The sequence below is a fragment of the Scomber scombrus genome, chromosome 9 (assembly GCF_963691925.1).
Source record: "Scomber scombrus chromosome 9, fScoSco1.1, whole genome shotgun sequence".
Lineage (NCBI taxonomy): Eukaryota > Metazoa > Chordata > Actinopteri > Scombriformes > Scombridae > Scomber > Scomber scombrus.
In genome coordinates, this window is record NC_084978.1 from 19,979,617 (window position 1) to 20,239,662 (window position 260,046).

A 260,046-nucleotide genomic window follows, 5' to 3' on the forward strand; every position below is an offset into this window, starting at 1 on the left:
TCAGCCTCTTTTCCCTACCACACCATGCAACATATTTAACACAATTACTGCTTTCCTCTCCCATCATTTTGCCTCTAAGCAGATGAATAAATGTCATGCATGATGAGACAAAGTCTTTCAGAGGTTGAAGAGGACAGTGACATTGTGGCCAAAAGCTAAATGGAGAACAATTGGCTTTAGGAGTTAATCGGCATTGAAACAAATTCTAAAAACAAAACTTCTTTCCATTCATAAAATCATTTTTAATTACACTAGCCAGTCATGCCCTGTTCTTTCAGTGCTCTATTCTGACCTTTAAAAGTCTCTTGGTTTGAGTTGTCTGTGAATGAGATGAAAGAAGAGTTCCGGGAACATCCATGTAGATTGGATTACACCAGTAAAGACACAAATCTATAGTTTGATAAAAGAGTGACACATTGTTTATATTCCTTTTCTTGCTTTCATCTATGATTGTGAAGTTAACTGTCCTTGGAGCTCATCGCTCAAAGAATCCAAGTGGTTATGCACAAGGTTGCTCTTAGCACACACTCCATCAAATACTATCAATCACAGTCCTCACACATTCTGAGCAGGCAGGGAGGATGGAGTTTCAAAATGATGGGGCTGTGGCTAACACACAATAGATAAGACATCCAATTGACTGTGATTTTAGGATTTCAGTGGCTCTCTGTCCAGGCTTGTGTCATAGATTTTTTATTAGGCTGGTGGCCATTGTTACGTTAGTATATGGCTTTGGAGCATCATGCTGAAATGTCAGCCATACAGTGCAGCTCCCGGACTTGTAATTTTCAAGCTTCTGTGGCAGTTATGCATACCATTGCCACAGTGTTGCTACAGATGCAATACCACAGTAATGGTATGTGGCCCTTATGTCAGAATTTTTTTATAATTAGGGTATCCAGACAAAAATGTGGATTCCGTAGCAACTGACATATGTCTGGCAGTGTTGCCTGTTAGAGCTCTGCAGAAGCTCTATAATGGAGTCCTTTCACTCCTGAAGCTGCCCTTCAGGCTGCCTCCTTATTAGCCTTTTTCCCAACTAGTTTTACTCATGTTAAACCTTAAAATAGCAGGTATTATTGGATAAAATGCACATGGAACACATCATTGCGGCTTCTTGCACATCTGTAATCAATAGCTAGAATTATTTTGTTAATATATAATAGTGCTGTGAGTTTAGTCATTTAGAGTAAGACTAAAGTTATAGACTAAATTAAAAACATATGGTCATGGAGTGAATACACAATGTGTATGGTGATGCCCTGTCAACTTGAGATGATCATTATCCTGCATTGTTGGATTGGTCTCCTAAAAATGTTATGTGAAAGAAAAAAAATATGGTTACTGTCCAGTTGTAGAAGCACTGTAATAATCTGGTCTATGAGGCCCCAAAGATAACCCTTCTTCCTTAATGGTGTTGTTAGCAGTCTGTTGAAATCCTTGGCCAATACTCAAGGTTACAAAGGTTAAGGTATGTGTAATTTAATGTCATACATTTCTGTTCTAATACGGGTGCAGTGCCTTTGGTTACACAAGGTCTCTGAACATCTAGATTGGCAGTCACAGCCTGCAGCATCGCTCAGGGGAATCATTGATTCCTTAAACCAACCCAAAGATAACTGAAAATTAACATATCTAGTTAATTACCTTTATCAGTCAGCTCTCATTTATCAACCTAATGTCTAAATTACTTTTTGTCAAGGTAAATTAATTTTAATTGCACTTTGACCTTTAATGCTGCACAGCCTCCCCCCCAAGTACTTATTGCTTCTCATGAACTTAGCACAACATGTCAGTTTGTTGCAGTATCAATGGGCTGATTTTAGCATAAAATCTTATATTTAACATGTGTTTCCGGTATAATACACCCCCTGTGATTTGGGATCTCCTAATGCTTCCATACCTTAGGTTTATATGAGAAGATAATTACTTTTTAACAACATGCTTTCAGTGTGTGGCTCCCCTTATGCCCAGCGGCAGTCTTGCCCGGCTGTTCCTGGCTACTACTCCTCAGAGCTCTCATGCGCCAAACCCTGAAGATGGTCTGGAAGAAGACTAATTAGTCCATGAGTGGCACTGGTGGTCCAAGAGGATTTTGGTGTTTAGGAGAAATGTTTACCCAATTTTAGATTCATTTAGCTGAGTATTTTCAATATTTGTATTAAAAAGCCATAAGAAGTGTAACAGAATGAAATTATGTTCTCTAACGTTTAATTACCAGATAAACTGATTATATTTTTTGAATCTATTGGATGATATGAATTTTTCAACAAATGAAATGTGTGAAGATCAATTTAACATCAAATACAGGGAGCAGACAGTTAATTAGATGGACGTTTTATGAACAGATAAATGTCCCTTAACCATGATGGCTCACAGCTATGAAATGCATATTGTGCGACCCACAGTACATCTAATCACAAAGCCATTCCAAGCAGGCATAAAATAAAGCTGTTATCTGACAATGAGAGCTACTTTTCACAGGCATTAACACTTGCATGACACTTTTTCTCTTTCAGATTCAAGGAACAAGAAAGTTACTTTCACTTTTAATACGAGGACATAGTGCATGTGGAATGGAATCGTCTGATGAATAAATGTGTCCTTTTGAGCTGATAGCCACTATTTAATATCTTACTCACCCACTCGAATTGTTTAAAAAAAAAAGAAGAAGAAAAAATCAACTCAAGCTTTCTTTTTGCGCAAAACCAAAACTCTGAGATAATCCAACAATGAAAACTGTCTTATCGGCATTTGTTATTCTCCCAAAATCTTAATGGATTGTGTGCAGTGTTATCACCAAGCTTCCATGGGATCTATGGAGCTCAATAGAATGAAAGAATTTGATTGCTGCTAAATTCGAGAGAATATTTCTATAGATAAGATGAGATGAACTGTGAAATAGTTTGATTTCAATAGTATAAGCGTACTATTAATTATTTAATATACTATATGTGTAATTTCTGTATCATTCAACATCAAGAAATAATTAACAGAACCATTTTTAACAGACATATGTAGACTTTTAAAAAAAAACATAGCTCACTTGATGGAAAAAAAATCACCTTATCTTCACTAATTTAGATTGGAAATTGAATTTAAAAGGCTTGTCATGTCTTAACAATATACTGCCCATGCCTGGTCTGAATAATGAATGGGTTGTTGTCTTGATGATGACAGCCTCATCATGTAATGAAACAATACAGCATCATTTTTTTTTTTGACTTTAAGAAGCGCGAACCAAACTGTCACAATCTGGTGCCTACTTTCTGGTCACAGAGATGAGAGTCTAGTGCTGCTGTGTTGGCAGCTCTACATTCAAAGAGGGGCAGCATCTTCCCATTGACAAGGATTATTTCTGTCAGGAGCAGCACTCATGGGCCTATCTAAAAGCCATGCTAATAAATGTCCGTCACTGTGGCTATCATCACCACTACCCAGTAAACAAAGTGCTTACTGCACCATTGTTGAATAAAGTAAACAAGCTCGTCTGGCTTGGAGACGCATGAAAATAAGAGGCAAATAGACAGTCTGTGCATAAGAGGGGATTTATTAGAAAAAAAGTGTGTGGTACTAGTGCCCCTCCTCTCTCTCTCTCTCTCTCTCCTTCTCCTCTCTCTCTCTCTCCTCTCTCTCTCTCCTCTCATCCGACGCTCTCCTCCGTCTCTCTCTCTCTCTCTCATCTCTCTTCTCTCTTCTCCTCTCTCTCATCCTCCCTCTCTCTCTCTCTCTTCGCTCTCTCTCTCTCTCTCTTTTCTCTCTCCGCTCCTCTCTCTCTCTCTCTCTATCTCCCCCCCCCCCCCCCCCCCCCACCCCCCCCCACACCACACACACACACACACACACACACACACAAACACACACACACACACACACACACACACACACACACAGTTTTTGTGTATGTTCACATGTGCACAATCATAGACTTTCATGTTAATTTGCAGGACTCACCTCGTTTATCATTATAGCTATTTTCTGTGAGCGCTTGATTGCGTTAATTATAGTTAATTGGCTGCCTCACTCAGTCGATCCGTCATTACCGGTTATTTGTTTGTAACCAGATTCAAGAGCTTTCTGAAGTTACATGTGGCTTGCTGGGGATTGTGCTCTCTCAGCAGGTTATCTGAAAAGGCTTTGGAAAGTTTCAGCATTGTTCAGGGCAGCAGAGTGGCTCCATGTAATCACAAATGGCTAGGTTATTGTTTTACTGACAGAAACGCTCAGATTTCGAGATTTGTGCATTAAACATGCAGCCTAATAAAATATTAAGGCGCACTGCAGATGGCATACCGTCTGAACCTAAAAAATAGATTTTTTTTGTACCTCAGCACTGGCATGAGCTATGGAAGTAACTTGTTTCTTTTTCATTTGCTTGTGTGTTTGACAAACTTTACAGTGAGCTGAAAAAGATTATTTGTTAATATTTTGTGAAAATGTAGCAAGGGTCAGCTGTGGCATATCTGATTGATGATAGGTTGTGCAATTCTTCTAACCGAGTACCATTCCTCCTTGGAGATATGTTAAGAGATAGACAGCTGGATACATTAGCAGAAAGTACCCTCTAGTGACATCCGAGACAGAGTACCTTGCCCTATTTCACTCAATCAGTCAGCTAACACATCCCTTTGGCATATCGGTGTACCTAACTATAAATCCACGCTCTAGCTCACGGATTCGCACACAATTTGAACAGCACACAAGCATTTATTAAAAAATCAACAGTTTGTTATAGCAGCATTGGGTTGTCAATTCTGAGGAGGTGTGACATTTTGCTACACTGGCAGGCACTTTCTTTGACAGCACAACAGCAATTTACAGTACATATGCAGCTCAATACTGGTAATTGAAAAAAGCTACCTTCACTGGAAAGAATCTGCCTTATGTTTGTCCACAGTACGTTTTGCATGAGTGTAGTTTCCATCCAGTCTGCCTAGATGAACGTGTGCATGCTACTGGGGTTCAAACTGGGCTTGCAGAAGCTCTTCCGCTGTTGGCTAAAGAACAGATCTCCACCCAGAACAGCCCCTCATTCTGGATGAATGATCTACGCGCCAACTGCCTGGCTCCCTCCATCAAACCTGGCCAACACTCATAATAAATGATAGTGGGGGACAATGCCCTATTTTCACAGCAGAGTCATCCGTCATGCCAGGCCAGACAAAGCCCCAGAGTTTCATCATTTTCAACTATTGCTCACACCAAAGTAAAAGAAAAGAAAACTTCGTCTGTGCAGTAATGACTACGGGATGGCTTGAAATCTGCTTGAATGTATTTGCTAAATTGAACACATTGTCTTTTGGGCTCTACCCAGAGTAAGATGTATGATCTTTGATTATCAATCTCACGTAATGATTCTGATGCAACCACCAGTGTCTCTGTTTTTTCTCTTTTTAAGGAACTATTTGCCTCTGTTCTCGGTCAACATGCTATTTCATGGGTTCTACATTCAGTTTCACATGTTAAGTGCTTAATTAACCCCCAGATTATATTAGGTGACATGCCAAGGCAGAGTCCTGATGCTTAATGTCAATTGCAGGTTAATCAGGTCACCCTCTATCATCTGCCAAAGAAGCAGAGGCCCTGTGGTCTTGTCGTAATTGTACACCAGAGAACGCCACGACAGATTGATGCTTAAGACCCATATCATTTCACATTCTGGCTATTACTGTAGTGTACTTATAATGTAAATTTCTTTTTTGGCATCTTAACATAGCATAGTACCAAGAAAAAGAACCGAATGATCAACTTCCCTCATCCCTTCAAAATTACATCACTTGAGAATTGCCTGTAGATTTTAACAACTGTGAATTATGTTTATTTATAATGTGTCTATGCTATGGTGGTTATCTGTGTAGAATACGTTTAGACACTTATATGACAAAATCTTTACTATGGTTAAATTCCAGGGAATGAGATTCCATGGAATACTTTTAGATAGAGTCAAAGTATAAATTGCATCTTATTACAGTAATATAATATCATTTCAATATGGAAAAAGAAATTTACAGTTTAGCTGGGTGGCAAAATATGTTAATATGCTAACCCTAACCCTGGCTCAATCAGTCATGCAGACCTCTATCCCAAATCAGAACAACAGATGGAGCGTGGAGAACAAAAAAGATCACAGTGACGTTACAACTGTATTATGTGTCCATTAATAACACTTTTGCTCCTGAAACGTGAGGCATAGATGGATTTTTCTTCTCTGCCCCTCCATGCAGTAAAAACCTCAGGTCAGCACTGTTGCCATTCATTTATGGCAAAAAATATCAAGCATTCTGGGAAATGAATCACATAGTATGGTCCCAGAAAAGTAACCATTTTTAATTCACGGAAATATGCTCACCCCTAGTGTTTCTTCTCATTATTTATCTCATTTTTGGGTTATGATTACACAAAATGACTGAACAGGCTTTTGGCATCAGACATTGCATGTATCTTCTAAGCTGTTTTTCTTGTTAAAAATATTCAATGGCTGACCAGCGTGGAGAGTGATGGAAGCCTAATGCATTTCACAGACCATTTCACCTGCATGAGCACATCCATTGACAAAACCAAACAATTGTTTATCAGTAGGCCTATGATATTTTAGGCCTGTGAAATTTGATCTCAGACAAAGCCACCCACACTTACAGAGAGGTAAACACCTGCATGGTCAGACACACATACTGTAAACACACTCTAAAATTATCTTCACGCTGCATAATGTGAAACATAAATAATCACACCAGCTAAAATTGGACAAAATACGTAAGTGCAATTTTTATGTGTAATCTGACAAAAGTCTGGCTCTCTCTCCCCTTTCAGCCGATTCCCCTACCTTATGCTTCAACCTGTTCTCCAGGTGATAGATACTATTTACATGGCAGAGGAAGCGCTGTGAATGCTATGAGTAAGGCACCTGGGTGCTGGCAGGCAAAGACAGAGTGCCTTGAGATAGAAATGTAACAGCACTATCTATCTGGGTTATTAGAGTCGCCCCTCAGGATCCTTTTCAACAGAACACTGGCCATTATGTAGGCCACAGAGAAACAATGCAAGAAAAAAGTCTGGCTGGGGCAACACAGCAGAGGAATTAACTCTGGAGCCCCGAACCCTCTGCATCCCTCCATGCACCCCCACCTTCACCAGATAGGATAATGAGCGAATGTGCAAAGAGTCTAAGTGTTTTTTAAGGGGAAATCCACAAAGTGACAAATAAATAATGTATATCCGCAGCTTTGATACAGGTACACCATCATGAAAAACACAGTGCAAGTCATTATTACTCTGTGATTGCTGCAGATGAAGCATGTAGAAATGATTGAACTTTGTACAACATAGTAAACTTTAGCTCTGTAGACCAGAGTAAACTTTGAATCTTTGGAGTTGTTTTTCCCTTGACAAAGTATGCCACTGGCAAGAAAAGCAAGTGAAAGTTTTTTTTTTTTTAAAGTATTCAAAGTGGTGCAAAATTATAACGTGCTGTTAACATCAAGAAAGAGGTTGGCATGAATTGAAAAGAGACAGCAGGGAAAAATGAGCAAAGGAGCATCAAGAAAATGAATGTGTGTTTGTACCGATGTTTGCATGACGTAGTGGACTGAGACAGCAGCTGAAAGTCTGTAATTGATCATGTTGCTGCCTCCCTGGCCCTTGCTTTGAATGTTCAAAAGGATTAGTCTTTGGGTTGATGGATTAAAGCAAGGTGGGAGGGAAAGGAGGGGTCTGTGAGGAACAGAAAGAAATGAAACATATGCGCTAATCCTCAATTGGTTTGGTGGTGCAGAATAATGGCACATAGCTAATGTAAGAATGATTGTGTGTATGTTCCCATGCTGGCCAGCTTTCCCCCCAGCATTTTTCTCTCTCCCAAGCTCCTTACTGTTTACTTTTGACTATTAAATTAGTGGGTTAAAAATCTCATTAGGTAGCCTCCTTCTACCCTGCACTCCCAGGTTTGCACACCTCCTTTTAATCAGATGGTTTTGGTGGTTCATATAAAGACTCTCCACAGTGACTTCAGCAGCCTTAACTCATGCACAATGCAATTATAGACATGCAGGTTAATGAAAAAAGGGTGTACAACAAGCTAGTGTGTGTGGCTGAAACACTCTTACACACATATAGGTAAAGAAATAACCACGAGCCAAACTATCATCATGCTGTTAATACACATAATGCATTACATTCAATAACCTCCCACATGCACACATATGCACTCACCTGTATAGTATGGACACTCCAAAATTTGTGCAGGGGCACAGATGTACTCCCATGTATGCACACACATGTGCATGCGCCAACAAGTCAGTAAAGCTATGCTTAGACAAGGAAGTCATTACGGGAGTATTTAATTAAGGCCGGGAATAAGGTCAGTGTTGGAAGGACAAACATATTCTAATAAAGTGTGGGTGTGTGTTGCATGAGGATCCCACAGCACTCCCATACATCAGGCCGGGTCGTGAGGACCACAGCTCAATTTCGTAACCCAGCTATTTCTATGCAGATTAAAAGCTCATTCATCAATTCCCCTGCACTCTCCTCTTGATTATGTGTGGTTCTCTTCTCTTCTCTTCTCTTCTCTTCTCTTCTCTTCTCTTCTCTTCTCTTCTCTTCTCTTCTCTTCTCTTCTCTTCTCTTCTCTTCTCTTCTCTTCTCTTCTCTTCTCTTCTCTTCTCTTCTATCTCTATTCTCTTCTCTTTTCTCTCTCTCTCTTCTCTTCTCTTCTCTTCTCTTCTCTTCTTTTCTCTTCTCTTCTCTTCTCTTCTCTTCTCTTCTCTTCTCTTCTCTTCTCTTCTCTTCTCTTCTCTTCTCTTCTCTTCTCCTATTCCCTCTCATGATATTGTACCCTTTGGGGGAACAAACGGGCACCCATACCCTTAATTAAATCAATCTGCAGGGGGCCAGCAGGTGCATCCACTCTTTTGCTGTGACTCACTCAGGCCAACGCACCCAGACTGACCTTGATCATGCTAATCTGTCGCACCGTACCTGCTGGGCCGACAGACAGACACGGACCAACTGGAGTCTGGTGTCAAGTGATGAGGGTCACAGAGGACCCTACTGCCATGGGAGTGTGTAAGAAGAGCTGACATAGAGACAAACTCCTGAAATATACTCACCTCTGGGACCAGCATGTACATCACAGCCATGACATTACAGTTAGACTAGCTTTGTTAATTAGGTTAACACTAAAATGTTCCTTTTACTATGACTATGAGGCATCATTTAAATCTGCATTAAAATTCTTCAAAATAATACCATACCATCAGTTTCTTCTTTATGTTTTAGGCAAGATGCTACATATGCTGTAGGACACCTAACAGATCAGATCACACCATTAAAAGAATTATGTTAAAGTGGACATAATATGTTTTTCGTGATTTTCTGTGATTTACATGTCAGATATCTATGTTAAACATGTTCAAAGTTCAAAGTATGTATCCTTCATTCCAGGGTTGGACTCAGTGACTTGGGGTCCCTATAATAAATAGCTGGAAAGATACAGTCAAAATCTAACAGTAAAGTATAGTTATTTCGAACTACATTAAAATACTGTAAATTGTAATGCTTCTTGGAGCCAATACCAAGAACCGACATTAACAGTAGGCTACAGTATTTTTTCATTTTTGGCACCACTGTAATGGAGGAACAGAAGCCACATGTAACCATCAACATCATATAATCAATGTTTATCCCAGTGGCTCAAGCACCCCTAAATTTGATCTCAATACCCCTAAAAATAAGGAAATAATGATTGTATTTTTTTTCCTAAAAAATATTTTATTCAGCTTTAATTATTTTGTGAGCCTGTCTGTTAGAGATAGGACAAACGATTATGCTACAGGTTCAAATGGTTTTATTTTAACAGGTTTAATGTACTTTGGATAGTTCTGTCATTAATATATCATCTTTCTCTCAGGGTTCATTAACTATCTAGGGTCCTCCCTGTAGAAATCTGTGATTGTTTATTCTGAACCATTTTTATTATATATTATAGTAGACCACTCAGCTATGTATTAATCTTGTTGCAATTTACGTTATCCAGTTAAATAAGTAGTTTAGCAGGAGGTTTGGACACTTGCAGGGCATTGTATGTCAAATTTTCATTATGAGCCGAGCCCCCCTAAAGGTCTGATCCTAGAATTGCCCCTGGTTCATCCTCATTCATGGAATCAAACCAAAAGGTCTGTAACATCTTACGCAGAAAATATAATACCAGAACATTTGTTCATCTAGTTATCCAATCAGCGACAATATTTAAGTTTTGCTAACATTAAATTTGTAATCCTAACAAGCAGCTGAGGCACAAAAGCTAATTTTAGGCTAACTAAGGTAGTTTATCTTCAGCAGTGGACATTTTGAATTACCAGCATTTAAACATTATTTTCGCTGCTGTTTGTTAGTCTAGTTTAAAACATATATTTGGTCTTGAACTACATATCAGTGAACGCTGTTGTTTGACCGTCTACACCTACACTTTGTTTATACCACTTAATTAATCACAGTTTCCTATCTAAAGCACATAACAATTGGTTACCTTTGCTCAACACAAGTGTTCATAAGCTGCTGCTATTAGTTGCTGCAAAGTTGTTTAGTTTGTTGTCAAGCTGTACTAAAACCTGGGACATAATAAGTGATTTCCAGGCATACTGTTTACTCATACAAGTGTTACATGTTGTTTTCAGGTATTTAATTGTGATTAAGCCTGAGAGGGGAACATAGGCCAGCCAGGGAAAGTAACACCTAAGGTATTCTTGTGTAAAATGTTTCTATCCTGCAATCTGTTTATTTGTGCTTTCATATGTCTTAACAGTAGACTGCAAAGCAGTTACTGTTTTGCTGGCAGCTGAGGATATTATAATTAATAGGTGTACATTGACTCCCTGAAAGGGCATGAACCTTGGCATATTTTGTGTTTGGCATATTTTAAAGCCTTTGAATAAATGTTCAGTTCTGTAAAGCTGTCACTGGTCTCAACCTCTTTTGTTTTTGATGTCAAGGGTTATGCATTTTTTAAATTTAAAACTGAGCTGATCTCATTACTGGACCATTAGGATTGAACACACATTGTTATTTACAGTATGTCGCAAATCTATAGTTGTTTTGATTAATATGAATAAAAAAGAAAACTTCTCAGTTGTTCACTGTAGCATTTACAGCAATAACCAGTAATGTTAATCAAGATTACAAAAGCAGCACGGTAAAGATGCAGTATTACACTGCAGGCCTAGATACAGTATCAAACAGTAAACCTCACATTCTACCAAAGAATACTGTAATATTTTTTCACAATAATTAATTGTTAAACTAAATTATGGTAGTGACACTGTAAAAAAACAACAACAATGCAGCTGCCAGTAGATTACTGGAATCTTACAGGGAAATTTGCTACAGTGATAGACAAACTCAGTCATGGGGCCTCCTTCAGGCCTGATTTTGACCAGGCGGGGAGTTCCGGTCCTCTGAAATGATGCCAACGCGGAAGTAACTTAAAACTGCATTCTATCAAAAGGCCACCAGGGGATGACCGTTTTGGTGTCAAAAGGACTCTATACAAGTCAATGGAGAATTCACCAACTTTACTTGATTTCTAACCTCAGTAAACGTTTTCAAAATGTGTTTATGGTCTCAATCGCTAGTTTAAAGCCTTCTTCAAAGCAGTATGATGTTCATTTGTGAAATGTTGGCATCCCTGATTTTATATTTGACGATAAAGCGGGGTATGCATTAGGGCGTGTCTACGTCGTGATTGACAGGTTGATTGGTTCACAGGTTCAGGAGGGCGCCTCATGCTCCTCCTGATGCCCATATAAGTAGAATCCGTGGGTTTTTTTTACCCAGCATGCACCGGAAATTTTCAAGATGGCGCTGCTCAGATCCGATACTATTGGCTTCCGAGCAGCAGTCCACAAACCAATGGGTGACGTCACGGATGTTACGTCCATTTTATATACAGTCTATGATTTTGACCCTTAGTCTAATTGAAAATGTTGTAATTGTGGCTGGTAGAAGAAGTCTACTCAAAACTTTAAATTATTAATGCTTCTCTAAACATAAACCGTTAAATGTAAAATATACTTGGGTATAAATTCAAATTATTAATTTTCGGGCATCTGGTATAAATATTTTCACATAAATAGGTACATAGATGTTCTGGGTCGAGGTTGATCTATATTAATTCAAAGGGATTTTAAGTCACCAGAGTGGGTCAGATCAAGGTAAAGACTGGTTATATGTAATCTTGAAACAGTGAAACTATAAACTTGCATGTCAGAGCTGAAGGCGGACCTTGACACTGTTACAGGAACTGCCTTTCTAACATATTGCCACCTGCAAAAAAGCCTATACAAAGTAACAGTCAAACCTGAATCCTGAATTACCAGGATACCAACATAGTGGTAGAGTCCTAATTGTAGTGGAGGGCAGCTTTCATAGGACTATAAAAAACACCTGAGAGCCTATTTCATTGATTTGGTGGAGTGGAAGGAGTGAATCCTAGATGAAAAAGGAAACAGTTAATGTAAGAGAAAGTATTAGAAGAGGAGAGCAACATAGACAAAATGGAGGATTGTGACTTCTTGCCTTGATCAGTCTGCAGTCAGTTTCCACAAGGGGACAAATGAAAGGTGGATGTAACTTCTGCAATGAAAATTTCCAAACCAGCTTGTAGTTTTGTTTTTTGACTAATACATTAAAATTGACTTTTGGTTTGCAAGCAATGTTGATTGATAGCTTTAATGGTTATGGTTTAATGAAACTACCATTCAGAAATGTTGTTGCATCCTTCACAAATTAATCTGTGCTATCACATAATTAAGTAAGCATATAGTCTTTTAGTTTTTTCCCCCTAGTATTATTGTCATTCTCTTGTCATCATGAGGGGTTGGGAGGGAAGAAGATTGGTGCTCCCATCATCTAACAAGTGAGTTGATTAGACAGGAATACTAGTTAGTAACTGTGGTCCTGTCGCCCCGTTAGTTGTTTCAGGTGAAGCAACAGCAAAGCAGATCACTCTGGGGAGTTTTACAGTGATTGCTTTACTTTTCCTCTTTGTGTTTTCCTTTAAAATGCACACAGCGATAACACTGTTTCACTGTTTTACCACGAGGAGTGTTGCCCAGCTTTGTAGTGGCTTGTCCAGTGATGGAATAGGGGGTTGCTTTTTAAAAAATGTGCTTTGGGTGCATTTGCAAATTATTTTCAGGGTATAATGAGTTAGAATAGTAACATAATTTATATATGACTTACCGTCATACTTAATCTATAGCTGGTCAGGGCCTTGGCAGGCAGTGGCCCCCCTTCCCTAATGGTAAAGTCCTCCCATGGTTCAGCCTGCTCTGAATGTTCTGTTTGCATAGTTACTTCCACTTCCTCCTCATTATGATGTCAGATCGTTCACTCATCCCCAAAAATGTCCGTTTATCCCATAGCCTTTTTTTTTTTTTTTTTTTTAAGGTTTTAGCAAATGGTGTTCCATGGGTTGTGTGAGTTGTCTGCTTACATTTTTTGGATTGGATTTCAGCTCCAACATGGATGTATTTGAGAAGTTTCCAGTTTGAGTAAAGAACAACCTAATGTAGTCTGCAGAAGCCTGCTGATGGACAGCTTCCAGTTGCTAGACAATCAGAATATACTGGCCTCATCAAAAAGGGTTAAAATGGCCTGTTTCTGTTTCCTGAATTATTTGAGCTGTATATCATGAGAGTATATAATAAAAAATACAGTAGACCCAAGATAAAAATATAAACTTATATGTCCCCTTTAATGTCTTGGAACAAGACCATGCATGAAACTAGATATTTAGTGAGGACAGCCTTCCACTGAGGGACCCTGTTTATCGTCACCTGTGGAAAATAGGCTTATACAAGATAAGATATGATGTACTGTACAGTTTATTGCCTTGTGGATAACTTGAAAAGACAGATCTAATTCTAGGATTTCTGTGTGTAGTCTCAGTGCAATGTGTTCACAGGGAATCTCAAAGTAGGAAAAATCTATCTTCGGGTCAACACCTAGACTCACCATAAATTAAACATGTCTTTGCAGACATATACAGCTACTGTAAGAAACATTATGAATCTGCACTTTTTTCAGTTATACACACTGACTCAGACAGAAATGGTTGTAATACTATTATATATAATTAAAAATGACTCATTGTAATATGAAAGGCTCTTAAGTACTGCCTATGACTGACCTTAAGGCTGATTAGGATGTTCTAGTTTCTCTCTATGATACACGTATACAGACACACCTGTTAATCACCCAAAACATGCTCCTCTTTAAGCCTTAATATTGCAGTAATAGAGCAATTGTTCTTAAAATTGCTACTGAAATACACCTGCTATGATCCTAAGTTCTTGGAAAAAATATACTGACTTTATATGTCTGTCAGACAGACAGACGATTGCAGCACATCTCAGTTGTCTGTCTCTGGAGAGCAAATCTACAGAAATCTGGGAATAATAATGGACAGTCATTTAAATTTAAAAAAACTCATATCAACAACATTACAACAACAGCATTCTATCATCTCAAAAATATTTCCAAATTAAAAAAGTTTCCTGTCAAAATCCATTCTGAACAAATAATCCATGCATTCATAACAAGCAGATTAGATTACTGTAATGGCCTTTTCACCGGCCCTCCAAAATCCACTATTAACAGGTTACAACTAATTCAAAATGCAGCCGCACGTATTCTCACTGGAACAAAAAAATATCAACACATCACTCCCGTTCTTAAATCTATGCACTGGTTGCCCATCAGGGCGAGAATTGATTTCAAAGTCCTCCTCCTGGTTTACAAAGCTTTAAATGGCCTCGCACCTCAGTACATAACAGACATGCTCATCAGCAAGAACCCTCAGATCCACAGGCAGCAGAAATTTAGTTATTCCTCGCACAAAAACTAAGGAAGGGGAGGCAGCTTTTTGTGTTTATACCCCACGCAGGTGGAATACCCTGCCTGAAACAGTCAGAGGCGCCACATCAGTGGCCATTTTTAAAAGCAGGTTAAACACTTTTCTTTTTATGACAGTGTTTGGTTAGGTGTGTGTGTGTGTGTGTGTGTGTGTGTGCGTGTGCGTGTGTGTGTGTGTGTGTGTGTGTGTGTGTGTGTGTGTGTATAGGTGTGTGCACATGTGTGTTTGATTGGACTTGTTTATCTTGTATTACACTTGCACTGTGTTGTTAGTTATTTTATTATGATTATTTGTTGTGAAGCACATTGAGTTTACCTTGTGTATGAAATGCGCTTCATAAATAAAATTTGATTGATTGATTGATGTCAGCCTAACCCACCAGGACCAGTATAAATTAGATTCATAGGAAGGGGTTATGGACAGGAATTGGACACCACAGGTTTAAAGCAAAATCATTGTATTTAGAATAATTTTACATGTATTGCTGGCATTCAACCTTATTCCCTTTTAAAATGTCTTTTGAACTGGGTGTACCCTAAATAAAATATTTCCCCCTAAAAAAGAATATTCCATTTCAATTGTCTTTTGAGGTCACTGTTAGCAGGGCTACTGAAGAATTGAACATTGGCTCGCCATTCCTCTCATCAGGGAAAGAATGGAATCCAGATCCAGAATCCAATCCAAAAAAACAACAACAACAAAAAACTAAAATGTAAATCAGATGTTCTCAATGTTGCTTCAATGGTTTTACTGAACTTTTAACTGCTGGAATACTTATTCCGTTTTACTGTATTGTACAATATAAAGAAAAGGTAACAAGTAATATCACTTTGAAATGTCAATGTCTCTGCTCTCCTCTAGCTAGTTTTTTTTTTCTTCACACTAGACAGAGTCTCCTTAGCCTGAGTGAAAAAGGTTGGACTGGTCTTACACCTATAACAATCAATTAATCCATTTGAAATCTTATGAGGAAGATGCAACTTGTCAGTGTTCTTCATTCATTCTAAATTTCACTGTTTTGATGTCAGGAATATTATTTATCTTAATGATATTTTAGATTTGTTTCCAGTGAAATATTTAGTTTTTATATTCAAATGTGTATGTGACAAGAAAAAAGCTATTTATAATTTTGACCAGTAAAAAATATGCTTGGCTGGTGGATATATTCATCTACCAGTCCCCTTGGCAAGTAAATCAAAAAGTTAATTTCAGATACTGCTCCTTTCACATCAAATATATCTCTGATTGGATTAATAGGATGCTAAATAGATCTGATAAAAGACTTTGGTACTTTGTTGACCTTTGTCCCTTTGTCAAGCAAAGAAATAGTCTACCCAAACACATTTACATTGCCCATCATACTAAGGCCCTAATTTACTAAGATCCCAAATAAAGGGTACCTAATTGCGTGTGCAGTGCAACAGATAGCAGTTTGGTTAGCGTGTGTTTTGTGGGTGATCTACTAAGAATAACAGACAGCAGTATTTAAATGAGGGTTTTGTGTGTCTTAATGGAGAAAGAAAGCCTGCAAGCGCAAAATGAAATTTGATCACATGGAATTATAAATTTAAGATATAGCAAAACAATATTTGTAACAAAGTCAATGCTGTTAGTAAAACCAAAAATATTCCACTCCAAAAATATTAACACAGGTGGAAAAAGTCCGCTCTCTGCGTACTCTGTCATTGTGCTTCTGTCTCCACAGCGTGTAATATCTTGTACATATGAAAGAGGCAAGCATCAGTGCGCCATGTTAGTGGAGCAGCTTGCATATTTTTTTTGCAGGTGATGTCAAGTTTGCACATGTTTTTACACACGCAAACCTTTAGTACATCAGGCCCTTAGTGCCAACAAGACGCTTTGGCAATTCTCGTTCTGTGTGACTCTGTGGGCGTGAGTCACAGTTTTTTGTTTAACCTGTAGATGTGCCACATAGTGATTTCTTGGATTCTATCTGTCCCTCAGCAGAAGCCTGTTCTAGTTTAAACAAGGAGTGGTGGATGAGCCAAGCATGCTGCCTCTCCATGATCTCTGTTTTCTTGGCTACACAAAGGTGAGATTGGGTACGATGCTGCATATGGATGCAATGTGGCCATCCTCATCACATCTCAAGCAAATACCATGGCTTCGGTCTCACTGTCACAGTAAATTGCTGAAGTAGTTTTTCTGACTGTATATATTTGGTCTAATGTTTCTGTCTTTCTTTTTCACAGGCGTCTCTCTCTGAACTGCACGCACTGAGTTTTGACACCTGAACCTGAAGTTTGGAAATCTACCCTTTTATGTCATTGCTTATAACTAAAAAGCATTCTTGAGTTTTCTTTGGTGTGCCAATATCCTCAGTGCAGGACATGTGTGCAGCTTGAATGTTTGACATAGTCTTTGGCTTTGTAAACCCAAAGTGTTGCTAAATTCTGCTGGCTTTGTTAGCCTGTTTATCTTCTTCAGTTCGCAATAAAAGAAGCTCTGCAGATGGTGGTGGCTCACTTGTGTGCTGTTCAAGCTCAAGACTGGTGATCAGAGTGCTATTCCAGCAACCACAGCAGAGTTGCTTGAGAGGTTGTCTGTCAGAGTCACAGGCAGTAATTCCTCCTATATTGACCATGTTGCTTGTATGTAATTACTGCAGGTAATCAGAGGCTGTCTCTCCAGCATTTTGATTGGTGTTCATGAATCACTGCATTGGATTGCAACTAAATTTGGGAATGTTGTACAAACAGTAACATTGGACAATTGTGTAATATTTCATATCATTCTAACCAGAAGGGGTGCTAAAGTAACATTATAAGATGATATTTCTGCAGTTTTGTTGCCTTTCATAAATTAAATTTCATACAAAAGTTTTCCATGACAATGTGCGTGACATATTGAAGCATCAATATCCCCATCTTGTGGTCATAAGTAAAACACTACCATACTACTTATTAACTGCCCTATCTCTTTTATGTAATATTCCACAGTAGCCAAATTCAGCAGAGTTGTATAAATGGGGTTGCTGAAAAAGTCTACAGCATTTGATACGATTTCACCTGTAGGTGGCGCTGACAGTAGCGGCAGCGGTGGTGTTAGCCAGCAGCAGCCTGTAACAGGTGGCAGCGGTGGCGGTTGGGAGCAACAGCGGCAGCAGCTAAGGGCTTCCAGCTTCCATACGCATTTTTGAATTTTATTTCAGAAAATGAAAAATATTCTACTTCTAAATGTTCTAGTAAAAACTGGTTTTCCAATGAGTTACATCAGCATAGAAGCTGGAGGATTTTTACAGTCAATTCTATACAGTAATTGTTTTCCCACTTCCTGGTGAAATAGGCAGAATTTTCTGTCTGAAGTTAAGTACTGCCTGAGAGGCTCAGTCAGGAAAGTAAAGTCCTGTGTGCTGCGCTAACAGTGATTGTATAGAACTTCTCTTTTTCTGTCTCTCTCTTCAAGCCCCTTCAATGCACAGTGTATTAATATTTTTTATTCTTTCAGGATATAACCAGATCAAACTCAAATATTTTTAAAACCTGTGTCAATTCTCAATTACAACAAGACCTCCAAATTGAAAATATATTTTAGAAGGACACAGTCCTTCAAATTAATAAACCAAATATGTAATTTGCCCTTTTGGTTTTTAGAATGACCCACAGAAGTGTTGTTTGATCTGATGCCTCTATCGGCAGGATGACACTAGTCACTGTTGAAAAATAAATAAGACCTTTTATGACATGACAACACCACATTATAATCAGCTGCAACACTTAGGGTTTGGTTAGGTTTAGGCAAAAATGACTTGATAACCATTAGGAAAGATCATGGTTTGGGTTAAAATTAGGCTACTTTACTTTTTTAAGTTTAGAGGACTTTAGTCGTCATGGTTACAATAGCTTAACGACCATGTGGTTAGGTTCGTGGTTAAAAGAAATCAACATTGACTGTCGGCCAGAAACAGAAAACAAACAGGGCTAGGAGACTGATCATGATGAAATGGAAATCTTCCGCACCACTGTTTCATACATGGTGGATTTGAGATGTGCTACACCTTCTTAAGTTGAAGAAAATAAGACTCTCCAGAGAAGGTCCAGTGCATTTGTCAAGGTTTATGGCTGCTTTCTCAAATAAATCAAGGATACATTTTTTTAGATATTCCAACCTAATAAATTCAGATGTAGCAATGTGGTGTTTTTTTTGTTTTTTTGTTTCAATAAGAAGAGGAAAAAACTTTAATTTGCTATTTAACATCCTCATTATTATATTTAGTTTAGTTTAGTTTATTTAAGAAGGGACACCGCAAATACATGAGTAAGAAAATACCAGAATTAGCCACAAGGCAATTTTTCATCTATTGTCCCCTGGCCAAAGTGTTAAAAAGACTTCCTAAAATACAACAAAGTAGAGAAAATGACACAAGCAGAAAACAATTAGACACGAAAACTGTGTTTTCCACTATTGGTATATGAGTGTTTTGCTGTTCCAGGTCTGGCAGGTTCGGTGCCCACTTCATAAAAGTACATGTCTTTGTTACTTGATAGACTATTATACATATCAGTTGTATTTGTCTCGGGTGTGTTGTCCAACACAATACAATTTTTAAAAAGTGTTAGAAAACAGGAAACAAACAGCAATTTCCAATGATAAAATCTGCCATCCATCCAACTCAACCTTCTCCCTCTCTCTCTTTGTTGCTCTACAATAATATAATAACCTGACCTTCATTTTTCTCCAGGAAGACAAGTCATAATTGCCACGTAAATTAGAGGGTTTTGTGACTTGAGTGTAAACAGGCATGGACAGGCCATCGGGCGTACCGGGCAGTGCCACATTTTTGGGCCGGGGCTGTCATAATTACTTTTTTTTTTTTTTTTAAATTATCAGTCTTTTTGTCTGTCAAACTCTTTCTCTTTAAGGCTGCCCTGTTCCTCAGGGATGTTCCAGGGATGTGCCTTTCATTGGTGTGGACTTCACAGGTATTCTTCACATTTGTAAGTTTACTATACTGTGTATACTGTTGTTATGTTTATCCCCTGATGTGCAGTTCAAATGTGTTCTTTTTCTTTCATTGTGAGTTTACTAAATAGCTCTCATTTTATTTCTAGAAGACACAGTCAGATGAATCTGTATATATATCATTATCTCTCTGTTTTTCATACTTTAGGGTGCCTTTAGGGAGCTCTTTATTTTACATGGATGTATGGTCTTACTGTAGACCTGATTGTCTTATTTGTATTTGTATGATTGTATAAACAGTATATTTCATTAAACACTGAAAATACATCTTTAGCAGTGTTTCTTTGACAACCACTTTCACTTCAAGATGGGAATTGTGGCACTGAAGCCATCTCTCCCAAGATGAAAGTCTCTGTAAGTAGTGAAAGAGCGTATACATTTTTTAACATGTTAAACTCTTAAACACTTCCATGTAGGCTACTGCGCTTTATTTTAATTTTTGAAACAACAGAATGTGCACATATATCCTCTGGTATGTCGTGTGCCTCCACATATCGTATAAATAATCATGGTGGGCCGCCATGGCCATAAATGCCAGGGCCATTTTTGGTCCCAGTCCAGCCCTGAGCGTAAATATAGTTTTGGGGTCTCTACATCAGTCAGGTTTCACATCAGGCAAGTCCATTACATTTCTTAATTGCCTCTTTTTTGTGATTTTGTTGAACCATCCATGAAAGTAAGACTGTTGAATGTTAAAGTTCCAGATTAAAAAGACAAATACAGCCATGTACCTGCTCTGAGTAGTACAGTAACATGCTCAGAAAGACAATTTTAATCAGCTAGGAATTCATTTTTACCTTTTTCACCCTCTTAGTTTAGTTAAAGAACACAAAGGGCATTTGAAGCTCTGGGTTCTGCAGGAATTTGGTCCTAAGTATTGGGCAACAGTGACAGTGGCCTTTTGACCTGACGATGGCAATATTACTACTAATCCTTTAGAAACATGTATATCTTTAATGGGAATCCATCCAATAGTTGTTTAGATATTTCATGCAAAAACACAAAAGTGGAGGAAAAGTTGGGGCATCAACAACATCACTGGGATTCATCCTCCAGGGGCAATCAGTATTGGTACCAATGTTGTGGCAATACACCCAATAGTTATTGTCCACACTGTTGGACTGACCAACCTTGTCATCCCTAGATTCATGTGGTTAAAACTGTATTAGTTGGTACTGTCATATCCATCAAATTTACAAACCATACATTTATCCTGTCTTAGTATGACATGAGGATGGCTGGTGCAGGTGAAGGAACACAACGTGCACAGACACTCTAACAAGGATCTTGGCACTCCCTATTGCAGTCTCAACATTTGATGTTAAATGTTTTCAACTATCAAAAGTGAAAATACAGGACTTTTGTGCTAGAAGTTTCGTTTCCATCTTTCAAACATTGCCCTTTTTTGATTTGAAAAAGACAAATAAGTCAGTCTCTTTTTCATGTTTGTACCCCTTTGAATTTGAGTTAAAGTTTGAAAGTTTTAACATTTTAATAAGCTGATTACATAAGGTTAACGGCATACCCTTGTCATTACAGTAAGAAGTACATGTGCATCCTGTGTGAAGTAAGATATTCAAACACACAGTAGATGTGAATCTCTGCTGTATTTGATTCTGTACTGTAAAAATATTTGAGTTTTTATTGTACAACACAATCTTGCTGCTGACAAGTGACTGCCATTAATTTACTGAAAAGAAACCAACATAAAAGCACAACAACCAGTCTTAGTCTCTTTAAGAAAATTCTCAAAACACTGACAATATGCTGAGTTGGAGAGAGAACTCATAACACATTTATAAAGAAACACAATCCAGACTCTTTGAGAAGCTGATCTTTTCATCTTAGTGACAATGTACTTTTGGTTTTTGCTACTTACTGTATTCTCTCATATCAAACAAACGCATGTAACAGCTGATCAAGAAAGATGACGAAAATGGCCTGTCTGTTCAATATAATCTTACTCATTACATGTTCTGCGCAATATATCAAATTTTACATTTAAGAATATCTTGGACACCAGGGACCACTTAGAGTTGTACATTTTTAATGGTTTCGGAAATGGGTCTATTCTTCCCATAATGTGCGAGTTGCAAATAGCTGTTTGTACTATGAAATTACACGTCTGGCTGTGCATACGCTTTATGTATTATTTGCATTCACTCTTTCTGTCATGTTTGTGTTTGGCACTGTGTCTTGCGTTGCTTGTGATGATGTGATGATTCTCTGATAAATTTCATAGAGTGTCAGTAATAACATTCTTCTTTTACTAATCATATAAATCCTTGAACACACATTAAATGCACTCCCTCGGGCATACATTACAGGAACACTTGTGTGTCAGTGTTTCTCTCTGGCACATAGATTGTAACACATATCTTATGCAGGAATTTCATTAAAATTTCACCTGGGTATGTGGCTCTGCTTATTTATCTGATACCATGTTTTATATGCCTCACATTTCTATGCTATTGCATCTACAGATTGAGCTCTCAGCAAGCTGGATTTCAGGGTTATCATTTCCTAACAGCTTTCAGATGAGCTACTTAATGTAGGCTGGGGACTGTGCATGTAGACAGTTTATTCAATGAAAATACAGGGATCACACATGACACCAGTCAAGAGAGCGTAGCAACCTTTTCTTTTTAATACATTTATAAATCAAACTCCCTGATCTATGTTGCTGCATAACATATTCAACATCCTCTCTCTCTCTCTCTCTCTCTCTCTCTCTCTCTCTCTCTCTCTCTCTCTCTCTCTCTCTCTCTCTCTCTCTCTCTCATCTCTCTCTCTCTCTCTCTCTCTCTTTGCCTTTATTCAATGTCCCTCTCACTTCCTGTTCAAAAAACATGGCAAAATATCCCACAGCAGACCTCCTGGAAAGAATGAAACAGAAATCATTTGGTTCCAAACAAGGAGACATTTACTATTTGTAGTGCTGGTGAGACTTCAGGGCTCAGTTGGATGTGTGGTGGCGTGGTGGAGTTTGCCTGCAGAGAGTGTGCGGGATGTGAATGGCCTAGCGGGTGCCTGGACAAAGACACACCATTATAGTTAATATGCACCCTCTGCTGAGACATTTGGAAAAATACAGACCGCTGTGATAAGGGTGGATATGACAGTTCTTTCTCTCTCTCTTGCCTTCCTCTTCCTCCTTTGCTTCAGTCCCTCCACCTCTCTCACTGTCTGTTACTTCTATCTCTCTGTCTCTTTTAACACCCCCCACCACCCTCTTCTGTCTTTTGCTCCTTCTATCTCTTCTTTACTCCCTCCACCTACTCTGCCTCCTCTCTTGGTGATGGCTGTCCCCGACACCTCTGTTCAGTCAGCCAAATGTCACATAACAGAAACTGAAATATCAACTTGGCAGTCGATATGGCAGAAGAAATGATGGGGGGGGGGGGATACTTCTATCTTGTTGTCCTCAAAGGTGCTGTGATTGTACCATGTATCCGACTCTCCGGCACCCATGTAGCAATAACAGTCTACCAGATATAAGAAAAAGGCATATGAAGCCCTTTTAATTAATTGTTGCTTTTATTGGTGAGGCTATTGCTTTTTTCCCTCAGAGCTATCACATTCATCTATACTAGCTTCTAAATGAAAATAATTTGCTTTTTCTCTTGTTTGAGTATTGGTGGAGAACACTAATCAGCTCCACACTAATAAGGGATTTTCTTTGTGCTGGAAAAAACTGCATTCATACTTCCTATCATTAATATTAAACTGCAAGTGGATCAGATCGTATCTTCTCAGTATGTGCATGTGGTTAATATTAAAAAGTGGAAAATAAAGTATTTACTGTCCACCAGGAATAGAGATTCATCCTACTATACTGTCATTCAAAGTGTAGACACTCTATGCTCTTCTTTTCTCCCTCTCAATCTTTTTTTTCCTTGTTCAAGTTATGTACTGGTTTTAACTGCATAACTATACATATAACTCATCCTGGTTTTCCCATACTTTTTTGAGGGGAAATAATAGCGGCCAGTCCCATATGTGATGGAATTAGAGATTTATGTAAAAACAAAATTGAGAAACATATGTAAAATAGTCTTTTGCTACAGTGCAGCACTTCACATTTATAGTTTGAGTGTGGGAGATCACTCAAGACCTAGACAACAAGACAGGGCCAATCAATACTGAGAAAAATCATTAATAATAATCAGAGCATTTATTGGCATCCTTACGCGAGCTATTAAGAAGTCCTGTTTTTTTTTCAGACTGTCTTCATTTGAAGATCCAATTTGCTCTGACCTTTAATGACACAGCATGTAACTGCTGGCTCTGGAGAGAGACATTAATAGACATGAAAAAAACTATTAGCCTGCTCTACCTAACTGTTAATAGCAGAGAATAGGAAAAACTCCCTGGCAGCATGTCAGACTGCAGCAGCTCCACTCCTTCTGTTACACACTCACTCCTGTGCTTGTTATCTATCTATCTCCTATTATCTACATATTTCAGTTTTTCTTTATCTGAAATGCTTTTACTGTCATTTTATGGAGCTTTATGAAGAGACTGTGGACATCTAAGATCTTTCCATGCAGGAAATTGGAAGCTGTATTCTCATGGTTGTAATTTAGGCTGGGTAATATTACAGGATGAATTATTGCAAGCATACATAGTCCATTAACTAGACATTATGAATATCTCTGTAAATATCAAATGTGCAAGAGAAATGCACGCAGTCCATTTATAGTTGAAGCATGAATCAAACTGAATGTGTTAGCTGATGTGAAGAGGTTTGATTGTAATGCTTTGACTCCACACCGTAGTGAAGGTTTGTTTGTCCTGACCCCTATCAGAGGCTTTGTCCACCGCAAGACCGTCTACATGCTAATTATGGCCAAGTTGTTTGTCGTGGAGCAGCTCTTTCTCTTGTTTACTAATGAACACCATGTGTGTTGCTGCTGTAGCCTTGATTAGAATGGATTAGGTGACCTCTCTTCTCTTCTGCCTGCATCCACGAAGAGAGGCCCAATGCTCATCCATTCTACCTATCAGGCAGTCACACCTTTTGAGTGTATCTCTGCCACATCCAATGGCATTGGGCTGCTTCATTTGGGGTATATGGTGGCTCCTTTTACCTGCTGAGAATCCATCTGGAGCCCGGCAGTCTGATCAGGAAGGTGAAGAATGGCCAAAAAGGATCGAGCCTCTTTAAAGTGCACCTTGATGGGATACCTGAGGGGAGAGTGTGACCTCCAGGGTCCTCCAATCCATGCACTATTGTTTTGTTCTGCTAATTAAGAACCAGTGTTCAGGCTGATTGGGTTCCAGTGTGTAATTACTAAACCGTCTGCTGAGAGTGCTTTCCATCTGAGTGCCAGCCTCTCCCCCTCGACCATGAGGAAACAATGTGAGAGCCTGGCGATGCAGAAAGCCAAGGTCATGAACCTCATTTACCCAAAACAGACCCAAGGATTCTAAACACAGATGAAGGACAAAGAGAGGCAGCGGCTATGCACGGGATGAGACAGTGCACCAAGAGGTGCAATCGCCCATGCACCTCTTGTTGCTGGTTGCTTCAAACAGCCTATTTTTATAAAGGAGAAATATGACAGCCACAGTGCTCCCTCTAAAGGAGGCTTTAAACTACTGTATCCAGCACACCAGAAGGGAGTGAAAAATATGGAATAATGTTTTATCTGGTGCTATTTGGAAGTTGTTCAAAACTCAGGGCAAACTAAGACAGAGCGTTTAGAGGATGCCAGAAAAAACAAGCAGAACAGTAGGCCAGACCCTTATAATAGCAGCACAATTACTGGTAACAGATTAAATAAAGAAGTTCACTTTCACATCAAAATGTAAATGTGAACACAACTATTACAAAATGTCTAACTACAGTAAATAGCTTATGGCAGATTTTCATTTCAATAAACATTTACTCCGGCTATCACCACATAGTAATAATGACACAATTGCAGATGTCAAAGTGTCAACCACACTCCTCTACACTACGCACACTGGAGCACCTAATTCGTTCTGTTTGATCTTTACAATGCCGTTCAGTATTCATGAACCTGCTAAGCGGAGCAGAATATCTTTTCCGAGGATGCTTGCTACGAGCTGCTTCCACAATATCACTGCTTAAAGGGACAAGTCAGCAAAGTCTTCCTTCCAAATGAACAGTGAACAAAAGAATGCTTGATTTACAGCTCCGGGTTTTAAACTCATAGATGAGACAGAAAAGGGAAAAGGAAGGAAATGCACTTATCAGTCTTCCGGAATAATGAACATTATAAATGATAAAACGGCAATGAAGAGCAACCTATAAGAATAACCATTATGTTACAAGGAAAAATGAACAATTCAAGGCAGATGAATTGGTGCTTAATCTTCAGAGGCCTTATGCTTTAATTTACAGTCTCAAAATCATAGAATAGTCAAGTTGGAACAACTCTTAAATTGTTTTCAAAAACAACACAAAAAACTATGTTTGTAAAAAACTGATGTATCTTTTTCCTGAATTCTTAAACAGGTTACAGTAGAGAAATGCCCTTTTCAAAAGGTAGTTAGACCTCGGAGAGAGCTTTGCAATCATAAGAAATACAACTAATTGCAATTGTATTTTTTTATTTTTTTGAGAAAATAACCTTTGGATGAAAACTGTCATTTGACTTAGAATAGACCAACAGAATGAAATGTAAAAACTGAGGTAAGATTACATTGTCTCTCTCACAGCTGGTTGCTCAAATGTGTACACCTCTGAGATTGAAAATGCTGTGTACACTTTCAAATATAAAATGACATGGTCTAGCATAATGGTTATCTTTCAGCACTGTTTTATTATTGCCCCTGGAGGAAAAATGATATAGGTCTGTCCAAAAGAAAAGCACAGAAATCGAGAAAATGATATCTGCAGAATAACATCTTCAAGTCAGAATTGCTGTCAGTAAATGAAAGTCTTCACCAGTTACAGTAAGAGTCAGGACGGAGCGCTTACCAGATGCTTACCTATTCCCTTCAATGCTTGAATGATGATGTCATCACAAGCCATCATCAGCTGTGGTGTGAAAGATCTTGAAAATGAGGTGAAAGTATGGACAACTTGCAGTATGCCGAGATGCATGGATAGGAACTAGCAATGCCAGATGCAAAATGAGTCATCGTGAGGCTGTTAGAGATATCTCCTACACAGCAGTACATCATATGAGTGGGTAATGTGTGTGTGTGTGTGTGTGTGTGTGTGTGTGTGTGTGTGTGTGTGTGTGTGTGTGTGTGTGTGTGTGTGTGTGTGTGTGTGTGTGTGTGTGTGTGTGTGTGTGTGTGTGTGTGTGTGTGTGTGTGTGTGTGTGTGTGTGTGTGTGTGTGAGAGAGACAGTGAGCGAGGGTGAGAAGATGTTAATGTTTTCCAAATCAAATCTCTATCCTCTCTGACAGAAGTGAGCAGAACTGATGGACTGACATGTGACTTCAATTTAACATAAATGTCTCACAAGTGACAGCTTGTGTTGAATGATATTCAAATAGTCCTCGATACATTAGTTAATTTCCCATTTCTGAGTTGAAAACTTCAAAGTTTGTCTCACGCTATGACCAAGTCAACACTTAAACAGGCTTTCTGTACTGTAAGAGCAACCATTTGCCTGACAAGTAATTCCAGCTGTATCGCAGCAGATGGCCACTCTCCATATGTTGTCTCATGCTGGAAATGGATGATGGTGATAATTGACCAAAGCAAGGCGTATATGACAGGTTCATCTAATGATGAATGGGAAAGAAGACTGCAGGTGGACAGCGTAGTTTGATATCTGGTTTCTCCCCTTTTATCACAGCATGAGTCCCCAGCACAGCATCCCTCCAGTGCTCAGGAGAATGGAAAACACAGAAATCTTTCCTGCCCTTCACCACAGACTCTCTCTGTCTTTGTCTCTGTCTTTGTCTCTGTCTTTGTCTCTGTCTTTGTCTCTGTCTTTGTCTCTGTCTCTGTCTTTGTCTCTGTCTTTGTCTCTCTCTCTCTCTCTCTCTCTCTCTCTCTCTCTCTCTCTCTCTCTCTCTCTCTCTCTCTCTCTCTCTATCCTCCCTTTGTGTGCGTGCGAATTCAACACAACTGTTCTATTTCATCAGGTTTTAGTCCCTGTTACCCATTAAATATAAACTCAAAACAGGATTTCAGCTACCATTGTCCAGGAGACACACTGTGTTGACAGCAGACATTTTTCATGCAAGCGGCTCAAAAGCCCAGGATGCAATCTATAGTGCAACAGGAGAAGTAGACAAATCAGTCTGCTATGAAAACAACAAGAGTACAGTAAGAGCATTGAAAAATTGAAGAAGCAGCTCCAATTTTAGGATGTGTTGCAGTACTAATGCATGCCGCATTGTGTGTCATCTACATTTTACCAATTACTCTCACTTCAGTCATGCCACAATGCTCCCAGAGCCATCTGTAATTCAAATGAAACTTTTTCAACAGTTTCACCCTAAACATGAAAATCTCACTATTTATGCTATTAGATTCCCAAGTCAGTATATCATGCCTAATTCAGAACTAACATGCCAAGTGAGATCATTCAGACCTCAGTGCTTAAGGAACTGGCTTATTCTCAAAATTTTAAAGAAGCAGTACAATGCAAATATGAGGAGGGACTTTTATTATATTACTGGGAGAAATTAGTGTTTTTAATGTTCTGTAACTGCCATTCATTGGATGAAAGTAACTGCAGGATAGACATTATGCCAGGCTTTAAACCCCAGTCTCCCTTAGCTGAGATCTATTGAATGGGATCCATATTGGTTTGCATCAACGCAACTAACAGTGACAGCACAGCAATGTAGCTTTGATAACTGAGAGAGGTCAGAGTGAGGGAGTGACAAAAATGAATCTTGTCCAGTGGAAACATTGTTTTCAGTCAAACATAATTAATTTATTGTTAATATTTTTCATTATTTGGTGAAAGAAAAATACATCAGAAAGGCTCCTTGGTGTGTCCCTGCAAGTGTTTGACAGCTGAGTTGGCAGGGATACTAAGTTATAATGTAAACAAAGCATAAAATACAACCATGACATTATTCAAATGATAGTCAAAGAAGTTTACTATCTATGTCGACAGAGAAACAACAGCATCTGGTTAATGCAAAGATGGGGAGTGCCAGCTTAAAACCCAAATATAGATATAAATGTATAAATTATGAATTTCTCTCTTAACTGATATTTTTTCTCAAGAGAGCACGAGAAATTTAGTTCACATACTCTGCAGCTAATTAATTTTAGCTTAACTTCAAATAATTTCCAACTAAATAAATAGAATATATACAGGCATATTTAAGAAAGCGATATAGAAATAGATATAGAAAAAATAGTAAGACGGAGAGAAGGCAAGGGAGAAATACAGACTGAAAGAAAAGGACAGAGATAGAAGCTGTTTGCTCCCTGACTTTTTTGGACGTTGCAGCTGCGGTAGCTGTCATTTTTCCATCAGGAGGGAACAAAGTCACCTTGGCCTGTGTGAGGACAGTGACAGGAGGAGTGGGAGGCTGCGGCGCTGGCGCCGGCCCCTGCTGACGAGGGCCAGTGTTAGTAGAGGTGACAGGAGCAAGGAGCTGCTCACCGGGGGCCCCTGACACCATGCAGCACCTGCCCCGGGAGATGCAGCGTCAGCACATCTTTCTACAGGAAGTTGGAATGGAAAACATGGAGGGTAAGAAGTTATCTGCTTCCTTCCTCTCCCACTGTTCTGTTACTTTATTTTGTTTTTCCATTAACCCCCATGTGAAAGACAGACAATGCATAAAATATTGATACAACCTGGTGTGTCTCATATTGCATTTTGCTCTAAGGGTGTAAGTGCCAGGGAGCTTTCGTCGATAGCCTTTAGAGATAGAACACTGATAAAACTTCTGGACTTATAGAGGAGTGCTTTTGATCTCTTGTAGAAAGTGAAAATCCTCTTATTGCATTACTCGCTGTCTTATTCTAGTGTGTGCTCAGTATTATTCAAATACTACACCCAGAAATCAGATGTCTGCCTTTCCTCTTTGCTCATTTCCTGAATCCTCTCCTCCTCTTTTTTTCTATCTCTCTTCTTCCTCCCAGGTCGGCATCCATCACCATGCGGGAGGCCACCTCTCCTCTGACAGCTTTGTCAATGTAAATTACTGCAGTCTGTCTGGAGTGCTCTCAGCCCAGGGAGAGCAGTACCTGCAGGGTTGCCCATTGCCTGCTCAGAGGAACCCAGAATAACCGACCTATAGGTGCTCTGTTTGGACTCTCCCATCTCTCCTCATCATCTTGTTCTCTCTGGCTCTTTCTGCGTCTCTCTCACCCTCACCCTTGATGTACTGGATTTCTCTCTGCTTCTTCATCTCTACTAAACATGCAAGCTTAACTCCTCGCTCATACAACGTGTTATTTTATTGATCTTAATCTCCCCTTTTAAGTTTGCAAACAACTAGTGCTTCACATGTTTTGCAGACAAGTGGGAGAGTTGTTGCCTGGTTATCTCTCTGTCTGACCAAAAATGGCACGATACCATCCTCCGAGTAAACAAGGTTGGGTGGTGCTTTGATTTTCTCCATTACATGACTGATTTGGTTACATATTTCCCCTATGGAACCTTCTTCACATGGTGGTTTCTCCACTTAAAAATATGGCCTATTTCCTTCTTCAAATGAGCTCCCTTGGGATTTATTTACTAAATTGCAAAGGACGAAAGATAATTCATATCTCAGTAATTAGGCATGCAAGAAATACATCACAGAACCCAATACGCCTTCTTATTAAAAAAGGAAAAGCTACGGTTTGATATTATGTAGATTTAAAAGCCCTCCCTGAGGGTTTTTATTCATTAATTATTTCCGTGTGTTTTTTTTCTTTATTTTGTCTGTGAATAGAACACCAGTGTGAGATGGTTTACACCCACAATGCTGAGCAAATTAAGAACAAAGATGACAGAGGAAAGAGGTGAATCCATTGTTCATCTCACCCATGTTCGTTTGAAGAAATACAATGCTCAAGGACTCATTTGTACTATATTAGCACACCACAGAAGAAGAATGGTTATGTGCATGTTAACAGCCTCAGTTGACCTTGTAGGGAAGATGATGGTGATGAAATGTTTCTCATGCAGTGTGTTTTATCCTCCGAGGTGGCTGAATCTCCCTGAGGTCTGGAGAAGCCACAGCAACCGGGATGCAGAGTCAGGCTCCTGCTCTGTCTGGCCGGGAATAAAAAGGAGAGTAAGGAGCTGTGTCACTTCAGGAGTCACAACACAAAAGCTATGTGTGGTTGTGCAGTGGTTTCTGTTTGTGCATTTACCTTAATAAACTTGCCTGTGTGTATGTTTCAGTGAGATGCAGCTGCAGGGAGATGAATTTGAAATGATGGAAAATGTGTCTGCAACAGTTTTCTGAATTATTTTCATGGAGACGGGGCACATTTTTTGCTTTAGCACTATCAATATAACACTCACTTGGATGTGAAACTTCAGGCAAACATTGTATGAGTACACAAAGTCAGTCTCCCATTCATGGTCAATGAAGCAGCTCCAAGCTGTATATCAGCATGTCATCACAGATTAGAGTCTCAGTTGGTTTTCTGGCTTTTGGAGGAGCATTGCTCATGACTGCACAGTGAAAGAATATGCACATTATAACCTGTATGTGCTCTCTAAAAAAGGAACTTTAAGCTCAAACATGAACAAGTAAAACTGCTCGAAATTCAGAAGCTGCAAAGGAACAAGCATGTCATGTGATTACCAAAAAGAAATAAACACCTAAATAAACATAATGCCCGGAAGTGCAGCATCAGTGTCACATAAATCAGAATGAAGAACTGTCTTGAGTTCACATATGATTGCATTTTTATTAAATCATGTTTGCAAATTAGAGGAGTCACATGCATATATTGAAGCTTCTCAAATGTCCAGTGAGATTGAAATATTTCTCTTCATATCTGGCCATAAATAAGTGATGATGTTGTGAGATGTTTCATGATCGCAGTGGAGGAAGCTGCCACATGAGTCGAAGGCAGCAGTCAGGGACTGGATTGAGTAGACTGGCTCTCCTTCAGGCTTGGTAGCACAGCCACCTGTCACTCCTCTTCAGCCCCAGCAAGAAATCATCCAATTTAATCTGCACGCTAGTAGAAGGTCATCGGGATGGTGGTCCATACTTTGAGAGAGCAGAGAGAATCGCTCTTACTTAGAGCTCCGTCTCCCGGGACCCTTGTTCCTCTCAATCACTTCCCAGACTCTGGACAAGCTGAGCCACTTGGCTGAGACTCTGGCCATTACAAGTCTTTGCCGCATCAATAGTGCAGAAGAATCAAGTCTGAACTCTGATCTGATATTCCATTAATTTCTCCCTCAAGTTGCATTGAAATTAAAGAAAACATATTAAGTGTTGATTTGGCTGAAATGTTATTTCCATTTAATTTAAATATTGTAAGTTTTTCTAACCCTTTTTTTCCCTCTTCATATTATGCGTCTTCTCTGTTTTTTTTATTATATGTAGGCTTACTGTTCTGTTAGTCTGCATATGTCTTCATTGTAACCAAGGTACTGCAGAAAATGTGATTTGACTGTGATGAAAATGTGCTGTAAGCTAACTCTGGTACAGCAAAAGGTAACATTTATGTTTAACAATGTACATGTTCCCTCACAAATAAATGAAATAAAAGATGTTTAAAAAAACAACACGAATAATGATTAAAATAATTGCTCATTTTAGGAGGCTAATTCAATTCAATTTAATTTCTTGCCAAGACTTGGAAAAAATGAATTCTTATGTCCTGGGATCACATACTGTATGGAGCTAAAGCTAGGGCTGAGCTAAGCTTAACATAAAGGCAGGAAGCAGGGGCAAACAGTTTGCTTGACTCTGGCCAAAGTTCAAAATACATCTACCAGCACCTCTAAAGCTCACTAACACATTCTTCTTGTTGCTGGCAACCTCACAGTGGTGAGAAAACTCCTAGAATTGCTCCTAGTCAAAAACATATATCCCCTAGTAAAACCACAACTCTTCTTGTGTTTATGTATGGCTTAAACGAGATACAATATGTTAATTAGTGGGCTTTTGAGGTGCTGGTAGGCAGATTTTTTAAACTTTGATCAGAGCCAGGCTAGCTGTATCCCCCTGATCCAACTCTGTATGCTAAGTTAACCGAATAGCCTTCTGGCTCTCCCTCCATTTAGCGTAGATAACAAAGTGGTATTGATCGTCTCATCTAACTCTCAGAAAGCTATTTCCCAAAATGTCAAACCATCCCTTTAACCCAAAAGCAGGTTCCTAGAGATGAAAATGTTCTTATTAAGATTCACAGTATTTATTTTACTTATTTTCATAGTTTAATTTGGATGTATTATTTCTATATCAAGGTTGTGATATTGCAGGTGTTGGATTTGCATAATGCACTGACAATGCATTACAAAATACTGCAAAAGGAAGAACCGTCTTGTCTTTCTGCCCTGGTGTCAATTGTGTCGGATTCTCTCTGATTCAGACGTTCAGCATTTTGTTCCGTGCATCTGTCACAGCTGCTTTGTCTGGCAAGTGAAACAGCAAGTGATAAATAAAACACTGAGGTGGAGTGTTCACCCTGCTATAAGGTACTGATCATGGAGTTCTTTGCATCACTTTGGAGTGAGCGCAAACATGATTTCTCATCATCCTCCCTTCAGTTTTTCTCTGTGACGAGCACTGAGTTAAAAAAAAAATATTTTGTATAGATTTCAAAGACTCAAAAGCACATAACAGCTTTAGATGAAACCTATTCAACAAATATCAATCAAAAAAAGTCAGATATTTTATGATGACATGTTTTAGTAATCCAGTGCTGCTCTATGAAATATTGAAAGCAGAGGTATGTTGGTGTTGACTTTGATCACTGTTGGCCTTGCCTGTCTTCTGTAGCTCTCCTCCCTTGTCAGACTAGATCAAAGCACACAGCAACATGTGTTTCAGGCCAGAGTTTCCCCCCAGAACTCAGATTTGCCTTGTTCTGCTTATCTCCAACAATGATGACTCCTTAAAATTCAGCATACTGCCTGGACTTCATTAATTTATTTATTACCCTGCCTCATGCTGTGTGTCACTCCTGAAGAGGAACCGCTGGTGCATTCATGTTGACACTGGGACACAAGCTCTGAGTTGTGACACCAGTCAATGGACCAATAGGTTTCCACGTAGGAAAATGAAGCCATGCATTGTAAGGCAAGCTGTTCTGACAGAGCTGTTTTGTCAGAGTGAGAGTCAGACAGGAGCAGAAATAAGTCCTTGAACATAAAATCACTTGCAGGTTTTATTTGTGGGAGGAAATACTTTAATATAGGTTTCAGACCTGACAAATAACTAAAAGTGTCCTGTTCAAAAGACAATTTGGAAAATGTACAGTCAAAATAGAGAAGTGTGTATAATATGAATTATATATCCAGCAGAGCCATTGTTGTGCATAAATGTATTTATTAAAACAGTGTTCATGTTTACACAAACCTCTTATTTCGGAATGTACCAAAGTTGCCTGTGTGAGAGTAAAACTAACAATTGTATACAGGGCTGAAAGAAAATGGTAGAAATATGGAGGTTAAGACATTTTTGATGAGCCACCAACCAAATGTTGTCAAATCTTCAGTCCTACTTAATTCTAATATTGTTTAATTTTTACAGAATTTATTTAGCATTTAGTCAGTCAAGCAACTCTTAAGATGACTTTTGGTATGAATACATTAACTATTGGATGGATTGAACAGACATTGACGGTGCCCAGAGAATGAAGTCATTGATGATCCCCTGGCACCTCTCTAGCACCACCAGCATTGCACTTATTCAATGAAATTGAATTTCATCATCTACTAGATGGGTTGCCACAAAATTTAATTCACAGTTCCCAGGAGTGGTATACCTTGGTGGTCTCCTGGCTTTATCTCTAGTCAACATTTGTGGGGGGTTTTGTGGGAAATGTCTTAACAACTGTGGGAGTGATTGCTGTGAAATTGGATGAATTGTAAAAACTCTGATGATCCTTTAACTTTAGGTCTATGTCCAAAACTATATCCCATTATTCTTTGTGTGATGCTAATTTGCTCATCTTAGTTAAACTGAAATGGTAAGCACAGTAAACATTATACCTGCCTAACATCAGCATTATTATAAGCATTTTAGCATGTACAACCTCACAGAGCAGCTAGCATGGCAGTGTTTCTTGTTAAAAATAAGCCAATTTTAGTGTAATAATATCAGAGTTACATTGTGAACATGGCCCCAGTGTCCTTGATCATAGATGTACCTATGATCCAGGTTGTGAGCTTCAAGTCAACACAAGCTACCACGTTCTTTTCCTATCACGTTTGACTGAAACAGTATGCCAGTGTATACAGCTGTTTTTCACTGCCACACATTCATGATGTTACTTAGGCAAACATTCCTGGCTATTACCATACTGTTATTTTTATTTTTTTAAACCATTTGTGTAGCCTACTACAACTCCAAGATGATTTATTGGCACGTTGAACCATTGCACATCTCTTTCATATATCAAATACAAAATAAAACACTGGCTGCAAAGCATTTTTTTCTCTCCTCTGTCTCTCTGTTCAACTCCTCTGTCTCTCTGTGTTCTGTGTCCACAAGCTGTATTGCATTTAATGAATTATATGTGCAATGTTCAGATTTCACCTGACAGCCCTTCCTGTCTTCATCTATATCTCCCCTCCATGACCGAGGCTGGTCTAATAGGTACAACCAATATAGACCTTCACTTTTCACAGGATCGAATCTGTTTATTTCACAGACACAGTGAGTAATACTGATATTTTCTGTGTTCTGTGTCAATTCATCCCCAAAGGAAATGTATGTATCAGTTTTTGTTGCTTTTTACTGCAGTTTATTGTAATTCAAACCAAATATAGTATTGGATTTTGACTTCTGAAGGTGTTAGTAAACACACTATATGTCTGAGATGGGGCCTGCACTGGTTTCCTCTGATTGCACCTGTGTATAGATTTGTGCTGAACAGGAGAAGATGATTAAAAGGCAAGTCAAAGTCTGGACTGAGGACAGTTCTCTTGCCCTCCAGGGGTGTCACAATTGAACCGACTGGTCAGTGTTTCAGGGGGATTCCTCTGATATTGATGAACATAAAAATGTTGTGTCAGGCTTGGTGATTCTTACCAAAGAAGATTTTTCTTAATAACAAACAATGAATTTCCAAAGACATTAAGGATCTGATATGTAAAAGTAAAAAAAGCTTTTAGTGAAGGTGATGTTAATGCAGAGATGGAATCAAAGTAGGAGGTGAGGGCTGAAATAAAAAAAGCTAAACCGAGGTAGAGCTCAGCAGTAACAACTTAAAGAGAATAACATTATGATTAGATAATCATGATTTCATTGCACAGATGTTAGAGATGAGAGAAAAGACCACAGCTTCTCCAGCATTTGATAGTAATGTGAAAAGAGCAACAAATGTATTCGGGCATGCTAAGACTATGCGCTCAGGACCTTACAACATCTGTGGCCAGGTGAAAACTAATGCAGACCAGCTCTGTATTCTGCTCTTTCAGAATACTTTTCTTAAGCTGCCGAAGGTCCCGAAGTTTTGGAAACACTCCTTTAATGTTCCTGTAGCCACAAGTAAAACGCCTTAAGTGTTAAATGATTTTCAGGGCAGTAGCTATGACTTCTTTAGTTGTGAAATATTTTGAGGAGCTTATGAAGAATGAGGTTTTAATGTAGGTTAAGGACTGACTGATCCATTACAATTTGTGAAACTGTTAAACTGTTAAACCTTCTCTACCAGCAATTGGAGGTCTTAAGTCTCATGCCAGACTCTTAGTTATTGATTTCTCTTGAGCGTTCAATACCATCTAGCCAATTCTGCTTGCAGAGAGAGTCCTCTGTCTTTTTAAACTCCATCCTGGAGTGCCTTGGTAGCCGAGAGTGACCTATGCTGCAAGTCATCCCCTTCTCTCTCTTCCTATTTCCTGTCGGCCTCCCTGCCACCTACAAACACAATAAAGGAAAAAAAAGCCACAAAAAACAAACTCCATCCTAAACTGATTGGTCAGAATGGGTTGAATTTTTAACCAATAGGTTACAGTGTGTGTTAACAGTGCTCTCCCCAACCAGCTCACCTCATCCACTAGTTCCTCTCAAAGTTACTGTCTCAATTGCAGCAACTGTACAAATAGACACATCTTATAGTTTGCTGATGACTCTGTTATTGTTGAAGGTGAGGAACAAGGCCATGGGCCAGAGGTGGATGACTTTGTGACTCGGTGTGAGGAGTCTTCCCTCCATCTAAATATGTCACAAATGAAAGACATGATCACTGATTTCAAAAACCTAGCCCACAGCTATCTGTCATACAGTAAAAGGTGCTGACATTGACATATATATACTTGAGTATTGTTCTTGATAACAAACTGTTATTTCAAACCCCATTTTGATGCTTCTTCTAAAAGATCCACCGAAGACCTTTTTACTGAGAAAACTCTTTTGAGGTTTCTTCTGAGATGATTTTCACAGAAGTTTAATTGAATCTGTTTTAATCTTTTGGATTAGCCTACTGTTTGGTTTAGAAACCAAAATCTGTCCATTAAGAATAGACTTGGAAGTCATGTCAGTAAGATTTCTGTTAAGAGTCAGCCCCAAGACCATCCACTCCATAGGGAGTTAAAGCTATTGCCCTCAGGCCATTGTTTCAGGGTAAACGTTTGCAGGACTGTCTTCTTCATCCCAAGTGCTATACATATGCTTAATGGCGAATAGCACTGGCTGCATTCTTTTCACAACCCTTACACACTACACTCCTGCACATCTGTATGAATTTCCATTTCCTTCCCCTACTTGATTTATTGTGTTGATGTGTCATTGATGTTGTCCTTTTTTCCTAGAAAGACAATAATGATAACCTAACCTAACCAAACCTAACCTAACCTAAACTAACCTAACCTAAACTAACCTAACCTAACCTAACCTAACCTAACCTAACCTAACCTAACCTAACCTAACCTAACCTAACCTAACCTCACCTCACCTAACCTAACCTAACCTAACCTAAGATTGTAAACACCACAACATCTAATTAATTTGAGTTTCTCGGAGTATGAATATAACTTCTCCATAGAATGAGATTAGATTTTTCATGGGAATTAAATGCACTTGGTTGAACTGAGCAAAATGGATAAATAATGATATCCCACTAAATTAGAAGTATTTGCTGAACAAAAAGAAGCAAGCAAAACATTTGTGCAGCCTGTGCAATTTTGCTTGGCATTAGTTGTCAAAAGTTCTTCTAATTAACACCAAAACAAAAGGTCATACTTTCCTTTCAAAGTACATTGTACTCGTTTACAGTTGATTTAAATTCAAATCGCAGTTTCCCTAAATGAACTTCTCTCTCTTTAACCATCTGAGATTTAACATTTCTTTTGTGAAGACAATCAGGAAGGCAGTAAAATATAATTTTATAGCATCTCAACCTGTAATAGATGCAAATGTAATATGCCATTTGAATGTCTGAGATGGTGCCATAAGCACTTTCATAGGTCTTTAATGCCAATCTGATACTTGATTCACAACGTCATTTATTAAACAAAAACACACCCAGCAACATTTTAAGTGGAATCTGGCATCCTAAATTATCCTCTGCATATGTGTAGAGCAGTAATAAGCCAAAAACTACAACAACAAAAAACTGACAACACAATAGTCACAACAAAAGACAATGGTGCACCGTTGTCATAATAACCACTTACAGTGACCCTTCAATTTTTATTTTACCTTCCCTCCCATTTTACAGACTCATGATGATGCTCACCAAAGGTCAACTGAGGAACATGGCAGAGTCCACATCAGCAGTTTGTCACATGTAACCGCTATAATCTGCCCATTGACTTAATGACGCTGTCAGAGGCCCCTAATGACCCTAGCTCAGATGTCGCCTGCTGCACTGTATTAATTTGAGCAGGCCCCACACTGGGAAGGTTATTTTTTATTGTGTCTGTCAGAGTATGATAAACCCTTGCACATCATCTATCGTTCTGAAAGAAAGAGAGGGGGAGGATGGAGAGACAGAAGCATGTTGAATGTTTTCCTTTTCCCACTCTTTTTTCCTCCTTCTGTCTGTCTCTGCACCCTGTATTTATTTTCTTTGTCTTTATTCCTTATTTCTTTCCCTGCCTGCCATCAGCTTAGCTACCTTTCACCCAACTCACACTAACACCCATTGCATTTTCATTTTTTCTGCTCCGCATGGAGGCCCTAATATTTTCCCGAGGGGCGCCCACTTCTCTCAAACGGTGATGAATGGCTCTGGCTCTTGTATCGATTTCCAAACTGAAACAATTTAGGGACAAAACAAGTAGCAGTTTATCATATTGATTTTCTTCTGAATTCAGTTTCTCACTTTAAGGTGACACTGTGCATCTGGATGAATACATGAGTGAAGGCATAGATGAATGCTTACCATTTCCTTGCTGAGTAGTGACTGAGATTTAAGGCTAGTTACACATGCAGTCACATGAAGTGCTTTTTAAGTGAGAAGTCGATGTGGGAATATGTATAAAGACAGGTTGCCAAATCAGGAGCGAAGTGTCCCTTGAAGATATACATATGTTGACTGAAACATTTACATTGTTCAGCACGAAGTGGGGGATGTGCGGTGCTATGACAAATATTTTATTCACATCCAACCAACAGTGGAGATCATGCATCAACAATTCACACAGCATGCTCACTATGCTGCGGTGCAGATCAAAGAATCATATTGACTCCACTCAAAAAAAAGGCTGAATATTTTAGTGTGCAATCCATATTAAGTTTTATAAGGTGACCAAAGGCAGGAAGATCGTCGAGGACTTGTCTACAATCACATTACACACACTAACTTTCCCAGTTTTCTCTTGATAGAGACAGGTGTCAAGATCATCTTTTAATACCAGATTGGATTTGATTACAATCTGCTGACAAAGCAGCCTGTGACACACCTGAAAAAGCATGTAGCTCTGCCCTGAATGCATTAGTGCTGACAGTGGAGTCACAGGCGGGCGGACGTGCCCTTGGCCACTGTGATCTTAGCCTCGACCTGAACAGTGACCGCCGCCGACAGCACCGCAGAGTGCGGATATTGCCTGGGAATGAAAAGGCTCATTAGAAAACTTAAAACAAACAAAAAAACAACAGTGAAATATAAATGGATGACAACTCGGTATTGCGAGCACATTATCTGCTTAACCTTGTGTCCTTTCCTCACGCTGTCTTTCTCTCCAGCTGTTCATATTAGCTTGACTCCTAGGATGCCTGAAATAGAAATTGCTTTTATGTGAAACATCCTCAGGATTGTGACAACAGCAGGGAGCATATGCACTCAGATGGACACGTTGTTTAGGAAAATCAATTTTTTTCAAGAAATAATGCTAATGGAAAAACACATTTTCATCCTTATGGTGGAAATCAATGTGAAATCAATATCAAGTAAACGTTAAGAGGTTGTTGCTAAAATAGGAACAACAGGATCTTCTGTATAATTTCAAACTGAATATCTCCAATCTGCATTTTACCTGCAATGATGAATATACTATACACTGGGGTAAATTAAAAATGCACCCCCATTCATCATATTTTAAGTATATAATGTGATATATAAATGCTTGAATTGATAAGACCTAAAGAGCTTCCAGGGTTTTAAGTAATTTCCTTTTTCTCCCTCATACATACAACAAATGAAAAATTGAATTTTTGTGCCAAAAGGATGTTTCTGTGACCTTTAGCACGCAAATTAATCTCATGCAGGTGTAATGGCAGCAATAAACCTTTTCCAGAAGGCAGCTTTCTTAATGATTAAAAATAATACATCCACTGCTGTAATGTAAGAGTAGTAGAATGATTTTGTCAGTGTCAAAGTGAAGCAGTGATAAAAAGTGATACAACAAAAATAGAGGTTTGGTTCTATATTATAACACACTATCACACATTACTATCTAAAGTATATGAGTGCAGGAGTATATTATCTCTGCCCTGGACTAACTAATATGTTCCTATGACAACGGGCACCAATACTTATGCAGCAGGGCCGAATGGAGATGATATCGGTCTGTCTGTTCAACCATCATTTTGGCCCAGAGCAGACGCTTCGACACAAACTGACCAGATGATCATAATATAGATATTCATGGTCCAAGAGTTGTTGGTAACGAAGGTTGTGGTTACCTTAGATAAAAAAACAACAACATTTTGCCACCATCGAAACACAATTTCCACTTTTTGAAGGGGCAAATAGCCCTGATGGATTTACTGAACACCAGAGGATAAACCCTTTCCATTTTGGACACTAGCTTTTAAGGCTCTGGTTATATTGTCAGTTCTCAAGATAGGCTGGATGGTTTGCCATTACATTTATTATGAATAGTCATTGTCCCCTGAAAATTATCTATTTTTCATGACCTGTTCCAGTGTCACCCTAAATGTCAAAATGTACATTTTTTTTACGTTACTAGTGTGCCACTGCACATAAGTCAATATGCCTTCTTCTTCTTCTTAGTTTTTAACATCAAACACATTCATATTGTCATATTTAAGGGACATTGCAGCCTCTGGGGGTAATTAGAAGGGTTTTGTAGTCTTGTTTTTACAAATCATTTATACAGAAGAATATAAATTCTTGTTTGTCTTAGTGTTTCAGATACATTTATTCACAAACTGTCATGTGCTTTGCTGCCCATTGACTGTCCGGTTGAGTCAGTGATATCAGGCCATGTAACAGCCTGACCTGTCTGTTCTCATTATTTGGTATTTAGTACTTATATTTGGTTTATTGCAGCCTGTGAGCAATAAATCATCCATATCGACACCGAGTGAGGCATCATTTCCCCAGAAGGTCTGCATACCTTGCGGTCCATTGAGAATGTCATGCTGGCGTTACACTATAGTATGTCATAGTCAGAGCTGTGTCTTACAGCTGGCAAGCTAATCTGTAGAGGGTTCCTCTGCTCCTTTTACAGTGTTGGACATTATGAATCTCTAATGTCCGCTCCTCTCCAGTAGATATTTAGTGTTGTAATGTGCTTTTCTGTTGACCTCTGTCCCCTTAACATTCTGTCAGCATCATCTTCGGGTACCTCTACCTCTCTATATTTTCCTCAGTGCTTTCTGACAACCCCCACTGGACAAGACTGTTTTACTGTATACTGAATGCACTGCTGAGAGAGAGAAATAGACATAGAAATAGTATATAACAGTAATCTTTCCACTCCTAACACAAAAAAATGTTTGAAGGGAAAATAAAGCTACAGTGCTGTGCCCTGTTGGGTAAATAACGAAAAGAGCCATGGATGGAAGTGATGGCTGCAGCGTATCCTGACCTGGTGTAGCTGCTGATGGTGGCAAAATTGGTATCTACTGCACTTCTGTTATGGATTTTTCCTGATATGACCGTTGAACACAACTGAAAGATGGTGAATTTGGACAATAGCCTTTACCCAAGAGACTGATGTCCAAACTTCTGTCGATGTGGCAGAGAGCTCAGAAATAAAAAGCAACCTCTGAAAGCCCACTGCAGCTGCACTGAAGATATGCAACACCACTTTTTGTCTAGTTTTGGCTTCTTGTAGTTGGAAGTAACTTAAATACACCAGCACACAATAGTGTTACAAATAGCATTGTTTTCAAGCAGGACGTGGCACAAATGGAGAATTTTTATGTCATGGTTAATTACTATGTAGGTTGGTTTTAAATTTTTTTTAAAAGGGCAACTTCACACGTAATTTTATGGGAACAGTCTTCAGTGATGGAGTTTGATGGGGTGCGTGGTTGGGACAGGGTGACCTTTAGAAGAGAGCCTACAGCTGTGCCCACAGGCTGTTGTCAGGCAACTGTTGGCTCAGTCTGACCTCTCAGCGCTCAGTGGCACCTTCCCACACCAATATCTCCCGGCCGTGACACCTTTGCAAGTTAAAGAGCCAACCAGCCACAGTAACTGTCGTCAAGAGATGGAACTGCACAGCATGAATTAGGCATGTGAGGAAAGTAGAATGGAGCAGCCAGTGCTCTCATAGGCACACTTTGAACAGTGGATGGTGCTTTTCGCACAAGACCTCAATTAAGTGCTCATTTCCAGGTAAAAGGCTCCCATTTTTTCAAAGCTGCTGAATGTCATTAAGGTGGTCTGCCTTCTGTGCCACAGGCTCTACATTTTACATCATTACTTATAAACTGAAGATGAGTGAATGAAAAGATAGATGAGAAGACTACCTGCTTTAACAGACCATTGGAGTGGAAAGCGAAAGCTGCAAAAAATGTTTTTGGGTGTAAAATGACCCTCCAAATTAAATTATGCACTGGTTGATCAAAGAACAGATGAAGAATCAGCATGGAAATATGTCCAGAGAGGCTTTTGACAGCTACCAGTACATCCTTGCTTTGGTTTGGTGAGCTGATATTTGAAGTAGCCCCCCTGCTTGCATAAACAAACCATACTTCATTCAGTGCACATGCACAGTGTGTTACATGTCTGACAGGCAAGTTTTAATCAACCTGTTGTGTTTGAAGTGCTTTATAAATCCATTTTACTCTGCCTAAAAGACCAATGATGATAACAATCAGGGCAGCCATCAGAGAACACCTGTTGTATGTCTCAATGACCATAAAGAAGACAAGTACAGTATGTGGCTGTTGCAGCTGAGTTGTGTTGTATAATGATCTCAGGCTAAGCTCTGGTGTCTAACTAGCTGCTTCACTGGTCTACTTAATGTCAGTCTACTGACCAGTTGGAATCCATCTGGAGTCTGAGTGCAACCTAGCTGTAAGCAATTCTGCTGAGAGAAAAGACTTTTGTTTTTCTTTTGTTGGTTTTACTCCCATGTTCACCTCTCTGGTCACAGTCTGTAACACAGCAACCTTTCTGTGGTTCTAAACAAAAAAAAATCCTCTGATATAACAGTCCTAAACAGGGATTTAATCAAAGTGACAGTGAAGAATATTAATTGGAAATGACTGTATGCAGATAACCTCTCTTGGCTACTTTCAGTGAAACAATTTGGTTTTATAAACATGAGAAAATAATGCATCATATAACATCATATGCATAGCAAAAAATATATCAACACAATTAAAACAACGACAAAATGACTAATTCCCCCAAACTACTTTGGCCAGTTAATGAGTTTTTCCACATTACCTGATATCTGTTATTGAGCAATTTTGTACGTGGTTTGTTCAGTTTTTAAATGAATAAATGTGACATTTGTATTCACAACTATGTGAGTTTAATTTCCAGTCCTGAAGAACCTTTTTAAAAACCAAATAGGAAAAAAATGTAATCCAACCAAACAGATACCTCAGGGGATTCTTAAAGCTACAATCATGAAAAACTAAAAGTGCAGTAGACAGAAAAATGATGCATTTAAGTGTTTCTGTTTTTCAATTTTGATCCACACTCCAACAATGCCAGAAGCACAGAGTAGAGAATCACTTTTAATTTAAGACTTAATACATTTATCTGAGGATTTATTGATTGAATTTCTCCCTCTCACCTGTTCTTTATAATCCATTTAGACAGGTACTGTAAGCAGTTCAAGTTCTGTGGTGTATTCTAAGTTCATGGTACAATATGTATATCCCTCACAAAGACAAAGATGGATTCCCTATTTTGCAGAGCTCAGCCCTTGTGGGTCAGCCACAGCTCACTATCCGCCCGGCACCCTCCAGGCAGCACATACATTCTGCTGGCCTCTGTGGCCATGGGTCTGAGGTGCAGCACTGAGCTTTAAACTGAAACAATAGATTATTGTCACCTCGGCCATGTTAGAGCCAACAGTGAAGAGAGCCCTCTGAAAAGGACAATAGGGTATACATTGATTTATGAGGGTTCAGGGGGCCATAATGTGCAACAAGGAATCAATGGGCTAGAAAAATGCTAACAGCAGCCCTTTATGTCCTAAGCCTTTGTCTCATCCAGAATTTAATTAATTTCACTCCTTTTTGGGAGCGGGTGGAGAGGTGATGGAGAGGTGCGTCAGTCTCCTCTCATGCTGCTGCTTCAGTGCAGTTTATAAACCAGCTCAAGCTGGCTCTCATGAAAGGTGAATATGACAGATGTGATGGCGTTCCTTTGAAAATAGCTCATCCCATAAGGACAGAAAACATTTTTTACAGAGGGGAGAAAGGTGAGAAAGATTGGCTAGTTCTTTTTAAAAAACAAACATCTTAGTTGTTAAAATAAGTTGAGGAAATAAGGAGGAAATTCTTCTTCCAGATACTGCTGGCTGCTAATTTACAGGTTCTCAACCTGAAATGGTGCATCACATCGTCTGAATTATTTAATGTAGGTCACTAATCAATGTGTCAATATAATGAGCCTCATTTAATTTTAAGCAGATACCCCCGCCAAAGTCATTTATATGTGTTTACCTCTGACATAGCACAAATAGCTTATGACAGCTAACATTCAAAGTAATAATATATATGTTATATTTGGATCAGACAGAGAAATTAATTATTTTTGCTGTGGTGGTGACATTATAGAATTAATTTGGCCACCATTTATGAAGTGTTTCCATCATAGTCTCATAGTCTGGTGATCTCTAAATGGTGGTGAACTTCATGTCACTGCCCTAAAATGAAGGGCTGTCCTAAAGACTGGTTCTGCAATGCAGGATTTTTTAAACTCTAATTGTTTCCACCCAGTTTCAACAACAAAACCTAGGAGATTATCCTCAGTCTCTAAGAGCGAAGTGTTTAGGCACAGACCTGCGAGTCTACATCGTCCATAAACTTTGAAAAGAGATCTTTTTTTCTTCTCCTAAAGCCTAGGAAAAGTCATTTAATGATAAAAAAAACTGCATGAATTTCATTTTCAACAACACAAGTAAAGTTACTTTAAAATACAGACTTTTTGGATGACACAGGAGCGCACTAACCTGCCTCAGAATTGCAGATTATAACATTAGCCCACTCATGTAGTATAGGAAAAAACTGAAATTGATGGTACACTTTAATGAAATCAGTCACCTTTAAAATCTGGATTAATATGCCCAGCAGGCTACATGAGAACCACTGTTACATATGGCACAAAACTCTATCCTAGGCTTTACACAATGCTGTGGCTGAAGTATTGGCTTTCCGTCTGGAAGTGTTTGAGTGAGGATGATGTGCTGTACAGTGGATGAGGTCCTGTATATCGAATTAGTCGCCGAGCTGTCTGTGAATATTACATTCAAACACATTATAGTTCAGACTCTGGGAAGGGGTGTGATTTTGAGGACGATGACTGTTTGATCAGAGTTTTGTGAATAGTAAAAGATTCACAGGGTCTGTAGCCAGCTTTGTTAAGTGCTAGTGGATTTACAGTTAATGTTGAACCCACTGTTATGGTGACCTTATAACATGGCCATCTTTCTGCAACAAATCTGATTACTATAATATAAAAATTATTTTGAATAGTTGATCATCTTTAGTATCCAGATTGAAAGCTCTGAGGGTTCTTTTGTTGCTTTTTTAATGCTGTTAAACGAGCTGTGTACAGTATGTGCTGCTATTAAACCTCATTTATCTGGGAAATGACGTCTGACTGACCGGGACAATAAAGTCTGCTCAAATTAAAGACGTCATTTTGCAAGTGATGCGTTTTATGACTGAGACCATCTGAAGAGGTCCAAGGGCTATGTGAGAAAAATAGGTATACTCACAAAAGTTTGTATATCTAAAAAAAAAGCTATACTAAAAAACACCCATCAGCTTACATATTGCCTAATTTCCTGCTGTACAATAAATCAATGCACACAAAAGTACATTAAGTTCCTTCATACTAACTTCAGAAACTGTATACTGTGACAAGTACTACTATAACAGACTGTAAACAATTAATATCAGATAGATAGATAGATAGATAGATAGATAGATAGATAGATAGATAGATAGATAGACAGACAGACAGACAGACAGACAGACAGACAGACAGACAGACAGACAGACAGACAGACAGACAGACAGACAGACAGACAGACAGACAGACAGACAGACATACAGACAGACAGACAGACAGACATTCAACTGCCCTCAACTCATCAGTAACCCCTGAATATCCATTACACCATTAAATGACAGATTGTTGTAGTGTGGTTCCTGCTTGTGAAAGATAGATAGATAACTGTGTAGTCAGTGTGCTTTGGGATGATCACAGCACAGTCCTGTCACAGCACAAGGTTAAAGACATCTGAATTTGTTGAAAACACCCCCGAAACAGTGAAGCCACGAAAATCCTACATCAAATTAATTCTCTAGTGCAACTTTCTTCACAACCCTCACATCTGTATAAAAACTACAGATGCTTTTATTTTCACTACAGTGTTCTGGCTCATCCTTCAGGACATATACACATGGTGAATTATTATCTGCCATGACACATTTAAAGTATAAGATTTTCACATATATAGATATTAAGGTCATCAAAGGCAGACTTCAAAAGCTGCTTCAACATGTTTAAGGAAATGTGTGACATCTTGGCAATGTCTTTGCTTGGCAGCCACAGATTTTGTGAGAATCCAGCGATAGCAGAGTGCACTAGAAAAATCCTTGTTACACTGAATTCATGGTGAATGATTATTTGCAGGCATAAATATTGCAATTTAAAAAAAAAAGGGTACTCAAGATTTATTTCACATATGAACATATCATCAAACTGCGTCGATACTGTCAATGTTCTTTATAAAATCCACCATAGCAAGATCAGTTTCCATGGGAATATTACGTTTATTATGTGTATTCGGGCAATATAAGGAGGCCTACAGACAGCCTAAGAGCAAGCCCTCAATGTATGAGTTCATATTTGGAATATATGCAAATGCATGCAGTGTTGGCACAGGCTTTAAATCAACAAGAAATTGTGAAATTGGGTGCTTGTTCCAGCATTAAAAATTAAAGCAGAGATATATTTTCATGTTCATTTTTTATCTATAAATTACTCATGAAGGCCAGTAAAAACATTAAATTATCAAATGACAGAGCATCATTATGTTGCATTGCATCCCCTTTATTCATCTGTATTTTGGATAAACTCACATCACTAATCTCACCATGTGTTATTTATATGATCAGTGGCTGCCAACACTTTGTCAGCACGCAGCTGAGGTGACTAATGGTGCAACAGCTGTACTTTGAACAGGTAGATGAGCAATAAAAGAAGGATTTTTTTTTGCAAGACAATGTACAGAAAATAAACATATACAATAACAGTACTTTTACCAGCTTCTATTGAGAAGCCATTCAATATGAATCAACCATGATTTGTTTAAAATGATTCTCACAGGAGCACAATAAACCATGATGAAAATCAAAGGAACCATGAAGTATTTGACACTTAACTGAGGCATCTTGATTGGAAATATATTGACTGGCTGATGTCTGATAGCCGGTATGTCAGTGTGTGTATCCAGGTGGTTATATGAACATCGATTGGCTGGCTGTTTGTGTGTACTGATGCGCACCACCTGGCCTCTGTGTTGCCAAGAGCCTGGCCCCCAACATTTTCTAGATATTTGTGGAAGACTATCTGTAGTACTATGAAGCTCCAGTATGATTACTGTATTGGGAGACCATTATTGTACTGGCCAACATAATGATAGCTGCAGTTCAATGAGCCAAATGCTGCAAAGGACCCATAATGCAACAATTGAAGTTACTAATTTAATTAGTTTACTAATTTAAATGAGTTTAAAACTGTTATCTGTCCCAAAAGTGTTGTTTTTATGAGTCAGTTACATTTCGTTTGACAGAAACATTGCTTTAAAAGAAAAATTTGAATTGCATACCTTTTTTTTAGAGATGAAGTAGAGAAATTCCAGCACAAGCTAATAAAATGTCCTGCCTAAGATGCCAAACCAAGAGTGTAAGATGAATTTAACTGAATAAAAACTATGTAGCTACTGTAAACCACAAATGAATAAGTACAGAACTTCTAACCAGCCAGGATTTGTTATACCAAGGAGGTGGAGAGGCAGAACGTGTGCCCTGACTTCCCTTTCAGCTCCCCTGCGGTCACCCTTCCTGGGGGAAATCCCAGTGGGCTGCCTCAAATCAAAACATGTGTAGGTAAACAACACCACCTCGCCTTGTTTTAAGACAAGACTGAGATGAGCCCCAATTCCATACTCGCAAACACACACACATACACACGTATTTGCGCACACACACACACACACACACAGCAACGTAAACCTTGCGCTCTAGGTACGAGATAACCCTGTGCCAGCCAGCCAGCTAAATCAGCCAGGCGTGTGGAGAGGGAAGTGGTGCAGTGAGACTGGAGATATTTCTCCTCTATTTTAGGCAGCTTCCTAACAATCGTCCTCAGACAGTGCTGTAGGGGAGCGGGGTAACTGCTGAGCCTGGCACCACTCAAAGCTCAGAACAGAGCAGCCAGCGGGGCTAACAACCATCAACAGACCAACCAGCTGCTGCTGAGTGCCCCAGTCTAGGCACCAACACCCCTGGGAGGACAGCGATCAATAAAACCCACAGCCCTGGAAGATATGCAGGAAGAAATGTGTTGAGGCAAAACAGTCTCATTTAAAGCTAAACTGTCCTATCAGTGGGGTTGGAGGAGCATGCTGAATATCTCTCTAGAGAGCAGAGAAGGAGGGGATGGTACATTCACTGTAAGAGGCTTTTGGATGGTCTCTGCAATTTGGAAGGTCAGAGTAATTGGCCAAATGAGGGTTCGGGCTAAACCCAGAGTGTGTCTGCATGTGTGCTTGTGTGTGTGTGCACATGTCTGTATCAAGAGAAAGAGGGGAAGAAAAAGGAGCAGAAAAGGAAAGCGATGAAGGATTGAAGAAGGTGCAAACATCTGTTCAGTCACATGGGTAATTTGACAGCAAAAATGATAAGTCTCACTCCCTGATGCCAAAACATGTCGGGGGTTTTAAATGTTTCAACATGAATTGGCCAGTCAGCGAGTAGACTTTAATGCTTCATCCTGAATTTTTTATTTGTCTGCTTTTTATACAAACTATACCTGCTCTTGTAGGCAATACTCTTGTATGCCTTCTTTTTTCGGTATCTGTATATATTTTGTATGTTGTTCATATTTGCTCTCCCCAGGTTTTGAGGTAACTGATACCATATTTATCATTTCTGTCTCCTGAATAAAACAGGCATCAATAGAAATATCATTTTAAAAAACTGCGGTGCTCACAGTATTGAATAAATACTTGTTTTTTTATGATTGACTGAAGTCACAGAGGGTCACAACATACAGAAATAAATATTTCTCATAAAAATTGTTGACAGTTGTTTACCAAGTAGCTTACCATATCGCCACAAATGAACATTTGTGTTGGAAAATTCTGCAAAATCTGCAATAATGTTCAATAACAGCACTGTCTGATACCAATGATTTAAAAATGTTTGCTTTAGTGGACTGAAAGATCATGGTTATGGCAAATGGTTCGGGTCCTTTAGGTGGTTTTAAATTAAAGTTTAAATTCCCTTCAGTTCCATAGTTTTAGGTTGGAAGCAGAATTGTCAGGGACAACCTGGAAAATAAAACCAAAACTTATATGTGTGGCTAGAAACTACTACCTACTACTACTACTACAAGGTAAGTTACTATGAAAGTATTTTTGTTGTTGTTGTTGTTGTTTGTTGATGTTGTTGTTTGTTTTGTTTTTGTTGTTCATTTTGTTTATCATTTCTTTGTTTTTTAAATTAAGGTGAGCCAACCGTTTAATTTAATTGTCTTATCATCATTCATCATATTTCACACATACATACTGTTAAGTGTTTTTGAAAGAAAGTCAAGAAGTCTGCAGGAACAAAACTAAAGGAGTCAGGCATCCAACACATCCAACCACATAGGTAGATTGTACCTGCACTTCATAATGACCCATAGGAGAGTAATATGCGGCTTTCCAAAACCTTTACAAATAACTGTTAAAAAGTAATTATGTTTAATGGTGTGACAATACTATGGTTAAGGTCTGGTTAGATTTAGGCACAAAAACCACTTGGTTAGGATTATGGAAAGATCATGGTTTGGGTTAAAATTCTCCCTTAAATTTATGCAACCTTTGCATCATATCAGCAGTAAACACCATGACAATTGTTACGTTTTTTGTTGTGTTTTTTTTAATATCCCAACTCATGGTTGGAAACGGAAATGAACAGTGGTCTCCTGCAGCTAAGTCCATTTTTCCATCTAACTATCTAGCCACTCAACCCACCTCCTCCAAATAACGCAAATTGTCCCCTTATATTGGCATCATCTGAACTGCATCACTTCCCTGGGTCATAATTATTATGGCAAGATGGCTTGAACTAAACTGTTGGTCATTTTTGCCAGCAGAATTTTAGACATATACTGTTGTATTTCTTGTGATTTCAGGCTGCATCCCATGTGTTGTGACTATGAGACAACACATATGTTTGGTTAAGGCAAATATTTTTTCAAGTGTGTGGAGAGACTGAGTGTGTGTGCGTGCGTGCGAGGAATGGGTGCGAGACGTGGTGCACTCATGGCACGTCTGGCAAACCACAGACCTTGTGCTGTCATCCTCTGTTGAGGAGGCATGACTGAGGTGGCATTCACGTCCCCGGTAATTATCAGGACTATGATGTGGGAACATTAATGATGTATGAGGGCCCAGTGAGAGGTGAGAGCCACGGCTTCACAGGGCCTCATTACTAGAGATACTACCAGCGAGAGAGAGACTTCACTGCCACGCCCAGCACGGACCCGACTGAGCATTCAGACTCCAACACTTCACTCTTCTGTTTTGCTCTGAATTTTTTTTCAGTTTTGTCAGTGTTGTCACACAATGAATTAGTTTCCAAACAGGAAACTCATCCCACTTCCCCCTCTCAAAGGGTAATCATGTATAATTTGTCGATGCTGACTTACCTACTCTGTACAGGGGAAAAATCTTGGATTAACAACGTTGTCAAATTAAAGAAATTGGAGTCAGAATGCCAAATTGAGAACTTTGATCCTAGCAGACCTCGATTTTGCCCTCTTGTAACTAGAATGGACAAGATGTCTGATTATCTCTAATTAAAAATGATTAAGCACCTACTTGCTGCAGTCAATGACCATTGATTGAGGGGAATGCTGATGTGGTGAGTGTGGCCCTGGTTTGGTCTAATTCCAACAGGCCTTCAAATTTCTCATTTCAAATCCGAGAAGGCGCTCATTGACAAGATTTGAATCATTAAAGCCATCCACTTCTCTCCTGTAAGGGGATTATGGATCTCTGGGTTCCCTGTGCTGTCTGCTTCATGCATGCTGAGCAGGGGGAATAGGGAATGGAGCCAGTGAATGTGAAAAGTGAATAAAGGATTTAAATGGAGAATAAAGATAGAGGGGGGAAGTCGATTACATCTCTAGCTTGTCAAACATTTGATCATGAACCCAAAGTGGAAGATCAACAGGAAAGAAAGAAAGTCAACATCTCTGTGCATCACTGGGTGGTTGAGAGAATTAAACAGGATAAAAGACGATTACACGTTTGCAAGCTAATAAACAGCACAGTTGTGTTGGTTTTCTTCGTGTTGTTTTCTGAGCAGCACAGGATCTTGGAGAGATGTCATCCGGCTCGTCTTGCTGTCACAATCCAGAGGGCACATGCATGACTTCATGTCTAATCAGGTGCAGTATCCATGGAAACTGAGGTAGCGGAATGTCATGTACAGCATCTCGTCTCATAACACTCCTGGCAAGCAGCATGGCTGCAGGGCTCGTGGCCCACATATTGCATGTTAGCTGTGTTGAGAACAACAAGCCTGTCCTCCCAAGAAAAACAGCATAATAGGTCGTAATGTCAGTCACCGAAAATGACCTATAGTTACGTTTGAATGACAGATGCCATCTAGTGGCCATCATTATTATGGAACAGTAAGCCAGTTCCAGCATTTTAAGACTATATGTTTAATTTGGACTACTTATAAGGCCACTAAGGCCAGTAACAAAAAAATAATATTTCAATATTTCTGTACTAGATTTGTATTTCTGGCAGTGCATTTACACCTTAATGTAAGGAATTTAATTTAACAACCATCTTTTTCATGGATTTGTTAGAGGAACTCAGACGTTTGACCTCATTATTTCTATAATCTTGAATATGGCCCTGTTCACAAACCAGTGTAAACAAAGCAGTGAAAACATATAATTATGAAAATGATATGTAGCTAAGTATGAAAATGGTATGTATTGTAGGTAATTCATTATTCTACAAGTTGCGCAAGTGGCAGAAATGGAAAGTTTGGATGGATGGATGGATGGATGGATGGATGGATGGATGGATGTAATGTATTATTACGGCAACTTTTCACTAGTGCTAACCTTTGTTTCAATCTAGAAAATGATAGTTTGTGATATTTGGATTATATTTTGGCTGTTTATTGTAAAAGCCTTTAGGTTCATAATGTCTTTGTGTCCACAGTGTCTACTGTATAATGGCAATCATAAGTACAATGTTATACTAAACTTTAGGTACAGTATATTGGTCAAACCATGACAATAAGGCTGTAAACGGCTGTAAATGTTCTTGCTTTAATCAGAATGGCTTTCTGCATATTCGTGTTTGGGCAACACTTAAAAGGCCTTTGTCCAAAAAACACACATTATTTAAGAGGCACCACATTTAGTGAAATAGGTTGAATGTGAATGTGAACACTGCTGGCCACAACAAATTTACTCCAAGCAAGGTCCAATTGTTTTGCTCCACAGCCGAGTACAATTGCTTTCTGATTGTTCTTATGTGAACAAATTAACCAAACTAAGGTGGACACCACTGCAGGGTTTCTTAAACAAACTAATTCACTCTCAACACAAAAAAACACTCCAGTTCCTTTAAGTTCAGCTAACAGTAAAACTTTACAATACGGTACAGAACATCTTGCACAGGTGTCTTACTGGTGAATGAGTCAGGAACAACTTTACAATTAATGAATACTTAACAAGTATTTCCCTCATAATACCTAATGGAGGATTATGCATTATACCATATAATAATGAGTTACTAGAAAATACAGGGGACAGGGAGATCCTATATTAATGAATCAATAGGCATTAATTAATTTCACCATCTATCTTGAGCATCATCAGAAACTAAATCTACACAAGGTGAACAATTGTATAATTGTAGAGTAGGGCTTTTCAACAGTTATGGAAAACATTCACCTTAAATGGCATCACATCAGTCTCATCACGGTCTCTCAACATTAACAGTCTTCCCTGCAACAAGTTCCACGCTACTTAGTTCTGCTACATATTAATGCAAAGCTCATAAGAAGACACACCAGGAATGTAAAAATAAAATAAATGATTCATCTGATGTCAGTTTGTTCCTGATTTGTTCCTCACTTGTTGCTTTGTAACTATGCATAATTTTGTGTACCATATTACAAACTATCACTTAGTATTGCAGTTTTTGTGTTGCTGAGAAATATGATGGCAGAGACTGACTTTAAAAAAAAAAAGGTTTTACCCATTTTGTCTGTTGACAGATAGGTCCAAAAGTTTCAACATGAACCTTGGTGGAAAAGTGAAAGAAGGTAAAGGTGAAACTATAAAGTTATATTATATAGCTACAGCAAATGAGCAGATCAGGCATTGAAAGAAGACATTACAACCATGTTAAAAAAAAGTCTGCTTCACCTCATTTTAGATGGTTAGCAGATAATCATTTTCATCATAGTAACCATAATTTTCATCAGAAATTCCTTTACAATTTACTCAGCAAACATGCAGAATAAGTCTCCATCCTATGACTTTGGCCAAATGATGAGAGGAAAAAGATTCTGGAGAGTTCATTCAAATGCACTACATGCTGGGAAGTACGCCAGTGAGCATAATTAAGATGTTCTTTAAAACTTACAAGTTAAACTGAGAGGAGTTCTGAAGCTGATAACAAGCAAGGTGAAAGTGACAAAAGCATGAATAAGAATGGAGTCATTGATTAAGGATGAATCATTTTCATTACATTGTCTTCATAGCATATGCTCAATGTTCAGGAAAGTATTACTTAATAACATTAAATATATATATTGTAAATAATGAGGGGTAGTAGGGATTACAATTTGAAATTCAATAATTACATTACAGCTACTAATGCCAGAAGTGGTCAAATACTGACAATTTGGGTAATTTGCTATCTTCCAAGGAGGCTGATAGAGGGTTGAAAACAGTCTTGCCTCTGAGGTCGGGTAAGCTTGGAGAAATGTGCCTGCCAGTAACCTGCCTTTACATGTTGTGTCCTCTAAACTGCTAAATATTCACTTACCTACATTTAGGTTGCAAGCCTATATTCAGGAATCATCAGTTTTGTTCAGTGTTGTTAAAATTGTGACCCAGTGGCTTCCTCTGTATGCTTCAGGCAGTGACCAGGGCTGATATAAGCTAGATGTTGACATAGAGTTAATATCTCCGACCTGTACAAAAACTGTGATGTGTGGGTGCTGTAAGGGACCAAGTTGGTAGGCACAAGGAGTCACAGGTAAAAAGACAAGAAGTGTTTAACAGATATTCTAGTCCCATGAGAGGTCAACTAAACACAACTAAACTCTGGCTATGCTTAACAGCTTAACAAACTGAACAGGCCAACCTGAACTAATAAACTGAACACAAAGAGGAACGTTTATAATGGCTGATTAGACCATTTGGAAACAAAAAGGGTAACACACAAACAACAAAAACCAGGACAATTTCTCAAGAGATCAACTTATTTAAATACCAACCAAAACAAAGGTACGGAAACCTAATACAGTATACAGAAACAAACAGAATATCTGAACTAGGAATTAGCTACTAATAATTAATTATCTACTTTTTCATTACCTCTCAGTGTGGATGTAGCCTGTGCTACAGTGTCCTACTGAAATGTACATAGAGCCTTTACGCTCAGAAATAGACACAGTAATAACCTTGTGTCTTAAGCTGTACAGAATGATTGTACGCATTGAAGTCAGCTTCTGGTACAAAACAGGGAAGAGCTTGTCCTGACTTTCAGCTTAAGATGTCTTGTATTCATGCCTGTCGTAACTATCATAGCTTTACTATTCACACTACTAAGTGGACAGATATCTTTAGATGCAAATCAAACCAGCAATGTGGATTTACACCCTAGTTCTTATGGTTATAAATTGGAATAATGATGCTTATAGTCCTCTTCACCTCACAGGAATCTGTTTTCTCTACTTGTCTCTGCCCTACTGCCTGTAGTTATGCTCCCTCTCCTGCTCAGTTCTTCACTGCTACCAGGCTGACAGCATCATCCACCTCCATCTGCAGATACAGATTGTGTGGTTAAATGTCCTGCACTTGAGCTTCAAGGCCTTTTCACATCTAAAAGTCTGAACCAAGGTTCGTGTTTTCGTTACTTTGTATACATTTGATTCAGTCAGTTTTGACTTCACATTGCAATTATGCAAGAATACTGAAGAACTTTACATGACATACCTTTGTCCTGTCGTCGTCACCTACGTGGGCTGCGTCTCCCTATATTTGACATTGATTGGTTTGTAGACCATTGTGCATCTGATGTAATGTAGGCATATTGCCAATTTGCCTACATTAAGGCAAATTGGCCTTCTATCTATCTTCTATTGGTAGCCTTCTATCGCAATTTGGATTAATGGTGAAAATAAATGAATGGATTCATTTCATTGCAACTATAGTATATCATTATACTATATATACTACCGTTTCATTATTTCCAGGTGGCATTTCTCTCCCATCTTTTCATATCATTTTTCTCTCATTCTCTCAGAAAATACCTAGAAAGTGTCTGCATTTTTATACGTTTCTTCCACTTAAGTTTTTATAACATTGGCAGACCATAGAAACAAACTGAACCATGGTTCAGTTTGTTTCTAGGTTCAGCTGTGGTCAAGTGAAAGTTTCACACCTGTAATTTTGGTTCATATCAAACTGAAAAGTCTGAAAGTCCAGACCAAACAAGGCAGGTGTGAAAGGACCCGTAGGGAATGATCGTAAAACACCAAGACATAACCATGGAAATAAAGGAAGATTGAACTAAATGAGATTTAGCCCACATTTCTCTTAATTGTATCTGTGTGGACAGTATGTAAAGCCTAAGGCTGGTAATGTGCCCAGAGCTAATATCAATTAGCATGCAATATCAATTAGCTACCAATCTCACAGCACATTAGTAGGGATAATGGGTTGACCCGTAGTATGACCCGTCCATTTCACTTCAGTGGATCCTTCTGGAATACTCTCTATAAACACTGCATGCTTAAAAAGCTGACTGTTTGCAAAAACAATGCAGTAAAGAACATTATTTATTTAAATAATCTTGTCCTGAGGTGAGAATTTTGAAATTCAGGTATCACAGAGCAGTGCCACATTGAAGAATATTTATTTTCTTTTTTCCCCCTGCTTACTGAAGAAGTCGGCCTCGGCCTGTATAGCGACTGAAGGGTCTATAAATGTTCTATGCTCTGCGTCCCGTGAGTTACAATACTCAGGGCAGGCAATAACTCACACCATTAAACATAACGAGGGCTTAGACAGGGCTTAGGCATCGGCAACAACGAAAAATAATGTCTAATCCTGCGATGATGTGGTATAATATTTCTTTCCTTAGTGTTGTCAACCAGTGACAAATCCAGGCAAACACAGAAAATGGTTGTGTCATGCGGTGAATGACAGGTACCCTGCAAGAAGGATCCATCGTACAAGGTCAATTAATCTGATTTGTATAGAAAACAAAGACTATTATCTAAAGTGATCTTCATTAGCCTGTCCCTGTATGGCGCCTCATTTATCTAGGAAATTCCTGAAACCAGCTAAAATGAGGAAACAATGAAAATTGCTGTTTAGATTTAAATGATGGACCATTTGGTGGCCTGTTAAATGTGGAAAATGGGCAGTCTTGAACACAATCAATCGTCAGGATGGCCAGAACTACAGTGGGAAATCAGGTTTCAAGTACAAAATAACAGGAACTTTTCTTTAAGCTGTGACAGAAATAATTCATTTTTTAGAAGGAAAAAAATATAAAGTTCAGTGGTATATCTTCAATATTTGTTAGGCCCCAAAGGTCCTAAAGGTCAATTCTTTGATGTATTGTAACATACAGTACGAATGTGTTTTTTACATCTCTGAGTCATATTTTGAGTGGGCGCTTTAAATCTCACTGGCTCAGGGATATGGGAGCTGGATTAAATTTAACATCATGAAATGAGGATGATGCAGTTCATTGACATATACAGTACATGCAGAGTATTTGTTCAGCTAGAAGGAATCCATCTATTATTTTTACTCATCCATGATATGTAGATTTATGTCATTACATACCTCTGTGATTAAAATTTCTCTCTCTACTCTGACAGCATTATGCCACACCAGAGTGTTCCGAGCAATAGATTGCAATCTGTTATCTATCTGTTAACGCCATACTTTCTCCTCCAAGTTCATCTGTTACAGAACGACAATCAAAATTCAGCAATTAACCTGCTCTGTCACCCCACACTGAGAGGGACTGCTGGACTGAAGCTGAACTTCAGAGGTGGCAAATGAATTTAAAAGGGACGAGGGGTTGGCGGGTAAGCTTGCAAATGAAAGCTGACACGCTGTGCTCAACAGAGGCAGTACATATTTTATCAGTAATTAAAATATATTTCTAAGATGCTGTTAGATAAGAAATACCACTTTTATTTCTTATGCAAAGTGCTCACTACATGTGTCAAAATTGAAATTAATTTTCGTAATTATAAGGGTCAAACAAAGCATTTATTGATTACTAAATATTGCATTTAATAGAATCTGTCTATTAATTAATGAGGAAAAGCTGGTGTTGGTATTTTTAGTCATATAAAAAAACCCAATAACAGCAGTAGTGGTTTTACAGTGTTTACTGGCCTGGCAACTCCTGCACTGAACTCCAGCCAAATAGTTTATGTGGTCTAAAGAGCATAGTAACAATTATTATACACACTATGAGAAATTGTAGTTGTAAACAGATTTAAAAATACACACTGATTTTGTTGTTTAAATAATTATTGTCCATCAGCACTTTGGAAAGTAATTCAAGGTTTGAGGAGGTAGACAAATCAGTGAAGCACTTTCTAAAAACAGAAGAATGCAATGGATGGAAACACGTGCTTGACATGCTTGGTTAAGATGGAGTAGGGTTTAAAATTGTAAACAAAATAAACCAAAACCCTAAATTGTTTAATTTGTTTAAAACTACTGTCAATATATGATGACAAATGTGTTATACAGTGTTAAAGCATTAATTAACTGTTAATACACCAGTTATGAATGTTTCATGGCAGGAGTTAAAGCTGTTAACAAAGACATTACACTATAACTACACTATAGTGTATTATAGTGTGTTAAAACCTTTATAAATGTATTTATTGAAAGTATCAGGATGTCCTCTTTGTGTTTTCCTATTATCACTTATTAATAGCACACAAAGCAGATTACTTTTTGACCACTCAACATTGACATATTATCACCATATTAAAGTGTTATGGAGAACGTCTAGTAAACCTTTTTATGCCACCAGCAAACACAGAACATTTAGTCGTGTTTCTGTCCACCTGATGAATGTAAGTCATTTTATGTATTGACTGTCTTTAGCTCTGTTTTGGTTTCCACCAACCCCTTAAGGAAAATATGTAGCTCTTCAGCTCGATAAAGTGCTCCCCTATATTCACAAGCTACCTGCTATGTGTCTATCCATTATGAAATGGATTTATCAGAGCTCTGTTGTTGCTGAAAACAGCTGCATGCAGCAGCTGGAAATTTGGTTTATGAAGGCAAACCATTGAAAAATAAAGGTAAAATGGAATTCTTTGTAGTCTTGAATGTAACTGTAGAGTAACTATTGTCTATGTCTGATGGTAGAACAGCAGTTAAACCTTTGTCTTCATCTGTTCTGAGTGTTAGAAACAGCAGTGCTCATAGCACAAAGCTGTTGTGCTGAAGGAGAATCAGCTTCTGTTTCTTTCAAAGGGTTTGTGACCTCTTCATAACCCTGCCTGGTGGAGAAAAGTCAAGGAGGAACATGAGACTTCAGCTTGTTCTCCAAGCAGTGGTTGAATTACATAATGTGGGTGAAATCCAATTGTCTCCAATCATCTCGGGCTCCCATGTTATCCATCATTTTTATTAGTGCGGCAGTGAGACTTTGTTATGTTTCTCAGGGAATCCATTTTCACATGACAAAGAATGACGATTAAATGTTTTAACTGTGAGGTTACTTGAATCACAAAGCTTTGCCAGACCTCTGTCCAGGCTGCTAATTCAGCAGTGGAAAAACAGATCAAACAGAAAAGATAATGCTGCTTCCGCAAACTTTGTGTTTTCAAGTAACAAATCGCTCTGCAAAAGAGGAATTGCGATGGCATTAAGTGTAGAGCAGGCCTGGCAAAGAGGCTGTTGTACAGCACAGGGATTTATGAAATTGAATTTCAATGGCACATTGAGCAGTTCATTGAGAGCTTGCCAAAAGTGAGAATCCTATGACGGATTGAGACAAATCACTGCCCAAATGAGCTGACAACAAGATGCCTGAGGCATTGCATTACTATTCAATTAGCATTTAAGAGGGCTTTGGGGAGAATTGTTTTGTTCTATTTTGCAGATAAAATATGAGCATCTCCAACAGATTTCTCATTAGGGCCACTTTGAGGGTAACTCTCACCCCATTTGTCTTCTCCATTGTGAACCCCTGGTGAATTCCAAGCTTCAAATCGAAAAGAAAAGAGAGACACTATTGAGTTATGCTCATTGAACTGCAGTGTGATGAGTTGTTAACTACTCTCCCTTCATTTCCTATCAGGATTTGTTGATGCTGAATGCGTGGTGGACGTCCGTAAACATGATTGCAGTGATAACAGCATCCTTCCATATTCAATTCATTCAGGTGTTGATGAGAAATAATCACACTGGTGCCTCATGGCTCAGCTTCCTCTCTGTCTCTCTGTCTTTGACATCCTAAGCAGCACCATACCATCACTTTCAATTTGCAATACTGTCTGTCGTCTGTTATTTAATAACAGTTTTCTCACAATACCATTTGGCCTTGAAAAAAAGAACTCCAAACTGGCAAAAAAAAGACTTTTACATTATAAATCCTGTCTTATCTCAGGCATCAACTCATGGTGCTTTCATTTTGTTTTTCATAAATCCATTACGAAGGCTAATATGCGTGAGAAACTTTTCTTTCTGTCTCATGGTGCATTAATCACTGGCACTCTAATATGCTTTTGTTCTGATTATGCAGTGGTTTGCCCAGAGCTGATGACGTTTGTTTAGTGTCCCTCCTGGGCTTCTGTGTGACCAAGAAGCCAAATAACAAAAGAAAATCAACATGGAAAAGGCCAGTTAAAGCCCACTACAGAAATCAGGCTACAAAGAACAGCTCTATTCAATCTCTACCTGCATGCACCTTTTTTTCCCACAATCAATTAGATTTTCTCTTTTTAATTATGGCAGGATGATGATGTATGCTCCGCTAATAAGACATGAATGGGAAATGAAAGGTCGGTGAGACCTAGATAAATGACTCCCATTATTTCACCGATCGGATAGAAGCCCCTCTATATGTTCTAATTTGAATGATAATAAAATTCTGAATTGCTTTGTCCTAGCAGGCCACTTTCTCCATGATAAGCAGCCTGCCAAGGTAACCTTGTCCTGTAACCCAGACTCCCACTGGCTTCTGAGACCTTTAATTGCTTTAAATTAAGGCACAGAAAATACACACATTTCAAGGCTGCATTCAGCCCAGTGACGATTTGAGCAGAAGCCTTTTAACTTTGCATTTCTGTATCAAACTGTAAAATGAAATTTTTATGTAAAAACATGAATTTTCCCCCAGCAGGAAAAGAGAATAGATCAACAGTTCTCAAACAATGTTAATATTGAAGATTTGGTTTGGTCTATTATTTAATTATACCTATGCACTGTACTTCAAAGCACATCATGTCTAGGATGACAGTGTCAGACTGAATAAAGCACAAAGCATCCATTATCTGTGCTTAGAAGTCCTAAATGAATTGTTTATTTTTAGCCTGCCCATTGGCGGAGAAGGATAAGGTGGCTTTGGGAGTATAAATAATAAATCACATTGTCCTTGTCTTGGAATTGTTGAAAAGCAATGAAATGTGATAAAGTGTCTCATCCGGGTTGTCTGATATTTGTGGCAGTCACTTGTGAGTTGACATGCGGTGCTGTATAGGTTACTGATGGCACAGCAGAGCAAGTCTCAGTGGGTCTATAGCACAGGAAAGGCGGAAGCAAAACAAGTCGATCTTAGTCTGTAACTGTGGAACAGGGCTGCTGATGCTGATGCTGTCTGAATTTAACACATCAGATACAGCACCAAGTACTTAACATACCCCATCAAATAATAATAATAATACCACAACATTAATGTATTTCAAGTGCTGTGATTAACAATATTCTAGGCTATGATAATAACTACTGCAGAAACAGAAAAAAACACAATTAAACCTGATGGATCATAGTTCTTTCCATTGTTGAGACTTAACTAAGCATATAAATATAATTTTGAGATAATTGTGCTTTACCTGAGTATGTGTTTCTATATTATGCTGCCTTATAATTATAATTCTGCATTTCAGAGGTAAATCGTAATTTTTATTCTACTCCATTTAATTGACGGCTGTAGTACACAGTTAGGGACTGTGATAAAATGATTGATGTGTGGAGAGGGGTGAAAGTGAGGGGTTAACCTTATGTTTTGATTTTAAAAAATCTAAGCCTTAATGTTTTATTTTAACTTTCACTTTGACTTAAAAATGCACCTCCGCCGATATCTCAAAGTAATGTAACATAAGGCAAAACTGTGAAGTTTTTTAAATTTTGACTTTAAATAATTCAAATAATTATGAATAACATCATATGATACTGTGAAACAATATGTGTGACATGAGTTCCCTTATGTCATGAGTTCATAGATAGACCTGAAAAGGGGCTGGAGCGCCTGCCGTTTGGCCTCCTAGAGGGAAAGTGCCCTTTTTCGGGCGGCAAGCACTATTTGGACACTGAGCCTTTCTATGGTGAAAAAACACACACATGTAAAGTTGAACACGTATACGTATAGGTACTCGATAGTCAGCATGAGTCAGTCGATGTGATGAGTCACTTTGAGGCAGACATCAGGTATGTGGCCGAGCAAAGTATAAATAAACTGTTCATTTTCAATTCATATTGATATTGATGCACTTTAGGAATTTCTTGACACTATTTGGCGAGTAGGGTGTATGCTTCAACTATTTAGTAGCTCGAAATGTTCCAATTAGCTATCATTAGTGTTGATACCTTTTGTCAGTAATGTGGGAATCAATGGAATATGGTCAAGTTCTTTTGTCCCATCAACTGAAGTTAAAAGAACGGTCCAATCACACCACAGCAGTATTTATGTTGTATTATTTTCTCAATACCTAATAGGTTATATAGTATTCTCTCTCTCTCTCTCTCTCTCTCTCTCTCTCTCTCTCTCTCTCTCTCTCTCTCTCTCTCTCTCTCTCTCTCTCTCTCTCTCTCTCTCTCTCTCTCTCCCTCCCTCCCTCTCAGTACTATTCAAGAAAATAAATGTTCTCTAACATCATAATTAATCATTAGGATCACACATGTTGACTAGGGTATTCTGTTAGGCATACAGGCTAATGGAATTAAACAATAGCTGCCTAATTTTGATTGTAGTTCTCTTAGTCAATAACCCTTCATTTTACTGGATTGTTGCAGGATACGCTCATAGATCTTCATCAATGACAGCCTACAGACAGGCCCCCCTCCCTCTACTGTGGCAGGAAAGCACAGTAGGTATAATATATAGTTCATACACTTCAATTCATGTGTGCTTGTATCTTTAATTAACTGTCATGTAGCAGTGTGTTTGTTTTAAATACATATATTTTAATATCCCTTTAACAATGTCGCTTAAGTAGTTGTTCCAGGCATAGGCTTTATTTATTTAAACATTTGCAAAAATCACCTTTTATGAATTTGGGCCCCTCTTACATCCTGTGGACGTCCTTGAAGGAAGACTAACATCAAGTAAAGTGAAAGAGAAATAAGAGACCACCCTCAGCTCTCCACCAAAATCATCCCTTCAGCAAAAAAAAAAGGAACCACCTTCCCCCTTCCCTACCCTTCCTCCTAATAATGTTTGTAGTTCCTTACTTGCAGATAAAGATTTTACCTACAAACACGATGTTATCCCAATTACCCAACAGTATAATTAAGGGGCACAATCTTAACAAGGTACACGATCAAAATGCTGGTAACACATAAATACATCAGTAATTATAATTCAGTAACACATTATTATAACTATAATAACACAGTGTATTCTGCCTGCATAATGACGTCTCTATTTTTGATACCCTTTTGATATAAATGTTGCTAATTTACTTTCACTGAAGCTGCCTTTTGGATGCAGAATTTTTACGTATGTAATATAATACGTTTTTTGGGTTTTTTTTTGTGGTATTGCAACTAAATGGACCTCACTCACCCACTCTCATTACGGCCTTTTATGGTGTCATGCAGTGTAAATTTGAGTATTTTACTGAAAGTTTGTTTTTGTTCTTGTTTGTCTCTTTGTTCTCTTTGCTATCAACATCATTGAAAATGAGGGTTTGCCCTCAATTATCTTGATTTAAATAAAGGTTAAATAAAAAAATAAAATACACAAGGAATAAACTGTATATTTTCAGTAATATTACCAATTGGAGTATATGCAGCATGTTATCATATTTCCAACATCTTCAGTGAGTGACTCTAATCATAATGTGACATCACTTAATTTACTCATAATGCTGCAAATAACAGCAGCGAACAGCAGTTTGTGTATTACTGATAATTCTGCAGTATTTACAGTAACTATGAAAAAGTGAAAAGTTGGCTTCTTACAGCACTTTTTTTCCCTCCGAGTAAGGTTTTTTCCATAATATCATGAATTTAACCTTCATGATACAATAGACTCACTCCATCCTTCTAACACCATGTTTTTTGTCATTGTTTGTTTTGATTTTATGTTTCTTTCCCTGTTTCCTGGTGATGGTCTGTGTCTATAAAGCCCCTTTGTGACCTGCTCCCAACCAAGGGTGATAAATAAATAAACATAGCTTAGCATGACCTTCTTCTGTGGTATCTGAGGTAAGGCAGAGGTTCAGCCAAATTTGCGTCATGCCTGTTTAACTTACTGTTCGAGACACTGTCACTGTGATATGTCTGAGCCAACTGAAGGGCTAAGTTGAGCATAACTGGATATGTCTTTTAATTAACTGGGAATAAAAGGTCAACCCATGGATATTGGAAAGCATCATACCAAATTGGTGAAATGTGTTTTTGTAATAAATAGCAATGATGTAGTTTTGTGGATTCATTTATTTTGATTAGGCCCAGTATTGTTCCACTTTATGAAATTAATTGAATTCCTCATGCGTTTGAGTAAACGGACAAACGAATTAATCAAGAATTGGCAAATGGGTCTCCACTCAGCTGTGCAAGGAATACTGCCATTTAGTGTGTGTGTGTGTGTGTGTGTGTGTGTGTGTGTGTGTGTGTGTGTGTGTGTGTGTGTGTGTGTGTGTGTGTGTGTGTGTGTGTGTGTGTGTGTGTGTGTTATGTATGGTTGCATAATGATGTACTTGGGTGCACGACCCTGTCTCAAAACTGGGAGAGCTGAAATGAATTTACTGACAGGAGCATCACAAAAATTATCACACAGCAAAATGATGTTTGTTTTACACATGCATTCTGTGCAAAATCTTTATCCCTGCATATTTGCTTTTAACTGATGACAATTAACAGTATTAGACTTTTTTGGGGGGAAATTACTCTTCCTACAACACAGTAATGTTCAGTAATCCTTATCTTCTTTACTTCAATAATATTTACCATATGATTTTTGATTGAAACTTAAGTAAACAAAACACGTGCAAATATGCAAAACACAATAAAATGAAGACAACATCTTCAGTAATTTGACAACACATATGCAGTTTAACAAAAGAAAATATACACCACCAAATACAGAAAACACAACCATACTCAGACACATGGTTGTATTTTCTGTATCTGGTTGTGTTCTCTATGTAGCACATTCGTCACGCTGCACATTTTTGCATTCAATTTTTCATGTGCATTAGCATCCAGTTTTTCTACTGTTTTGTACTGTCTGATTTTTAACTTGTTTTTCTTTTCTTTTTTTTTCTTCAATTGCTTGTGTTTTGTCTTTGCATTCAATGTTGCAGTGTGTTGAGCTTTCAGAGCCACCGTACTGGTGTTTACTTCTGAAACAGCCTGAGTTTCACAGTCACCACAGTTTTAAATGTAGCAAAATTCAAGGGAAATCATGAGCTTATACCACAATGGTTATAAACTAATTAAACTTATCATATTTACTTGCTGGTTAGACCAGTGTATTAATTCAAACAAATTATTTTAAGGACTCCACAAATGCTGAACTTAACCAACCCTGATTTAACATTCGTGGAGCATCACATACTGTCATTACAGGCGAAAGGAAAAAACGGGGAAAAGTGCTGTCAGAGACATCAAGGGATTTTTTTGAACATATCAAAGCACAGTTGCTCTGAGGACATGATAGGGTGGTATACCTGTTTTTATCTCCGAATGCTGCCCTGATGTTTTCTGAAGCCTGCCTACCACTGACACAACCTTCAAACTATTATCTCTCTGCTTCCTTCTTCCTCACCCCCCTCCACCTTCTCCGCTCCCCCCCAAACATAAAAACACTCTCTGCAAGTCCCTGTCTCAGCAGAAAATATTGTGAGATATAATGATGATGCGACACAGCAGAGTGTGGTAAAAAATAAAAAATAAAAAAAATCTCAAAAATACAAACAGACAATATTACCATCTCCGCTGAAGACGAGAAAGTGAAGAGTGAGAGAGGTATGTTTTAATGGAGGAAAATTTAATCCGAGTAAAGTAGCGATTATGTAAATTCCTCCACACAACAATGGGATCATCAATAAGAGCCGGATGTTCATTAGGCTCAGCAGGCCTTAATATATGGATGTTTTGGCTAATACACAGAGCAGATTGGTAAGCAAGCTCACTCATGCATGATTTCTCTGTTAATCGCTTGACTCTGTATTCAAATGTGTCAGCCGCAATGGGATGTTACATCTTATGCTCGTCTTACAAATCATATTAGCAGCCACAGCTTATAGAGCCAGCAAGTGCACACAGCCACGAGCCTCAAAACACATATGGAACTTATTTCCGCCCTTGTAACCCCACAGTTCCAAATGAAAAACTGTCTACCTGTGAAGGAAACAAAGCGCCTGCTAAGCACTGTGAAAATCAAGGAGTAATTGGACTAAAGTAATGTCTCAGTTTGTTGATGAATAAGCAATGAGTCAAAAGTTAAAAGATCAATTTACATTTTAATATCAGATACTTATTTCAACATATGGTTCACATTTTTGCCACAAACTCTCTCTCTCTCTCTCTCTCTCTCTCTCTCTCTCTCTCTCTCTCTCTCTCTCTCTCTCTCTCTCTCTCTCTCTCTCTCTCTCTCTCTCTCTCTCTCACACACACACACACACAAACACACACACACACACACACACACACACACACACATACACACACACATACATTCATATAAATAGATGTAAAGTAGATGTACAATAAATAAGAGTTCAGGTATGGTTTCAGAAATAAGGGGAATACAAGGCCAAATTTGAATTTTCAAATATAGTTGTGGTATTAATATTAAAGGACAAATCAACCCTGAAATACTGCCTTTAACTGAGCTAATGACAATGTGTGTTATATATCTATAAAGTGATATGACGCTGTCTGTCTATCTGTCTCCACCATCATTCTCGTCACCTACTTCACCAGCTTGCAGTTAAAAAATGAAGAAGTTGATGCCATTTCTTTGTGAGAAGCTATTGTAGAAGCAGAAGTGAATGAGGAAACGGGTACACAACAAAAGTCAATTACAAAACTTTGGATATGTAACAGTGAGAATATCTGAGGTGAATTTTTTTTCTAGTGCTTTTAGTCAGAAACCTTTCTGCAATATGAAGCCTGCGCTTATCAACAGTGGATTGGTTTTAGCTTTTGATATTTTCTTTCGCACTAATGTGTCTGTGTTTTATAAAAGAGCTAGACTGTCAGTGTGGCTGAAAACAGCCCAAAACTCCTAGTTTAAAGGGTTCAGCAGTAAACTCTGCCGTCCCACAATGGCCACTGTCAACAACAACTTACCAAAAGTCATCTGTACTTATCCTGTATTTACTCTTCAGCCCAGTCTCACTGACTACTATCTAATGAGACAGCTGACCCTGCTGGCTTGAAGCAGCCCACGCAGCAGTGTACAAACAGTAATTCAGAACTGAGACAGTAATCGGTTAATGGAAAAAAAATCAATGTGGACAATTTAGAAGTATGAAGAAAACATATTTTCCCATCTTGAGTTCCTCTAAGCTTGATTGCAGTCTGCTGTGGGGGATGTTTTTTTAACTTGTGAAATGATTAGCAGTGTCATTGCAAAATTACCCCCTCTACATTGCCTACAGCTTGAAGCGCCTGACCTCTCTTTCTATTTCCGTTGCTTTGCTGACAAAGGCAAGTCATTTATTTACTTACTGTCACAAACTGTAACAGATCCCTCTCCAGCAACATTTTATATGCATCTCTTAAGGAAAAAAGGAATAAAAGAGACAAGTGAATCCAACCAAACGCCTGCAGCACCGTTACTGCTGTCTCACTTCTGACCGGCATCTGATGGCTGTGTGTGCAAATAGGCATAGAGGAAAAAAGAAGAACAGTGAGAGGTTGTGAACTTTCTCTCTCTGTTTTTGAGTGGCAGAATGTTCCCCCTCCCATGAATACCAAGGGCAACCTGCTTCCATTATTCATAACCCAGCTGTTCTAAGGTGCCCATATTTACACTTATATTGCAGAACCAGCAAGTGGCTTTCCCTTTTTAATATTGTGGCTGCCAGCCCTCTCCGACTTCTCCAGCTGAAGGACCAGCCAGAGTTGCTCTGGGGCAGAAAGTGTGCACTGATGGGTGGCAGGCAAGCAAATTTATAAACAAGGCCGGGTAATATCATATTTGCTATTTGAATTATTGAACAGAGTTTTATGATGCATTTTAAACTCCATGAGAGTTTGATTATAATTTGATTATAAGCCAGCTATAGTTCCCGAGGATGTCGACTTGATTATGTTATTCATATGGCTTAAACCGCAGCACTGTGCCTCACTTAGAGATGTCTGAGGAATAATGAACAGCAGAATTTACCAGGGTGAAAATCTCAATCTAGTATACAACTGCAGTGATCAACAGTCATTACATGGCCACCGGCCAGCAGCATAGGCAAATGAATAACACATGAATCCCTGTTGATGAAACATTTGAGAGTAGTTACCATTTCCCAGCTGTCTCATTCAGATAGTATTCATCACCAAGTGGAGCAGATCTGGTCAGAATACAAGCCAAGCAGGTGGTCTGTAAGCCTCATGACACCATTGGGGCACCTGCTAACAGGTTTGAAAATGACCTGGTCCAGCAACCACCGGCAGACTGTTTCAGTGTCACCATTTCCCTAATAATCCCTCACAAGGACAGAGGCAGTTTGCTGGTGTCTCTTACACAGACCAAGCCAGCCGATTGCAGATATGAGTCAAATGTGTTCTCAACAGACGCCTCCAGCAGATACTGTTGCAGAGCTGTCCCTGATGGCTAAAATAATCTATGGCCGGCTATTGCAGTTTGAGCTAGTTTATCCTCTGCACCGGTCGGCCTGCCAGTGACTTGGGTTGTACTCCCAATCCTACTAAACCCCCCTGGGATTCAAGATGAGAACACAGTCGAGAGAAGTGACATGATAGAGTTACTGAACAAGACACATATCTTATTTATTGTATGTGGTCAGGCTGCACGGGAGGTTTGGGCTTAGCTGGAAATTGCCATTTGTTGCTGTTGTTTTTCATCATTTCCCACCAGAGACATCTTCAGCTGACACCATCTGAGACAGTGTAAACACATTTCGATGTGAATTATACACCTATAACAGACATAAGGGTGTCTGAACATCCTGTGCAGCTTGTTACAATATTACATGAGAAAAACGTATTTTTCCAGCCCCAACTGTAATTTGACACAGATGTAGAATACATGCAAAAACACTTTCTAATAAGTAATTATAAAGCATTTATAAGCGGTAGCTTCGAGATTTATTAATAGTGTAAGGTTTAGAAGTGAAGTTAAAAGAACCTAAAAAAAAACTTAATTCATTTATTTTATGAAAACATATTTACTGTCACAAGGATTTGTTGAGTCTGCCTCTTTGGCTTTCTTATACTTACATAGTCTAACTCCTCCTTGATTCTGATTGACTAGTTGAGTCACGTGAGTTTGAAATGGAAAGTTTTGCTGTGAGGTTGATGAAGTGTGTGGAACAGTAAATTGTTATCTGTCTCCATCCTGCTGTTTCTTCTCATAGAGTTATCCAACCACCACATAGCCAACCCACAGTTTACAAGAGTTAATAAATCACTTACTAATGCTTTATGTACCACTCATAACAACAACATTTGGGCTGCGTAAACTTGCTGCAGAAAATCTGGATAAAAATCCATTTATTAGCATATTTTTAACATTTAAAAATGCAGACATGATCATTAAAACCTTTCATTAATGACTTATTAACACACGCGTGGTGAGAATTTATGGATCGATTACTAACATAAACACTTGCCGATGAGTTTTTTCCCAACCAGGCAACCCAAAATTAGTTCTTATTAATGGCATTTAGCTGATCAATAAACCATTAGTAAATATTTTTTTGACTCCATTAGGACCCATAAGTAATTTATGAATGGTTGCATATTAGAAAGTTGCACCAAATATTTTTTTTCTTTTTAAAAAAAAAAAAAATCAATTCTCCTAAATATTATGATGTCAACCATATCTCACTTTTTCAGAGAAGGTACTGCAGTGCTAATAAAGTTCTTATGTGATACTCTGAGGAATAGAAGGCAGTGTATCAACATGTCTGCACAGGTAAAACCAAGAGGCTGATACATCAGAGATAAATGGGTCACAGCTGCCTACAGAGAGACAGAAGCAGACAAAGATGCAGAGGTGGGAAAGAGGAGGGGGCAGAGTTTGAAAAGGTGCAGTGCATCATTTGCATTGCGCCGGCTGAAGTTTTGCTGTTGTAATTGTTGTTGTCAGTGTTGTTGAGTCACAAGAGAGCGGTGGAGGTGATGATGTCATGGAGACTGTCTGGCATGTAGGGCAGCAGCTGCCTCGTATCTGAGCCGTGCCACATTTTTTGCGCATCGTTGTGAAGGAGATGTCATCTGAGCAGAAACCTATTTGACAGCTGAGAGTGAAATGAGGTGAGAAATCAAAGTCACATTCTATTTGGGAACGTCTCTGTGGTTCCTATCTGCAGGCTGAGATCACCAACAGCCCCCCCTGTCTCCTCCACCTTTCCCCCTTCTCCTCCGCCTTGCTCTCTTTCCCTGTGGTTCTGCGCAGTATGGGCCCCAGTCCCTGCTCTCTGAGTTAAGATGTTATTATTGAGTGCGAAGGAACACTTATAAACATCCAACATGCACACATATGTAGGTGCTTACATAAAGATAAAGTATGTTTAGAAATATATACCAATTTTTCCCAATATCTGATTTGTGTGGTTTCTGTGCTAAAAATACATGAAAAGCAATAACATCTGTATTAAATAATGCTGCATGACTCTGCCTGTCAAGGATCATTTCCTACTCCTCAGTCTATTTTCCTACAATAAATGACAGCATAGTGAACCCCATACTTAACCGAGACAGTGGTCTATGTCTATTTTTAGGTGACATTAAAAGTTAAAGAAGCATTGTTTTCAGCTTGTTTACTTTTAACACAACTCTCCCCTACAGAAACTTGCTTGTAAACACTTTAAAGCCACCAACATGAAAGTAACCCGTTACTGGACGGGGAAACTAGCAGGATGGATGGCTCCTTTCACAGTCTGTCTATTAGTTTTCATTAGGCAGCCCAGGGAAACCTGGAGATTTATAGGGCACATTTGCTTTAAATTCAGCCCTGCAGGGTTTCACCTGATTGCTGCATGGGACAGACAATGATCAGCTCCCATCCGTCTCAACACTGCGCTTCCATTTCCATAAATTCTTCCTGTCGGTGGGAGAACAGGAGCCTGTCATAGTCTACAATGTCACAGCCAAGACATCCACCCCAGCTGGACTTCTAGTTGCTCCAATCCCCAGTTCATTCTGCCAGGGCTTAGCGTGGATCACTGCTGACAGATCCACACCTCAAGTTGTTCATGTCTGAAGACATGTCAATCACAACTGTTCATGGACACTTTTTCTTGTGAAACAAAAAATGACTTTTTTCTCTCTCCCCTGTAGCAGAGAGGCACTATCCTTTTTCCTAGTATGAATGTTGCAAGCCATTGATCCACCGGATGACCTAGTAAAGCTGGCAGGTCAATCAAAGATGTTTGCCAGAAAGAACAAAAGGGTCATTTTCTCAGAATGAAAATAATCAAGCCACTCACTGTTTTTGCAGGAGCACATGACACATTATTTTGGCCACCATGGGGACGGATTGCAAATTATTTGCCAGATGAATAGTGAGATGAAATAGAGGAGAAACTTTTGACATCACTAGATTAGATTTCTGTTCTTTGAAGTGACCAGTTAACACATTTTCATTTCTATTTGTTGCACATGTTTTCTGACTTTGAGTAATCATCCCCCTGATCGTTATTCCAAACTCCTCTCAGAGAGGGTGTGATCGCTTCCATTATGCAAAGCAATGTCATACAGCGCCTCCAATGATTAATCTGAACTGGCACGGTGGTATAGGATTTCCTCCTCACAGTGGGATCAATAGATTCTTCCTCAGCTGGGCCAAGTCTGAGATTTCATTAACCCATTTAGAAAGACTTGACCATCTTTTGTGAGTTATTATTAAAGGGTAAGAAGGCCAAATGCATTCTTTAGCCCAGATGTCATCCTCTCAGTTTGGCATATTTTTTCTAAACTGGCTGTAAGCCTACAGAATAGAAATGATGATGATGATGATTTATATGCATTTCAGTCAATGGACGATAAATCCCTGTGTTTAACCAATCAATAAACCTGCAATCCATCAATTGTATTTCACTATTCCTGTCAGAGCCGCTCTCCTCCTTTAAACAATATTTTGTATTCACTGCACTGATCATGAATAAATGTTTTGCTTAGATATTCCAAACCTCCCATTTGGTTGGCAGCCATGTTACTTCAGACCTCCTCCATGTTTTATTCATATTTCTTCCGTCCAGGCGGCCACACTTAAAAGCAGCAGACCTGATGTATTTGATCCCTCTGATGTTTTGATGAGATCACTCACACTCCGAAGCATGTTTTCCACCTCTCTGTCTACTGTTTCATTCAACCCTGATGACTGAGCTCCATCTGTTTCCACAACATTAGGCTACAACACATTAGCATCGAGAAGTCTATCTGTTCTGCCCAGCAGCCTGGTGTGATGGTGAAAGAGGCAGGCTGCAGGCAGCCACCATCGTGTGCGTTTGAATGGTCCTGTCTGTGGTGAGTCATTCCACCCTGTGAGCTGCCTCTCACTGCCCGTTTTTGGGGTAAGCAGCTCTCTTCTTCTCTGTCTGATTGCTGCTGTTGCCAGGTCTGAAGAACAGCCAGACACATTCACCAAAAAAAAAAAAAAAAAAATAGACAGAAAGAGGAGGAGTGAAAATCAATTCCTCATTAAACAAATTTGTAAAGGCTGCATCCAAAGGTGTTCAACATTTGCTTTGGCACAGCTGTCAGTTTGATGTGACCTTGAGAATGCGATGCGTCGTCTGACAAATGGCGTGCATGACTGTTGAGGAAAAAGGTGTTGCTTTTGTCTTACTCTTGATTGATAGTTGGGTCATCGCTCCTTTCAGTCCCTAACATGGAGAAACAATGGCTCAGCAGCACACAAATCAGAAGGCAAATCAATAGGAGAGTGTGTGTCTATAATGTGTGTGCATGTGTCTGGTTGTCTGGCTGTAAAGTCGGAATATTTGTGAGTGTGAATGAAATCCAAAGAGCAAGATAAAAAGGAAGTGAGAGAAAGAAAGGGAGACGGAAGAAGATCAGGAGAAACTCTGAAGTCCCGTCACAGACCAGAGGAGGGAATGTCATCGTCTCCATGTCCTGTTTTGGTAGACGAGTGGAATTACCCATCCTTATGTGCTCATACATCTTTTCTTTTACAGATGACCAGCTTTCCCCTTTGGAATTGACACCCACAATTTATACTCATTTCACTTCTCTCCACAGGCCGCACAAGGGCTCCTTGCTGAGGTGTACCTGCCACGGCTATCAATAGAGTGAGTCGTCATGGGCTAGTTAATGCAGCCCACTCCCACTGAGGTAATCCTTCAGAGGCGTCCTGCGGCCTGAGAGAAATGTCAGAGCGCTGCTGCGAGGATCAGTCTATCCTCACATACAGAGTTGGAGATATATCTTATTTAAGCCTGATTTAATTTGGGCTGCTTGGCACTGGTTAGAGGAAGTGTTGTGTGTAGAACAGAGGGTGGGAGCTGGGGATGCAAAAAGTCTCTCTTTATTTAGAGAAACTGGCTTCGGTACAACACAGGCCAGATGCACTGCAAACTCAACTGACAGATGTATTGGTCACAGATATTTCTCTGCTCAGATTACCACCTGTATGGCCATATGAATATTTGCCGAAGCTTTAACAGGGCTTCCACAATCGACTATATTCAGACAGGGAATGCTGGCCATGTTTGAAAAAAGTAACATTGATAATTCATCACACTCAGTGGGGGACTGGCTTAAAACTTATGAATAAAACTTTGCAAGACATCTAGTTTCACCAGGTTTTCACCATGTGTTTATGGATCCCTACAGCAAAGAGGTTCCAATGGGATCTAAAGTTTGTCCATGTGCTTCAGAGGTTTTTCTTGGTTGCACAGGGTAAGAAACTCCCAGAAAGAAAGAAGATGGTGTTGCACATTTTAAATTATTAATTACAAATTGGATACTTTACATCATTACTAACCGTAATATAAGATATTTGTTGTACTTTAGGCTACCCATTTAGTGTTAATTTATTTTCCTCTTAATATGACCTATAGATACATGAAACTGACTAAGAGTGAGCCATCAGGTACATTTTTGTGCATTCTTGTAAAAGTTATGTCATCTTCATATGGTACTGCAGTTGGGAGCTGTCACCATTTTTGACAACTCTCCTTGGTAAAGCATTCAAGGAAGAATAAGACTCCGTGATCAGCTGCCAGAAACTGCAGAGTTGACAAGCTACTATAGCAAAGCAAACACTTCAAATAGGATCATGTAAATTTGTTACTCCAATTGAAGAGGTTGGTGATTAGCAGCTGGCTCACTAATCTTTCTAATTGTTGCACCCTCAAGCCACAGATAGCGACAGCGGCCGTGTACGCGGACAGCTGCGGACACATACTAGCTCTGTTTATACTACTTTCTGGGACTGTTTGGAGAATGCGTTCCACATAGATCAGTGTCTATAAGAAGACTGTTGTGACAACAAACTGGAGGGAGATCAGCAATTTAAGTCTTTCGTCGGAACTGCGCAATACAGCGATAACAATAACGTCATCATTACATCATTTTTGTAAATGTTTTCTGTTACTTCCATGTACATTTTGCACTGTAGTCATTTTCACCATTTGGCAGACTGAAAAATATTATGTCCTACATTTACTTTATGTGAGTTTTGCAAAGTTTGATGAATTTTCAATCTTGTGAAATGTTTGCTATAGTTTAACTACCCAACAGAAGACCTATTACCAGATAAAATTAAAATACCACTTAACACACCAATATACCTTTGAGTACTTCCCTGCCCTATATATACAAACCCACCTTAAAGGTTGATAAATTGGGTTAAAACATTTGTATTGAACCGACTCTTGCAATTGAGTTCAATGGAGACAAAGAGCTTCTGAATTCACATGTGCACCTTGGCTGTCATTAAATATGTATAACTAATATCGAAAATAACCTCCTATCTGTTGTATGCATGGCTGCAGATATTTTATGAGTCTGGTGTGGCATTGGGGGGTGTTGTTCTGTTTCTGAAGTTTTCCAGCTCACTACTCTCTAATCCAAACTGACAGAGGAAGCTCTACAGGAAGGCAGTACAACAGAGGCTAAGCTTCCACTAGTCTGTACTCTGCTGGGAGAGCAAGGTTCGTTCCTCGTACGTGGGATGTATTCATTATGCCTCAATAAAGAATACAATTATTTCTTTCTGAATGAATAAATCAATAAAATTCTGTTGACAAAGGAAATACTTTCCTCAATGATGTGAAGGTCCTTGTGCCCGATTTGATTATCTCTCTCCAAATTTCTTATTTCTCTATGCCTGGAAAAATGTAGTGTTAATGCTCACAGGCCACTAGCAGCTCGATCTGTCTGTCTGCTGTCCTCTTAATGAAAGTTCCAAGGCATTCACCCTCTATAGTAACCTGTACATCTGGTAGATGTCTCCAATAGCCTAACACAAGTCTGCTTAGAGGAGAGATGATGCCTCTATGGAAACATTGTTCACAATAAACCCATTGATAGCTTCTTCTTTTTTTTTTTAAATCTCCACTGAGTCAGCCATAGTGACAATTCTGTGTAATAACCACTGATACAGTCAGTGAGCTGGAGGAGATGAAGAAATTTTCAGAAAAACACAGAGACCCTGTCAGCTGATGCAGTAATCTACAGAAGCGTGGATGGGTCAATAACAGACGGACAGATGAATTGCTGGCCCTGTTAGCCGTGAGTGGATCTGAGATAGGGATGAGCATTCGCAGCGAGGGTAACATATTGCATTCCATATCTAGCAAAATAGTATTTGTTTCACACAGAGAGTATTGTTTTGGTGATGAAAAGAATCCAGCTGGCATGTTCCTCTTCTTGGAAAGGATCGAAGTTAACAGTTTACGGTGAGCCGAGTCCTGACTAAACAGATAATCCTATTATTCTATTTCATCTCCTTCACTGCATACTGTGAGCATGTGTAATATACGTACAGTGCAGTAAATAAATAGATCAGTCGATACACGGGGGTCGTGGCCACGTTGAAGGACATGAAACAGAAGAGAAATGCCAAAACAACAATCTCTCCATCTTTTTCTCTCACCTCTTTGCTCACATGCACACACTGAGATATTTGCAATACTTTCAGGTCTGTTGTCTGGGAGACCATTCCTTGTTTAGATGTGTTGTCAAGGAAACAAAGATGGAGGGGAAGAAAAAGCTGTTTGCTGAAATTTTTAGAAAGTCCATCTGCTGTGTTGGAACAAGGAAAAAGTAACGCCTGAGCCTGGTTGGATGAGTGCTTCCAATAAAATATATCTTCCAAAGGGAAAGGGGCTTTATTGATTTTGCTACTGTTATTAATATAAAAATGGAGTCTTGGTTGTTGTAAATAAGCCTGGTGAATTCATTTTATTGCCGTCCAGCTGAGCTTTTACCTATTGAGCTAAAAATTGCATGGGACAAACATCCACCATATAAGTCAGGTAACCCTCTGCAGTATAATTACAGCCTAACTGGCCACCCCTCTCTATAATTCTGAATAACAGGATGTCCAAATGCTTATAATCACCTATGATTACTGGTGAAAGGTTAAGCTGACTCAATCCCTCAGTCCAATTTGCTGCAAAATCCCGGAAAATACTACAAAGACTGGGGGATTTGTAAGCCTGCTCGTTAGGGATGCTGAATGATCAGATTGTTGCTTTGGGAAAATAATAGCATGTTCTGCATAAGGAGTCACAGCATAATTCCATTGCAGTTGTGTTACCCAGGAGAACAGCAGCAGCTGGACGTCCGAGGTAGCAGACACGCTGCATATTGTGCCTGTGATTAAAAAAACCCAGTGTGGCCTAAATATCCTCCCACAGCCTGGTTTTCTCCCTTTTCACACATCCCCTGATTCTGTCACATCTCTACTGTTGTACTCTGCTGCTTCCCTTTCCCTTGCTCCATATCTCCCTGTTTCAGATCGTATGTTCAGAAAAAGAATGATGTAGTCATTCAATAATCATATCCTCCTGTTAACTACACGCTTATAAACCTCACAAAAACAATTTCCCATCTTACTCTGACAATCACAAAGTTATTCCAACGGTTGAATAATTTATTCAGCATGAGAATTGCCTCTGAATTGCCCTGGCTGCAAAGTTGCATGGTTGGGATTTGGACTCTGCCGTGTCCCCTGATGTCACCTAGTGCTGCTTTGTGGCAATCAGGACTGACAGCAGCAGTCAGAAGTGGGGCAACCTGCACCCAGAGGACCCTCAGACTTAGCCACAGCGCTGTGGCACAAACACCTCACAACTCATCACCGCTACAGTAATAATTGTTCAGGAATTCATTGAGGAGCCTAACTCTTCTTCTTTTTATTTTCCTTCCATATCACGCACTCCCGCAGATTCTTTTAAGAGCACAGGTTGAGGTGTCATCACATGCCGTGATGCTCCTGCATGGCCTGGGACGCATCAGCTTCCCTCTGGTTACATCTGAGTGAGAAAGCCCTGTCAACACAGGGACAGGGGAGGAGAGGGAAACAAAGGAGAGAGGTGGAGGATGACAGAGGAAGGAGGAGGCAGGAAGCAGGAGAAGTCCAGGTCATTGTGGGATCTGACAGCGGAGGGCAATGCCAAGCCTCATTTAGAATTCATTCCCTGAGAAGCAGCTGTTACATCTTTTATTGGATGAACAAAGGAATGGCGTGCTATTTTCATATGAGAGCAATTTTTTAAGACTAGCATCCAAAGGGACAAGAGAAAACGGCAGTGTGTGTAGGAAATACAAAATACTTCTTTCAGAATTATAAAGAAAGCTGACCTGCAGCTCATTACTCGCTGCTTGCTGCTTGTTGTCTGTACATGTTCTCACCCTGTCATTGTTTGGGTCAAAAGCCACCTCAGATAGATAGCCAGGAAAGTTGTCTCCACCACTGCCAGACAAATCAATACCTAGATCCTATTTTATTTCTGCAGTAACCACTTTTTCCTTGAAAACACATTTTTGGCACACTTGTTCGGTTTGAGTTTCATTTAATGCTCGCTCGAGCATAAAGTCTAATTACTGTAAAACAATATCTTAAATAGACCCCCCCCCCCCAAACAAATAAAACCAAAAAACTAAACAAAACACTGCATAGCAGAGAAGGCATTTTGCTGAGTTTCTGGTAAATGAAAATGGAATTTGCAGTTGCAGCCTCTTTCTTTTGGTCTGTAATTGTGATTCAAAAACTCATTATGATTTCCTTGCTTGGAATTTGAATACACTGTTAGGGCAAATACCAGGATGGTCCCAGTTAGTGGGCAAATTCATTGTTGTTAAAAGTTGGATAGATGCACAGAGAGTATGAGAAAGCAAATGAAAGCACTACTTGCTTCTGTAGTAAGAGTTAGGGTTAACTATGTGGACATCAATAATAACGCTACAGTTAACAATTTAAAACATTTTCTACATTCACACTGAAAACCAAACACTGGCCAGTCTTATGCCCTAGTTTTTTTGTTTGTTTGTCAGGCAGTAACTTGTTTAGATGTTATATTGTTCCTCTGTGAATGAGCCATTTAATAGACATTTTTTAATATTGTTGCTGTGTCTTGGCATGACACTCTCCTTGGCTCTCGTCTGCTAGTTAACAGTGAATGTTTCATCCCTTCACCAAACAGTGCCTGCCACATATGTTTTTATAACTGCATTTCACACCTGTCTCCATCATATTAACCCTAACCCATATTAAGAAAGTTGAAAAGACAGATAAATGTATCAGAATTGGCAGAAAGACTTGGTGGAAGTACTATCAGTATGAGAGTAACCTCAAGGTTACCTGAACTTTTTACCCATACATAGATGGTGGAATTTATAAGGAAGTTTTCCATTCATTTTAAATGTCAAAGTAAATTTTTTGGTCATGTAATGCCGTAAATGATCATATCCAGTCAGCACATACCTCTGTCACAAATACATGGCATTTGCAGTGATTGCTTTAAGACAGCAGCAGTAGGAATTATTTGGTTAGCACCATAACTTAATATCACTTTGACTCAGTTGTGACAGAGTGCAATGAGTGCCTGCTTCGTTTCCTGTGAATCCCACATGCATTGGTAAGTAATTTAAATGCAGGAATGGCAGAGCATATAGAGAGGTAATCACAGAATGTAAATCACAGAATGTAAATACATTGAATGGATATTGCAGAAAAAAGAAATTGTAAATGGGTGAATGTAAGGATGTAAGGATTATAACTTTAAACTTTGATCTTGGGCGAGATGCTGAACCCCAAATTGCAAGTGCGAGTATGGGTGTGGTGAGCATAGAAACACTGTGGGGCACTTTGGATAGAAAGCCTCATATCACTCCTCATGAGCAGGTTGGCACCTTGCATGGCATCCTATGTCATCATAGTATGAATGTGTGTGTAAATGGGTGAATGTTGGCATATAGTATGATATGCTTTGAGTGGTTGACAGTACTAGAAAGGCACTACATAAATGCAGTCCATTTACCATTTCTCATCTGCTGCTCACAGTAGGATAGGCAAGATCAATCAGTAGTGATCTGACAAATGTCAGCCTCCCATTTTGTTTTGCCTCCACAAAAGCTAAGCAGAGGGGAGAGGAGTCAACACCGCTAATTATAAAGCCCTTTATGTTTTGATCTGTGTAAAAGCCCTGTCAATAGAAAAGTGCTATTATCACCCGCCCATAACCTGTTTTCCTGGAATTAATTTCTTTGAATCTGTTGTCAAATATAATATAGTGTGAATAACAACTAGAATGCTCTCTACACTGCAGGGCTGTCACTGCACATATGACAGAAAACAAACAAATATTAAAGGACATTTAGCAGATACTTTGGACTGTTGTCATTGTTTGTGTTATGGCTGATAATAGAATAGAAATAGTTGCTTGTCAGGCTGTGTGATTACAGTGGACTGTTACAAAGAACATTTCTAGAGGGCATATTTCAGACGTGTTTCATGTTTCATGTCAACAGTAAATCATAATTTAGTGGTAAGCAGTATCACTGTTATTATATAGTTTTCCTCAGTCGCACTGAAGGATGAAATATGTACCCAAAAACGGAACAGAAAAGAAATTATTCATGGGAAATGGAAATCAAGTGTTAATGTGATAATATCTCTCTGCCTCTCACAACTAAAAGACATAGTGATACATCATCCTCATCTGCACAGCACCTTGAATCTTCTGCTAGGTCAGAAAAATGGAGAAGAGAGCAATGATTTTCTTTGTTTGTGAGGCCAGTTGGAAGGATTTACATTTGTCACCTAGCGGAATAACAAGATTATGTTTCATGATTAGATTTTTTTCAAGTGGTGTCAACTGCTTCCATGTTCACGATGAGGAATAAGTGGATTTATACGATTGGAAAGGTGGCATGCTGGCCAAGAGGTAAAGAGGCCACCTAATTATCAGTGTTGTCCATTTGATCCCTGCCACTCAGAGCTGGGTGTGCTCCAGCTGCCAGTTTCTGGAGGTTAGCTGGAGTCATATCTGCACTTACACTGAGCGCATCATCATGGCTAAAAGGTCCTTGAGCAAGGCACCAGATTCGGTTCCCTCTGAAGTAGATTCAATGTTGCTTGGTAACTACGAGTGGGTCGGGGAGAGAAACACAAGACTGGTGAAAAATATGTAATAAAGTGGCTAAAATCTTTACCAATATTCCAAGGCAACTGTCTGTGCTGTAACTTAGCAACTAAAATAACGTATTGAACATGATTTGTTACATACATAATTTGTATCTGTGATACAAAGAGACATTTTGTGTTTCATCTTACAACACAATAGTGGAAATACCTGTACCATCCTATTATATTGTTATATAGCAATCATAACTATTATTACTTATTACTATAAGCAGTGCACTGCACTTCAAGCTTTGGGGAGAAAGGTTAGTCTATTGTGCTGGCTCTGTGTTTGTACACTTATCTTGCCTGCTCAATTCAACCAAAACTTGGGAATGACGTGTACTATCTCATATGCACAAATTAACCAAAACATGGGAAGAAATTGTATCTTGTGTGCACACTGCACAAATTAATCAAAACGTTGGAATGAACTGTACCTTGTGCGCATGCAATAGCATTTCAAGTGCTCAATGTAGTAAAATGTGGCCCCAATATATATATATTTTTTTCTTATGTCCCTTTAGAGGTTCCATACAGATCTTCTGTTGCACCTGAAGTGCTTTTTCAAGTTTTTAGCCATGCTAGCAGCATAGCTCCAGGAAAGCAATGTTGGCCAGTTCGTCACGTTGGTCTAGATTGAAATATCGCAACAACTACTGAATGGATTACTATGTGAATTTTCCTTTCAGAAGACACAAAAAATTGTATTCTCAGCTACTAATAGCGATTTTCATGTAACGTTCTGTCCTTTTTTTTCTTGTATGAACTAACTTTTCTGTTTCAAATGGTTTTTGAAACTGTTTTTTAAAACCATCATTCAAAATTACTTTTCTCTCTCTTCAGAATATAACCTAAGTTTCACTTGAGCCTTTTCTAGTCAGGCACCTAGTCAGGCGGTAAAGGAGCAGTGCACTGATTGAATAAAGCCTAGTCACAACTTTGCTGACAATTGTTATCTCTCACTGAAAAGCTGTAAAGTCATACGCATTTAACAACATATGGCAGAGCTTTATTTTCATTCAAATCCTGTTGTTGAGGGTCTCTCTCACACCTGACTGCTCAGTCTCATCCCAAATGAGCAGATGACAACATCTGGAGTCTTACCGAAAGGAAAAGCTCTGAGGACAAATAGGAAGGCAGAACAAACCCTCCTCCACATACATGCAGTCACATGAGTAAAACATGATGGAGGTCATTAAAAAGTGAAATTCTTTCCTTCTAAAATGTTGTACACACCACTGTCTAACAATAATGTTTTCTGCTGCTCTTGTATTAAACTGATTTGTGTTGGGAGCAAAACTGAAATCTTTTGAAAAGAATCACCTTCATACAGACAGAATATTATACTGCATGACTTCTCAGACATTATTATGCAAAGGCACAGTGTTGGAATGACACTCCATTATATTTTCAGTCTGAGCAAACTGTTGAGAAACACAACTGTTGTTTATGGTTCAAAGCACATGCAAATAGAAAGGGAGACAGAGCATTTTGTCTTTTAAGTGCATTACAACTGGAATCCAAAGCTGTTCAGATGAAAGAGTCTTTAAAAGGTTACCTGTTCATTGTTCTGCATACAAAGGCAATGCAGAAAATCTTTATCCCCCCCTCTCTATTTAGGTTGTATGCGTAAAAAGAGTAGTGTATTTAGTCTGATCATAATCATTACTTATTACATCAGCACATACATGCAGGAAAGAAAGAATAGTTTGACACATTTTAGGCTTAACTGCCAACTTAGAAGAGAAGATTAATGTTATACTGTCATGTCTGCAAATTAATGCTGTCTTCATGTCAAAACGTTCAGACCATAATTCAGAGTCTTCCATACAGCAATACAATATATCCTTCTTTGTGAAAAGAAATACTCTGACCGATCACATAATGGCTGCAAAGTTACCATCACTGGCAGTTAAATCAAAATAAGATCTGGCACTAATAAAAATGATTCAGCCTGTTACAGAGGGGCTATAGGCCACACTGTTTGGTCATTTATGGTGATTTTTTCCACAATAAAGACTGGAAGCAGGACGAAGCAGCTAGCATAGCTCAAAATAAATAAATAAAGAATCCAGGTACCACCACCTTATTATATCTCATTTGTCCAATCTGTACACAAACACACATTTTTGGTTTTACAGAGCCCTACAGAAAAAATGTAACATTGTGAATATGATTACCTCTTAAAACTAGGTCACCTATGCAGTAAATTATTTTTGAAATTGGTGCCCTGTGACTAGAAGAAACTGAGAAAAAAGCGGCAGATTCCCCACACTGCTCTTAAGGGGGAGTCCTACAACAACCACAATGCATTGCATGTGTCTCGTCTAATCAGAATGACTGACTACTCACAATGTGCTCACAGCCAGCAGAGTCAAAACTTGTGAACAACATTATATATGTCATTTTCATTTATGAAATGTTTTTCCTCATCAAGTCTGGATATATCATACTGGTTTACAAGGATCTTAAAAACAAACAGTGCACTGGAGTAAGTTATGTTAAACATTGCTTACCAAGAGCTACATAGCTGTACACAGGACAGTCAACGCGAATTTTGTCTGATTTCAAAGCACGATATAAGGCCACATAAGTTGTTATAGTTGCACCGCATCTCTGCTCTAAGATTAGATTGTAAAGCTGGTTGTTTGTGTTAGTGTTAGTGTTAGTGTTAGTGTTAGTGTTAGTGTTAGTGTTAGTGTTAGGATTACAGAGAAACTCAGTTGCTGAAGTCAGGCTGCAGTGAATTGTACATGTTTTTTCTCATTTCAAGTAAAATAAGAGCTGCATTTAAAGATAAAATAAGTTGTATTCTAAAACAAAAGGGATTAATCATATCAAGCTCTTAGACCAGTGGTCTCCAACCCTGCTCCTGGAGAGCTACTGCCCTGCATGTTTTAGGTATCTCCTCACTCTAACACACCTGATTCTAATAATCAACTCGTTATCAAGCCCTTTGACGAGCCTCAGCTGCTTGATAACGAGTTAGAGTGAGGAGATACCTAAAACATGCAGGGCAGTAGCTCTCCAGGAGCAGGGTTGGAGACCACTGTCTTAGACTGTTCCTATTTTCTGTGTCTTCAGTTCAGAGTTGAGTGGGTACATTTGCTTGAGAGATTTGTATTTTGTTTGTAGTGGTTCTTCACAATAGCCACACTCTCTGAGCATAGGAGACAAACTGATTTTGAACTGTTCCATTTTACGCATTTAACCACAGTCATTGTGCAATGGGCTCTAAGCACTTCCAAAACACGGCTGACCTTCACTCAACCGCGTACCTAAACGCTGTGTAGTCGCTTGCTGCTGCTGCTGATTTTCTAAATGTGCTGCTAACGTTCCGCTTTCTGTCTAGACACAGACTCAGAGTGTCCTTTCTTGCTTAAAAGCTCTGTTTTCAGTGTCTACTTTTTATGGCTGCCCTGCCCCTACACAGAGAGGAGAGGCTCACTGATCGCTGGTGTATAGAAAGTTTATTAATGTTAACATATTGCATGTCCAAATTGCAGCAAATTTGACACAGCACTCCCCTTTTTCACCAGCAATGCACCCACCAAGTATGGACTGAATTGGATTAATGGTGAAGAGCTACACGAAGGACATACAGACATACAAACATTCAACAGAGTTAAACATTGTTGATTTGCATATACTAGCCACATTGTAATTATACAATTCTAGTTGAAACTCGTTGAAAATCTTCACAGTATCCCTTTAAGTGCTGAAGTATTTCTTGGTGAATAAAAACCCTCTAAACAACATATGGCCATTGCATCTATTATATGAATTAAACAAATGAAATACAACTTGTTATTTAGTAAGCTTTAGGAGAAATTATTTTAACTTTAGAGAAAGCCAGGCTAGCTATTTTCCCCCTGCATCATGCAAAGCTAAGCTAATTACCTCCCAGCTCTAGCTCTGTAGCCTACTTAATGCACAGATATGAAAGTGGTGTTAATGTTCTCATCAGCAAGAAAGTGAATAAACATAATCCCCAAGATGTCAAACTAATTCCTTTAAACAACGAGGTAAGCTAGCACTTGATCATTGTGATAATGACCATGAGGAAGGTGGTCCATATGTTTGATTTGAATGTTGCACAAAATGTTTATGGTGGCATGTCACTTAAATGCCATGTTTACTCGGTTTATTTATATCTTGATCATTCCACGTATTTGTCTGAGAGTGAGAGCTACCATGATGACAGCCAATTAACTCAGCTCTTGGGGACTCGACGAGGAGAAACAGTGACTCGCGGGCTGCATTAGTCATGCAGTATGGCAGCACTGGCATCAGGGAGCTCTCACACACTTTAAAGGTGACTCCGTGTATGAATCTGTGTGCCCACATTTGTTGTTTGCCTCCTCTGCCATCCTGTCATCCCTCCCTCACCCATGGGGGCACAGCATGAAAGAGCCTCATGACTTAAGGATACCATCGCCAGCATTGAGTGCAGCCTGAGAAGCTGAGTGTCAAACTTCCAACAAAGCATTTAACAAGCACAACAGTGCACCGTGCTAACAGCTCGTTCAAAGACTATCGCAGAGTTTACCCCCTACAAACACACAAACAAACAACTTTATTACAGTCGATGTAATGCTGAGTCCAACGGGATGTGAGGGAAGTTTTTTAAAAAGAGATGCTCTGCAGAAAGCAATGGTGCATTGATATCATGATCACTGTGAAGTGGGTCATTGTGTATCAGTAATTAAAGGCTTAACTGTATGCTTTCTGTTATTGACTCTGACCACAGTTGGACTATTCAGAATAGCAAGGACGTTAAGGAAGAAATTTGTATTGAGACAATAAACTATAAGGTGTAGAAGTGAAGGATACACACACACACACACACACACACACACACACACACACACACACACACACACACACACACACACAGACACACATTACTCTGCTCATTTAATACATTTAATACCCATTATCCATCAGTGCTGACCATGAACAGCCTGTGTAACAGCTTGAATGTTCTATTTTAATGCCACAACCAATCACAGGTTATACATTAGCCATTCAGCTAATTCTGCAAACTTCAGTGTGAGAGTCACCAAACTGTGAAGCGGATTTATCTTCAAAAGTCAAGAGTTAGGGTGAAGATGCTCATCTGAGGTACTTGTAATTCAAATATGAAACACTGCTGTGAATGAACTGTTGCGCAAAATGATAAACACTGAGTCATACATTTTGCTTGTGACAAATGATGATAAATGTCTGTGCACATACACATGCTCTTGTGTGTCAATTAGTGATAATGACATCTTGCATGTTGTCAGGTTAATGCCTAGAGTAATTATATTTAGGTATAATACTATAATATAATATAGTAGCTGCAAATAGCTGCAAAGTTAAAAAATGATAACAACTAAGGCATACTAAATTTTAGTAAATGAATTACTTCATTTCAGTTAGAGATATGCAAGCAAATGGCTAAACAATGAGAGTTGGCAGAAAAGGCTCTGCACTTTGAGGGAGCTCTGCTATTTAAGCAGCAACAAATATTTTGCTGGGAGAACTAATTCTCCTTAATAAACTACATTAACTTTATATTACAATAAATAAAATATATCACAGAAAGAGAAGGTTTGGATGAAGAGAGCTACAGCAAACAGTGTTTGTATAACTAAATCAGCAGAGTAATCATGAGAATTGTCAGGCTATAAAGGTCACACTGAACACCTGCATGATTGGATGTCACTTGTCAGCTGATAGACACACGGCTGGAGAATGACTCCATTATTGTAGAGCATGAATGAAAGCTGATTTCAATCATGCAAGCATGACTTAGTGCTTTCTGAACTAATGCTATACTTCTTAAGCAAATAAGTGAGTAAGTAAGTAAGTAACTAACTAACTAACTAACTAACTATCTAACTAACTAACTAACTAACTAACTAACAAGGAAAGGTCTTGGGTTGTTCTCCTGCATTTTATTAAATACTCTTAAAATCATGAGACTGCTACAGCTAGCAAAAAACCTATAGCAACTTTTAGGTTTTCCTTGTTAGTGTCTTATTATGGATTTACAGTATAAACCTTTATAAATTGATTGTTAACCATTACGAAATTATTTTATGAAACATTTACAATGTATTGTATGTACATTAGAATTTTGGTACAAAGCTTTGGTTCAACATTTTGAGTGTGAAGTAAAGATATGAGGTTTGAGGATAATCAGTTTGGTTGTCTCCATGCCTGCTGTTTGATGATCCTGTACTGTATGTGGAGGCGGGATGTCTCCATGAAAAACACACATATGCTGAGGAGGGTTAGTAGGTGGCTGGTGTGCTGCCTCAGCCAGTGCACTGCTTACAAAGGGCCATCAGCCAAGGTCTGTAGCTGACAGATGAAGGCCCCCTAATGGTGCAGGATCATGCTGTGATTTACAATCTTTATATTTAACCAGAGAGAGATTAATTATCACCAGCAAATTGACAGATCCAAGGAGGTGAGGGAGGTTTCTGACTGCCATTCCTCACTGCGCTTCCTGCCAGAGGGCATTGCACCTGACCTTGGGATGCCAAGCATGTTGGGCACCCCGCCTCCTTTCAGCAACACCTCCCCCATCTTTTTCTTTAATAACCATCCTTTATTCTTTGCAGGATGCCAGTCACCCCGGACAAGCTTAAAGGCCTGACAAACGTTGTCAAAGTAAAGCAGAAAGTTCACTATCAAACATAATTCACTTGATCGTGACCACAATATTGCAGACTTGTGAGCGAGCATGTGTGTGAGAATGAGTGAGAGGGAGTGTGAGAGAAAACAAGCCTTGCCCAAAGCTAAAAAACAAAATAGCCATGCTTCCACTCTGTGTTTCCACCCTCCTGGTTTACTGATGCCCTGCAGATGTCCTCAGCCACTTTCAATATCTAAACTATTGTATCTTGTGTGAGGTTTTTTGTCAGGTTTAGCACTGTGTTCGGGGGGTGTGATCGTTCATGTGGTTGACAGGCTTAGCCCAGTCATTTTTTTTGGTGGAAGATTTTACAGCACATTATTTAAAAGCACAACTTTCCTCTGTGGGGACAATAAAGAGCTATAATGTGTTGTGTTTAGGCTGTAAAATAATAAAAGCAGCCAGCATTTTGGGATCTCGGTCAACCTCAACAACAAACTGAAATTTGAGGGTCTAAAAGTGTTCTTGTTGCCATTAGCACTTCTAGGTAGATGAAAAGACTGATACCACTTTCATGTCTGTGCTTTAAATATGAAGCTACAACCAGCAGCTGGTTGGCAATTAGCATAAAGACTATAAACTCAGAGAAACAGCTAGCAAAGAGGTAACAAAAGCTGCTGACCAGTACCTCTAAAGCTCACTAATTGACGCATTTTATTTAATTTGTTTAAATGTTTAAATAAATGATGTTATGGATTCCTCTTTGGACAACACCAGGCTAGCTGTCACTGCTTCAGTCTTTACGCCAAGCTAAGCTAACCTGCTGCCACCTCCAGCGACATATTTAGCAAACAGACATGAAAGCTGATGAAATCGATCCTCTCATCGAACTCTCAGCAAGAAAGCAAATACTGCATACTACTGCTTTGAAATATTTAAGCTTACTAGTCAGTGTTATGTTTTCTTCAAAAGGACATCAAAGAAGAAGATATCTCAAAGTAATTGAATAAAATATACAGTATGAACCTCCATTTATTTTGCTAAACAACTTGTTTTATTGCATGTCAGACAGCCAAAGATTCAGAAAATTCATTTGGATTTCTGTCAGGAAGTGGTGTCACCTGTTGGCGGTCTGTCAGTTCACCTTCAATCTCGAATTGAATAAATCACATGAACATAATTCGGTTTGGTATCTGAATGCAGCAGGACTCTTACACAGAAATGTCTCTTTGAAGATGAATAAAAGAAATACATTTGTTGTCTTCCTGATAGAGTAAAAGCCCAACACACTGCTCTGGAAAATGATCACAACTGGCATCAGGCTGTGGTTCAAATCATGTAGAAGAGCTGTTGTTTATTGCAAATGATTGAGCTATCACAGGAATAACACATCCTTCACACCTCTCATTCCTACACAACAGCTTCCTCCAGCTCCTACCAGTCTCCCCCGCTTTCTCTCTTTCTCACCTCTCACCTTTGCCTCTATGGTCTCATCCATCTCCGTTCACTGCTTCCCATAGCCAAGAAGCTCACCTATAGCCATCTCCCCTGGCACCATCACTTGCACTTTGCAGACTGAGGATCACAATGAAGGACAAGGTGCTAATGATTTCCATTCAGTTTAGCCCCGGGCTCGGGAATATACGTCCTGGATAAACCTAAGATTTATGACATCAACATTTTATCTTCCTCTAAGTGCGTAACGATGGAGAAGAGGGCAGCGGTGATGGACAGCAAGAGCCATGCAGGAACCATGACTATCTTTACTAATCCTCTGGTACCCCTACCAGTTCACATTACAGATGGAAATCACTGAAGAATTATAACAGCGAGTCAGCTCTGCTCAGTTTAAGACGCTGTTCACCACCAGCAGTCTCACCCCTACCTCCTTTCATTTCTTTCTCCTAACCACACTTACATCACACCCCCCTCCGTCTGAAGTTAGTGCTTCAAAAGCAGAGATCACACCAATCCAATGTGTCAGCATGGGAACAATTAGCAGGCAGGTGCAGAAAATTGCTCTTTTCATAATGAAGGTTATTTATACATGCCCCCTCGTAGAGCTGGACATGCTGTCTCATTGTCATTTATACTCAAGGCTCTTTTCTCTTCCCCTCTCCTGCTTTTTCTCCTTCACGCACATACACAGACACACATATACACACACACACTGCAAATGCTCAATTACTGCACTGACACCCATAGTTCAAACCCACAAAAATAAAAAGACAAAGCCTGTTGCCTCAAAATCTGACATCAGCTCAAGATGTCAGCTCGGACTGAGACATCAGTGATTCTCAATCCAATTACATTAATCGACCATAGAAAATCCATACTGAAGGTTGATGAACAATCTTTACTGCCAAATCATAGGGATCGTGTGATTATAATTGAAGTTGGTTGTGGCTGTCACTATCCGTCTAATGAAATAATCTGGTTGAACTAACCCTCTGACCGTGATCATGACAGACATAATTATCAGTCTGTTTTTTTTTCTTTCTAAATATCATGCTTTCCTCTCCCTCCCTAGTCAGTATGGAGATTGTCAGTTAAATGTGGGAAACACAAACAGTTTCAAAAAACATTTGGGGGTGTTTAATAGAAAAGGGGAGATATCTAGTCAAAGAAGATGACAAGAGGAAGGTGTGAGCTGTCCACCATCATTTCAAAGGCAGTTCACAGACTTCACAGGTATAAAGACAGTGAAGGTCATGTACTTCTTCAAGGATCACTTATTGAAAACAGCATCACATGATTCGGCGAGGTCCACATGACTTACTTTGTGCAGCGTGCTTAATTCAGCCCTGCAAGGTCAAAGAGGTCAATGGACAAAGTGTTGCTCATCTTAACTGACTAACAGCTGCATGCTGCTCTACTCACGACTCTCCTCCGAACACAGAGCGCTACTGCTCTCTACTGACAGATGCACAGCAGTTTCCAGCTGAAACAGTGCCCTGTTATCAAGGTTTGCTTCATCAATGATAATGAAAATGACAGGATATGATGAGACGATGATTCATTCCTGCATTTGAGATGTGTCACACTGGAGGAAGTTTTTTTAGGTTGCTGTGCTGAGGATCACATCTTGTCTTGGCCAGTATCATGTGGGATGTAATCCCCAGTGATCTGAGCAGGGTCTTATTATGATAAGATACACATCTTTATCCTCACAGTAAATAGCTTTCTGATTGTTGACCATCGCTGAAGCCTCCAGAGATATCCCCCTCTCAGACGCTTGTCTATCTCATGTAGGATTTCTATCTGGTAGACAGCTGATAAATAAACCTATCAGCTCTTAAAGGATCATTTAGCTTACAGGAGTATATTATTGTATTTCGGTAATGATAGTGTTTGATTAGCTTCTTTGATTGAAAAATAAAACAGCTAGTAGTGTTTGATTTCAGTGACATGCATGACTGTGTGTGGCAAGTATGTTGTGTTGTCTCCATCTGGTGGTATCTGGTGAAAGTGCAGAAATTCATTTCATTTATTTTGGGCAGATGCACACACATAAACTATTCATCTATTATTATTTCAAACTCTGACTCATTGTCATCTTAACCTTGCTACTTTTAGTTATGTAATTCATCACTACAACCAGAACTCAAGTGAATCAGTTACGAAAAAAACAACAAAAAAACAAGCTCAGGGAGAAATCTGTGATCACTAAGGTTATTCATTTTTAAACTGCAGCATTAAATGAGATATGTTTAAGTATCCTGAGAACTATGATGCAAAATTTAGATTCACGAGTGACCAGAAAACATAAAAAAATCATAAGCATCTCTATGATGTAATATAATGCAAGACAAGAGCCCCATAATAAATAAATAATACCTTACCTGAAAAGTTTTCTGTTGTGCTACTTTAGTTGATTGTGAGTTGACTCAGCAGTATGCTGCCTTTTGAAGCTGTATTTTTTGTGGTGATGTATTGTAAGTGCCTTTCTAATATTTTGTCTACATTATTAATTTTGTTGAGGAGAAGAAATATCACAAACACCTTAAAATATCATCACAGTCAAATACGGCAACATCAAAAAATAAAGCTTAATCACCCTTGTGACACAGTGTGGAAAAAAGTAGTCACTAAAAGTTTAACATGGATAATATTTATTTCAGAGGTGTTGCAGAACTATGTCTTGGAGTTTATGTTTTATGGTCACTTCAGATTGATACATTTATCATGTGAAATCATACAGCAAATTATATTCTTAAAATGCAAACTGTTGGGATTGTAGGTATTTTTAGTTCATTCACACATGCTAGTCTGTGCATGAAGTGATCATGTAAAGATGTTGTTACAAAACATTAACCTGAACATCCATCACACATTCATCCACCGGCGACAGCTCCCAGAGTCCCTGATGCTTAAGTGTCTGGGAGCCTTTCTTCTTCTTTTGATGGACTGGGTCTTTACAGCCTACTCCACGTTTGCCTATCTGCCATATGGTGTGCCGGTGTATGAAAAGAGCTCACTTGAAACTACATTTTTATCCTGTCATACATGAAGCAAAAGCCACGGGTGGCCTATTAAAACAAACCTCTTCTCCTTTCACATTAATTAAGCACTCTGAACGTTTACTACTACCAGTGAGCAGTGAACCATTTTTATCCTGAGGTGACAAAAATAGAAAACCATGTCTCTATCCAGTGCTGAAAGAAGGATTCAGATCCTTTAGTTAAGCAGAAGTATAAATACCACTGTGTAAATTCTCAAAATGAAAGTATTCATTGGTACACTTTTCATTACATAGGAAATAAAAAGGTGCAGCTCTGACATTCTTATAATATCAAAGGGCTCTGGAGTCACATTGCATGATGGTACATAATAAACATTTTAAAAGCAACTTTTTTAAATAGGAGCAGTATTATGAGGGGCACTGCCATTGGCTGGTATAGAATTCATCATCTTGTAATTGAAAGTTGACCATTACCAAGGCTTAACCACCCTGAAACACAGAGCAGAAATGCACATTTTGTTGAGGAAAATCTGATTTTCTTAACACGAAGCTTCTAGCTCAGAGATTTGTACATTATTAGTGACAGGTGGACTTGCTGAGCATGAGGAAATACAATGTGTGCCCAAAGTGCAAAGGAAGAGAGAATCTACACGTTTAAGAAACAGCAGACTGAGGAGACTGAGAGCCTGCTGATTCTATTGCAGTCAATGAGAGCGTGACAGCTATCAATCTATTAGTTCAGGTTTAGATCAAAGAGTATCACTGGTATGGGAAATGTATTTACATTTTGATAGAGAGAAGGCTGGTGGCAACATTTTCAGGTATGATGTGTGCTTGGAAAGTTAAAACCGTGGGGGTGAGATATGTTTAGAATTTTATTCTGTTCTAAAAAATAAAGAAAAGGTTGCTTTAGCCTGCCTGATGGCATCACACACTGACACGATCTGACAACTGCTGTAAAAGCCCTCACTTTGAACTTAAATTGGTCCAAAGGTACACTTGTATCACAACACAAAATACAACTTTGGAAATTCAAAGTTTTGTGATAGGTTTGAAGTTTGAATGAGGTCTGTAAGATTCAGGGATGTCTGAGCAGTTCAATTTCAAAGGTGATTTTTAAAAAATAATGTAAAATCACTGGAATATGCTACAAAACAGAAAAGAAATACAGCACATCTGCTGAATTTGCCACACAGTTTGACATCTGGATTGTTTTTTTTAAAACACAAAGTATGGAGCAGTTGAGAATGTCCAAAAATGTACAAATGTTAAATAAGAAGAAGTTACAAAATTCAAAAATACAAAAAGTGTGCAATCATACATTAACTTGAATGTGCACTTCCTGAAGAAGACGATGTGCTTGCTGCTGCTGCTGCTGGTTGTGCAACAATTCATGTTAATACTGTGACCCCTGTAACTGTTACATGAGTCACAGTATGCAGCAAATACGTAATATGCATATTCGTCTTCATCATGGTTTGAATTGTCTTACTGTTACTGTTGTGTGTGTGTGTGTGTGTGTGTGTGTGTGTGTGTGTGTGTGTGTGTGTGTGTGTGTGTGTGTGTGTGTGTGTGTGTGTGTGTGTGTGTGTGTGTGTGTGTGTGTGTGTGTGTGTGTGTGTGTGTGTGTGTGTGTGTTTAAATATGGGCTATGGGTATTGTCAGAAAGTTGATGAATCTACTTTATGATTATTATTGAAGTCGTAGTGGGTGGTGGTGGTGTACTGGAGGAGGAGTTATGGCAGAGCTGTTGTATTGGATTGCATAGATTGCACAGATGTACCTAATGTAGCTGGTAAGTGTATATTATTATACATACAAATATCTATATTATAGTTGGAGTATTATTAAAGTATAGTACCTATAGTTGAAATAGAACAAAGGATCCTATGAAGACTGAACTCTAAACTAAGAGTTAAATACTAACTGAACTAATGAGGAAATGGGGAACAGGTGAGTAGACACAGCTGAACTGAAGGTTGGGAGTGGTTGCCTGGGAATTAAGACACTGGGAGCAGGGTTAACAAGGAAGATCCAGGGCAGGTGTGAAGGGAAAGTTTGGAGGGAAAAGCAGAACAGAGACAGACACACACAGACAGACTGGAAGACAGACCAACTAACAAAAGGCAACCAAAGTAATAATTCAGTCTGAGGACATCTGGTGGACAATAGCTACTAAGAAAATAAAGGCATGCTCTCAAGAGTCTGTTGGGTCAGTGACAGAACCATAGCTGTACAAAATTAATCAAACATCAAAATTGCACTTAATGGGCTAAATGTAGTTACTTTCAACTAATGCAGAGCGCCTCACAAATAAAACTGTATAGCCTAGGAAAATGAATACAAAAACAAACATTAAAAGGGGACATTTGACACACTTTAGGTCATGAAAAATGTGAAAATTGTTCCACACTTCAATACTATATCAGTAGAACTATATCAAGTGTTTGAATTTTTGAAGTATGTAAATTAGTAGGTCACAAAGCTGTTACTGACCCGAAATCAGAACATGTTTGCACATCATACGCACTACTTGACTTAATTTTTTTTTATTTTTTTTTGCAAGACACGTGTCTGTACTAAAGAGATCTGGTGACACCTGTGATCAGTGGTGCAGGTCTGACTTTAAGACCTGCTTTGTTGTCCCCGTCATGCTAAGTAACCCGCTGACCCTGCGGTCCCCGTCTGTCTCCTGCCCCCTGCAGAGACTTGATCTCAGGCATCGCGACATTTGATTCCACTTTAACAGGGCGCAGAGCTGCTATCCTCGCGATGAACGAGCTGGTCTGTTAACTGTAGGGAAAAAAAGTGTTGGAAATGAACAGGTCTTAAACTGACGTGATTATTTCCAGGTTTGTAAATTTAGCACAATCCGTGCTACTGTGACCATGAAGTCATCTCCTCCTACTACTGTCTCTGGGAGTTCATCAATTAGCTCTCGACCACAGATAACATTGACTTAATGAACCGTTACTGTAACTAGAATATTATTTCCCTTTTCCCAAATTAATGAGGCCACTAATTGTCTTAATTTGAGTCTGAAAGCCTGGCATTAAGATTTCTCTCTGCCCACCAGAACCACCTCCGTAGCTTCGGGTGTGTGTGAGGATAATTACAGACTAGGCTGCCTTCAACATCAAGAGGTTCACTGTTCCTGCTGAACGATTGTATGAAAAAAAATGTAAATGCTCTATTGTTACGAAATTAAGGAGTCTTTAATTAAAACACCAGAGACACACAAGGCAAAGGCTCACTGTAGCCTATAGACCACTCACGCAGGAGATCACACTCACACACACTACATTTATACGTCATGAAAGCAGTCTACGTAGATATTTAGGGAGGGATGCACAGGCTACATAAACCCCTGGTTCAATATTCTAAACTATGATGTACGATATAATTTTATCTATAATATTTAATAATACATTATAATAATAATTCAAGTCATTACGGCTTCAGGTAGTGATGATTTCCATTATCTATTATTGATTCATTGATTGGGTGTTTGGTCTGTAAAATGTCAGAAAATGGGAAAAAAAATCACCATTCACTATTTAACAAAACCATCCCGACCAACAGTCCACAACCCAAATATGTACAGTTTACTAAAGACGAGAGAAACCAGATAATATTCACATTTAGGAAGCTGGAACCAGATCATTTTCACATTGTTTTTCTTAAAAAAGTGATTCATAATGATTAATCGATTATCAAAATAGTTTTCTTTTGACTGACCAATTGATTGACTAATTGTTGCATCTCTAAAAGCCATACTGCCCTCAGCAATCTTACTACCTGTCATTGTAGGTGTTTTTTGTTTGTTTGTTATAAACTGTTTCTGGAGAATGTACAATCACAGCTGCAGGTCAGTCATAAGTTTCCAAATTCAGTCAAGATGTATTGCAACGTATAGGAAAATATAAGACAATGTTTAATTGAAACATTTCCAATTACTTAATCCCATTTTATTTCTAGAATAAACAAAGGAGTCTTTTAGCCAGTGTACAGGTACCTTCAATTCAACACATGAAGATTAAGATGCCAATAGCACATGAATTTTTACTTCAAATGAAGCATCTCTTTTTTCCCTGTATTGTGTACCAAATTATCTTTCAGGGGACCTCTTACAAAATGGTTACAAAAACACTAACCCACAAAACAAGGTAATGTCTAAAGCCATGGATGTGCTGTAGTTCCTATGAGGTGTTGTAATTTCTTGCACAGGTGGACAAAGACACACTCATAAAAAATAGGTTTGAATTAATTATAGATTGCTTGAGGCCATGGTTGTCCAACTGTGGTTCCCCAGGGATGACTGAGGAGGTTTTAAGTCCTCCTCTAATGAAATGAGGACTGGTTTAATTTCACTATTAGGCCTGCTTCATTTAATAGAAATTAGAGCAATGACACAAGGTATTGGAGCCACTCTCTCCATTATCAGCCCACGTGTGATGATAAAAACTGAAACAAATCTTTCCAAAAAACAGGAATTAAAATTGAGAGAGGCATATGAGGTCATCAGTTACAACCACCTACACTGGGAGGCGTAACAACTTGAGATCGTTAGTGTCAGTTCATTTGCAGCCCCACAGCAACCCTGACACAAGTGTGTTTACACAAGTGGGTGCTGCTTTGGTTGGGCGGGTGTACGATTTAAATAGCTGAGGGTCAGAACAAACTGTTGGGCCTGCTGCCAAGCTCCATCACCAACGTCATCTGGCAGCTGCAGTTGTCTATGGTACCCAGGTTGCCAAGTTAGTGACATATTGAAACCATTGGCAATAAAGTGGTTGTTAAGGCATTTAGAACAAGTTTATTGTCTTTTATTATGTTATGACTGCAGTCTCTTCAATCCATCACTGAAACACAAAATACTGCTCTGCACCTAACTTGTACTGTGTTTATATTCTGTTACTTTAAGACGTGTAGTCCAGAAGCCTGTTCATCATCAGGATAAGTTAAACCCAGAAATTTGGATTTATTTGTTTTTATTTAATCTTTATTTAATCAGGCAGTATCATTTAGATTAAGATCTCTTTTCCAGGAGAGACCTGAGAACAAAAAACATTCATAAGACAAGAACTCAATCAGCATCCAGAAACAACACAACACAATAAACAAGGAATTAAGAAACAGTTACAAGAATCATAAAAACATCAGATAATAAAGCTATAATGTCTCTAGATAACTTAGTAAACCAACTGCTTGGAACGTAGCCCAGACAAATACTCTGATGGTTACACAAACATCTGAAGGATGGGAAATCTTTCTTCCTGCATATGCTTGAGCAAGACCTAACGAGGTTATCAGGAAATTAGCTGCAATACTGGAGGTGAGTCAGGATGGAGGTTAAATATGATAAATTGAAATAAATTAAAACAATTGAATTGTATCTATTTTCAAGTGTACTATTGTCTGTTATTGCTCCTCTATAGTTACCTTGCAGATTCATCTTTAAACTTACAAAAATAAATGACACTTTTGCAAAGTGTAATACATTGTTACAGATCAAACTACTAATGTTTATACAGTAACTAAAATTAGCTCTATACCTTCAACACTGCACCATTAAATGCTGCTTACACATGAATACACCAGTATTAGCAATCCAATAATAGAACATATTATAATAAATACGTGTGCACTTTTACTTAAGTCAGATTTTGAATGCAAACTTTTGAAATATTTTCACATTGTGTTATTACTACTTTTATTTAAGTTAAGCATATAAATACTTCTCCCACCACACCAGCAATAATTATAGCAATAGGCCTAAGTTACATTTAAGTCTAACTTGCAGAATGAGGGTTTTCCAGTTTTTGCATATGACCCCTAACCAGGCTTGGACCAGCACTGAAAGTTTCGACATAGCTCGCCAGTTGACAGTCGTGTTGTCCCCCACCCACCCCATCTCTCTGCCTGGTGGGACACATCAGTCTCTCTCTTGCAGGAGGTCACTAGAAGTTGACCTTAGAAATGTTCTTCACACCTCCTCTGCCTGGCCGCCACTCCCCACTCACGCCCCGCACCAGATGGGAAGTGTAGCCGCATTTTTTTAAGTCTGCACGCAGGGTTACAGGCTGTTGCGCTGGCAGTGGGGCTGAAGGAATGAAATATTCATGGAGCCCGAAAAAAATGAATGGACACCCCGGGACGGAGAGCGTGCCGATTTATTCAACTAAGACCAGGCCTCATTAAACTGCTGGCGGCGAGGCAGGTCACGGTGATTTTCTTTACCAGTGCTCGAGCACGACTGTCACACAAACACAGACACACACAGAGAGAGAGGAACTGAATGCTAAATGTGTGCAAGTCACTATCATCACAACATCTCAGATCTCCCAGCAGAAAGGTCTATGGTGCTCAAGTGGTTCCCCTCTCCTGTAATTGATGACCTAATGAGTGATTAGCTCCTGTGTCGGAGCAGTGAGTGAGGGAGTTGTGTGTGCGCAGCATATGGGAGACGTGGGTGACACTGGTCCTGACAGAGGTGCGTGGCGTGCGTGAGGCGCCAAGGGACACCAGCTGATAGGCACAGGGGCCACGTGACTTACCAAAATTTGTAGCCTAATTTATCTTCCTTGATTTGGTCTCACTTAAGAAATAAAATAATAATAGCCCTACTATTAGTAACAATGATAATAATAGAGTGACTGAACATTTTGCATTAGTGCTTATGCATGTTTTTGTTTAATGATTCATAAATTGCCTTCAGACAACGTATCGGTTATCTTGGCTCTGCCCTAGACAGGTGTGTCTCAAGTCTGTCTCCCACCTGTTCGTTTTATTATTCCTCTGCAAATAATCGCAGAAATATTGTTCACCTTTTACTGTTTGTTTGAGAACAAACTTTAACGTTGCCAGACCCAGTTAAGAAGTCAGTTTCTTTTGCTCATGAGAGAGAAATCCATTTTCCACTGGCAGAAGCGGTGGAGATCCGTGAATGGATGACAACATATCTGACAATTTGAACATGTATAACAATATTAATCATTAAAAACTGCTCCAAAAATAATAGATTCTGAATAACAAATAAATACACTTGGGGGAAATTGTCAAAAAATCTCTTTAAATCCAAGCTCAACAGTAGCTTAATCTGCAAATGAACAGTTTTGTCATGCGTAGTTGTTTCTTTATTTTATGGGAAACTTTAACTTACAGAAAAGTCACCCTGCTATTTTTAACAGGTTCATCTCGAAGCTTTTCAAACATACAAGCCACGCTCCTAAATGATTAATACTTTCGACTACCCTCTGTGTGAAGATAATAATAAGGTCGTGATTGAGTTACAATGCACAATGGAAGAAAAAAGTCGAGCTTTGTCTAATTGTTCTTTGACAGGGTCAGAGGGGTTGTGCGATTGGCTGCTGCCTCCTGAGGCTGCGGGGCTGTCAGGGCTGTTGCAGGGTCGGGAGTGACACCAAGGTGACTCAGGGGGGAGGTTGTATAAAATGCTGGCGCGATGCAAACCACTTCAGAGACGAGGGCATCAACCAGAGTCTTCTGCGTGACCTTTCCCTCCTGTGCACTATCCCACAGCCCTCAATGATGACTGCAATAGCAGAGCTCTCAAGCTGGGCAGAGTACCCGGAGGATTTCACACTGCTGCAGCAGCGCAGTCTGGCCCACATCAACTCCAAAAGTTGGATTTCTTCTAATTCGTTCCGTGCGCTCTCTAGGAGGGACGCACTCGGCTCTGCAGACCCGGGCCTCTCACTGGAGCAACTTGTGCCAACGAGTAAACTGCCTGACGCTGCAGACAACACAAAAACAGACTCTAACATGGCAGCAGAGGGGGGCAAGACGGGCCACTTTGGCCCCCAGAAATACAGGCGCGTTGCAGCCAACGCCAGGGAGAGGAGGAGGATGCACGGCCTGAACAAAGCGTTCGACGAGCTGAGAAGCGTCATCCCGTCTCTGGAAAACGAGAAAAAACTGTCTAAATATGACACCCTCCAAATGGCACAGATATACATCACGGAGTTGTCTGAGATCCTGACCGGTGTGGTTCACCCGGAGTGCAGGAGCCCCCGTCCAAGCGAGACTTCCAGGAGGAATCTGATTCACTCCCTGCAGGATCCGAACCCACTAACAGGAGAGCAGCGGGACCCTACCGCCGCTGTCGGTCACCTTATCATACTTGGACATAAATCTGACCTGGGGACAGGAAATAAAACCACAAGCTCTTCTCACAGCAGTGATGGAGAATCTTCTCATCTCAGTGACATGGAGGAAAGTCATAGTGGAAGACAGTAACTGAGAACAAATAGACACAACTAACTGTCAGTTTCTATCAAAGGAAGTACCAGGAGAGCCATATATTACAGCTTGTAGAATTGTTGATCATGAGATAGTCAAATTCTCCTGTCATAGCTGACTGTAGATGTTGCTCTGCCAAATGAAAAAACGTCCAGGGAAAACACAAATACAACCACTAAGATGTTGAATTTATTCTCTCTCAAGGCCAAGTTGAACTCTTACAGCCTGTTTTTGCACTTTATATGAACTGAACCATCACTAACGACATATCCAGGGTCATTAGTGACATTTTCTAAATTAAAAACAATTATTTTGGTATTTATGTATATGGTGTATTTTATGAGGATTTTTGTTTTGCTACAATAAAGATATAATTGAGAAAACTTTGTGTTTTAAATTGTGTGTATTTTGACATTTAAGTCAGCGGTACATTGCAGTTACATTTCAATACTTTGCGTCTTTTATAACACAAAGCCAAAACAATACTTGGTTACTTGGAATTTCAATTGTATAAACTGTTGATTTATATGAGAGAAATGCTCTTTGTGCTAAGACAGTTAAGAGGACATGGAAGGAAAAAACATAAACTAGAGGAGGTGAATCCCAAAGATGTTGTGTAACTCGTTGACTCGTATAAGGAAGCATCTTTTTTATCAAAGCTGTTTCTATGAAATGTCTCCTTTATGAAACAGTCCTTCAATTTATCTGATGTCAACTTCACACGAAAGAGAAGTATCACTCCAAAGTTTTTTTCGTGGAATCCACTTTTTGCAACAGCAATCCACTGAATAAAACTTCCAGGTCCATTTTTCATACAACACAGAACAACACTGTAAGAATGTATAAGAGCCAAAGTTTGATGCCTAAGAGTGTGTTCCCAGTGGAAGGGATTTTTAAAGAAAGTGAAAAAGGAAGAAGAAACGTATGCTAATTATGCTTTATGATCCTCTATCATGTTTAAAATCGCTCCTTCCAGTCTGTTAACTAATAGCCTACAGAGAAAATGGGGGGCTGCCCACTCCAGAGGGGAGAGGTGGCTGGAACTTCGCCAAGTCCTTAGAAATGATTTCTGCCAGCCTGTGTTTAAAACTGCCAGGGGCCTCTGTGGGGTTAGCACATGCAGAGGAGCTGGTGGCCTCCTCCATCTCCTTCATGTCATCCACTGGCTGCGCCTGTGTATTGTTCGCTGACTGGATGTAGTTACTTGCAGGGGGCTGGCGTTGGTACCGTGCCGGCTTGGGTGGAGCGTAGGAAACAGACTGGGGCAGGGGCAGGTTACAGGGAGGAGGCTGCGGCACAGGTGGAGGGAGGGGTGACGAGGAAGGCTGCAGCTGGAGATCTAAGGGAGTCTCAACAAGTTTCAAGTCTGAATAGATGCACTCTGTATTCTGTTTTACAGGAAATAACTGTTTTTTAGGTATAGGTGGTGTGGCTCTCCTCACATTGTAATAAATGCTGTCATCCATGTCATCATCCAGACTTATAGCCTCCAGGGAATGACACCGTTCATCCTCATCCTCACTTTCTTTTCCCACAGATTCCTTGCTGTTAGTGAGACGACAATGAACAAGAGATGGATGCATTACTTTAAATAAAGAGGCTTCATTAATAGTTGAATAGTGGTTGTCACATTCATCCTCTGTATTTGTATCTGCAGGATTGAAATCAGGAGGACCAGCAGCTCGGTTGGTTTTGGGAGAATGGTGGAGAGGAGACTGGTCACATAATGATCTTCTGTGGGCACTGAATGCCTGGACAGAGGACTTCTTCTCTATGGAGCACTGCCTGGATATAGCCTGAAAGATCTGGGGACTGTTCTTGGACAAGAAGATGAACACTCCCTCTCCTGAGTCACAGCGACGGCCTGCTTCGATGCTGAACCCGCCCTGCAATAACATCCATTCATATACATTGTGAAGAAGTAGTTTGACATTTTTGCATTCTCTCTGACTTTGGAGGGATTTTATCATTACTTTACCTCAACTTGTCCAAATTTGCGTAAGAGCCTGTATGGCCAGCTGTAGATGGTTTGACCAGTCTGGATGGCGTGCAGCGACACAGCCTCACTTTCTGGGCTGATCACATAATCCCCGACCAACTTGCACCTCCTTGACGCCTCTGTGCTCTGGACAGTCACTTGGTACTGGTTTGGAGGAAGGGTCAGCTCTAAACATGAGAAGACATAAAAAATATTTACCACTTAAACATCACAGCACACTGAGACCAGTGAGGCATTGGTGCACGTTCATTTTCCAAAGTTTGAGCAGCAATACATCAGCAAAGGAAATAAATGTACACTGAATATTATTCTCATTCAAACGAGGCAGATTTAAAATTGCTTGTGCTCTGCTAATCTCCCCATGTGACTGTGCTGCCTGGAGTTTTAGAGTGAAGTGTAATCCATTAGAAAATAAAAAGAAATACATTTGTATAAGCCAGAGCCTGCTGACGCTTATACATTCTGGCATTCATGTTTGAATAAATTAGTGGCTGTACCCACTGCTAACAAATAACCAGGGTTTCTGCTGATGACATGAATTTACAAAGCAATGACATTTAAACCTAACATTTCTCTTGCCTTTCCCCCCCCATTAATATAACATATTCACCAATTTGCTCTTACTGCCTTATTAAAGGCTTACCTACGTTATTACTGAGATATGGCAATGTTGCTACAATATTGCTTAAGTTTAATTATGTAAACCACTTTTTAGATGTAAAACCAACAGTTATCGCACCTTTAATGTTGGTATTAATCCCTCTTTGCAGGAAACTGTAGCACGCAACTATGTCATGTACAGCAGGGCACAGTTGAAACAGGAAGTCAGTCTGTACAGTGATGAATGTGTACAATAAACAGTTTTGTGATAACTTTACTGGCCAACTTTGAATAGCCTGAAGGTTTCTAGCATCTGTTCATGTTTGTTGCCCTATCTAACTTCTTTTCAGCAAAATGTTACAGTGTCCCATATCTCAACTATCAACTTGGTGAGTATAATGTTATCATTAAGGAAAGTACAGATGTGAAAACTGTGGAAATAAGACCCAAGCTCTAAAAAAGTGGAATAATCCTTTTATTAATCACCTGTTTGTTTATTTTTATAGATATTTTATTGATCCATTGAGGCAATAAGGGAGAGATGATAGTTTATGCTGTGTCCTGATGACAACCACACTACAACAGACACTCAAAAGAAACCCAAATACTGATATTAATGTTATTTTTTGACTGTTTGTTGACTGATCTGCTGTCATCTGCATCTTAACGAGTGTTACCGGTTTTCCAAGATGAGTAAAGATCATTGTCCTCCATGGTCAAGCCATTTCCTCTCTCGAAATCCCCTTTGTCTGACTCTCCAGGATCCTTCTGTAAACACAGTGGCATGGTAAATATTACATGGAGTGTACACTACTCTCTTATCTTAGTTTTATGACTTCAAAGAGGCAAGATGCAAGAAGGAGCATAGCTTGTGCAAGCACAAGAATTAGAGAAGTGGAGTGACAGAAGTTACAGATACTGTATTAACTTCCTCAATGCGCTATCTATCTCTGATTGTGGATACAGCTTATCCCCTACTTTCCCAAATTATCTCACTTCAACTGATATAAAAGGAAAAGAGGAAAGTTGTACTGGTCAGGAGGAGACATGTGTACCTGGAAGGCTAGAAGAGAGAGGGCACTCAGCCAATCCTGGCTTGTCATGGAGGCAAGGGTGTAGGTGCTCTGTGTGGTGTTCAAGTAGAAGGCGGTGCACCTCGAGGGGCAAGACTCCTTAGGAGCAGGGGTGACACTGAGGCAGTCACTTAGCCGCACAACCTTTCTCTCTGGTGTTCTCAGCCGGCTGGCCTTCTTCGGGTCAGTAATAGCATTGCTGTCAATTACAGTATAGAACTCCAGCCGGCCGACTCCTGTAGAACTGGGTTTAAAAAGTACCAACCATATTTTGCGCCATGTTTTCTGTTGTAGATGACAGAGGGGGAAATGGGAAAAGTTAAATTCTCTTAATAAGTGTATTTTTTGGTATAGTTTTGAGTGGTTTAGATCTTACATAAAGCTACTGCTTTAGTTCCCCTAGGGAGTTTTTAATTTTTTTTTTCATTTTATGTTCAGGTATTCTTTTCTGTCTGTTTATGCGGCCATGAGTTAAATCAGCATACATCTGATTCAGTAGTTACACAGATGACAACATGTCTGCTAAACATTATCTGCACCTTGTTTAACAACTTTATTTACTGCAATTCAGAAATCAGTTAAGTTAAATAAGTACACGAGAGAGATTGTGGTTGTAATTGAGAAGGCCAAGAGAGAGGCTAATTTCACCCCTTTAAACACTAAACGTCTGACTAAAAATCTGTGGAAAATGTTAATTTTGAATTTCACATTCACAGCAACACTAGAGTGGCTGCCTACTACTTAAAGAACAGTACCATAAACCATTCTATTTAGTTTTCTTAAATATGTAGTTGCCCACATCATATAGCTACACAGATAAACAATGAAAAAAGACAAATTTTTTAGAGTAAAGAACATTGGAAACTTCCACCATTTCTGATACCTTTGAACATGTTTTTTAGCTTGCAAGAGCCTGATCGGGTATATCCAATGCTGTTGGTCAGGATGTAGACCAGCTGTGGTTGAGACCAATAAAGCAAGGACAGCACACAACATGATGCTACACTTGCTTCATACACCCACAGACTAAGTGACCACAGCTTCCCTGTAGATGTACGGATGTGCACTTGTCTTGCAATAAGTAACACTGTCAAAATCGTTTTTACCTTCTATATGTTTTACTGTATGTTTTCTGATCTACAGTTTTACAGTTTTTGTATTATTTTAATTGTTTTTGTTGTTTCTTTTTTTATTTTACATCTTGAGTCACACTGTATGGGTTAGGGTTAGTATGTATGTTTGTATGAATGCTTTAAAATAATGCTTTTGTATAAAAACATAAAAAGTATTCAAGAAACGACTATCTGTGGTCTTAAAAGGCTGAAAAAAAATTATACAAGCAGCCTGCAACTATTTTTAAAGTTAGTGAAACCACAGGAGGGGTTTTCACAAAATGAATCATACTGAACATCTTTAGCCTTCTGAAAACCAGTAGATCAACATCTTTATGAATCAGAATAGTATCTTGAGCTGGTAATTTTAACACTTTAAGTTTCACATGTCACTCAACTTGGCCAAAGGTAACTTTTATCAAACTGATGTCACGAGTTATGATTGAGAGATACTTAGAAATAAGACTAGTCAAACAAAGAATGTGCTATCTAAATATAAAATAGTACTGACAGAATAAACATGGGTATATATTTAAGACACACTTTTACCACACTTAAAGAAATGATTCAGTTTGAGTGTATGCTAGCAATAACATTAGATTAAGATGATATATGTCTAAATCCAGATTTGATTAAACTTCTGATTTAAATTCGAGTGGAATTAGATTCATTTTCAAGTAGGTCAGTAACCCTACAATAAGTGTCCACCCAGGCAAGTTTAAGGGGAGAGAGGGAAGGGATGATGCTGAAACCACGATGCCATTTTGTGAACATATTTAATATACTGTATGCTACCCTGCAAGGAGGCATTTCCTGTAACATATTTTCAGAAATGCAAACGTTCACAAAATACTAAAACCTTTTTCTGACTTTCAGCATTTAATTAGAAGTAATATTCTTTCAGAAGTCTACCACTGGATGACACATTTGCATTCATTTTAGCAAAAGGTTCATTGAAGGTTTCACTGGTGCACTTTTGAAGCCAACTGTTGTCTCAGATAGTGTAAAAGTGTAAAACTGGATATTCTGAGAGATTTTTCTCTGCATCCAAAGACTTTGGATACACAATACTCTATGTTAAGACTTTGAGTATTTGTACTGCAAACTGAGCATCGGCATATTTCTACTATGCAATGCATGCGAGCAAAACATATTAACCACCAATGTTCTCCACCAACCAGCTGATAAGTTGCCACACAGACAAAAATAAGATGAGCCACAATATGCACTTCTATCAAGTATCATTAATATATCCATTAAACTTACTTTTGCAAACTTGACTCCCTGAAGGTACAACATCCCCTCCTTGTAGATGACATCCATGCTTGTAAGCAATCTCTCTCTAATATAATAGTTGTTGTCGCTTTGTGGTCAAGGTTTAACTAGGAAAGAGGTTCAAATATGGTTTCCTACACCGTGTAAATAATTGTTTCCATTGCGTCATCAGCAAGTTTCATTCTGTTATGTTCTGTTCATCAAACGCGGGCAAAAGTCAAGCTATCTCTGATCTCTGCAACTTCACTGTTGCAAAAGAAAGGACAGAGTTTGTGTCTTGCTTGACTCAAACTTCCCTTTGCATTATTCTAGCAGTTTTAGCAACTTCCTCACCATACAAAAACTGTACCACACCTTTCTCTTTTTCAAAATGAACATAAAAGATGGACAGATATAGCAGTTTTTATTTACAATCAGAGTAAAAAAATATGTTACACACCCTGAACAAGTATGAGAAAAATTAGGATTGGGGGAAAAAAGATGCAAGTAACTGATCATTTCATCTGACGGACCTGCCAACTATGTTAGGTGATGATTATAATACACTTCCTTACTTCAATGACATGACACATAACTGTACAGTTTCGTCAGAAAATGTTTTTCTGTTCTCTCTAGCATTGAATAGTTTTCCATATAATGAGGAACTCTTTAAAAGTCCATTGAGCTATGAGCCAGGTAGTCTTTCCGCCCAATGTTGGTGACCTGCTTGGTCTGCATGGCCTCCAACTTAGGACAGTCTGTAATACGATGACCGAGACCACCGCAAAACGTACAGCCCCTCTCCCCTGTGAAAACACAAGAATAAAGTATGTTAGAAAGAGAAAAATTGAAAGTGAGCTGAGTTGATGAGATTATATGAGAGGAACAATTAAAAGTAACCACAAAGTTATTACACAGCAGACCATATATGAAAAGCATGTAGGCCTAGAAAAAAGATATGAGTTAGATTTACTGTGAAAGACTCACCTCCAATATCCAACATGGTCTCGTCTCCCGTCTGGAGCACCTGGAGGACTGGCGGAACCTTCTGCTTGGCTTCAATAAGCAGGGCTTTCAGATCCATCAATACTGACTCATCTGAGAGAGGAAACGTAAACCCACCGTTACCATAGTGTCATTTAACACTGAATTAGGCTATATAGATCTACTGCAAATAATTCTGAAAATCAATACCCTAACCCTTCATATTTAAGAATTGTATTATTTTCATGTTACAGATATGTATGTATGTATTGTTCCTTACCACAGCCTTTATTGATGAATGTTGTGGCAATACCAGTTTTACCAGATCGTCCAGTTCTTCCAATTCTATGGACTGTAAAAGGACAATTTCAACAAACAAGCTTACACAATCAAAAGGAGAACTGACGCTTACATAATGTGCCAATTCTTAAGAGGCCAGACCATAAACATAATGCTCTCACCATAGTTTTCTATCTCCTCAGGCATGTCATAATTCACTACATGCTGGATTGCTGGGAAATCCAGACCCTTGGAGGCCACGTCTGTGGCAACCAGGACATCTTTCTTTCCTTCTTTGAATGCCTCTATGGCTTTTGTTCTTTCCTCCTGATCTGAAAACAATCAAAAAATATGATACTTTAAATTTGGCAAAACAATGAAAAACACATGATGGAAATTAATCAACCTACAGTACTTTCTTTATACTCCCTATCAGAACTGTGATACAGAAAGGGTGACATCTAGTGGTAATGATGAGCAACTACACAACATTTGTACGGACACAAGTGCTGTGAAATGCACTTGGGTTGGACATTGCTGATGTGCACTGACTTTTAAACATTTTCATGACAAGGACAGAAAGGACTTCATACCCTTTCCTCCATGGATGGCCACTGCCTCCACCCCTTTTAGCAGTAGATACTCATGGATGGCATCTACATCAGCCTTCTTCTCAGCAAATATCAACACCTGTGAAAATGAACATGAAATATTTTACAACTCTTGACATGTTTGATTTATGTATTTTACATATACTTCAACAGGTGGTAGTACTGACAGGAGGTGGTGTTTTCTGGAGACACTCCAGCAGGTACACCATCTTGGCCTCCTCTTTGACGTATTCCACTTCCTGCTCAAACACACAATTGAGTCAAGTTCAGACAATTTTAACCATGCATGTACCCTGATTTAGAAAGCACAAACCTTTTTCAGTGAAGGATAAACATACCTGGATGACATCCAAGCTGGCAGCTCCTGCCCTGCCCACGTTAATCGTGATGGGTTTGACAAGAGCGCTCTTTGCAAAGTTCTGGATCTTCTTTGGCATAGTGGCACTGAAGAGCAGGGTTTGTCTTTGTCCCTAGGACATAGAAATAACACATTATAGCTTTCATCTCCCATTCTCAGGTTTACTGCAAACTTTTAGCAGAAAAAAAAATCCAGTGTTGGAATGGGGAGTATTTAAGGTACCTGTGTATAAGATTTAGGGGGATCTATTAGCAGAAATGGAATATGATATTCATAAGTATGTTTTCGTTAGTGTATTAATCACCTGCAACTAAGAACTGTTATGTTTTCATTACTAAAGAATGAGCCCTGTATATCTACAGAGGAAGTGGGTCCTCTTCCATGGAGCCTGTCATATTGTGCCTCCATGTTTCTACAGTAGCCCAGAACAGGCAAACCAAACATTGGCTCTAGAGAGGGCCGTTACTGATTTTCATAAGTTTAATGGCCAATGTACGTTCTCCTACACGCTTGAAAAGGAGGTGTAAAGGCAAGGGATATTCATTTGTTGATGTGATACCCCTCCTATTACAAAGTACCCTGGACTACTATTAAAGCTCTGTGTAGTAGATATATAATGGCCTCTTTGTACTCAAAAGCTAAGTTTAGTAGATATATTTAGAAAGACTTGAAAGAAATGCAACCATAATTATTCAGTGTGAAAATCAGAAAAAAGACCAACGTAAATGTCCAAGTGCATATGTATAATTTCATGCTTACACAGATAAAATGTCACTGTTCATTGATATGCATTGTCTGCTATAAATGAGTAAATTAAAAAGTAAGGCCTCACCTTGAAATAGGAGAAAATGGTCCTGATGTCCTCCTCAAAGCCCATGTCAATCATCCTATCAGCCTCATCCAGGGCCAAGTAGCGACAGATGTCCAGACTCACCATCTTCTTCTGCAACAAGTCCATCAGACGCCCAGGGGTGGCGACCATCATGTGGACACCACTATAACCAGGAGGAAATGCCGATTCAGATGGAAAATGAACCCAAAACACTGATTAATTTCTTAATTTCTTTAATTCAAGTATTATTAACATCAAACTGTAGTCAAGTGATTTGTTGTTTATTACTGTCCACTAACACAATATGGCACAAAATATGTTTTTAAAATACAGTATTAGTGTGTGAGTCTTGTTGTGAAATACACAGCATTCGCTTACTATGCAAGAGTCATACATCCAGTTCAAATACAAATACTGGATAAAAGACAGGAACTTTTCCACACGAACATTTACTCTTACTTACTGTTTAACTACCTCCATCTGCTCCTTGACAGACATCCCTCCGATGCAGAGGGCAGTGCGCAACTGGGGAGCTCCCTCCTCCTCCAGCAGTTTGCAGTAGTATTCTATGATGCCATGTGTCTGTCTCGCCAACTCACGCTGGGGTGAAAGGAGGGGTAAGAATATCAGATATAGTTCAGGAGTGATGAGTTTAATAAAAGAGATTCTCACAGCTAGAGTCATCATGCCTAAACAGCAAACAAAGAGAAAAATAATTTTTCTGTCTTTAATTGTCCCTCTCAGTTTTATAAGTTTGCATGTGCAAACTTAATTAATGACCTATGATTATGATTAAAAAGGTTAGTCTTACTGAAGGACAGATGATGAGTCCATATGGACCCTCTCTCTTGAAGAAAGGCAGCCTTTTCTCCTGCTCCAGGGAAAACATGATGATGGGCAGAGTGAAGACCAAAGTCTTTCCAGAGCCAGTAAAGGCGATGCCAATCATGTCCCGACCTGACAGACTACAGAAAACAGTGTCAATACATTTGCATGTATTTAACATACAGTACATATTATGTATACTGTTTGTAGAGTATGTTTCCATATACTGTACTTACACTGTAGGGATTCCTTGAATTTGAATTGGTGTTGGGTGTACAATGCCCTTCTTCTTCAGACCTTTCAGAATTGCTGCAAACACATGAACAGACCATTTGTTCATCATTACTCATCACCAAGACCTCACAAAGACAGACAAAGTGTGTTTTTCAGGGGTGGGACGGTTCAAAAAATCCAAGGTTCGGTTCATATCACGGTTTTGGGGTCACAATTTTCAGTTCGGTTTGGTTTATGTTGTTCGCGTCTGTTTTTTTTTTACACTTCATTTCTCATATTTTCAGACTGGATGACTGCATCAAGGCAAGAGTGCAATAAAGATTAATAAAAATTAAAGCCGCAAGCGGCGATGGCGGGCCCTCGCTCACCCATGCCACCGCGGGGCCTGAGGCATGGCGGGGCTGTGGCGTGAAGCAGAAAGTGAGAAAAAACCTGGAAGGAGGCCAAAAATGCAACGTTTCGTTCATCCAGTAGGGGGCAGTCACAGGTAGTTACACATATGGTCTGGTGTGTTCAGGGCGGCCACTCATCAGTCATGTGAAGTTTGGAGTGAATTGGACAAAGCATGAAGGAGTTATGAGAGGTTGATGGTTCATCCACCAGGGGGCAGTAGAGTGTAACAAAACACAAGCGGTTGCGTTCAGGGTGGGACAGTGATTACATATGTGAAGTTTTGTGGAAATCGCACAATGATGATGTAAAATATGGCACTTCCTGTTTCCACTAGGGGGCGACACGAGTGAGATCGCCTATGAGCGAATGGAGACGTTGAGGTCGGCACCCTGGACCTGTGTACCAATTTTCATGATGATACGAGTTCAATAAAGCCATCAAAAAGCCAAACGTATTTTCATGGCGAGGAATTGATGGTCGCCGCGTCACCACACGGACGCCATTACTCGTAGCTTCACAGTCTTCACAATGTAGCTTCACCAACTGGTTCTGAATGAAGTTGATGGGGCAAAGTATGTAATTTTAATGAATCTTAGTTAACTTCCCGTTACCACCGGGGGGCGCTATGAGTTACGTGGGAAGTTAATATATCGGGACGTTCAGGGCGGAGCCATCATCATGTCCAGCAAGTTTGAAGCTGATTGGATGAAGTATGTGGGCGTGAGAGCCACTCGTATGTACATGGCGAGCACGCCAAAGTTAGTTGAGCCCTGGCAGACACGCCCTTTGACCTACGGATGCGCAGAGCACAACTTAAGCTCAGCTAGGTCTGGAGATGTTGCGTACCTAATTTGAACTTGATTGGGCGAACGCTGTGGGAGGAGTTAATTTTAGGCGGGAAAAATCAAAACCAAAATGGCCGACTTCCTGTTGGGTTGAGGTCATGAGGTCAAGAGGCTTTTTTGCATATGTGGGTATAATACATATGTGTACCGAATTTTGTGAGCATAGGACAAAGTTAGCAAAATTCCCTATGGGCATTTTTGGACTTTGTAGGGGGCGCTATTCCGCCATTCTGCGTCGACCATGTGCGACCACCCAAAAATATCGAATTTCGGATGAGGACGGATGTCCGTGCAAAAGTATAAGCATGTTCGCATTTGGGAAAGGGGCGAAATTGGGGCACGAAATGTCGGAAGAATAATAATAATAATAATAATAAACATTACAATTTCAATAGGGCTTTCGCCAGGCGACTTACAGTCGCCGCTCGGGCCCTAATAATAATAATAAACATTACAATTTCAATAGGGCTTTCGCCAGGCGACTTGCAGTCGCCGCTCGGGCCCTAATAAACATTACAATTTCAATAGGGCTTTCGCCAGGCGACTTGCAGTCGCCGCTCGGGCCCTAATAATAAACATTACAATTTCAATATAGCATTTTTCCCCGGGGGTCTTCCATACCACATGATTACTTGATTACTTGATTACTTTGGGGTCACTTGCACTTTGGGGTCACTTGCACTTTGGGGCATGAACGAATTTCAATAGGGCTTTCGCCAGGCGACTTGCAGTCGCCGCTCGGGCCCTAATAATAAACATTACAATTTCAATAGGGCTTTCGCCAGGCGACTTGCAGTCGCCGCTCGGGCCCTAATAAACATTACAATTTCAATAGGGCTTTCGCCAGGCGTCTTGCAGTCGCCACTCTGGCCCTAATAATAATAATAAACAATACAATTTCAATAGGGCTTTCGCCAGGCGACTTGCAGTCGCCGCTCGGGCCCTAATAATAATAATAATAAACATTACAATTTCAATAGGGCTTTCGCCAGGCGACTTGCAGTCGCCGCTCGGGCCCTAAAAATACTTAGTAGTATAACACTAGCCAACAGTCATGTATGAAGGAAACTTTTAAATTAGTGCCTCAGATGAATTAACATTATTTTACACACACTGACTAGGGCGTGAACACAGGCTGGGGTCTGGGATTCCCCCCAGAGAAACACGTCATCAGGAGGGATTCCCACTTGACCGGCCCTAACTGAAGGAGGAAAAGATCATAACAATATAAAGAGCATGAAAACCATTGTGCATGCATGCTCCATAATACATTCATTAGTTTGATGAAGTTACTAGAAATGTCATGTGTTTTCTGCATCAGTTATTTTTTTAATATGCTCATTGATTGTTTGAGTACCCTCCCATTTGTTTGTGTGTAGTTTGGCTGCTTTGCTATAATCAACCTGCATCTGGAGATGGTGAGGCTCTCACAGGTCAGTAGCTGCCGGTGTTCGTACTGTTGGAAAGCTTGGCACGGAGCAAAAGCCTCCATCCTCCATAGGTCCCACGTATAATAATGTAACGCTTCAGCATTGTGCCAAATGAATTAAAAAAAATTTAAAAAAAACTTTACTGGGTTGCTGGCAAAGCTTACGTTGCACCTGTCATGAACCGAACAATACACATGTGCCCTGAACTGTGACAAGCGTACCGAACGGGACAGATTTTTTTAATGAACCGTTCCACCCCTAGTGTTTTTCATGTGTAGTACAGGGAGTGTGGTGTAACCTGGTGGAAGCTTCATCTCCCTGAAGCTTTTGATTGGAGGAGGGATGCCATCTCCATCAACAAGGATGTGAAACTTCTTCCTCACTCGGTCATTTCTAGTGTCGGGCATATTCAGAATGTAGCGTGGCGCCTTCCAGCTAAAAAGAACATTCAGGTTATAGGATAGGCAATCACAATCCACAGGCAATATTACTTCATAATTAAATAGCCTTTCTATCAAATTCACTGATTAGAATCTCACCTAGTTTTGATTGGATCATCATATATGATACCTTTGGCCATTTCCTTCACGGACATCAAAGCTGACAGAGAAAAAACAGAATTCCTCGTAGTTGGTTTTGCAGATAAAATGCATTTTTAAAATCTGAAAAATTATGAATGTAATTCTGATAATAGTCTCAACATTTCTTCACAGGAACCTGACAGCGTTATTATTTTACCTCTGCCCTCTTTAACACTCTCCAGAATCTTCTCTTCCTCTTTCAGCTGCTTCTCCTTGGCTGACTCCTTTCGGGCTGTAGATAAAAAAAAAAAGAAAAAAAAAAGACATAAAATAAGTAAGATATACTCACGTTAAGTAAAGTGACAAGAATAAAACAGCCAGCTATAACATTCCACAGTAGGCGTTCTTTGAACTCGATACCTTCTGCTTTTTCCTTGAGGTGCTGATGCTGGTCAAGGAGACTGACATTGGAGCGTGGACCGAGACCCTCATCCTCGTCCCTCTGCTCCTCCCCACTGTCCTTCTGTTCCTCGTCCACTGCCTTTCCTCGCAGACGCAACATTTTCTGAAGCTATAAACATATTCAAAAATGCATTCAGTTTGTTTATGTGACAGGTGTGCCCAATGAGCAATCATGCAAAGGCCCATATCCAATCACTTACCATTTGGTGTTTCCTTATTTTGACAGGAACGTATGGAACATAGTCATCATCCTCTGATCCCTCAGAGCCAGACCTGTCCTCCTCCCCATTGGATCTCTGTACAAAAATAATACATCCATTAGGGTTAAAGCCTCTGGAGAGAGACATTTTCCTGATACTGTGCAACATGAAGCAGCATGAATGAAACAGATTCTGAGACAGTGGTTTCCTTCAGAAGTCTATGCCCAGATCATGTGTGCAAATCAAAATAGAAATGGCCAGCAGTGGTATTCACTGAATGTGACTGATCTGCTCATACATCCCGACTTGTGCCTCAAGGATTGACAACATAATCATTCAATTATTTGATATGCTTTTCTAAGCAGCATTCAAAACTATGAAAATTATAGTCAGCAGAAGGCACCGCTGATTTGGCATCTTTCTGTAGGCTGTAAGTTTCAGACTTGCTTTTGTTAGAGCTTTGGCAATGTTTACAATACATTCCTCAACTTTTAATTTCCCCTACAGTACTCAAGTCTTAGCTTTGTCCTGTGTTGGTTACAGGGTTAGATAAGTATTTGCAGCAGTAGGTAATGTATTGTGGTAAAAGTAGTGTTTTGGTCCCTCTTACTGATAAGACATCATTAGATTATTAATACTGAAGCATCAGTGTGTAAGCAGAGCTAGTCTGAAGTACTTTATATACAATTAGCTGGTTTCGTCAGGTGGACCTAGGGGTCGGGCCCCTCCAAAGGGTCACCAGATAAATCTGATGGGTTGTGAGATGATTAATGGGAGAGGAAAGAAGAAGAAAAGCAAAATTGTGATACACAAATATGTTTTCAGTTTTGATTTTTGGTGAAATATTGGATCATTTGAACATTTATTGAAATTAAAAAATGTGAGAAGTTTAGAGGGAGAAATCAGTATTTAGTGGAGCTGTTAACAACTTGGACACCTGAAATGTGACCCAAAATACACACTGCTTAAAGCCAAAAGGTTGGAAACCACTGGTATCATCTTTAACAATGCGTTGTGTTTTAAAGGCTTGTTATATTATCCATTGTGTCAAACCTTCATACTAATAAGTATAATGGAATAGAAAGTACAATATTTAAGAGTGTAAGTATACAGTAGCATAAGTAGCTCAAAATTGTGTTTTAGTACAGTACTTCAGTAAATGTACTAACCAAAGGATAATCAAAATATTTTGATGTGATGATTCATGTTAGTCTGTTAAATTCATACAATGGCCTTAAGTGTTGGACCTAATTGACCACACAATTTAAGTCATTTCAGGAAGTGGTAAGTTAGTAAATTATATTTATGCGCTGAAAAATGAAGGCACGCTTGTTGTATTGATATAAATCCAAAACTCTGAGCTGATTTGTAACTTTGTGAACGTCACACTTACGTAATGACCACATATGTTGTTACAGGATAAAAAAAGAGCGTGTAAATTTGTATTAAATCCAGTTAAATATCATGTTGTCCAGGATCTTTAGACTATTAATCGACACACCATAAGGCTTTAAACGCGCAAGGTATTATGTACTATGTAACCCAAGTGAAGCGCACAATAGTGATACTATCGCTAGCTAGCATTAGTTAGCCTGGTGTAGCCTTTTCACAGTGAGAACGACAGAATAAAGTTAAACTTACCTTTTTGGGTCGATTTTCGGTCTCCATCTTATTAACGAATACGGTAACGCCGCCTCTGTGTTTAAGCTATGCAGTTACTGATTAAGTAGTCACGCTATAATTCAATAAATAAATACAATCCGCATGTTTACACACTACAGGAAGCTTTGGTACTATACGGGACGCTGCAAGGGCCAAACTTCATCGACGCGAAGCGGCAGCGTCCAGGTATCCACAGCGCCTGCCCTCTGTTTCAGTGTGCCATTAATAGCATATCATAGAGCAACCAAAAACATCAACATAGAAAGCAAACACCACACTTTATTTTTTGTCAAAACTGTATTGTTTTAATCTTTCTGAACGAAAGATTTTTCACAGTATCAAAAGTGAATTTTTAAAAAAAGAAACAAGCCAACATACACTTGGCATTATTGGTATAGTATAAATCTACATTCGAAACATTAAGATAATCTTCTCTAACTGAATATAACCTGGAGAGCATCAGAGATGTTATATGAAAACAAAATGTCAGCACAGATTCAGGAAATAAATCATCCATTTCAATGAAAGCCATCAGCTAAAACATGGTTATTGGTGTAAATCCCAAGGCCTGTGTCCCAAAGCAATCAACTCTTGAGTGATAGTTCTCATTAAAAGATTATCAAGATGTGGACTTCAGATAGGCTAGCTGAAGTGGAGGGTGCCACCAAAGTCACAGTACATGAAAGGGGAAAAAAGAAGAGTAGTATGGTTTGAAAATATATCTCACACACAACCCCCAGAAACGCATGACAAAGGCTCAAAAGGGCCCAAAATAATCACTCAATATGTACAAGCATTTAAATTAACTCTGTCAAACAATGTGATGGTTCAAACGTTAAAATGAACATTGCACACTGGTGTACCTGTCACTGCTGAGATATAGGGGTTAAAATAACAGTTTAAGAGTAGGGAGACTGTAGTAAAGGACTTTCTTCAACTGGACAACAGATGGCAGAGTGTTGACAAGGCTTTGGATTATAGACCTATATTGGATAACACTATAAAATAGAGAATTGTTCAAGATTAACACCAAGGGATGATTGACACTGAAGCAACAGACACATTAAAGTTTTCCCAATACAGAATTGGAAGGCAGTATTGAGTTTTCAGTTCTATTAGAATGATGTGTTTGTATGGGTACTTCATTGAACTTACATTTGTAGGTGCATATTGTGAGTGTTTTACACAGAAAATTAATATTTGTTGTTGGTGTACATTCATGTATTGGTTTTTTAACATAATTTCACACAAAATATAATGGTGTTGTAAGTAGGTCATCAAGTGTTTGTCATTTCATGTCTAACACTGATTCTCAATTGATTACTGATTATGATTAAATTGAGGAAAGTATACCAATTCAGTTGTTTTTAAAAAAATTAAAAAAATAAAACATTGTTGACAGACTATGGACAGTATATGATGAACAATCTCTAGTGTCTAGTGAGACAGGTGTAGTGGGCAGGAAACTAGCAATGCAGAATATAATGACTGATGAACAGTATCTTTGGAGCACCAAATTTAACTGACTGGAATTCAGAAGTTTAACAACGTTAAAATGTCAGATTTGTGATAAAAACATTTATTTTATTGTTTACATACTACATACATAAGCACATGGATGCCGTGGATTTAACACTTTTTTCCATTTTGCATCTTTCATTTAGTGAACAGCAATAAAAGCAAAGGGTAGAGTCGGCCTTGAGAGTGATCCCTGGCTTGTTAGCCACAAGTTATGTTTCAGTCTTCTGAATGGAGAGTATGATTATGAACCAGGGTCCCTTGGCTTAGTAAGGAAGAGAAGAAAACAGGGAATGAGAGAAGGCCTCAGGCCAAATAGGGCTCTATTGAGAGAGTTTGTGGTGTGAAGTTTTTTTTTTTCTGGCACTCATCCGAGTTATTGAGCTGCATTGGAAGGAACCTTTTTGAGGCTGAAGTTGGACCAATTCACTGCTACCTTCTGGCGAGTCTGTTTTGCAGAATCAAGGCAAAACCTAGAAAAACACAGAAAGACAGACAAGAGGAGTGACATAGTTAATATTAATCAACGTAATGGAGTGAATAGAGTGTTTTGTCACACCGCTGTATTGACCCCACCTTTTGAAGTATTCTACTTCACGATCAATCTCATCCATTTCTGTGGGATCCACATCTTTAGGTAGAAATACATCATCTAAGGAATTAAAAAAAGAGATGAAAAATTAGATGGAAAGATTCAACAATTACAAACATGAACAGTGTTGTAATTATCTGTAGTTTCCCGTACCGATAGCAGTGCTGGATTTCTCGCCTTTGTTCTTGTTCTTCTTATTTTTTCCCTTGGATTGCGGCTGTTGCTGTCCATACGCTGAAATGGTGGGGTGAGCTTTGCTTTCTGAATCCTGCTCGGACCGACCTCCCCGCATGTCTGTGTCACCTTTCCCCCTTTGTGCATTCGAGAGGCCACCATTTGCTCCATTGGCTGCATTTCTGGACGATCTGCCCTCCTCAGCTTTCTTAGGACCATTTCTCTGGTTGTCTGCAGTGTGATGAGGCTGTTTGCTCCCAGCTTTTGAGCCGTTAGAACCTATTTCAGCCGCCTTAGACTCATTGGTTTTCTGTGTTTCATTCCCGGAGGCAGCTTTGGTAGGTTTGTTGGAATTGTGCTCCGACACAGGCTGCTCCTGTCTTTGCTGCTGCTGCTTTTTATTCTTCTTTGACTTTGTACCGCCGTTTCCAAGTACGGTGTTCTTGGGATCAGGGATGTCCTCCTTTGATTTAGATGTTGCTTGGGCTGGCACATGTGACAAACTGTCAGATCCAGTTGAAATGCATCTTTCTGGGGACCGGACTCTTATGAGCTTTGAGAGACTAGGGGTAGTGTGCAATCGCTGGATATCCTTGGCCCCAGCAGTGACTCCTGATGCTGTGGTGGTGGTATTAGGGGATGAGACAGTGGTTGTGTCCTCCCATCCATTAACCAGGTCGAGGTGGCTCTTAAAGGTGTCCAGTGAAAGAGGAGCGAGGTCAAGGTCTATCTGCTGCAGGTCAGAGGAACCATTGAGATGGGACAGTAAATGGTTGCCCTCCAATGTGGCTGCCTTCTTTGGGAAGTCGTTGACATCCAGATTGAGGTCGTACATGCTAAACGAGGCCCGGATCGAGTCTTTGATGGTGTTCTTAATCTCTTCAAGCCGACTGGTGAGAAAACTGTTGACGCGCTCAAGCTCCAGCTGAGGCCAATCCAGCAACCGACTGGCTTCAGAACCGTCAGGGATGGGCTCGTCAACAGGCTCAGATGGATTGGAGTGGGGGTCACTGCCTGCAGCACCCATGTTGCCCTGCTGAGCTTTTTCCTGGAATAGACACAATACAGGCATGGTCACAAAATGTGATAATACATTAATATACTTTTCTTATACTGACTGAAATGTGTCCATGGCACCAAGTTTTGAAAACATCCAATGTTTGGTCAGATTCATCATTTGTTTACTTTTTGCTTACTATCTTACTTAGGCAAAGTTCTGCTTGTGGTTGGACGACATTTAACATTTGGGAACAATGTCTTGTTAAAGAGAAAAGTTAGAGTTATAAAAGAATACATACTGAAATGTCTCAGGGTAAATCGTTTTGGTATCGATACTCAAAACTAGGTTCCAAAAATTATATTCATCCCTATACATCAAACGTTTTTAAAGTTATGTTACCTTCTTCTTTTGTTTGTGTCGTGCTCTTTTGGCAGCCTTGGCACTGTTAACAGGTTTGGGCTCAGAACTGTTTATGAAGTCCAGCAATTCATCTACATCCCGGTTGTCAATGGCACCAGCTACTGTCAGTTCTGAGTCCGGACGCGGAGGCAGCTCCTCTTTACGTCGGGTGAGGCGCGAGCGGAGCTTCTCTCGGATCTCGGCGTAGTTACGACTAGTTGGTGCCGCTGGAGGCTGTGACCAATATTAATAGCAAATATTACAATACTGAAACCTTTTCATAAAACAAGTTTTTATACATGTTTTACAAATAGGGAATATGCAAAGGAAAAACTTAATAACTACTCCAAAAGATGATAGCAACAAAGAAGTTCCAATGTACCGCATTGTGTCCAAAGAACTCGCAGTAGCAGCAGTCGCAGTACTTCCCGTCCTTCTGGTTGGTGGAAGACGAGGCGCAGGAGCTCCTCTCAGAGCTGCTGTCTTCATCTTCCCCCTCCTCCAGTTCAGATGGAGGATGGCACAACGTCCCGTTAGTCATTTTGTGCCCCTTACATGCCTGGTCCCTACAAAAGAAAAAAAGGACTGATATTAGACTCTGAGAGGGCATTTGTATCCTGCATCAACACAGCTACAGAAGCAAGTTGTCAACTCCACACACTCCAAACAAGCATTGTTCAGATATCAAAACTAACCTGCAGGCCCCAGCTGTCATATGGCCTACATTTGAAGTGGCCACTGTTCCACCACTGTGTCCATTACAAGGGTGGTTACAGCCTATGATAGACGTGCCCAGTTTGCTGTGTTGCGTGTTCACGGCAGGAATGTGGGCGTTTTTGCACGGGCTGGGCTTATGAACAGATGTTGGGCTGTCTGGACTGGGAGAGGTGAGTTTCGCTGTTGGGCCGTGGAGGTTTGGTACCAGCGGGGAAAAGGGAGCGTGGGCTGCAACACCAGTGGCAGAGGAAGAGGTTACATGACTGTGCTGCCCAGAGCTAGGCTTTGGGGGCAGGAGGGAGGAATGCTGGGAAGACAGGCCAGTGGGACTATTGGGGGGTACCGACAAGTCTGTATGTTGATGGTGGTCACTGGGGTGGAAGGCTTCACCTGGACAAAGGAAAACATATATAAAAATGTGTTTAGGATCACAAATATTCAGTTCTTTCTATCTAACCATGTTTAGATCTAAGCTTAAATTCAATAAGGGGTCTGAAAGATCGGATTCAGATTGAATAAAAAGGTATTGAACCCTGTGAAGAATCACCTGGTGGTGTTGGTCGACGGCACATGGTCTTGAAGTGCTTGGGAGTGGTCTTACAAAGGTCTGCTGAGGTAGACAGGGGGTTCCCAGCAGAGGACCCACTGGAATTCTGGGATGATGGGTGACTGTAAGGACACACCTTGGTCCCCGACGTTTTAGCAGATTTCCCCGGCGCTTCGTGAAGTCCTCTTTTATCATGACAGGCTGATCCTGCTGTTATACCTGGAGATAAAAAAAATAAAATAGTGTTCACATTTTTACTGCAACCAAACCTTTTGGTTTAGAAAATATACCTATGTAACCACAGTGACCACCATTTCATTTGTTGTGTTGTCTTCAAGATGTCTCATATAAAACATACAAATTTAGTGTGGCAACTGGAATTTTCTGAATTTGGACTGTAGTTTATATAAAATATAATTCCCTGCTCTTTAAGGCATGTTTATATGACCAATGAGGATTATTTCTCACTGCTTTGAGAAAGAAACCTTTTTTCAGTCTTGAGGGACAACTTTTTTGCTCTCTTTTTTATCAGAGGTACCCTTTGAAAATGAAATACTTCACATCAAGCGATTTATCACCTCAGCTTGAATTTCAAATGAATTTAAACTCCCCACTTCTAAACAAAACATCAATGAAACAGTAGTACAGCAATATTTGTATTATTTAACTCACATATTTGCAAACCTGCAAACCAACAGAAGCTGATACAAGTCCCCTGTAAATGTATGCCCACTTAAAATGTTGCTATGATATCTAATTAAGTATATTTAGTAGCTCATCATTGTGCATCAGCTTAATTCACAGTTGAACAACAATTTTAGTCAGCACTGTACACAATTTAAAATGAAATTTCTTGAATGTTGCCCATTGACTCAGTGAAAACACATCAACATTTGACTAAGTGCATTTATCCTAGCTCAAATGCATTTTAACAAGATGACACATTTGAGTATTTGCTGAACTTGAAATGCAACCACAGTTATGCACCATGTCACGTCTATGAAGTAAAGCCAAGGAATTCTGAACAGGTAGACGATTAAAAAAACCCGGCTCATAGCTGTATAACCTTAGTTTATAATTCAAAGTGCTATGATATGATTACAAAACAATTTTTGATGCAACTAAATCCAACTCAGTTTTTGATTTCCACAATTACTCTTACTGTATTAAGAAATCCAAATAGGATCACAATTAAGATCTTTTATAGCAACAGTCAGGACTTTGTTTCCATTTTCATTTGTTAAATTGTAGAGTTCAGGTATTGCTGTCACTGTGACAGTATGTTAGATCTGTAAAACTCAGGAAATCCCCAGTTTTCTAACACTGGACTATTGGTCCAGATCCTTTGTACGTTGAAGCGTTGACACTTGTTACACTGATGTGTAATGTGATTTTGCAGAAATATTTTTATCTTTTCATGACATAACTTGTACACAACTGCTTATTTACCCCATTTCCCCTCAAGACACAGTATCCTGCGAGGCAACTGGATTCGCGAGATCACGACATCTCATGAGAATTCATTGTCAGGCTTCAAGTTATGCACTTGTGTTCACCAGTGGTTCAGACCAATCGGCATCCTATGAGGATTCTTGCGTGATCTTGTGAGTCCAGATACCTCACAAGGTAAGAAGGTTATTGACAGTGATAGACAGATGGATCATCCAATCGTCAACCAAGTACTTTTTGAAAGGGCCTGCTCTTTTCCAAACAGTTTCCATGAACAACCTAGGTGGTTCTGTGTAACAAACTATGTGGTGCGTCAGGTTAGTTTTTTCCATGCATTACTGTAAAATTACACATGGCACATCTGTTATTGTTGTGTATTATTCACATTTCACAGTTGAGTGGGTTTAAAAATTAGAATTTGTTCTTTTACAGTGTAGCTTTTCCTTCTATACTGTATACACTCTGATCATAAAACCTTTAAAAGAGGAACTTTCAAAGACACATCACACTGAGCCATGAGTCCATTCCTTTTCACCGCCCCAATAAAGCTTTTGAGTCTTCATTGTATTAGAGAACTGCATGTTCAGACATGCAAGAAATGAGTAGCTCTGTTGTAAAGGAGTTTTGGGTAGAAATTATATATATTGTAAGGGTCCGTGTAAATGTTTTCAGAAACATTCATAACACTTAAGCACTAAACTGCCTGTTTTGCTGTAACCCCCCCCCCCCCCCCCCCCTAATTCCCTAATTAAATTGTATTTAAAGTCGCTCAAATATGTGAAATATTGAGGTGCCGCCAACTGTACCATCTACCTTGGAGATAAAATATCTCACTTCATTCTTGGCAGATTTTTTATTTTTAAACATATCTCCACAATACAAAGCTCATATTAAAACCTTATCCCATCTTTCTCAATGCTAAGCTCTAAGGACTGTAGAAAGTAGAGCACTTGAAGCTTTTAGAAGATACCTCTTTGTTCTTCTAAGACAAAGCAGACTTAACACCTAAGCAAAGTGACCAAAAATGTATCATACACATATTGTTAAGTAATTACGCTGACAGCCAGCTATGGGACACTGATTCCAACCAAAGTTGTGGCCATTTCACAAAACTGAAACTTACAACTGATAAAAGAGATTTCCACATAAAACTGAAACTCGCAACACAGCCTGAAATTTAGGTTTGTGATGTTTTCAGCGAAATGCTCTGCAGAGCTTTTACCCTGCGATGACAGACCTTGTTGTGAGAGTGAAGAAGTGTTGTGGCTGCAGTGTTCGCCTCCGTTGGTGTGAGGTGAGTTCCAGAGGCCTGACAGTTTGTGGGCTGACAGGAAGGAACTCGGGTCCCAATCCACCGTACTTTGCTCCGGGTAACCGTTCCCACAGCTCTGGGACTTACAGGAGGATGAGTGTGACAATGGTACCTGAACAAAAAGAAAAAAAAACACACACAATCACCCAGGTTAATCATGGGGCTGTTGACTACAGACCAGCTTACATACTGACACTAGCAATGCCGAGTAATTAACAGCATTACCTTGTAATCTTGGTAACACATTAATACAGTGTGACAAGACGAGGGAAAACGTCTTACAAATGTTTTAATCAATCTGATATGAAAAGACAAATAATTTTAAAACACTGCAGGGGACTGTGCAACATCTTTCCCTCGGTTTCTTTTTTTGTTGTTGCTATTTTGAACATTTGACTGAAGCCAAGAATCAACAAAACATCATAAACACAGTGTATGATGGTAAGGTAAGTCTTCAAAATTTGCATTACATGTAAAGTATTTCTGTAAAAACAAATTAGAAAGACAAGGAAAATAACTGCAGTTGCCTTATATATCCCACACAGAAATACAAAGCAAGTTACTCCTGAATAGAAAACACACTACATCTTTAAACTTATTAAATCCAAGGTGACATTTAAAACAGACAGACATTTATTTAGTGAGTAAGCACATGCTAATGCATTGCCCTGCATGCTGAATAAAAATGAGATTGCTTCAGTCGATAGAAATGAACACAATTTAACTAAGAAATAGTAAAAAGAAGTTGTAATAAGGATCTAGACATATGACCCAAATCAGTCCCCTTTTATTTACCGGCGTCGCCTGCTCCTGGGTGCTCCGTCTCTCCTCCTCTTCCACAGTCTTGCAGCAGCTCTGACAGATCCACAGAGGCACCTCACCCAGCAGGGACTGAGACAGCGAGGGCACCGCATCAGCAAGCTTACGCCCTGGCGCCTCCCGCAATAAGGCCTGGGAGAGGGCAGGCACGGCATCAGCCAGCTTGGTCCCATGGCCCCCTGGGAGTCCGTTCATGGAGTTTGCCCCCCAGTCTTTAAATTCACGATGGCACAAGAGGCAGCAGGTGTGCATAGGCTAGGTGGAAAGCGAGAGGATGAAGAGGTCAAGTACTATCATATGATTACCAGCAGAACCGTGAACTGTGATACATCATTGTGTTGGTTATTACTGCAAAGAAAATAGGATCTAGCAAGTCAAATGTGTCGAATAAGGATTTTTAAAATACCTGACAAACCCAACAAATGTCTGATACCACAATTATAATCTAATCTACCATTAATATAATTTGAATTTGTGTGTAAATATACCATCAGTTGTCCTGCAATAAATCATTGCAGAATTCAGAATATGCAGCTATGAAGTTGAAACAACACCTCTATATGACAACTTTAACAAAAACAAATAAAAATCACATTAGATACAGTTTCTTTGTCAACACTATTTAAAACATTTCCACCATTAGTTAAATCAATTTGGTCGCAGCAGGACACTGATTCAGTTTTCAGTGCCACAGCAATACCTCGCTTTATTTGTTTGATTGGATCCCCATTAGTTGCTACCGGGTAGCAACTACTATTTCTGGGGTCCACACAAAAAAACACAACATCAACATACAAAATGCATTAATGCTTAACAATACCCAAAATCCAGCTTCCATCACAACCACCAAGCACCCCCAGATCACCCCTTACTCACACTGAACTCTCTCAACATCAAAAGAAGGTCTGAATGATATGGACAAAATAAAATATCAGGATATTACTATTAATATTGTAGGGATGACTATTGGTGCTTTCACAAAATATTTACAAATTGATTAAATAAACAATCACCTGTAGTAGTAGTAGTAGTAGTAGCAGTAGTAGTAGTAGTAGTAGTAAAAATAAACAATAGAAGGCAAATAATAGAACAACTACGGTAGCCTGGTGAATTCAGAAAATCAGACCAGTCAACTGTAATGCAGCCTTTAAAATCAGGAAAAGAAAGCTTCCATGCCAAATCGCAATATTACAAAATCTAAGATGCTGTCTAGTTTCATATGAATTTAATATCAATATACTGTCCATAAAACAATACATTCAAATGATGCACTGCCAAGCCATATTCAAAAGAAAAAGATACTGACAATAATGATAATGATAATAACTCCTACAATAAAACAAAATGAAAAAAACAGAGTAAGACAAAACTCTGTTTCCACCAGGGATGGCCTCATGTTGCTTCATATAAAAATGATTCCAAAGACTAACAATGTAGTGAAGAATGCAGGTTTTAAATGTCGGAAAACATTATACACATTATATAATATTATACAGAACAACATATACTATGGTAGGATCTCTTATAGGCCTGGTGTATTAGACTGCATCAGTCTTACCTTGGTGAAAAAAAATACACCGACAGAGATAGATCTCCCTGTGTTTTTTTTGATGTAATTGTATATAAACATAGACACATACTGATACATGTTAAATGTGTGATGACCAGGGTATTCAAAAGGACTCATCAGCATTCTCCCAAAAAAGTAAATATTATGACACATGTCAAGGCACGCATCGTACACACGTGGGATCAAGTGTAATTGATCAATGCAAGCAGCAATCAGTTAGGTTGCAAGGCTCAGAGGTCACTCGAAAGGTTGACTTGATTGTCCAGCCTGCTTGCAACATGCCAGCTTCACTTTTTTAAAGGTAAGTGGTGACCCTCAACTTTGTATGACCGATTTAGCATCATTAGCTGATCACTGCATGCATTGAAACTTATGACATTTGCTTCAAGACACCTTTCGATAGCAAGAGTGCAGTGGAGCCAAAACAAATACAATATCCAAAGTGTGATAGGAATCGAATAAATAACAACATGCAAGTGTAGTGTCAGCTACAGTGTTTAATGAAGCCGCTGTCTTTGAGCTAAGTAGCGGATGAGCTAGTAGCTGGTTGGCCCCCGCTGCTGTGAGTGTCGGTAGTAAGCACGTTTGCAGCACGGCTAGCCTCCGAGCTAACATTAGCTGGGCGGATGAAGAGTTGTAAACGCTTGAAATGGGACGACCTGTCCGCGGCACAATGTCACCTGTCCAGGCGGAGGAGATGGGCTGCAATGCTAGCTCACACCGCCTCAAAGCCTCACTGTTGGGGGCGGCTCTTCTAGCTAAGTTCAAACGCATTATTTATTTAATTACATGTCAAACGACGGGAAAGCTCTGCATCCACGACTATTAAGACTAAAATAGCTTTCAACCAGCCATCTGGTGCATGTCTTCTGCAGGCTGCAGTAAATAAATGCAAGCACGATGGAGGGTGTTTGGTTTAGAGGAGAGAGGCTAGGTGGCCAATTTTAAACACAGCGACTGGGTTACTGCTAGCTTACCTGGTTCGCCCTGGTGGTGGCCAGCCTATCCAGCCCAGCATCTCCGCCGCCACCGCCGGCTGCATCGCCGGGAGAGACTGGGCTCTTCGGTACAGTCTGCTGTCCGGGCACCAGCTCCTTCTGGGCGACGCCTTGCTGCTTGCTTTTCTTCCTTGCCATCACGACGGTGTTTGTAAAACGCTTTGGCCAAGTTTGCACCAGTTTCGGTTATTTAAAGAGCACACTTTCGTTTCTTCTCGGACCTCAAAATGTTCTCTATCTCCTCTCCAGTCAAGACAACAGTCAATATGGCGGAGGACTGGCACACTCAGGAGTTCATAGGTTAAAGATACTGCTGGCAAAGAGGCTTCACTTCCATGCGGAGAATACAACTGCAGTCCACTCATACGACGAAGCTAGCGGCGCCATGTTTAGTGAGGGCAAACTTCTCCTCCCACTTTTTAAATTATAAGCAATAAAAGACAATTAAACATGCCCTCCTGTACACTAGCTCTTCACATGACGGTTTCAGCATATATATTTAGCATAACATTTTATCCTAATTAGATCGTATGCACCCCATATATGTGATAGCATACTTTTATACTGAGTCTATAAAGTAAATAAAATAAATAAATAAAAAATAGACAAATATATGGAGCTGAAATTAACATGTTTTTGTCGTATAGTATATTATTATATAAACATATAATAAATACTTGAAAATAGGGCGAAGTGAAAGGGGAGACGAGGAGGCACGACGATGACGTTTTTACGTTGTTTCTCGATGTCTTCAAATGCTGAATGAAATGTTGTAACAATAAGTTATGGATCCATGTTATGGCCTAAATGCACCCTAAAGATACAACATAAAACACGGTCTTTTCCGTCATCTTATGTTTACGTTACTATTTTTAGGTTATATTTTGTAAACAAAAGTAAAAAAAAAATAAATAAATAATAAAAAAGCCTACTGTCTTACATATTATACTCGGGTATTTAGCACAAATAGCCGGCTGTTAAATATGCAATAGTAGGCGTAATTATCACACACACATATATGGGTAAAATGTGCGATCCATACAATTACTCCGTATTACTGAAATAAACCAGCACATTTTGTTATTATTTATGCACAACCAAATACGCGCCGGGACTGTATTTATGTGAGACAATTCAGATGTCCGATTTTCAGCAGAGGCAGTGAAGGCAGCGTGGGGACGTAGCAGCACAGACGGACTGACACAGCTTCATCTCTACTTGGAGCTAACCTTACTGGCGTTTGTACCACAGTAGGCTGTTGCCCGCAGGTTTTTTTTCTATATCAACAAAACATTGAAAATGGAGGGGACTATTTGCAACATCCAAGTGCTTCTTCGGGCTGCTGAGTTTCTGGAAAGAAGAGAGCGAGGTGAGTGTTTTATGACAACTGTCAGTCTACACAAGGGGGAGGAAGTTGGTTATTGCTAAAACAACAAAATGCATAATGAAGCGACTGTAAATATGCATGCAGAATATAGTACAAACACATTATGCAGCGCAATTGGTCGAACAAATCATCGAAATATCTGCTAGGAGGTTGTTTTAAGCGACCTTTCCCATTTGACTCAGTGACCTATATATCGGTCGCATCATTGTACTCAAAGGCGCCAATCTGCTCCAATTTCAAAATGAATCCGAGCGGCACTGAGCGCTCATCAAAGTGAACGAGAGGGACGCAGTAAAAGGGAATACTACAAGTTTTATTTAATGTTAACGCACTGTCGACATCGCATTAGGTGTTTTCTCTTTGTGAGGCTTCAGAGTCTAGTTTTATAACAGTGAATAGGTTGTGTGATGGCGCCAAAACCAAAAACAAAACGTCCAGCTGATGATGCTGATGACAGCACTCCACTGGTTTTGTCCTCGTCGTTGCACATCAACGCTGATGATGTTTACTCATCAGGCAGATGATAAATGTTCATTTGTAGCACAAGGATTCACTAATGCTAATAATAGGGAAGTTTCTTGTTTAACATTGCTGACTTTGGTTTTTGTTGTGATTTAGCCCGTTATTCCCTGTAACATGCTGTGATGTTGCTTTTTTTCTTGCACAGAAGCAGAACACGGCTATGCTTCAGTGCTGCCTCTCAGTCCAGGTTTCTCCGATAAAAGAAGCAAACAGAAGAGCAAAAAGCTATCTCCTGGTGGCAATAGGTGAATACATTGCATAAGACACAACTGACAAAAGGGTGTGGTTTGGAACTTTGACTTTCACTTAGAGCTGCAACAGTTGGCCATTAATTGGTTAGTTGTCAACCAATAAAACTTTAGTGTCAACAATGTTTATAATCAATTAAACATTTTGGATAATTTCTTAAGAAAAACACCCAAAATTCTCAGATTTCCGGCTCTCACAATTGATTTATTTCTGGTGTTTTTAGTCCTCTATGACAGTTAACTGAATATCTTTGGGGTTGTAAACAAGACATTTGAGTACTTTGCCTTGGGCTGTGGGAAACGATGATCAAATTTTTAACCATTTTCTGACATTTTATGGCCCAAACAGCTAATTGATTAATCAAGAGAATGATTGACAGACTAATTGATAGTGAAAATGATCGTTAGTGGCAGTCCTAATTACATTTTTGATAAATCCCCCTTCTAAACCCAAATATGTCACAGTTGTGATTACAGTGCATTAGCCATCATCATGAATATGTATATCAAGCTCACCAAACTCTCTTTTACTCTAATTACAGGTCAGTTCACAACGAGTTGGAAAAAAACAGGTAATTCATGTTTTCTTTAAGTTGTTATCGAATGGAGTTGTGGAATAATAGAGCAGCATTTTTAGTGACATTGAGAACAATTACAGTATATTAAACACTTTGTTTGCACTTGTATGGTTTAACAGCATCAGTTGTTGCTTGTTGTGCTTTGTAGACGAGCTCAGCTGAGGTACTGTCTGGAGCAGCTCAAGAAGCAAGTTCCTCTGTCGTCTGACTCAATGAGAAACACCACCCTCAACCTCCTGAGACGAGCCCAGCTTCACATAAAGGTAGGCACAAGCCACCAGATATAAAGAGTTAGGGGCTTGATAACTGTGCATTTACTCATGTTGCTCACTGATCAGATCCTTATCCTGTCTTTGTTGTGTCTAAGGTTTTGGTTCTCTCTTTCTGCTTTCTCATCTCAGAAGCTGCAGGAGCAGGATGAGCGTGCAGAGCAGCAGAAAGGCCGCCTGCGCTGGGAGCAGAGAGAGCTGCAGGTTCGGCTGGAGCAGCTGCAGAGAGGCACGGAGAGGATGAGGAACGACAGTCAGGGGTCGACCATGTCCTCTGAGAGGTCGGACTCCGACAGAGGTAAGTCAGGCCTCCAGTTGCAGTAATAATAAAATAATAAGTTTGAAGCTATCTTGGTATCAACTACACTTGTTGGTTAATTTTTGTGATTTTGGGGTTTTTCCCGTTTCCTTCTGCTAATGGTTTTAACCTTTTGATCTTTACAGAGGATGTGGAGGTTGATGTGGAAAGCATCGTGTTTGATTGTGTGGACTCTGATGGACTGAGCATTACGCACACTGAGGCAGACCACTGTTACTCAAGTATGGACAAAGCCTGGCTATGACAGCAGTAAACCCCATGGTAACTGGTTTAATATTACTAGGTAAGGAGGAAGAAGAGAAAACATTCCAAAAACAAGCAAACAGAGGACGAAGGAGAATGGAGGAAGATGTTACTGTACAACTGAACACAAGTTTTGACAGAAGGAGTACCTTTTTGACATTCTCTTTTCACAATGTTTGACTACAAGCTAAAGGATAATGTTGGTTATGAATGAGCTGTTTCCACTTTGCACTGAATAGCAGTTAAAATCACTGGGCTGGGATGGATGTATCATTGAGAGTGTATTTTTTTGGCATTAACAATTGATGGAAACATTTTCCAAAGCCATGAGTTGTCTGTAACTTTACGTAATTCAAGCAATTCTATTCATTTGCCTTTTAAGGGCTTTTATCCAAATAAGGGCTTTTTTTAAATAGAAAACTCTTTAACTTATTCTTTACTACAGTATGCCTATATTGAATTTTGCCTTAAATCATATTTGGTCTACTCTATACGGCTTCTCTTTAGGACTAAGTTTATATTCAGTAATGTCATGTGTAGCATGCACTTAAACATTAATCTGCTATGTTTTGTGTAAGTGTCTCATTATGTAAGTTGAGTCGTGAATTTTGTTATTTTTCTTCTGTTGCACAAAACGTCCACTCATTGCACTTGTTTTGTCTCAAAAGGGTTGTGAGTATATCAAGAGGAAAACAGTGAACAAAAATTAACTAGTCATTTTTGCACATTTATATCTGGCAATTACGCAACTGTGCCAAATATTAATTTGGTGTATTTGTACGATTGTTTCAAATTTAGTGCAAGGACTTTAATGCCTGTGATAAAGACGATCAAGTGAGAGCATGAAAGATGTCCTTGCACAGGTCTTATATTTTATTCACTGCTTTGTTAAGAAGTGTTCAGCATTGCAACTGTACACTTCGTTGCTTGTGCATTTGTCAGTGATAATTTTGCATGCAGCTAATTCACCAGTCAGGAAGGTAAATGTCTACTTGTAATTATGCAATTTGAGCTGAATTACAAGTACTGTATGTATCTTATTCATTGCTATATATTTAATAACAAGGCACATTTTGCCCTGACTTTTGTATATGCAAAATGCCTTCATTACCTTTTTTAATAGTATGTCTGCATTCATCTGTCTGTCCGCCCAGTAATATTATGTAGCAATTTTGTACTGGTGTAAGGTTTTTTTTAATGAATAAATATTTTCTATATTAAATAGGGTTTCTGATCATTTTGCATGACCTTAACCTGGAATACATCAGAACTGGTAAACAGTAATGTCACATCATGTTTAAAGATCTCACAGCATGATGGTTACAATGAAAATGTATTTATTGACAAACTGATACAGTAAGCGCACATTGTTGCATGAGTTGTATCAGACCTAAGCTGAAAAACATGGCATCAGTTGTGCCTTCATACACACATTTCAAGTGTAGATGCAAACAGACCCACTGCAACCAGGTAACCATATGGAGAGTGCTAAAAGACAAGTGCCTGTCAGTTTTGACAATTTGGACCCTTCTTCACTCTGAACTTCAACTTGCGAAATGAGATGACCAGACTTTAGGATGATTAAGGTACATTTGGTTGAACTGAACTAACAAAGACAACATGATAGCAGATGACATTACAACAAAGAAAAGACAACTGAAACAAATACATTTGCATTAAAGCTGGGTTAGGCAGTATGCTGGAAATGACAGAAAAACAAAGAAGCCAAAATTTGCAAACCCTCTTGCAGCTCTCCTCCCTCCCCTCTATGTCCTAAGCAACTCCTGCCAGACGAGCACAGGCATATGCACCATCAATGCAGACATACAGGTGCTCCATGCACAGCATGCAACACAACAGTTGAACTGCACTCACAGAACAGAAAGTTTGGAGGCCAGTAAAATAGAGGGATACTGATGTATAGGAAGTGATGACACTGCATGAACTGCATGCACCACTGCGGCTTCAGGTTGGATAATAACCCAGCTCTGTGCCCTGATTCTGCTCATTGCTCTGGGACTTGGTTCGCAGTTGCAGGTCTGGCTCTCTGACAGACTGAGCAGGCTCTGGAGGTGGACAATGAATGATACAGGCAGGTAGGCCATCTAGTCATTTCATGCAGGCTGAATGAAATGACTGAACAGGCTTATTACAGGCTTGCAACAGCCACAGATACCAGATTTTGTTTTTTTGCTAGAGCATTTGATTTGTTGATTACCATCAAGATGTAAAGAAAATTTCAACACATTTGATCAAAAATGCTTCTAAATGTATAAGTTGCCTGCCCTAGCTTTAATCAGATATGTTGTAGTTATACCGATCTCAGCTTCTGTAAAGAGGTAACGATTACACAGTAACTTAAAGAACAGTAAAAGCAAACACTGTTGAAGAGCACAGAGGTTGAGCAAAGGTCTGAAGAGCAGTATCAAGGTTGGCAAAGTGCTATCATTATTTTACAGCACCCAGAGCCATATTCAACCAATCATCTCTGGTAAATACTGAGATGATCTGGTATCAAAGGTACATCATTTTCAGTGTGGTACAGGAATGGGGAGGCTGGAACAGGCTCTCGAACGTAGCTCAAGCCGTGTATGGTCCACCCACCATATTAGCTGGATGCTCCCTCATAGAGGTGTCTACCCATGACCAGGATCAATTTGTCTCACCCCAGTGCATAACTGAGTCATGAGAGGAGTAAAGATAAATATGTCCTAGTATCAGTGGAAAGAGAGCCAGTGGTTTACGCGGCTCATCACACATATTGTTTCTTCTGGGCTTGCGAGGCGAGGTCTTTGGCTTTCTCCTTAGCTGCCAGTGCTGTTTCTCTTGCCCGCTCTGTAGCTGTTTCTGCGAGGGTTCTTGATGGAGTTTCACCTTTAAAAATGAGGAGATCGGGATCTTAATATTAGTTGAAATATTTATTCTCAGTATGAATAATACGTCAAAAACTCAGCGCACCAAGAACATTCTTCTCTGTACATTTACAAAGTTCACAAAAATTGCAATTCCTTCATCATTTTTTAATTGTGTAATGCTTGCATCACATTTGAAATCATCAGTATAATTTTTACTGACTCTCAGCTTGTCTGTTTTCCAGCTAATTTAAATTTGAAAAAATGACAATGACAGGTCTTTTATCAACAACACTTCATCAGATTTGAATATGAAACAGCTGGAGGTAGATACAGATGGACTTGTTAAAACAATACAACAATATACCAATGTTTACAATGCCATTGTATTTGTTTGGCCCTGACTACTAGAAAAGTGAATGAACATTTGCTATAAACGTTCATTATTTATGATTACTAGATTTTACAGAACTGAAAACATATGAACTTATCAGCTAATCAACTTAAGCTTTACTCAAAACGCCAATAAGTTTTCATACATGAAAGGAAAAAGATATACCTGGAGAGCAAGATTGGCCTTCTTTATATTTTAGATTTGACTGACGTGTTTGCTTAAAGAGCATCAGCTGTTTAAAAAAAAATCTTTTCTTCACAGTCAAAAATCTGTCCGTCTTGTAATTTAGATGTCACTCAGCTTTCTGGATAAATCCTGCCAGTAGGCGAATGCACGTTCTTTCTAAATTAACTGGATTCATGAGACTCTTCCACTGCAGACATTTGGACTTGTCATAGCAGGAGAGGCACAGGTGTTACTAATGAGATCAAGCGATGTGTTCATTCTGGCAATTATTGATGTTATTAGTTACACTTGTGTCTGATAAGAGTGTCTACTGTGAAAAAAGGTTCAGTCAAAATTAATTTCACTCTACATTTTTCTCCTGGTCATGTGCAAGTCTCCGCAATGACTGTTAGTTCCACAGTTTGTGATACAACAAACTAAATTCTGTTAAAGTGGGTTTTATGTTGACTTTAACTTGTTACTGTGCAAGAACCTTTTAGTGCACACACTTTGTTGTGGCCATTACACATCTCGTTAAGGAGATTCAAGTTGATTGTTTGTTTTTTATATATTCATATATGTGTTACAATGTCTGTTCACAAATACATGAGATGAATAAAGAAACAATATCCAAAAGAAAATGTACCTTGCATTTTGGCCAACACATATTCAAAGCCTTTCATGGTCTTCGTAACACTAGTCTTGAACCTTGCAAGACCAAATTCCTAGAAAGATAGAGAACAAAGTCAGTTAAGAGTCACATAAATCTCTTACACAGACAAAACCCTGTAAATTACATATAACTTAAACCACTACATACTGTCATTCGACAATAAAGGATGACTCGGATTCCATGTCATATATCATTCAGCAACTCTAGTCCTGGCAGAGAGCTTCAACTGCTCAGCTGTTGCATCTTAACACTGCATATTATATTACCAATTACAGAATGAAGCATATGTAGTTGAGCCCCCCTCCTCAGAAGCCCCACACAACTTTCTATGGTCTGTTACATAGTGTGGCGCTACACTTTGCTCTACTGACCTGAATAGCTCTTGTGAGCCCGTAGACATTGGAAGAGATCCAAGCTTCTCTCTTTATCTCAGTCCAGCTGCCATTCTCAGGGTTGATTTGGTACTCGCACCGCTCTTCCACAGACTGAAGCAAAGAGAGAGAAAAAGCAAAATAAACAACAGCAACATGAGGTGGATCTGCTGCAGTATTGACTTTTTCCTAACAAAACAAATGAGCAAAGCCATTCAAACTGTTGCAGTAACTGCCACAAAAAAAAAAGTAGACCTCAGATGTTATAAAATAATTGGTTCATAAAAAGCGTATTGGCCCGAATATAAAATGATCCTTTTCCAAATGTTTTGGACTTTCTGTCTATAACTTAATTTACATACTCAACACAGTCCTACAAGGCTCTTGGAAGCGGTCAAAATTATTTTCTCCAGCAGTTAGCATTTTTACTGTTTGTCTCTTTGAGCTCCTTGGCTGCTTAACATTATTCTGTTTCTGCAGTAAAGGCGTTGCAAGATGTTTTGGACTAGTTTTCACTTGTCATGAACTTACTTCCTCAGTGGCAGAAAAACATGTTACAAAAGCTTTGAGAAACTCCTGACTACAGGTGCGTTCAGACGAAATCAAGCATTAAGGCGAACCTCCGCAGGTTTTGTGGAGGTGCGCGATGAAGGTGTGGGCATGCTAATTGTAAAATAATGTTTTATTTCTCTCATTCACTGGCTTTCTCGCTACCACTACTGCCACAACTGCTCTCTCTTTTTCTTATCTTATCTTCTATAAGCCAACAACAAAACCTAACTTTACTTATAACGCCATCAAACAAAAAGAGATGTCCTCTCCTTTTCTTAGTAACATCTTTGTCCTGCCTCATGGCAGGTTTGGCACTTCTCATCAGTCTGATTGTCGGCTGTGATTGGCCACAGCAGGGTGACATCAGGTTGTGTTTCCCCACAAGCTGATTCTGGTTTAACTTTCTGGCTGCAAGCGGCTATGTCGCCCCTGTGGATCCCATCCCTGCAGCCTAAACTGCAAATGTCCCCATTGTGGGATTAATGTAGGAATATCTTAAACACACTACCCCCATTGAAGTAAATAGGAGCACTGGCATTTTTGCCACACAAAAACTCTGAGACACTCGCTAGCCTTGCAAGATTAAGGCAAAGAACCCATAATGCAACACTTAGTGTAGGGGTCAGTTTTACAGCAGTACTTTATCTATTAAAAAAAGAAGATGTAATTGTCCTTCCAGGGGGAAAAGAAACAGTAAACTTTTTGAATGCATGTAATCTGTTCTTTATAGCCTCTAGAGTCTAAATGTCTATCTTTATTCCAGTGTTGTAATTAAGAGGCTGGCTTTGCAGCAGGAATACTAGTTGGCATTTGGAAGGCTCGTCATTCAGCACGTCTTTCTTTATCTCAAGCGTAAGAGAATAACTAATGTCCCATCATTTGAGCTGCTAACTCAGTCGTGAAGCAATGATCAGCTTGACTCTGCGGTGGGCGTGATGTGATTGCATTATGGCGGTAATGCAGTTACCACAACAGCTCTAACATGAGGCCATGTGATTACTTTGCGCAATGCTGAGTGTCTATGGAGGCAAAAGTTGGCATGTTACCATGAGACGAGCGTGGCTGATGTTCCATGTTAGTGTGGTCATGGTCCTTTTCTGAGGGTCCACAATGGAGTCCTCAATGACATATGCTGAGCTGGCCATTTGTTTTGGAAGATACCGCTCCATCCAGCGAGGCGCTCGGCTAGTTTTGGTCAACAGACGTCTGGAGATGAGGCAGTTGGCTGGGGTAACCTCACGGAAGATGATGTCCTCAGTCAATACATGGTTACTGGGGAAGAGGGGCAAATGTTATGGAAGGCAATACAAAACCTTTGTGTAGGAATGCAACTTTTATATGTTTCATCATAAATACTTGTTGATTATGTCTTTTCCAGTTAAACAATAACAGTTAAGTGTAAACACTTTCAGAAAATGTGAAGAAATGTCCATTATATGTTGCCAAAGTTTAGGACGTTTAGGACAATGTTTTGGTTTTTCTATTTGGCTTTTTGCTAAACCAACCAATCACAATTAATCAAAGTCAACGTTGACTTATTGCTTTTGTCCGACCAGTGATTCAAATCCCCAAAGTTATTACAATTATTTGCAAATACTTGTTTGTTGACCAATTAATCTACTCATTGTTTGAGCCGTAGTGTCAGCATTATGTTTGCATCACATCTCTGTGTCCACAGTATTACAGAGGTGAAATGTGTAAGCAGAAATCCACTACAATCCCTTACCTGTGAGGGTTGGGATATCGTTGCCAGAAGGCAATACAAACTTGGTCCCAGCTGCTTTTCAGCAAACCTGCACAGCAGAAATACTTCACCATTGTTCCCTCAGTTTACTCTGGCAAGACCCTGTGTGATACAGAACAAACAAAACGTGTTAGCTCGGCAGGTTTATGCAACTATTGGCTGTCAACAACAAAACAGGCTGACCTCGAGAATAATGGTGACAGCAATGACCTGTGGTAAATACACTGAAACAAGCGACAGTAATATGGACGATATGCTGCTCCTCATGCCTTTTAAATTGCCCCTCGGGGACAAATAAAGTTTTGAATTGAATTGAATTGAGCAAGTGATGTTTTTACATTTTTAGGTATTTAAAAGTGAGACAAGTCACAGACGACTTAGATTTGAGGTTTATTCAGTTGTGTTGCAACACTTTCTTGATCCTTCCTGCTAACGCTACATGATAGCTGTCCAGTCAAGAAACAGCACAAAGGTATAATATTACCTAACAAAAGCTATTCTCCTCCTGGTATGAACAGGCTAACATTATAAGGCAACTGCTAAGTATTCTGAACAGTGAGCTAACATGAGGACTGACATTACAGGCACATCTGTCACGTCCGCACTAGTTTTGGCTTCCTTGTTAGCTTCAACTAGCGTAGCATGGAGCAAACCCTAGGAATGAATGACACAGTTTGACAAACTCGCTTCATTAACCTACATTCAATACGTATGAGTTCATGTCAGAAGCTATTGCACTTACCTGTATGGCGACAACATTCAAAAGATAAGTATTAGCATTGTATTCTCCTGTCTGGATGACCATCACCGCTCAGCCACCTACAGACCATGTCCGTGAGTCGGGCTGGAAAGAAAGGTCAAACATCGACGACATATCCGGTAAGGCTTTTTCTTCACTGAGATTCTGACGTCATGACCCGCCCTCCTCTGCCTCTTATTGGCTTACTCTGAATTTCTTACCCAATCTCTAACCAATCAAATTCCTCGTACCTAAATTTAAGCACGGAAGGCAACGAGTACTAGCCAACCAGAGACAGAGTAGGCGAGAACATAGACATAATAAAGATATATATAATAATAATAATAATCTTTATTATGTCTATGGGCGAGAAGGCCAGGTAATGACGTCGCCATCCTAGGGAAAAAAAGGCATCTGGTAGGTGGCGCAGATGCAACGTCCATTTTTACCACTAGAGGGCAGCAGGTGACTGTAAAAAATGTTCACACAGCATTTAAACTTAAATGAAATTCTTTTGATGAGAAGTTTTGAGGTTAATTGTCGTGTAATGCTGTCAAAACAACGGAAAAATAGCACATGTAAGGCTCAATGAAGAGTATGTCGTCCAGGAAACCTACCCTCAGTTCGAGGGTATAAAGTATTTTAATGGCCAATCTGACTGCCTCACTATTTTTGGTGTTTTAGCAAATTACACTGGAGAAAGATCAATAATCTACTCTGCATATCTAAAAGCTCCAATCTGCAGAAATAAATTCAAACACTGCGTCTAATGCCTTCCGGGTCTGCTGTTTGTCTGTTAGCAGTAATAACAGTTTAGGCCTACAGTTTCTATATTAGTCTACAGTGTGGAATATAGGCTAAGCTAAGCCATGAAATCAGTAATGTGGGTGTCAAAAAAGGGGAATACATAACCAATATTTATTTTCTATTTCTCTGCTGTAAAATGAATCACACTGCGTAGGCCACATTTGTCTTCTTGTTCATTGAATACTAGTAGATGTTGACAGGTACCAGGGCACCAGACTATTGTAGACCCAAAAAGTTATGAGTAGAAAAGTTTTCACTCTTTTCAAGTTGTACTAGTAGTCACCCAGCCAGTAACCTCTACATATTTACAATATATCTACTTTACTACAATTATGGAGCTCTCTATATCTTGCATGAAGACACTAGCTGTAATTCCACCTGATGTTCAAATTAACCCTGGGAGTTGTGTGTGCAACGGGAGCTCAATATGTGTACCCACAGACCCTGTGGCTGATTAATGTTTGTGTGTTCATAATTAAAAGACCACCAACACAGGACGTTTTAGCAGCTGAGTATAATAAGAATATATAATTTCACATTCTGATTTCTTCCCAATCATTTTTTTTACATATCCTCAAAGCAGCTGACTCCTGCCCCACATTCTGTGATAAAGATATCAAGAACGTGTTGCGCTCACTTCACACAGTTCAGTGGTTTTAAGTCCCATCCCTTTGGATGCAGAGTCCTGCTGGTCCATCTAATCAGGAACAGCTTGTAGTGAACAAAATTAACATCCTGATTGGACAAAAACACTGCAGTGGCCTTCTCTGCATTCCTTGGACAAGGCTTGACTGTTGACTTTGCCAGGTCATCGTAATGAATCCAAAATGCAGCATTTGGATTAATTATATGAAAATCACCCACATTTTAAAAAGACAAGTGGGAAAACTAAACTTGTTTGTACAGTCACAATAATAACCTCTTCCCTTCAGTAAACACATTACTAGCCTTAAACTGTCAAATGTATGCCATGGAGTGCGTAATTAATTGGACATTATTTACCAGAGCTCTGCATTTACAGGAAACACAATATACATTGTACCAAGTTAATTAACACCCTAGTAAACATCTTAAACACATAACTGAATACAGTTGACAGATATATTTTCACTAGTACCATTCACAAAGGAAAGAAGAGCTTTACATCAAGCGATTTGCATGCAAAGCTTTAAGCCCTCTTCAGTGACATGAAAGATACTCAAGAACAGACCATTCAAGGCAAAAGGCTACTTTTGAACCATAAGCACCAGAAACCAGAAGTGGGTTCAAGGTGTTCAATCATATTCTACAGGCTTTTTTAATTTTAGTTTTTCTCATACAGCAGTCGGAGGGTGTCCACCATTGCGACCATTCAGAGTCTGCCTTCTTATCGAACGTGTCCTAAACGAGCCCTCAGCGTATAAAGAATCTGGCTTATCCTCACAACGGAAGACCATGAGGAAGCCGTTCCTATAGTTTTTATTCATCCACCCATAGAGGAGAGGGTTGGTAAAAGTCGAACACATAGCCACAATATGGAACACTGTATATATCAGTTTGTATTCCTTAAACCTGAGCACCAGGTCCAGATCACTGGCCAGCTGGAACACATGGAAGGGCAGCCAGCAGACAGCAAACACCACCACCACGAGGGCCAACATCTTGGTGGTCTTTTTGCGTCGGTTGATACTGTCACTACGGCTGGATGGGCTCACATGATTCTTCAGCTTAACCCAGATGCAAATGTAAGCATAACTGATGATGGCTAAAGGAATAATGTACTGTAGGAGCAGCATTGAGAGGCTGTATATGACTCCATCTCTGCTGGTCCCGTGGGGCCACTTCTCAGAGCAGACAGCAATGCGGAGGTTGATAGAAGGAATCTCTTCATGGCGGTACTCTCTGAAGATGGCCAGGGGTGCTGCCAGGACAGCAGACATAGTCCAGGTGAATGCCATAATCAGGAAGCTGGAGTGCCATGTGAGGCGCCGACCAAGGTGGAATACAATGCAGCGGTAACGCTCCAGAGCTATCACAGTCAGGGTCAGGATGGATACGTGCACACTCAAGGCTTGGGCGAAGGGCACCATGTGGCACAGCTCAGCCCCAAACTTCCACTCATCTAGCAGTGTGTAGACCAGAGTGAAGGGCAAGCACAGAGTGTCCACCAGGAGGTCTGCCAGGGCCAAGTTAGATATGAAGAAGTTGGTCACTGTTCGCATGTTTCTGTAGCGGATGATCATGTAAATAACAAGTGCATTCCCCAGCAGCCCCAGGAGGATGATTAAGGAATAGGCTGTGATTAGGGTGATCTGGACTCCAAGGTGCTTGGTGATGTCCGTGTGAAAACCAGGTGGATGTAAGCCCAGACTGTCATTAAGCTGAAACCAGACATCAGTTTCAGCAGCTTGCCCTTCTCCTGTGCTGTTGGATGTGTCTGGTGGGCTCATTTTGTCTGAAGATGCCAGATCCAGTCTGTGCCGATACCTGAGGTGAGAAGACCCATAAAATTAAATGATTTTTCTGAGACATGCCAGGCAGACTATTATGTCTGTAACAACTAAGAAAAGTAAAATGACAAAGGTGGCCCTGGTGTTTATTTCTCATCTTTAGTCTCCAATCTCAAATACCCACCCCAGATGTGCATTTGTCACTCCACCCTCACAATGTACACAGTATCAGTTAGCACTAGTCGAGGGTGTAGGAGGCATCCCAAACAACAGCTGGGTGTTTTTAGTGAAGTACTAAGAACATGATCCCTCACTGACTTCCCAACACCAATCACTCCCATTGCTGTTTATAAATCCCTGCTTTAGCCTGAGGTACAGCTGCTGGGAATTGAAACCTGGGTCTCTTTGAGGGTGGGCCAGTCTTTTGACACCTGCTCCACCTGTGCTTTCCTTGTGGAAATTCTTCTTTCATATTCTTCATGCTATACAATGCCTTCTGTCAGCAAAAGATATAAACTAACTGTAGACATTCCTGTCTAAACGTGTTTAGATAGACAAAGTGGAGTTAACAATGGTGTAATTAAAACCATTACATTGTCTTTAACATCTTTTTCTCTCATTATAGTTGAATAAACCCTTTAAACACTCTGAATAAATCCAGATTTTAATGAAATATGACAAAAAAATAATTGATTTAATATTAATTGTTTTCTTCATATCCTATGGAAAGGGTAGTCTGTGTTGTAAATACCATTCTATGGTTAAAGCCATCTAGTATTTAAATTGGGATTAATGGAACAGTGCAATTTAGAAGATACGTCTCTGATGCACAGCATTTATTTAAAAAAATTGCTCAAGATTGTATTGAGAAGTGGATGTATTAAAAGTAAAGCACATTTAAGTAAAATATGATAATCAATAGAAGTCAGCACTCTTTGTATTCACTATTTCCAAGCATTCTCAAATAAAAGATTGCTATCCACCGCTATTTATATAGAAAATTGCTTTGCCCATGACCCAGGTATGGGTGTTTGGATTCAGGGACAGGGACACCTGTGTCATTATAAAATCTAAAGGAAAATCTGGAGGAAGCAATGTGATCAGAAGGAGTCAGCCGTTCAAAGCTACATCATTAAATCCGCAGACTGCTCCCATACACAGTATCCATCTCATAAAGGGAATATTATGGCCCACGATGCACAGGCATATTTCAATGAAAAAATATCCTCTTTCCAGTATACTTTTGTAGTACATTATCATGTTAATTATGTCAATTTATTTGTGAAAGGCTGAAAGCTCCTGCTGGGTACACAACATTTTGTCATGACATGTTAAACACATTATTAATGTTTGACTCTTAAATAACTGCAATGTCACTTGCCTCATTATTAAGCAGATGAATGCTTATTCCATTAACTGATGTTAGACTCAGTAAGAGGCTTTAAACAAATCCAAAAAACCCAATCCACAAATTAGATTTGACATTACATACAGTACATTTTAAGGAGTGTAAGAAACAGGCATGCATCTATGTCTAACATTCAATTCAGTTCAGTTAGTGAGAGGTCATCTTATTGGTGACAGACACTCTTTGGTTGCTCTGGGGATTTTGTACCCTTTTTTTTTTTTTGACAGACCATTGGACAAATATTCAATATCCTTAGTTAACTGACACCATTGTTTCTTTGTTCTTTTATCTAATCACAAGTATTTATTTTATATCAGAAAATATGGAGTTAATTTTGCAGCACTGCTGTGGTGCTTCATTGTCATAGTTGTCTATATGCACTACATGGTACAAGCAACAGTGTGTGTGTGTGTGTGTGTGTGTGTGTTTGTGTGTGTGTGTGTGTGTGTGTGTGTGTGTGTGTGTGTGTGTGTGTATATGTATATTTATATGTATGTGTGTGTGTGTGTGTGTGTGTGTGTGTGTGTGTGTGTGTGTGTGTGTGTGTGTGTGTGTGTGTGTGTGTCTGAGCTGATGTGCAAGAAATTAAAATAACCCATTTAGTCTGGGTTCCTTAACATTAAGTACACACCATAAAATGTTGGGTGTGCGACCTAAATTAGATTATAGGACATAAACAAACACACAGTGAAACGACCTACAGAATAACTCTGAATCTATAGGGACTACTGAAATTGTGGTCATGACACCTACAGCGTTGCATAGCCGATAAACCAAAAAGCATATACCCCCTGCCAGCCTGTACCCCCTGTCACCGGAGCAGACCACACAGGATCACGCAGTAGGCATTTATCCAACAGGGTTTAAGCGACTTGTGCACCTTACAAAGCATCAGTAATTTATCAAAGCGCCCTTTTCTAATCGGCGATGGTAATGCTTGACTTGATGCAAGCTTGTGCCACTGATTAATCTGTTACCATACACCTGGTGGAGCAAAAGGCAAAATTCAGCCGAATCCCGGTGAACTCTGTGCACTTCCAATAAATTAGAATCAGACGCCTCATTCGCAATCAAACAAGCATTGATGCTTCATTCGTGCGTAATTTGTCGCCATTTGTTCAACTTACTGAATAGTGCGCATTCAGATATTTTCACGTGAGCTCTCAAGGCTTATTCAACCGATTAGACAGGTGCAAATCGTCTACCTCCCACACAAATAGTATATTGTGATACATAATTTGGACTCTTGTTCATCAGCTGTCTTTGGGTCCCTCTCGTATCCAAATTACGCACATGTAATAGTTTCAGTAACTACAGGTTACGCTTTCACAAAAGAACAGATTAATTGATATCTTGCGTTTCAGGTATACATTTCTGTCACTAAACTGTCCTCGCAATACTCATTTAAAGTGTAAAAGGACGCTATCCACATATTAGTGCACTCACCTTTTCCCTTATATCTCCTTTTGCTGTCTTCACTCGAGAGTGGTGTGAAACAAGGGGGGAAAAGCCCAAACTCCTCCCAAGCTGTGGCGCCTAGTGCGCATCTTGTGGCTTGACTGTGCGTTCCTGAGGCAGGTCTACAGGACTCAGTGTGAGCGTCCACATCAGTGCCAAGGACTATCACTGGGAGATGTGCGCAGGGTCCGCGCTTATGAGATCACCTTTTTTTTTTTTTTTTTTAAGTTTCGCATCTATGCTTAAGCAAAGAAATTTAAATATATATATATATATATATCACAGAATGTCCTTTAATGTGGCAACGCAGCCTTACGTCACTGAGTTTATTATTCACTTTATTTCCAGTAAAGGTTGAATTACGTTAAGTGTTTTTATTTCTCTTGTGTACAATTTTGAATGAACTTTGGAGCAATGAAGTTGTAAAAGCAAATCCTCATATATTGCTTTCAGGCTCCACATCAGGTGTCACAACACATCACATTTCTGCAATCAAAATAAGCAGTAATAAAACTACCCAGTGACACAATTTCATACTGTTGTGCAATAAACCATTGCTAGTTGACTGCGTTGAAGCGCTGTCAGATTTAGTTGATTAGACAATATAGACACAAATCTAATTTCTGTGAGCTCCCATGACTTCCCAAAATACATTAAAGGTCTTTGCAAATGCATTGTTATTTTTAGTTTAAGCTGTTGATATACACATGAAAGGGCATTTTTGTGATTAAAAAGAAAACACAGCTTCTTCTTTTTTTTTTTTTACAGTAAATTTGGACAGAATTTGGTTGGGAACTTTGCATTCTGAGCATGTCGCTTACTTGAATGATTTCAATTCTTATGGGGTTTGAATGAATGAGGTTATACTGTGGTGTGCCTGGAGCCATTTCCCTCATGTAATAAAGCAATGCGAGGCGAGGTGTGTGAAAAGATAGCTGGACAGACTTCAGGACTTTTCTGAAGGCTCATTTTGATGTTGACAGAGCACAGGACATTTTCAAGGAGAGCATAAAATAAAGTCAAACTCAGAGCATACCCAGCAAACCTTGGAAAATGAAATGAAAAAATTCAACTGTTGGCCAGGACTTGTAGCCCCCATGATTGTGTTTGAAAAGAGTTCATCTTTCCAGACCTGTATAGTGTTGGAGATATGGCACAGAGGTGTGATGGGAGTGTCATTCGAATAATCTAGGGAAACGTGCTGTCATTTGAAATTAGACATGAAAAAGGGAGCTTTAGCCAGATCGAAAAAACATTTTACCCATTAAGGAACTGTTTTGTGAATTTGATAACAGAGCAGGAGCTTATGTCTCACTTGAGCCTTGGTTTTGCCTTTCCCATCCCAGCCCAGGTTTTGTATGAGATCCTTGAGTCCTCCAAGTGGGATTTTGTTTGATGATGGAATAATTGGTGCACTGATTGACTCAGAAACAGGGGTTACCCTTTATTGATTGGGACAGACTGCCTCTCAACCTCAATTTATTCTCACAATTATGAGAGCTGTTCCCCAGCCTCTGTTTGTATTGGGTCACTCTGCAGTCAAGGTTGACAGTTCTGTAAGCCTGACTTGCATTCATTACTGATAAAGAAGAATTTCTGTCCTTGCCACAAACTTGCTTATCTACAGCAGGGCTCTGAAAAGTGGTGAGCAGGTTTTACGGTGTGGCAGACTTGCAGACTTGTTTTATTGACAAAAGTTTAACTTGCACTGGTTTTGCACACACACACACACACACACACACACACACACACACACACACACACACACACACACACACACACACACACACACACACACACACACACACACACACACACACACACACATATATATTGCTGCATCTGTCATTTGCTTGTGTTCATTTCAATTGTGAACCTAATAACTGAGCTCTGTAGGACTCCTCTCCATATAGCAGCGTGGGATCCTATATGGTCCATCTTCTCCATCTGATCACTGTTTCTGTCTTCTGTCCAGCTTCTCTGAGAGCACTGGTGCCACTGATCCGCTGACATGATCAGAGACTGTGGCATCCTCACATCGCACATCCACAAAACTCACAGTGCACACAGCTGGGGTTGTTCTTCCTGTCTCTCTGCCATGTGTAGGCTGTGAGAGTTAATGAACGAGGGAATGAAAGCCAGGCAAATTTAGTAATCCCATTCGTGCCTCCATCTTTTTTTAATTTGCTCTTGGTGTTCCTAGAGTTTAAACTTGACAGGTGTAGCCTGTAGCCATAGCTCAAATGCAGATGACAGCCTTTAATCATTCAATGATTATAATTATTGATTTGAAAGGATGGACAGCCTGTGAAGTCTGCAAATTGGATCCCTGGATGTAAACATTTGTGTGGGATGCTCCGGTTATATCTCTTGGTACTTTCCTTCCATTCTGAGACAGCAGTTTGGTTAATGGATCTATTAATACCGAGGAATAATTACGAATAATTGATCGGAGACTTACAGTACGTGAAAAGTTTTAGGGTATGAAGTGAGGATGCTTTCAAAAATAACACTATAAATTGTTTTTACTGATTATTTAACGTCATACAAAGTACAGTACAAAAGAAAAACCTAAATCATATCAATAAACAATGTACCCACAACTTTCCTTTAAAACAGCGCCAGTTCTTCTCAGTACCCTTGTACACAGTTTTATGCTGTTCCTGCATCTTAGAGAAGTTGCCACTGTTCTTATGTATGGAGTTGCTTCTGTCTCTTCATGTAATCCCAGACTGACTCCATGATGTTAAGATCAGGACTCTGTGGGGGCCAAACCATCTGTTGTTGGACTACCTGTTTATATTGTCAAAAATAATTCTTTATGACTCTTCCTGTATGTTTTGGGTTATTGTAATGCTTGCACAGTTTGACAGCGATCAGACACCCACCTGATGGTACTGCATTATGGATATTTGGCACAGTACTGTATTAAAACTAGCAGTACAATTAAATTCACTGTTGCATGACAGCTTTTGATGCCTTGTAAGCAGGTTTGTAGTGTCCACTGAGCACACTGAGGTCATGTCTTCAGCAATGATTCTGGGAATATAGGGTTTTTAATAACGGGAGCAGTTTGCATCACACATTTAAACACAAATTATAGTCAGTGGATTTTCAAAGCTGTTTGTGTTTATTTTTAGCCATGCTAGCGGCACATCAGTAAGCATGTGGGTCCAGATTGAAAAATCTCAATAGCTTGCCATAAAATTGTGTACAGACTCTCATGGTCCCCAGAATGAAAACTAATGACCTGGTGAACATTATATATTTGTCATTGTGTGCATGTTATCATGTTTAGCATATAGTTCAAAGCAAAAATAAAAATATTCTCATACTGCTTTGAATAATAATGTGCGTCTGATACACTGATACAGTTTTCCCACAAAAAGGTCAACTACCCAATTAGAAATTTAAAAACTGACATCTACTGCTGCTTCATTGAAAAATCCAGAATATGCAAATATTGTTCATTTCAAAAGATTGAACTGCTGGAAAAATATCACTGAAAGTCCATTCTGAGTCAACTCAGTTTCAACATCATACTTTCAACATCCACTTGTAATTTTTATACTGGACCATGATTTGATCTAAATTAGCTGCTCACAAATCATCCTGTATGTCAAATGAGCACAGAGAACCTTTCCCCCTTCAGCAGATGAAAGTGAAAATAGCCTTCTAGTGTCAAACTGTGTACATACTTCATTCTACATATTGAAACATCCTAGTGAAGTAACAATATAAGCAAAACACATTTTTGAATAGAGGAAGGAAGGACTTTCTCTTGTAATTCCACAAACTTTACAGAAGTGTGATACCAAATCCTGGAGTGGCCTTTTCCATTATTTTAATGAGGATTTATTATTTCTTAATAAATAATAACTTATTAGGCCTAAATCTTTGAGAAGTCATGGTGAAGAAGACATTGAAAAACACACAGTTTACAGAGATTATCATTGCACGGACAAATTAATTATAAAAATGGGTAAAAACAATAAAGAGAAAAAAAAGAAACAATCCGAAAATATACTGGACTCAGCATTTCTGCTTGTAAGAGTTGCAAAACATACAGTAATAAAGGAAGTGAAAAAGGATTAATCACATAATGAAGCTCAGACTGGTCAGACATGGAAATGTAGCTTTGATAGCAGTTTATATAAAAGTGTCTTGGCAAACAGAATTAGAGCGAGAAGAAAGACTAGCTGTATGACTTCTGCTTGTTGACATATGGACCAATCAAAAGGTAAGGTGGTATGTTGGCGCATGCGCAGTAAATGGTACGTCGTGTTCCTTGTTTAACAACAGCAGCAGCGACGGATCAGAGGAAAAATGGAGGAACTTTGAAGTGTTTGGCCATACGTTTTCCCTGAACAACAGACAACGTAAGTTCACTAAAGTGACAACAAAAACATGATTGTAGTCAGCATGTTACGGCTTTTTAATTGGTTGTATTCAATGTTGTTTAAACAGGCTGTTTACTAGCTGCCATACGTAGTTCATAAACGCTGATGTTAGCAGGCGGAAAACAAAACAAAACGTTGCTGGCAGAGTACAGAATCATAATCTGGCTTAAAGTGCACCGTGATGTATATATATATATCACCTGATTCCCACTCGTGGTTACACTTTAATTCTTAACACATTATTCCAAAGAACAAGTGCAAGAGTTAATTGCACCGATTTGTTATCGGACCAGAAGAGGGGATGTGCACAACCCACTTTGTTTGATCCAGATTTAGACAATTAATAACTAAACATCATGTGTTGAACAACATGAAGCTGGTGCAGTAGACTGTGAACTTTTTATCTGTCTTTTTAGTTGATTCAGCTGATTGAACAAACACATATGTCAGGATAGGAGTGATTATTCTTCCCTGTCTGTCTCTGTTCCTCCAGGCTTTTGCTTTCACTTCCCCAGTGTGGAGCGGAAAGTACCGATCGCCATGGCTGCTGCTAATACTGCTGCTACTGCACCCACCAAAACCAGCCTCCGAGAGGACCTGACATGTGCCATTTGCTGTGACCTCTTCCAGGAGCCCGTCATGTTGGCCTGTATGCACCACTTTTGCAAACCTTGTATCACCAGATACTGGAGAGGAACACAGGGCCCTGTGACCTGCCCGCAGTGCCGCAAGGAGTTCAGCACCAAGCAGTTTCAAACCAACTACCTTGTGACAGCCATGGTGGAGAAGGTCAGGGCCACCACCTCAGACACATATGTCAAGAACCTAGAGGTGAGTTTCAACTGAACAGCATAGTTATCAATGGTCCTGCTGGCTGTTTTCCATGCCTTTTTATTCTTGGTCTTATGAAAAGTGTTATGAAGTGTTTGGGAACCTTATACAAATAACCTTATGTTCCAAAGTAAACAGATCAATTACAAATGAATGCTCTGTAACCTCGTATAAGTCTAATACAATTGCATCCTACGTATGTTTCAGTCCACATCTGTGTTTATTTCACTGTTGATCCACCCTTCACATGTCTCGCTTGGATTGCTCAGAACAAAGTTCACTCTCCACTCCCTTTTATATTACTTTGTATGACAGGATATATGACTTAACTACAGCAGGAAGATGTCAGAAAAATACAAAACACTTGTGACATTTCAAAGCAATATAAAAGTCTTGTAATAAACATGTCAGTTTGTCACTTTTTCAATTGTTTAATTGGTGTTGATTGAACTTAATGATTGTTTTTTTGAGACTGTAGTGTGTTGTAAAGGTGTTATGACATTTTCGTTCCTCCTCCATATGTCTATACAAGATGGACAAAATATTAGAAACAGCTTTCAGTATGTTGGCGGATTAAAGATAGAGTCAGTCATTCTGGAGAAAGACTGTAGATATTTGAACTAAACACTCAAACAAATACACCCCTGCCTATGTGCTCCTTCAGAAACTCTACTCCCCCCCCAAATTCATGGACGCTCATTGCCAAGGCAACGACCAAAACAGAAATATTGCAGACTCGAGAGTGATGTGTCAGCTGTAATGTCACCACTATTCCTCTCACACTCTGTCACGATAGGGAAAACAATTTTGGTCTCATGTGAGCACAACAGTCTGTCCACACTCTCCGCCTCTCTGCGGCCTCTACATTTCTCACCCAACCTGCATTCAGTGTCTCTATCCACAGAGGCCGGACGATCTGCCTTCACCAGGCTGATTCAGCGTAGAAATTTACTGAACCAAAATAGTTTACATGTCTGCTCCACGGGAAGAAATTGACAGTGTTTGAATTTACTGAAGCATTGATATGGTTGATAAGTTCAAAACCCATATACAGTGGGATATTTGTCTGAATTAAGCAGCTGCCTGCTCATGCTTCAATAAACACAAGAGAAACAAACTCGGAACATTAAAAAACACGGGATGGGGGGGTCCTCCATGAGACTGCTGTTCTGATGACGTACGCCCCCTGGTGATTGGCTGGAATAGTGTTGTGTTGCTTCATCCGAGTCACTTTGTTTGTTTCCCTACTTACAGAGCCAGGGCTGTGTATGAACATCATATTTTTTTCAGTGCACACACAGCTAGCGGACTGTGAGGAGATATTTGCTGAATTTGACAAAAAAGTGTAGTGAGCAACCTTTCTCCACAACCACTGAATCTACCTTTAATCCAACACCACCACAACGTATGTCCTCTGAACTGACCGCAGGAAGGGATTCAACACCCATACAACAAAGTAGCAGTCTCAGCAAAAATAGATTTTCAGGAACTGTTTATTGCATATTCATTGCTCTCTTGATGTGAGGCATGTTCATAGATACTTGTCTCTGATCTTCTTCACAGTATTTCTTTTTGGCTACTGATTTTTGTTTTGCAGAAACAACTGAAACAGGCTTTGGAGAGTCATCGCCTGAGGAGAGAGGACTTCATCAATAACATTCGCAGAGACAAAGACCGGATGGATACCATAAAGGTACAGTCCTCTGGGGCAACTCGAGGGATGGCAGCACTTAAAAGATAAGACCACACACATCTCTCCCTAATGGCTGTTATGTCAATGGCAATATGTCGTTGTGCATATTTAGTGGTGTTTGCAAATGTAGTAAGTGAAAGGTTGTGCTTTGATATGTAAAACACAATGTACTTGCACTTGGGTGAGTACAGTACATGCCTTTCTACCATCAGACTCAGTTGTGTTTCAGCTGCGCATAAGAAACCCCCTAATCCTACACAATCTTACATGACTTTGATTCTGCGTTATTTGCTTAAGCAGGGAGATTGTTGCATCAAATCAGCCTTTCTAATTTGGCCTCCTGGCACACAGACAGTTGAGAAGACTGCTCAGCTACATGACAAACTGTGAACAGGCAGAGGTGATAGAAAATGAAACGCATCTAATGTGTCTTAGACAGCTGGAAGATAAGAGCTCCTGGTTAGTTTTGCATGCTGTGCTAAGATGATGAACAGGAAATCGCTCTTTGCCTAAACAGCCTGTAGTTGTTTGGCACATGGATCTTTGATGCCAAGTGTGGATTCATTACCCCTCAATTGCCTTTCTAGAGAGCTGTAGAGCTTTAATGGAATAAGCCACTTGGCAACAAATCTAACTCTTTATAATTTCCTTAATGGTCAATAAGAAAATGTGGCGATACATAAAAAGATGGATCATATACTCGACCTATGACACCAATGAGTCCTTTCTGCCTCCAGAGGGTCGGAACAGATCTGCAGGCTCATGTGAAAGGGGAATTCCAAGCTCTCCATCAGATCCTGCACGACCAGGAGACCTGTATGCTGGAGCAGCTGAGGAGAGAGCAGGAGGAGGAGCTGGAGAAGGTCCAGCGCCATCTGGAGGCTACTGAGCGGGCCGTAAGGGAGCTGGAGGAAAATATGACAGCGCTTCAGCAGGCTTGCGCTGTCAATGAGAACACGGTGCTGATTGAGGTAAGGTGGAGATGCTACTGATGACAAGCCTCTGCTAGGAGAAAAAGTTCAAATGAAGATGAAAGTTTGTCCAAAAATTGTAATGCCGTCAAGTAGCTGTCAAGCCTTGTTTGAAACAAGTCATTAATGTGATTTTTTTTTGTCATTTTCTTCCCTCTAGCTCCCACAGCTAAGGTATGTGTTCATTTCAGTGCTTTTGACATTTTTTCACCTGTCCCATGATTTCCCACTAGGGCTGAGCAATATAGTTTAAAGGCTGCATTACAGCAAAATGATGCAACTTTCTAAATTTTCCAGACTGTTCTAGCTATTCTATTATTTGTCTTTACTCACTTTGCCATTTTACCCACATTACTGATTGTTTATCAAAAATTTCTCACAGTGTTAATATTTTGTAGATGCATCAATAGTCATCCCTATGATCGTGGTCACAATATATTATTTGATATCGAGGTATTTGGTCAAAAAATAATAATATTTGTAATATTTGAATTTGTCCATATCACCCAGCCCTATTTCCCACCTCCATTTTTATGTCCAAACAGCAGCATTTGTGTTGAGAATAAATGAGTGTGTAACTAACTGGATGTATGTTTACTTTATCTGACAGGACGTGGACGCAGGTGAATATGGCCGTGGAGTTTGATGTAAACGCTTTCAGCAACAAATACATGGCTCCGTTACAGTACATTGCATGGAGAAAGATGTTCAGCTCTTTGAATCCAGGTAATTTTGATCTCAGATGTAAAAACTGTCTGTGCCTCAACAATTTGAGTAGTTATGAAGATCGACATTAATGACACCCTTGTTCCACTGACTGGATGTATTATTTTAATTTTTTTTTTTATTTCATTAATTGTTTCACCCTAAAGGTCCTTCCCCATTAACGTTTGATGTCGACACAGCGCACCCGAGCATTTCAGTCTCCAGAGACAAAACCATGGCGGTTGAATGTGACAGGATGATGTCACGTGAGGACCACAACAAACGCTTCCTCCAGTGTGTCAACATTCTGGCTGCCCAGGGCTTCCAGTCAGGCCGACACTACTGGGAGGTAGAAGTTGGCTCCAAGCCCAAGTGGGACATTGGTGTGGCCGCTGAGTCTGTGGACAGACGTGCTCGCATCAAGCTGAGCCCTGAAAGTGGCTACTGGACACTGCGGCTGCGTAATGGAAACGAGTACTCAGCCGGCACCCAGCCCTGGACAAGACTGCGGCTCAGCTCCTCACCTAAGAAAATTGGGGTTTTCTTAAACTGCGAGGAGAGGAGGGTGTCCTTCTTCAACGCTGATGACATGAGTCTGCTCTTCTCTTTCACCAACGGGCCGAGAAGCAAAGTGTTCCCGTTCTTTAGCCCGTGCATTAGCGACAGCACTCAGGGATCTCATCCTATCCAGCTCCTCCACTACCCGCCTGTTGCTCTGTCTGGCTAACATGGTATTGATGCAATCAATGGAAGCTTTTCAGTATGGAAGCTGTCCATTCACTTAATGACCAAAGACTGTTATCATTCATATATTAAAGATAGTGCTGCCCTTTTTGCATCATGATCCTATATTACAAGAGTTTAAATTCATAGACTGGTCTCAGTAGTAATTTACTCAAATTGCATATTTCAACAATTTGAAGTTGCCAGATGCTTCTTTTCTATCTAAAATTAATCTTTTCAAGCCTTGGAAAGCTTTTAAAGGTGCTATATTCACCATATAAAACTTCCATTGTGCTTTAATCTCTCTGATGAGGCTCATTCAGTTTGCATTTTGGCAAAATGAGATGAAGCAATCAGTAGGAAAAGCATAAAAAAACATCATATTTTTCCATTTTGGAGTGTGTATAGTGAGGTTTAGTTAATTGGTTTCATTTTCAGAAGTACTGGAACACTGCTCAACCTAATATCTTTAATAGCTGTAGATAGCTGACATTTTTAAATGATAATCTGAGTAATTATCTCATCAATTCAGACTGTCCTCAGGCTCACTTGTGAAAGGGTTTTTTTGTTTAATCAGCATGAAGGAGCCGCACACTTCATTGTGAGATTTTATGTTTGATTAAGTGGTGTCTCATGTTTTATAGATTGATCTGAAATGAATCAGTTTTTCCTTTTTGTAATAATTTTAGATAACTAACTTCACAGCACTGTATGCGTTCTAAAGCTGTGCCTTCAGTCTGTGAACATTATATCATCTGATCTGATCACATCTGTTGATTTGTCATCATTTATACATTCATATTGTAAGTGGTTAAATCTGAACAGGATATATGCATGTTGATTATTGAATGAAATACTAAAATTGTAGTTCTGGTAAGGATTCAATTTATGGAGTGTATTCTGCTTTTCTGTTATTGCATGTTGTACCAATTACATGTTAAATCACTTCCTGATTAATAATCCTATTACTGTAAAACATGCTGTTGCAAATAATAAACCAAATCACTTTTCTTTCTTACAAAAACACATTGTCTTTGATTCTTTTCTGCAGCTGTGACACTGCACACTTAACATGACCTCACTTGAAAGGATCAAGGATGTTATTAAGCATCATCAAAGCTTAACGCTCAAGTACGAACGCCGCGGTTGATGAGAATCCAAATCCATTTCGCAAGAGCGATGGTGGGGGTAGAGTGACACTCCTGCACCTGGACTGGAACTTTTGAATACATGAGCCATCTCGGACACTTAAACCACAAGAATAGGCGGGCTCTCGGGTTATCTTTGCAAACACACAAGGGCATCAACGTCCTGTTTCCTCCTGCCAGGTGAAAGGTCAGATAAACAGAATGACAGTGGGGATGACTCTGGGCTGCTGGACGAGCCTCAGGGGGCATGCTGAAGCAGGATGCTGCTGACTGGAAAGTGGCACAATAAACTACACCAGTGTGGGACCCATGCTTTTCCGGCACAGCGGTTGTATAGAGTGGGCACATTTACTTGTCACTCAGTAGTCACTCAGTTTGACTTATAAATTAAACTCAACTCAGTTTGAGTTGAGTGAATTGTAGAGAGCCTGCTGTGTAATGAATCAAACGTAAAGAGAGACTATATTTATGTCCAAATACTGTTGTCATGAGTGAGATGATAAGATTGTTATGTATAGTAAATATGAAGCAACTGCCAGGCACAACCACAGACCTGTATGAGAGTGGTATTGATCTCCTTGTCTGACTCTCGGCAAGAAACAAATAAGCATATTTCCTGAGGAGTGTCATTTGAAAGGTTTTACTGATAGTAACAAACCCACAGAAAAGTAGCACAGAAGTCTGCAGTTCCCCGCAGCTGTGAGGAATGTTACAGCATCTTTCAGGTCATTGTTTTGTCTTACTGCTCACAGCTAAACTGTTCAGGTTTAGTGTTACCGCTCTCATTAGTTTTATTTCCAGCAGTTGTTTTTTGCAAAAAATGTATCTGATAAACCCATTGAACACAACCCACTCAGCACCAAACAGCAGGAGGACTTAGCGACTAGCTGGTGAGAACATTTAAACTCAGCCAGATATCCTTCAGGGGAGCAAAAGGAGTAGAGTAGACAGAAACACAGCTCGAAATGAATGCTATTGTTGGTCCATGTGTGCTGGGTGTGCCATTTAGCTACTGTTTGCTAATGCATTTACTGTATCAACATCATAAGGAGATAGATAACATGTCAGTGTTGTGTTTACAGCTTGTTGCGGTATCCCCAAGTGGTCAAATGACTTACAGTCCATTTAAATAAAGTATGAATCATGAAAAGTTGCAGTGCAATGAAAGGACGCAAACTCAAAGTCAAAAGTACAGTTTGCATTGAGAGGAATTGTGTTTGTTAGCTTTCCACTCCATGCATTAGCTTCACGGCTTATTAGTTGGTAAATGGTTTATATGGATTTATTCTGCAGTACTGCTCCTTCTAGTAAAAAATCTGGCCATAATTTCTGAGTGACCATGAACATGACCTGTGACTGATTAAACATTTTGGCTGCCACAATCAAAACAAAACAAGAATAAACTCTCTTGAACGACAGCTACTTCAAAGTAGCCTGGCAGAGTGCAGGGTGTAGTTGATGGGCCCGTGGGCATGCAGTTCAGTGAGAGAGAGAGCCAGTGTAGATGTGTGCTCTACATCCTTCCTATGATAGTAGTGGTTGATCTGTAATGTGTTTCCTGACCCGAAGATGGGCCGGATATAGTGCTGGCACTTCAAGGACAGGTCCTTGAGTCCTCAGTTGTCCCTCAGGAGCCAGCAGGATTATAAAATCAGACCTTTTCATCTGACACAGCAGGGGCGGTCATGCTATCCTGCATAAGGGCTATTGTTTGTTATCTCTGTTGTCTGAATGCTCATGTGTGCAGTTCATTATTATTTTGGCCACTCAAGTGTTTTCATGCGTTTATGACATTATCTGTTTTATATTTGTGATAAGATTAGGTAACACCCTGGACAAAACTTTGCAAGAATATCAATACAATTTAGTGTGTTTATTTTCCTCTGAAGCCGAAAGCGCTGTGGGGTTGAAACCAGGGGAACATTTTAATTACAACCATTCAATCACAACATTGTGATTTAAGGTCACGGGGTGGATAGCCGCAAGGGATTTTGGGGGGGGGGGGGGAGCATATGCCCACAATAACATGCAATGATCCTTTGATTCCCTGTTATTCCGCGCACTCCTGATGGTAGGTTCTTCATGGCTCTGCTCTGCTCAAAGTCAGACCCTCATAATCACTGAGAATCACAACATAATCATATTGAGAAAAAAATATTATTTCTCATACATTTTATCGACAGCTGTTAGATGGGACAGAGGTGCTTAACAGTTCTCTATAGGCACAGTAAGGAATCAGGGCAGTCTGGAGTCAGGCAACTTTATTATGAGTGTAATAGATCTCCAGGTGGAGATACAGAATTTTATTGATTTTACCGCACACTCATGGTGATGGAAAGCAGTGCTGTTTGGGATTGATTATACTGGCTTGAATGGGCATGCTGGTTCTTCCGTGGCTCATTAAGAGGTTTGAAGCCACCACACTGCTAATAAATGAAACACACACCAGCATCTGAAACTCTATCTATCTATATGTGTGTGCAGTCACTGAACTGGACACCCGTTGGACCTGCTTTAACTTTTTTTTCTTTAAATTTCTGAGTGTACTGTACATGGATTTTCAATTTTCAACCCCCACCCCGCTGTAACATAAAACAGGGCTTATAGGCCCACTACGGGCATGTTGTGCTCTTAGAACATGATTCTCATTCACACTCTGCCAACTCCCCAAGGAGAATGGGTGACTGAGCGGACAGGGTTAACAGGACTTGGACATGGTTGCTCAGTTTAGTTTCAGTGGAGGTATCATTTCATCTGACCTCTTCACAAGAATAATTACACACTCTTAATAAAAAGCTATTCCCTGAGCCCCTCTGCTGGATTTTCGTTTGTTGAATGTCTGGAAGAATTTGTGTTTTCTAAGCCCAAAAGACTTTTCTCCTCAAATTAATGGCAGACATTTGACCTGAGCAGATACAACTGTAGACCTTATTGTCACGAGAGAGGTTTCTTTAAAAAAAATACTGTTATTTTCTGGATTAAAGACAGCTAACCAAGAGAAGAGAAAACTTTTAATATCTTCTCTAATATTCCTCTGGAGAATGTGTGTCCTCATTATGTGTGGTATTGGCTCGCTTCCTACAGTGACACCGCAGTATTGCTGTGGTGGCTTTACAAGGATTTCTGATGGTATTAGGATTACCTGCTGAGCTATTTGAATGTCAGTTTGCATTTAAATCCTTTGAGAAATGAAAATCAATATCAAGCAGTTTTGCACTGAGGCATCACAAATTCTCTCATCACTGAGTTTTTAGTGTTGCATTGTACTTTATGTTACACCTAGCAATCTATAATATACTATAGGTCCTTAAGGCAGAGTATGAAACTAATTTGGAGTTTGCAGGAAGGACATTTTTCACGGATGATAGGGAGTACCCCCCCCTTTAGACCCACCACTACGACACACACACACACACACACACACACACACACATACACACACACACACACACACACACACACACACACACACACACACACACACACACACACACACACGATTCAGCTTGTTTTATGAACTGGATAGGTGGGCGTGCGTGCGCTCCAGTCACGAGCAAAGGAAAGGGAAATCATTGTAAATCCCATTCAGTGCCTTATGCATCCTTTTGACAAACCGGGAAAAAAGACGCCCCCCTCCTCTTGTTTTCCTCAGCATTTCGGCGTTGTCCTCTGTGTGCATAGTCGCTACAGTCAGGCATCGATTGGCCGAGGTTCACCTGAGTTTTTCCCATCCACGGACATTCATTCAAACCAACACTGCACCGTCTCCGTCAACATTTAAAACAACTAACGGGGCTTTAGAAGAAACATATGCCCAACCTGCTGCAATTCTGGGACCGGAGATCTGGAGATGAAGACAGATCTTACGTTTTTCTGTCGGACTTGGATTGGAATTGCATATGCCTCAGGTGAGAAGACAAGTCTGAAAGTTTTTGAGCGCAAAAAACTTTTTTCTTTTTAGAATGAAGGGAAAGGTCGAGCGGACTGTTTACACTGGCTTTCAGTAAATAATTAATCCGATGTTGATTGAACTTTAATTGTAGAACTCCAAAGTTCTATTCATGTTAAACTAAGGCCAGATAGATCATGAATAGACTTTTCTGAAACAACTTAATTATTCTTTAATTAGCTATGTGTCATCAGTGTAATTCGGAACGGGATATTTCTTTAATATTAAGTTACACACATTAAGTAATGCACCAAGTTCGATCAAAAACATATTTTACACCTGAATCCTTTCTATTGAATTTACAGTGCACATGGGTTTCCTCAATATGACCTAACGCAGTTTATCACTCATAAATCATTCAAAGTTTGCATCTCAATGTGGAACTGAATTATTGAGGAATCCGGTGGGAGTCTCAAGTCAACACGCAGATAGGCACTAGGGGGAGGCATGCTGTTGTTGTTTTTGATAAAGATGCAGCTGTTAATTGATGATGCTAAATCTAAAGAGGAGGAAAAAATAATTATTGTGTATATGTGGGTCACATGGAAAGGAGAGCTGAATGATCTAGACTGGACTGATGTGGGGGAGAAGGAGGTGGTGGTGTTTGTGTTGTGTGATGGTGGAGGAGGGAATCTCTGAGAATGGTATTTTCTTGTAACCTTATTTTTGTACAGTAAGTGAAAGGTGAGATAATATCACTTGCATCCAGGACAAACCAGCCTGTTAAAAGAATGTGGTGTTTTCAGTGTGATCTGCCTCTGTATGTCCTTTCTTTAAGCCACTCAATGTCTAGAAAATTCCTGAAACAAGTGAGGTTAAAGCACATTGTTTTCAATGCACTATTTTACATGTCATACTTGAAACAGGCCCGTCTGATGGTTATCTGAGTTGAGGCTGAGGTTGTTTGTGGACTTGCACAGTGACTGAATGTGCATGTTTGAGTGGTGCATCACAGCTTGCAGTTGAACAGTTGTTCATAAAGAACAGAGGATACTTTTGTGAGAGGCAGTCGGGCACCATATGGCTCCCCAAATCATAACTCCAGGGTGGAGGGATGGCTGTCGTCCCTTTCATAAATATCACTGAACTGTGCTGGGTGGGTCACATTTGCCAGGGAGAGACAGGCGCTGTTTTCAGACAGGAATGAGGACCAATGGCATCACAAAATCAATTATTCCTCTTTGGCCTCTTGAAAAGCCATAACAGTAAACATTATTGACTCTCAGTGATGATAGATTTTATAATGTGTGACAAATGGCAGTCTCAAATTCTTTTCACCTGACCACATGTTCTTTTTAGGCTTTATCCAAACTTTTGCAGTATTCAAAACAAAGAGTAGGAGTTTTTCTCATTATTCCAGGATGTGTATCTTGGAAATGTAAAGCTCTGTCTAACATATCTGTAAACGTGACGTGCCTATAGCATGTGTGTGGTGTTATCTGTTAAAACTTATTTGCAGGCCTGTTATTTCAACCATGCAAGGTCCCATCTTTGTTGGATTTAGTCTCAGAACTATCCCGGAGGCAGAAAAAACCATTAGTTTCATATCAAAGACACATTTTTCAGTCACAGCCTCTCAGTATGTACCTGTGACTGAGTGCCACATTAGGGTAGGTATTCTGTAGCTATCACTGATTTAAAAGTTGGTATTTTCACTAAATGTTTTTAATGCCCTTAAATGGGGATTAAACACAGTCTTAACACTAGGAATGTAAGGTTCATGTTTCTATTCTAACATTTATTATCTCATGAATTTGTGGCCCGGCTCTAAAATTGAAATTATGAACATTGAATGTAGCAATTTACTTTTTTGTCTGTGTTTGACTTTACACATTTCCTGTTGATTGACATTTTTTTGAAGATTAAATAGCCTCTTAAATATTCATAGATTTTGCTTGGAGGATGTTCTTAACCATTTTAACAACCAATCTTTTTGACAAAAGATGAAAAGAAATATGTGAAATTAAAAAGATAGCTCTGTGATGATGAGTAGCATGATGACAGTACTGGCTTCTGGCTTCCCATTATGTTATGATTAGAGGAGAAGGTGGAGGAAGAGTGGATTGTAGACCTACCAGCCCAGAAGTGATTGTCATTTTAAAGGGGGGATTATAAATGTATAATTTACACTGCAGCTGCATTCATGGTGCATCAAGATTTCACCCCGAGTCATTTTCTGCCATCTTGCCGTGACACTCTGTCTCTGGTTTGAATTATGGTGGCTCCAAGACATTTATTACATAGCTAGAGAATTTCTGCCCAATTAAACAAGACATCTTGGTAGGTTAAAATGGGATAGGATACGACTGAAATGAGCTGTGAATCACTGGTTGATTCATCTTCTCTCAATTTCTTTTTTTTTTTGCAACATAATTGGTTATTAAAAACCTCTCTGATTAAAGGAGCCACACATGAAAGCTATGAATCTTTTTTTTCTAAAGCTGAGCTCAAGACCAAAATGATCTTTGGCTTACTCTGTGTCTTGGGTGCATAGTGCTGATATTGCTTTTAGCGGAGTGTTTTCTGTACGCATACCTCCGCTTGATCAGATCATCCCAGAAATCTGACTCTCAACTCTGGGTATTATTCTAGTCGTCCACTTATAGAGGTTGAGTTGTTTTAGCCAACAATAGCCCCCTATTCTCAGCGCTGATCTCAGGATTCAACCTCAGTACTCCCAGGAGTGGACCTCAGTGCCTGTCCTTGAATATCTTGTTCTATCAGCTGGAGAGCAGCTCGGACGTGAGAGGAATGCTGCTCCTCCATGTGGGAAGCTCTCTGCAGTAAAGTCCAAATAAATAGGGAGCCCGGTGCCTCACTCATCACTGGCATGGAGTAGCAAGGCCCCTCGGGCATTTTGATGTCTGGTCACTCACTTTCTCATCATGTTAAAGCACCAACTCCCTAATATGACTAGGGCTGAGAGATAAGCTCTTTCAACACCAAGAATCTGTAGCAAAAGCCAAATATGTGTCCAAGTTGGTATTAGATAGTTGATGAAAACCATCTGTGGTATTTATGTTTCTACACTTTTTTTTGACCCCTCCATGTTTTCTGTGCCTAGTTTTTAGCCATGCTAGCAGGACGGCTCTTGGAAATGTTCTGATCTGGCATTCTACCACTTTGATCCAGACCAAAGAGTAGACTGTTGGATGAAGCAGGTTGGATCATGCTGATTTTCGCCCTTCTTTTCCTTTATTGCCACCATTAGGTTGACATTTTAGGCTTTTAGTTAACTTAGCACTGGTAACTTTTGAATGGATTGTTCATTCAAAAGTTAAATAGCAATCTGAAAAACTCAATGTTCCCTCAAGTCCCATCATGAGGTTGAGATTTCTAGCTTTGAGTAAAAAGTCTCACCAAGTATTGAACAGATTGCCATGAAATTTGGTACACACATTAATGTACCCCTCAGATTGAATTGTTATAACTTTGGTAAGTCCTTAAAATTTCACCTAGCACCTAGCACCACATGAGACCAAAGCCAATATGAAAGTATATATCTTAAAGAGCAATGCCACTGGATGCTGGGTCCGAAAAACTCCCTGGCTCCAATTGACTCCCATTCAAAAAGCTTCTCTTTAGAAAAGTCAATCTTTTTTCTCAACAAGTCATTGTGGCACTCTTATAAGTGTGCCGGTGGTCATTTTGAAATGATTACACTGTTGATAAGATTTGAAAACTTATAGTGGCCTTGATGATTTGATGTGGCTTTTGGTAAGATTAATGCTTCTTGATTATGATAGCTGCCCTGTAAGCACAATTTAGCTAAAGTAGCTAACATCAGCCCTAGTGTGCGGTAAGCTAGCATGTGCTTCGGTCCAATGTAGCACGACCTGTTTTCATAGCGCAAAAGGCAACTCCCTGCACTTCTTATTTGGAAGGCTCCGACTCCAAACTAAATAGGTAGAACTGACCATGGGCCAGCTGTGACTCTGGGCTTCAGACTGGCTCCAATACAAACTAATGGGTGATGTCACACCACGTTACGTTCATCTTTATATACAGTCTATGCATTATACCTGCTATACATTAGAATGCTAGCATTGTCAATGTGAGTATGTTAGTAAGCTAACATTTAGCATTTAGCCCAAACCATTGTTAAGTCTGTTTACAGCCTCATAAAGCCTCTAACATGACAGATGATGATAGATTCTTTTAGTCTTGTTATCTAAATGGTCCTCTCATTTCTTGAACCATCATAACAAAGGACAGTTACAAGTTTGAACAGTTATTGCCCTTCTATTATGGCACATAATATCTTCTCTTTCTTGTGTCAGAATCACAAAGAACGAGTTGCACAATGAAAGAGATGAACACTTTTTAAAAGTGTCCATTCAGAGATCCTGTCAGGCGGATTTCCAGTGTCCCTACTGCGAAAATTAAATGTTAGCTGCAGCAGGGCACCCATTTTGGTCTAATGATGTACATTTTTCCCTATAGAAATAGGGTTCTTAAAATATGGAATAATTACCATGCAGTGTATTGATTTTCATTCTATCTCATCTGTTGTTTTCATCATGTTCATAAAGGCCTGAGTTTTATATTGCAGTAAATGAAGCACAAAGAAAGCCAGAAATTAATTTTAGTGATGCTTTTCGCTCACTGAGTACTTGAACTATGACTCTCTGAGTGTATTAACCCACACATGGTGAGTGTGTATAATTATAAGTGCTTTTACCTAGAAGATGAAATAAATTATATGTTTGCTGTCATAAATTTAGACAAAAAACAATCACATGGACTGCTTCATGCTTACTGTGCAGCATCTTCTGAGGAGGATTTCATGTGATGGTTTTATCAATAAAAGAGACAGTCCAGAATAATCATGTTGAAAATTCAGGGTATAATAGTTCTCAAATCCTTACCTTTGTTGTTGACTTCACGTATTTTTGCCATATATTTTCTTGCCATTGCAGGGGTTTCAGCTCCTGTAACAACCAGTGAAAATACATTTATTTTAAGTAGTGCTGTCAGACACTGAAAGAAAATTGATTTGTGGCATCTATTGTCCTTATTGGTTGATTGCTCTCTGCATACGTTCTGAAGGTGGAAACTGGATCCTTGGACACAATGGCTGTTATACGGATATTACAACATTCTAAGGTGCTTGCGTTGCTTAGAAACAAGACTCATGTAAAGCACTTATCAGTTTAACAAGAACGACCATCACTATTATGTTCAAACTGCTGCTCAGTCTCAGGCAGCTGTGTGGTGACTTGGAAGTATGTGCGGTGTTTCATTGGACAATCACACCTCTTGCCTTGTCATTGGAGGTCGCTTGGGGTTCATGGGAAAGGATCCATTGGCAAAGCCTGAGGAAATTGCCAGCTTCCCTCCCTTTAGGCATTCAGCACCAAATAGTTGACCCGACACTCTGCCCTTGTTGTCTGCAGTGACTTAAGCTGCTGCAGTGATTTAGCTCACTGGGACATCTGACACGGCTGCAGAGACTTGTTTATGGCCCGAATCTCCAGGAATTAGGTAACAAGCACAGTAATGGGGCTCCTCAAAGTTTGACCTCTGAGCAGTCGCAGCATGAGTTTTAAGAGTGTGCAAGCCATCACAGCAAGCTGGGATTGTTAATCTTTGGCACTTGCTTGTACTCAAAGAGGTATTTTAGATGTTTCTCAACAGAAATGTTATTGCCCGCAACAGACGATTTAGGAGCCAGGGTGAAGCCTTTACCAGTATATGTTTAGTTCCCTTCTCAGCAAGGGAAACCATTTCTCAATGATAAAAATGATGACATGCAATAAATGGGCCACTGCAGAGGAAGAGCTTGGGTTGTCCGGTGTGCCTGTGAGGCAGGTACAGGAAGATTTAGTCAGGGACATAGATTTTAAACATAGGAAGCTGGCCCAGATGGCTTGTCGCCGCATCCTTAATTTTGCACCCCTCCTCCGGCAGGATGTTGGAAAGGCCGAACTCCCCAAATAGTGGAGAGGACAGGGACGCAGTGGATGTCATCCCTCTCCATAGTAACAATGAAATCAAAGCCGGGCTGCCAGTCAGCCCGTCGCCTGGTGTGGCCCGGCCTTGTGTCCAGATGACAGAGGAAGTGGACTTTATTTCTTTCAGTGGGAGCAAGAGAGAGTATGTTATAGCCTGAGGCCGGCTGACTCCACATCCAGAGAGCAGGTCTGCTCCGTGGCCTGCATGGCCTCCCATCCCCAGCCGGACATACAAGACTATTTCAGAGTAACCCAGCCTTGGCCTTTTGCCAGATACTGTCAAAAAAACTGAAATAAATCATTGAAATAACTGTGTAACTGTACAGCCACCTACTGTACTGCTCTGTAACTTTAAAAGTTTCAAAAAAGATTGAATTTCCAGCTAATGCATTTACAGTCTCATTTAAGTGTGATCAACCCTTGTGTCATGGAAAGAAATCACAGCTGTCTATATTTTTAAAAATAATATCGAGCACTCAATGCATTTCATTCATTCATTTATCCAGTTCAAAACCGCACAGCAATGCAACATATGCTAAATCATGATTAATATGTCTTTGATTTTTTTTTTTAACAACTCCCACATCGTATCCTTTCTGCCAAATTGAAGGTCTGAGAAAAGGTTTATTTGTTTACACAAAGTTCCTCTTTTCCTGTTCCTGTCATGTGACTGATCAGAGACAAAACTACAGGGGAGTGAGGAAACACTAACGGCAACATCTCCTTCACCGTCCATGAAAAAGGGAAATGGGAGAAGCGTGAACATAATAAAGAAAACAGGAAATTTGCTCGAATTGAAAAACACTGTGCTGCTCTTCACACGAGCTTTAATGTGCCCTCCGTCGCACTCACAGAGAGGGATCTCTTGTCTTTGCATGTACCTTGATGCTCTCGACTCCTGCCTGCCCTGTATCTGTCTGCTCGTCAGAGAAGCTTTTCTTTTTTTTTTACTGGCTTAGAGTCAGTTATGAAAGATAGGCTCCTTCCACTATGTGTGTGTGTGTGTGTGTGTGTGTGTGTGTGTGTGTGTGTGTGTGTGTGTGTGTGTGTGTGTATGCTTCTGTGTGTGAACTATGTATTCTTCATGTTGTGGGGATGTAAATCTGTTTACACAGTCATGTTGTGGGGACACGTCTTCTTTATGGGGACAAAAAGCAAGTTCCCTTAAATCATTCATTTTAGGGTGAAGACTTGGTTTAAAGTCAAAATATGTTTAGGGTTATGTTAAGGTAACGGTTAGGTTTAGGCAAGTAGTAATTGTGGTAAGGGTACATCTCCAGGAAATGAATGTCTATGTAAATACCCCCAAAAGTGACTTAAGTAAATCTGTGTGGTTTATCATGAGTCCTCAGGTGTCCCCCATAGGCAGGGGGACATAGGAAATCCAATGTTAATATTCCCTGACTGTGACAAAACCACCATTTTGAGCCATGAAGAGAAATCAGCCAGCGACGAGATGAATGCACATATTGCAAAGGCAATTAAAAGGATAAAGATCTTGTACCAATTTGAACAATCGTACTGTTCAATTTCTCACAACTCCTCACGAAACAAGCATGTAATGCATTTGAATAGAAATCATCAGTTTTTGTCATGATTCAGATTTATTTGTTTGAAGTTTTAATGAAGTTTTTTCTTTAACAGCATTAGAAAGCCACATTTGGGTGGTGTTGTTTAAAAAAAGATTATACACATTTTGTTCATACACAGACACAGGGACAGCAGGAGTCACAACAAGTGATTTGAGATTATTTATTTGAGTTACTGCATTCTAGATAAGAATATGTTGCAGTTTTCTTTATTAGGGCCCGAGCGGCGACTGCAAGTCGCCTGGCGAAAGCCCTATTGAAATTGTAATGTTTATTATTATTATTATTATTCTTCCGACATTTCGTGCCCCAATTTCGCCCCTTTCCCAAATGCGAACATGCTTATACTTTTGCACGGACGTCCGGCCTCATCCGAAATTCGATATTTTTGGGTGGTCGCACATGGTCGACGCAGAATGGTGGAATAGCGCCCCCTACAAAGTCCAAAAATGCCCATAGGGAATTTTGCTAACTTTGTCCTATGCTCACAAAATTCGGTACACATATGTATTATACCCACATATGCAAAAAAGCCTCTTGACCTCATGACCTCAACCCAACAGGAAGTCGGCCATTTTGGTTTTGATTTTTCCCGCCTAAAATTAACTCCTCCCACAGCGTTCGCCCGATCAAGTTCAAATTAGGTACGCAACATCTCCAGACCTAGCTGAGCTTAAGTTGTGCTCTGCGCATCCGTAGGTCAAAGGGCGTGTCTGCCAGGGCTCAACTAACTTTGGCGTGCTCGCCATGTACATACGAGTGGCTCTCACGCCCACATACTTCATCCAATCAGCTTCAATCTTGCTGGACATGATGATGGCTCCGCCCTGAACGTCCCGATATATTAACTTCCCACGTAACTCATAGCGCCCCCCGGTGGTAACAGGAAGTTAACTAAGATTCATTAAAATTACATACTTTGCCCCATCAACTTCATTCAGAACCAGTTGGTGAAGCTACATTATGAAGACTGTGAAGCTACGAGTAATGGCGTCCGTGTGGCGACGCGGCGACCATCAATTCCTCGCCATGAAAATACGTTTGGCTTTTTGATGGCTTTATTGAACTTGTATCATCATGAAAATTGGTACACAGGTCCAGGGTGCCGACCTCAACTTCTCCATTCGCTCATAGGCGATCTCACTCGTGTCGCCCCCTAGTGGAAACAGGAAGTGCCATATTTTACATCATCATTGTGCGATTTCCACAAAACTTCACATGTGTAATCACTGTCCCACCCTGAACGCAACCGCTTGTGTTTTGTTACACTCTACTGCCCCCTGGTGGATGAACCATCAACCTCTCATAACTCCTTCATGCTTTGTCCAATTCACTCCAAACTTCACATGACTGATGAGTGGCTGCCCTGAACACACCAGACCACACCAGACCATATGTGTAACTACCTGTGACTGCCCCCTACTGGATGAACGAAACATTGCATTTTTGGCCTCCTTCCAGGTTTTTTCTCACTTTCTGCTTCACGCCACAGCCCCGCCATGCCTCAGGCCCCGCGGTGGCATGCGTGAGCGAGGGCCCGCCATCGCCGCTTGCGGCTTTAATTAGGGCCCGAGCACTGACAAGTCAGTGAGGGACCTATTGCTTTTGCCGGAATTATTATTATTATTCCTATTATTATTATTTTTCACGTTCTTATGCCGCCACTTTGAGCGCATTTTTGGCGGCTTGAACATGCATGAAAACTCATGAAATTCTGCACACACGTCGCAGCTGGTGAAAATTTATTTAATTTAACGTGATTGGACGCAAGCGTGGTAAGGGGACTCGCTAGCGCCCCCTAACGTCGGGTCATGTGACCACAAATCCTCTCGGATCGGCATGAAATTTAAATATGTTACAGCTCACATCGGATCATTGGGAAATTAATTTTGTGGAATTTTTTTACCAAACAGGAAGTCGTCCACGCGGCGTGGCGTGCACCGATTTTCATTTTTTCGAACACCGCTTTGAGGACTTTATGATGTTCACAGAATCATGAAACCTGCCACGTAGGTTTCAAATCAAGAGCTCTTTCATCTGATACCACATTTGCCCAATATTTTGCCCCAATAGCTCAGTAGCGCCCCCTAATGCCTTTTCCCACTTAGGATGTACTGACAAGCTCTAAAACTCACCAAATTGGACACACTCGTCAAGACTATTATTTTTTGGTATAACCGCAACCTTTTAAGTGCCAAAATGACTCTACAGCGCCCCCTAGAAAATTAAAAGTTGAAGCCCCGCCTTCTACATGCACATACATGAACGAAATTTAGGATTCATATATATCATGACCAGACGCACAAAAAAGCCTCCTGGACCCATACCCTAAGTCCAACAGGAAGTCGGCCATCTTGGATCACAGGTGCATTTTTTCCGCCATTTTCCCCATTTCCAGGTCTCGCACTTTAACGAACTCCTCCTGCAGTTTTGACTCCACAGACTTCAGATTGGAACTGTATCATCCTCAGACCTTGATGATGTAAACTTGACAACAGATTTTACCTACGTTATACCAGGTGGGCGTGGCAGTTGTTTGTTTGTATAAACAAACAACTCCTTATAACTCCTCAATACATTGTCGGATGTTTATACATGCATCACGTGAAATGTCACACTTGGTGACGCCGTTTTAATTTCAACATCATTGGGGGTGGGGGTGGCAAGGGGTCTCCATAGCGCCCCCTAACAGCAGGTCATGTGACCAAAGACTTTGTCTGATCTTAGTGAAATTTACAGGACTCATAGCACTCATGGGTAAACGCCCAAATTATTTTTTTCAAAATTGTCGCTCTAACAGGAAGTGAGTTATTGTGCATTTCCTGCGTCACTTTTCCGTTTTTCCCTCTGCCTTTAGAGGACTTTCCGGTCTTCACAGAATCACCAAATTGTACACATACGTCAACAGTCACACATATTGCCTACTGACAAAGTTTGGGATTTTTAAGTGAGAAAATGACTCCACAGCGCCCCCTGGAAGATTTCAAAGTTTAACCATTATATGAATACCTTATCCCGTTTCATTTCTGCTCTTGGTCTGCCATCTAGTGGAGACATTAACCCCATCACACAATGTTCCATTGGAGCAGCAGGAGCAAAGACCTTTACATGGCTGCTGTCAATGCCCTCCGACTGCGACAAGCACTGACGTTCCTGCGTATGAAGACCTCTACCTGCGCGCCCTCCGACTGTGCCACAGTCCGACGTGCGTGGATGTGCGAGGGCCCTTCGACACTGCTTGCAGTTTTAATTATTATTATTATTATTCTTCCGACATTTCGTGCCCCAATTTCGCCCCTTTCCCAAATGTGAAAATGCTTATACTTTTGCACGGACGTCCGGCCTCATCCGAAATTCGATATTTTTGGGTGGTCGCACATGGTCGACGCAGAATGGCGGAATAGCGCCCCCTACAAAGTCCAAAAATGCCCATAGGGAATTTTGCTAACTTTGTCCTATGCTCACAAAATTCGGTACACATATGTATTATACCCACATATGCAAAAAAGCCTCTTGACCTCATGACCTCAACCCAACAGGAAGTCGGCCATTTTGGTTTTGATTCGCGTTCGCCCGACCAAGTTCAAATTACGTACGCAACATCTCCAGACCTAGCTGAGCTTAAGTTGTGCTCTGCGCATCCGTAGGTCAAAGGGCGTGTCTGCCAGGGCTCAACTAACTTTGGCGTGCTCGCCATGTACATACGAGTGGCTCTCACGCCCACATACTTCATCCAATCAGCTTCAAACTTGCTGGACATGATGATGGCTCCGCCCTGAACGTCCCGATATATTAATTTCCCACGTAACTCATAGCGCCCCCCGGTGGTAACAGGAAGTGAACTTAAATTCATGAAAAATACATAGTTGACCCCATCAACTTCATTCCACTTCTAAAACATGCAGAACCAGTTAGTGAAGCTACATTATGAACACTGTGAAGCTACGAGTAATGGCGTCCCTGTGGGGGCGTGGCTACCATCAATTCCTCGCCATGAAAATACGTTTGGCTTTTTGATGGCTTTATTGAACACGTATCATCATGAAAATTGATACACAGGTCCAGGGTGGAGACCTCTTCCATCTGATAGGGGTGTCGCTCATGTCGCCCCCTAGTGGAAACAGGAAGTGCCATTTTTTGCATCAACATTGTCCGATTTCCACGAAACTTCACATGTGTGATGAGGGACTGACCCTGAACACACCTGCATGCATCCCATTACTGCCCCCTGGTGGATGAACCATTCAACCTCTCATAACTCCTTCATGCTTTGTCCAATTCACTCCAAACTTCACATGACTGATGAGTGGCCGCCCTGAACACACCAGACCACACCAGACCATATGTGTAACTACCTGTGACTGCCCCCTACTGGATGAACGAAACATTGCATTTTTGGCCTCCTCCCAGGTTTTTTCTCACTTTCTGCTTCACGCCACAGCCCCGCCATGCCTCAGGCCCCGCGGTGGCATGGGTGAGCGAGGGCCCGCCATCGCCGCTTGCGGCTTTAATTACTTTTGTTGTTGTTGTATTTACCTGAACAGAGAACCATACAGGAAATTTGAATGCAGAAAAAGAGACAGAAGGCAAAAGATCAAATTCCAACAGGGTACATTTCAGTAACATGGTGTTAACAAGACCACCAGGCTACCATGACTGATTTTGCCACGTTAATGCAGGGAATGAGCCTGATAGGAAACCTCAGTCATGTGTCCATTGGCACTCGTAAATGAGTAAGGTTTACATTTTGCAGCCTTTTCACATTTCACATTTTTATCATATTTTACAGCACTCATTTGTTGTAAAACTCTTGGATGCAGCAGTCCTCTGCACCACATGGCATTCCAACCCTTACTACCTTAATGGAGAGGTACTGTAGATGTTCCTCAGGCATGCTGTTTACACATTTCAGCTGACTAGTAGCTAGTTGCACATCTCTCATCCCTGTCAACCAGGTATGTGAAGCTGACACATCAAAGTGCAGCCTAATGCACATGCTGAGTGAACAGGCATAATTGTCCTTGAAGAATTCTGACTGCTAGCTCACATACACTATATACATCTGGCACTTCCATCATGATAGAGGCATGCTGCATAGAAAAGGCAGAAAGGCCAGCTGTGTGAACCATGCATTGATTGTAGCCATCTCAATGTGATCCTGTGTCATATGGTTGGCATGCTGAGAATGAATGCTTCATCTGTATCTGAATTTCATATGTACCAAAGCACTTACCAAGTTTTTTAGGTTACTCAAACCTTCATGTTTGCATGGCAGAGCCAGCTGGAGTTAGAAGGGTACACACACATTACTCCCACAGCGAGAATGGATTTTCACAACAACAGAGACATCACATTTCTCAAGAGCAATGTCAGGATTTTACAAGGACATGTTCAGCGAGCTGTTTCCCCAGGACAGAATTGTGTTGAATGACTTCCCACAAAGAATTCTTTTGATACAAAAAAAAAAAAAAAAAAGCGTTGTTAATTGTTAAAGTCAGCACAATTAATTATTTTTGACAGTCTGAAGTGATAAGAGTGCCAAATATTGAGAAGGCTATGAGCTGGGTCACAAGCTTTATAATGTCACAGGGGTTATTGTTGATCTAAGTATTTGAAACACAGAAAACTGGCTACAAGATTAATGTTTGACTGACTTTTAATGTGGCGTGAATCAGTTTAAATGTTTTACACATCTAAACTTGTGTGTTTATGCCCTGTGTAATCATCCAATAACAGAAGAAGTTAGTCAGCTCTAGAAATATTCGGTTTTATCATTGTAGGTTAAAATGTGATGTGTGCTTTTTTGATGGTTGGCGCTAATCAGCCAAAGCTGCTGCTTATCTTTGCACCACCAGCTGGAATGCAAGGGAAAAGAGAGGAACCAAGCTGAACTGTTTTTTTGGCTCTCTGCCCCGTGTTCATATTTGTAAAGTGGCTGTCAACAAGCCAGTCACAATCAATTTGAGATTTTAGACCATGCTATCATCCTGAATAAGTAGATCAGGTCCTTTTCAAACGTTATTAGCTACAGAAAGGGATCTTCAAATAGGATTTAATATGCATGTTTTAGCTCATTTACAATAAAACATATATACTTTACATTAGCGTAGTGATAACTGGGATGTACTAATTTGACTCCAAATACTGATGCTGATACCCAAACTCTTCAAGTCTCTTTTTTCCTACTAAAATTCTTCTCCTATGTATACAGGAATGTGAAATCTAATTACACAGTAATTCTTTAGTGTTAAAGATGTTCATACGGCATTCTTTTTGTTTTAATTGTAGCCTGAGGTTTACAATAAAATTTGTAAAAAAGGTTTTAATCTAGTTTGAGAAAAACCCTGCACGATAAATTGTACTTTAGCTCAGGTTAACTAATTGCACATGTCAAAAAGGTATAGTACAGTAAGGCCTATCACTGGTCTCACATTAAAGTGGAAGTAGTGTAGTATTAGAAGTAGCTTTATACATGTTAAGTTGAATGAATGGAGCAGACCAGAAAGATCAGATTGGTGCATCCCTTCTGTTAACCATTTTGCATAACATGTGGTTGTTTGTTAAACTTTTTAATGCATTTGTGGCCCCTTAGAGGATCACAATGGAAAGTATAGTTACTATTTGTGACCTTCCAGGCAGGTATTAGCTTTCATTAATTCATGTTCAATTCGAAAACTGAGTAGCAGACTCTTTGCTTTCTGATGAAGTGTAATTAACATCAACTCTGCATTTATGTTTGTCAAGTGACAACTTGTCATTACAAGTTACACTCATTGCACTTTGCATAGTAACAACTTAGTTGTATTACAATGCAATTAAAACAAATCACTGTAAAAACAATTTTAGAAAAAAATTAATGCAGACGAGATGAAGCCCACAATTTAAGTTCCAAGAGTCTATGGTAATTTCATGCAAAGCAGTGGCTGCTTGGCAGCTCATAAAGTATGTTCAGGTCACTGACACACTGCAGCATTCATTGTAAATTACTCAGCAATAAAGTAGAGTAAACATAATTAGTAATTAAGGATAGAAAATGTAATAACCTAATGGTCTTTTGAAATAAATGAAACGAAATTCAGCTGAAATGTAAACTCAAGAATAAACTGAAGCACGTTTTGTTGATATTGCTGTGGAGAGTTTGTTGAGTAATCCAGTCTTTCTTTTCTTGTTGAAGCTGCAGCGGTGTGCACAGAAGAGTAAAGCTGTAATAGTTAAGCTCTCCTTTAACTAAAGTTCACAGCTGGTGCTCTGCTTACTCACTGTCCACCTACACAACTGTCTTCCAGCTGAAACTTCTGCTCAGAGTCAAAGCTTGTACAATGGACTGTTATCCTTTTTTTTTTTTTTTACACCACTATTTAATCCAAGTTAAGATAAATGAGCTCACTGAGTGATGACAATCATAACAATGCTGACATCTGTCATGAAACACAGCACGAAAGGTCACTGCAGGAAAATGTGTTTATTATCATGACAAGATATGCTATCAGCCATGAATTTATATGTTTGGTTTACTTTGGCATCCACTTCACGTAGCTATACATTGGAGCAATGTGTGCTTCGAATTATATTTGACATAATGCAAACAAATATTAATAGGATTATTTCTCGAAACGTTTGTGTAGCTGACAGGCTGACAGGCCTGTCCCTATCTGGTGTCTCACAGTTTGGAAACATAATGTACATATTAAACGCTACATCCATATGGAAGATGTTGACAACTGGCCATTTTCATCATTACGAAACAAAAGAAATGAGGACTAGCCGCCCCTGGAGCATCACGGGTGAGAGTCACCTACAGTATGCACAGGGTAGAAATGCCTCTCATCAATCTTAGGTGTCCAAGCAGCAGAGAAGTCGGTGGCTGTTTTGGTCTGCAGCGATATGTAACCCAGCACACATTAAGTTACAACTTTGCGCCACCTCCTTCAGCAGTTATGAGAGAGCCACTTAGGATGACAAGTGATTTATTAGAGATCAAAAGCCTTGACAAGTAATGTGGTGCACATTAACTTCCAATTCACACTGGAAATAGACTATGTCAGTGAAACACTAGTGTGTTTGTCATGAAGTGTATCTGCGTAATGTTTTGCGTGACTTCAAAGAGCTTTTAGTGTGGGTGCAATGGCGTCTCTGCCTTCTGGCGTGTGACACCCTTGCTGCACTCTGATAGACATATCAGTCTATCTTACTGAACATTGGAGCATTTCAATTAGTCCAAAGCTGAAGCCTTCCCTTTATAACAAATGCATCTCTTCCAGGTTTTTCTCCCAAATGCATCTCCACACATCTTGATGTCTCGTCTCTCAGGGCTTTCCAGTCAGTCATGACATTTCAAAAAGATTTACAATTTGCATCCTGTCTGTCAGCTTGCGATCTCTCAACAGATTGTGATCTCTCAACAGATTGTGAAGGAAGCATCCATCATGGAAAGTCTGCTTCAGTAGCGCTCAACACTCCATCACTGTGCACATCTCTCAGACATGTCAATACACATCAGCTTGTACATTAGGTTGTGTACATTTTCCATTCTTCAGAGAGATTTACTGTTGAATATATTGTGCAGGAGCCATGTATTTGATTTGTGTTAAATGTAATGCTCCTTCCAAACACTAGGTGCATTATAAAGGTCAGGTTGTGCACAGGTTATTTAAGTCCATGCCAGTAATTACAGGTGTTGCTGATGGAAAGAAGCAAACCGTTTTTGACTCAGCTCATATATATGTTTGGCTGTTTTTGTTTTAACTTTATATTGAAAGCTTAATGAAAATGACAGACAATACAGAAAATGGATATTGGTAAGACAATAAAAGTATATATATGAAGTATATAGTTTCTGACAACACATCTAAACAATCATTAGCAGTCAGTAGTAGCTCAAGTGTCAGACCTAGTCACTACATACTACTACTGTATAAGGACATGTAGGTAGTGCTTTGTCTGCTATGCTTTGCACTGGGAGCCTTGTGCTCGGACTAAATGTTGAAGCCACAATCTGCATAATTTTTATATCATTGTGGTGTCTTCATACACAGGCTTTCCCATATGCTCTCTCTCTATATATGTATGCATCTATAGTCAGAGGGAAACACCCAGGTGTGGCGACCATTTGAAGGTGTGATATTGGCCTGTCACATATATTGGTATAAGTGTATATGTTATCCGATATGCACTGATATACATATAGTTTTAATTTTTTTTAATGATATAGGCACATTTTTTGCTTGTGTTTTTTGTTCATGGTTATTAATAATTATTCAATTCCCAGCGAAGTTTATGGTTTCAGTGCGCTGATATAAATGTATCCAATATAGTTTATTGTTAAACTGTAAAAATATCTCTCTTGTTCGGCTTCCTTAGTGTCTGTGTAGGAAATTCCTAAAATAGTGACTTGTCCTATCAGGAATTTCCTTTGTCACTTTCCCCTTGTCTGTAGCTCTTGGGGGGGGGGGGGGGGGGGCCTTGCATTTATGACACTGTTTTCAGGTGTGAGGAAGAGTGGACAAAGCTGGGCTGTGTGACGGAGGGGTGGTGATGGGACTGAAGTCAGTGGCAGGTTCACATCTGAGCTGAGACAATATGTTGTGGAAACTTTGCTTCTCCTCTGGGGCAGAGTTAAAGATCTCTGAGAGAGCAGGCAGGAATACCCTGCTGGGGGCCGAGCTGGAAATGATTCATGGACTGGCACCACTTCCCACGTCAACCCCTTTACTGCCTCTTCAGCCAGGTTTTACATTAACAATGATTTATAGACATTATTTACTTTTTTAAAAGTTGTATTATTTTATTGTATTCATGTTTGTTTTGTATTTTACATATATTTTATCTAGTTTTTTAATCTAGTTTTCACTCAATTTTATTATTACTATTATTATGTCTTTTAAATCAAATACATTTATTACATTTTCATCGTTTTTTTATTTTTCAATACACTATTCTGTTTTTTGGTGTTGTTTTTATCAGCTTATCAATCATCTGTGAAGCATTTTGTATTGCACTAGTCTGTATGACAGGTGCTATAGTTGAGTGATTTACATGTTTGTTTCCTGTCAGTATGGTGTTAATATGGTTAGTCATTTAACTGTTGTGGGTTGTATATGGTTTTGAATTAGCTTGATATCAGTTTTAATATCAGAGCAAAGACAGAAGCAGACAATTCTTGATGGCGTTGTTTCAAATGTGATACAAGGTGATGGACATGGATGTTGTCCTACATTTTGGGATGATGGACTCTTCTTAAGAGTTAAAATGAGAATAATAATACCACTCTCATATCTATATGGTGAATATAAAGTTACTGCCAGCAGCTTCTTATTTATCATACAGATATGAGAGTGATATCAATCTTCTTATCTAACTCTTGGCAAGAAAACAAATATGTGTCTTTCCCAAAATGTTGGACTAAATACTGGACCTTTAAAAGACTGGCATTACTGTGTGTTTGTGTGTGTCAAAAGAACTACATACACACAAAACAAGTAGAACTGTAGTTAAATGTCAGTCAATGTTGAAGGTATGCAGAGTATGTGACATTTTGTCTGTTTGTACTATTGCTAGGAACAGTCTCCTTATATTGGGATCAGCCTTCTCTGTAAAAATGATTAACAAAACATTTATATTACACTAACCTTGCGCTATTGTATTCCTTGGGCAGATGGATGTGTTGAAGGAATGAGGTGTGTGTACAAGAATCGCAGCTGTTCAGAGCTCTAGGTTTTGATTGGCAGCAGGTCATGATGGACTGTTGTGAAATCATCTTGTAGAGTGAAGGAGGACGTGTTTGAATATATGTGTGTCAGTAATATAAAAAGTATCTGCTGGTCTGTTTCTTTATGTGGACACTCCATCTGACCCCTGGTACTTTTTTTGTCTGTGGAAAAAGAAAGTGATCAAAGGTATGACACGTTTTGCTTTTATGGCCTTACAGGAGTTTAATGACTTTGGCAAGTTGTAGCATTACAGTTCAGTTTGTCCTTGAGTTTGTCAATGCCAACATGCAGTGCATTTAATACAGCACCCGAATCACAATAATTGTCAAACATGCACCGAGCCAGATGTGAAAAATGTTCATCATTTGCTCTCATGAAGCAAAGACAGACTCTCCACCTCCATACACCCTCTCAGTCTCTGCTATCGCTGTGTGGAGGTTTTCATCTTTAATGATATCCAGGTGGGGCATAAGTCATGGTGACACTTTTACAAATGATAAACATAGGTGTGGAGTCTGCCTAAGCGCTAATAGCACCCTGAGGGGACTATGTGATGGTAATGACATTCTGGACCAGCCATATTATCCAAGCACAAGCCAGACAAGTGAAGGCACTGGTAATGAATCAAGGGCAAATGGTCTTTGTGGCTTTTTTAAAGGAGGAAGCAGGGAGCTCCGAACAGTATCGCCTCATGCGTTGGCCATGATTTCTCTGCCTGGGTGTTATTTTAGTATCAGGGACCAAGTGCTTTACCCGCAGATTGCCTAACAGCTTGTAAATGTAATGAACAGTGTGCTATTTGAGCTGCTGTCGTGTTGTATTTCAGATTCCTGATAGAGATACCTACCAGCAGCTCTGCTAACACCACTATAGGTCTCCCTAAATGACTTGTGTTACATGAATCTAACGTAGTTCACCTTGTTTGTTCCCTCAGGTCTGGTGATTGGCTTTTCTATGACTCCACCCATCCTTGACAGCTCCAGAGACGACCTAGTGATTCCAGTCCACGAAACACTCACTATTACATGCAGGTATGTGTGCGCTGCTGTGGTGTGGGAGTGCGGAGGTGCATATGTGCATAAAATGCTGTTTGTTATTTCAGAAATTTAAAAAATGCAAAAACTGGGAAGCAAAATCAAAATGGGAAAAAGTGGAACAATGATTGTTAGTGTTTGTGTTGTTGTTTTTACAGCAAAGACAACATATTCATTCATTCTTTAACCCTTATCTGAGGTCCCTGGGGACCTTCAGAATAAACTACTGTAAGAAACAACCAACACAACGAAATTGAACATTGAACATTGAACATTTTAATTGTCATAACATTATTTGTTATGTAATTAATGTCAGAAAAAACAAAACGAATTATTCTTATTTTAGGAAAGGTACAGTTAAATCTGTACATTGTGTAAAAATGTGACTAATTAAAACAGAAATTGAAAACAATGGTATGGTATCATTTGGAACAAACTGAAAAACTGAAAAATTGAGATTGTGACAAAAATGATACCTCTGTGCTCTGCAGGTACCCCAGCTGGTAGGATTAGTGTTAAGACAATTCATTACATTCACTGTAACTACTAAATTATTTAAAAACAACAATTGTGTTTTTTAAAATATTTTTTTATCAATAATGCTTCAATTTACTGATGGTAAATCTTAATCTTAGTCTCAATTTTAATACATGTTTTTAACAAACATTTACATAACCACTAATTGAATTAAAATATGAATTTTCTACATATGAAAAAAATACATTAATTAAAGACCTACAGTAAATATTAAAGTATTAAAGGTGTGTACATTTGAAACTCCAGTGCACAAACAGTGAGAATGTATTTTTCTGTGAAGTAGGAAATAACTTGTGTCCAGCAGTTCAACAGTTCAACATTGCAAGTTCATAAATTCTGGATTTTTAAATGAGAGTAAGTTACGTCTCAAACACTTTAATGAGCCAATTATTATTCAAAGTAACTTTACTTTAAATAATCACATATACAAAATATACATATATTAGGCAATATGTTAAAATCCTACTACTGAACCCTTATGATAACATTTTAACGGAAAAAATGGGACACTACATCTTTAAACACACCCACCCAGGACATTTTGTAGACAACACAGATTTTTTTTTGTTTTAAACCATTGCCAACACTGATTTAAACGGAGTCGATGGAAGATATGAATTCATTCATAATAATCCTCCTTTATCCTTATGAAATCTCTGCTGCACTGCCTGCTGCCAAGCTGTCACTCCATTAACCGTTTTGCTTCTGCGTTACAAAAAAAATGCTGTCTTTGGTAAGCCGGTGATACTCTTGGATTTTCCCCCTAACACAGGTCTTAAATAGTTGTTCGCATGTAAACCTCGCATGGCCAGCACTCCTGAGAATCTCCAGGGAGACAACGTCAGTTTCATTTTAGTTAATTTGGTCTCTACAAAGTACAGTTTTCTAGAGTCTAGATAGATAGGGGCTATTCACTAGGGCTGGAAAATAACCCGCAGAATGCTTTATTGCTCACTGTGATTTTTGGAGCTATTTCCAGTCATCACTTTTTGGCACTGTCTGCAAATGTGGACATTTGTAGTTGGCGGAGGCAGGTGGTGAAAGCAAAGCTATCAGTTTTCACACAGCCATTATGATTCAACTCAATGTCACTCATAATGCCTCCGGGTTAACATGTCCACCCGTAACTGAATTTATATGACAAAGCACAAAGAAAACGGGGCTGTATCACGCACGCACACACACACACACACACACACACACACACACACACACACACACACACACACACACACACACACACAAACACACACACACACACACACACTCTCACACACACGTACACACACACACACACACACACACTAACTGGTAAAATGTAATGGATATAGATGCCAAAATTAACATTATATCTGATCTTTCATGTATGATTGTTTTTTACCCTGAAGCCCATCTTAATGTGAGATCTATCCCATGTCTTGTGACCTGATGTCTCCTCAGGGGACAGCGCACTCTGGCTTGGGCCTGGCCTGATCAGACTCTGGTGGGAGAGGAGCTAACCTACCGTCAGGCCCAGCTTCCGACCACCGGGGCCCCCAGGCAGAGGGGCGCCTTGATCAGTGAGTGTCCGGGGCTGCCTGGGAGGCCGTACTGCAAGAAGCTGGTCCTGAACAGGGCACAGGCCAAAGACACTGGATACTATCGCTGCTATTACAAGGATGTCAAGGCCATCATTGACGGCACCACGTCTGTCAGCATTTATGTATTCATCAGGGGTGAGTCACTTCCCCACAAACCCACACACACACGCACACATACAAACTATAGTAACGCAGTTGAAATCGAAAATGTTTAAATGCCTTGTTCACCTTGCTGGATCAGCATAAAATACTCATTATTCAATCTTTCCCTTGTTTCATTTAAAGATAACTGTCAGAGCATAGAGAAAATAAGCTTTGAAAATTGAATTGTCAGTTTAAAAAAAGCAAAAAAACCCATCTTATTTCCAAGTCCTTAGAAAGTTTTAAAAATCCATTTTATGTAGTCGTGAGTCTGAAGTTTGTAGGTCCATTTTGTTCTGTCTGAATTAAAGAGAGCATGTTTCCTCTCCTGCTTGCCTGACCTGGTCAATAACTCTTTGGCTTGGCTATGTGGGGCCCTGTCTTTAGTTTCTCTTTTCCTTGGGAGGTTAACAAGAAAACCATCCTACTGAAACAGATCTTCTGTTTGGATATTACTTCAATATCAAAGCAGTTGCTGCCTTATTAGAGCTGGAAGTTGTTGACTTTGCCTCAGTAACACCCTGGAAGCTGGCAGGATTAATGTTTCAGAAATTAAAGATGCAAAGCCTTTGATGAAGGTAGGAATGAACATGCCTATTCATTTTTCTAATTAGGGAAAGGATAGGCTGTTATTTTATAAATATTGAAATATAACAGTGGCTGTTCACCTTCTTTTCATGTGGTATCACTGTTTTACAAGTGTGTCCAATCTGATAAGAGCTGCACAATGAAATGGGTTTTGCTACAAATCTTTTCTCTCCTGGCTGCACTGTGTCTCACATGATAACAGGATTCAGAGCCATCACTCCTACTGTACCTCCTCAATTTTAGCCCCAACTTTAGGATTCTGAGCTAGACTTCAATTGCTGCTTCTTCACTTTTCCTTGACTTTCCTCGTTCCATGTGTTGTGGGAGAAAAGTAGAAGGAGGAGTGAATGGGGAGGATGAGAGAGACAGCTGATTGATTATGATGATTGTCATGTAGGAGAATCCTGCTGACCAGTCCACTCATGTGAAACGCTTGTTTATCCCCTCTGACAAGGTGCCAAAACAGTTTCCACAGATCTAACCAGGAGGCTGATCAGAAGCAGATGAAATCCCAGCCATAAATTAGACCCAGCATGTGGCGGGATGAGAAAAGACGCATGTGGATTTAGTTAGATAGGCAGATGTAGCTCCTTTACCCTGTCTGTGCTACACACCACCCTCTAAACACAGATACACACACACATGAATGTATAGTATGACCTGAAGGCATGAATGCACTGTATGTGTATAGTATTGCATACGTACACACAGGCAAATGTAAAATATACAAACACTTCCTCTGTCACACACATTTTTAAATACATTCACACACACACACACACACACACACACACACACACACACACACACACACACACACACACACACACACACACACACACACACACACACATACACACACACACACACACAGGCTGATATCCCTGACATGCAAACTCTGCCTTTTCCTGGCAGGACATCTCCTTTTCCAAAACTGATCGCCTGCAGTGATTTATTGTGAAGACTTAGACTGCAACGAGTTGTGTGTTATTTCTGTCACCTGTGTGTATTTAGACCACCATGGGGCAGAGAATATAAGCGTCTTGATAGGACTTATTGTTCAGGCCTTGCAGTAGCTTGAGGTGATAGCTTTGAGTGTTGCAGAAATAAAATAAAAAATGGCAGAAGGCTTATTGTTAAAAAAAAAAAAAAAAAAGGAATAAGAAAAGAAGCAAGCATACAAAATACAAAAGTCACTGGTATTGAATGGCAAGCCTGAGAGATAAGCATTTTTATAATAGTGTGCGCTCATGCTGTGGGAATATGAGGTTTTGCATTGATAACAGCTGCAATGTAAATTGGAGACACAATTGCTGTGATGTCTCCCAAAGCTGTGAGCCACAGACAATAAAAGGAGGACAGAGGAGTGATATTTTTCACCAACAGACAGCTTGGGGTGAACTTGTAATACTATTTAGAGGAGGATTAAAGCCCTCGGCTGTCTGTCTCGTAGCTGACATGTAATAGCAGTCTTAAATGCTATTTACTGTAACATTACATGATAATCATGATGAACTACGTATACAGCGTGTCTTTGGGGGTCTTTATCAGGCTTTGAGATATCTGGCTGTCCGTTCAGGAAGTCACCTCAGCAATAGCTGTCATTATCTAGCTTCTGGTGTCAAGGTTACCCTTTAACAGCTAACTGTTTTTGTTTTATTATCTGCATCCAGACCCCGAGCAGCCCTTCCTCAGGAGAGGTAAAAATGACCTGGTGACCATTTTTATTACACGCTTCTCCACGCACATCATAGTGCCATGTCTGGTTACAGTGCCTGATCTCAACGTCACTCTCCACGCGGTTTGTGCCCACCACAGATTTGTCATACTTTCCTCCTTTAATTGAAGCTGCTTTAATTGATGATCTGAGCTCTGGCAATTGTTTATTAATGTGTCATCTTAGTACCCCACGCCTCTGGAGAAGAACGGGATGACATGGGACAACAAGCGAGGTTGGTCCATTCCAAGACAAATCATAGACAGCGTGCAAATGCTAATCGGACTTTTGTGTGTTGCCACACTGGGAGGCAAAGAGCACCAATCTTCCAACTACCTGATCCACACTACAGGTAAAAAGACATTATACCTTTGTTTGCTCTGAAGGTTTAAAAAGTTCACTCTCCTCTGGTATTTCAGCATGAAGCTTAGCAGAACTGCAGAGAATCACACAAACCTTTTGCCAGCAGTTACAAAAACACAACTGACCCAGTACAAATATTTAAATTAGATTTCAGGCTTTTCTCTCACTGAAAGAGAAATTAGCTGGGAAGTCAAACGTAGTCCTTGACTGACTGAATTGTCTCCATAATTCTGCATGGCAGTTAGTGAGGCAATTAAGCCTTAATGTTGACAATTTGGTCAATTTTATTTAATTATGTGATTTCCTGGACAACTCCCCTTTTTATGCGGGGACGTGTGCAATTATGTGAGTAGAATTAAAAGAAAAGGAAGAGAAGGCATAATTACATTTTGAGGAAACGAATGAGCGAGAATTGATGTCGAGGTTCCCTCTCATTCAGTGTGAACTCTGAGGGACCCGGGGGCTCTTTGCTATGTTGGGTGAGATCATTCACCTCTCACTTCAGAGGATGAAAAGAAACTCATACCCATTGCTGCTGGCCAAAAGTAACAGCCGCATCAGTCAGAGAAACTGAGAGCGAGTCTTCATTCGAAACGTTAATGGAGCGCTTAAACAATCAGGCAATCACAGTCTGCCGCATCACCAATATATGTGTTGTTTTTTTTACACCCCATGTCATTTTCAGTGACCACAGAAAAAGGTTTGAACATCAGAGGTATTGGCCAGTGACCAAAGCTTCTTGCCATTTCTTTTTCATTTCGAATTGAGGCTTCTCTATTCCACTTTAATTTGCTTCACTGGGATATAGCTTGGCACATGAATGGTAATAGTGTCAGTCTATGACAGACAGCTTCTTTATGGTAGGATGGCTCCTCTGGTCCAAAGGAAAGTCATTTCCTCTGGTCCTGCAAGGAAGGAAAAACTGCTGACGATGTCACGGTGGCCTCTCTCACTGTCTCCCTCCCTCTGTCCCCCTGTTTATCCCTTCCCTTTTTCTTTTTCCCGAACAGGAAGTCAGGTTTACGATGTCAAGCTGTATCCTGAGGAGCCAGTAGAACTGATAGTGGGGGAGGTCCTCACCCTGAACTGTACAGCATTGGTGGAGTTCAATGCTGGGGTGGACATAAAGTGGTCTTACCCTGGCAAACATGTACGCAGCATCAACAGTTGGTCACATGTTTTACAGCATCAGTAAATAAAAAAGAAAAAAAGAATTTTATGTTTGATGATACTCAGAGTTTAGTCTGTTTCTTCTCACCAGACGAACAGTTCGGTGGACACTAAGCCCTATCGTGAAGCTCTGTCTCACGCCACAGAGGCAGTTAGCATCCTGACCATCCACAGTGTCACTGTTACAGACACTGGCCCATACAGCTGCAACGTCACCAGCATGGACACAACACAAACCCAAAAAACTCAGGTCATAGTTCATGGTAAGCACTAGAACTGTCCACATTTTCTACTTAGACTTCTTCTTCAATAAAATATCACCATGAGTCTACAGCAACACTAACAGCTCTGTGACACTATTTACACAACAATGCTTTGAGACTAAGTCTAATGTCATCATGCTAACATATTCACAATCATTCATGCATTCAATTTAAAACATTGGAAAACTAATTTAACTCTCAATGGTACAGACATATAATATATGCAGACAACTAAAATCAAAGAGTAATAAAAGAAGGATATATGACTATATTAATTGAAAATAAGGCAAAATGAACAATGCTAGTGTATGAATCAACAATGAGAAAAAAAATCAATAAATACCATTATAAGAACAATTTAAAAATTAAAAGCAATTAAACCTTGGAATTTACTTGAGTCAACTGAAAAGGTTTTTTGAAGCATATTATATGAATATGGGGCACAGTAACAGGAAGCAGATCTCCTTAACTCTGTATCAATCCTTAGTAGTTGCAGGCTGAGAAATGAAGGTGTTGTCAACACAGCCATGACACTGGATGTGACAAATTATTGGTAAATGCTAAAACATAGTGTAACAATAGCACAACATCACAGTCAGTATGTCTCTATTATAGAGCAATATTAACATATCTAACCTTTGCTACCGTAGTTTACATTAGCCACCATAAGCTTCTGGTGATATCAAGACAAAAAAAAGGCTATACAGGAAAAACCTGTATGTGTATTGATTTGAGCAGGAGTGCATTGAATTGAACTTTTCTTTTATGAGAGGAAGAATGAGTATTAAGAAATGATATACTGTTGTTTTAAAGGAATACCAAAAATGCCAAAAATGTATCAAATAATTAGTGCTATAGGCTTGAAAATTAGCTCTGATTCCAACGCCGACCTAGGGTTAAACTTGTCAGACCATTTGTTGTATATTTAGAAATGTATTGTCAAAGAATAAGAAAATACTTGATAGATGGAATGCAGAGGAGAAGTGTTTGTTGACATTTCTGTTGATGTTTTGTCCCTTTTTGACATATTTTCTGGCTTTGACTCTGGGTCGCCTTTTGAATCCATTTGAACTGTTGTGAATGTCTGAGCTGACTTAGAGCTGCCATTCACTACAAATGAACTTTTTTTTAACCTTTTTCTGGTGTACAGTGCCACAGACTAAAAAGCATTCATTTTACATGGAAGAAATGTCCTATTTTGATGGAACCAAGCATCAGGATTTTTCAATTGGATGTTTTTAAAGAAATAATTCTTAAAGGCACTGTACGAAAGGCAATGAAATACAAAATGAAATTCATCCTGGAAAACACCAAGATCTGAGCCCACAGGGCCCTTGGCTTTCTCTGAAAAATTTAATTTCATATACGCATGGTTCTGTATGGTAATCATCTTTGATTTGAATAGAGTTTCTAAGCTTTGGTTTATTACAAATACCCTCCTTCCATCATTCCTTATAGGTTTTTGTTTGGTGGTTTTTGTTTGACTGTATTTATATCACTGCAAGTTATTCCTGAAAATTAAATTTAAATCAGAAAGAGAAAATATTACAGCAACTTCTACTGACCAAGTGTGCTTGATCCCAGTTATCTTGGCAACTGAATAAAGCGGTTCCACAACCTCTCCGTTTCAACTCACTGCTTTACAAGACATGACTCCCATCCCATGCCACCTTCAACAGCTCACTTAGCAGTCCATTTATACACCGTAAAAAAGCACCTCATGGCTCGATTCAGGATGGCATTACACTCAGGGGCATCCTTAAAACCCCACACTCCTGCAGTGTAAAATGAAATTGAACCCACCATTGAATCATTACAGACTATAGTGCTCTTCTTGCTAATTCTGCTAGTACTTTAATTGTCTCTGCAAAGCACATATTTTCATTAAAAACTAAACTGACATATGTATAAGAACTGGTGTACGTTAGAGACATTGTTACACATTTTGATATTACATTTAAATTAGATGCAAAAACTGGGGCTTTGATGGCATTATAAAATTTACCATCATGCCAATACATAATACTGTAATTTATACTCTAAAAGGTCTAGTCTTGCTTCTTGAGTCTCTATGTAATTATTAAGTCTACTATTGACGATGCCTGAGTATAATTTATACATTGTGCTGATCAAGCTAAAACATCTGTAATTTAATATAACTCTAGGGTCAACTTTTGCAAGTGATTGTTTCTTATTCCAGAAAAGCCATTTATCAACCTGGACTACAGAAATGGACCAGTGGTGGAAGTAACTGCTGGGCAGAAGTCGTTCAAATTACATGCAAATGTGTCTGCCTTCCCCACACCTGAAACGCAATGGTAAGATGAGAATCTCTGGTGTAATCATTAAATCTAATAGGCAATTTCGAAAAGTGTACTCTGGCTTCATACAGATGAGATTAATTTAGGGGCAACGCATCCCAGCAGGAGGCTGTTCTGCACTGTATTAGCTGTGCTTTGTGTCTGTGTGTCTAGGTATAAAGATGGAAAGCTGATAAACGAACGCCCAGAGTTCAAGATGAAGAGAATGAAGGTGCACCTCAACCACGCTTTGGAGATTAAGGATGTTTGCCAGGAGGATTCTGGGCTCTACACAGTGATGCTGAAGAACAGTGCTGCCATGCTGGAGAGGAGGCTTAACATCACACTTGTTGTCAATGGTAACTAGTCTGCTAATCTGTGTACCCTTGGGGGAGATCACACCAGATATTTTATGTGTAAATAGTGGAGTTGCAACAGTAGCTTATTGCTTATTGCTACACTGCATAATTACAGAGTGCAAGTACAACAGAAACTCAAAGAAAACTTCCAAACTGTTGTAGCTTTTTCAGCACAATATTCATAAGAACGCGATGTAAAAACATTGTCTTTTGCAGACTTCTTGGTTGTTTGTATCTGTTGAAGAGGAATTTGAGACCGATATTACACAGAATTGTGTTTGTAGCCTAATTTGTTCTCTGAGTGAATTTGGCACAGTTCTCCCCCCATCAGTCTTTCCTCTCTGTTTCTAATGTTCTCGTTGTACTCTTCTCACATTATAGTTTCTTTGCACTATTTAAAATGTAAATCTAATCTAAATGTCTCATAGTTGTGAATAATATTGTGAGGTTGATTTTTCTCTCTATTTGTGTTACCCCTATTGTTAGCCTTGACAGTCTGGCAACTACTCTAGGGTGTTTCTTTGTTCTGCCCAATGAACATATACATAGATATGTCTATGACTGTGAAAAGGTTGCTCCTCCCTATTTTCACTGGGCTATGGTTCCAAACATAGTTAGTGTTTTTGTGTCATGTTACACAGTGGTGTGGTGTGTCAGTGTAATATTTTGTTGAAAGGCTTCAGTCCTGTTGTGATTCTTTTTGAGAGATGATAGTGAGCAGATTGTCTGCTTAACCACTGATAATGATAACCAGTGTACATGGTTAGCTGCACTGAGATGTGAGTGACTAGGTGCTGTCCACTTGAGGTAGGAAAGGTAAAACTGCTCTGTAGTAAATGACGTTCCGTATAATGTGGTGCATTAGTGGCTATGCATGTGACCATAAAAAATAATAATTGTCAACATCTTAAATGTTTTGAAAGTTTTGTTTCAGTCCAGCTCACCCTGAGTAGATGGTATGTTCCTGTTCAGTGTGGCTGAGAGGGTGAAAGGCCAGTCAGTGGTCAACTGAGATTGAGCTAGAGTAGGGAAGAGAGTAGGTGGAAGCTTGCTTTGAGACTGCAGATTTTATTTGTTTATTTTTTGCTTCAGTTTTAGTTATTTTTTGCAGGGCTCATTTTTGCTTCTGTTCCATTATTAGTTTGTTAATAAACATGACCTTTTGCACATACTCCCGTCTGCTGAGCTGCCTCATCAACATATAAAAGTCTCCGGTGCTAAATTACATTGTCTGCCCTTTGTATTGTGTGGCGGTGCTATAGTGACATTAAGTATTATGGCTGGCTGAATGGATAGATTGATTGGCTCTCCTCTTTCCCAGTTCCTCCACAGATTCATGAGAAAGAGGTGGCAGAACCTTCCAGTCCTTACCCGAGTGGCAGCAGCCAGACTCTCACATGCACCGCCTACGGTCTCCCTGCTCCCAACATCAGCTGGCAATGGAGGGCCTGGGGTCCGTGTGTCCTCAACAACACCCGCAGCAGACTGTAAGCAAAAAAACTCCTCTCCCATATACACTCACTTGGGACTGATATTTTTACCAACTCTATATGTGTGGGAGCAGATAAGGTTTGATCGAACGGGACAGAAAAGAGAGGAGTGGGATGCAGTGCATGAAGCGTAAAGTGAGGGCCAAGTAACAAGAATAGGTCAGCATGAAAGTATCCACTGGCTCTGAGTGAGGAAGAGAGGGAGGAGAGGATTTAGAAAGAGGTGGTGAAGAAAAAGAGGTGGAGGTGGATAAAAACAGCAGAGATAAAGATGAGGTGGAGGAGAAGTAAACAGAGGAAAGAGAAGACAGAAGGAAATTGAGTCTGTTTGATGTCTAACATACATCCTCCCCCACACAGCAATATTCTACTGCTATTACTCTGCAGCTGATCCGCCATGGTCCAGCTCTCTCACAGCTGCCTGTCTTTCTCACGTACATAGACAAACATAAAACACACACACTCACACACTCATTCATGCGTCCGAAATGCATACCACTATGGAGGTATGTTTGAGCCCAAAAAGCACTTCAGTGTGCTGTATATCACACCCACACCACACACACACACACACACACACACACACACACACACACACACACACACACACACACACACACACACACACACACACACACACACACACACGCACACTCTCATTGGCAGGCATTGCCCTGGGCTTTCTCTCTCTCCTTCTCCATCTACACCGAGTCCCCTGACATCATGTGATGGATTCTCTGGACAATCATATACAGTAGATTCCAGTCATTTACTATTCCTTTAAGCCCTTGTGTTGTGGCTGCTTCCACTGGATATCCCTTTTTTTATTCACCATCTTCCTTCAAGGCTTAATTTTGGAAGTTATTGCTGTTATTTTGACCTTTCCATGTGGGCATGTCTATAATCTGTCCATATAAGCAGTATAGTACAGGCACAATCACAGTGACAGATTAGGCACAGCTTTAGCTCCAGATGTCCAGTTCTGGTTCTGTCTTGTGTACATCTTATGTGACATTTCATGGGCACTGACTGAGGCGAAGCTGTGTTGACCTCTCCTGGTGAATAAGAATTGAATTTCCTCTTTTAATCTGATGGTCAAACATGTAGTGCAGGACTTTTCTATAAATTTATCATGAGTCACAGCAGCCACCTGAAGTGTGTATTTGCAAAAAAAAATTAATTGAAAATATCAAATATGAGTTTACAATATTTTAAAATGATAAGGCACTCTCAGTCAGTGTATGTAATATTCATGTCGCATGGACAAAAATCACTGGCCATTGTCCAAAGCTTACATGCAGTTTCTTTGTTCAAAAAAAATGTTGAACTGTTCCTTTAGAACATTATAAATACTGAGGTCATGAGCCTATGTAACCCCAGCAGAACCCCACCCACCTAACAAGAAAGGAGAGGAGTCATTAATACATTTATGTTATAATTGTGAATTTTCGTAATGATCGTAAGAATGTAGAAAAACTTTATTGCTAGTGAAACACAAACAATAGTTTTAGAAATAGAAGCCAGAAAAGGCTGGTAAACATGTCATTGGCACAACCGTTTGGAGCCTGATTGTCAATCCTGTATACAGCCTTCTTACCTGTTGCACCACCACCACACAGTTCGTCTGTAACAACATAAAAAGTTGGTAAATGTGTAGATATGTGGAACTGATCAAAAAAACTCTGTGTTGCTCTCTGTCCACAACTTGCCTGTGACACTACTGACCTTTCAGCCTGTGAGTAATACTGACCAGGCTGCTGGTTAACCAGTTGTATCACGACCAAATCTGATGGGGGAAATTAATCAATGTGGAACAATGTGCTACAATGTGGAAAGTCTGATATACTGTATAAGCTATTGTCAAATGGGAACAGGGATATTTTAATATATTGATAATTTTATTACATTAATAATGATGATTAATGGATTACAGCATCTTAGCTATTATTTTTTATAATTAGTATATTAATCGTGTATTATTAGCAATAACACACTTCATTTCGATTTCACCCAATCATTTTTTTTATAACTGGGTTTTAATATACCGAATAAATATATATATATATTTTTTAAATATCTTGGTTGTACTATACTGTTTACTTTAAATAAATGTTACCATTATCATTCATCTTTCATTATCATTTTTAAGACCATGGAACATTTACGATTTGTGCGTATGCAGGATCTAAGGCACTTCCAAGTGTAAGAACAAATTCAGGTGAATCTCAGATTTGTGCTTTAAAACAATCGTCTGCATAGTTTTAGCACAGAATTATGCATGCAGGGTTTGTGAATGAGGCCCAATGTTGTTTACTTTGATTCACAAAATGTCACACTTAATGTATTCATTCAATTGTTAAATGTGATCTACATTATGGTCTAAATGTTGTTTCTTGTGTACATGTATTTCTTGACATTTAATCCTGGTGGAAAAAACGAAATCTTTTTTTACATAAATAAAACAAAGATGAATCTAACAATACTGCTGAGGCACAGCAATGCCTTGAGCAAAATGCTAACATCAGCATGCTTAAAGCTAACGAGGACAATGCTTATTCTGTAGATATCATCTTAGCTTAGTGTGTTAGCATGTTAACACTTGCTAAGTAGCAATAACAAAAAGTACAGCTGAGGCAGTAAAACGTATATGTGCTTTACTCCCAAAATTCCCAGTAATATTACAAAGGACATGACCTTAGCTATGACTCAATGGTTATGTTTAAGGGAATGGTTTAAGTCTTATATTATGCAATGTGGTGTTTAATCTACATGATCCACACAGTTCACTTCTTAACATGTTGATTTATGTAATCTATACGTGTATTAACTTTGATGTATGTAGAAAGTATGTAGGTTAGTGTGTATTGTTTATAAAGTATGACGAAAGTTTAAAAAAACTAAAAACTGACCCTGATTGCCCTCTGCTAATGAAGAACAACTGAGTGGTCCCTTTAGGAGAAAATACCAAACAAAATTCTATTTCATGTTTCATTAGTTCTGCTATGATGTTCACACTATGGATCTTCATAATAGAAATGCATACTGCAGTTTTTCCATTAGTGACCAGGACACTTTGCATAATTGCCTTGGCTTTGGGATGCAATGTTAAGATCTAAAATGCATTCCAGCGTGTGGAAAGAAAATTCTCGTAAAACCTCAGGATGTCTGGTTTGATGTCCTTCTGAATTCTCCCCAACTGCCCGCTCTCTGCTGTGCATATCAATGAGGGGGATATGTCATGAATGTGTCTGTGTTTCTCTCCAGGGTCCGACGAGACAGGAAGGGCCGGAGTGACAGGATCGCGGACTGTCAGAACTGGCAGGATATTAGCTCGGAAAACGCCATGAATGAAATTGAGGCTATTGAAACGTCTGTCGAAGTGGTGGATGGACGACAAAAGGTTCATCAATGCTGTTCATTCATTTTCATTTAATTTTCAATATTATATAATAATGATAATATTGACATTTCTGTTAAAGAATGACTATTATATGAATATTATTAAAACGTAGCCCAGAAAAGAACATTTACGTAAGTGGACTTATCCGTGAACTGTGATGTCTTTATGTAAGTGCCCCAAATTCTGATCTCCATAACAAAATTTGTCAATCAAGAACCATTTCCACAGTAGAAATATTTAGAACAGTCTTCCTCTGCAGACTTCCTGTGAGGACTGGTTATAAACACATTCAGACACAGGGGACAGGGCAACAATCGCACATACACACATCTGCACATTTATAAACCACAGCCGTAAGAGGAAATTATTACATAGATACACGCATGCAAACGTCCCAGTGTTTTTTCAGTCACACCTGAATGAGTTTGCTTCTCGTTGGGCCTGTCAGCGCTAAATCCCTTTGTGTCAGCTCACAGCTCGAGAATTACGTGACAGCATGCTGCACTTCCTTTTCAAATATGTGTGTCTCCTCCGGATGAATTTAAAGTCTCATCCACCTTTTTCTCACCTCCACAGATAGTGAGCAGGCTTCAGGTTCGCAACGCCAGTGTTTCAGTCATGTACAAGTGTTCTGCTGAGAACAAAGTGGGCAAAGATGAACGGCTGATTTACTTCTATGTAACCAGTAAGTACTTCGAGTTGAAATTCACTCTGCCTTTGATGAAGAGCGCAGAATTAAGCTCATCCAAAAATACTGAAAGCTATGAAAATAATTGTGTTTTCTGAGATTTCTGCTTCCACCCCATTACAATGGCGGTGAATACAATTCTGTTTGTGCTCACAGTATTGGAAAATGACATTTAAAAAATGAACACAGCCACATTACTTTCTACTAAAGAACATGGATGGATTATTGAATAGGCCTCCATGGCACAAGCACAGGGGCCCCAAATGGTCATGGGACCCATAAGCAATGTTTAAAGTCACTGTTAATAAAAAAAATGACATGTCCCAAACCTAAATAAAATTTGTTTAGCTATTGAAATATGTTAAACAGCACAATAGCCCCACTGGAGGAAAATTACTTTTTTTGCTGCTGATTTTTTTAAATTCCTTTTTCAAATGCTGTGAATAGCATAAACACTCACATTTTATTAACACATCAAGGAAGTGATCTATCTGCATGGATAGATACTACTTGATTTAAATTAGATTAGATTAGATTAGATTCGATTATTTATTGTCATTATGAGAAAATGCTTTTTTTGTTTTAAAAAACCCCCATAACCCCTTATGGAATAATTTAATTAAAGGATGGGTTCACAGTTTTTCACATCTGTCTTTGAAACAATAATCAGAGGCCCAAATGAATATTGAAACAGTTTTTTCTTTTCTTCCTGTAATCATTCTTCCTGTTCATACTAACCATTAGAAGATCCCTTCATAATGCGTTTTTAATGTAAGTGATAGGTGACAAAATTCACAATCCTTGTTTTGAGAAAAAAAATATTTTAAAGTTTACCTAAAAGATAATATGAAGCTCCAGCAGTCTAAGTCAATCAAATAAAGTGGATACCTTCCACAGTTACAGCCTTTTTAGTAATATATTCCATCTCTGTTTCTTGACAGTGTTTTCCTGTTTGGTTGCAGTGGAAGGATCATAACAAAAACAGGAAATTTAACAATAAAAAGATTAACTTTGAAAGACATTGACTAATATAGACAACTTAATCTTCATATTAGTTTCAATTAAACTTGTTTACACTGAACAAAGTCTGTGGATTTTGATTATGAAGGGATTTTCTAATGACCAGTATGCAAGAAAAATGTGTCAATGTTCATTTGGGCACCTGACTATTTCTTTAGGACAGGCATGTAAAACTGTGAACCTATCCGTTAATGTTACATTACATAGTACAAGCTGTGTCTTGCTAGGTTACCAAACTGCTTCACCTTTGTATACCTTCCCAGCCATCCCTGAGGGTTTCAGCGTGGATGTTCAGCCCTCTGTGAAACCCCTGGAGCAGGAGAAAGTGTCCTTGTGCTGCAGCGCTGACAATTACACCTACGAGCAGCTGCAGTGGTACCGCCTCGACCCACAGGCCCTGCAGGATGAGCAGGGCAAGCGCCAGGACAAGGACTGCAGGAGCGTGCACCTCTACGCGAAAACACTTGACGGCCATCTCTCCTTCCAGGAACCGTCCAACAGCTGGGTCCTGGATTTCACCATCCCTGCCGTACAGCTGCAGGATCAGGGTCATTACGTTTGCGAGGCTCAGAGCAGGCGGAGTCGGGAGAAACAGTGTCTGTTCGAATATATCACTGTCAAAGGTGAGAGATAAAAGAGATGAAATCTCTAGGCACAGAGTCCAACATAGAAAATTGCACACTCCAACCACAGCTAATAAACCCTTTTCACATCAGACATGTTGACCTTTCAAAGCAGGAAAAGCACAAGTGTAAATACTAACTTTAACGATGATAGCATTCCTTTAATTGTGCCAGTAAGTCATGTCATTGTGAGCGAAAATAATACCAGAACCCTGGAACTGGACCAGCTAAATGGAATGCAGCCATCATTAACACCAGTAATTCCACCTGTGCTATTCCTGCTATGACAAGTTAAAATGTCGGCCGTGAAAAGGGGCTGTTATAGAGAAAAGGTCAGCTGTCGGCAGCAGAAACACACGGGTCGCAACGGAGCCGGTGCTAAGATGGCTTAAAAATACACACACTCAAAGCTAAAAGCCCACGCAGCCTCTTACTCGCATCCACACATAACGGACAGAGTACCGGGTGTTTGCATAGTATCAACATGTAGTGACAGAAAACACAGATGAGATGCTGCAGGGCTGAAATATGCAAACAAATTCATGCTTCATTCATGTTGTATACTGTAAGTCAACCTGGTGTATAGATGTACATTTTAATGAGATTTTCTGACTTTTGCCCTTTCTTCAATGCCACAAGACCCCTTGAGTAAATATCATGTACGTTTACAGTCCATCTGCAGGGCTGATATTACATTGTTCACATGAGAGTAAAGAAGTGCTCTCTCTCTCTCTTTCTTTTGTCCCCTCTGTCTCTCTATAGCCCTGGAGGCGCCTCGGTACAAGCGCAGCCTTACCAACCAGACGGTGAATGTGACCGAATCCTTGCGGATGGAGTGTGACGTGGAAGGCAGACCCCTGCCCCACCTCTCCTGGTTCAAAGACAACCAGCCTCTCCACCAAATGTCAGGTGTGTGTCAATACACCTGCACAGGTGATACACATATTTACACAACCATGCTGCCGCCCAAACTCTAACCCAGCAGCCGCACATACATGACATATACACTCATGCACCACCAGTGTCTGAGATATTCTCATAAAGTTTGCCTCGCTGGATCTGAATTTAGCAGAACTCATATCATCCCATGAGGTTATTCTGCTGAGGTGAATTGCAACATTCTGCGTAGACATAACTTACAAGAGCAGATGTTTAAGAAAACGTTTGGCAGATGTTGCTGTCATAATAAAATGCAACTCGAGATATTAAAGGCCAAAATGGGCACGCACACACAGATACCCGACTGCCCACCAGCCCACCCACACACACTCATACACTAGAGCAAATGTGCCAAACAGCAGCAGTGTGAAGAATACATGTACAGATGTGCCCCCCCACACACAAACATACAGACACACACAACCACATACACGCACAAAATCCCGCAGGGTAGATGGACACGGTTCATTAGCTTTCTCAGCGTGCATTTCCTCTTAACATCTGAAGGAGATGAAAGGGCTGAGGAGGGGAAGGGGTGGTCAGTATGGGTTTGAGTGACAGCTGATGTTCTGGGTTCACTCAGAGGGGCCGCAGGGACACATAGCTCAACACCTGGGATGATAATAAAGCAGTTGTATAGCCTGAAGTCCAGAAGTTTGCCAAAAATGTAAGAAATGTGATGATGTGAGAGGTGAGACGTTACAGATGTGTTATGTTTCACAATGAAGTATGGGGTTGTATGTGCGTGTATGTGTGTGTCACTAATCATTACATGCATCCTCACAGGGATCCAGCTGCAGGATGCAAACCGCACATTGAGTATCCAGCGAGTAAGAGAGGAGGATGCCGGTCTTTATACCTGCCTCGCCTGCAACCAACGTGGCTGTGTTCACTCTTCAGCTGCTGTCCGCGTCATTGGTGAGCGTGAGACACACACACACACACACACACACACACACACATATTCATATAACATATCACCTAGACACCCAAATCCACTCACACACTCATCACTGTACTTTTTGAAGAGCACTCAGGCTTGAAATCACAGTTGCCCTCAAGCTCACATCTTCACACAAAATATACTGGTCTGAATTCTCATCATTCACCTCTTTACACTTGTCAGTGTAGCTTGTGTTCTTATGTTGAGCTTTCCACAATAAAATCAAAGTCATTGACTTTTTATCTGGAGAATGAATTATGTAATGGGTTTGCTGGAAGTGGTTTACTGATGAATTGCTGAAATGAGTAAATTGATGCTTAGCTCATCATTGTAACTTAAAGATTTAATGTAAGTAGCTAACGAGAAAGCTGGGAACAATTGTTTGTAATATAGCACCTCCTACAGTCAGTGAGAAGTAATGTCACCAAAGAAAGAAATTCAATTAGAACATCTGTGAGATAATAGATGGATAGTTTTCTGAAATGTTGTCATTTAAAAGTTGCTTTCTTTCTTATTCTTTTTCTCCCCTTTTGTGTCTGTCAAGGATCAAGTGACAAGGCCAACGTGGAGATTGTAATACTCATCGGGACTGGAGTGATCGCTGTTTTCTTTTGGGCCTTGCTCATCCTCATCTTCTGCAATGTGAAAAGGGTCAGAGGTCGCCGTTATCACTGTGTGTGTGTGTGTGTGTGTGTGTGTGTGTGTGTGTGTGTGTGTGTGTGTGTGTGTGTGTGTGTGTGTGTGTGGGTGTGTGTGTGTGTGTGTGTGTGTGTGTTTGTGAGTGAAGCCAGCAGTCTGTGATGGAGACTATTTAACCTTTGACTCAAGGCAGCTCTGTTGGTGTTCAAGCGCTACCCGTTTGATCTCAAAGTGAGTCTGCAATTTACTGCCCCTGAGAGCTCCTAATATGTGCTCTATGCTGCTCTATGTGATAAGTGCCTTGAGATGACCTTTGCTGTGATTTGGCGCTATATAAATAAAATTGAATTGAACCTCACAGAGTTGATCTACAGAAATTCACAGGGGATGATGTCATTAACAAATTGATGGCTTTTCTCTTATCTTCTTTTATCTATATTCTTTTTGTCCAGTAGTGAGAGGGTTACTGTTAACGTGCTTTAGCAAAAGTAGGTAAATCACTACAGTGCTGTGCAAAATGTGGACAGCAAGCCCCCAAACAGCTATTGAAAATAAAGCAAGAAGTAAATATTGGATGAAAACAAAAATCAAGCCGCTCAGAAAATGAAACTGTTTCTAGCCTTGTTTGTAGTGTGACCACAGTTTCACCTAACCCTAATCCTAACTCTTTTTCGGCTCATCCAATAGGGTTAAAGAGGTTGTTGTCCCCAAGTATGGTAAAAAAAAAAAATCCCAAGATAGGAGTGTGCAAGCATATCCAAGCAACAGAGGGCAGGTGCTGCGCTTAAAGTAACAAATAATTACTATTGGTGCAATAAATAATAAGTGGACATTAAAAGCCTGCTGTGTGTGAGCTGTTTATTTGTTTATTTCTACAAAAACACTTCCCACGCCTTTCTTGCAGCAAACATCACTCTTGCCAAAGTTATTGATTTTTTAAAACATGCTACAGGGATGCCTTGCTAGCATAAACCATCAAGAATGCATTTTTTCTTGTAACCTTTCCTTCTTTCTCTCACTGTTTTACTGCCACCTCGTTTATCATTTCCAGCTATTCAGCCCAACTTGATCTTTCACCTCCTCACCTTAAATTAGCTCTCTCTCTCCGTGTGCTTCAGGTTAACCCGGCAGACATAAAGACAGGCTATCTGTCAATCATTATGGACCCAGGGGAGGTGCCTCTAGATGAGCAGTGTGAATACCTGCCCTACGACTCCTCGCAGTGGGAGATCTCCAGAGACAGACTCCGACTGGGTGAGCACCCGGTGGGAGAGAAAGGATGTATGGATGGTAGGGTAAAGAAGTGAATGGGAAGGAAGAATATGCAGGCGCTGATGAAAGTGAAATAGATGGATGAAACTGAATTACTTTTCCATTTCCAGAATCCTTAATGGCATGAGCTTGGATTGCAGCCAGCTAGGCAAAGTGCTGCCAAGTAAAGTGCTAATGTTAAATATGTGCTCATTCCCAGCACAGCTTTTTAAAAACACCCTGAGGAAAAGCATCTGTTCTTCTACTGCAACTTATGGGAACATGTTATTTTCCAAATGCTGCAATTCAAATTCAAATTCCTCCCCTCTATATGGTATGCCACATGTATTTACATTTTGTAACTGCTCCCAACCACAAATGTTTGTGTATTCCATTGAGACTAAAACTACGCCTGCATAGATCAATAAACCTGAATATTTTATTTTTTTCTGTTCTCTCCCCTCACACAGGAAAGGTTTTAGGCCATGGAGCCTTTGGAAAAGTAATTGAGGCATCAATCTACGGCATCAGCAAGAGCACAAGTCTGGACACTGTGGCTGTCAAGATGCTGAAGGGTAAGATACGTCTTAATGTGCATACTGTATGTGACCTGTGAGAATTACTTTTCCAAGCTACTTTCTGTAACTGCCTTCAGTGGCGTTAATCTCTGAGAAGCTGCTGGTGCACAAATTTGAAGTACATCTCAATAAGACAGCTTAACGTCTCTTAATTTACATTTACATACCGTATTATGTAAATGTGGTAAAGTATGTGTAACATATGCCTATATTATATATGCATGCAAAAATACACAGGAAAATGGGTTGAAATCTTCGTTTCTGTGGATGTGTGTGTTTCAGATGGAGCAACAGCCAGCGAGCATAAGGCCTTGATGTCGGAGTTAAAGATCCTGATTCACATTGGTAACCATCTGAATGTAGTGAACCTGTTAGGAGCCTGCACCAAACCAAACGGTGAGTACATGCATTATGTACAGTATCTCATGTTATATGTATTGTATTGTAAAGTGATGCTAGAGGCAATAACATTTCATCAAAACTGAATAGAACCAACACAGTGAAATTCCCTTTTTTATGAGGTGTTTCCATTATTTTGTCTACCCCCTGAAGCTTCTGCACAAGAGAAAATGCACTGAGAATGTCAAACAGCTGTCTTTCTTCTTTGTCCATATATAATTTTGACCTATAGAGTGCTTTTTTGAGGGGTGCACAGCTGAAAGCGTTTACTGTGCTCACCCTAAACAAAAGTCTCGCAGGCAGGAAATACATAAAGAATGCAGACCCACGCTATTATAATATGGTGTGAGGAGAGAGAGCATTTCCTAGACAAAAAGCAGCTGACATGTATATGCATAATAAACTGTATATATAAACTGTGTCAACAGGTCCACTGATGGTGATAGTGGAATACTGCAAGTATGGGAATCTGTCCAATTTCCTGCGAGCCAAGCGAGAGTTCTTCCTCCCATACAGGGTATCAAACACTTCAGAAACTGAAGTATTTTGTACTGTTTTTTGTTGATTTGTATTGATGTGATAAGTTGACTGCATGTAAATCTTCAAGATGAGTTTTCTTTGCTGTAGTTTAGCTGTTATTTGTCTTTGTCTCTTTTACTTAACAACTTCTTAAGAAACCTCAAACAACTGCTCACAAACTTTTTAAATCTATGACACATGGATTGTTACTTTTTTTAACTTTGGAGGTAACACCTTTACCTATTTCGCCACTTAGGATCGCTCTCCGAAAACTCAGAGCCAGGTGAGACGCATGATCGAGGCGGGTCAAATAGACCAAACAGCTCGCCACCCGCCTTCTCCCTCCTCCTCCCCTCTCATCAGTCCTCAGACTCCATCTTCTAACACATCCAGTCAGAAACCTGCTGTAGAGAAAAGTGAGTTTGTTGTGACTCAAGAGTAAATTGTTTAACTTGTTTTTATTACAAAGTTGTGAAGTTTATCTTTTTTCTCTCTCTCTCTCTCTCTCTCTCTCTCTCTCTCTCTCTCTCTCTCTCTCTCTCTCTCTCTCTCTCTCTCTCTCTCTCTCTCTCTCTCTCTCTCTCTCTCTCTCTCTCCAGTGGAGGACTTGTGGAAAACTCCTTTGACAATAGAAGATCTAATTTGCTACAGTTTCCAGGTGGCTCGTGGGATGGAGTTCCTGGCTTCCAGAAAGGTTAATTGTCCGTGCTACAACAGCAGTTAGTGAATGAGTGATGGTGAATTGTCACCAGAGGGTCTTTCAGCTTTTTAGTCCTTTGTGCTTGTTAATTAACAATGTGACTGCATATGATTAGCCGTGTCCCAGTTCTACACTACATACAGAACTAATACTGAGCAGGTTTTGAGTATGTTTTGATTTCACACTTGCATTCTTACTAAATCCTCATGATTTTTGAAATGGGCTGTTGATAGATGCTTTTTTCCTGCAATGCAATGCACAAAAAGACCTACAGTACTCACAGCTGCAAAACATTAAAACAAATAGTGGATGTTTGATGATCTTCTGAAATAGAAAATAACGTCTTTGTGAAGTTTAATTGGCAGTGGCGTACCAAATCACAGCTTCATGTTCTCTTCCACACTAAATGCATTATTTCCTTGTATACTAATAACTACTTATAACTAATATTGCATACAGTTGTCATGTAGTATGAAATTAGGACAGAGCTTGGGACTGATTTGAGCAGTGGTGGCAGAATATTGCAATATACAAATACTGTTTTCAAAATACATTTCAAAATATTTGTGACATCCTCCTGCACTCAAAAATTGTTTTTTTTATTCTTATTCCTTCAGTTGGATGTTAGAAATTCACTGTGCCAAATGATTTTGTTCAGTTTGACACTAGAAGTTCTGTTTTGACATTCATTCACTGAAAGTGGAAAGTTTATCTGTGCCCATTGAAGATTGGATGTTAAGGCGCGAACCCACAAGCACGATTTATGACATCACAACTAGTTTGTAACCAGTCGTGGTCCAACATTCAACTTACAGAAGTGCGATGTGAAAACTTGAAGCCTACAGTGTACAAATGCTGAGAATGGACTCTACAGTGAACCAGGAGACTTCTTACATAGTCAAACTTTTAAAATGAAATGAAATATATTCACAAATTTATAGCTTCGGGTCTCTTTTATCAGGAGGAGGAAGAGATGCCATTTTCAGGATTTTAACAAGATAATTGAACTTCTTGTGGAAAACCATATTAGACAAAAACTATTACTCAAAGTATAGCCATTTATATAAATCTCAAAACATGTCTGGAGGAGATCTGTAAGTGAAATAATAGAAAATTTAAAGTGTATAGAAAATACTCATTATGTAGTACAGCCCCTTTCAAATGTACGGGTATCTTATATATTATTGGAATATCAGTAGAGGCATTCTCACATTGTGGTTCTTGGAAAATACCTGATTGAAACCAATTTGAGGAGTAAAGAGTAAAAAGTAAAATATTTCTATATGAAATGCGGTGTAGAAGTATAAATTAGCAATAAATGGAAAGACTCAAGTAAAGCTTAAATGCTTTGCATAATACTTGTAGTAAATGTAATTAATGACATTCTAACATTCGACAAAAGTAGATTTGGGACTGTAGGATCATTTCATCAGAGACTTGTTTGAACAGAGTCTGTAAATGTCCAGCCTACAATCTATTGTACATATGAAACCATTAGTATGTGTAGAAATTCTGAAATTGAAAAAAGCACCCATAACTGATCTGTCAGCACACTGCCTGGCTTTAAATGACTTCTCTAAACCTGTTGTGACCTTGTAGGCACGTTTATTTAACAGCTTTGTGAGTGATGTTGGATCTCCTGCATGGCTGAGACATAGTCCAGTCCCAGTTACAAACTGACACACACACACACACGCACACATAAAAGACACTCACAGTTTAAACAAAACAAACGATTAAATACAGCCAACCTGTGATTTACTTACTCCAAATGCATATCTGTAATTCACTCATGAGAGAAAACACTGCGGTGACAGTTTACGCAAACACAAACACAAGCATAGACACACACCTGTCCACAGAGTTATGATGTATGTGTGGTCCTGTGTGTATCCGCAGTGTATCCACAGAGATCTGGCGGCCCGGAACATTCTCCTGTCAGAGAACAACATTGTGAAGATCTGTGACTTTGGCCTGGCCAGAGACATATACAAAGACCCTGACTACGTCAGGAAAGGCAATGTACGGCACTTTCATTCTCACTATAGAGTTTACTATTCATCTCTTTTACTTTGTTCTGTGGGGACACATCATAAGTCCTTTTTTCAGAGCCAGCAGCATAATGACTCAGTTTAAAGGCAGCTGCCATTCCTGTTTATGTGACTTTCCTGTAATATTTGTCTGGTGTTTTTAATGTTCTCTCAGGCTCGCCTGCCTTTAAAATGGATGGCTCCGGAGAGTATCTTTGACAAAGTGTACACCAGCCAGAGTGACGTGTGGTCTTTTGGAGTTCTCCTCTGGGAAATATTTTCACTGGGTAAAAAAACAAACATCAAAGTACACTAATTTCATCTTTTCATGAAGACAGAAATCAAAGGAAACAAAATGCATAAGGAGTGTCTGTAAATCTCTGTTGCTGCAAAAAGTAATAGGAACAGCAGTAATAATCTCTATTATCCAAACACACAATAATATGTTTTCTCTTTCTCTGACGTGCTAATTAACGTCTCATCCCCCCTTTGCCAACGTGCAGGTGCGTCTCCGTACCCAGGAGTGCAGATTGATGAAGACTTTTGCAAACGATTGAAGGATGGTGTCAGGATGAGATCACCAGAGACTGCTTCCCCTGAAATGTCAGTGTTGCCTTTCATTAATTCCTTCTCCTTCATATGTAACAAATATGAATCTGCTCATGAATGTCATCATTTTGAGAGGATATAGGATCAAACATGCACTTATATTATTGAGTCTGGGAAGTTGAAGAGATAAGTGTCATCTTTTTTGTGACTATGCTGCCCTCTGCTGGTAGATATGGAATCATGCTGGCCTGCTGGCATGGTGAGCCCAAAGAGAGGCCGACCTTCCCTGCGCTGGTGCAGATCCTGGGAGACCTGCTGCAGGACAATAGCTTACCTGTAAGTTCACTGCTGGAAAGATGTTCATTCTGTGAGTTTTGTTTTATAAAGAGTTTTCAGGTCTTTGAATCTTCAACATATTCCCCTCAGGATTCGAAAGACTACATCCCTCTGAACCACTCACAGAGCTCAGAAGATGATGGTTTCTCGCAGGCCTCATCACGCCCTCCATCTGAAGAGGAACTGAGACTAGCCTGCAACACTCTGCCCACCAGGTACTTATTCATGCCTCCTCTGTCTTCCTTTAATATAGAGCTGGACACCTCAAAAACATGTTTCTTATTCTCAGAAAATTCCAATAAAAGACCAACATCAACAATAAATTGATCTTACTCACAAGTATTTTTTATTTTTTGTGTAGCCAAAGCCTGATCTATCCTTTTCCCCTCTTTTTCCCCTCCACTGCTGAAAAAAGTCCCCACCAAATGCATCATTTAGTTATTTTAGCTAAAAGCTACAGCTGCCAGCTGTTTTGGGAGATTATTGACCTGTTTATAAATTGAAAGTCTTGACTCAGTTTCTCAAGATGTCTGTCTTCAGTGAGAAGAAAAGGGCTTGGGGCTGAGAGCCACAGACAAGCAAGGACAGTTTGAAAGTACTGTATTGACAGACAGATAAATGTGTTTTTGGTTTTGGTCTTTTCATAGGGATTATTTTACATACAAAATATAGAATATTATCAGTCTTATCCTTGAAGGGTGACTTCAACCTGCACATATACAGTACACCTAAAAAGGCATACGTCTATTGAAGAAATCCCACCTGTTTGCACCTTTTATTAAATAAAAACAAGTTTGGAGTTGGAGTTCACACAAGGCCTGAGATTTCAGCCTGTAAAACTTTCCAGTCTATCAATCTATTAATCACATATTGCCGAGAAGAGATGATGTGGTACTGAGACATAAACTTCCCCAAGAAGATGGTTTTTTTTTTACTTGTTCCTTGTTTAAAATTAAATCAATTTACTTTTCTCGAAGAGTGGCCACAAACCCTCAGGGACAGTCAGTCTCATTTTGTGGTTCATGAGATGTTTTATGAGATGGGAAAAAAGTATTGTTACTCCTCAGATGTATCATCCTGTCTGTATTTTCATTTATCACTCTGATTAATCTTATATATAGAATAGTTTCACAGCCTCCAGACAATCACTGATCATGAATGGAATGAGACAACTTGAAAAGGGGAAAAAATGTTGTCAATAAAATGTTGTGTCATCACTTGATCTAATCACTAATCACAGACTTTGGAATAACCTGTAGTCATTTCCATTCATAACAACAACAAAAAAAATAGTTTTTCTCACTGAGCACGACGTACTTTGCACATTTTTCAGTTCAGTTAGGATTGTATCTGATTATCTTTTACATACTTCTTGACCAGATATTATAACTGCGTGCCGTTTGCTGGCTGTGTGTTTGTGGGACCCTCAACAATATGCCAACCCAGAGTGAAGACATTTGAAGAGCTGCCCCTGGAGATGCACCCACACAAGGCTTCTCAAGTGAGCATTTTACCTTTTTTGTCATCATCAACTGGTCAAAATGAACCGGCTGGTGACATTTTTTTAATTTTTTTTAAATGGCATTATCTGGGAAATTTCTCCTCAGATAATTATCAAAAATAGTTTCCAGCCACTGGAGACAGATCACTGTGGGGTCAAGTGAAGTCATTGAATTCACATGATGTCACACTCAACTTTGTTCCCAGGATAACCAGACGGACAGCGGAATGGTTCTGGCCTCGGAAGAATTTGAGCGAATCGAGCACAAGCACAGGGGGGCCATCTCAAAAAGGTTAGTCATACCAAAGCTAAGATACTGTTGGAAACTTTTCAGCCAGTTATGTAGTCAGAATTTTTCAATATGACAACACACAATATCAGTAAATGCTACGTTTGTGGTAATTCAGAGTCAATATGAGATAACAGTCATTGTCTCTGAAATGGAGACACGTACATTACAGTGAGATCACTCACTGACTTATGCGTAGTGAAACTTGACTTTGCAAAGTAAGCCCCAGCAGTTTCCATTTATGCATGGGTAAGCAGGATTAAGCAACAGCCTGAGTCATCAAAACTCCTATTTACCCAAGTTCTGAGAATTACACTTAAAAATGCTTTAAATTTGCTGTAAACAAGAAGTTCCTTTTCAAATGCTAAAAATATAATTTATCCAGAGACTCACTCCTAATTAGAGCAAAATGTAGGAATAACTATGTGGGTAGGAAGAACTTTTACATGTGTGAAATACTTCATATTCGTAATAGAAATGAACAACAAGAAACCACCAATAATATTAACAGGATGTAAGTATAGTAAATAGGGCAAAATGGTAACAAAACCAAATTGAAGCATAAAAATGAGCTACTGATAAGAGTACGTTAAAGATAGAGAGGAAATCTACTGCCACACTGACACACTATACAATGTGACGCATGGAAAGAGAGTGCAAATAAAATTTGTCTTTATGCAAGTCATTAGCAATCCTGTGACATGCAAAAAAAAGTGTTTGGACAGAACAGATTACAATAGAGCAGCATCTGGAACAATTGTACAAATACTTGTCAAAGGTGAAACTTACTCTTGGTTTTGTTTTGTTTTTTGTGGTTGACTTATTCTTTAAGTTTCAAGGCTGATTTATGGTGAATCACTTGACACTTTTGATGAATGTTGGTGAAAGATTTCAGTCTAATTAAACAAGGATGTACACTTTCTTTTTCTGTTCAATATGCCATGTCTGTCGAGTGATCTACTCTAATCTTTTCTGCCTGCTGAGGTAGTCTACTAGTTAAAACCTGTCATATAACTGCAATGAACACAGTTCAAATCCAGCTGCAGACATTTACTGAATGTCATATTTCTCTCTCCCTTCAATTCCTGTCATCTCTCCATTGTCACTGTAATAAAGGCATACAATATTGTGCCTTTATTAATACTAGTTTAATACTTTTAGCGATGTGATGAATATTGAGCTCAAAGATGGACATTTGTTGGTATTTACAATTTTTCACCTGAAGTCCTGATACATTAATGCAATATGTAACTGAAATGTTAATATTTTTGCTCTCTCTAGTCGTGTAGGCAGCAGCAGCAGCACAGAGCCTCTGACAGCCTCTCATGGTTCTCTGGGTCGGAGCAGTGGCGCTGGCAGCTCCAGACACCGTCCCAACTTTTTCAGCCAGCTGTCAGGACAGACCTTCTACAACAATGAGTACGGACACCTGTCCGAGGAGGGCTTCTGCGATTTCTTCTCTTCACCAGACGCCCCCTGTCTGGCCTCTTCTAATGTGTAATCTTACCAAAGATGTAGCCCAAGAGAAAGCAAAGGGTTTAAAAGTGGGCGGCTTAGGTTGAGTGAGGTGTACAGACTTTAGTCACACTCCAGTGTTGTCATGTACCTGGTCTGGTTTGTAGACCAAAGTCTGAAAGCCTATAAATCCCTAACACCTGAGCTGACCTCTTCTCATCTCAAACTCTTGCTCTAATTGGACTGCTGCCTCAATAAATGGACTGAACTATATGTGCCTGAAGTTTCTCTAACCAGCCACTGGGTGGCAGCATTATGACAAAAATAAACTAGGTATTTTCTATGCATACATTTATATTTTTATCTTTTATATTCAGAGTATTCTTCCTTCATTTGTACAAATTATGACTCATATGGGAAGAAATAAAGAAATTTATCTTCTTCCTGTTTCTCTCTCTTTCTGTCTATCAATTTAGAGCTGAATTACTCCAGTGTCATTACAGGTTCTAAATGCAAATTTGCATTTGCCATGCTATGATAAATCACAGGTCCCCAGTGAGCTAGAGCCACAAGCTCTGTGATGATCCATGCGGTGGACCAATTAAGGAATTGTGCAGACATTTGTGAATCTGTATCATTTAGTGGAGGTGGAGATGTTTGGCTACACAACACCTAGAACAAGGAATAAGTGACGGAAGTAAACAGAGGGATGTAGAGCGAATAGGAGTGAGTCACACTAAAGCACCTCTTATCAAAGCTGGACGTAAGCATGATGACAGCTGTGACAGCTTAACACCCTCTTATGTGCTCACATCACAAATGACAATCTGCCTGCACTGTGTTGACTCTGGCAGCCAGCTGAGGGGGAAAAAGCAGTGTCTAGGTGCAAAGTCTGCGACATATACACACTGAAACCAAGTTAATGTTTGGAAATGAGAGGTGCAAAGGTTCTATTTTCAGTTTCTAGGAACAATTGCTGATAAAGGCACCAGCATAAATTTCAGTAAACTGGACTTGCTTCTGGATTCTGAAACTGGACACTGTTTCAGGAGGAAGAACGTTTTTTAACTGGCAACTTGAAACAACCGGGACACCATAAGCTGGCTCCTTTAAAGTTTTAAATTAAATTGACAAATTTCTTGCCTCTTTTTAGGCTGGAAAAATAAAATCTCAATTTTGAGGTATGTAACACAGATCTCAAAAGGGAAATCAGATGAGTCATATCTATATTTACATGAACCATCACAAGAGCAGTTACACTCAAAATGAAACCTGTTTAAACAGGAAATAAATTGCAGACAATTTAGAGCAACATGAAAATGCAACAGTAACTTCTATAATGCCTTTACTTGAGGAACAAATGGCATTACAGAGTAATTTGAGACAAGATGAAATGGATGACCTTTAGAGTAAAAAGACCGGTTTTGAGGATCTGTGATTATCACTGTCCTGGATCAGAAAAGCTGCGCATTCAACAGTATAAAAGAAAAAAAAAGAGACCCAAGAGTAAAAAAAAACATCTTGGCTTACAAAATCTCTCTGCAAAGAGCCAAACTTTTACATTTAACAACTTCATTTAAAAAATAAACCCCATCAGTCAACACATGTATGTACCATGTAAATCAAATCAAACAAAATCAATTTCTCATAGAAAAAACTAAACATTCACTACATTTTTGGCAAACACTGAAATTGAATGACAAAGTATCTTTTCCGCACATATTTCTAAACAAGGACTTAACAGTGTTGATTAACGATTTGGTAAAAAATGGACAGAAAGTTAAGACAATGATGACTGTATTGAAGAATACATGTCTGAAACCTGAATCTAAATAGATGCTATAGCATGCTGTAACAAGCATGAAAGATCCTGTGAAAATGCTGCTTTTGGTTGCAGCCACAGAGAAATAAAATGAGAGCGGATGATCATTTGGTGAAGTGGAACAGCAAACCTAAAGGCACACGGTTTTAATACTGAGAGATAAAAATAGGAGATGAGCTGAAAAAAAGAGATCATGTAACATAGTACAAAAGTTTTAGAGACAGTGTAGGTAACAGGAACACTTTAGAGTTCAGGTATTTATGCCACGTAGAGGTTTATAAACCCAAACACTTCCTTCAAATGACTAGTCCCTTTTGCAGTATGGGGGATCCAAACACAGGACTTATGTGATTTAACAGTAAATCATACAATTTAATTTCACCCATAATTCCAAAGCTTCCCTATGATTGATAATATATAGAGCAGACAGATTTGTGTCTTGGTGCCATGATTTTGCATTTCATCACATAATATCAGCATTTTTTCTTTTTACTTCATTCTAAAAATATCAGCTGCAGCCTTCAAATACCTATACTGGTTGTACCCTGACACAAAGTACTTTAGACTTCATCTCCACAGTAACACAACAGCTTCCCTCTCCTCTCCTGACACTGAAGACGGAGGAAGCAGACATGTGATAGTCAGCGTCCACACGTCGCCAGAGCAGATGGAGCACTGAGAGGAGCTTCAGTAACGGAGATGTGGCCACCTAGCCTGGTAGTTAGATCGAGTGCTGGAGCCACTTCATTGGTCATCCACAAGGAAGCTGGTTCGAGCTGGATTGGATTTAACTAACAGGCTAGGTACCCTGAACTTATAAATAAGATGTTAGACGGGTTGAGGAGTGGTCCTCAGGACATTTTTCCTATCTGGATCTTCTTCCAGGCTTCTGAAGCGGTGAATATACAGGAGTCAATGATGCCTGCGACCGTGAACGTCCCTCCAACGATGGCACAGATCTACAGAAAAACAATTCTCTCTGTCAGACTCTCCATTTGAAAGCTTTGGACATTTCTTTCAATGGTTATAAATGGCTGGATATCAGCTGGTTTTAATCACAATGATACATTACAATGACATTTCAGTATGTGCTAGAATACAGCAAAGAGCCCTGCTTAAGCTTGACTCACAATCTTGAGCCATGACTCATGATCACGCTATGAGCATACTCATCTCTTGCCCATGCCTTAAAGTCATGACAGACCTAAACATCACAAAAGACCAGCAATGCTGCAGCTCATCAGCTAAGCAGCCAATTTAATGCTGACCTCATTATCAGTCAGCAGGAGACTTTCCAGATGAGGTGATACCTTCTCAGCCAAGAGTCAGGTGGAGGCAGATGAAGACAAAAGGGATTTGGGATGTTAAATTTAAAAGACCTTTTATGAGGCCAAAGAAAAAAAAAGAAACCTGAGATGGGGGGTGGGGGGTGTCAGTGGATGGAAAGCTACACGTACAGTTTCATACCCAAAAAGAAAAGAAACTGATTTATTTGGTTGGGGGAGGGTGGGGAGTTGACACACGGTAAACAAAACACTGACATATTATCAACTTATTAAGTTGATGTAGCTCATATAAATGTGTTAGCATACAGTTGGCTTTGCGCATATCCAGCAGACAAGCAGCAACATGTGCATTCATTTGGAGTTTACTACCCAATGGATGTAAATCCAGTATGCACTCTCTTGTTAGTCCTTTTTTGCCCTCCACCAAACACCTGAGGGAAATATCTGGCTCTTTAGCTGCTAAATGTGCCACTAAGTTAAGTAGCTTGTCTGCTGTTTGTTTTGCTGGGCATGTAGTGTACAGTGGGTTTATTTTTAAGAGGTTTTTTCGATGTAATGGGTGGGCTATGGGGTGTAAAACCAAAATAATAAGCTAAAAGATGCTAATGTGACCCATACAGCTGAGAACATTTGATGAGTCAGGTAATACTCAAGCATCTCCTTTCACACTAGTCATTTTTTCCTATAGTATATGGAAATGGAGTCAATGGAAAATATATAATCACTGCTGCTTTAAAATAACATTTAAAACCTTAAAACATATTTTTTACTCAATTTGAGGCCTTTAAAGATGGGCTCACAAATTTTCAGTTGGTCCTTAAAACAATATCCAGGTGCTCAAATGAACACTGACATGTCTTTCTTGCTGTAATCATTCCTCTTGTTCATATTGAACATTAGAAAAGCCTTAAAATGTATTTATACGTTTATTTGAAGCTAATATAAAGCTTCAGCCACCCAAATGAGTCAGATAAAGTCACTATCTTATGATCAGTATGAACAGGAGCAATTATTACATTGAGCAAGACCAGTTTCAATGTTCATTTGGGCACCTGACTCAAAACTGGTCCTGTCTTGAATTGTAATACATTGACTATAATTAAGGGATTTTTGACCTATTAAAACCCAGAACAGAATTCACTCACTGTTGTGATGAAGCGGTACAGGGGCTGTCTCCTCTCTGTGTACTTGACTGTGATTGGGCTGAGGTCGTATCGGAACCAGATGGCCGGGATGATCCTGCCCGTGTGGCTGTAAGCTACATATTCCTGAAAAAAAAAGAGACTGTGTTACAAATTGGAATGTGTTTTGCCTGGCAAGGGAATTTATCTAATCAACAATGAGGCGCTTAATCCTATTATGTTTAGAAATCCATTTAGAGCAACTGCTCTAGATGAAAGGATGAAATTACAGATTGATCTGTAATTTCATCCTTATCTCCAGTGGTGGCAGCAGTGTTTATGAGTCATTAGAAAAAATTGGTTTCGGCTAAAGTCACTCTAAAGTCATAAATGATTCACTGAAAATGAATTTTGGCTGAATAAAACTCAGATGAAGTAAGTGGGAGGAGGCTATGTGCTGTGAGTTATTGTTATGTGATGAAATGACTATCATTGAGTTTATACAAATCCCATTTCTGCAAAAATCCATCCTAAATTACCATAAGTATAAACTTGACAAAATTAATAAATTTAACATGGAAAAAAAAAGTCATTGCTGCACTCCAAGCCCGGATGTGTACGTCAGCTGGACCTTTATTTATGTTTTGGCAGTGAGATTTCGGAATATTTCTCTCAGGCCCTCATCCTTCCTGCTTCACAGCTGACCTGCACTGTTATTACTCCAAACTTCAAACCCAGCTGTCAGTCAACAGAGTTCTAGGAACTGCATTTATGGTTTGTTGACATCTAGGGAGTGTTTCCAGTCACTAGGGGTGAGCTTTTACTTCCGGGTGAGTGCACATGTTAACATGGTGATATATACTCTGGCCATATGTTGGGAAGGTCCAACTGCTTCCATGACAAGTGTATAAACAACATATGACCTACTGTAATAGGAAAAGAGGAAAGTAAAAAAGAAAGCTTCATAGCAGGAATACAGCACCTTGTTGGCTACCGTGTACTGGTAGGAGAACCTCTGTTTGCCTGAAAGGTCTTCATAAACTGTTGGTACAATCTTCAGTATGTAGTCATGTGAGGCCAGAGCTGCAAGGGAAACAAAGTTATTTTAATGAAAAAAGGCTTCTTCAGTGCACAAAAACAGATGCATCTTTGATAGTGACGCAACTCGCTGGAGCCCTTCCGTCTGCAAGTTTCCATTCAGTTTCAGTTCAATAGCCGTACACTAAGTGTCACATATACTTGTATCATCCTACGTCAGCATGCAGACTTTTAGTAATGTCACACAGCAGTGGTGCTATGTGCAGTAGCAGTGTGCATACGTACGATTAGATGACAGCTTGTCAGCTCCTCCTAACGCATTGAAGGCGCCTTGGACTTTTCGAACCTGTGAGGGGTAAGTGATCAGTGTTTAGCCTTAATAGATCTTATGTGCTTTACATCTGTTTACATGGGTGTGTGTTTCAGTCAAAGTGTGCTTCTCTACCTGCAGCTTCTCTCCAAAGGCCAGTTTGTGTATGATGTGGGTCATGTCAGGGCTTTGAGGTTGGGCTGTAGCGCTGTGTGTCGACACATGGAAGTTTCCTGGCACCTGAAGACACACACACACACACACACGCAGAGCTACTTCATTTTGTCTCAGTGACACCCCCGAGTACCTGCAACATATTTAGTTAACTAATGACCAAGGCACATGCACACTTGGTCAGAAACTAAATGTTCCGCCGGAAGACAAATCTGCTCACATAACATGATTCACATATTTCCAATTATTCCATGAGCAAGAGTGTTAAATGTACAACTGCTGGGTTAATCATTTTAAGTGTAATGGAAAGACTGACGCGCACAATGGGACAAACAGGGCTTCACAGGACCCAGACTGCTGTGCACTGTCATATGAAACTGATCCCATTTAACATAACTCAGTTTAGCTTGAAGGGGAAGCAGGTCTCAGACAGGGGCTCTGCCTCAATGTTTAACTCATGTCCAAGACAAATAAACATACAGTACAGTCCCACAAAATATCAGGCCTCTTATCCACTTACTGAGCACAAAACATAGAGCACTTTTATATTTCTCTGAAGAGACACATAAAGCAAATAATTCCTGTAGTAGTGAGCGTGAGTTATTCTTCTCCAATCCAGTGCATGATGAGGCCTTACTTTGTTGATGGTGAACTCTCCTTCGAAGCGACATCCATCTCCCTGATTGAGAGCAACCTTCATCGAGTTGTCTATGTGACCGACCTCGTGGCGGCCCATCTCATCTTGGATGTCCAAACCCACCACTGTAATAAAAAACGAGGCAAAAACAACGGGAGAGAAATAAAATGCACACTGAATTAGAAAGAATGTGAGGCAAAGTGGTCATATAGTGTCTTCTGCTTGTTCTAAATTTTTATTTTTCTTGTGATAATTGACTGACAAATTAATATAAAATGAATTAACAACAATTTTGAGAATTGATTAATTGTTTATGTCATTTATTATGCAAAAATACCAAAGCAGCCCTGGAACTAACGATTATTTTCAGAAGTGATTCGTCTATTTATATTTTCATGATTTTAGTCTGAACATTTTCAAAAAATAATCAGTGATGCTAATCACATGTTTCCAGAGGCCATGGTGGCGTCATCAAATTGATTGTTTTTTTCAGATTAATAATCCAAAACTATCAACCAACAACAATGTTCATATTTGAAAAGCAGGAAGCAGAGAATGTATTCTTAATTAAATATTTTATTGATGATCAAAATTGTTAAATACATTTTCACTTGATCAACTTTCAGCTCTATATGAAACATTTTCCAGTTCTTAAATGAGAAAATGTGCTGGTTGTTTAGTTGTTTAAATTGATTTTGATCATTTTTAGCCTTTAGATAATAAAGTAATAATAATAACTCAAATTTACCAAAAACAATCAATAAACATCAGAACAAGAATTATCACCAAGTGAAAATATTTGTGTTTTGGACTGTTAGTAACACAAAACAAACTATTTGAAGATGGGCATTTGTTCCAGTTTTTTGACTCATTAAAGATGACATGATTCATCAAACAAGTAACTGAGAATGAAAATAATCTTTAGTCGAAGCCCTTTTCTTTTCACATTCACAAAACCAACTTTTTTGTTAATAGAGAAAGAGAAGAATAAAGAGAGAAATTCTGAGCGTCACTGCAGAGTATGACCCACAAAGTAAATACACGAAGCCCAAACAGACCACCTCTGCTGTCAGTACCACTCAGCCCTCCTCTCTATGTCTGTGTTTTTCCATCTAGACCTCCCTCCTGCAGGCCGCTGTGCGTCGGCACACTGGCAGTGGCCTATTTTCAGAGGCTGGCAATGTGTTGGCTGACAGCGCAGAGAGGGACGTCTGCTGGATGTGTACTAAAACCTCCACATGCTGCCTGTCTGACCTTTGACATTCAAGACAACTTCAAATCCCCTCCCCAAGTCTAACCCTCGATCTCAAAATATAGCGCACAAATATAAGTCAAGTCTGCTGCTGTGTGTGTGTGTGTGTGTGTGTGTGTGTGTGTGTGGGCTGGTTGTTCTCCTTTTTAAGACATTTAGAACTGGAAGTGTGTTCACTTAAAGTGGATCCAGAGTGGGGAGGGGGGGGGGGGGGGGGGGTGGGGGGGATTATTATAAGGTTATAAACACGCGGTTCTGCTTTTCCATGAAGTCACAAATAAAGACCTGGCAATCCGTAAAGGTCAGTGGAGGGAGACGGTGTTTCACTCTGGAATAGCACAGCAGATAAATAGTAAAAAGAGATGGAAATGCCAGCTTTCCATAATGAAATGATTTCTCCCATCTGAGTAAATTTGTAATGGATGACAAACAGTTTGAAAGCCTGGAAAATATACTGATGTACAACATTAATTCGCTGGGAGAAGAGGGGACGGTAAACATATTTATCTCATTACATTGCAGCTGCAGTTTGGTTAGACCAACGTGTCTGAGCTGGTATTTACAGTAAGAGGGCCCCCACATCTCTGCAAAAAAAACCTGCAAATAAACAAAACCACCATACACACAATCATCAAGAGCTTTAATTGGAAACGGCCTTTGTTTAGGCATGCCACGAGTGAGCTCGTCTCAACACATGGCCAGCAGCTGCCCGCATGCCAAAGCCTCGCTCGCAGAAATCTGGACTTAATTTTTCACACAAGCATTTTATTAGCTTTGCCATTTTTGGATATGGCTCGAACTGGATGAATGTGTGCGTTTTTTGGGCTGGCTGCCCGAGCTTCGCCAATGTGCGCGTGGATGTGGTGTGTGTGTGGCTTCAGTTGCCTGTTTGATTTGTCATTGGGCATAGTTTCTGTGGGGAGTCATGATGAGCAAATAACCGGTGACTGCTCTCCGTCTTGGCACGGCTCAGATGCCCTACCCACTCCTGACATCGGACTACAGCAGATGAGCCAGCAAAGACCACTTTGTGTCAAACGCAGATTGCGACTGTGTGGCAAGCACGAGATCAAACAGAGGCGACGCAGGCGGGAGGCTGGGCTAAAGTCTAGCGTTATCTAGGAGCGTGCCACAACACAGCCAGATAAACAAACCATTATGAGGTTTTGAGAGGCTTTATCTAGGGAATCATTTATCTTTTTCCAATATGCCGTGTTATGATAGGGCATGGCAAATGATACAAGTGTGATACCGTCTGGTAATAACAAGCAGGGGTGAAAAAAGAGGCCATAAACAATATGAAAAGGAAAACATACAAACAGGAAATGTAGTGCAGAGAAATTGAGAGTTGTATATATGTATATATTATGTATATACTCACAATCACAGTGTAAGTGTGGCAAACTGATGTTTAAACTCACATCTATCTTCCCACCACTGTCTTTATCAGGATCATCCACATATAGTTCATTTACACTGTGTGACAGAAAAAAGAGAAAGCAGTTAGAAATGTCATTCAAAACAAATCTTTTAATGAAAGTTTTTTTTAAAAAGTCAGTCTGAGTCAGAAAAAGACAGTTTTCTTCCCCCAAAATACATTCTTTGCACACCACTTAAAAAGTTGGGGATTCATCTTTTACCAAATTGTGAGGACAGAGCATTTGAGTATTGCCATCAGTGTAATTTCCTTCTTGTTACGCCCTCCCCAAGTCATCCCTTATTACACATTGGCAGGAGGCTGACGCATGCATGAAGCCAATTTCCTGTGAGAAAATTGACGTTTGTTGATTACGACACAGGCCGAGCAGCATACATCATAATGGGGGCATTGACATTCAAGATTAAGTCCCTGTCTTGTGTATTTCACACTGCAGGTCCTGTGCGTGGCAACGACGGACCTGCCTGTTGATGAAGTGTGTTTTAGCTACAGGATATTACAAGAGGAGCGCTTACTCAGAGATTTAACGCGTGATACTTACATTTCAGTGGCTATGAATCCCGTCAGCTCAGACAGGAACAGGAAGAGTATAAAGACACAGCAGAGGATGGAAACTGTGGGCAGAGAGGAAGAAAGTCAGAATGAGGACTTTGCTTAAACTTTAGACACAGTCGTCATTACATATGGCACCTATTTCACATTAATCTCAAATTACACCAGTATTTCAAAGAATGATGCAAACCGAATGAGCGGGGCATGGCTGACCTAAGCTATTGACATTAATGAAATCACATCGGCTGTAAAATGTTTCCCTAAATAGCTGTTTTACTGATGGTGTTAAGCCTGCCATTACGCAGGTTTTTAAAGATCCTCCTACACTAATTACACATTAAATACCAGCACAACAGGCAGCCATTACAGCATATCTGCTTTGAGAGAGGTGAGGTCATACTACATAAGTCCTACAAACAGCTCATTTTAAGTTTCCTTCCTGAGACAAACAATGATAATCACCCACACCAAAAATGGCTCCTGCAGAGCAGGTTAACTAAGCAGGATTTCACCAAAAGCTTGAAAGAAACCAAATTAGGAGTATTACCCTTCAATAATAAGTGCTCTTGTTCATTCTGTGCCAAAATAAAGTCTAAGCTTAAAAGGAGAAGCGGCCAGGCTGTCTGTTTCATTTCATATGTCAAACTAATCAGCTGAAGGGTCATATAAAATGTTGTCATGTGTTTACTAAGATAAATATGGAGGGAACTGATCTGTCTGCGCGACTGTGGTCTATCTGGTATGACGAGAGTGTCGACCACAGAGCTCTCGCCTCAGCAGGTGAGGTGTGTTTACGTGGCAACCGTCTCCTAGGATCACACAGTCACATGACTTTGTGGTTTGCGGGGCGTCACAGCCAAACTTGCGGCTGGTGCAGGCTTTTGCAAAAGGTAATGTTTAACTAACAAAACAATAGGGAGTGTCTCTATGACACATAGGTCACCAATTCAGGTTCATCAAAAGGCTTGTACAGTAATTCATTCTGAAGCTTCAAAGAGCGCAATACTGGAAGAGGATTACTAAGCATCAGAGTAATGACCTTCTTATTTAAACTATAACAACACTGTAATGGAAACACTGACAAGCTTTACAAACGATATCACGAGTGTTTTTTTTTCATTTAAACTCATCCTTCCCATTGCTCACACGTGGAAACAAAAAAGTTGTCTCCTTTTACCAAAAGAAGAAGCTTTCTTTCTCAGAGCTATGACACAAAGAATCGGATACAATAACACCATGAATCAGTCGGTGACATCGGAGACTGGCCTTGCATTTCCGTAATCAGATGTACCTTTTTTTGTTTATTCTACTACCCCAAGGCCCACTTTCCACACAGAACAAAGACAAATGAGAATATTCTATCAGCACAAGCAGGACACACAAATATTATAACAGAAAGATCAGTGGAACAACAGATTTATACACATGTACACACACACAAGCACTATGTCCAAAGCAAGAAGGGCTCCGGAAACCGCGGTGGCAAAAACAGGTATTGTTCAAAGTAAATACTCAGTGGAATGTGGCCCTAAAACAGAATAACAAAAGCAGACGGGGTCAAATATTTGACCTTTTGTGAATAGGGGGAGTCTGTTTCTGGTTACCTCTGAACCACACTAGCCAAACGGTAAGCTGACCTGCGGCGGATGAAGCAATAACAGTTGTCTAATATCCACATCAACCCACTGCCCTCACCGCGAGACAGTGGATGGAGACAGGAAGGGTGTCGACTCGAGAACAGAAAGAACTTCCATCCACTTCCTCTTGGGTGGAAACTGTGGTGTATATCTTTAGCAACTTCATTCTCTTCCCTGTCATCCAGGAAGGTGTTTCTAATCTGCTCAAAACTGGTGGCTATTCATCGACAGCACTGCTTATGCATCCTGTCAGTTTTGGTTGAGGCTGATGATTTGGTTGCTGTCATCAGCTGAACAATGAATAACCAATACTTAGGGATGACTGAGGAAGCAGAACTGTGTCATCAGGTCTTTTGCATTTTATCAAACGGTGAATAATCAATAGAATCCTTGAATACACAGTGACTTATAGATGATAGGCAGGAAACCACATGACCTGCCAGGAAACACATTTAGATTTCCACTGATGACTTCTGAGGTGCCTGAGGTGATGAAAGAACATGATCATTAACATTCTTATCATACTGGTTGTGCTATAACAGGTTACTACCCCATACTGACTGACTCCATCAGGATGTAACCTCACTGCTGGGACAGGCAGGTACTTGAATACAGCTGTCAACTCCTCCCCCCTTCTTAAAATGTTCCTCAATATCACCACCCCACTGAGCAGTGACTCTTACCTGTTTCTTCTTACTCGATGAAAACTGCACACAGAAGCAGCATTTCTTTATCACTGCTGCTGGAGTTAGAACGTTTGACACTACTTTTTGCCATTTTAGAGATGTAGGCTTTGCAAACAGTGGAGACAGCCAAACTTTGGTTGAAATAAATACAAACAAAAGTTCCACCGATAATTGAAAAAGAACTATTTGGATGAGTCCAAATGTTTTTTTGCAGCCCATTTTTAAAACAACACACAAATTGAAAACATATTGAAATCACTGCAACAAAGCCATGCTATTATGACCATTCATGGCTATGTTAGCTTGTGAAATTACCAAAAGGTTTATTATGAATACTGTGAACAGAAACATTGAAAGAAATCTTGATAATGTTGCGTATTTGTGTTCTTGTCAAGAGTTAGATGATAGCACACATTCCACTTTCAGCAAGAAAGCAAATAAGTGGATTTCCCAAAATATGGAATTACGCACTGAACATTGTTTTGTCCGTTATTACATCGTTTTCAGTAATGAATCAGGTAATGTCCAGTGGGTATCTGGAAACCCAAGCTTCATAAAAAAATTATAAACAATGTGCACTTACTGAAAGCTCCTGTGTAAGTGGGCTGGGTGAGATCTTTTGGCACTTTCCTGTAGATATCAAATCTGGGGAGAGAAAGAAAGAAAGGGAGAAAAAAGGGAAAGGGGGAGGGGGGTGAGAAAAAAAAAAAGGAAACGTAAACACTACGTGCTGAGAAAAGAAGCACATTCTGTACCCATCAGGCTGTGCAATATTACAGAAGAGTGGTGGAATGTTAGCTCTGGACCACAGCCATTACACACACACACACACACACACACACACACACACACACACACACACACACACACACACACACACACACACACACACACACACACACACACACACACACACACACACACACACACACACACACACACACACACACACACACACACACACACACACACACACACACACACACACACACACACACACACACACACACACACACACACCTCGTCCTTTGAATGTCTGCCTTGCAATTCTGACCTAACCCCAACAAAGGTCTCTGACACTCAACATATACACAGGGAAACACAACGCCCACAAAAAAAACACACACACATACATACATACACACGAACACACACAGACACTCCAATGAAAATATAAACACATCTCTTGTAACAAATGAAATCATATGGTTTGATTTTCTTGGCATTAAGTGGAACCTACATCGTACCACCATCAGAGACAGAGGCACACTGTGGATTTTGTCTATCGAAATCTTTATTTTACACGTTTGCATCTCCTTGGATATTTTCAGAAAATCTAACTTTGTGCATGTATCAGTGAATCAGTGGCGGAGGAGGATCGTTACCACCTGACACAATAAACTCTACTCTTGTGAAATGCTGTTGTTGCCTATTTGGGGAGATGAGGCGGGGGGCGGAGGGGGGGAATCTGCTACTTAACACTAAAACTATTTAGGTTCACGAGTTCTCGCGCATGTCCTTTTTGGGCAGTGAAACATTTTCGACCCAAACTCCAACGCTGACAGCGCAGGCACCACCCACTGCTCTCCTTTTCTCCCTCTCACACTCTCCTTCCTCATCCCCTTCCAAAACAGTCACATCTGTTCACATTTCTTCCACCGAGTGCGACCAGGGAAATAATCACAGCTGATGCAATTCAGGGTGGGGGAGGAAGTGGGAGGGAGGGCTTCCTGTTCGGCCCAAAACCTGCTGCTTCACTTGCTTTCTCTCCTCTCTTTGTTTTCATCTGCAGCACAAGGACCCTCAGAGTCCTAAACACCCTAACCAGCATCCCTCTCTCTCAGCTTCCCACAGGCATGGCCCCATTAGCTCACTGTGTGTTAATAGCAGACCTGGCTGGAAGTTTAGTGCAGTGGATCTCAGTATCAGGCTCAGAATACTTCTAGAGTCACACATTTCCTGAGTGTTAAACCTCAACTGTGCAGGGGTCATGTCTCCTTTCTCACCTCCTGTCCACCCAGCCACACTGACCTCCAGACAACCAGGCGGGTGGAGCAGGCCTGCTTTAGTGATGAAAAACACTGTCATGTGTAAAGCCTTGAAACTCCATCAATTTGACCCACAGGAGGCTTCATGCTCTCCTGTGTGTTTCACTGTGAGGGGAAAAGGCATGATCCATGTTATTTAGGAAATCTTGTCAACTCTCTTTGGATAAACTCAAATCAAGACAGAAATTACAGTTGTTTTAATACCAGTATCAGAGAATACCTCCAGGTACCGGCAATCATTGCACTGAATTCTTCTTTGCTGCTCCAAAACAGCAGCCTACACAGCAAGCTGCACTGTGTAGTCACTTGCGACTACTGTTGAAGAGTGGGGAAGAGGAATCAAATTCTCTGTTATGGTAATGTTAGCCGCTAGCAAAATGTCAGCAATTTGGCAATATTTTACACTGCATAGTCCCACCAATAAAATAGTAACCTGTGTAGTATGCAAGGCTTTAGTTTCAAGGGGCGGCAGTAGTGTTGCCAATTTCAACACCAGCGATCTTATGAAGCATTTGCAAATGATAGAAATCATATCACATTCATACAGCTGTTAGTATGAATGTATTATAATTAATATTATATAGTTGTTAGTTGTTGTTTTTTTTAAAAATGCAATGGTATTGGATAAGTACTCAGCCAATACACAAGATCAGACATCAGAATCGGTATCAGGAAGGGAACAAAAATGGTATCCAAAAATCTCTAATAGAAACAAGATGCTAGTGCTTGAAAAGTTGGCAAGTTTTGGGATATAAAAGTGTATAAATTTAACTATATGAAATACTGTTTAGATGTAATCTATTTAAATCTCAAAGAGAAGCCACTGATCTTATTTTACACATATAAGACTTGTGCACATCAAGTGTATCCTTATGGGTCATAAATTTAGGATGGATCCATGTAAATTCAAGGTCTGCAACAGTTAGTCCATTGTCAGAAAATGAATGCAGCTGTTGTGATAATAAATAAATATTTAAATTCTCTGATACCAGCTTCATGTGAATATCTGGTTCCTTTAGTCTATATATATAGTATATATAGTAAAGTAAACTGGATATCTTTGGGTTGTGGACTGTTGTTCCAATGTGTATAACTCACAATAATACCATGAAATCTGGGTGCTGGATACTTAAAGTAGTCAATAATAAAAAAAGAACTAGGACAGGACTCCAAACTGACTTTTTGAGTGTTGTCCAAGTCTTTCTTCGTCTTCAATTATTGGGATAAAACGCGACATTTTAGGTTGCATCTTGGTCTTTGGGAAACAGAAATGTTATACTATTAAACTATCAAAGTTACCTATATTATATTACCCAGATATAAACTGTTTATTTGTACATTTAAAAATCAAACTTCACAAAAATCTGTATATTAAGTTTGACATACTGTACTTATTCTCTCAATTGCTCAAACTTCATTAAAAGTGACAGCTGAGTTCATTTTAACTTTGAAACACAGTTTTGAAGTCCGTACGTGCTGCAAACGCACACAATAGCTGCACAAGCACCAACACATATATTTAGCAGTCACAATTTTCCACTGCTAAATTCGAAAGTGAGTGAGGAAACTAAATCTTACATGAGACACAAGCTGGCAACTAATGTTACATGTGAATTGCAAAGAGTATCAGTCGGATACAGTGGATATATCTGGACACAAGGTGTGAGTTACAGTTAAAGTTACAGGTATGCGATATAAATTAATGTCATGATAAATATACCAGTATTACCTCACTGTTGGTGTGTTATATTATGACGTACTGAAAAAAATGTAGTTGTTTTTAAAAAATCATCGTTATTAGAGCCCGACCAATATATCGGTCAGCCAATATTATCGGCCGGCATTAGCCTATCACAGATATATCGGTATTGGCCACGTGTTTTCCAATATGCACCAATATCTTAAAAATAAATTAAATTATATAGGCACCATTTTATGTGCATTTTATCTTTTTTCTTAAATCAAGTTGAACATATAGGTTCCTTTTTTGTACAGTTTTTTTAATGTAGTTATTTGTAATTATTTAATTCAAAGTAAAGTTTACTTTGTCAGTACACTGACATTTTATACAATTAAGTTTAATGTTTAACAGTAAAATATCATTTTACATAAGTGGATTGTGCAATACATTTATTGCGCCTGATAAAACTAATTTTCATCTGTAAACTCTGGATGGATGCCAGCAGAAGTAGACTGACTCAGCTGCGGTATATTAGATGATAACAAAATATTTTTCTCATCCCACTGTGATACTAGAATTGGGTCAGGACTGAACATAGTATTGCAGTTGAAACGTGGAGAGACTTTGGCATAAGCAAAGCTGAACTTACTGAGTTACACTTAACCTCACGACTGTCATAATGTCAGGTTGAAAAACAGAGATGAATTAAATCATTCTTCTGTTACAGATATACAATAACATTTGGTTAAGTACCTTTTCTTTTCTTAAATCTTTATCTCAAATAACAAAGACAGAGGCCAACACAGTCATGAAATTAGATAAATATTAGAAGAAAGGTAATAAAATGATTAAGAATTGATAAAGAAGCTTCTCATGTGTGACCACATCTATTAAAGGCTATCAGGGCCAGCTTCAGGCTTACACCACAAAAGGCTGATGAATATGACCATGAGAGCCAGGAGCTTCTTGAGATTAAAAAGAGCGAAGCAGACTCAGCTGTGATCATGTGGGCAACTTTTGTTTGTTGCATTACAAACACATTATTGTAATACATCTGGAAAAATGTGAATCATTTGTAATATTTATAAGCACAGCACAGTATGATTTGTTTATTTTAAAGACACTTAAAGCATCACTGTTCAACAGTATATGTATTTTTGTTGACAAATACTTATTATTGTATGTACACTTAACACTGTGCATTCATCAAATAAACAATCTATGACGTAGTACAGTAAAGCATACTTTAAATGGCACCTGCTGAAAAGTATATTAAGTTTAAATGTGTTAAGTAATATGGTAAGACAGAAGTTTACTTAAATACTTCAAGTAAACCTCTGATATACTTTGACACATGTATTTTTAGGTGAGGTGTGAACTCAGTTTCAGTTCATTTCCTCATCTCAGAACACTTTGTAATCATGAATACTAATTCTGCCTCTTGAGAGTTCACCTCTCGGTCTATCAATGATGTTTGTAATTTCCTGAATTAGTCAACACATCTCCCTCAGTCACTTCCTCCTGCTCAGTCTTCTGTAAAAAAGGGCTCCGATGTTTTGTTTTTAGTAAGGACATGGTGTACCAGCATCGCTCTGCTGACACCAAGAAATGAAAGCACAGGGCCGCTTTTTTTCTTTTGTTTGCGTAAAGGGGGGCGTTGCTAAATAAATCATATCGAGCAAATGAGTCAGAGTGAGTCAGTACTCGATCTATTCCATGTACAGTACACCCACATTATGGACAGTTATGGTTCTTAGTCTCACATACGATCATCTTACATCACGAGCTATATAAGTCACACATCTCCATGTAACTTTCTTTACATAGATTCTATCCAGTCATCTGCTCTAAGTGTGTATCAGTAGGCTATCAAAACAGCAAATAAGTCACCCATCACCGTCAAGATCAAGAGATATTCATGTGCGAAACACTGTGAGCATCCTCTCTGAATGAAGCTCTAAAGTCATCGTGATCTAATCGTCACAGGAGCAAACACTACATCATCGGGTCAGCCCAAACAAGGCCTACGTGTGTCAATACATGACATAATCTGAGGGTACAATTAAACTTGGGGATAAAAGCCTTTCATGTATTCACTCACAATTATGTAATAACAGATAAATGTGTAACGAACAGGTATGGGTCGATTTGAAAGTTTAAAGTTAAGATTATTCTGGACAAAATAATTGCAGAATATTTTCATAAAATGTGCTTAAAACTTCAAATTGGCACTACTAGAATCACTCTACCTTACATTTGGTTAATAAACAGATACACAAACTCAAAATAAATATATATTATATATATTGGATATCAATATAGGTGTTTATGTTAGCGAGCTAGACAGCTTTTTCAAGTCACTCATTTGATAATATTTTCTGAATGGAGTTAAACAGTTTCAGACTGGCCCTAATGGATGATTGGTTCATGATGGGGATGCAGCTATTCTATAGCAATCACAATGTGGAAGCTAACTGATATTCAATATAACAAATAATCAATTGGTCCATTGAAACAGACTGAATGCTAACCTGCATATGAAGAAACAAAAACAAAACAAAGTTCTGACTTGGCTCACAATACAAAACTTGTATTATAAAACACTACTATTTAAAAAACAAAGAGTGGGCAGAAATACACTGCTAGTTTCTTCGATTTAGGCCTAATGGTATGAACAGAATACAGCCAGTTATTATTGTTATGATGGACGCTGCAGTATCAGTATGAATGGAAATATTTTCAGTACATTCTTAAAGACTTAAAGACACACACACACACACACACACACACACACACACACACACACACACACACACACACACACACACACACACACACACACACACACACACACACACACACACACACACACACACACACACACACACACACACACACACAAGCCCGTTGCCGTCAATACTCACTAGATGTGTACCATTCCGCAGAATAAAATAGTCCCCCCGAAAAAGCACCATCTATTCCTGTTTGAGTCAATTTTGCTGAAAACTACAGGGCCCAGCTGTTTATTAAAATGACTGAGCCTTCATTAAAAATGTAATTATGTATGATCTGTTTGATGTGTTCAGTAGGTGTAAATAAGGTACAGAGACACAAGTCAGGCAGTCAAGATGCGCTAACACAATACTGGTTTTGCTCTTTTTAGGAGATTTGTTAAAAATAATAAAAACACAAGAATAGCACCAACTTACTTTAACATTCACCTAAACTTATGGTGCTTCTGATGTGGTTACTATACTCAGTACAGCACAGCATTCTTGGAATACGTACTACCCCAGCACGTAATCGATGGTGTTACACACTCATGAGAAACATCGAAACAGTTGGTCAATCACGCCGTGTCCAGCTGTTGCAATGCAGGCTTTGTATAATGAAGGCACCAAGTGAAGCATCTGAGCAGGACATGAACACTTGATAACCCCATGACACATCTGCTCTCTCACACAGGCACCGATCAGCTACTGTAGTCGTCCAAATGAGTTACACCAGATCCTGCCTGTTGGTATCACAATACAACACATCTGTGTTTTCTGCGTATAATTGGAGCAACACTGATGAATTTGAGGGACGGTTTGTGTGTGGTCTTCGAAACTAACAATTTTTTATTTATTACAGAGTTCAAGAAATAAGTGGATTAACTGAAAAATAATTATTGATTATTTTGATAATCAATGACATATTTTTTTGTCATTTTTCAAGTAAAACAGTGAAAAAATGCTCTCCAATGTTCTCTGGTTTAAGCTTTTTCTATTATTGTAAAGTGAATATCTGGATTTTGGTCACATGAAACAAGAACTTTGAAGCTGTCGCACTGTTCTCTGGGAAGCTGTGATGGGCATTTGTTTTCTATTTTTCCACATTTCATTTACACTAATCAATTATTCACCTAATACCTGATGAATACTCAAAAAATCATTACTTTATATCGCTTACTTTTAAGAAATTTAGACTTTTTAGTCAAATTTAGGAAAGCGTGGAATTATGATTAGGTTAAGTGTGGCTATTGAAAATGTACTATAAAACTAGGACTACAACTAATGATTATTTGTATTATTGATGAATCATTTGGTCAATAAAACATCACAACATCACAACATCACAACATCCTGGAGTACAAGGTGGCGTCCTCGTGTCTTATGTTGTCCAACCAACAGTCCAAAACCCAAAAATACTAAATGTACAGTAATGACAGAACCTTGTAACAGTAAATGTTTGGCATTTTTACTTGAAAAACGACTTAAAGCAATTATTTGATTATTAAAATAAAAGATTTCCTTGCTGCAGCTCTGCATAACGCCATACTATTTTAACAGAATACAATGAGTATCTGCTGCTGCCTGATAGTATGCAAACATCCTGTCCCTTACTTTGATTAGGGTGTGCTCTATTGACAGTTTCAACGGCTCTACAGGTGTGACTATTAACTCTGTGCCTGTTGCACAAGTATTAATACCAAGTCTTTGAATAGCTCCGCAGTGCCTGTAGTCAGGTGTATTTCTGACTGTTTTTGAATGTTTAATGGATTCTGGGTTTCTGGGTGGTTTGAACCCAACAGCCAGCTGGGGACCTTCTGTGTGGAGTTTGCATGTTCTCCCCATGCCTGCGTGGTTTCTCTCTGGGTTCTCTGGCTTCCTTCCACGGACCAAAAACAAGCAGGTTAAGTTAACTGGTGACCCTAAACTGTCAAGCGGTGTTAATGTAAGTGTGAATGGTTGTCTGTCTCTTATGTCAGCCCTGTGATTAACTGGCGACCTGCCCAGGTGTACCCCAACTCTCACCCACTGTCAGCTGAGACTTGCTCCAGCCTACCCCTGCTCTATCCATCTATAAGCTGCAAAAAAATGGATAGACAGTTACACTCATTTACATTTAAAAAAAAAAAAAACATATTCAAATTATTACGACAGGACTTTTGTGGGTATCTGTACCAAACAAAGATGTTTTCTAAAGTCTGAAGAGTATGATGTGTAGGTCAAGAAATCTGTGCAACACAACAATGTGGTATTTTAACACCTTCAACCAATATTATGCCTCCTGTGATCTGACAATTGCACGAGGCCATATTGCGATTTTGATCAAGTTTCAATGAACTGTTCACACTTATTGGAAGACTTATACAGCTTTAAGTTGTAAATGAGACAGGCCATCACGCAGCTGTGACAGCACTGTGAGGTTTGTCACTTCAGGATGGATGAGCAGACCTGCACATGCGCACGTCCACACAAAAAAGCATCACTCCCCCGACTCAACAAAACCTCAACCACCCCCAAAAACAATGTAGCCCATTCATGCCAAATGTGAACCTCTCCCGTTACAACTCTGACTGGCTCATTAGCAGGCGATGCTTTGCCAACCCATTAATTCATGCGGAGCTCGCAGACCGTAAAACGCCGCCACCATTCCCGCATATCTGCCACCAAAGGGAAGGGAAGCCCCGTACTCACCTCCTCACATCGAAAGGCATGATGCTTGCACGTTTGACAGGGGGATTAGCGGACAAAAGCTACAAACAACGGGCAACCACACAGCTTTCTCTCCAATGATACCGGTTGTTCATCGGTACCGGGCTGACGTCAGCTTAGGACGCTTTGCAAAATCCTATTGGCTGAGAGCTACCTCCGGTGTGCTGTGATTCTGTTTCCTGTTAGAGCCGTGCATGGTCTTTGTATGTAGTTTACATTAAGCGCCTATAAGTGTAATGAAACGACCTGTCGTTGCTTAAAATAATGTCAAATAGTAAAAAAATAAATTAAATACAAATTAAAACAATACATACGTAAATATAAACCAGGAAGAACGTTTCGTATTGTTTTTTCCGATACAAATCAGTCAATTAATGTTGCCTATATTCGTATTTAATTTACTAAACAACGTGGATTACGTTTATATTGTTTTATACAAATAAAGAAAATACTACGCTATCATTTGATCATTTATTTCTTTTTTGTTGTTGTATTTATTAATTTGAAAGAACAAAACAACTTTAAATGAGCTAAAGATAGGAGTCTACACAAGACATTTTTTCTGTTCCTGGCAGGATATTAAAAAGACCTAAAAAAATAGAAATGACACGTCTTGTCAAATTCCTACACGACATAATACACAGTACACATTAGGGCTGTTTGTTATTTAAAAACGTACAATAGCCTATCAATGCCATTAAAATGATACCAACACTAATAAAGTAGCCTACTTCATGATGTGAATGGAAGCATTCAGCCATGTAACCCCCCCGCAAATCAGTTGTCAACCATGTGAAGGCCTGTATGTCTTATGTTTAACAGCAGGATACAAAACATGTTGTCTTTAGCAAACTAGACAAGATGGCCCTGTTGGCCCCATGCATGTCAACTAAATTGTTTGGCTGATAATTTATCAAAATGGATTACTTCTAAGTGCAAAGGGGTCACCAAAGGAATATCACTTGTAGTAATTATAAACTTATGTAATAGATCAGAATAAGCTGATGTATAGACAAGTTAATGTTCAAGCACTATATGGTGTTCATTTACAAGTAAGAAAAACTGTTTATTCCAGCAATACTAAATGTTCACATATTAGTTATTCTTTGTGACAGTTATAAGGCTGTCTAGGTATTTCTAACTTTATCATCCAAACTGTGAAACAGAGAGCTAGCCTCTACATCATGCTTTGATGTGGTAGAAAAATGCATCATACATCATACAGAAAATCAACTAACTCCTTTAATTAAGGCTTTCCCCTTAGCAACACAAGGTTTTTGCAGTCCACACACGTACATGAACAAAACATGTTTGGCTCAGATAGTGCGCATGTTGTTGATACACTATAATACTGGATAGGCCCTGTATTTTCCCATGATGGCTCAGCTGTTACCCGTAGTGACAATGACAGTAAACAGTCAAGTGTGACAGTGAGATTGGACCACAAGAACTGCCTTGCTGTCATCGCCTTTTTCACTTCCCTTTCTGGATGAGAGCTATGGTCGGTTACGGGCTGTAATTATGGGAATCAAAAACAGAGCAACTGCTCAGGGTCTATTTTCAGAGCTCAATTTAAATATTCTGTCTCTAACCGTCAGCAACAGAAACGCACACAGTTGTGTTCTTACTCATTTCATTTACCTAAACATCCTCAATTGAAGTGCACATTTTGGTTTCATGCTTGGTTAGTTTTGCTGACCAAACAGTCAAATAATTTATGCCACAGAGACAACATGACACATCAGTTTAGTCATTGAAGTTTTTGTAATATTTTTGAACATTTGGGAAAGCTCCAATATCCAAACTTTACATAATATCCAACATGAAATGAAATGGAAAACGGGGCACCTGAGGGGTTGAAACTGAGAAGAAGGGAAACATTTTCTACTGAATGGAAATACAAAATTGCTTCATCGGGACACTTTTGTTGTTGTTCACCCCTTCATCTGGTGTCCAATTTCTTTCTCAACCTCCAGCACGTACACCCATCACTTCAAGACTGGAGGGAAGACGCATTTACAGTGAGGACAAAATGTTTGGGTACAGACTGTTTTCAGAGCCTGTTTGACCCTCCTCCCCTGTGTAGTGTGTAACATTCCTCCTTTGTGGCATGTGCTTCACAGTTGACTCATCTCACAGAAGTGTGAGGTTAAACCGGCTGGAGAGTTTTTGCACTCTGTTGTGATTGGTTAAGTTTCTGTTCTTTAAGCTTCCCCTCCCCCTCTTCCTTTCTCACCTAACACATCTATCGTCCCTCTACTGAAATAAAACAGAGGAGACAAAACGGTCTGGATGTGGATTCACAGGGCTGAAAGTCCTCACTTCAGGTTACAGTAAAGTGAGAATGATGTCACAACCTACATAGTGTATGTCAGACAGATGTTTTAAGCTTAAACCTCTTAGTGCATATGTCATGATATTTAAACTTATAAAGACTCTATTACAAATAAATTGGATGTTTAATGCAACATAAACATAATCTGTTTATAATGTGACTGGTGAGATACTGTTGACCTACAATTCAAATAGGGTTTTAACTGGGATGTTGCAACACTGCCTGTTTTTTTAAGTCTGCTTACTAAACATTTGTTTCACAACAAAACACTTAAACACACCCTCCTGTCAGCAGGCGTGTGTTGCCCGTCAATAATGAGTCTAATACCGGTTCCTGCTAATGAGACAGCAGTGTTCCCCACTCTGAGTCAGCAGATGGAAAGGGTTTCCCAGAGTGACAGTAATCTTGTTTGCTTTTTTAAAAATATACTCTCCTTTTGGAAAACATCTCTGTTTCAGTTAGGTCACACATGAAACAAAACCGAGAGGTTGGCAAATCTCCATCTGCTGTTGTCTTCCAGGTAGACCAGTGTTTTGTTTCTCAGCATGTGGAAATTTACTGGACTTCAGATTTCTATACAGTGATTAACTTTTATGGTTAGCCTTTGCTCTCGGGGCATTGAACACTATGTACCTCTGACTAATAAAAACAAAGAATAAACTTTTATGGCCCCCATGTCAGATATTTACTTATTATCTTGTTATTTGTCAACTCTTAGGTGAAGAGGCAAAATAGAAATCTAATTAAACACTAACATCATGGAAAATTTGGCAAATTCCTTATTTACTGACATACAGATTTTACACATACACTTAAAATTAGGAAGTATAAGATGTATGATATATATGTGTGAGAGAATGATACCATCAGTGATTGTCAACCTTTATTAGACCAGGAAATGACTAAATGTGGCCCATTTTAAAACCAAATAAACACATAGTCAGTCCAAATAATCAGACTGTATTCCAACTTGAATATTTTATTACTTAGTAGAGTAGGCCTTTACCCTTGGATTTTTTCCAATGACAGTTGAAGTTGTTATAATAGTTTCTCTGCTCATGTAGCTGATATATAAAACTTTGTGGAAACTGGCCAAAAATTGTTTCTTGGGCTAAACTGGTGGTTGCTGCCAAAATATATAAGTAGTTGTTTTTATAATACATTATTATGAAGAGGTTATTAAACGTTTCACCGAGTGAAATTCTGTGAGCATTAAGGTATAACTAAATTTCATACTTTACTATTTAGTCATTCTCTATCTAGTAGGTTACTCAACCACAAAAACTTCATGTGGAAAAAAGTGACAGAATACATACTTCATTAGGAACCTATGCCATCTAATGCAACCCAGAGTGACGTTAATACTATGAAGAGTTTAAGAAAACAGCTGGGGAATGAAAAAACAAAACAAACAAACTAAACAATAAAGAAACTAAAAGGAGATAGACCGACTGGCCTAGTATAAAGTTTCATGAAGGCGCGTCCCCGTGTTGTACGTGCACTGCTATGCCCTGAACACAGTGACGTCAGACTACTGGCAATAAGCCAAGAGGGGAGGTCGGCTGACGTCAGTGTCCTCTCATTCACAAAGGAGGGTGGTATATAAACGCTCTTCAAAGCGCTCAGAGGCAGAAAACTACTCACTGTAAAAGTTCAACATATTAACTGTATAAGAGGAACCACAATTACAGGATACACTCAAGTGGAGGAAACGACCAGCTGCGATAGTCTTAAAAACTTTTTTGCCTGTGTTTGTGTTTTGGCTTTTTTTTTCTCGCAACAACAAACAAGCTCTTCTAACCGGAACAAAGGACTTTGTAACTTTGGGAGAAAGCCGTTTTTCCTGCCGTTCAAGCTTTATGTATTTGGATTTAATATTTCTATCCCGCCGCCCTACTATGGTCATAATGGAGGTCCCCACCATCGACTGCGCGTCCCTCCGTGGCTTGCTGGAGGGCGACGTCCTGGACTGTCTGGTGTTGGACTGCCGATCCTTCTTGTCCTTCAACTCGTCCCACATACCGGGCTCATACAACGTCCGCTTCAGCACCATAGTGCGCAGGAGAGCCAGGGGGGGCCTGGGACTCGAGCACATTGTCCCTAACGAGGACACGAGGAACCGGCTCCTGTGCGGGGAGTATCAATCCGTAGTGCTTCTTGACGACCGCAGTTCAGATTTAAGCCACGCTAAGAAAGACGGGACATTGATGCTTGCTGTTACAGCCCTGTGTCGCGACCGATGCGGAGCCAATGTGTTTATTCTCAAAGGTAAGATAAAATAAAAGAAAAGTGGCTCATAGCGTGAAATATCCTGGCACAATTGTTTCACTGTATCCTAACAACGGGGCAACAAATGCGGATTACAGCTGTCACCATACCAGCTGGTGCAGCAGTAAACAATGTTCCAAAATAACCCCCATGAGCAGTTGTCACCTTTTTGGAGACACGCGCATGAATGTAGATCTGTCTCTCTTGTGCTTGTCTCGGTGTCCTGACCTTTTCTCTCCCTTTTACCCCTCTTGTCCAGGTGGATTTGAAACATTTTCCGCAGAGTATCCAGAGATGTGTACCAAACCCTCCCCTCCACAAGGACTCAGCTTGCCTCTGAGCTCCAGTCATCCTGAGAGTGCTGATCCAAGCTGTAGTCCATGCAATACCCCTCTATATGACCAGGTTTGTTTCATTTTTAAATAATCACACATAAACTACAAGAGATGATGTATTTTTCACTTCCTGTTGTATTGTTTTGAAGTTCACTGAATGAGGTTGTTTTGTTTATTTTTCTTCTGTATAGGGGGGTCCAGTGGAGATCTTGCCTTTCCTGTACCTTGGCAGTGCTTACCATGCCTCTAGAAAAGATATGCTTGACATGTTGGGGATCACCGCTCTCATCAACGTCTCTGCCAACTGTCCCAACCACTTTGAGGACTCCTTCCTCTACAAGAGCATCCCTGTCGAGGACAACCACAAAGCCAATATCAGCTCCTGGTTCAACGAGGCAATCGAGTTTATCGGTGAGTAGGTCCACCAGTTTTTACCCCTTCAACTGTCAAATATGAGCGCCTATTGCAGCTGTTACCTCTGAGCCGGTTGATGGCAAGCAACACAATCACCCAACCCCTCCCTCCCCTTCCTTCACTCCACTCTTTGACTCCCAGATTTAAATTTTAAAAAGTTCCCTCCAAAACCGACCAGCTGGCTCGGCACAGGCCCCCCACTCCACCACAATGGTGGTTACATCATCACCTCTCAGGCGTAGAAAAAGGGGATCCCCCCCCCCTTTTTTTTAATGAATCGTGAGGCAACGGCCCCAAACTAGTTTTGCAGTGGGTTGGCTGGCTGGGCTTGAATAGCTCCCTCCACGCCACTCTTTGTTCTGGCTAAACAAAAGGCAATTTCTCCTCACTCACTGTCGGTCTTCCTCCCAGATCAATACCCCCAGCAGGGGTCTGTTCCCCTTCTTTGTCCATCCGGACTGCCTCCTTTGGGAATAACCCCCACAGGCTCACACCCCGCACCCCTATAAACTGTGTTCCTGTGTCTTAATGGGAGCTATTGAATTTAAATAGCAATTGAAAGTGTTGCAAGGACAATTGTGTTTATGCTTTCCTGTGACAGGCTGCGTTTTCACCTCCATTTGTAGCAAACACATTTCATCACCTCGTAGATGTTTACAGTGCATTAATCTTTCTATCTCTTTCTCCCCACCAGACTCTGTGAGAAACAAAGGAGGTCGTGTGTTTGTGCACTGTCAAGCAGGCATCTCCCGCTCTGCCACCATTTGCCTTGCCTACCTCATGCGGACCAACCGCGTGAAGCTGGATGAGGCCTTCGAGTTTGTCAAGCAGCGCCGCAGCATCATCTCCCCCAACTTCAGCTTCATGGGCCAGCTCCTTCAGTTTGAGTCCCAGGTCCTGGCCACATCTACCTGCTCCTCAGAGGCGGGCAGCCCAGCCATCGGCAACAGCAGCACAGTATTTAATTTCCCAGTCTCCATCCCCGTACACGCCTCCGCCGGCCAGCTCTCATTCCTCCACAGTCCCATCACTACATCTCCCAGCTGCTGAAGAAGGTGTTGGGAGCACAGACTCTGTTTTGACTTGAACTGCAACTCTGCAATAAGTGACTCTGTAAAGAGCACAGCACAAAACACAGATTTAAATTCATTTTACAGTGATACTGGTATCACTAGATAAAATGGGAGTTATTGCTTAGGGTCAGTTCATTTGACTCTGCTGGCCACATTTGTCTACGTTGGATTCATCATTTCAAGGGGAGATTTGATTGCTACCGCTAGGCAGTATTGATGTTTAACGTCCTGTATACATGTGAATGTCATCCATAGTTTTATGACTTGGGAAAATTGAGGTTGTCCCTGTAGTGGAAGATGGAAGTATCTGAATAATCTTTATTCAAAAGACTGTTTTTTTTTCTCGTTTTTTTCATATCATGAAGGCAACTGCTTTTGATAATCACAATCATTTTAAGCAAGCACAATGGAGAGGGCTTACAGTTGTCTCAGGAATCCTCTCAAATGTCAATTTTGCCTCCTGACCTGGTTAAAGGAAGCGATATAGACCTATTGCCCAACATGGCATGGAAGTTACTCCTTCATTTGACGAACAATGAATGTATCCCCCTCTTTTCAGTGTAGATGTGGAAGACATTTTCAAGTTCAGTTTGAGAGTCTAAAGGGTTGCCAATTCAAATGCAAAAACCTGCCTTTTCAAGACATCATCAAACCTTGACGATCCTGACACATCGGGGAAATCAACCATTAAATACCTCATGTTTCTGTACTGTGTACTGCAGCTCTGAGACGGACAGAACCCCTAAAACTACTAAAAAATGGGGCCAGGTAGTCTTCATTGACTGCAATCTGACATATTTATTGAACTAAAGTAATATATTTCTTTATCATATCTATTTTTGCATATGTTTGTCTAAATGTTTGTTTTTATACCATTGAATAAATCTCATTTGACTTTTGTACTCATTTGGTGATCTTCTCATTTTTTGTGCATGACTTCATATACTGTTGATGTTTCTCTAATAATATAGCAAATTCTAGAGATTATAAATATAGTTTTCTGACATAGATACATAACCAGCAGCCAATAACATGCTGCTATTTGAGGTAACAAATAAATAGAAAACATTTATCTTTGCAATAAAATGACATCTTCAGGGTATAGCCTAAACATTATACTCATTTTCCCCCCAAAATATAAACTACACAGAGTTCAGGATTTAGTATTGTTTCCACAGTTCCAACAAAACATATTTTATATTATTATAATGTATGTTTATGATAATAGCCTTCATATAACCACAAATATGTGTATGCGTTTCATTTTTGAGCAAATGAATGTCCATCCTAAAACCGCTGAAAACCTAAAAGAGAAACCATTCAACACGCTGTATGAAACTTTGTTCCCTTCCCTTCCTGCTTGGTTTTGTGTGATGGAATCCTATCATATATCTGCATGAGGATTTTGCCCACATAAGAAGCATGATGTCATGGCGTCGTCCATTGTTCGGGCCACACTCCCTCTCTATGAACCCATCTGAGGCCAGCACAACAGCAGGAGGCCCAAAGAATCGGCTAAGGAGCCCTCCCTCTGTGGCCTCAATAGGAGCAGCTGCAAGGCGTTTGGGAAAAGTGTGACAACTAAAGAGCATTCACGGCTCAGTCAAGCACCGGCCTTGTGTCCCCTGTCTCACACACCAATGGGAGGTTGGGACAGAGAAAGGGAAAGGAATACGTTTGGGTTGCAAATTAGCCAAAACATTGGCCATGACCTTAGGTGGTGTGTGATTAAAAAAGAAGAAAAAAAAACTTCCTCTTTAGGTGATGATACCCCAAGGCCATCACAACAAAACAACCATCTGCACTGAATGAAGCTAGAAAATTATTGAAAGGGGTAAACTTAGATTAGATTTCTAACCAAAACATCCACCCAAGACAAATTTTATTTGACAAACTGGCATCCAACTCAAATCTAAGAGAAATGTTTGTTTCTGAAGGAAAACATCACCAGTGTCGATGCCTCTGTGATGAAAGGTTCATTCATTACCTCACCAGCTCCCTCAGACAAGCTGTGGTTTTGGTGACATATGTGCAGCTCCCCCCTAACCAGCCCACCCGCCTTTGTGTCTTTAGATTTCCTGTTGTCAGGAGGGAGGTTGGCAGGGGTCTGTTTGTGTCTGTGTGTGTGTGTGTGAAAGTCGTTAGGCATCTTTTATGATCTGATGAGGGTACTCTGGAGAGAAAAAAAGACCCTAAGTCAATTGCCAGGTCAGAGACATTAAAGCACTGTGATTTCAAGTGTGTGTAAGCGACAATCTGTATGTGGTGTGAGACAATGTCAAGGTTATTTGTTGATGAGGCTGAATTCTTAACAAAGATCCTGAGTGATTCACATAAAAAAAGCAAGTTTGCCTCTGACATGTTTGAATCCAATATGTCTTATCATACTTTCAAATCTTCAGACAGACCATAACGTCATTTGCCAGTTTCACCATGTTGTCAATTGGCTGTTCCATTTAGCAGCTGAGCTCTGACTCAAATTCAAAGTCATTTTAATTAACACAAGCCTAAGAAAACAATGGTTATATAATGTGTCAGACACTGCTGCCATGACAGGAAGTGACATAATCCCACCCCTCCTTTTTTAAATCATTCATTTTGGATCGCATCTGTGGGGATTTGACAGTTTTCTGTTAGTTTCTTGTATTTTCCTCACCAGTCATACGCAATATACCCACTTCTGTAATGCACAAGAATGCCATATTTGCATTGAATTCTGTCACACATACAGTATGTTACTAGGTTACAATCCCTTTCCAATATGTGCCCCAAAAGTTAAATTATGATTTTTGACTTTATCAAAGTTGAAAGATGTAGTCTGCTCATAACATCATAATAAGCAATTTGGCAATAAATACCCTAGTCCCAATCTCTATGCACATTTTCTCAAAATGTATAAATGTATTGTGCACCAGTATTGTACATTAATTACCAATTGTACATAGTCTCATTTACCTTGTGTTAAAAACTTGATCAAATGTGTTTTACAGTTTGAACTGCTGATCACAAAGCATACATTTGTCTAAAACAGTTGCCTTTTTCACCCTCCATGTTGCTTTCATATCAATAAACAGAAACATGGAGCTTCTTTAAGTATTTTGAAAATCACTCCATAAATAAAATGTATTATTATGTAGGACAAATACAAATAAACAGTGTATTAAAGCACACCGAACACAGGTTTTACTGTCTCCATGTAAGCCTGTGAGTTTTCTGTTGATTAGATGCTGATCATGGCAGTGGCATATTTTGAAGAGAAGATGAAATAATGTACATTTCCCCCACATTCGTTCTATTTAAGGCACGTTTAACACAAATGTCAGATCATCTTCTCTTCAACATATGTTGCTCTGATATGTAGTTGCAGCTTTGAGAATACACAGTGCAGCAAAAGGCCCACCGCTTATAGCTATGGCAACACCAAATCAACACCAAGCTTCCAGTCTCCTTCCTCCTTCCTGCTAGAGACCCCATGTCTTTCACTGACCATTTTACAGCCATTGCAGGAGTTAAGACACATACCAACTCAATGTGAGGAACAGAAGTAATCAAGTGGTTGAAAATCTTGAAAGCAAAAGAGAGATGTTTGACTGGTCACAAGAGAGAGGTCTCCATTGCTTTGTATGTGCTGGATGTGTAGCTATCATTAGGGAAGAGGTTGCATACTTCAAAAGTAAGGATTCACTGTTGTGATTTTTTTGTCTACTTTCTGCCCCGTAGATAGCTTCTGTTTTCAATTTGCAATGAAAATGTAACCTGTCAAATGTCTGAAGAGGAAAGTTGTTTTTCTAATTGACTCCACAGTTCATGAAGGCACCAGATCTGCTGACTGGTAAAGTCAGTTTGCTTGTCATATCAAGCTTTAACAAAATGAAACCAAGCATCAGAGTGTGACCCACAATACTTTCTTTCAGTATACAAAGACTGCCACTTCACCCACAAACTTAACCCATTTTAATCTGATTTTCTGTGTAAGAGGGACTGAAATGTGAATGGGACTGCTAGTCTGATTACCGGAGCTGGCTGTGTAATTACACTTCTCACACTTCATCATACCTTCAGACTGGATCAAGTCTCTTTCTCGCTCATACACAACATCTTGCCTGAGAAGATTAAGTCCACTCATTGATGTCATGGCAGAATGCTCACCTGCAGTAAATCTGCAAGAGGATTATGACTGTGACGGAGAAGCCTCTGCTACATCCCGTGTCTGTAGTAGCTTGTTGTAACCTTTCCGACACACAGGCACAGTCTGTTGTGCCAAATCTCCTGTGGACATTGTCTTACCTGTCAGCTTACCTGTAAAACAGGTCAATGTGTCAAACTTTTTCAAAAACCTTCATTGACAAACACTGTAAAGCTGGTAATTTTGCAGGTTCCATGTATAAAAGAGGATAAAGAGACAGGGTGATTTGTTTGACTTTTCCTGCAATGCTGATAAACCTTCACTATTCATGACATTCCACAGCAAAGCTCAACCTGAAACCCTGCAAAAGAAGCCAGACAAGCGGCTGTTGCGTGACAGGAGCTGAGATAAGGCCAGATCTCTGACATGATAGCCAAAGGCTTGTATAGTTTGAGGAATGTCAGGACATTACGTATGGCCACAGTGAAGTGGCTTTTCCTTGCCAGCAGGTCTCCCCTTTCTTTATCAACCCAGTCTGGAATGTCAGACGATGGTGGAAGAGAAACGGTGTTGGCTCCAAAGGTGTGCACTCCAGCAGACCTGTTGTACATGCAATAAAATGCAATATCCACTACTTTGGCACTTTAAAGGGCATTTGGGTGCTGTATCCTGGTTTATTTAATGTACCTTTTACCTCCTTTTCTACTGAATGTTGTCTTTTTAAGAGTAGGTTGTCTATTTTCAACTGAAGGCTTGAATGACAAAGCAAATCTGATCTGAATCTTATCTGTATCATTTAGGGCATCTCTACAGATGTTGTATAACATCAATCTCCCATTGTGTTTGTGGTTGCTTCACCTAACACAGTTCTGCTACGCCTTGGTATAAAAGAAACCAAAAAACAAAACAAGCCAATGTGCAGTATTAACAACTCTAAATCATAACCATAAAAAGCATCAGATATTTCAATAAAAGTGAGATATCACACATCCATCAATCCCCCCAAGAGCCTCCTTCTGTATTTTTCCACTCTCTAGAGGTAAGAGAGTTGTGTTCACAAGCAGGAGTGAGATCCTGTGTGGAGCATTCAAGGAATGTCCGGCATCCTGTCTTCCAAACTGACTGCACTCTGGGTAGATGATGTCACACCCGAAGAACATACACATGAGCTGACATAAATCACAAGCCACATGGCAGATGCTAAAACACTTAACAATTTGTAGTAATATTTTGGCTCTGCGTGATAAATCTTTAAAATAAAAAAAAAGTGTTCGAATCACTAAGATAATAGTTTGGTATGATTACAGTTATGCCATATTTGCAGATCAAGCTAATGAACCATTGCTGGTATTCAGTGAGCAGGGCCAGTTTGTCTGGTGTTTTTTCAGTGAACCGTGACCTGACAACATCATCCACCGTCATCACAAACACCAAAACACCACAGCCGAGACTCAACACGGCTCCAATGCACATCTGTTTTAAGTGAAGACAAGAAAGTAAAAGCAAAGTAATGTACTAGAAGAATTAATCCTGCTTCAGAGACTTGAGGGCCGCAGGACAAAGCAAGCATGGGACACTCTGAATCCAAACCCTGACCCCTTTCAGGCCGGATGGATACAAAGGCTGGTTTTACAAGCTGCAGCAGGTCCCACATGACCCACATGAGATATGATTATATGGTGTCATGGGTGGTGCTTTCAACATCACTGTAGTTGTTAATTCTTTTGATTAAAGAAAAGCTATACAAAAGGTTATTGTGAATTGCAATTCATTGAAATATATTTTTTTGTTTGTTTGTTTGAGTGTTAGAAAAAAACGATGTCAAGTAGGAATACAAAACAGTGAAGGGAGCCAAGAATGATTCTTTGTTTTCATGTAATAAGAGGAAGGATGTTTGTTGATAAGCAGCTGAGAAAAATGTGTCTGTCCTTCCTCTTGTAGCACTTGATGATCAAGCTCTGGCTTCAGTTTCACATGCAGTAATTGAATTTGATGTAGTTCCATTCACCAAGTAACTCCATATGTAATCTATTGTTTGTAATTACACTGTATGTTTTATAACCTTACTATGTCTTTTTATTTTTATTCACACATTCTACACAACATATTATGTATGAAAATAGGTACTTTTTTTTTTTTTTTTTTTTTTTTACATCATCCTATTTTTCTGTATTATTGAAGCTCATTCATGTGAATCGGAAGGTGTGTCTAAACCTTTGACTGATACTGTTATATCTATAGTTTATGAATTCATGAAAACTATTTCTGTGTAATTCAGTGCTCATTTATTCTGTAGTTCAGCAGAGCTGTGTATGGAACTACAGACTGAAGTGTGAGAGTTGAACTGTGACAGCAGGCTCAGATGAGCGGTTAAATGTGTTGAACATATGCTCAGTATAGAGGAGTCACACAAATGGAGATACTGACTGATACTGAGCAACTTCTTTTTCCCAGTCATTGAGTGTGAGCGCCATCTCATGGATGATATTGTGTGTTTCACCAGTGAAAACTTGCAAGTGGAATGAATTATACTGACAAATAGTATCTTTCAACATTTAGAGGCAGTGCATCTCAAATTTTCATATTGATTAAAACTTTTCAATTCTCAAAGTCTCTGTTCAGAGGTTGTAGGTGATCAGTGTGGGTGTAGACGAGTAAACAGCTCCCAGTCAAACAAGCACGTTGTTTATGTGTGGAAACAGGGGGTGTTAGATCAACCTGACATAATGCTAATAGCGTGTTTTGACATCACAGTCATTCAAATTTAAACTAAAGTTCAGCAACTAGTCCAATAGATGAAAACTGCTGAGCTGAGCTGGATAAGGCTCAGGCTGCTATTGGTCAAATCCAAGTGATTCTATTCACACTGTGGACTTTAGACCTGTTATGTTAATAAATAACACTGCTGCTGGAAACAGCAGTTTAGAGGGAAATTGTGACCTTTGGAGCATGATCAAGTTTTTATATTGCATAATAAATATCTCAAACTAAAAACAAGCAGGCATTAATCCTGCTCCAAATGCTAATAACCCATTATTACATTTTCATGAAATTGTAGTGGATGGAATAAAACTCAGACTTTTTTTTACAAAAGATGTTTGACATGTTACATCAGAAAACACATAGTGTAACATTTTATATGGTGTTTTGGTCTGAGGGCTCTGCTATTGTGGCTCACTCTCACACTGTCACGTCTGATATTGTTAATGTTATCAGTCACACCTGTGCTTTTCCTGCAAAAATTGGTTAAATGTCTGCTATGAAAAAGGTTTATTCAAACATCCTTTTTCATTTTGAACATATAATGTACGTTATCTATTCACTGTTGCCTGTATAAAAGAATAGTACAAGATAGAAGAAGTAAAAAAAAAAAAAGGGGAATTTATCTAGATATTTGTGATGTGGTGTCTGGATAATTTAAAGCAATAAGTTGTTCTCATAGCGGACATTTGGACTTGTCTGTAATATTAGGGAGAAAAACAAGTGTTACTAATAACAGTAACAGTGGTTCTGTTCTTTTCAGGTGTCTGAGTTAGTCATGACAGTGTTACAGTGAGCCAGCATGCACCACATAAATGTAAGTACATTTACTCCAGTGATATTTCAGTAAAACTTACATTTCACTACATTTCAGAGGATGATATGGCACCTTATTGAGGGCAACAGTTAGCAGTTAGTTAGCAAATTAAGAGTTTGCATTCAAAATACAATCACTTTATGAAATATGATGCATTATTGTTGCTTAAACTGCCAAAAACTATAACAAGTAGATTAAATATTAAAAGGCTCCGTTTATGTGTCACTGATAATAATTGTTTGCCTGTATGTGTTAACCTGTCATGTCGTCCAGGGCTCTTGTTGAGGGCCAGGTCATTGAGTGATTGTGCACACCTACATGAGGCTGTGGGCTGGGCCTATAAAAATGGCTCCTTTTTCTACGCCCATTCTGTTCCTCAGCTCCCTGGCACCAGGTCACCAGGTCACCAGGTCACCAGATCCCAGGTTCTGTTTGTTTTGTTTTCTTGTTTTCTCCATGAATAAAAATAACCCTTTCTAGTATTTACTCCGGTGTTGTGTTCCTCATTGTACTGCGACTCCGAGCCTTTCATAACACTCCTCATGACAAATCACTTATGTAAAATAACTGTATCTCTGACACAGTACATTCTTTATCATCAATACTTTCACTCACTGTACTTTTGTGTACAGTATTTTTACGCTGTGGTATTGCTGCTTTTACTCAGGTAAGGCATCTGAATACTTCATCCACCACTGATGTATGATACCAGGAGAACCAGGAAACCAAAGCTTGAAGTCAGACCATTGATATAATAATTTACACCGAAGTTCTTTATACTGTGACAAAATGTCTAACATAAAAAAGGCTTGTTGCAGCGTGTCATGTTAGTAGTGTCAATGTTCTGTACATGGAGGTACCATGTGTATGGGTATACATATGTATGTGTACATACTGTTGAATCTGATTTTCATCCTCAATTTATATTACTCTGTGCTTACAAAATCTTAAAAAAGAAAGCCCTGGAAAAAGAAGAAAAACAGTAATATGAGTGTTCTTCTGTTTTCCTTTTATGCAGTTGACTAAACAAACATACAGTGATAGACTCTTGCTGAAAGAAATATGAATCAATTTAAAACTACTTAATCTATTAACTTCTGACTTTTTTGTCAGAGGTAAATGTGTTGAGTTGGTAATTTTCTTCACTAAACATCAGAGCTTCCAGTTCCCGCTCACCTCTCAAGGACAGGAATATCACTGTGAACGCCCACTTCAGCTTTTTTAGGAACTGAAGAGTGGGTTGTAACAAAAGTCACCGGTGTCTTTCCCTTCAGTGTCATGTTTATATTTAACGGTCTGGAGAGTAGATTAACCGTAGCCAACACAAACACACACACACACACACACACACACACACACACACACACACACACACACACACACACACACACACACACACACACACACACACACACACACACACACACACACACAAACACGTGTCAACGTCTTTCCCAACAGGGGTTGGATTTTATTGGACAGTATTAACAGATAACAATAGCCACGTGCTCATGTTTACACACTTTCAAATTTCAGGCGGGATTTCTTGCTATTAAAATAACAGAATTCCGCCAAGACTCAAACAGATGAGACGAGCTACACCAAACTAGACTACCAGAGTAAACTGTATTACATTTGCCACTTAACTTTTAAAGTTGAGACGTTGTGCATAGGAAACACCATGGGAAATAACCAGTCTTCAAATATGTGTATTGCCTTTGGTCTGTGCAGTGTGTCTTCTTCTAACAAAGGACAGAAACCTAACCTCTACACAGAGGGTAAGTCATCCTTCATCATTTTTCACAGCTGCTCTTTTCTTTATGAGTTAGCTGTCTTATTTGACTTAAAGCTGGTAAGAAAAAACAAACCAATTACCTTTGTCCTCACTATGAGTGCCTGATATCATTGTCAATGCATTACCCTACTAGAACATAATTAATTATATTAATTAGATATATTTTAAAATTTTGCATAGCTCTGAAAAGTAAAATTAACCAGTACATTTTGATGATAAGCAAATGAATCGACTTTCACTGAATTATTGTGCATCTATTGGTGAGCTTCATCCTCCAGCTGCTTGTAAAAGGGCCAAGACAGCAATTTGTTTTCTGATGCGCTACACATATTGTTGCTGAGGGTATAACATTTTATTCTTTTTATAGTCCTCCAAGCCCCCTCTTGATTATCTAAATATCTAATCCCGAAGCACTTTCTATTCTGTCTTACTCCATCTTATGTTCATTAAACTTGTTTTTAGACAAACAGGAAATGCCTGTCAGTAGCTGTTTTAAGCCACATGTGGGTGAGAGAGGTTCACAGAGCCCTCTGGTGATGTCATAACTTTCCCAGACCCCCACGGGGTGATGGGAAAAAAACTGAACAGTTGTGAGAATAGTAAAGGACCAATCTAGTCTAGAAGAAAAGAAAACAAACAGTTCAGCATATTTTCGAACTTTTGGAAACCCCCCTTACAATCTGCTTCTTCCCTTTTCTGTGAAATATTCACACCTCTATACTTCTACATTATTGTTCTTGTGCATTAAGGAGTTATTCTTTTTCTAAAGTTATAAACAATATCCAACAATTTAACAGTTATTTTATGAGTGGTGGAATGTGGTTTAACAACTGTTTTAATTGCATTGCACCATGCTACATTGTTATTTGAAATCACTCATATTAAAAGCAGCATACTTTTTTCGACACCAAGCAAAAACAACACATTTAATTGGATACTTCATTGCTGCTAAAGGCAAAGTCTGTTTTCAGCCCCTGTTTGTGTTGTACTTCAACAACACAAATAAAGAAAAAAAGGTAAACTAAGTTACCATACAAACCCTAATGTCTAGAAGGCTAACTTAATCTATTTATTTTTGCCGATCTCTTTCTCTTGTCTATTTCAAATGAAATGACAAATAACCAAAAAAATGTTTGCACGTACCAATAAGCAGCACTAGGTGGCGTTGCTATACTATGTTGCTATCACAAAGCGGGGGCTGCCCATGATAGAGCTCAACACTTCATGGTCTGACTTTGGCAAGTGCAGAGATGAGTTCATTGGATTATTGTAGCCAAGATAAGCTACATCTCTCATCATTGTGCTGTTTTTTTCCTTCTCTGCATTAGATCACTACATGTAATGGTTAACATTGTTTCTATTTAAACATCCATTGTCCACTGTGGTATGCGTTGCGCTGTAGCATAAATACACTGACCTGGAAAGCATGTTTACTCTGGGGTTCAGTGGAAGAGGTTGCTTATGTTTTGCTGTTTTAAGCAACAGGTGTGGTTGTGTAACATCCAGGTCTGATCCTATATTTGAAGGCTAGGGCCTCTCTTTGAAGAGTAATGGCTCTTATTATGTGCTGTATATTGGAGCTCTGTACCAGTGCTGTCTGACACTCACTCATTCAGCCATGATGTCAGAATCATCTGATACCATCAGACAGAATGAGCTTTTTTAAAGGGGATGAGAGTAGTTGTAAAAAAAAAGGCAGCGTGTAGAATTTCAAGTCAGTCTTGAGCCATTACATAAGGATCCATCATCCTGACTGCTTCTCATCTGTTGTGGTCAGATTACACTAGTTTACTAGCCTATGTGTGTAGTGTGCATGTGTATGTACGGAATAAATACAACCTTGGCCATTTCTCTCACATGTGATGGAGCTCTTTGGTGACATAAGAAGAGGCAGTTAAACATTCAATACCATTTTAATTATTCAAGACTGCTTGACTGTGTGCATGTATGTATAGTGTGTATGTGCTCGAGAGTGGGAGAGAGCAAAGGGGAGACAAAACTGTACAAAAATGAGACATCCTCATTTTATCAGTAAAACCTGCACATATGTGTCATCTATTAATCACTTTTACTGATGTGTGGTCTGTCTGTAGATGTCAAAGCACCCGCCCTTACATTTTTAAAGTTGATTTAAATTTCATGAGCAGGTCATTCCAGTCGTTTGTGGCTGAGGATCACTTTGAATATTGCACAATTTAATCTTCAGTGATCTGGGGCTGTGTTTTGTTTTTGTAATTCTTTAATCTTTTAATTTTAGTTTACACCTCACTCACATATTAATAATAAAAATACTAATAATTTGTAGAGAGGAATTTTAGTCTCAGTTTAGCTTTAGCAGTTTATCTTAGGTTAAATAATACTCAAATATCAAAGATCACTTTCACTCATTTGACAGACCCTAGATCTCCCTCATCCTGTTATCAGTTTCCGCTTCTGATGTTTCAGTTTCCCAGCATTTCCGTCTTCTGTAGCTTCTTGTCTTGTCTCCACATTTGCAAACATGGGAGGGGAGTTTTTGGATGTTCCTAGAACTGTTGGCCGGATGTCCCCCATAAAACCTGGGCCTAATGTGTGGAAACACCTGAAAATGCCATTAAAGAGACAGAAGAACAATCGTTGTCAAAGGCAGCTTGTAAGTCACATTCAATGTCCTGTAATCTGTAGTTGTAAACATTAGAATTAGAAAAGAAACAAGATGGTGGCCATGATTCTGGGGCTCTTCGCCTTTATTTGAACAGAAAGAGAAGGAAAAACTGTTGTTCTGCATTTTTCTCCTCGTTAATAATCCTTAGGGATATTAGATATACTTTAGGAGAGGAAGTTCTCATATTTACAAGTTCCCAAAATAGCTCCGTCACCCAGCACTCTCAGTATATCAGTGTCCTGTCCAAAGCGGGGGCCCCGCAGAAGTTTCCCACACGTGTCACAGACCAATTTCATGACAAGAGAGCGAGGGAGAAAGGAAGAAGGCCAGGGAATGAAAGAGGCAAGATTAACTTTAAGGAGAGGGAAGGAGAATAATGAGCTACATAAATAAAAGCTTATTGAGTCTTGCTAGAAGGAGATGGAGGTTAAGATAGGGCTTGGATGGTGCTTGACCCAATGGTAGCGGAGGGATGTAGAGAACGGGAAAAGGGGCACAGATGGACGGAAGCACTCAGCAGTGTAGAAGTGTTGAGGGTGAACCAAGTGTCTGTGAAATTGACCCTTATGTCTCCCACCACTTCAAATCAAACGCAAGAGTTATGTAAGGGGGTGTTTTTGACGCCCTAAAGCTTTGTTTTTCATCTCGCTGATGAAGGATTACAGAGCGGTAATTCCTACCTGTTGCTGGGTCTACTTGTTTACCTGTTTCCACATATTAGCTGCATACTGTACATTGTAACATCTCGAAGTGTCCTGGACATGAGCTCAGCTTACAGAGTTCTCATGCTCATGCCCCTCCATGACAGTTGCCTTTGATGTCTGGTATGCAGTGCGGTTATAGGCTGAGCTTTCAGATAGTGGATAGTGTCCAATCCAACACATTCCAGGTTCACTGGATTGTGACAGCGTTGGAATTTTCAGTTACATTTGAATGTCACGCACTGTGCTGACAAACTCCTCATCTAGGGCCTTAGACTAATTGGAAAAATGTAACTGCTGTCAACTACTTGAAACACTGAAAAGTTAATTCTGAGCATGTGTGACTGGGGACTTCAAGTCTCAATGGCGTTTTAAACTAGCGTGAAAAACAAAATCACACTCATTTGTATGCATCTTAAACTTAGGTTTAAGGTGAGCACAAAAAATGTTATACCTTCATAAGGTGAATGTAAAAACAGCCTTATAAAACAGTGCATGTACAAATCAGACTTAAAAATATTTGCACATTCATAGACTCTGGATTTTTCAGTGAGGGAGGAGGAATAGGTTAAGGCATAGAAAATACTCTGCTTGGGAGAATAATTTGTGTCAGTTATGTTTTTCCTCAAAAAAGTAGAATTACCACTTAAAAATATTAAAATCACATAATTTCCTTGCCCTCATTACAAATCTCACAATCTATGAATATGTAGAATATTTCATTTCACCGTTATTATATCATTTATAGATTTAATTTTTTGGACCACTGTAAAATCCATTCTCATTGTATGTGCACCAGAGGCTTTAAGTTTCCACACCACACTTGTGTAAGTTGAATATTAGACCAGGACCTGGCTCCAAACTAGGAAAAAACACGTTGGACAGAAGGGGAAATTGGAAGGGAAAAATCTAATACATTTTCACGAACACCCATAACTTAGTGATTAAAGTCACTAAGTCACAAGTTTTGCGTGGGTATAAAGTTGGATCAGGATTTCATCTATTTCTTTGAATATTTTTTTTCAAACACATGTTTACTTTTAATGAATCAGACCAGTGTTTTAGGATTTGGCTGTTCATCAACCTCATCAATCATCCGTCTCATCATGCCATTTGAAGAAAAACAAAAAAATGTGTGTAACTCTCAGGAATCATATTTTCTGTTCCTTTACTTATTTTCTTAGAAAATATACAATTATGTTAATTTTGGTGTGGGGCTTTAAATTCTGTCTGCCAAAACAAGCTGATCTGGATCATAGAAAAACAGAAGGAGTCTGGCCTTTTGCTGCTGATCTGTCTCTTCTTCCGGGTTCAGTTGCAGCCATGAGGCTGCAAGTCAGTCATGAACAGCCTCTTCCTCTCCATGTGCATCATATTTTTATTTTTCATAGCCTGGAGATGTAATCATAAGACGTCTGGGAACACAGCTAATTTTCTTCTTCTGTCCCCTCATATTCTGAAAATGTCCTCCATTTGAACAGTATCTTACATCAATGGCACCAGAAATGAAAGACAGGCAGCGTTTTTTCAAACCATTTATCCTTGAAACTGAGAAAAGAGCAGCACATTTCAAATGATTTCATTTGAGAGAATTTTTTTAAGGATTTAATAGACTCTCACAGACTCAGATGTGTTATCTTGGTGATCAGTCAACCTGAAGTGATACCTCAGGTAGAAAGAAAGAAGGAAGCCTCGATGTGCTCAATGAAGGGCATCCATCCAGAACAGAGTGGTAGCAGAGGAGTCTGTGCACACCTCAGCTTCAAGCTGCTCCATGGGAACCAGGGATGGATGGCAGCTGTTTCCCTGGATACCTGGACTAACAGGACCTGCTCTCTAATTACATACGCCCACCCAAGTCAGCAGCAGTAAAGCAGGGAGCATGGCTCAGCTCAAGACCCTTAGCACACAAACAACTTATATCTCTTTGACTTCACGTTGCGTCTTTGTTCTGAAATAGATTGTCGAAGGAAGAAGGGTTAATGGCAATAAAGGACAGCAGCTAAGGACATGGAAGCTTGAAAGAAAACAACACAGGCACTTTGGATACAATGCTTGCATGACTGTGGAGCTAAAATGACAGGTAAACAAGAAAGTGTTGAAAAATGGCTCTTTTGCTGAAACCAGGTGGTAGAATGGGCCTCTTTTTCAGCACTTTTCACAGCAACATGTGACTCATTCAGCTCAGCTAATTAAACCCCAGGATGATGTCCTTGTTCAAGTCAAAGGACACGATTATTAGCATGCAACATAAAGTGAGACAATGCTGTTTGCCTTCATTAAAACCTAAGCAAAGAGAGCTGCAGGCCTTGAAACCGCCCTTGACATCAAAAGAACAGCACATTATTACTCGACCTGCTGGTATTGGTTGCTGCTAGTAGCTTGAATGTCTTTTATGACAGTTGACATGAGTGACTCATGCACCCACAGCTCTGGAAGAAGAGTCCCCTAGAGTGTCAATTATACGTCCTTCATAGTGATGCACAGTTCTGCAGAGAACAAAGACTGCTCTGTGTTACATAGCCACTGTTTTAGTCTTATTTGTTTTAGATTCTGGGATCTGTTTGAGGAAGTGAGCCATGGTTACACTCGAGATTACGGTAATATCATAAAAATAACAAGCATCTATCATCAACTATAAGGTGAAACAAAGGGAGTTACATTATTTTGATAACATTTAATGCTCAGACAGCAATGAATTCTGCACTGACAGCAATAAAGTTACTTCCATGACCATTGACATGTGCAGATCAGTATTTTTCTGCTTTCTATGGGAAATTTTCAGTCAGACAGCTTTTGACTTCTGGCCTACAGAGAGGGACAGCAAAGGGGCAGCGTTTGACAGGAAAGCTATGCAGAGAAGTTATCCTACTAGTAGATATGTCTTATACTCTCTGGCTATAAACTGCAGAACAACGGAGAGAGGGGAGCAGGAAGGAAATATGCTATTATGTAATATAGTACCTGGAGCTCTCTGCTATCCCTATATGCCCTTTCCTTTGAGACTGCAAGACAAAACTAGCAGACACTAATGGTCAGTATATAATATGACAGCTGCTGGCTGTTGTTCTTGAGCTTCTTTTACTTCGTGGAAACATTGGAATCTTTTCTCCAACTTAGATTGTATACAAGACTGTTGTTGAAAGTGGGCTTAGCTGTCTTTTTTAGCTTACTGAGTGACTACATGGGGTAATAATAGCAAAAGTATTTTGTGTCATAACCCCAGAGCCTTCATTGAGTTGTGGAGCCCTGTGCGGTCAAGGTCTACATCACCATGGGCACTAACCGTCTATAAACATTATGTTGCCTCTAGTGAGAAAAAAACAAATCTGCTAATGTTTGATTTTGGACAAGTAGTAGTATGTTATTGTTTGTGATACTCCACAGTGTAATTTGAAGTTTATAGAGGAAAGACTTTTTAAAAAATAATTGTGCATTTTGGTTATTGGTTCACTGCTTCTTTAATTGCTTCTGTGTGTTGGGCACTGTGCACATTTTAAAAACACTCTAATTGTAACTATTCTCACCCTTACACTATGATAGAAAACACAGTACAGTAAAGGCTGAAAACTAAATCGCACTTGTCAGGAACATTAACTTTAATAAACTGCTCCCTTAGCTTTAGTGAGAAATGATTTTACACCACCAACACATGAAAGGGGAGAAACATAAAGAAATTGATTAAAATGGCAACATAGTTGTTGCTGAGAAGCCCCAAACTGGGCTGCTCATCAGCTCCCCAAAACCACTTGCGTTTCACTAATGAGATTTTGGATTCCTTTCTCCCCCAAATATTTGAGAGTGAAGCCATTTAGAGGTTAGAGTTTGGGAGCCTGAGGGCAAATTCTGACAAGCCTTAAATTGCTTGGGAAGCGATTTGCTTTTGAACTGTGTCATAAATTCTAATGATGTTAACAGGCTTAATTGGGATCTTCTTAACTATAGGTTTGTTGTTTAATATATGCCACAAGAATTCATCTCCCACCCACACACACACACACACACACACACACACACACATACCCCTTACGCCTGACAGGATTAATGTGAATATGGCATTTTACAATTGTGGTACAGCAGTGAAATGCTGTGGGTCAATGATTATGAGAGGAAAATTAAGAAGGAAAAAACTCCATGCACAAAATTGAATTAATGAAATGCATTGCACAGCTGGACACAATTTATGCCACCTCTCCTTCTCCAGATCTATACAAGGAGTGTCTCTCCTTACAGGCCAAGTTTGAGGTTATAGCTATGGATCGTGGAACGGAAATGCTACTGAAATCCAGATATACTTATTATGAGAATGGTGACTATCATCTACGACAGACATCATCATCTCATAAAATTCCCAAAATTCAAACATCTTCAGGATGAAAGGTTCTATTTATAACTATTACGAAGCTATTTGCTTTTATTTGTTGTTTTTTTTATTGCCAATGAGTGAATGGGTATTAACATAACTTAAAAAATGAGATATTACCCAACTTTGTCGGTTGTGTATATTAGTATGTAGACTGATTTTTGTCACAGCACACAGGTCCGCAGCCATAGCATGTTGTTTCATGGCCACAGCTCACTGGGCCTAACGGATTGTAAAAAACTGGTTGGCGGTTTACGGGTCGGGTCAGGTTTGGGTGGTGCGCCGCAATGCTCAACCCGCAAATTTTTGCAGGTTGTTGCAGGTATGTGTGTTTATACGTGAGTGTACAACAGCGGGGGGTGTGGGGTGGGTGCGGGGCATCACCTGCAATAGTCTTGCACTACGAGCATGTGCGCAAGCATACAAGCTCAACGTCCACAGGTGTCGCTGATGAGAAGGAATTTCTGATTTCTACATACAGAGCCTTTAACAATTGATCCTAAGAAAATTAATGATGAGTTTAAAGATAATTAGAGATCACTGTGTACTTCTGAAATCACAGCGGATTCTTCATATTTGGGTAGTTTCTTTAATTCGCTTGATATCCCCACCATTCACCCTGGCTTAGTTGATCATTTGGATTGAAACATTACTGTTAAAGAACTCACTACAGCAGCTAAATAATAATAATAATAATAATAATAATAATAATAATAATAATAATAATAATAATAATAATAATAATAATAATAATAATAATAATAACAATATCCCATTACTTATCCATTGTATTCATTTATATTTATTCTGAACTGAAGGGTGAAGTTATTATGCTATATGTGAAATATGACCAAGCTGACTGTGTTGTGTTTTTCTTATAGTAGCCATGTATTGTATGATATTGTTTCATTTTTTTCTATTTCACACCTACAACATGACACTGTCACTTTTTTGCACACAATTGCTTTAACATTATTGTCAATTTGTGTATAAAACTCAATTAACAAAGCTCATAAAAAATGCTGGGGGTCAACTACATCCATCCCTCGTTATATTATCCCACAAAAACAAACACATGTACACAGTTAGCATAAATACACCCACCTACATAAAACTCCCTCCGTATTACATACACCTCATGTACCTCTCGTCTTTACAAGGTTCACTTTTATTTTTATCCGCTTTTTGAAGAATGATTAAAAATATATAGCCTCACGTTGTAAATTTTAATGCTGGACCAGAATGTCTATTTCTGGAGCGTGTCTGACAGGCCTCGTTGAGTGAGCTTGCTGTGTGGAGTTCTGTTAAAGATGACAAAGACCTTGACATGGACACCCATAAGACCTTCCTGTTCCTCTTTGTGCAGAGACTGGGCCCCACTCAGAGCTGTGATTAGTCCTCTGACAGCAACAGAGATCCATGTATTTTCCACTAAATCAAGCACGCTACTGTGCAGTCATTACTTGGGCGGAGGGTGTGTGTGAGTGTGTGTGTGTGTGTCTGTGGGGGGGATGATAATGAGAATGAATGCTAGCAGAGGGGACATGTGGAACAATGTATGCCCTCGTATATCAAAATTATAAAGCTCTTAAAGGAAAACTACTACTTTTAAACACATTCATGCTGCCACTGTCTTAAGCTGTACTTGTATGTGCAGCCACTATGCAAAAGGCTAGAAGAAGTTGGCTGTGTTGTTCTGGGCCAAGAGTATTTCCTGCATCTCCTTCAGTGGTGCATCCGCTCCTCATCCCAGAGAACACTGAGACAATAGAACAGATGGAGGAAGAACACTGTCCGTGCATCTGGTTTAATGCATTGACTGGCCATTTTTAGCATGTCTCCCACTGACAGAGAGGCCTAAAACAACATTTTAGTGGAGCCGTGCCACTGTTGCATGCTTCGGTACCAGAAACTGAAGATTTTGTTCTTTATCACAAAGTGCAACACTGATTACTTTACAAGATAGTGTAGTTCAAAATGCTCAATAACAACAGTTAAAATGTTCAGATACGTCATTTTTAAATCTCACCCCCCCTGACTGCTCACATTGTGTTAGAGAAGCAGAGGTCATTTAATGTCAGGAGCATGTTATGTAATAGGCTCCCTTAATGGAAAATAAGTCAGGAAGTTCCTTATATCACAGTCTCAGTCCATTACCTTTACCATTACTTACATGATCATGATCATCATAACATGATATATGCCATGTGGCCCCAACGTCCATGTTTCACTTCCAAAAGGGGATTTTTGTATTTTGTCCTCTCACTGTAAATGATTTTCTAAAGGAAAGAATCGAAGAATCTAAAACATGAAAAGCAAAGCATGAATGCCAATATCATACCAAGCAAATACATAAAAATAACAAAAAATACAGATGCATGAACTGGAAATTAAATCAGTTATACTAAATATAATTAAGAAGCTGATGGTGGGAGAGTAGGTAGTCACAAAAGATTTTTAAATTAATATTACAAACTTTCTTGCCAGCAGGAATGTTCAAAAGTGAGTGATCCATGAGGTAGAGAAATTAATGGTAAAGGGAATTCATAAAACAAAACATTAATAAAGGAAAACATCAGAACTAATCCTAGAATGCAAACAATTTCTGTGATCTTCACAGAAAGATTAAACAATGCTGTGGATTTAATAACAAAATTGTAACTCAAGGTCCACTGCCCACTTGATTTTTAGGAACTTTAAACTACATTTCAGTTTGCTCTGTTGTTTGAAGATACTGACCTGAGCAATAAAATTTAAAAAAAGAAAAGAAAGTTGTCTCTTATTTAAAGTATTACAGCATGGTATTTTGTGAAATGTTTTAGATCTATTGCCATATATTCCAACAGTGAATCAAGTCAAATTTTCTCCATAAGCTTGAACGATTCTAATGTCTGTTTGAAGCTGCATGGTCAAATTTAAACTGAGGAGTGAGTAGTTCTCTGCTGTCGCCACAAAATGAGGAATCAGCTGTTATTTTACAGTAACATCGTTCATCAAACTGTTTTCTGGAAACAACCCAAAGCCCACAGTAGATAATTTTACAGAAAGTAATTATGAGTGAACCTGTATGAAAAATTATACACTGGCTGTCAATTTACTGCGTTACTGTGCAGTGTTCATACCAGCAGCGGTGCTTTGTTTCCCCAATTTACACCACTTTCCAGTGATTCATTTCTTAGTGGTGTTTTTAATTTACTGAAATCTGAAATTGCCGAAATGAAACGAAGCACGCATGCATTTTGTCTGCTGAAGACTGCCACAGCATTCAGTCTCATGATCTGAGGATTTTGGAAATTAGAACAATCTGTGAGGGCACTGAGCACATGGCAAGAACTCCCCCTAAAATGGCTCCAATTAAAGGCAAATGCTGCACTGTTGCTTTGATAGAGAGAAGGAAAAAAACATTTTTTTAAACTTAATGTTTCATCATGTACGTGGGGGACTTTTTACTGGTATAATGGCTTTGGCAATAGTTGAACTCTTACTGGGTTATTGAAAAGCAGGTGCTTAACTCCAATGGCCTGTTAAGAGTCGACCTAATGAAAACACAGGAGTACATATTGAAAACAGTTGTGAATGCACCATAGTCAAAAACATTGCTCAAACAAAAAGAGGTGACCAGAAAAAACATTGTTGTATGAATGTGGCTCATTGTGCTGGCCCATGTGTGTTTGATGGAGACGGTTTTGTTCACATTGAAGGTGGGTATGACTCACTTCATCCATTAGATCAGTGGCTGGGGTTTGGACAGCAGCCCTTTCCTGATACAGAGACCACCACATACAAACCTTCCCAAACAGCCATCTGCTCAGCATTTCTATGTTGCCTGCTGAATCTTTAAAGAGAATTAAAATACTGCAAATGTAACACTTTGCTATCCAAGGACCAGTCACTCCGCTACTCTGCATGGCAGCATTTACACTGCTGTGGGCCAAGTTTCCTTGAGCAAACGAGGCATGTCTGCCCTCCTTCTCTGGAAATAACTTCATTTGCTGTAGGGGCCGCCGTGAGATCGCTGCATCACAGATGCTTAATACACAAAAGGGGGACAGTATACATTATGGTTCATTTTACAGCCAAGCATTCCAGTTTGCATCCAATTAAACAAAAATAGATGCAGCTCTCTTATACTGAGTTGTACTGTATGTCCTTTACCTAGTTTTCTCAATGTAAATCACACTCCAGACCAATGATATTCACACTTCTAACTAACTAATGACACTAAAATCTCAGGAGTGTAAGGCTCTCTACTGCAGAAAATGAAGAATCTAAATTCTTAGCCTGTTTTTACATGAGTGGTCAAACCGCCAAAAAACTAACCTCTTTCTCATTTAGTCCACACCAACTTCCAGAGGCATCTTTGCCTCTGTCATGCTGTCAGAGCAATCAGACTGACATATCTGTGTTAACAGTATCTAGGGGCCAGGGCCTAGAGTAATGCTGGGTTGTTATTTAGGCTTTGGATGACTAATTATAAATTAAAAAAATAACAAAAAACAACGTTGACATGCTTTCTAAACCAATGTGTTTTGTTTAACATTCCACTGTCCGCACAGTATCTAAACGTACCGAGTGAGTTGTCACTGCAAATCAGACAGGTATATACAGGGTGCACGCTTTTTATAGTTCATCTTTGAGTGCTGTGTGCTGCAGTGTATTTTAAATGTGACAATTAAATCTGTGTATACTAAATTATCCATTATCTCTTTCTATAAGTTAAAGGTATACTAGGTATGATTTTCCTTTAAAAAAAAAAAAAAGTATATACTCATACTATAAAACCTTCTCAATCATCACTTATGACCCACTAGAAGTGTGTGGTGGTGTATTTATCTGCAGATACTCTTCCCTCTGCCTGTAATTCTTCTAATTTTGCTTTGTTCAGGGCATTTCTTGGCGTCGAGCTTTGGGCAGTGGCTGTGTAACCCTGAGCCAATAACAGTACACAGGGTGTGAGTGTGGGTCTCTGTGCAACATAAGAGATCCCGCAATATAGCCGCAAGATCCGTCATTAAGCTGCCTTTGCTTTTTTACAAACCAAACAAAGCCAGCATAATGGCGCTTCTGTGTGTGCTTTTACCGTACATAGCATGCCGGCGTTCCAGATTCAGAAGCCTGGGACAATGTCAGTATCAGGTGCAGTGTTTCCCATTAATTATATAGACTGTGGCGGCCCGCCATAGTCTAATTTGTGCCACCACAGTCTCACAGTAATCTGAACACATCTGTACACTCTCCAAAACATTACGTTGTTTTAGGGCTAAGCGGGTACATTGAGTTTATAAGACATATCAACGTATTTTCAAACGAGATATGGGACGAAATGTTATCTTCTTTTGTTTGGATTATATTGTTAAATTACTGAATGAAGTTATGACAACTTTCCACCGTCTCTGTCGCACACGGAGGACTCAGCTCCGCCCCACTGAGAAAGAGGAGAGGAGTAGAGTTAGCCTCTGCTATAATTTGCTGTCACTTCTCGTCGCGATGCTCTCCTCCGCTCTCAGGGAGTCTGTTCAATGCGGGGATATTACTACTTTATTCCACCTCACTGTTCTGTATAAAAGGTCCGGACACTGAATGGAGGACAGAGTTGCTCCGTCAATAAGCGGCTACAGGACGCTGTTATTAGCTGCTGTGGTCGAGAAAAGTTAAGAGAGTCAATGAAGTAAGGGAGCGGTGACAGTAAGAAAGCCGATGAATCAGATCAATAAAACGTTATTTTCTGATTGTTTCACAGCGGTTACGTTCAAAAGCACAAATAAACTTTCCCACACACCTCCACTCAACCCTGCAGCTCAGCAGGGTTGAATCTGAAACACCTACGTTGTTTAAAACACAGCAGCAGCATATGCTGCTTTAGTTGGTTCAGTTTTAAAAAGTCTTAATGTGAGATCTTCTTTATTTCCATCTGTACAATAAATCAACTCTGATCCTGATCCACTTCTAAGTCATCTGGAAGTTGAGTTTTTTATTGATTAGCAGATTAGATTAGCAGGTTAGTTTAGTTATTTGAAGAAACACAATATAGAAAAGGGTATTTAATGAAACAGTATTTTATATATTCATAAGTAATGAACTAGTTGAACTTAGATAATCACTTCTGCTTTCTTTGTTTCAAAGCAGAAATATGGTCATTGGTCTTTTTGGATTGTTTAATCGGAACATTAAATGAACTGGTAAAATGTCTTTCTTGTGCTTTGTGGGTGTCATCACCATTCATACCAGTAGTACAACAGGTGGTTAAATTACTAAAGTACACAAAAAAATTCTAGATATAACCTCTTAATGTTGCTCTCAGAGTGCACCAGAATGATGCATTTGACTTAAAAATGTACAAAATCCCCCGGACCACTCTAGAGGGTAAAACTGAGTCAGATCGAGTTATGTGACTATCTCTGTAGCTGGCTTATTCATGGAACAACTCTGCCCTCCCACTGTGTGTCCAATCCTTTTATACAGCAACACGAGACAAAATAAAAGCGCAGCATTCCCGCTTTGAACAAGCTGTGTAAAAGGGGCAACAGATAAGGGGAAGCTACAGAAATGGTGGACACAACAATAGCTAGAATTATCCTGGCACAGATCCCCCTGTACAACCCACAACAATTTTAAATCAAAAATTTGGGTTAGGGTTACTATGTGACGAAGGCCTGTAGCCTAATCACTTGGCTACCCACATGCCACAGCACAGTGTTTCAGCAGTTAGCTAACAGAAGAGGGAGGCTGCTGTTAGTCCGTATACTACAGACTTTGTAACAAAAACAAAAAGGCTGTGAGCGAAAGACAAAATTTAGTTAAACATTCAGTTAAATGCCAAGCTTCGATTTTCAGTAAGTTAATGTCCTGAACGTCTGGTTGTGACAGTGTGTGACCCACCTTAACCCAGATACCTGGCATCTGAGCATCAATAACAAGCTACGGTCATCAGCGCTCATGTGTGTGTATATGTACATGTGTGTGCGCACTGTGTTAAAATCTGCCTGGGCTGATGCACTGATTATGGTAAAAGTGTGCGTGTGTTTGTATGTGTGTGTGTGTGTGTGTGTGTGTGTGTGTGTGTGTGTGTGTGTGTGTGTGTGTGTGTGTGTATGTGGGGGGTCCAAACTAATATGATTTCAGTGTTTGTACGGATTAAACAAACACAATATAACATGTAAGTGAGCTCTAAAAGCTGGTACATTGATTCCAAGCTAGCTGTTTCCCCATTTCCTGTCCTGGTATCAATCTCATCTAAATATTTGCAATAAAGCAAATAAGCATATTTCCCTAAATGTTGAAGTAATTTCTCTGTAGACATCCAGCAGTGTCTTCAGTAATTGTACTTAAAATGCTCCTGAAAGCAGAGTTCCTTGCCTCTGAAACAGAATCAGCACAGCAATCATTAGGCTTTCACCAGCACCCCGTAGTCTACGCTCAGGCAGTAAAGCAAGCATCAGGGGAAGCAGCACTTGTTAATGCAGCTCTGCTGTGTTTACAGGGAAATCTTGATTGCAGACTCCATCACAGCCTCATATTCACTTCCTGTGTTAATCCCCTTTGCCATAGCAGCTCTTTCTTTCTGGAGCAATGGCGAGGGCGTGGGGGGCTGGGGGGGAATTTCACTTCTGCTTCGCTTCACCCCAAACACCATTCACCCAAGGCTCTTATAAGGAGTCACCATATCCTGCTAAAACAAACAGCATTGAGGACGTAGAAACAAATGCTTTTGTCTCTGAGTTATATTTAGTCCCAGTCTCACTTCACCGAAACGCCATCTCTCACGAGACCTGTTTGCTTTCAAACTGAAAAAAGATCATATATGACTGTGTTGGCAGCCATGGAACCCGCATAGCTACATGAACCAACCGCAGAATAAACCCTCCAAGTTGAGCCACATGTTTCCACTTGCATTTTCTAATCAGACACTAACTGCTAGAAACGCAACACTGACATGAAGGAAGAATCATTTGAAAACAAGCGGGCTTTGTTCAGAATATTTGACACACAGCTGCTGTAATGCCTGAGGCCTCTCTAATTGTTCACTAAGGGAGATTCGCTGTCCTGACACTCCCTTCACTGATGGTCTCAGTCCTACAAACCCTGCAGGCCATGGCTCCTCAGAGAGCAGTGTGGTCCAGAAGACAGGAAACAGCTTGAGAGAAGCCCAGCAGTCAAGGCTGTGGGAGGGCAGAGGATAGGGTGGGGAAAAAGGGGATTTCCTCATATGGCACTTGGACTTCTATCAAAAGTGCGCAGTCCTTATCTGTTTGTTCAACACATGAATATCTGATTAATTTAATGTTGATAACCTCCTGATGAGTCTGTATTCCTTTGGTGATCTGA

General features: G+C 39.6%; 11 protein-coding genes across 11 annotated transcripts; 5 read left to right on the top strand and 6 right to left on the bottom strand.

The window, feature by feature from the left end:
• Nucleotides 1-99,242: 99,242 nt before the first annotated feature.
• atoh1b (atonal bHLH transcription factor 1b) lies at nucleotides 99,243-101,152 on the top strand. Its single transcript, XM_062425603.1, has one exon. It carries the CDS (start codon nucleotides 100,215-100,217, stop codon nucleotides 100,923-100,925), a length of 711 nt encoding a protein of 236 aa, XP_062281587.1. The 5' UTR covers nucleotides 99,243-100,214; the 3' UTR covers nucleotides 100,926-101,152.
• Nucleotides 101,153-101,354: 202 nt separating this feature from the next.
• Nucleotides 101,355-107,214, bottom strand: dok3 (docking protein 3). Its single transcript, XM_062425604.1, has 5 exons — nucleotides 106,979-107,214; nucleotides 104,583-104,885; nucleotides 104,205-104,295; nucleotides 102,907-103,094; nucleotides 101,355-102,814 (listed from the first exon to the last, which is right to left on the bottom strand). Exons 1-5 carry the CDS (start codon nucleotides 107,033-107,035, stop codon nucleotides 101,921-101,923), a joined length of 1,533 nt encoding a protein of 510 aa, XP_062281588.1. The 5' UTR covers nucleotides 107,036-107,214; the 3' UTR covers nucleotides 101,355-101,920.
• Nucleotides 107,215-107,373: 159 nt separating this feature from the next.
• Nucleotides 107,374-116,735, bottom strand: LOC133985814 (probable ATP-dependent RNA helicase DDX41). Its single transcript, XM_062425527.1, has 17 exons — nucleotides 116,582-116,735; nucleotides 114,941-115,036; nucleotides 114,699-114,849; nucleotides 114,496-114,570; nucleotides 114,297-114,357; nucleotides 114,056-114,192; nucleotides 111,092-111,164; nucleotides 110,842-110,995; nucleotides 110,494-110,630; nucleotides 110,031-110,193; nucleotides 109,179-109,310; nucleotides 109,008-109,079; nucleotides 108,823-108,919; nucleotides 108,412-108,561; nucleotides 108,231-108,302; nucleotides 107,954-108,064; nucleotides 107,374-107,772 (listed from the first exon to the last, which is right to left on the bottom strand). Exons 1-17 carry the CDS (start codon nucleotides 116,606-116,608, stop codon nucleotides 107,636-107,638), a joined length of 1,845 nt encoding a protein of 614 aa, XP_062281511.1. The 5' UTR covers nucleotides 116,609-116,735; the 3' UTR covers nucleotides 107,374-107,635.
• A 251-nt stretch (nucleotides 116,736-116,986) lies between these two features.
• On the bottom strand, nucleotides 116,987-127,923 carry fam193b (family with sequence similarity 193 member B). Its single transcript, XM_062425350.1, has 10 exons — nucleotides 127,677-127,923; nucleotides 125,106-125,384; nucleotides 124,236-124,422; nucleotides 121,550-121,768; nucleotides 120,981-121,392; nucleotides 120,668-120,851; nucleotides 120,286-120,519; nucleotides 118,866-119,934; nucleotides 118,697-118,772; nucleotides 116,987-118,593 (listed from the first exon to the last, which is right to left on the bottom strand). Exons 1-10 carry the CDS (start codon nucleotides 127,833-127,835, stop codon nucleotides 118,497-118,499), a joined length of 2,916 nt encoding a protein of 971 aa, XP_062281334.1. The 5' UTR covers nucleotides 127,836-127,923; the 3' UTR covers nucleotides 116,987-118,496.
• A 1,028-nt stretch (nucleotides 127,924-128,951) lies between these two features.
• mxd3 (MAX dimerization protein 3) lies at nucleotides 128,952-132,479 on the top strand. The gene is made up of 6 exons (XM_062425352.1): nucleotides 128,952-129,066; nucleotides 129,752-129,851; nucleotides 130,397-130,426; nucleotides 130,581-130,695; nucleotides 130,834-130,999; nucleotides 131,146-132,479. The coding sequence occupies exons 1-6, from the start codon at nucleotides 128,997-128,999 to the stop codon at nucleotides 131,262-131,264; spliced, it is 600 nt and encodes a 199-aa protein (XP_062281336.1). The 5' UTR covers nucleotides 128,952-128,996; the 3' UTR covers nucleotides 131,265-132,479.
• Nucleotides 132,480-132,583: 104 nt separating this feature from the next.
• prelid1a (PRELI domain containing 1a) lies at nucleotides 132,584-138,866 on the bottom strand. The gene is made up of 6 exons (XM_062425351.1): nucleotides 138,757-138,866; nucleotides 137,997-138,116; nucleotides 137,317-137,542; nucleotides 135,719-135,832; nucleotides 135,321-135,399; nucleotides 132,584-134,137 (listed from the first exon to the last, which is right to left on the bottom strand). Exons 2-6 carry the CDS (start codon nucleotides 138,086-138,088, stop codon nucleotides 134,016-134,018), a joined length of 633 nt encoding a protein of 210 aa, XP_062281335.1. The 5' UTR covers nucleotides 138,089-138,116; nucleotides 138,757-138,866; the 3' UTR covers nucleotides 132,584-134,015.
• Nucleotides 138,867-140,873: 2,007 nt separating this feature from the next.
• On the bottom strand, nucleotides 140,874-141,989 carry npy7r (neuropeptide Y receptor Y7). The gene has a single exon (XM_062425968.1). It carries the CDS (start codon nucleotides 141,987-141,989, stop codon nucleotides 140,874-140,876), a length of 1,116 nt encoding a protein of 371 aa, XP_062281952.1.
• Nucleotides 141,990-149,144: 7,155 nt separating this feature from the next.
• Nucleotides 149,145-155,202, top strand: trim105 (tripartite motif containing 105). Its single transcript, XM_062425528.1, has 7 exons — nucleotides 149,145-149,234; nucleotides 149,749-150,086; nucleotides 151,684-151,779; nucleotides 152,517-152,750; nucleotides 152,911-152,924; nucleotides 153,361-153,476; nucleotides 153,623-155,202. The coding sequence occupies exons 2-7, from the start codon at nucleotides 149,796-149,798 to the stop codon at nucleotides 154,180-154,182; spliced, it is 1,311 nt and encodes a 436-aa protein (XP_062281512.1). The 5' UTR covers nucleotides 149,145-149,234; nucleotides 149,749-149,795; the 3' UTR covers nucleotides 154,183-155,202.
• A 3,742-nt stretch (nucleotides 155,203-158,944) lies between these two features.
• On the top strand, nucleotides 158,945-207,371 carry flt4 (fms related receptor tyrosine kinase 4). The gene is made up of 30 exons (XM_062425526.1): nucleotides 158,945-159,234; nucleotides 178,462-178,558; nucleotides 180,539-180,813; nucleotides 183,081-183,208; nucleotides 183,311-183,476; nucleotides 184,498-184,637; nucleotides 184,749-184,920; nucleotides 187,121-187,238; nucleotides 187,395-187,579; nucleotides 188,901-189,066; nucleotides 192,334-192,469; nucleotides 193,046-193,154; nucleotides 194,441-194,800; nucleotides 195,563-195,709; nucleotides 196,526-196,657; nucleotides 197,227-197,333; nucleotides 198,440-198,575; nucleotides 199,043-199,147; nucleotides 199,433-199,546; nucleotides 199,978-200,066; nucleotides 200,325-200,484; nucleotides 200,668-200,762; nucleotides 202,668-202,790; nucleotides 202,974-203,085; nucleotides 203,302-203,401; nucleotides 203,578-203,683; nucleotides 203,774-203,898; nucleotides 205,064-205,184; nucleotides 205,391-205,476; nucleotides 206,755-207,371. The coding sequence occupies exons 1-30, from the start codon at nucleotides 159,177-159,179 to the stop codon at nucleotides 206,972-206,974; spliced, it is 4,188 nt and encodes a 1,395-aa protein (XP_062281510.1). The 5' UTR covers nucleotides 158,945-159,176; the 3' UTR covers nucleotides 206,975-207,371.
• A 632-nt stretch (nucleotides 207,372-208,003) lies between these two features.
• Nucleotides 208,004-228,211, bottom strand: ergic1 (endoplasmic reticulum-golgi intermediate compartment 1). Its single transcript, XM_062425425.1, has 10 exons — nucleotides 228,073-228,211; nucleotides 219,465-219,526; nucleotides 216,548-216,620; nucleotides 215,950-216,044; nucleotides 213,317-213,441; nucleotides 212,641-212,745; nucleotides 212,481-212,541; nucleotides 212,140-212,240; nucleotides 211,182-211,304; nucleotides 208,004-209,709 (listed from the first exon to the last, which is right to left on the bottom strand). Exons 1-10 carry the CDS (start codon nucleotides 228,090-228,092, stop codon nucleotides 209,602-209,604), a joined length of 873 nt encoding a protein of 290 aa, XP_062281409.1. The 5' UTR covers nucleotides 228,093-228,211; the 3' UTR covers nucleotides 208,004-209,601.
• A 3,865-nt stretch (nucleotides 228,212-232,076) lies between these two features.
• dusp1 (dual specificity phosphatase 1) lies at nucleotides 232,077-235,421 on the top strand. Its single transcript, XM_062425529.1, has 4 exons — nucleotides 232,077-232,693; nucleotides 232,953-233,098; nucleotides 233,220-233,439; nucleotides 234,137-235,421. Exons 1-4 carry the CDS (start codon nucleotides 232,285-232,287, stop codon nucleotides 234,490-234,492), a joined length of 1,131 nt encoding a protein of 376 aa, XP_062281513.1. The 5' UTR covers nucleotides 232,077-232,284; the 3' UTR covers nucleotides 234,493-235,421.
• Nucleotides 235,422-260,046: the final 24,625 nt, after the last annotated feature.

Excerpts from the sequence above, each read along its gene's own strand:
- atoh1b (XM_062425603.1), top strand. The coding sequence starts at position 100,215 with ATGATGACTGCAATAGCAGAGCTCTCAAGCTGGGCAGAGTACCCGGAG.
- dok3 (XM_062425604.1), bottom strand. The coding sequence starts at position 107,035 with ATGGATGTCATCTACAAGGAGGGGATGTTGTACCTTCAGGGAGTCAAG. Across the intron at positions 103,095-104,204 it reads TTACTCATCTTGGAAAACCG|AGCTGACCCTTCCTCCAAAC; the intron begins GTAACACTCGTT and ends TCTCATGTTTAG. Across the intron at positions 102,815-102,906 it reads GCAAATTTGGACAAGTTGAG|GGCGGGTTCAGCATCGAAGC; the intron begins GTAAAGTAATGA and ends ATGTTATTGCAG.
- LOC133985814 (XM_062425527.1), bottom strand. The coding sequence starts at position 116,608 with ATGGAGACCGAAAATCGACCCAAAAAG. Across the intron at positions 114,850-114,940 it reads AAATAAGGAAACACCAAATG|CTTCAGAAAATGTTGCGTCT; the intron begins GTAAGTGATTGG and ends ATATGTTTATAG. Across the intron at positions 110,194-110,493 it reads CAGATGGAGGTAGTTAAACA|TGGTGTCCACATGATGGTCG; the intron begins GTAAGTAAGAGT and ends TCCTGGTTATAG.
- fam193b (XM_062425350.1), bottom strand. The coding sequence starts at position 127,835 with ATGGCAAGGAAGAAAAGCAAGCAGCAAGGCGTCGCCCAGAAGGAGCTG. Across the intron at positions 121,393-121,549 it reads CCGTCGACCAACACCACCAG|GTGAAGCCTTCCACCCCAGT; the intron begins GTGATTCTTCAC and ends TCCTTTGTCCAG. Across the intron at positions 120,520-120,667 it reads AGTTCTTTGGACACAATGCG|CCTCCAGCGGCACCAACTAG; the intron begins GTACATTGGAAC and ends TATTGGTCACAG.
- mxd3 (XM_062425352.1), top strand. The coding sequence starts at position 128,997 with ATGGAGGGGACTATTTGCAACATCCAAGTGCTTCTTCGGGCTGCTGAG. Across the intron at positions 130,427-130,580 it reads AACGAGTTGGAAAAAAACAG|ACGAGCTCAGCTGAGGTACT; the intron begins GTAATTCATGTT and ends TGTGCTTTGTAG. Across the intron at positions 131,000-131,145 it reads GAGGTCGGACTCCGACAGAG|AGGATGTGGAGGTTGATGTG; the intron begins GTAAGTCAGGCC and ends TGATCTTTACAG.
- prelid1a (XM_062425351.1), bottom strand. The coding sequence starts at position 138,088 with ATGGTGAAGTATTTCTGCTGTGCAGGTTTGCTGAAAAGCAGCTGGGAC. Across the intron at positions 137,543-137,996 it reads CGATATCCCAACCCTCACAG|TAACCATGTATTGACTGAGG; the intron begins GTAAGGGATTGT and ends CCTCTTCCCCAG. Across the intron at positions 134,138-135,320 it reads TGTGTTGGCCAAAATGCAAG|GTGAAACTCCATCAAGAACC; the intron begins GTACATTTTCTT and ends TCATTTTTAAAG.
- npy7r (XM_062425968.1), bottom strand. The coding sequence starts at position 141,989 with ATGAGCCCACCAGACACATCCAACAGCACAGGAGAAGGGCAAGCTGCT.
- trim105 (XM_062425528.1), top strand. The coding sequence starts at position 149,796 with ATGGCTGCTGCTAATACTGCTGCTACTGCACCCACCAAAACCAGCCTC. Across the intron at positions 151,780-152,516 it reads ACCGGATGGATACCATAAAG|AGGGTCGGAACAGATCTGCA; the intron begins GTACAGTCCTCT and ends TTCTGCCTCCAG. Across the intron at positions 153,477-153,622 it reads GTTCAGCTCTTTGAATCCAG|GTCCTTCCCCATTAACGTTT; the intron begins GTAATTTTGATC and ends TTCACCCTAAAG.
- flt4 (XM_062425526.1), top strand. The coding sequence starts at position 159,177 with ATGAAGACAGATCTTACGTTTTTCTGTCGGACTTGGATTGGAATTGCA. Across the intron at positions 183,209-183,310 it reads TCAACGTCACTCTCCACGCG|TACCCCACGCCTCTGGAGAA; the intron begins GTTTGTGCCCAC and ends GTGTCATCTTAG. Across the intron at positions 200,485-200,667 it reads GAAACCTGCTGTAGAGAAAA|TGGAGGACTTGTGGAAAACT; the intron begins GTGAGTTTGTTG and ends CTCTCTCTCCAG.
- ergic1 (XM_062425425.1), bottom strand. The coding sequence starts at position 228,092 with ATGCCTTTCGATGTGAGGAG. Across the intron at positions 219,527-228,072 it reads ATGCCTTTCGATGTGAGGAG|ATTTGATATCTACAGGAAAG; the intron begins GTGAGTACGGGG and ends TTCTCTCCCCAG. Across the intron at positions 216,621-219,464 it reads CACTTACACAGGAGCTTTCA|TTTCCATCCTCTGCTGTGTC; the intron begins GTAAGTGCACAT and ends CTCTGCCCACAG.
- dusp1 (XM_062425529.1), top strand. The coding sequence starts at position 232,285 with ATGTATTTGGATTTAATATTTCTATCCCGCCGCCCTACTATGGTCATA. Across the intron at positions 232,694-232,952 it reads CAATGTGTTTATTCTCAAAG|GTGGATTTGAAACATTTTCC; the intron begins GTAAGATAAAAT and ends CCTCTTGTCCAG. Across the intron at positions 233,099-233,219 it reads ATACCCCTCTATATGACCAG|GGGGGTCCAGTGGAGATCTT; the intron begins GTTTGTTTCATT and ends TCTTCTGTATAG.